Source organism: Eumetopias jubatus, unplaced genomic scaffold, assembly GCF_037043125.1.
Source record: "Eumetopias jubatus isolate StellerSeaLion01/CBP00866 unplaced genomic scaffold, mEumJub1_p1.0 scaffold_7, whole genome shotgun sequence".
In the NCBI taxonomy this organism is placed as follows: domain Eukaryota; kingdom Metazoa; phylum Chordata; class Mammalia; order Carnivora; family Otariidae; genus Eumetopias; species Eumetopias jubatus.
Window position 1 is genome coordinate 71,753,826 of NW_028274813.1, and position 240,094 is coordinate 71,993,919.

The 240,094-nt window shown below is 46.7% G+C and overlaps 12 protein-coding genes and 1 non-coding gene across 30 annotated transcripts; 9 read left to right on the forward strand and 4 right to left on the reverse strand.

Annotated features, from left to right (window-relative positions):
• The first annotated feature begins 3,782 nt into the window (after positions 1-3,782).
• Positions 3,783-10,330, forward strand: SLC22A17 (solute carrier family 22 member 17). 4 transcript variants are annotated; one of them, XM_028114732.2, is made up of 10 exons: positions 3,783-4,024; positions 4,225-4,734; positions 4,826-4,929; positions 7,261-7,415; positions 8,013-8,178; positions 8,380-8,525; positions 8,685-8,790; positions 8,952-9,223; positions 9,465-9,576; positions 9,694-10,330. In XM_028114732.2, the coding sequence occupies exons 2-10, from the start codon at positions 4,327-4,329 to the stop codon at positions 9,980-9,982; spliced, it is 1,758 nt and encodes a 585-aa protein (XP_027970533.2). In that variant the 5' UTR covers positions 3,783-4,024; positions 4,225-4,326; the 3' UTR covers positions 9,983-10,330. The 4 variants fall into 4 exon arrangements, with proteins under 4 accessions (XP_027970533.2, XP_087881195.1, XP_087881194.1 ...); XM_088025069.1 differs by having other exon boundaries at positions 8,952-9,169; XM_088025068.1 differs by having other exon boundaries at positions 4,228-4,734.
• An 8,143-nt stretch (positions 10,331-18,473) lies between these two features.
• On the reverse strand, positions 18,474-34,669 carry LOC114217885 (bcl-2-like protein 2). 4 transcript variants are annotated; one of them, XM_088024672.1, is made up of 8 exons: positions 33,297-33,736; positions 32,597-32,713; positions 22,245-22,359; positions 21,463-21,530; positions 21,110-21,216; positions 20,566-20,653; positions 20,324-20,475; positions 18,474-19,392 (listed from the first exon to the last, which is right to left on the reverse strand). In XM_088024672.1, exons 1-8 carry the CDS (start codon positions 33,726-33,728, stop codon positions 19,353-19,355), a joined length of 1,119 nt encoding a protein of 372 aa, XP_087880798.1. In that variant the 5' UTR covers positions 33,729-33,736; the 3' UTR covers positions 18,474-19,352. The 4 variants fall into 4 exon arrangements, with proteins under 4 accessions (XP_087880798.1, XP_027970607.1, XP_087880799.1 ...); XM_028114806.2 differs by lacking the exons at positions 32,597-32,713; positions 33,297-33,736 and adding an exon at positions 22,710-23,060; XM_088024673.1 differs by lacking the exon at positions 32,597-32,713 and having other exon boundaries at positions 18,474-20,475.
• A 4,137-nt stretch (positions 34,670-38,806) lies between these two features.
• PPP1R3E (protein phosphatase 1 regulatory subunit 3E) lies at positions 38,807-42,561 on the forward strand. The gene is made up of 2 exons (XM_028114935.2): positions 38,807-39,507; positions 39,761-42,561. Exons 1-2 carry the CDS (start codon positions 39,091-39,093, stop codon positions 40,181-40,183), a joined length of 840 nt encoding a protein of 279 aa, XP_027970736.1. The 5' UTR covers positions 38,807-39,090; the 3' UTR covers positions 40,184-42,561.
• Positions 42,562-49,559: 6,998 nt separating this feature from the next.
• Positions 49,560-57,663, forward strand: HOMEZ (homeobox and leucine zipper encoding). Of its 2 annotated transcripts, none has more exons than XM_028114886.2 (2): positions 49,560-49,750; positions 54,907-57,663. In XM_028114886.2, the coding sequence occupies exons 1-2, from the start codon at positions 49,711-49,713 to the stop codon at positions 56,508-56,510; spliced, it is 1,644 nt and encodes a 547-aa protein (XP_027970687.1). In that variant the 5' UTR covers positions 49,560-49,710; the 3' UTR covers positions 56,511-57,663. The 2 variants fall into 2 exon arrangements, with proteins under 2 accessions (XP_027970687.1, XP_027970686.1); XM_028114885.2 differs by lacking the exon at positions 49,560-49,750 and adding an exon at positions 49,796-50,761.
• A 1,211-nt stretch (positions 57,664-58,874) lies between these two features.
• RNF212B (ring finger protein 212B) lies at positions 58,875-87,759 on the reverse strand. The gene is made up of 15 exons (XM_028114887.2): positions 87,689-87,759; positions 85,954-86,054; positions 83,428-83,480; positions 82,962-83,036; positions 70,260-70,375; positions 69,359-69,419; positions 68,390-68,418; positions 67,374-67,420; positions 67,109-67,151; positions 66,889-66,949; positions 65,752-65,800; positions 61,437-61,476; positions 61,053-61,153; positions 60,531-60,592; positions 58,875-58,992 (listed from the first exon to the last, which is right to left on the reverse strand). The coding sequence occupies exons 2-15, from the start codon at positions 86,051-86,053 to the stop codon at positions 58,927-58,929; spliced, it is 903 nt and encodes a 300-aa protein (XP_027970688.1). The 5' UTR covers position 86,054; positions 87,689-87,759; the 3' UTR covers positions 58,875-58,926.
• Positions 87,760-112,174: 24,415 nt separating this feature from the next.
• Positions 112,175-161,358, forward strand: SLC7A8 (solute carrier family 7 member 8). Of its 3 annotated transcripts, none has more exons than XM_028114798.2 (12): positions 112,175-112,624; positions 112,873-113,064; positions 127,759-127,963; positions 129,069-129,220; positions 146,990-147,115; positions 148,821-148,974; positions 149,570-149,693; positions 151,149-151,252; positions 154,786-154,882; positions 156,802-156,951; positions 158,519-158,696; positions 159,203-161,358. In XM_028114798.2, exons 2-12 carry the CDS (start codon positions 112,905-112,907, stop codon positions 159,364-159,366), a joined length of 1,614 nt encoding a protein of 537 aa, XP_027970599.1. In that variant the 5' UTR covers positions 112,175-112,624; positions 112,873-112,904; the 3' UTR covers positions 159,367-161,358. The 3 variants fall into 3 exon arrangements, with proteins under 3 accessions (XP_027970599.1, XP_027970598.1, XP_027970600.1); XM_028114797.2 differs by having other exon boundaries at positions 112,175-112,467; XM_028114799.2 differs by having other exon boundaries at positions 112,175-113,064.
• LOC114218012 (U1 spliceosomal RNA) lies at positions 147,821-147,983 on the forward strand. The gene has a single exon (XR_003611094.2). It is a non-coding gene; the product is annotated as a U1 spliceosomal RNA (small nuclear RNA).
• A 4,701-nt stretch (positions 161,359-166,059) lies between the features above and the next one.
• On the forward strand, positions 166,060-168,225 carry CEBPE (CCAAT enhancer binding protein epsilon). The gene is made up of 2 exons (XM_028114942.2): positions 166,060-167,103; positions 167,681-168,225. Exons 1-2 carry the CDS (start codon positions 166,594-166,596, stop codon positions 168,014-168,016), a joined length of 846 nt encoding a protein of 281 aa, XP_027970743.1. The 5' UTR covers positions 166,060-166,593; the 3' UTR covers positions 168,017-168,225.
• An 8,680-nt stretch (positions 168,226-176,905) lies between these two features.
• Positions 176,906-181,875, forward strand: CIROP (ciliated left-right organizer metallopeptidase). The gene is given in 15 exon segments (XM_088025070.1): positions 176,906-177,007; positions 177,009-177,315; positions 177,435-177,528; positions 177,620-177,671; positions 177,944-178,087; positions 178,587-178,712; positions 178,924-179,044; positions 179,155-179,300; positions 179,376-179,547; positions 179,730-179,799; positions 179,876-179,972; positions 180,077-180,349; positions 180,571-180,800; positions 180,977-181,156; positions 181,668-181,875. Coding segments are annotated over 15 exon segments (2,322 nt in total).
• Positions 181,876-182,033: 158 nt separating this feature from the next.
• On the reverse strand, positions 182,034-186,023 carry CUNH14orf119 (chromosome unknown C14orf119 homolog). Of its 2 annotated transcripts, none has more exons than XM_028114927.2 (2): positions 185,598-186,023; positions 182,034-183,366 (listed from the first exon to the last, which is right to left on the reverse strand). In XM_028114927.2, exon 2 carries the CDS (start codon positions 183,363-183,365, stop codon positions 182,937-182,939), a length of 429 nt encoding a protein of 142 aa, XP_027970728.1. In that variant the 5' UTR covers position 183,366; positions 185,598-186,023; the 3' UTR covers positions 182,034-182,936. The 2 variants fall into 2 exon arrangements, with proteins under 2 accessions (XP_027970728.1, XP_027970729.2); XM_028114928.2 differs by lacking the exon at positions 185,598-186,023 and adding an exon at positions 185,133-185,577.
• Positions 185,456-219,463, forward strand: ACIN1 (apoptotic chromatin condensation inducer 1). 8 transcript variants are annotated; one of them, XM_028114921.2, is made up of 19 exons: positions 185,456-185,782; positions 187,187-187,252; positions 189,447-189,558; positions 189,956-190,075; positions 198,440-198,525; positions 200,209-201,477; positions 201,968-202,183; positions 202,660-202,775; positions 210,153-210,294; positions 213,760-213,802; positions 214,646-214,779; positions 214,877-215,029; positions 215,546-215,687; positions 216,016-216,161; positions 216,583-216,690; positions 216,830-216,937; positions 217,177-217,501; positions 217,615-217,715; positions 218,520-219,463. In XM_028114921.2, exons 1-19 carry the CDS (start codon positions 185,471-185,473, stop codon positions 218,844-218,846), a joined length of 4,026 nt encoding a protein of 1,341 aa, XP_027970722.1. In that variant the 5' UTR covers positions 185,456-185,470; the 3' UTR covers positions 218,847-219,463. The 8 variants fall into 8 exon arrangements, with proteins under 8 accessions (XP_027970722.1, XP_087880802.1, XP_087880800.1 ...); XM_088024676.1 differs by having other exon boundaries at positions 214,913-215,029; XM_088024674.1 differs by having other exon boundaries at positions 214,649-214,779.
• Positions 219,464-222,214: 2,751 nt separating this feature from the next.
• CDH24 (cadherin 24) lies at positions 222,215-229,691 on the forward strand. The gene is made up of 11 exons (XM_028114834.2): positions 222,215-222,415; positions 222,607-222,901; positions 223,056-223,175; positions 223,248-223,415; positions 223,589-223,776; positions 224,188-224,441; positions 225,411-225,547; positions 227,854-227,975; positions 228,057-228,168; positions 228,388-228,636; positions 229,189-229,691. The coding sequence occupies exons 1-11, from the start codon at positions 222,215-222,217 to the stop codon at positions 229,689-229,691; spliced, it is 2,349 nt and encodes a 782-aa protein (XP_027970635.1).
• Positions 229,692-234,354: 4,663 nt separating this feature from the next.
• On the reverse strand, positions 234,355-235,215 carry PSMB11 (proteasome subunit beta 11). Its single transcript, XM_028114774.1, has one exon. It carries the CDS (start codon positions 235,213-235,215, stop codon positions 234,355-234,357), a length of 861 nt encoding a protein of 286 aa, XP_027970575.1.
• Positions 235,216-240,094: the final 4,879 nt, after the last annotated feature.

The following is a 240,094-nucleotide window of genomic DNA, read 5'->3' on the forward strand; positions in this document are numbered from 1 at the left end:
CTCTCAGCCTGGGGTGGAGGTTCTTGGTCACTGCACTGGCCCCCACCTCTGGAAATGGCCCCACAGAGAAGCAGGTGCCTGAATCTTGGGCCCACCCGGAGCCCCTTTCTTGTCCTGGTTCTTGGCTCTAGAACGTCAGCACCTCACTGTTGGCCGAGAGTGAGGGCAGGACATTGACCGCCCAAAATGTGGAGGTCTGGGAGAGGCCCGAGGGCTCCTCCCCATGGGAGGCAGGACAGAGCTGGGCCTCAGTAAGCCCTGCTGTCTGCTTCTCTGCCTCTGCTTCTTGGGTGCTTGGGGGAGGAGCTGGGCCTGGTGGCCCTTGGCCAAACCGACGGGACACACACTGTGGGCAGGATGTCCTTAGGTTTGGGGGGAGATTTTGCTGTTATTTTCAGTAACTATTCATTCGGCGGGGTTCAGCTCCCATGATGTGCCAAGCACAGTTCTGAAGGTACACCGGGATGGGATGGACATAACTGCGTCAGTTAAAATAAGTAAATAAAAAAAAAAAAAAAAATACCTGCCACAGATTCAACAGTTGCTGGTAATGGAAATAAACAGGGTGATATGAGGGACTAACTGGATGAGGGAAAGGCCATTGAAGGAGACTGGACAGGATGGTGGGGAGGTGATATCTGAGCTGAGGCCCCAGGGGTGAGAGCACCAAGAAGAGTCTGAGAACTAGCATTCCCAGAAAGCAGACAGATTACTGACTGGGGTGGGGGCCTTTCCTTCAAGACTTCACTGTCACACAATGTCATTAGAGAGGTGCATATGCGGAGGGAGGTTGGCCTCACGTGAGCCTTGAGAGGTGCCATGCTGAAGAGATCACCCCAGTGAAGGCCTATCCTCAGCTTGGCGCCACAGGAGAGCTCTGGCCAACTGGACAGTGCTGCTGGCTGGCCTGGCTGCCCTCTCCCTTAGGTTAACGCAAGAAGGTCTGGCCTCTTCAGTCCCCCTTCCCAGGACTCCTGCTGACCGTCCTCCTAGACACACCTTTTAGAGGAGCCAAGACGCCAAGTGAATGCAATGTGCTGTTAGTCCATAGTCTTCAAGCGCTGGTGAAATTGACAAGCCATGACTTAGATGGGAGATCACTCTAGCCACTTACCCAGGGAAGAAGTCCAAGCCACAGATCCATTGCTTCCGTTGTACTTTCCCCAGATGACACCTTGGCACCGTGACTGGGTTAGAGGCACCCCAAACTTCAGTCACAGTCTGAGTCTCTTGGCCCCCTCTATGCCTTTGCCTTCTCCATTTTGGGTTCCTTCTTTCTCATTTCACTCTCCAAGAGAACTCATTTCCAGGATCTGGGGTCATCCAAATTCACCGATGTGTGTTGAAGACTTATAACAGGGCTATCCTCCATCATGTCCCAGAAAGGATGTCAAGAGATCAACCCGGAAATAGAGTCAGAGGTTTCAGTGCAAGTCCCAGATCTGCCATGCACCTATGTGTCTGCAGGTAAATCCTTGTCAGTCCCTCTGAGTCCTGGCTTTACCTTTTTTTTTTAATTTATTTATTTTTAAGACTTTATTCGGTTGACAGAGAGAGCGGCAGGCAGAGGCAGGGCAGAGGGAGAAGCAGACTCCCTGCTCAGCAGGGAGCCAGATGCAGGACTCAATCCCAGGACTCTGGGATCATGACCTGAGCGGAAGGGAGATGCTTAACTGACTGAGCCACCCAGGTGCCCCCTGGCTTTACCTTTAATAGGAGGATGATCATAATGGTCTCACGGGGTCGTGAGGCCATAACAAAGATAATGCATGTGAATGGCCCAGTGCCACATAAAGTTAAGGGATTATATACAATTTCAGGACAGACACAAGGACAATTGGATCCCCAAGCAATGTTGGCTGTGACTGCACCAAAGTAAATCCTAAAGAGATACCGAAATGAGTCGGGGTAAAGGAGCAGTGGGAAGCTGCTTAATGTATTAGAAGAGTTCCCATATTTGGAAAATTTCTGAACAGAGGAGACAAATTGGAAGTGTGTGGTTCAGTAGAGAGAAGAGGCAATGGATTTCCTGGTTGAGACTAACAGCACACTCCTTTCTAGCCCTTAACCTTAGACTAGAGAATACAGCATGTATTAGGTATTGAATATCTTAGAGAAGTGTATTTCTAACTTGAGTATACATATACCTGGGGATCTGGTTAAAAGGGAGATAGTGATTCAAGGGCTTGGATTCTGCATTTCTAACAAGCTCCTGGATAACATGGGAGTAGTGTTCTCTAAATCACACTTTGAGTAGCACGTCTAGGGGTTAGGGAAGGCTTCTCTGAGGCAGATATGCTTGAGCTGATAGCTGAAGGATGAGAACTTGACTAGGGGAGGAGAAGCCCTCAGACATAAAGACCAACTTGTGCAAGGGCCCTGTGCCATTGGAAAACCTGAAAGAAGGCCCGTACGATGAGTGCAGTCTGGGGAGAGAAGCGAGGTGAAGCACCAGGGAGCCCATGGGATCAAGCATGCAGGAGCATGTATGAGGCTTCTGGAATATTAGTATTTACCTTGTTGGTGAGGAGGAGACACTGAAGGCTGTTAAGCAGGAAAGGGACACGAACAGATCTGCATTTTGAAAAAAATCACTCCACCTACACTAGAAATAAGGCTAGGGGAAGGGGGCAGAAACGATGTGGATGCAGAACACCAGTTAGGAGGCTCAAGCAGTTTGGGCAGCAGGTAGCTTGACTAACGGTGGTAGAGATATAGAGAAGCAGAGTAAGAACTACACAGGAAGTAAAATGGACAGCATTTTGTAAAGCATTTGACATGGGGGTAAGGAGGAGGCCTTGTAAGGGCTGTCACCTGAGCACCTGGCCAAAGTTGAGTGCTGACGGTACCATTCACTGGGGGAAAGCAGCACTAGAGAACAACCATGTTACAGAGGGAAGAGCATGAGTTTGGTCTTGGACGTATAGAGTTTGAGGTCCCTGTGAGTCACCCAAGGTTAAGAGGATGAATAAGTGGTGGCTTCAAAAGTCTGGGACTCAGAAGCAAGGTGGGAGCTGGAGATGTAGATCTGGAGATCAGGTTTGTATTGTTTATATCGGGGGTGAATGAGGCCATGGACATGGGTGAGATTTCAAGGTGGGAAAGAACAGTGAAATGAGAGGAGGACCCAGGATCACAGACACAATGATGGTGAAAAGGAGGAGGAGGAGCCTGCCATGGAGAAAAGAGGAGCAAGAGAAAGAAAACGAGTGTATGAGACTTAGCAACCAAAAAAGGAAGTGTTTAGAGGAAAGGGTGGTCAACAGTGCCAAATGATGTTGAGAAATGACAAGACAGGGTGGTCTTGTAGAGGACCGCAACGAGGGCTGTTTACAGGGTCCAACCCAGTCCTCCATGAACATACCCTGAACTGTAGTTGCCAGTATACACGGCTGTCTCCCACGTAAGCTACTCCAAGGTGGTCTTGTCCATCCTGTCATCCTCCAAAGCCTAGCACAAGGCCAGGCACATAACAGACGCTTAATAAATTTTACTGATGAATCAGTGGAAGGATGGAAAGATGGCTGGATAGCTGGATGAATGAATGATGAGGAAGAATTGGAAGCAAAGAAGGACTCTCTGGCAACTGCCTGGGTAGCTACTATCCTTCAGCTTTCTTTCCTTTTTACCGCAATGGCCCACAGACCCCGGGAACAGAGACAGAGCCCCTGGGCCCTGGCCCCCCTTCCTCCCTCTGACGAAGAGTCTGGACCGAAGGTTCTGCTGACGTGGGGAAGGGGGAGGAGAGTCTGGAGGAAGGGGAGGGGAAAGCAGCACATAGATCGCAGAGACGAAGGAGGCGCCCGCGGCTGCAGAGCTGCAGAGCGGGGTCTCTCCGGCCTCTGTGTCCGGGCATCGGGCCCCCCACTGGGCCAGAGGACAGCGCATCCTTTCGGTGCAGGCCGGCAGGGCCCCTGCGGTCGGCAAGCTGGCTCCCCGGGTGGCCACCGGGACCCCCGAGCCTAATGGCGGGGGCGGCAGCAAAATCGACAGCACTGTAGAGATCACCCCCAGCCCCAACGGAGTAAGTGCCCGCACCCTGGGGGCTACGCCATCATCCCCCTCCACCCCCACCCCCCCGCAGCCGCGCCAAGCGCCTGGCATCTTCCTCCCGCACACCCCCCGCCCCTGACCGCCTTCCTCGCGCCCGCCCTCTTCCCTTGGTCTGCGGCTTTCTCTGCTTCTCCGCTTCACCCTTCTCCCCCCCCCCCCGCCCTCCCCCAGCAGGTCGGGACCCTCGGAGATGCGGTGCCCACGGAGCAGCTGCAGGGTGAGCGGGAGCGCGAGCGCGAGCGGGAGGGGGAGGGCGACGCGGGCGGCGACGGAATGGGCAGCAGCCTGTCGCTGGCCGTGCCCCCCGGCCCCCTCAGCTTTGAAGCGCTGCTCGCCCAGGTGGGGGCGCTGGGCGGCGGCCAGCAGCTGCAGCTCGGCCTCTGCTGCCTGCCCGTGCTCTTCGTGGCGCTGGGCATGGCCTCGGACCCCATCTTCACCCTTGCGCCCCCACTGCATTGCCACTATGGGGGCTTTGCCCCCAACGCGTCTGGCTGGGAGCAGCCCCCCAATGCCAGCGGCGTCAGCGTCGCCAGCGCGGCCCTAGCAGCCAGCGCCGCCAGCCGCGTCGCCACCAGTACGGACCCGTCGTGCAGCGGCTTCGCCCCGCCGGATTTCAACCATTGTCTCAAGGACTGGGACTATAATGGGTTGCCGGTACTCACCACCAACGCCATCGGCCAGGTGAGGCGGCCTGCTGGGCCGCGGGTCTGGGGGTGGGCCCAGAGCCGGGAGCACCGGGCCTCACGCGGCTATATCCCTCTCACATTCCCAGTGGGATCTAGTGTGTGACCTGGGCTGGCAGGTGATCCTGGAGCAGATCCTCTTCATCCTGGGCTTTGCCTCTGGCTACCTGTTCCTGGGCTACCCGGCGGACAGGTGAGGGCTGCAGTGAGGACAGGGCAGGTAGAGAGGAGGGGATGCTAGGGTGGTTAACACAGACAGGTGGCCCTTGCGCGAGGTGGAAGAGGATTCACTGGACTCTACAGTCTTCTGGACTTCTGTTCAATGATATGCAGCCCCAGCCCTGTCTCAACTTCACTCCCCATCAAGAAATACTCCTTTCATACCTCTTCTGCACAAGGGAATAACATACCACCCATTCCCCCATCCCCATATCCATGGATCAAGGGCTCATCTCCAAAGACAGCCCCATCCCCACTGACCAAAAACCCTGCCTCCACAGATCAAAAGTCCTAGCTCCTCCTCTACTGTCCCTGTCACCACTAACCACCTCTCTATCTTCATAGATTAATAGACTCATCTCCAATAATAGCCCCATCTACATGACAGGTTTCATCTCAATGGCCCTATTCCTACAGATCATTATGTTAATTCCTAAATATCAACAGCCACATTCCCACTGACCTGTGTAGTTCAACTCTACAAACAAATGACTCCACCCTTATGGGTCACCCCATGGATCAATAACCACAATAGCACCCCCCCCCCGAGATTAATAGTCCCATCCTCATGGGTCTTCAGTGCTCTTAGATCCTCTCAGATCAAAAGCCCAATTCACATGAATCAATGGCCTCATCTCAAAGATCAACAGCTTATTCCCACCAACCAATAGCTCTTCCCAGGGATCAAAACTCCCAATTCCTCTGATTCTTGACACCATCCACTGACCAGGTGTTCCATCTCCACTGACCATCCTCATGGATTATTAGACTCATTTCCACCCATCTACAGTCCCATCCAAATGGATTCATAGCTCAACTCCCATGGATCAAAGGCAGTCCAACATTCAATAATCCCTAAAATCAATACCTATCTTCACTGCCCAATAGCCACACACCCATTAGGCAAATGTTCCTAAACCCACAGGTCAACAACCCTCATTCTCATGCATTAGTGGTCTCATTCCCACAGACCAGTAGCATCATTCTTATGGAATAATACCCTCATTCCTAAACACGAATAATTCAGTCTCTAAATTCAGTAGCTTTGGCCTCATTAACCAATAAGTTCACCTCCATGGGAAAATGAAGCTTCACTGTCAGGGATCAGTCCCCCTTCCCAATGATCAGTGACCCCTATCTTCATCCCCATAGTTCAGTGGTTTTGTTTTGTTTGTTTGTTTGTTTAAGATTTTTATTTATTTGGCAGAAAGAGACACAGCGAGAGAGAGAACACAAGCAGGGGGAGTGGGAGAGGGAGAAGCAGGCTTCCCACTGAGCAGGGAGCCTGATGCGGGGCTCGAACCCCAGGACCCTGGAATCATGACCTGAACTGAAGGCAAACACTTAACAACTGAGCCACCCAGGCACCCCAGATCAGTGGTCTTATCCCCAAAGATCAATAGTCCAGCCTCCAAGGATCAGTAGCCCTGTCCTCATTGACTCATAGTCAGTGACCATCATTACTGACCAATAGTCTCAGCTTCCCTAATCTGTGAACCCCTGCTTACGGATTATCATCACGAATCATACCCCCATAGATTCATTCCCCATTGACCAACAGCCCCCTCCACCCAAGGACTAATGTCCCCACCTCATGAATCAATGGCCTCATCCCAAAAGATATTTGTCCAGTCTTCAAAGATTAATGATCATCCCCATTGATCAATAGTTTACCCCATGGATTAGTAGTTATATTCCCATGGATCACTGGATCGTCTGGCAAGTGACCCCATCCCCACTGACCATCTTTATGGATTAATTGACCCATGAACCAACCCATGGAACAATGGCCTCATCCCCCAAAATCAATGATTCAGTTCTCTAAGATCAATAGCTACATCTTCACTATTATCCCCATGCATAAGTAGCCAATGACCTCGCCTCCATAGATCTATAGTTCCAACCCCATATATCAATGACTTCATCTCCTTTGACCAGTCTGAGCAAGGCAAGCTCTATCCCCATTGGCGAATAGCTCTCTCCCCAAGGATCAATGGTTCCATGTCCCTTAAGCAGTATCTAATCTCCTTTAATGGTCGGTTTCACTTCCACGCTCTCATCTCTGACCAACAGGCCCATCCACAAGTCAATCCCCTGCAGATCCATAGCTACGCCCCAGTGCCCAGAACCCAGACATCGCTTACCCATGGTCCCCATCCCTTCCCATCTTCTCTAGCCTCAGTCCAACTTTTTTATCCCAGGGCCTCATCCTCACACCTCCAGCTTTGAAGCGGGCACCCTGGCCCCACCCAGCAACTCCTCTTCCAGGGAGTCTGGGTGACCAGAGGCCCTCCTCCCTTTCCAGGTTCGGCCGTCGAGGGATCGTGCTGCTGACCTTGGGGCTGGTGGGCCCCTGTGGAGTGGGAGGGGCTGCTGCAGGCTCCTCCACAGGTGTCATGGCCCTCCGATTCCTCCTGGGCTTTCTACTTGCTGGAGTTGACCTTGGTGTCTACCTGATGCGTGAGTGGCAGCTTCCCAGACGTCCTTCCCTTGAGGCTCCTGCCTGCCTGTCTGCATCCCCAGGCTGTTCCAACTGCCCCTTAGGGTCCCCTCAGTCCCTTCTTAGCCCCAAATTTCAGCTGTCCGGGATCTCAGCTGTCTTTTTGCCCTAGCCTTTGAAGAATCCAGGGACTTTGCTTCTCTCCACACCCCTCCTCCTTAGGCCCCCTCCCCCCCGCCCCACAAATCTTTAAGGTCTTCCTTGCCCTTGACTTACTGCTGTCAGAGAATGGTGCCTTATTTAAAAATGAAATCCTGATAGCTGTATGCCCTTGGATAAGGGTTGATATGAAGGTCAAATAAGAGGTCTGATGTGAAAGGGCCTGTAAAATAGGAATGAACACTTACCAGGGACTCTGGCCCTTGAGCCCTCCCAGGTTTGAATAGGAGAGAAGAGAGAACTGAACAGTCTCTCCACTCTTTGCCACTCAGAGGTTAGTCTGTGGGAGGTGATGGCTGCGGCCTCCACTCGGGGTCTGACCTCGTTCTCTGTCCTCCCTCCCCCTCTCCTCTCTCCCATTCCTCCTTCCTCCCTGGCGTATCCTCCTGTATCTCTAGGCCTGGAGCTGTGCGACCCAACCCAGAGGCTTCGGGTGGCCCTGGCAGGGGAGTTGGTGGGGGTGGGGGGGCACTTCCTGTTCCTGGGCCTGGCCCTTGTCTCTAAGGACTGGCGATTTCTGCAGCGAATGATCACCGCTCCCTGCATCCTCTTCCTGTTTTATGGGTTAGTATCATCCTCCACCTGTTGTCTGGCCATCCCGACCTCTCTCTCTAGCCTGGCTCTAGCCCAGAGACCCTTCCTCTTCTCTACTACCCCTTGTCCAGACCTGCCCCAGCCCCGGCCCCTCAGAGGTGGGAGTTTCCCACCCTTGGATCAGGAGATGGGAGACCTCAGAGTGCACCCCCATCCCCACCCCATCCCTAGCTGGCCTGGTCTGTTTCTGGAGTCTGCAAGGTGGCTAATAGTGAAGCGACAGATTGAGGAGGCCCAATCCGTGCTGAGGATCCTGGCTGAGCGGAACCGGCCCCATGGGCAGATGCTGGGAGAAGAGGCCCAGGAGGCCCTGCAGGGTAAGAGACAGGGGTCCCTATAGGTGATACCTCACATGCACACGATAGTACCCTCTCCATGGTTATAGCTGTGTTACCTCCCAGGGTCCCCACCACCCACGTGGGAGGACCCTGGATTCTCAGCCGTTTCTTCTGACAGCCCCTCTCTCTTTCCCAAAGACCTGGAGAACACCTGCCCTCTCCCTGCAACATCCTCCTTTTCCTTCGCTTCCCTCCTCAACTACCGCAACATCTGGAAAAATCTGCTTATCCTGGGCTTCACCAAGTGAGCCTGGGTGTCCGAGCCAAGGGCCAGGCCAGTAGCTGGAATGGGGGCTGGCTGGGTGGGGAAGGCCTGAGGACCCCTGCAGAGGGCAGCCAGGGCAGGGGAAGGCCGTGCATGGGGACTCAGACACTGCTGTTTGCTTTACCCCCCCCTTCTCACAGCTTTATTGCCCACGCCATTCGCCACTGCTACCAGCCTGTGGGAGGAGGAGGGAGCCCATCGGACTTCTACCTGTGCTCCCTGCTAGCCAGCGGCACAGCAGCCCTGGCCTGTGTCTTCCTGGGGGTCACCGTGGACCGATTTGGCCGCCGGGGCATCCTGCTACTCTCGATGACCCTCACTGGCATTGCGTCCTTGGTCCTGCTGGGCCTGTGGGACTGTGAGCATCCTCCCTTCCCCACAGTGTGGGCTGAGCAAAGGAACCCCAGCAGAGGTGCCTCGACAGGCTCAGCCACTGCTTCTGGCACAGGCCCCCCCCCAGGACCAGACCAGACCCTGCCCAGAGCTTCCACAGTCCTCCCCATGGCCACACAACCCTGTCTGTTCTCCCCATCAGTGGATGCCCAGAGCCCACCCGGCTAGAGCCATGGGATCAGAGAGCCAAGGGGATGATGCCAGGGCCTAGGCCAAGCATGATCTCACCTCCATTCACATCCTCCCTCTTGGTACTCCAGATCTGAACGAGGCTGCCATCACTACCTTCTCTGTCCTTGGCCTCTTCTCCTCCCAAGCCGCTGGCATCCTCAGCACCCTCCTTGCTGCTGAAGTCATCCCTACCACTGTCCGGTGAGAGCAGTGCTTCTCCGGCTAAGGAAGGGCCTGAGGGAGGGAGGGAAGGCTGCTGGAGAAAGGTTGGGGTGAGGCCCACAGCTAGAGGCTGAGTGCCTCCTCCATCTCTACCAGGGGCCGAGGCCTGGGCCTGATCATGGCACTGGGGGCTCTTGGAGGGCTGAGTGGCCCAGCTCAGCGCCTCCACATGGGCCATGGAGCTTTCCTGCAGCATGTGGTACTGGCGGCCTGTGCCCTCCTCTGCATCCTCAGCATCATGCTTCTGCCGGAGACCAAGCGCAAGCTCCTGCCCGAGGTGCTCCGGGATGGGGAGCTGTGCCGCCGGCCCTCCCTGCTGCGGCAGCCACCCCCTAACCGCTGTGACCATGTCCCACTGCTCGCCACCCCCAACCCTGCCCTCTGAGTGGCCTCTGAGCACCCTGGCAGGAGGCTGGCTCATACTGAAAGGTGGCATAAGGCCCTGGCAAGCAGGTTGGGAGCACTGAGTGAGGAAGGCAGGGCTGCCCAGAAGGCTGAGAGGCACCTCACGCCAGCCATCAAGGAGGGCTCAGAGGGCTGTCCCCACCCCCATCTCCTCCCTGCTGCTTTGTGTTCACTTCCTTGGCAAGAGTCAGGGGACAGGGAGTGAGCTCCACAGTGTTAACCACTAGGTCTGGGCTCCATCCTGTGCCCAAAGACATCCTCCCAGACCTCATTCTTGCTCTATCATTCTGTTTCAATAAAGACATTTTGAATAAATGAGCATACCATAGCCTGGACTTCCCTCCCTTCTGTTGTCCTGTCTGTTGGGGGAAGGTTTCTTTGAGTGGAACCAAAATCAGTAACAATCTCCCTCCCCACCTCACTGTGCCTTGCCCCTCTGTTAACTTACACACAGCCACCACCTTTTATGGATGGCTTGCTATGCTGCTAAGACTGGGCTAGGCACTTCACAAACTCCACTCGACCATTTAGTCCTTCCAACACCCCAAGGTCGGTGTCTGGATCAACTAGTTTTTTTTTATTGTTGCAAGCAATAAAAACTGACCATAATGAACTTAAACAAAAAGGGAAATTTATTAGAGGGATGTGGTGGGGAGCTCACAGAACAGAAGGAGAAGCAGAACTAGTCATAAAAGGTCAGGAACCAGATAGGCCCCCTCTCCAGGGAGTAGGAACCAGGGCCTCACCTGGATGAATGACCTCCAGTGGGATTCCATCTTTGGATAATCCCACTAATGATTCATTTCCAGACAGCAAATGACTGGCTAGCTTGAATAACATGCCTGCATCCCTACCCATATTACTGACAACTGGGAAGATGGAAAGCCACAACTGAGTGCTGTTTGCAGAAGTAGGATTGGATGTTGTACAGGTAAAAACAATGGATGCCCACTATAGTATTCTTTTACAGGTAAGAAAACTGATACTCAGAGAGACGCAGTAGCTTGGTCAAGGTTACAAAGCTAATGAGTGACAGAGCTGGGACATAGTTAGATCCTGGAGCGAGAGCTCTTCATTGATGCACACTGTGGCCACCTTCCCAACTCCTTCCAATCTTTAGGCACTACTCGTGGAAGCGAGGAGTGAGTCTCGGAGCACCCCAGGAGTTGGCCATAGGGAACTATTACTTTTCCCTCAGTGCCAGGGCCTGGCTGGCTCTCAGACTAGCCCTGGCCTGACTTTACCACTTTGGGTGGATCTCTTTACCTCCAACTTCCTTCAAGGGTCGCTCTGAAACAAGATCATGTATTATAAATGCCTCTTACATTACCCCACTACGTGGTCAGCTCCTTGAGGGCAGGAATTTTATCAACTTCAAAACACCAAAGCCTGACACGATAGATGTTCAAAAAGTTATTAATGTGTTCATTCTTTCAGCAAATGTTTCCTGTGACTGGTACCATCCTGGATATTTAGGGCTTAGGCCATCCTTTAAGGACCTTACAAATCCATCTAATACTAGGAATATTAATGAGGAGGAAGAGAAGCCAGTGGTTTGGAGCACCAAACAACTGCATCCTGAAGCAGGTGAGACTTCACTCACTCAGGCAAGGGCTTAGGAGAAAAGTACAGTGCTTGCAACCCAAAGACTATAGGGAGAGCAAAGGCCTGAAGGTAGAAAAGGGTGAGGTGGTCCTGGAGAGGATTCTTAGGGAAACTATAGAGTCTTGAGGCCAGCCTCTTCCAGAGAAGGGAGGCCCGTTCTCCATAGGTTCCTGTAGCACCAGTGTCCTCTCTCCTTCTCCTCTGTCCATCCATGTCTGAGGGCCAAAGCTCTATGCGCTAAGCCATGCTGCAGGACTTTCAATACTAACCATGGTACTGGAGAACTCATAAGAACCTTTCTCATTTAATCTTCACAGCCCTCTGAAGTGGGTATTTTTATCCTATTTAACTACTGAGGACATGGAAATGAGAAGGATCTGCCATTAAATGGCCGAGCCAGGACTCAAACCTGGGCCTTCTGGCTGCACTTTCAACTCTACCAGTTCCTTCAGTTATGTACTCTGTATCACACATTCTGTAAAACAATGTCTGTGAGCAATGTAACTGATTCTAATGTTCACTGTTTAGCTTGGGATAGACAATGATAAAACGAGAGATCATACTCACTACTGTCTCCAGAGATTTGGTGAAAACCAACACAATGGTAGATAAAGAAAGCTCTTGTATTTTTGGAAGAGCCCCTGTAAAGCCAAGGAGTTATTTATATGCTGATGACACCGTCCAATACGTACTATGAGGAATGGTGTCAAAGGGGCATTCCAGTAAACCCATTCTTTGCACCCCACTGGAATAAGATTCAGGGGAAAAAAGTAAAACCTCTCAGAAAGTTAGAGCAGCTCCTGTAGGAGGGTAGGTGAGAACAAGATTCTCTGACTCAACAAAGAGGTAAAGGCAAAGAAAATGAAAGCATTCGAGAAGCATCAGTGAAGCACGGGAAGATACAGTCCCTTATCCCTAAGCAATCCATAGTCTAGGTCAAAAGGGTCAGCATGTATAGCTAAAACAACTGGCATCATGTTCTAAAATTCACCAACCACGTATGTCACTGGACACTCATCAATAACCCCAGGAGAAACAGTTTTCATTTTTTAGGTTTTTACAAATGGGGAGACTGAGGTTTGGAAAGGTAACTTAATCAAGGTTATGTGACTGTTAAGTAATCAAAGTAGCCAGATCCAGAACACTGAGAGTCTGCAGTCTTCTTACTGGATGACAGATAGAAAATAGTTCTAAGCACCATGAAAGTATTACTTATCCTGTAATCAGTTCAGAAGATACCCCAGGCACTGGAGATAGCTTTTCACACAAGTAAGGAAATGACTACTTTCATGAACATGAAACAGATTTTAGAAATGTTTCAGTTGGATTCACAACTATGAACCATAATGGATTATTGAGGGGGAAATTAAAAGAATATACAGGATACATTTCTAACCTTAAGTTACATGAAATGACATGAAGGCCACTCTGATTCCTCTCATCCGGTCAACCTTGCCTGGCCACCCCGGAACCGATTTCTGCTGATGATCCACTACTGTCTGGTGCTGCCCCAGCGCTGGCGGAAGGGGCATGGTCCTTCCCTGTGAGAGTTCCAAACACTGTGAGACTAATACTTACAATCCTATATGGAAAATGCAGAGAAATGTAAAAAGTGATGCAGCAGCTCTGCAGAAGGAAGGATCTATTCTTTTGGAGACAGTCAAGGAAAGCTTGTCAGATATTTGGACTGCAACAGTGCAAAGCCCAGAGGTATGACAGAATATGAATGGTGTGCAGAGAGAACAGGAAGTGTTAAACAACCACAGAATAGAGGGAGACTGAAAAAACCCACAGCTAATCCTGTTTATCATGACCAACTGAGAGCTTTTCCCCAAAGATCAGGAACAAGACAAAGATGTCTGCTCTCACCATTTCTGTTCAACATTGTACTGGAAGTTCTAGCCAGGGAAATGGGGCAAGAAAATGAAAAAAAAAAAGACACCTGGAATATAAGGACTATGCAAAACTATATTTGCAGATGGCAGGATCTTGTATATAGAGAATTCTAAGGACTAGACATTAAAAAACTGTTAGAACTAAACAAACAAGTTCAATAAAGTTACTGAACTTAAACTCGTAGGATACAAGATCAATGTACAAAATCAACTGTACTTCTACACAATAGCAATGAACAACCTGAAAGCAAAATTAAGAAAACTCCATTTAATATAGCAAAAAAACAACACTTAGGAATAAACATACTAAAAGAAGCATTAAGACATGCACTGAAAACTACGAAACATTGTTGAAAGAAATTAAAGAAGACTTAAATAGACATAACACTTTCACAGTTTGGAAGACTTAATATTGTTACAATGGCAATCCTCCCCAAATTGTTCTACAGATTCAATGTAATTCCTATTAAAATCCTGGCTTTCTTTTTTTCCAGAAACTGACAAGCGGATTCTGAAATTCATATAAAATGTACAAGACCCAGAAGAGCTAAACAATCTTGAAAAAGAGCAAACTTGGAGGCTTCATACTTCCCACTTCCAAAACTTATCACAAAGGTACAGTGATGAACACAGTGTAGTACTGGCATAGGACAGCTATACAGATCGATGGAGTAGAACTGAGACTCCAGAAATAAACCTATACATTCATGGTTAATTAATTTTCAACAGGTCCCAACACCATTTAGTGAGGAAATAACGGCTTTTTAAACAAATGGTGCTGAGACAAATGTGTATCTACATGCAGAAGAATGAAGTAGCCCTCTCCCTCACACCACACACAAAAGGTCATTCAAAATGTATCAAAGACCTAAATATAAGAGCTAAATTATAAAACTTTTAGGAGAAAACAGGGGCACATGGGTGGCTCAGTTGGCTAAGCAGCTGCCTTTGGCTCAGCTTATGATCTCAGGGTCCAGAGATTGAGCCCCACGTCAGGCTCCCTGATCAGTGGGGAGTCTGCTTCTCCCTCTCCCTCTGCTGTTCCCCCTGCTTGTGCTCTCTTCACGCTCTCACTCAAATAAATGAAATCTTAAAAAAAAAAAAAAATTTAGAAAACATAGGCACAAATCTTCATGACTTTTGTGCTTCAAAGGATACTATCAAGAAAAGTGAAAAAGCAACCTACAAAATGGGAGAAAATATTTGCAAATTATAAGCATCTAATATTCAGCATATAGAAAGAACTCTTACAACTCACCAATAAAAAGACAAATAAGCCAATTTTAAAAAGTGGGCAAAGAATCCAAACAGACGTTTCTTCAAAGAAGATATACAGATGGCTAGTAAGCACGAGAAAAGATGCACAACATCATTAGTCATTAGGGAAATGCAAATAAAAAACAGGAGATACTTCATACCCACTAGGATGGCTGTAATCAAAAAGATGGACAGTAATGAGTTTGATGAGGAAGTGGAACCCTCATTCATTGCTGGTAGAAACATCAAATGATGCAGCTGCTTTCAAAAACAGCCCAGCAGTTCCTCAAAAGCTTAAACAGTTTATTACCTGATAACCTAGCAATTACACTCCTAGGTATATACCTAAGAAAAATGAAAAGGTATGTTCACAGAAAATTGTGTAGCTTGTAGCAGCACTGTCCCTAATAATAAAAAGAAAAGAAAAAAGAAAAAAAAAGGAAAAATGCAAATGTCCATCAACTCATGGGTAATCAAAATGTGGTCGATCGAAACGATACTACCCAGCTATGAAAAGAAATGAAGTACTGATACATGCTACAACATGGAATCTTCAAAACATGATGCTAAGTGAAGGAAGCCAGACACAAAAGGCCACATATTGTATGACCCCATATATATGAAATATCCAGAAGGGGCATAGTCAGAGAAACAAAAATTAACAGTTGCTAGGGGGAGGGAAAGTTAGGAGTGCTTGCTAATGGATACAGGGTTCTATGGGGGTTATGAAGATGCTCTAAAATTAGGTAATGGTGATTATATATATATATATAACCATCACCATATAAATGTTACACTAAATACCACTGAATTGTACACTTAAAAAGTAAATTTTTATGGTATGTGAACTATATCTAACACAATCTATACAGCTTTCAGTGGGATGCAAGTCAGAGTTATGGCAAACTGACACTCTCCTTTCAGCAAATAAAATTAAAGTTCTCCTACTAAATGATTCTTAACAAATGCTAGCACCCAGAATAGTGCCCAGCACTTGGTAAATAGTAAATGTCTGTTGAATCAGATTACCACAGCACAAATAAAGGGAAAGAAGCATGAGAAATTAGCATTAGCAGAGTTGAAAGAGGTTTTAAAATTAGATCATGATTTAAGAAAGGCTATTCATTTCAACCATATAGAACGACCATTTTTTTGAAAAAAAAAAGTTTGAAAAAAAACAGCAACCATTTTTCTCTATTGCTGATGTCAGGTTGGGCAAATCCTATCTGAAAAAGTTCTGGGTTGTCTTCTTTCATTTTGTATCAGTCATAGTCCCTCTAAAGTTCTCTGACTCACTCTCACTCCAGAGAAATCTTGTAGACAGGCTCCCCCAAATCTCTTAAACACTCCCGTCCCCCATAATTCCAGTGAGACTAAGTTCATTCCAATCTCTTGGTTAAGAGGTGGCTCATCAGGAGTGACTGACCAAAAAATAAGCAATCCTTCCCAAGGAAAGCAACTTTCCTTCCATGCCAGTCCCCCTAAAATCACTAAGATACAGGAAAAATTAGAAGACCAGGTAAGGAGGGAAATCTGATTCTTGTGAGGATAGGAACCAGCAGGTCCAGGATAAAGGGAACTCCCAAGAATTAACACCTTCTGAGCACCTACAAAGTTGGCACAATCCATGCCCTCGAGGAGCTTGCAGTCTAGTGAGGAAACAAAGATGTAGTTATTTTAATTATAAAACCATGAAGTGCTCAACAGAGATAGGAACAATTTGCCCTGAGAGCAGAAGTGATTCATTCATGACTAGGGAATGAAGGTTTCTGGCTTTGGTGCTTGGCTTTTACCTTACGATTCTGAGAGTAGATGGAATGAGTACACCACAATCAATACAGGAAAATAAAATTCAACTGGAACGCACAGGGCATCAGATGTAGAGCAAGATGTGGCAGGGAAACTTAAACAGGATCAAATTGGGAAAGGGCTTAGTTCCACACCTAAGTACATTTGTTAATTATTGGTGGTAGAACAGGGGCCTTTCTGGCAACATGAACAGTTTGGAGCCACACATCTACCAGGAGCCCACTTACAGACGGAGTTGCTAAAGCAGTTAAAACAGAATGGAGAGAATGCGCAGGATGTTGAGAATTGACTGGACATACAAAATTAAAAACGAAGTGTCAAAAAAATGACATTCACCCTGTCCAAGATCCAGCAATTTATAGGGGTTTTTTAGATAGCTATTTAGTGCCCTCTGGTGGATAGAAGAAACCTTCCCAGCTTCAAGGCATTCACACTTCCCAGCATTAAGATGTTCCACCTTGTTCTAGCCAAGTTGATAATTGAAACTATCCAGACTCCTACTAATCAGCCTCTGCAGAAACCTCCACATTCAGATTACAAGGCACTATCCTAGTTGAATCTAGTTAGAGAACAGACCCCTGAATGCTTAACAAATGACGCAACAGGAGGCAGTAGAATACATGAGCAAATGCTAAAGTGGTCAACACTGACCTGAGAATTCAGAATACAAAGCCATTTGAGAAGTGGGGTAAGGCTTCATGGATATATAGGTCCCTCATTTCTTTAACCTAAGATTACTGAAGAGAGCACCTAGCTCAGAGGGAACCATAAATATCCTGTGAACAGAAATGAGTGGTACAGTAAAATATATAAAGGTTCCAATATTTAGAAATCCTCAAAGTGGGCGCCTGGGTGGCTCAGATGGTTAGGCCTCTGCCTTCGGCTCAGGTCATGATCCCAGGGTCCTAGGATTGAGTCCTGCATCAGGCTTCCTGCTCAGAGGGAAGCCTGCTTCTCCCTCTGCCTCTCTCTCATTAATAAATAAATGAACTCTTTAAAAAAAAAAAAAAAGCCACTCTCTAAAAAAAAAAAAAATCCTGTAAGTAAGGAAGAAGACCGGAGCAGGGCCAGGGGGCCTATGTAGCACCCAAGAATTTTAAGACCAATCTCACATTAAGAATATAAAATGGAGGGGCGCCTGGGTGGCTCAGTTGGTTAAGCGTTTGCCTTCGGCTCAGGTCCATGATCCCCGGGTCCTGGGATTGAGCTCCACGTCAGGCTCCCCGCTCGACGGGGAGTAAGGTTCTCCCTCTCCCTCTGCCTGCTGCTCTGCCCACTTGTGCTATCTCTCTGTCAAATAAATAAAAATCTTAAAAAAAAAAAGAATATACAATGGAGTAATCGGGTATTAATGTGATCAAGTACTAAACTCAAGATACTAAATCAGTGAAAACTAGTTGTTGAGTCCTAATTAACAGTATGATTCAAAATGAGTTAGCTGAGCATATTAAGTGGTCATCACGTGGCTACAGAAGATAGCATAAGCTTAGCAAACTGCTGCCTTTTCCCCTCATTTTTTGAGCTTACCTTGAGATAAAGACAAGAAAGGCTACCCAGACCCCAAGCTAAGACTCTAGTGCTGCTGGTGCGAGTAATTCATTTGCACGTGAACCTTAATCAGTAGTGCACATTGACATGCTACTAGATCACTCTCATCTGGCCATTCTTTCACATCCCAGACTCATTCAGTGTACCTCTCAAATGCCAATCAGGCCGCATACTACCCAGAAAACTCATCAGTCTCAACTAAATACACAATGCTCCTCTTGTAATTTTAACTCCTACTCCTTAATTGGTAAGTGAGAACTTCCCCTCCACAACACCAGCACTTCCACAAAGAATTAACAGCCATCTGGGATCTAAGAGAAAATAGGAAAATAGATAAATAATCCTTACACCCAAAAGGCCAAACAAATTTTTATTTTCAAAAACAACTTTATTCATGACACATATTAAAAAAAAAACTCCCACCCCCTGGAAATGAGCTAAAAAAATAAACAAAATCCACCTCCCACCTCCCTGTTCCCACTTCCTCCCATTCCCTCCAAATAAAAGGGAAAAAAAGGCAAAGGAAAACAAAACAAAACAAAAAACTGAAAAACAAAAAACGCCCCCAAACCCCCCAAAACAAGGTAGTGCATTTCCCCAGGGGGTAGGGGAATTTACACTGGAGCCGCTGGGAGCGGAACGGAGATCTTCCGGCTACAGAAACCTGCAAAGAAAGACACTCAAAACAGAAAAAGAAACACAAAAGGAAACAAAAGAGATCACCAGGCAATCTGGAGGGGCAGGGAGCCGGAAAAGAGGGGTGGGGTGGGTGGCAGATCTGGCAGGACAGGAGCAGGTGGAGGGGACTGTGAAAGTTAGGGAGAAGATGGAGGGAAGGTAACAAGCAGAACAGTTTGGTGTCCTTCCAGAGCCCTGGGTAAAAAAACCCCTCCTACCACCCATGCCCACCTACCCTTGAGCAGCCCCCAAGGGGGTGAAGTGGGACAGGGAAACAAGGGGAGCAGCTTGAGCAGTTGAGACGTGTCCATGGCGAATCCCCAGAGTGAATGAGCAGCCCCCTGCCCCACTCCCTGGGCCTTCCCCTACTCCCCAAAGCAGGTCCCTCCTCAGCAGTTAGTTATGGGATTCTCCCCCCTTCCACAGTATATCTTTTTTTTTAAAAATATTTTTTTTTCCATCAAGGTCATCTTCTGTTTTTCTTTTTTTTTTTTTAATTCTTTTTTTTTTTTTCCTTCTTTCCTTTTTTCCTCTCTCTCCTCCTAATACACACTTTTTTTAGTAAGGGGAATACCATGATGTCGCTCTAGCCCGGCCCCTGGAAGAAAGAAGGAGAGTTAGGTGTTAACATGATCACTTAGGAGTTCAGCACAAGCCCCTCCCCGTGGGCCCTTGCCCCAGTTACAGTGCAGGGAATGGGGGAAAGAAATTTCCAAGTATCCTAAAACTGACCCCACAATCCCAGAAATTGTGACACACCTGGCAAATAGGAGGGGGCAATTTAACAGAATACCTTGCCAGAGGCAAAAAAGTGCATCTGAGATATAGGGGCAAGAAAATGGACTCATTATTTATCCAGTTTCAGTTCTTCACAGCTCTTAAACCCCAGGCCTTCACCATCAGATCCTCCCTAATTCCTGGGAGCAGATAAGTAAATCTTATGAAAAGCCAAGGTCTACATGCCTATTCTGTCTATTTAAAGGCAGAGAGATGATAGTAAAGCAACATGGGCACCACACAAGGCCCAGAGAGAAAGTTAACCTTGCAAAACACCGGCTCAGTTAAAGAGTAAATATCTCAGTATCCTCCCACGTGGCTGTTGAGGAGGATCAACTAGCCTCTGGTATTCTTCCAAGGGAGGTTCAATCTTCAACCCCTCCTTAACTCTGGGAAAAGTAGCAAATGTCCAAGCAGTGCCTTCACTACTCTGAGGCCGTTCTTCCTGGCCTGCTGTGTAAACACCTTCACTGCCACCAACTCTCAAGGAAAAAAAAGGCTGGGGGAAGAAGCATCTCTCAGAACAGAGTGGAGAGATCCAGCCCTTATCACCAATTCCTGCTCCAGAAAACGATGATGAGACTGGCCTCCTGGCCTGGCCTGCAACTACCTTCCTCACCCTGCACAGGCAGGAGACCAAGTCCCTGGAGACCAAGGGGAGGGTAAGTGAGGGAGGTTCCTCAGATCAGGAAAGAAGGAAACATACAGGGCTCATGGGAGGCGGGGGAGAGGAGCAGCCCATCTATCCTGACCTGTAGACGCGACCCCGGGGCCTGCTGTTAAAACCACTGTAGAATCGAGAGCGGGAACTGTTGTAGTTGGTGGTCCGGGCACGGTATCGGGCTCGTGGGAAACCCCGGTCTGTTGTGCTGATGCCTGGTCTGTTGGTTCGTTTTGGGATCACCTGAGAGTGAGAGATGTACAAAAGAAAGCCTTAGAAATAGGCCTGGCGTGTTTACACAGAACCAGAACAGCAACGGGCAATAGAGCTTACCTTGATTTGTCTTCCTCTAAATAGGGACTCATCTAAGGCCAAGGAAGTCCTCACTGACTCTTTGTCTGAGAACTCTATATATGCAAACCTGAAAAAAATAATTGTCATTTCATCTATCTGAAGTTACAAATAGCAGCTTACATGTCAAATCCAACTTGCAGGTATGCTTTGCTTAAGTAACAGTGTAGACACATTTTTAATTATTTGTCAAAAATGTTTTGAATGGAAGACTTCAATCTAAATTTCCAGCTACTCTTGGAAGAGTATAAAATAGTTTACACGCGGCCTGGATTTCCATATAGCAGAACCAGCTGGGGCTAAACAAAAGCTGTCACTCCCTCTTCTAGTTCATGATCCCACCCACACTAGCCTTCATCTTTACCTGTCTGGTCTCTGAGGCATTTACGTGCAACCCGATATATAACATTAATGCCTGAACTTGTAAGATGAACACCGCTTATTTTAACTTCCTGATCGATATAAAACATAATTTATCTATTTCTAAAATATGATTACCATGACCTGATTTTACTTCCCTACTTACCCTTTAGGATGGCCACTGAATTTGTCACAGAGTATGGTAACACGGTTTACTGAACCACAGCCATGAAAGTGTGCTTCCAGCTCTTCTGCTGTTGCACCATAGTCCACCTGTGGGGGTAGAGGCAGTCATGTTTCACAAGTACCCTGCCTAGCCTCTGGGCTGGGCCACCCATATACGACAAGGCACATCAAATCTGGTTCTCTAAGAAACTAATCTTTTCTCTTCCAACTCCAGAGCCTCTGCTGATCACCACTACCTTTTACCTCCCCCAAACCCTCCCAATACTCCCCAAATCCACCACCTATCCTTGAGATGTTCCTTTCCCCAACCCCAATCAGGACCCTAATACATACATTGCCAACATAGATGGAACGGGCATCGGCCTCCATCTTCTCTTCAATGGACATGATCACTGGGCCAGCTTGGAAGAAAAAAGAATCATGGGAAAAAGCTGGTTTTCTACTTGACCAATTTTTGCACCACTACCACTACCACTAGAGTGGAGGAATGATTTTAGTCTGTTTTGTTCCCTGCTGTACCCGTTACCAAGAATACTGTTTACCACACAATAAGAACTCGCTGAACATTTTAACAAATCAAGCAACAGATTAACACATTCTTAAAAATCAGAGAAAATGGTATAGGAATTCCCTCCTGCCCCCAAATCAAGTCCCTGTTGAAAAGCTTTGACTGAAATCATTTGAAAAGTGAACAAAATCAAGGGAACCCAAACTCAACATTTCTAGATTAAAGGGAAAGCCCCCCCCATCCCCCTGCAGTCGAGCAGTTTCTCTTAGGACTCCTAACTAAAGGGTCTCCAACTAAAGGAAGAACTATGAGACTTGAAGGTCAAATGCCAGTTAGCGACCTCCACAAAGAGTAGAGGTGGACTACGGAACAAAGAAGAACACATCTGTAAAAAGGACAAAGAAAGGCACAGGATTACCATCACCAAAACATAGGTTTTTGCCTCACTAAGGTCAGAGAAACACACAATGGACTATGACCGCAGCACCTGCCCAGTAATTGCTCAGACAAGCAGTTCCAAGGTCCCAAGCATCTAATCCCATACAACCCGTGCTCGCACAACCCTTCCGAGGACCCCGGGCTCCGCGTGCAACCGCCAGTTACTCACCATTGCCTGGAGGTGGACTCATATTCATCTGTTTCTCTACCTCGTTCTGTAGCTCTTTTAGCTTCTCAGCTTCTTCCTCCATCTCCCTGACTCGAGCTTTGATTGCTTCCAGCTCCTACAAGGAGTGGGGAGGGTATGGAGAAGAGCTTAAGAAGAACCAACGCAAGGGCTGTGCCCTGCTCTCGGTCGGAGCGCGGCCCTAACCATGCTCGGCCATTTCCCTCGCCCCACGCGCGGGTCACGATGAAAAGAAAAGCAAGCTACCTTCTCTAGAGCAACACTAGGCACCCATAACGCCCGAATCAACCCGGCTGGGCCCCTTCTGGCGGTCGAGGATCCGTCCCCAGCCCTGCCCCAGCCACGTTATTCCCCGCCCACCCCCACCCCCCGCCTGCCTCCCGCTCGCCCGAGCTCTGGGCCTCCCGTGACACGGCCGGGCCTGCTCGCTCGCCCTCCTTCCCTCACCGGGTCCTCAATGGCGCCGTCCCCCGGGTCACCCTCGACCAGTCCCGGCTCCTCCTCCTCCTCTTGGCTGCCGGGGGCTCCCGAGCCAGGCCCAGGGCCCGGAGCTCCCGGGGGGGCGCGGGGCCGGGGCGGCTCCTCTTCGGGCTCGGGCTCCGGCTCGGGCTCCAGCAGCAGCTCCTCAGGCTCCAGTTCCTCAGACTCCAGGCCGTTCCCGTAGTCCCCTGCGCCCCCCGGGGCCCCCTCCCCGGCCTCCCCACCGGCCCCGGGCACAAGATGGCGCCGCCGCCCCGGCCCGGAGCCCCGACCGCCCGCAGCCCCCGCTGCTGCTGCCGCCGCCGCCGCCGCCGCCATCGCCGCTCAGACTGGGGCCCGCCAGCCGGCGATTGGAGAACTGCGCCGGGCACGCCGAGGATTCATTAGTCTAGCAGCCTGCCCGTCACCATGAGCTAGGACTCCATTGGGGAATATTACTTGGCAATCAAATAAGACCCCACCCCTAAGGCGGGAATATTGCGCCAAATTCTCAAATCCCGGTAGGGGAATTAGTCTGTCAATCAAGATACGTTCCACCTCCTCTCAAGTCCTTAGGTAACAATACCGCCAGGCTGTGACGACATTCCTGCTCCCCCCAGCCCGCCTGCAGGCGGGTCCGCGAAGCATATGATGCCCGGTGATTGGCCGCTGGCTGGGCGAGGGGAGAGGGCCAATCTTCCGATCGCCTCGCCGCAGTGGCCGTCTCAGATGCCGATTGGCTCGTGAGATTCGAAGGGCTAACACCCGTTTTGAGACAGGTGAACCTTGCCCCGCAACGGACCGCCAGGCTTCCAGCAATGGAAACCCGAGGTCACATGACTAGTCCTTAGAGGGGCCGCCATCTTGACACTACTGGTTGCCAACTAGAGAGCTGTTGGAAAGCAGAGGCCGAACACCTTGAGGCGGTTTCTGGAACTGGGTTGCTGACCAGGAAAGGACCGGTAGATGGAATGTTGCTGGAAATGGAGGTTCTGAATGGAGCTCTCCAGTAAGGAGCTTACTTTTCCCATCGAGGTTATTGGTACCAACATCCATCGGGTCTCCCAAACCAGAAAGCGGGGAGAAATCCTCATTCCAGAGCTAGTATTCCTGTCTGATCTGTCTTCCTTGCACAGGCATACTTTCCAAGTCCTCTGCTTATGCCCCAGTTTCAGCCTGTTTCTAAGACTGCTACAGCCCCCTAATAGGTCTCTCAGATTACAGTGTCACCCTTCTATCGCTACCAGACTGAGCTGGCTCCCCTTTGCTGGCCAGGTACAAGTAAAACTCTACCGTGGCCTTAGAGGCCTCAGGACCAGCCTACTTCACAGTGTTATTTCTACACTCCTCATTCCAGGGGGTGTACCTGCACCCGGCTCTGTGCCTCTGTACACAAAGTGACTCTTCAACCAGACCACTGCAAGCCCCAGCACCACCTCTGGTGCAAAACCTTCTGCTAGCCTCCTCTCCTTTCCCATGACAAGCAGGCCTACCTCCACTGCGCTTAATCATTTTGTCCTACATTGTGAGAGTATGGAGATAAGAGGCTGGATCCTATTTATATTTGCAGCTCCACTGCTTTGTACATAGTAGGTGTCAGTAAATGTTTACACTGATTGGGGATCTGGGTGCTACCCTCATTCTTCAACGCTTTCCCAGCCCCCAAACCTTCCTTCAGACGCAGAGGAATTCCTCCAGGCAGGTTCCCACCACACGTTTCCACTCTGAGATAACCTGTGAGACCTGGCCCTGGAAAGCAGGGTTGCCATTTTGTAGTAGTGATACTATACATTTATTGAAAGCAAGGAACGACGGTGCTAAGTTTGCAAGAGGGTTATTTGTAGCCAGACCAAGTTTCGGCTTTACAGCCAGATTCAAATGAGCCCAACCAAATTAGTTAATCAGACAACCCCAGTAGGATGTGTATGGCTGGAGTGGGGAGATTTGACAAGAGGAGATCCCTTGGATCCTTTTGACAAACCAAAAGTCAAAAGCTTCTCAGTATACCCCTCTTTCCCTCACCCTCACTTTTTCTCACAAATCCTTACCTCAGGAACAGGGGGATTCAAAGCAGTCAGAGTCGCTTAAAATTTCACTGAAAATTACTTCAGCAGCCATCTCAGCTCCAGCGGTCTGGGAGAACTAACTTGCGCTGGGAAGACAAGCTCTAAAAGACTGTGGGGTCACTGGAAGAACAAGGTCTTCTACTAATCCTAATCTAATCAATATTTTTGTGTTTTATTGGTGCCTGGTTTAAACATATCAAGGGAAATGGGATTTTTTTTATAATCCCTCCAAATCCAATTTTTGTTGAGTACTTGATTTTGTAACAGGCACAATCCTAGACTCCTTATTATCTCATTGAATTCTCACAACTCTATGAAGCAAATATTTCCAAAACTATAACCTCTTTGAGGGGGTGAAGAAAGAGTGAAGTAACTTGCCCAAGTCATGGAACTAATTAAAAGTGAGCGGAGGAGGAAAAAAAAAAACCAGGGAACTCAGAGCTAGCTTTCAAAGCTTAGATCAAAATTACTATAAGGTCTGCTTTGATACACAAAGATTGCATTATATATGATGTTAAAATTGGAAAAAGACTAAATTCCAATAATAGACAAATGATTAGGCAGACTGTAATTATACCCAAAGATTATTATACACCTATTAAGAAGGCTACACATAGCATGTAATAACATGCAAAAATAATTCTTGTTAGGCCAAAGAGGTAGAATGTAAAATTGTATTTAAAGTATGATTAAAGTGTGATTATGATATCTTATTTTTAAAAAAATAACTTGGACTTGGGGAAAAAAGGGAGAAAGAACCACTTCAATCTTTTCTTTGGTAATATGTACTAAAAGCTTTCAAACTGTTGAGATTCTTAACTCAGTGATTGTATTTCTTATACTCTGCTCTAAAGAAATAATCTAAAAACTGGATAAACATCTGAGAATAAAGACGTTCATCAAAGTGAAAAAATGTAAGCAATTTGAATGTCCAAGTGGGCACATTCAGAAAAATTATTATACACACATAGATATAACTTTTTATAGTCATTTTGCCTTCAAAACATTTTTAATGACAAGGGAAATTTGTGCAATAAAACAGTAAGCAGAATTGTAGTATAGAAAATTGTACATACAGTATGATCCTAAATGAAGCACAGATAGAAGATGGGAAAGAAATATGCCAAAATGTTAACAGTGGTACTTTCTGAGTAGTAGGATTATACTTGATTTATACTTCTCCATGCTCTATGATTTTTCCACAATATATTATTTTTATTTAAAATTAACCCTCCAACTTCCAAACTTACTCTAGTAAGCATGATTACTTTTAAAGACATTTAAAAAGATTTGAATGGTGACTTGTAAAGTAAGATACTTCCCTATTAGACTGTAAACTGCAAAAGGCAGGAACATCGTCTTAATTATATTTGTATACCCATTGCCCATCACTGTGTGCTCAATAAATGCTAACTGAATGATCTTCCATAATAATTTTAATATCTTGCTCATTGTTGATGCATAGAAAACATCAAAGAGATAAGTTTCTAAGAATGAATTTGTAAGAAATTAGTATGTAATGATGTGAAATTTACCCATCATGAGTATAATTTTCCTTCAGTAATAACCTCTCAGTAGAGGCCATGGAGTTTCGGGAAAACTGAAAATCAGTGATGCTGTACCCTAGAAGGAAAAATGTGTTAATAAAAGTGAATGGTTAGTGGACTTAAGAAAAGGAGAATTAAATCAGTACAAAATGGATGAGGGCATCTCCAGTTCTGTCCAAAAGGGAAAAGCTGTCTCACTAAACTACATAAATACTTGGCTCCTTGGTAGTTTCATCCTTATTTTTAACTCTTGCTTTTTTTGCCTGATATAATAATTCTCTATAATCTAGAAATATATTGTTTAATATGGTACCCACTAGCACACATGCCTTGAGCACTTGGAACATGAGTAGTCTGACTTGAGATGTACTGAAAGTGTCAAATATACACAAAATTTCAAAGACTTAGTATGAAAAAGCAACTGTAAAATAAATTAATAGCTGTAATATTAATTATAGGTTGAAATTATAATAATTTTTATATACTGGCCTAAGTAAAACACTACTAAAATTAGTTTTATACCTGTTTCGTTTTGCTTTTTTAATGAGGCTACTAGAAAATGTAAAACTACATATATGGCTTGCATTATATTTCTGTTGGACAGTGCTGATATAGAAGCTTGAAGCCTTGATCATTTACTTACCTCTACTGGGGAGTGGACTCCAATAATTTTCTTTGTTGTTTTTTGGGGGGGCTGAGCCCAACACGGGGCTTGAACTCACAACCCTGAAATGGAGACCTGAGCTGAGATCAAGAGCTGGATGCCCAATCAACTGAGCCACCCAGGTGCACCAACTCCCAATTATTTTCTAATGCAAAGTCTAGCCTTGCCTACCTTAACTCCCTAGGTCTGTCCTTGCAGGGAAGTGAGGTGTCCTTATTAAATGAGAAAGAACCTCCATTGGGCTGCTTATTTTCTATTCTGCTTGGTTAACTTCTTAAAAACTTTGTACCTGGAAAACTTGTTTTAGTATACTGTACAAGAAATATGTGTTCTTTATGAAAAGATCAGAAAATACTGACGGTAGGAAGAACAAAATAAAATCACCAGTAAAATCCAACACCCAGAGATAACACTAATGATATTTTGGCATATACCCTTCCTGAAATTTTCAATACATGAATACATATAGAGGCACACACACACATATATTTATATATTTATTTTAGCAAACTGGGATCATACTGTATATATTATTTTCTATTTTCTTTTTTACTAAGTCAGAAACATCTTTCTGTATCAATAAAAATATTTTTCCAATTTCATTTTCCATGACTTTACTCAAAAAAGTCACCTTAGAAATGAGGGCTTCCCTGACTATTCTATTTAACATTGAAATCTATACTAACACCTTCCCAATTCCATACTAATGAATTATTTTTCTTCACAGCATGAAGAAAAATACCTCGTAACGTGAAATGTCATGTTAATGAATATTGCGAGATGAACTTATGTATTTAGTTTTTGTTTGTTTCCCTTATTAGAATGTAACTAACATGAGGGCAGAAATTTGTGCCTGTGCACTTCTCTATCTCAGTGCCTAGAACTGTGCTTAGCACACAGAAGAGGCTTGAATATTTGCTGCATGAATGAATGATTGAATCGGTAAAGAACTATATAGATTTTCATTATATTACGTTTTCTCATTGATTTTTAAAATATTCTTAATTTATGTCACACTATCCACATTTAAGGCAGCTTTTAAAGTTTTCAAAGGATCTGCTCCTAAGAAAAAACACAGAATGTCTATAATCCATCTATTTGCTAGAAACTGTAACTAAATGTTGCCCAACTTTTATCAAAAGTACCATTTGGAGAAATGACATTCATGAAGAAATGTCTGAAGGATAATCCATCTATCTATTTAGATAGTCTGAAATTTAGCCCTATATTAGAGCATCATAGGGTATCTTTGGGCTAAATTGTGATGAGCCTGATAAAACAAGCTTAGGACCTACTGAATCCCCATTTGGTGTTTCTATGAGAAATACTGGTGCAAAACTCAACATCATATTTACTGTCAGGTGTTACAGAGGGTGATATCCTCTATATCATCTCAGAAGAGCCACAGAAGTTTTCACCCATCAGGCGCCTGGGTGGCTCAGTTGGTTAAGCGACTGCCTTCGGCTCAGGTCATGATCCTGGAGTCCAGGGATCGAGTCCCACATCGGGCTCCCTGCTAAGCAGGGAGTCTGCTTCTCCCTCTGACCCTCCCCCCTCTCATGTGCTCTCGCTCTCTCAAATAAATAAATAAAATCTTAAAAAAAAAAAAAAAGAAGGTTTCGCCCATCTTAAGGAATTGACAGGCTTTTCTAAATCCTAACAGGAATGTGAATCTTCTTGTGTTTTCCAATTTGCCTTAGCTGCCAAGAAAGCTCAAGGCCAAATTCATAGCTTAACTTTAGTATTCAGAAATAATACCTATAGAATGCTTTTCTGTACATTAATTTTCCCTGTGCTGCCATCCTGTTGTAATATTTCAATTTACCCTTTACTTCTACTTTAAAAATCCATATTTTCCTATTGTTTTGTCTTTTGTGTATTATGATAAGATGTTGCAAATGCTTTTTGGAAGGAACTAGTCAAATACAAATCAATCAATCAATTCAGTCACACTGCAGTGAAGATAAATGCTCTCATAGCCTGACAATATTAACTATTAAGAGCATCTAATTCTCTTTCCCCTAATGTCATGTTCACCAAGCCACTCTCAGATTTTAATATGGCTTGCCCTGTTGATTTTCTATAGAGAGAGAATGGAAACTCTCCTCTGAGCAGTATATTTCTAACTACAATTTGACACATAAATCCAAATGCAATTTAATTGCACTGGATTATATAAAGACTAGAAATTCCTGCTTAGAATTTGAAATTACAATCACTATTTCTGTCAGATATTATTTTGACGTGGTCCTAGACTAGAAGTACAGAGGGATGGGCTGAATAATTCCTGTAGATTCCATCCACTTTAGCTGTTTGCATTAAAATGGCTGAAACCCAGGATCTCAGGGCCAGGAAAGAAAGCAGGGACTCCATTTTTGCCAGAAGTAGGCAGCAGGTACTGGGGAGAAATGCTCATTATCATTAGAGGCTGAACCACAACTGGGGACTTGATTACCATCACACAAAGATTTGGGGTAAGTTTTCTTTGTTTTGGTTTGTTTTTCATTTGTAGCCATCCCAAAGTACTGTAGACACACACCCTCTTAAGATTTGGGTTGGCACAGATGGAGCTCTTGGCTTTGGGCATTTGGCAGGAGTTGGAAGACAGGGGAGCAACTCTGATTTTCTTTTCTTTTTCGTCTCAACACTTTCCAAAATCCCTGTTACCCTAATTCTTGCCCTTACCAAGGTCATGAAGAGATGATTAGATCAAGAAATGTCCTGACACCAGGCTACAGAGCGTAGAAGTCACAAACCCTGCTCAGTACTTCTCATTAAACTTCTGGGCTTTATTTATTTTTTTTTAATACGACCATTACATATTACACAAAAATAAAAGTCAAATGAACTTGGTATTTATAAATTATTAAATAAAAATACAGGAATATATATTTATATTTATAGAGCTTTTTCTTTTCTTCTAAACTAACCAAATCTGTTCTCCCGCCATTTTATGATTTAAAAAAGTAAAATAGTATATACCCTAGAATAAGTGGGGAGTGGGATTAATAATTGCAGGACCTAGTTGCCCTACTTCTGCTCCTTCCTTGGCCTAAGCAAGTCCCTATTTGTCCCTTTGGGCTCTGGAAAGCAAGAAACGCCCTCTCCACCTATTTAATCTCTGAAAAATGGCAATTAGATTTTTTTTCCCTTATTTTTAAAAAAAATGAAATAGATTTAAAAATTGGGAGCCATACTCAGCCTTCCTGGCCAAGAGCTAATCCCAAGGAACTATATGGCTCTAGAAGAGAGTCTCTAGTTTTCCCTGACAGAAGAGTCTCTGGGGTTTCCATTGCCCCTCAAGCTAAAAAGGACGGGACAACAGATCAAAACTGCCTGCTACGGTCCCAAGCAAGCTATGCTTCTGGGAATCCAAGCCCTTTCCCCTTTCAGAAAACAACCTCTCCTTCCACCCAGGTGTGAAGGCCTCAAAGCAGAGCATTTTGGTTACCTGACCATGGTCCCTGCTGCTCCGGTTTGCTAAAGGCCCCCAGGAGAGCTAACAGGGATAGGCGTCCTGTGGTAGAAGGGAGGGTGAAGAGTCTGCCCCAAACCTGGGGGAGCGCGGGCTCCAATTTGGAGCTGATGGTCTAGTCAGTGGTTTTTCCAACATTGTTTTTCTCTTTTCAGCAGCAAACCCCTTAATGCAAATAAAATCTTACCCTGAACCCCGATATGTAAGACAGCTACAAGGGGAGCTATTCTGTTTAAGGACATGTAGCCCAGCCTGCTTAGCACCCCCTCTTCACCTCCCCAAGGACTCCTGAGGCAAGCCCTAGGAAACTTCAGGGCTCTGGCAAGCAGTCTGAAAACCACTGGTCCAGTTTGTCCTGAGCGAGTCAGAGACCCCCACCCCCAACTTCTTGCCACAGACCAGCTCTGAGTTTCTGGTATCAGCATACTCAAAACAGACCAAGGGGCACATGCAGTCTACCACCTCCCCTGTAAATACCATTAAAAAGTGCAGCCCTCTCTCAAAAGCCAAAGTCTGGGCTAAACACCTGAGGCCAATTTTGGTCCCACATTCTTGTGAGTACAACTATGTTGCCACATTCTGGGACCAAATGAAAATCTCCAAGAAGAGTCAACCATGGTCTAGCTAAGCTGATCAGTGCTCAGGATCAAGGGCAGGGTTCTAGAGCACTGTGTCTGAAGTCAGCATTGGAGAGCAGCAACTTGAGGACCTTGGGAAGTGCAGCAGTGAGGTCTGGCTCAGGACATGCATCTGGAGTGAAATCATTTCTCTCTCAAAAGAAAAAGCTATAATCTGAATCTGTTCTAGAGGACTGCGAGCTCTAAAGTTAATGTCCTCAGACTCTGAGGTACAGACAAGTAACACCCATGCAAACAGCGTGGCTTCAAAGAAAATATAAATGCTTCTAGGTCATGGTAGGTACTCTAGAACCCATACACCTGGCCCTCGACAAAGCAGCACCAAAGCCCACTACATGGAATAGGCCAGTCACGGAGTACAGGTCACCCTCACACCCATGGGGTTCAGAGCTGGAATGTTCCTCTCAAGGCATCAGCAGTCTCACTGAGACACAGTGCAGGACCCAGACTGTACTCTAGATCAACATTTACCTCCACATACTCCAAAGGAAAATCAGAGTCCCAATTTAGAGTTTAAGTTTGGGTACAGAAGGTCCCAGAGACAGGGAACACTTTAGGCACCAGTGTGCCCCAGTGGGAGAGGAGTGTGGCACGTAGGTCCAGCCCCTCCCCCCCACCCACCCGCTGCAGGCTCCGCAGCCCTGTTTTTGTTCAGAGCCCAGGAGGCAGCAGCAAGTATGATGCACAAGGAATGGGGTTGGTGAAGCAACAAGGCCAGCCACAGAACTTCTCTTCTCTCCAAAGCCCTGCTAATGATAATGACTTTCTGCCGGAAAGTGCCCAAAGCCCTCTTCTGGATACAGTGTTTCTCCCACAGCCTTGAGGCATGGGGACAAGGAGAGGGGGGAGGAGAGGGTTGGGAGGAGGGACAGAGAACTGGCCCTTGTTCTTGCCAGTCCAACAGGGGAAGTTTTCTCCTTGAATACGGCCACCAGCAGGTTAGACAAGCAGCCCAGCATGCACACGAGCATGCGTGCACATGCACACACGTGTCCAAGCAGCCCACCATCACAGCCACCTCTCCCTATCACCCGAGAACCTCAAGCTTCCATTTCAAGGGGTTGTACCTTCTATGTTTTCCCCAAATCTCACTCATCCAAGGGAGACACAATCCCTTATGCAAGTCAACCTCCCTCAGGGCTACAAATTAGGCTCTAGGTATAGTTTTGTGTGCCTACACCTATAGACATGATCTCTCCCACCTCCTCCCAACCCTGGAATGACTTCATCTCCTGGCCCCCAAATACTTTCCAATACATTCCCTAATGTCTCCAGCTCATCCTTCCAACTGCCTGCCTGGCACACACAGCTCCTTCACACAGTACCCTGCCCCTTCCCATCCCCGTTCCATGCTCATCCATTCACCCCACTTCTTCCAAGGGCATTTCTCTTGTTCTGTTCCTGCTCTCCTGTCCCCCAGCCACACCTAGCCCCACCTGTCCCTGGACTTTCTCACTTGCTAGCAAAAAAGGCCCCTACAGTTACCAGGGCCCCCAGTGCCACGGCCCCTGTCAGCACTGTCCTCACTGAGGCCCAGTTCCCCTCCCGCAGACGCCGCGCCTCCTCCAGGGCCCCGTCCCCGTATAGAGCTGTGAACTCCGCCTGTGGGAGAGAAGGGAAGTAGGAGAGAAAGAAGGAGAAAGGGATATCAGGAGAGGAAAGAGTGGAGGAAAGAGGAGAGGAAGAGTTCCAGTTCCATCCACTGCAAGCACTACCCCATACCCAGCTCCTCTCCAGCCAAAGCTCTACTGGCGGCAAGCCCCCATCATCCCCCATGAGCGCCTGGCTCATTTGCCCTCTCTGCCTCAAGTGAATCCCAGCCTCTCCCTGGCCAAAATTTTTGCTCAGAACTGGCATCCTTTGCCAAGGCTTTCCTGACCACCGCCCATTGCTGAAACCCCCCACCCATGTCACCTACTCTGGTGTAAAAAGTTCCCGACAGCTGGATGCCATTTCCCTGCAGGCACTGTGTATTCTGTCCTCTGCTTTGGACCATGAGCCCATCCAGTGATGACTGCATGGCAGCCCTGGAGTGCAGAGTCCAGTGTGACACCCAGAGTGAGGGCATCTGATTCCACCCAAATAGGGAGACTCAGCCCCCAGCCTCCAGCCAGAGCCCCTGTCTTCCCTCTGGAGACCAGCTTTGCAGAGGGGTGTGCAGAGCAGCAACTGAGAAGCTCCTTACCCAGCCCCCACTGCTGTGGATCCAGTCGGCCAGCCGTGTCTCCAGGTAGGCCACCATCCACTCTTGCACTTGTCCCACAAGTGGCTCCATTTCTTTGTTGACACTCTCAGCACACAGTGCAGCTCCAAAGACAAAGAAGGCCACAAGGCGGCCCCAGTTGGGGCCCCCTTGGAAGAGTTCATCAGAGACCTGGGTGAAGCGTTGCTGGGCTGAGCCTGGGGTCACATGCAGCTGGGCTGCCAAATCAGAGAAGGTGCGCCGGAAGCGGGTCTCAAACTCATCTCCAGCTGCCCGCATGGCTTGGTGCAGTGGGTCAGCTGCTGGGCCCTCCCCAGGGCCAGCTCCACAAACATAACCCTTCTGCCTCAGCTTATAGCCTACAAAGTCTGCCACTAGAGCCCGTGTGTCTGGGGCTGAGGCTGGGGTCGCCATCCGGGCGGCTGTAAGAGTCAAGGATGAAAGACTGGCATGAATATATGGTCAGAGAGCCAGAAGGGGTACTTCAGGCTTGGCCAACCCAGTGAGACAGGGAGAGAGGTGGGAGGAAATGCTCAGAGACCACTGGGCAGGGAGGGGCAAGAACACGGGAATTAAGTCAAGGTGAGAGGCCCAGGCATGAGGGGCTGGCCATTAAATTCGTAATATGCCACACTAAATGCATAACAAGTAAATTTTATTTTTAAAATACTTCAGATTCTTTCCATAATAGGAGAATACTAGCTCTATAACACCCCCCTACAACCCCCCTTTCCACAGTACACACCTTTTTGGCTAAAGGAAGGGGCTTAGTACCTCCCCAGAGGGAAGATGTAAAGATGCTGGCAGAGGCACAAGATGGGGGGAGGAGACAGGGGCTGAAGGGAAAGGTGGGAGAAGCAAAGGGCTGCCCAGAACAGAGAAGGAAGGGGACACTCACCCAGCCTGGATGGCAGCTCTTAGGACCCAGCGCTGGTGGCAAGGAGCCCCCAGCTGGGGCCTTTCATCCTCCTGGCCAGCGTGGAGCCCTGGGAAGGGGAGGGGGAGAGCAGAGCTAGGCGGGGAAGGCCAGGGATCAGGGTCTGGACTAAAAAGGCTGGGGTTGCAGCTCCCCGGACCGGCCCCTGCCCCCAACGTTCTACCAGCTGTGTGGCCGAATCCATGTTTAATGACTGTCCTCCCGGGAAACCCAGGGCCAAGGGCTTCCTGCCGATACCATCTCTGCTCCGGGCTCCCCCCCCAGTGCAGTCCAAGAGCCCAACTCCTCCTTCACCCCCACCCTCAGCAAGTCTCCAACCCCGCCTGCCTGCCAGGTTAGGGATCTCACGGGTCAGGCCGCTGCCAGGATCCAGGCCGTTTCCTGGTGCAGGAGCTGGGAGGGAGGGAGAGAGGGAGGAAGGGAAGGAAGGAAGGAGGGAGGAGAAAGGGGGGGGCGGGAGGGAGGGCCCGGCGCCGGGTGATGATGGGGCCCAGAGATGCGTCCAGAGAGAGGGGCGGGGCTGGGAAGCAAGCTTGGGAAGGGCCACAACTCCGGAAGAGAGAGAGGGCCGCTGGAGGCCAAGAAGAGCGGGCCAGGGAGAACACAGAGGGCCAGGCTGGGCTCCTGAGCCTGAAGGCTGCCCAGAGAAGCCGGTTAGGCCTCAGGAAACCTCGGAGCAAATTCACCATTTCCAGAAGGTCTCTGATGTTCCATGCACTTGTTGAATTTTTCCAGCCCTGGAGTGGATGCCTGGATTAGAGGAGCAGTTCCCATTGCAGTGGGAACTGCCTGCCAGGTGCCTCGCCCTGTGGGACTGGCAGACATGACATGGACACTGAACATTTTACTCCCTCTTTTTCTCCAGGACCTTTAACCCAATAGTCTCTTTGTGGGCTGGGGCTTTAGCCAGGCATCAAGACTTGGATCGCAAGTAATTTCTGCAGGTAACTTTTCTTTACCTTCTTTCATTTTTTTGGTAATCACATTGGTTTCCTTTTTAATTCTTTTCACTCAACACATGAACTTATTCTCCTTCTGACAAGTTCAAATAATATAGAGGTCTAAGGGGAAAAAATACAAGTCCTCAATCTCCCTCCTCCCACTCCTTGCCCAATTCCACCTCCCTTTCTGGAGGTTGCCAATGTCAAGGTTCATGTTTACCCTTTCAGATTTTGTGTGTGTGTGTGTGTGTGTGTGTGTGTGTGTGTGTGTGTGTGTACAGACACATACATATATGTATGCCTATTATTTATGCACGGCAGTATATTTACACAGGGCGGTTCACAGGATGTGAAGCAGTGTGACCACAGGTGATCCTCAGGAGGGCTCTCTCACGCATTCTGACTGGGCCCCACTGGCTCTTGCCCTGACACTTCCTTCGGCTCTATTCGGAGGGACCTCTAGCCAAAGGATAGAAAGAGGCAACCCAATTTTCCTTTCCTTTTTTTTTTTAAGATTTTATTTATTTCTTTGACAGAGAGACACAGCAAGAGAGGGAACACAAGCAGTGGGAGTGGGAGAGGGAGAAGCAGGCTTCCCGCGGAGCAGGGAGCCCGATGCGGGGCTAGATCCCAGGACCCTGGGATCATGACCCCAGCTGAAGGCAGACGCTCAACGACTGAGCCACCCAGGCGCCCCCCAATTTTCCTTTCCTGCTGGTTCCCTTTGCTTCCACATCCAGTCCAAGCCTTGATATTCCTAACTGCGCCTACAGTCTCTGGAGAAGAAAGGTCGTTTCTGTAACAATAATAGTAACAACTAATACATTTTGATGACTTATTAGGCACTAGGTGCTTTCTTTACATGCATGATATTTATCCTCACACCAATCCCTATGCTGCTTTATTCTCATTCTATAGAGGAAGAGAGGGAGGCTTGGAGAGGTTACTTACCCAAAGCCATGTACTTAGAAACTGGTACTTAATTTTGTCTGACTGTAAAGTGTGTCTTAACTTTAAGTGCATTGCTATAAGTTCATCTCTCTGCTTCAGGTAATCTATGTTGTTATCACACCACTAACAAGTCCAAACTCAGTTATCCCCTCCATTCTGAATGCACAGCAGATTCCACCCATTTATGACTGTATCCTTTCAACCATCCTCCTTACTTCTTTGCTCTTGGGATGATCATTACAGCTGCCACCAGCAAGGCTGCCTTCTTCTTTAGAGAATAACCTAGTCCACTCCTTCATTTGCAATCCTGATTTCTTCTAAGACACTTACTTGAAATAACACTTTTAGGTCTCAGAATCCAAATATATTTCTGTCTGCCCTCCCATTTATTTATAAACCCTGTGAGAGCAGGAACAGAATTTCATTCACTCTTACATCCTTCAGGCCTAATAGACCCTCAGTAAATGTTGATTGAACAAATCATTCAACTCCCGTGGCCAGTTATTGAGCAGGCCCACTCCGATGTTTGAAGGTAACTATAGTGGCTATTTAAGAAACAAAGACTGAACTATGGAGAGAAAAAAGAAAAAGAAAAGAAACAAACGTTGATTTGGAATAAAGGTTCAATGTCAGTCTGAGCAGCCAGAACAGAGCTGCTAGACCAACACAAATTATACCTGGTCCAAAGCTGTGTACCTCAAGGATCTTCTCAGACCAACACCATGGAGTTCAAACTATAGACAAAGCACACTTGTTTTTATCAGAAAACCTCAGGCCATATAGGCCCACTTTGAACCTTATCTATTCCTTCAATTATACATATATAAATATTTATTTCAATTGAAATATATATATATTAAAGATTTTATTTATGTGAGAGAGAGAGAGCACGAGCCGGAGGGACAGAGGGAGAAGCAGAGTCCTTGCTGAGCAGGGAGTCTGATGTGGGGCTGGATCCCAGGACCCTGGGATCATGACTTGAGCCAAAGGCAGATGCTTAACCGACTGAGCCACCCAGACACCCCTCAATGATATATTTTACAAGAGCAAGGAAGACAGTTTTAAAATGCTTGACTGTAACACAAATTAGTAACATTATTTTACACCCTAAAATAGGAAAAGAATATGTCCATGGATTGTATATACATGTATAAAATCAGAAAACTCAGTATCACTTTAAAAATGATTCCTGGCTAAATAGCATTGCTAAAGTTAATTTGGAGTTAAAATGCAAACAAGAATGACTTGTATAATAAGATAGTATGTGTCTCACCGTTTATTTCCAACTTAGTCCAACTTGTGATTTTACAGTTAAACTATTGTGCTGTTTTAAATTTGGAGATTCCAGGGGCACCTGGGTGGCTCAGTCGTTAAGCATCTGCCTTCGGCTCAGGTCATGATCCCAGAGTCCTGGAATCGAGCCCCGCATCGGGCTCCCTGCTCGGCCGGAAGCCTGCTTCTCCCTCTCCCACTCCCCCTGCTTGTGTTCCCCCTCTCGCTGTGTCTCTCTCTGTCAAATAAATAAATAAAATCTATAAAAAAATTAAAAAATTTAGAGATTCCATTTCTACTCTAAGATTCCTCATTACAATACTCTGAAGATGTTAACTATTACAACTAAACGTTTTAATCTTACATAACCAAGTGGATAAGAGTGGGCTCTAGTGCTGGACTGCTTATGTTCTAACCCCAGCTCCTCATTCATTGCCTATATGACCCTGGGCAAGAGTCCTAGCCTCTCTCTCCCTCAAATTTCTCATCTGTAAAATAGGCATACTAGTACTTCCTACTCTTTTGATGGCTATTTATAGGAGTTAATATTTGTAATATTCTTACAAGTGTACCTAGTACATTGTAAGTGTTATACAAAATCAGTAAGGGATTTAGGGGGAAAAAAAACTACACAAAATACTTCACTTTTTTTCCCCATAATGTAGAACAAAATGAAGGAGAAAAAAGCCAGCTCTGTGCCCCTGTTGGAAGCTCTCAGTGGAACTAGAACTCCACAGTCCCAGCTCCAAGAGAGTTGTATGTTCATTCATTCAATAATCTGAGAGCCTACTATGTGCTGAAACTGTGAAGCAGACACAGCCTCTGCCCTCAAAGGACTTGCAGTGGGGTTAGAGATCAGAACCCTAATCTACTTTTTCACAGATGAAAAGACTGAGATCCAGAGAAGTTATGCCATGCTTAAGGTCACACTTCAAAATACTACCAGAGGTGAGACCAGAGCTTTCTTCCCACAACTCAGTTCAGAACTCTTTCCCAATGGACCACCCGCCGTTTTGAGGGCCACATCTCAGCTTCTATTTGACACACTACCTAGTTTTCATGTCCTTTCCTTCTGTGCACCCTCTGCAACCCCCCTCCAAAACCTGGAGCCTAGGGTTTGGAAAAGAAAATGGTGAGCCCTGAAGAGAAAGTCACACGCTGGGCATTTTGAACCATCCTCTGCAAGAAAAGGAAATGTTACTTTATCCTCCCTTAAGCATTAACTCTTCCTATGCCCGAGACGTTGAAGCCGTTAAAAAAAAAAAAAAAACAGCCTGAGTGGTCTCACTCAGGACCGGAAGGTGGATCCCCGCCCCCTGGTACGCTGCTAAGACAGATGGGGAGCCACCTGTCAGAGGACTGTGGGCGGGGGCCGGGCCGAGAGGGCCCGGGGACCGGAGGGTGAGCGCCGCTGAGCGCACGCTCAGAGCAGACAGCTTGCTGGAGGCAGGAGATGATGGTCTAAAACCCTGAGAGCTGACGATCAGAACGGAGGGGGGGGGGAGGTAGTCACGGAGGGGAGACAGCTATAGGAGGTGGAGGAGATGGAGGTGACAGCAAGGAGAGTACGCAACGACTAGGGGCGACTTCTGCGCCGACGCCGGGCGGTCGGGCGAGAGGAAAGCAGGGCAACGCTGCGGCGCTGCCGGCGGGCCCTGCCCGGGCAGGGGGTGCCATGTCTCGAGAGCGGCCCCCCCGCACCGACATTCCCCGCAACCTTAGCTTCATAGCCGCACTAACAGAGCGTGCCTACTACCGCAGCCAGCGGCCCAGCCTCGAGGAGGAGCCGGAGGTGGAGCCAGGCGAGGGCGGGACGCGCCTTGGGTCCCGATCCCGCGCTCACGCTCCGAGTCGGGGTCGCCGGGCCCTTTCTGCGCCCGCCGGAGGCGGCGGGGTCCGAGCGCCCCGCAGCCGCAGCCCCGACACCCGCAAAAGAGTGCGTTTCGCCGACGCGCTTGGGCTGGAGCTGGCCGCGGTGCGCCGCTTCCGCCCCGGAGAGCTGCCCCGGGTGCCCCGCCACGTGCAAGTCCAGCTGCAGAGGGACGCCCTCCGCCACTTCGCGCCGTGCCAGCCTCGTGCCCGCGGCCTCCAGGTAGGGAGGCGGCAGCGGCATGCCCCTTTCCCGGGACCTCCCTGACCCGGCCGCCGTGGGCGTGTGGGAGAGAATTTATCAAGCAACACCTATCTCCATCCCCAACCCTAGACTTATTCTTGCTCATTCATTTTGGGTCCACTCTCTCAGCTGGGCTCCACTCCGACTGCCCTCCGCCGGGGTCGGCCTCGGCTTGGTCCAGTGCCTCTCCCTGACCCCGCCCCCGTCTCTCCTCTCCTCCCCCTTCTCCCAGGAGGCGCGCGCCGCCCTGGAGCCGGCCAGCGAGCCTGGCTTCGCCGCCCGCTTGCAGGCGCAGCGCATCTGCCTGGAACGCGCCGAGGCGGGCCCGCTGGGCGTGGCCGGGAGCGCGCGCGTGCTGGACCTGGCCTACGAGAAGCGCGTGAGCGTGCGCTGGAGCGCCGACGGCTGGCGGAGCCAACGCGAGGCACCGGCCTCGTACGCCGGCCCGGCCCCGCCCCCGCCGCGCGCAGACCGCTTCGCCTTCCGCCTTCCGGCGCCACCCATGGGGGGCGCCCTGCTTTTCGCCTTGCGCTACCGCGTGACTGGCCACGAGTTCTGGGACAACAACGGCGGCCGTGATTATGCTCTACGTGGGCCCGAGCACCCCGGGAGTGGCGGAGCCCCGGAGCCCCAGGGCTGGATCCACTTTATCTGAGACGCCTGGGCCGACGGCGGGAAAGCCAAAGGCACCCAGGGGCTGCGGGAGCCCGAAGATTTGGCGGGGAGGAATGAGAGAAACCGAGATCGGCTGGGAGCTGTCCAAGAGAGTCAAGTGGGGGAGGGCGAGGAGGATGGGAAAAATCAAAGGGGTGTGGGGGAGTGGGCGGAATGAACGAAGGTCGGGGAGATCGGGGTGGAAAAACATTCGTTGGATGTGAGTGATAGGAACCCAAGGCATAGAAGAAAGGAAACCAGAAAGGGCACTGGAAGGATTAGAAAAAAGCAAAAGACGGGTTTGATGGTGATGTCCTATACCGTGAGCTAGTATTGGGAGAAAGTTAGTGGGCTTGTCAGACCTAGGCAGTTGAAGGTTAGAGTACCTCTTTGAGACAGAGGAGGTATTTTGTTTGAAGTAGGAGCCCACCCTACTGTGGTTATTTGTATTGCCAGCTCATTCCCTCTTCTTACCCGCCGTTGCCTCCTCAGGTCCTCCAGTCCTGCCCGTCCTAGCTTTATACTCAGCCATAATTGCCTTGCTTAAGTCCCAGGAACTGCTCCCCAGTCCCTGGCATTATGACAGGATTCTCTTGTCATTCCCAAGGATCCCTGGCTTCGTTTTCCCCTGACTGGCTGGGGAGTGATGGCAGACTGCAATCAGAGCTCCTTCCTCCTCCTCCAGGCAGCCCGGGGGAATAAAATGAAGGCAAAAGCAACTCCAGGCCTGTCCTTGTAGCCAAATAATGTCGTGCCTGAGGAGTTGGTACACTCAGGGGCTTCCAGAAAAATGCCAGCCTCACCTTTCTGGAGTGCCTTTTAATGACCTCTAAGCACTTTAAGCACTGTGTTTGTCAGGAACAGTGAATCACAAAAATCACTATCATGATTCTGCCTCAAGGAAAGAGTCACTGACTAGCTGTATTACATTGGGCAAAGTTACTTCACCTCTCTGGGCCCCAGTCTCCTCCTTGGGAAATTAGATTTTGACTAGGTGATCTGTCACAGTCTCTTCTTGCTTTAACATTTTATGATCTATGAGTGGCAGAGTGTAGATTAGAAGCCACATTCTCCAACATACAGTTGGGAGTGCTACAGTTCAGAACACACAGCACTCCCAGCATTTGGTTGGAGCTGAGGATGGGTCCTCCAGTTTTTGATACAGATATCCCAGAGCCCAGGAAGCATCCTATAACCAGCTTGCAGCCTGATGGTATTCCAGGGCCTTTTTCAAACTGCAGCTCATCCTCTGCCCAGTGCTTTTTGCCCTTGCCTGCACAGACTTCCAGTCTAGGTACTTTGAGACAATTTTGGGCAGGTGCATCTCTGTTGGGGAAAATGATGTTTGGGAGCCCCAGAGATGAAACAACGTTGAGGCTCTTTTGAGGATAAAGGATTATGGATGTAAGATATGGAAAACATTTCAATTCAATTAAAGCCACTTAGTAATTAAATGGTACCAGAAGATGGCAGTCTGTTCCATACCCTGAGCAAGTGAAATGGGAAAGCTGGACTCCTACCCATTCACAATCATGCCTTAGGTCTCCCTAGTTAACCTCTGCTGGTAGTTTTTCCTTTCCTCTTACACTATTCCTAAGCTCTTTGCTTTTTTCTTTCCTTGTCCCTCTCTCTCATCACTTTCATTTTTCTTTTAGCATATAGGGTATTTACCTTCGTTTTCTCTTTTCCATTTGCCTCCATCTTCATCCTTATTGATTTCTGCTATTCCTTCTCCCTCCAGAAGGGGTGGAGAACCTACTGCCTTTTCTCCAAGACCATGGTTGATCCACCTTCCTCCCTCAGGCTCCTTCTTGACAGTCTTCTAGAAGGGAGAAGAGGGAAAAGAAGCAGTTCCTGATGCAGATGAACAGCTGCTCCCAGGTAACCAGCTCCCCACACCCTTTTCTACCTGTAACTAGTTTCTCAAAAATGTCTGAATCCTCTTCCTTGTTACTAAGTCAGAGAGTGCATGCACATGTGCCCCATACATGCATTCAGAACAGAGTATGGAGTGTGTTACCAGGCCCCTCCTGTCTAAAGCCTTAGTCCTTTGAAGGAAGATGGCCGAAAGAGAGGAACCCCGAGTCGCTCCTCAAAGAAATGCCGGTTTAAACATCATCCTTACGTGATGAAGAAAACAAAGGATTTCATGCATCTTGTGGATCACCTTCAGGTCGTATTTCCAGCAGAGTGAAGAAAGAACCTCCTCAAAGCCACCAAGCAAAGCACTTTTTAGTCATCAATGAAGAGCCCAAGGGAGGATGATGGAGGGAGCCTGGGTGGAGGCTCAGTGTATACTAATCTCTTGCCTAATGTGTATGCGCTATTGTCATGTTGTATTAACAATCATAATAGCTCACATTTACTTATCCACTCAAATCTGGTGTCTTGCATGCATTATAATTCTCAGAACAACCCTATCAGTTGAGAAATACTATCCCTGTTTTAGAGATGAGGAAACAGCTCAGAAAAGCATAGTAATTTGTTCAAGATCACACCACTGGTAAATGGCATTGCTAGGATTGTGAACTCAGGCTCTCCAGAGCTTCTGTATATAACCATGTTACTATATTTTTTCCTTTAAAAACAAAACTGAAAATTTTGCCATATATAATCTCTTATTAAGAAAAGACCACAGTTTCTAACTGTTCTGCCTTCCCATCCTCCCAGATTATTGAACTGGCTTAGGGAAGGCAAAGTGCTGAGGGTCCCACAATCCCATGCAGGAGCTTGCTGCTCTCTCCTGTACCAGTGTCCCAGGTCTGCAGAAGCAGCAAGGGACCACACTGCCTCCTGCTAGAGAACTTGGGAACCCATTTGAACTCCAGCTTTTCCATACATTGGGATTCTTTCCTGGCCTTAACCAACATTCTACACCTGTTGGTGTGACACCTCTTTCTACTCCCCTGACTGGTCTTGAACTGACCAGTCCTTAAAGTTTCCACTAAAAGGTATCCCTGACTAGGACAACTGCTGAATGGTCTGTGCTTGGGCCCTCTCTGCGAGCCCTGGTATTACTGAGTGGATAAATGTAAACTGGTTGGAGACGGAACCAAGGATAATCCATTTTTCCCTGAGCTTTCTCTGTAAGAAGTACTATGGCTCACCCACTCCCCACCCCCCATCCTCAGCTTTATAGAACCAACACCTGAATCTTCTAGTTCTTCCCATGTAGAGCTGCCCCAGGGCCTGGGGGTAAGCTGATAGTCTAATCTGATATGGGGAACACTAGGAGTTTGGTGGAATCTTTAGAGATGTGTTAGGTGTTAGGCATTGGGATGGGTCCTTTCCCCTGAAGGCTGATGACTATATGAACAGGAGCAATTTAGTGTATAACAGGTCAGCTGTGGACTAGGCAGTGCTAGAAGAGAAAACATTGCCTTGATCAGGGGCTTGGGTCCTTGAAGCCACACAGCTGGAACACTTTTGCCCAGTCTTCCTACACTTAACCTGCCTGACAACCTTCCTCTCGTACCTTTGTTTCTCTTTATGCACGTAGCTCATTTCTCTTCACAATAAGCCCTAACTCCTAAACTTTCCAGTCAAACTCCCACATTCCCTTGCTTCTAACACCTGCGTTTCTCTGGAGCTCCTCTGGATCCTTGCAATCTGCAAGGTCATAGAATCAGAGACCTGGAAAAGCTTGTCTTTAGAGATCACTGGGTCCATTCTCCAGTACAAATGAGGACACAGGTCCAGAGACGAGAAGACTTCAGCAGGGTCAGAGAATTTGTTAGTACAGCTCGAGATGGGGCTTAACCCCAGCCCTCCTGACCATATTCCACTCCCAGGCTACAAAACGGGCGTCTACAGTCAGACCCGCAGTTTTTCATGGCAAGCAATAATATCACAAATGTTTCATTTTCTGTTGCTAGCTTCTATTCCCTTCCCCATCCAGGCATAAAAAGAAACAAAAGGCACTTGTAGTTTTCTGTTTTCCCAGCCTTGGCACTTCTTTGGGTGATATTGCTAAGGAACAGTGAAGTTGCTAAAAAGACTGAATAATCCACCTATTGACAGTTAACCTGGAGAGGAATTGAAAGTTTGCTTTGTGAATCCCCCCAAACCACTGTTCTCATCAGGCCCTCCCAGAGTGTCCTCACTCTCTTCACAGTGCAGCCCTGTTCACTGGGCCCCAGACCCACTAGTCCTCACTTCAGCTTCCTCATGCAGCTGCCCTCCCTTCTGGGTAAAAGACCTCATATTTGAAATAAAGTTGAAATATGAAAGTATATAATAAAATACTGAGAAATACTGTTTGTTTGGGGTGGAGGGTGGCAAGAGACCCAGAAGTGAGATTCTTCTCTCCCACCCCCCATATCTTGGTTATCTCATAAAAGTTCTGTCTGCTGGTGTCCTATTGCTATGCAAAAGTTGGGTGGGCAAAAGATGGAGGAGTTGGGCAGCCCTGGTATAAGATACCCCAATAGAATCCCACCACTATATTGGGTAGTGGTAGGAAAGTTATCAGGGCCCAGCTTTAGTCCCCTGGCACCCAGCACCAATTCCTGGTGCAGTTAAAGGGTACAGCTTGGGTAAAAGCGCCGAGTATCCCCCCCGGTTGAGGGGGGGCTCTTCTTCCTTAAGGGGGCCATCTAAGTTACATTCTGCTCCTTAAACACTGAAGGAAAGAGCAAAGCCCTTTTCTCTATCAAGGGCAACCCTAAAGCAAAGCTTAGGAAATACGATGAAGAGGAAAAGCAAAGACTTCTGTCTACTCCAGAATGGAGCAAAAGGTATTAAAGTGAGGCATCCTTGAGAAAGATCAAGTTCTAACATAATTTTGACTCCCACATGACCTGAACAATGAGAGAATCCAGTTACCCACAAAATAATGAGAACGTTTCTGATAGGGAAGCCCTAGCCTGAGAATAATCAGATGCCTCCTCATTACATCATAATGACCAAGTTGTGATGTCACGGCAGAGCACCCACACTTACTTTGTCAAACTAGATATGTTAAAGGGTAGAGTCAGCATGAGGAGCAGACACCCAAAGAGAGGTAAGCGGGGGCTTCCCAGGGTTTTCTCTGTGGCTTTATTGCCTAAGGTTCCTCTATGGCCCTAATGTCTTTCCAGGCTTTTCACACCTTAGTCTAGTGCTAGGTCTGTCTGAAATCCTTCTTCCACAAACTCCACTGCAGCTTTTGCTATCCGAAATCTTTAAAAGTTGCAGTTCTGACTGGTCAATCCTCAGCTTTTGTATTTCTTAGGAGACAGGGCACAGAATGGTGGCGCATGGTTCCTGTAAGTGAGGCAGAAACTCACCATATCCATTTGCGTTGTCCCAAGGGTAGATCCAAGTTTTGGGGCACCTGAAACAACTTTTGGAGCCTTTTAAAAGAAAAATAAAGGGCGCCTGGGTGGCTCAGTTGGTTAAGCGACTGCCTTCGGCTCAGGTCATGATCCTGGAGTCCCGGGATCGAGTCCCGCATCGGGCTCCCTGCTCAGCGGGGAGTCTGCTTCTCCCTCTGACCCTCCCCCCTCTCATGCACTCTCTCTCTCATTCTCGCTCTCTCAAATAAATAAATAAATCTTAAAAAAAGAAAAAATAAATACATTAGGCACAAAAGTGAAAATAGTTTAGAATGAGAAAAGATAAATTTTTAAGTGACAAATACTATATCATAAAATCAAGAAAAATAACATTTTAAAAATTATCTACTTGACAAGCATTTTTTTTTTTTTACAATTTTGTTTTTGGGTACATGCTCCTTGATTTCTTATATTGATGATTATGTTTCCTATAAGGAGTACAGAAAAGTAATTCAGCCTTCTACATGATCACTTTTTTTATTTTTTTAAATAATTTATTTGTATGAGAGAGAGAGAGCACGAGAGGGGGGAGGGTCAGAGGGAGAAGCAGACTCCCCGCTGAGCAGGGAGCCCGATGCAGGACTTGATCTCGGGACTCCAGGATCATGACCTGAGCCGAAGGCAGTCGCTTAACCAACTGAGCCACCCAGGCGCCCTGATCACTTTTTTTTAAATTCTTAGTGATTTAGAAAATTTTCACCCTCACACTTTATAAGTGATAATGTTACATAATTTTTTTAGAATTTTTGTCAAACTTGGAAAAAAACTATCAAATTTCTTTGATATATGTGTACAATTTCAGAGCATTTCAAATTTGTAATGACTAATATACTCTGGATTGTTGACACTAGGATTAATGTATATGTATTAGTTGGCTTAGAGCTGCCAAACAAAATGCAATCCATTGGGTGGCTTAAACCAAAATTCTCTCACAGTTGTGGAGTGTAGAAGTCTGAGAACAACGTATCTGTAGGGTTGACTTAATTCTGAGGTTCCTTTCCTTGGCTTATATAGTCATCTTCTCCCTATGTCTTCCCGTGGTCTTTCCTATGTTCATGTCTGGGTCCAAATTTCCTATTATAAAGATACCAGTCATATTGGATTAGGACTCATCCTGAAAACCTCATTTTAACTTAATTACCTCTTTATAGAACTTATTTCCAAATACAGTTACATTCTAAGGCATCAGGAGTTAGGACTTTATCATATGGATGCGGGGTGGGGGGTAGATGACACAGTTCAGCCCCTAACACTATACTGGCTATTAAACTATTTACAGAAGTAACTGCAAACCACAGTCATATACCTACTCAACCCAAACTAAATTGTATCCCCAACTCCATTTCCTTAGCCAATCCCAAAATACCTATGGCCTTCCCACTGCCACCTGACAAAAGGAGAAGTGTGATGGAGGGGAAGTTAGAAAGGAAAGAGACATCAATCTCAGCCAACGGCAGTTTATTTTTTTTTAAGATTTTATTTATTTATTTGAGAGAGACAGATAGTGACAGAGTTAGTGAGAGAGACCACAAGCTGGGAGGAGAGGGAGAAGCAGGCTCCCGCCAAGCAGAGAGCCTGACATGGGGCTTGATCCCAGCGCCCCGGGATCATGACCTGAGCCGAAGGCAGACGCTTAACAACTGAGCCACCCAGGCACCCCTGCAATTCAAAATTTTTTTTTTCAAATTTTATAAAACCCCACGACCATGTTAACACATCCTGGGGCTCCTCCAGTGCTCCTCTGTGCAAAGGATGACCCTGAAGTTTCAGTTTCCTTAGGTATACGGTAAATGTGCCTCTGGTTAATCCTGCTAATATCTAAGCCACGCAAAGGAAGAGAGAATTTTCACTAAAGATGGAGAATTAACATCTCTACATTGAGGATGACATGATAAGTCCGCATTCTTCAGCACTAGTCCCTGGAAGAACTGGGAAGATTTGTTGTGTTGCTAAAGGGGGGGCCCTCCCTTCTTTGATATTGTCAGCCTGCATCTATTCCTCTCTTGCAATCCCCATCCCAGTCCAGTCCATCTTCTAAAGCTTTAAGGTGAAACCCACACAAGAAGGAGGCTTCACGGGGCACCTGGGTGGCTCAGTCGGTTAAGGGTCTGCCTTGGGCTCAGGTCAGGTCCTGGGATGGAGCCCCATGTCAGGCTCCCTGCTGAGTAGGGAGCCTGCTTCTCCCTCTGCCCCTCCCCCCGCTTGTGCGTGCTCTCTCGAATGAATAAAATCCTAAAAAAAAAAAAAAAAAAAAGGGAGGTTTCAGCACACACTCCAGAAAAGGGGCAGATGAGTTTCCTCTTGCCTTGGATTTCCCCTCTCCTAAACCTATCTTCAATTCTGTTCCCTACTCCTGAGTCTCGGGAGTGAGTGTCTTAAGGAGACAAGAAAGGTGGCAGAGTTGTCCACCTTTCATATTTCCAAAAGCTGGTGATAAGTGTTGCCCAGAGTGCCTAACTGAACCCTCTATAGAGGGGCAGGCACTAGGTTCCCACAGATATTGTCTGCCTGGCTTTCCAGCCAGATAAGCATGAGTTCTTCCCAGTCAACCCAGTCTTGTAATTTGTTTGGATTATGGGAGAACAACTTCTCCACTGAAAACTGAGGACTGCTGCTGCCTAAAATGTTTCACTTTTCCTTTTATCATATACAAACTATTGGGGCATGGTAATAGGCATTCATGATTTAGGACAAAGTCTGTATATACTATCAGCCCTGGCTTAAACCCTGAGGGATCAGAAGTTTCAACTCTAAAGCTGAGTTTATATCTATCTTAACCTTTGTTTACACCTATGATGTATTTGCTGGATGGTAGTTTGAAGATCGTAGGGCTGGCTCTTAAGGAAGTTGAAATTTTTACTGAATGTAATGGGGCTGGGAAGTGGGCAGGTAAATACAGGCATAATAACATAAAATAGGGCTCAGTGCTGAAGTGGAAATACATTTCTGATGTCTGACAACCATGAAAGTGCTCTAGACCTTAAATTGGAGCAATAAAGAATCCGTAGTGGGGGTTGGTTTTGGGGGGAGTGAAGGGTGATGTCTTTGGAATACAGAGCAAAGTCTGAAATTGTTTTATAAATTATTGTAGCTATGTAAACTATTAAGTTACCTAAATAGGCAAAGAGACTTTTTCAAAGACCAGCATATGAGAACAAAAGAATCACTTCAGAAAGTGCTGTTTCCAAGTTTTAGTCTGAAGACCGAGAATCCTAAATATACAAACTTTTGGCCCAAATTCCAAATATACGAACTTTTGGCCCACAACTTCAGAGTTTGTGTCTACTTTGGTGAAAAGTCCATTTTATTGCCATCCCTTTCTTGACAGCAAAAACCAAGGTCCCCAAATAAGAGGCAGGTCCTCCTCACTGGGACAAAGAGGGGGGTCTAGGGGTCTGGTGAGTCCCAAACAGGTGCCCCTTCCGGCACTTAGTCTTTGGGAACACCTGTCCGGTTGTTCCGAAGGCGCCGGGCTGCTGGGATCCTCGTCTTTCAGGCGGCAAGACATTTGATCCATCTGGAGAACAAGTTCCCGGTTGCTCTAGACGCTCCGTTTACAGTGACGCTGCTGACGGCCCTCGGCTGAGCAGGCGCGGCTCGGCTCGGTTCTACTCGCGTGTAAGCCTGGCTGAAGGAATGCTGAAAAAAGTCTTCCTTCAGGAGGAACAAATGGGGAGTAGTTGCAAGGCGGTCTTGGACAATTCAACAAACTGCTGTGAATTCCTTGGGAGAATTCCGGGAGGACCAGGGCTCAGCGTACTCCGAAGGTCCGACACGGAAAGGTCGAAGCCGGGGCGGGGGGGGGGGGGGGAGGGAGGTACCATTCACAGCACCCTAGCCCGGGGGACATCTTCCCTGCCCCAAGCAACCAATAGCCACCCCGGCTGAGGCCCATGCAGCCAATAACCGACTTCGGCCGAGACTCACGCAGCCAATGGCCGGCCCAGTGCGTTCCGCTGGTCCCCGCCTGCCTACTTCCACCAATCGGGACTCGGGCCACCTTGGCACCGCCTCTGGATCCCGCCCCACCCATCCGCCCCGCCTCCAACTCGCTCGAGCAGGGTTGGGCTAGACGGGCGCGCTCTCGGGGACGGGGGGGGTAGTCCCGGTCCCGGCCCTCCGCGCGGGTGGGCTTGGAGCAGGCCGCACCGGGCGGGAACCCCATTCCCACCCCGGAGGCCCCCTGCCCTTTCTCCCCTTTTCCCCCCGGCCCATGGTGCGAGGCTGGGAGCCGCCGCCCGGGCCGGACTGCGGTGAGTGATCCCCAGCCCCTTCGACTTCCCCTCCCAGCCCCTATACGATCTCCGACCTCCGGATCCCCATCCCCACGCGGGGGGGGGGGGGGTGGTGTTGGAGAATTCTAGGCTCGAAGTCGCACGGTTCTCTCTCCTTTCTCCTCTGGACTTTTCGGTTCCCTGTTGTAACTGGGGGAGGGTGAGTGGGTGTGTAGGGAGGAGGGGAAGGCTGGGTTGGGACGCCCTCCGCGAGGGGAGGATAGAGATTCGCCTGCTCCCTGGGGCTCATCGCCCCAAGTGCAGCAACTTTTTGTTCTCTGACCCAGTTTGGAGCCTTGTAGACTGCCTGCGAAATGGAGGATAGGAGAAACGTTTCCTTCCCAGGCCTCTCCTCCTCCCCCCACGACTACCTCCTGACGACCTCAACACACGTACAGAAATCTGACCTTACTTCTGGGGAGCAGTGGTCTTTGGGAATGAAAGGTTTGGGAGAAACTGCCCCTTCTGACCCCCTACCAGCCATACTCAGAAAACAAACCAGAAAAGTGAAAACCCAAATCCTCAGAGGTTCCTGGTTTTGCGTCCTAATCTGAGACTTCTAAACTGAAAGAAGACTCAAGCTGAGACCTGTTTGGTAATGTGGGCCCAGATCAGGAGATCTTTTATCATGTGAACCTCCTTCTCACCATACATTTGAAGCCCTTTTATATGACTAGGACAGGTAGAAGGCAGTGATTGAAAAAAAAAAAAAAAAAAAAGCCAGTTAAACTTGGGAATTTTTTAAATGCTGCATACATATCTTAAGCATTGTCATTAAAAGTATGTTCGTTGCACCAATCTTTTGGGGTAGTGTCCAGGCGTTTTCTTTGTGTAAGTCTGCTGATTAGAGTTCCCAGTTGTCTTTCTAGTATAAACTACACAAGCGAATTTCAAATCTGGCTGCACCCTGAGAACTTTTAAAAGTACTGATGCCTGGGCCCCAGTCCAGACTAAGAATGAGGAGGAGAGTTCCTGGTTTAAGTTTCCCAGGTAATTCTAATGTGCCACTGCCTCTCATCTATGATTTCCAGGTTTGGTGTTTTTTTTGTTTTTTGTTTTTTTAATGCAGTGAGAATTTAAGCACTTTTGGAGCAATCTGAATGCAGAATACTTTTGAGATAATTTTAAGTCCCCTGCCCCTCCAATCTTTTACAGTTGCCCTACTACTCCCAACTCAGTTGTACACTCCTTAACATTTGACTTTGTTTTCACAGAAACAATTTTTAGTGCACTAATTTTTCATAGGTTTCTGTGATATTTAATTACATTATTATATAAATTAAAAAAAAAAACAGACATAAACAGGTTGGGAATCACACACAACTGGTCCAGGCACACAGGGCAGCTGAAGGAAGCAAATGATTTTGGCACACTAGAGAGTAGACTACCAGCCTCTAGTACGCAGCACACTGTGGGTGTTGGTCATATAACCCAGTGGATCAGTTAAACCAGGCTCCTGGCCCAATTGAACACCTCTCCCTTCCACTCTCTCCAACTAATATCACCAATACCCAGTCCCTTCTAGACTTAAATTCTCTTGAGTGTTCCATCCACTCTTTCCATTCAATCACATCAAGCTGTATGTTCCTCTTGAAGCAATTACCATCACTCCTTTTTTATAAAAGTTGGCAGAACATAAGGCAGAGGTTCTTAACTTGGGCTTCTGGGCAGCCAGTGAACCTTCTGAGATTATATATATAATGTGTAAGTTTGGATGTTTATGGGGGGGTAGTCATAACTTTCTGAGGGTCCATACCTTTATCTGATTCTCAAAGTTCATGACCCAAAAAGTTGAGAAGCACATAAGTTGAATACCACTCAGAATTCTTTAAGGCCCTTAAAACTGTATCACCAAAACACATTTCAGGCAGTACTTCAATCCTTCTCTGAATAAAGATAATAGGGTAATTTTGCAGGATCATTAGTTTCTCATTGAACTGTCTCCTGCTTTAACCGTAAGTCTAGGCCCAAGCCTAAAGTTGTGAACACCTCTTTTTCCTAGGATTGTATGTACACCTAGACTGGAAGTTTAAGGTAGTCCATTCTTTTCTGCCACCTGTCCACGGGTATGGAAAGCCTAAAGGGAAAGAAGGGTTGTTAATCCTCTCTCTATATGTTTTTCTCATTATGTTTTTTATTAGCTACTTGGAAGTAGCAGTAGGGCATATCCAGCATATTTAATAAGGATACAAATTTAGTAATTATTCAGAATTGGTAATCCCACCATCACTACCACCTCTGCTCATAGGAGTCCTTACTTCTACAGTTTTGATGCCCTTCTTTTTCTACCCTCTCCAAATGGAGGCATAAGAACACAAGACACCATAGTGTCTTCATTGTGGTTTTGATTACTGTGGGGTCTACCCTCCTTGTTAAAGTTCTCATGAGCCACTCTCTGGTTGTAGTTTCTTCCTAAGTCAAAGCCAGATTCTTCCAGGGAGGTACCAGGTAGCTATACAGCTGTGCCATATCAGGAAATCTTCCACAATTTGTTTTGTGTAATTGGAAAACTGGATGTATACAGTACACCAAATATGGCATTTGCATTACTGCATGTTATACTGAAACATCAAACTGGTACCATGAGAATCCGGAGGACAGCAAACCACATGAAAGAAGGCAGAATGCTTCCCTGTAAGGCTTAGAGCTATGCTTGCCTTATTTCCTGTCTGGCAGTCTTCATCCTTACAGTGCACTGCTTTATTCCTTAGGGTACAGTTTTCTCTTATCTAAAGGATAATTGTGTCCTTAAAAAACAGGACACAAATAAGGTTAAGTAGATGTCAAGTGTGGCAATCATAAAGTCTTCTCCAGCTTAGGTTTGGTGGTGTTCCTGGTGGGCCACAATGTCTATAAACGGTGGTTTAGCACCTATCTGTGCAAGCTTACTCACAGGCCACTCAGTTGTGTCTGGGATAAACCTGGAGCTATTAATACATTGGCGATTCATCTGGCAATCAAAAGGGATTATATCCAAATTACGGATTCAGTTCTCCTAAAGCTGTGATTTTCATACTTCCTTTAAAGCAGCATAATCCATTCTGGAATTATATCGAACTCCCAAAATGTAAAGAGCATAAAATCATGGATACCCTGGTTTCCCCTACTGCTCATTACAATTAGGAATCTCTGCAAAAAGAGATTGAAAACAATGATTTTAAAGAATGCAGTCTTTGCTTCATTTCCCTCCTTGTCTAGGAGGAGAATGGATGGCATTCCCTTATATCAAAATTACCCTGTGAGGCTGAAGTAATGAGAAAAACTATTTATTGAGGCTTTACTTTGTTCTAGACATCATGTCAACTGCATTTTTTTCATTAATCCATAAACTTGTGAGGAAGGTGCTGTTCTGACCGCCTTTCTTTCTGAGGGGAAACTAAGGCTTCGTGAGGTTAAATAATTTGCCCAAGGACAGGCAGCATTCTAGGACGGGGTGGGGCTGCAATTAATCTCAAATCTGCCTCACCCCAGACCTCCATCCCACCAGCTGCTTTAGGTCTTGCCTAAGCAGGACACCTAGCACATAGTAGGTGCCTGGTAAAAATATATAACTTTACAGACACTTAGTACTGTGCATTTTTTACACATGAAGAAACGAAAGCTCCTTTTAAGTTCAGTAACTTGCCCAAGATCACATAGCTGGTAAGTGGCAGAACTGGGATTCAAACTGCAGGCTGGCCTTACTCAGGGATCATATTTCTACCCACTGTGCCATGTTGCCTCCATTTACCCTCTTCAGGTTCTCTTCAAGTTGAAGGATCTGCATGGCCTTTGATTCATTAGATCTGCTTGTTAAAAGGAAATGGTGACTCATTAAAATGCTTCCAAATTTTTCTAATCGTCATATAAAATCCCTTGATACCATACTACTATAACTTCCTGGACTTGAGATTCTTCTCAGTTCATCATGTAGCATTTACATAGGAATCCTGTCCCATCCTTAACATATCCAAGGTAAATATTTATAAGCTCAGATGGGATTCCTCTAATAGTAAAGGGTGACAGATGTGTTAAAGAGTTTCTAATGCCCAGACAGGGAGCTGAGTTAAATTTGGTCAACGAACTTTCTGGGAAATACCCTGAGTAGGTATTTCGGGAATGATGCAGAATCAGGGGCTCTCCCTGCAGCCCCCACACCCACAGCCCGGGAGCAGTGGTGCTGCTGGGGAGCTTGCAGGACCTGGCTGCAATTCATAGTGAATCTGCCCACCTGGCCCTGAGAAGAAAGCTGGGCTGCAGAGATAAGACTGGCAGGCCTTCCACCCTGTGTGGAGGGGCTATTACAGTCTGAGGGAGCTCTCCAGGCTCCCCGGAGAGAGATTGAGCTGTTGGAAGAGACAAAGGCTGGGGGGAGGGGCTAACCTTTGTTCCAAGGATGACTTGGTGGAAAGAGTTCCCTCTCTACCCCCACAGGACCTCCAAACCCAGGAGGAGTAAGCCCCACTTATCCCAGATACCCGACCTGTCTCTTATCCTACAGAGAGAAAATAAAGCTTAGCAAGTTTGGGTTTAGGCTTAAAGGCACTATCATTCCCCTCCCTGAAGGACTCCACCACCAAGAAGGGAAGAGGAAAGGGACCTGGGGGCTGGGCGGAGGAACAGTGCTGTCCTGCCTTCTAGATACTCTCTTGTACCTGTCCCCCCCCACCCCCCCCCGCCCCATCTCCACATTCTAGAGGTAATCATAAATTGTCAGGAGTTAAAGCATTTGCATCAGTTCTGAGATTACTGCACTTTATATTTTTGTGGTTGATTTTTCATTTTGTGACACCTGTTCCATGAACTTAGAGGATGAAGTGAGTTTGAATTAGAAAAATAAAGGCAATATAAGGATGAATTTTCCTCCTAACCTTAAAGACAGATTTTTGTCCTGGTGACAGTATTCAGGAGTCATGTGACTTGGGGTAATTTAACTTCTATGGACTTTGGTTTTTCCATACATATGACAGGAATTATAACAGGCTCATAAAGTTAGGAAAATTAAATGAGAAATCGTTAAAGCACTTTAAAAGCAATCCAACACGGTACACATAGACAGTTGATTGTATTGGAGTCCAGCATTTTGTTTGGCAGAAATTGAACAATGGGCTGAAAGAGGAGCCCCAGTGATTGAGCTATTTCTCTTCTTATTACAGCTATCTCTGAAGGGCACAAATCAGAAAGCACCATGCCTCCTAATAAAGAGGCCAGCAGTCTTAATAGCTCCCCGGCGGGGCTCATCTGCCTCCCTCCAATCTCCGAGGAGCTACAGCTTGTGTGGACCCAGGCAGCCCAGACCAGTGAGCTGGATGGCAATGAACACTTGCTACAAACCTTCAGCTACTTTCCCTATCCCAGTCTAGCAGACATTGCCCTTCTCTGCTTACGCTATGGGCTGCAGATGGAGAAAGTCAAGACTTGGTTCATGGCCCAGCGCCTCCGCTGTGGCATTAGCTGGTCATCTGAAGAGATAGAAGAGACCCGAGCCCGAGTGGTCTACCATCGGGACCAGCTCCATTTCAAATCCCTTCTCTCTTTTACTCATCATGCAGGGCGGCCCCCAGAGGAGGTGCCTCCTTCTCCAATGCCACCTCCAGAACAAGTGGGTCTTGGAATAGTGCCCCTGACTCTTAGTGAGCCCACCCAGATGAAAGGATTGAAGGTGGAGCCTGAGGAGTCCTCAGAGCTGCTGAGTCACCAGAAAGCAAAGGAACCCCTGATGGCACCTGGCAGTGGGACATTCCCCCACCAATCCGATTATTGGCAGAATCTTCAAAGCAGTGGCTTCTCTAAGGAGCAGGCAGGCAGGGGTCCCAACCAGTCACATGGCCTAGGTTCTGCTTCATGGAATCACTCCACAGCTGTCCACCAGCCACATGCTCGGGATAAGCCCCCACCAATGTCACTACTTGCTAGTAGCTGTAAGCAGGAGTCAGCATCTAATATGACTCCTCCTTCTTCCTCTACCTCTTCTTCCACTTTCCCGGTACTGGCTAACGGAGCTACTGCCACCTCTAAACCCCTCCAGTCACTGGGCTGTATCTCACAGCCACTGTCACCCAATGAACAGGCACTGCCCCCACATCTGGAGCCAGCCTGGCCCCAAGGGCTAAGACATAACTCAGTATCAGGTAGGGTTGGCCCTGCAGAGTACCTTTCCCCAGATATGCAACGCCAGCGAAAGACCAAGCGCAAAACCAAAGAGCAGCTGGCTATCCTCAAATCTTTTTTTTTACAGTGCCAATGGGCACGGCGTGAGGATTACCATAAATTAGAACAGATCACTGGTTTACCTCGACCTGAGATCATTCAGTGGTTTGGTGACACACGCTATGCCTTGAAGCATGGGCAACTAAAATGGTTTCGGGACAATGCAGTACCTGGTGCCCCTAGTTTCCAGGACCCAGCAATTCCCACACCCCCGCCTTCAACCCGCTCCTTGAGTGAATGGGCTGAGACACCACCTCTGCCGAACCCCCCTCCCCCACCGGATTTACGACCCTTGGAGAGGTACTGGGCAGCCCATCAACAGCTACGGGAAAGTGATATCCCTCAACTGAGTCAGGCATCAAGGCTTAGCACCCAGCAGGTACTGGATTGGTTTGACTCTCGATTCCCTGAGCCAGCTGAGGTGGTGGTTTGTCTAGATGAAGAGGAGGAAGAGGAGGAGGAAGAACTGCCAGAAGACGACGAGGATGAAGAGGAGGAGGAGGAGGAGGAAGATGAGGATGACGATGATGATGTGATCATACAGGACTGAGTCGGGGGACTAGGGGAGGGAAGGTCTGTTACTAAAAGATGAACCAACTTAGTAACTGTTTAAACAAAGAAACCACATTTTTTTAAATTACCTTGTGGCAAAGAACTGAAAAGCTTTGTGTTCTTGAGGTTGGGGAATCCGGGATGTAGTGAGGGTGGACCAGGGAGGATGACCATAGGACCCAGAGAGAGGTAGGGACTGGATGAGCAGAAATCAGGCCTCTCGTCTCAGTGAAGAGAGTGTTAAGGATCTGGTCCAAACCATGGGTTGGGGAAAAGCTTTTGCTCTCTTCATGTCTGCTGTTCTTTTACCTTAGTGTACTGTGGAGAGCCCAGACCTTGGCCCCACATCTCTAGGAGGACTGAAAAGGAGGGGTAAAGAATTTTGATTCAATTGATGATTCCAGTGCATCCCCCAGTCCCACCATTTTCCCTGGAATGTAAGGCTGCCTCACACCCCTTTTCTTTCTGAGCACGAGTCCATGCATAATACAGCTAAGAGTCTTTGTATGTCCCAGTCTCATCACACATCTTTCCCTAACGCACACCAACTTAGACTATATGTTCTACCTTCCTCGTTACTGAGTTGCACAGGTAGCAGAATGTTTTCATTTCTGATACTGGGACCATTTTGCCTTGTACTTTTTTTTTTTTTTATCTTTTTCCAACATCCCCATTCTGTTCACTATTTGTCTCAGGGTAAATCTTCCCCATGGAGCTTGTGAAAAGTTTAATAATTGGGTGGAGAATAATTTAGACTGGATATTTATTGGATGTGGGAATTAGGGGAAATGTCCTTAAAGTAGAATTAGGTTGGAGAGGGATGGTTTCTACTCTTCAGAAGATGGGTGCAGGTAGGTTCCAGGTTTGGTTTTACAAACCTGAAACTCCCTCCTGCCTAGCTTGACAGAGACTAATTTTTCATCTTTTTGGTGTTGGTTCAATTTGTGTCTGTAATTGAGACTTTTTCCTCTCTTTATAGGATCTGTCTTGGGGACAGAGGGACCCTGGTCTTTAACTGAATTGATTATTGATGTTTTAGAATGGTTTTCATCAGATGGAGTCAGATATAAAGATATCAATGGGTTAACCATCTAGAAATAAGAATGGAAGCCCCAGATTGCTAGAATAATAATAAAAGGCCACAAATAAAATTGTTTCTCTCTCCTCCACTTTGCCATTTCTATGGTTTAGAGATTAATGGAGCCAAATCCATTAACATTCTGATTTAGTATACTTTTTTTTTTTTTTTTTTTTTTTAAGCAGAAGGATATATTGAGGTAGATTAGGAAAACAAAAACTTGGGGCACCTGGGTGGCTCAGGCGGTTAAGCACCCGACTCATGGTTTTGGCTCAGGTTATAATCTCATGGGTTGTGGGATCGGGCTCCACGCTCAGTGGGGCCTCTGAGGATTCTCTCCCTCTGTCCCTTCCCCACTCACATGCGTGCGCACTCTCTAAAATAAATAAATAAATACATCTTTAAAAAAAAATTTAAAAGAACAAAAACTTTAAAAGGCAGTACATCAGTATCTGTCTATCACTGGGCAGATTTTTTCCTGTACTTGCTATAGCACAGGCTCTTGCCCAGAAGAGGTGTCTAGATAAATGCCTTTAAAAATAAATTCAAAGTTCCAGAAAGAGTAGGGAATCCTAGTTCAGCTTCAGGGTCATTCCCAGGACCTAATTTATTTCTGGCAGATGTTTGCTATCTTTACACTTTTTCAGTATTTTTGCTTATGGCCTGTCTGCCCGTGGCTGACCCACTTAACTTCTCATTTCTATTTAGTACCCAAAGAATACAGGTTTCGTGTCCGTGGTGGTGGTCTTTGCCCATTCCACCATTCGAGAGCTTAGAATATAAAACCAATGCAATAACAATAAAAGGACATCTTTATTTTATCTATATACTTCAGTAAGCTGAAAGTCTGGGTCTCCAACAGGAAGGAAAGTCAACATAGTTAACTAGGAATAGAGCAAACAATAGGCAAACAGAAGTATAATAAATGAGGACATGGAACAGAGTTGTTGCTTATTAACACTGGCAATGGAAGAATATACCCAATGCTAAAAGAATGAAATATAGAAATAAACCATCCTTAATGAGTATATTACCTCTCACCCCCAGTGATGCCAAGAATTGTTTTTACAACCTTTAAGTTGCAGGAAATGAGAGAACTACATGAGTGTGGGAGAGATCTAAACATCCTCCTGAAGTACTAGCCTTATATAACGCCTGACCATTTTCCTAGGAGGTAATACAGAGTGTATATGGTAAAGGTCAAGAGAGGTAAGGGTACACAGTGAAACCAGGAAACAAGGCAGGGAAACATTTTCCAAGGCCGTCACACTTAATGGGTATTGTATGCTACAGGTCTTCCTTAAGCAATATGTATAGATCAGACCTTGAAGACGATCTATCTGGAAATAGTCCATGCTTCTCTTGACCTGGCTAATCCCATCTGTCTCTGTTCGTAGAGAGTCTGCAGCAGAGGGCAGGAAGGCAGATATGGGCATTTATAACAAAAAGGGTAATTAAGGCCCTCAAACCATTACATGAAGTCTATCAAGATGGCACATCACCACTGCTGCTGCCCCAGTTTTCTCCATTGTGTGATAACTAACTTTTCCAAACTAAGATTTGACACACCTAGTGTGACAAAGGCTTTGTTGCTAATTATGAAACTCTCTAGAACATTTTAGTGGCTTATGGTAATAAGGCCAGAATATTTAAACAAAACTTTTGGAAGACCTGGGGAGGAGACTGGAGACCTGGAGACTATGCCGATAGAGGATTACCAGCAAGGCAGGATTCTTATGCCTCTGGGGAGGTGGTACTTCGTTTAATACCTTTTTTAAAACTTTATGATTGAAATTTTCAAAAAATACGAAAGTAGAGTAGTATAATGAGCTGATGAGTATCCATCACTCAACTTCAACAAATAACTCCTAGCCAATTTTTTTTCATTTCTACTCTCTCTGTCCTATGTCCACTAGATTATACTAAAGCAAAACCCAGACCATCATTTAACTTCCTATCTTTAAACATTTTAGTATGTTATCTCCAAAAAACAGACTTTATTTTTAAAAACATAATCATAATAGACATTATGCCTACAAAAGAAAACAATTAACAATTCCTTAATATTAAATATCCAAGAGGTATTCAGTTTTCAACTTTCTCATAAGTTTTTGTTTTTTTACAGTTTGTTTCAGTCAGGATCAAATTAGGGGCCATATATTTGTAGATGGTTTATATGTCTCAATTCTTTTTTCACCTGTAGGTTAATCCCTCCATTTGTGAGGATCTCAGGGATGTTATTTCCCCAGTGTTCCCTCTTAGGGCTTAGATCCTAATTTTTTGCCAATGAAAATAAAGGGCATTTGGAATATGAGAGCAAAATATTTACCTACCTTAGGATGTCCTCGGGGTCACCAGGAGCTTGGCATTGAAAAAGGGCCTAAATATCCTCAAAACCTGGGCCATAAAAGTTAACTTAAAAGGCAAGACTGGACTTTTCATGTAGAGCTCCTTACAAACCTCTCTTCTTGTTCCCATGCCCTTTTCCTCTTGTTGCCTACATTATATCAGTCCCATAAATTTATAAAGCATTATTCTAACCATCTCTAGAGACGTGCACATGGTTTTTCCCTATTCAAGCAGTACCTCTAGCCAAAAGATATATTCATTTGAAATACTTTTTTGTGGAACTTTTGGGAATGTTAGTTGTGTCTACACACTTAGTTCACACTGGCCAAGACCTCTCAGTTTAAAGCCATTCACTACCATGTGACCTAAGTTTTAAACCCCAAACTAGGAAGCTAATCTGATAGTAGGATAGAATCTTTGAAATTGAGACCATCCTGGAAGATTGTGAACATATGATTACATTTGAAACTTCTGTCATTTTCCACTGGTTATATTCTACCACCTTAACAGGTGACCAAAAAGGCATTTCGTGTGCAGGCCTAACCATGTGAGTTTTTCACATGCAGGCAAATTAGATTAGCCAGGGCTCACCTGCTGGACTGGTAGCTGGAAACCAGGAAAACTCTCTAGTGGGGTTCTGCTTTCCCTCTGACCTGGAGGATAGAATTGGAATGGTGAAAGTTAACTCCCTTGGGCAGTTCTTTGGCAGTGTTACTTATGGGTCAGAGTAAATAGGTAGGTTTTTTTTTTTTTTAAGATTTATTTATTTGACAGAGACACAGCGAGAGAGGGAACGCAAGCAGGGGGAGTGGGAGAGGGAGAAGCAGGCTTCCTGCCGAGCAGGGAGCCCGATGCGGGGCTCGATCCCAGGACCCTGGGATCATGACCTGAGCCAAAGGCAGACGCTTAATGACTGAGCCACCCAGGCGCCCCAATAGGTAGGTCTTAATCTGTAGAACACTACTCAGAAGATGAAACACTTGGCTAGGCAATTTAAAAGGTAGGTTATAAAGTCCGCCCTTTTCCTAACTTCTTTTCACCTTGAAAGTCTTCATTTTAGTATATATGCCAATGGTTGAAGCTCCATTCCTTTGGGAATGTTATTTAACATACCTGAATTATTGGGGGTGAGGACTCTTGTGTGGCCTGAATCCCCACCATTTAGGGATGGTCTGAAAGAAAAAATCCCCTGTCCAGAAGAGGCAGGTGAAGGCCTACGGAGGAGAAATAGAAGCATCAGCAGAGAAAAGGAAGGTAAGGGTAAAAACCATATGGAAAGGGAGAGCCTATATATTTAGACAAGACAGGAAATAAATACCCTGCTTGTGACTGAAAGTAATTTGGACATATATAAGACACAGTACTATTAAATGCTCTCTTGTTTACAAGGGAGATTTATAAACTTCAGTGGTATAAGCCAGTAGAAAAGTAACCCCAGGGTGCTGGCAGAGTGTCAGTGTGAACAGATCCCCAGTGAAAGAAAGCATAATTACTTACCTGTAAGATAGGCTGTGAGTAGAAGCCGGTGAAGGGGTTTCTGGAAAACATAAAAATGAGCCTGTGAGATAACCCATGAACTGGAGAAGAGATTCATTCAGGTATACTTGGGACCAGGGCAAAGAAACTGGGGACCAAAGATTTTTCAGTATATATGTTAGGCTTAAGGGCTAATAGCAAGTGAAAAAGCTCAGAAATCACCCAGCAGTGTCTCCTAAAGTTGCTTTCCTCTCTCTCTCTCTCCTTTTTTTTTTTTTTAAAGATTTTATTTATTTTGAGAGAGAGAGAGAGAGAGCACAAACGGGGGGAGGGGCAGGTGGAGAGGGAGAAGCAGACTCCCTGCTGAGCAGGGAGCCCCATGTGGGGGCTCAATCCCAGGACCCCAGGATCATGACCTGAGCTGAAAGGCAGGCGCTTAGTGGACTGAGCCACCCAGGCCCCCATCTCTTTCATTAATTTGTGGACCAGGATTTACTACTGCTTTGATGTGCTCTAATATATCTGTGCTTTCGTTTCCCCTCTAAGATGGGGATTACCAGAAAGAATGGCTAAAGACAAAGGGTCATTAAATTGGTTAGGAGTGACAGCAAAAATGATGGCATAAGGACCTCCAAAAGTTCTTTCCATAAAAGGAATGAGAGAACTGGCAAAAATTGTCAGAATCAACTTTTTCAGAACTCTGTAAATTAACAAAGGGCTTGCAGCAGTCTGGGGAATGTTTATTCCAGAAAAATAGCCAAATGAGGTTAAAAACAATGAACTTTGTGGCATTTTAACTTGCCCTATTCCCATTTCTCCTCCAGCTCCGTGGTAGCCTTGAAAACCAATATTCTGGCAGTCATCGTGGGGATGGAATGGGGTTGGAACTCTTTCAAAGCCTCATTCACAGAAAATAATCATTTGACCCGTCCAGTGGCAACTGGAAGACTCCACTTGCAAGGCTGCCTTTATTTGACCTGACCTGGAGCGCAAACTCATCAGGAATTGATGCTTAGAGTTTACCAGCTGTGAAAAGCCTTCTCCCCAGGAGTGTTTGCTGTAAACAATTAGAAGCGCATGTTTGGGCTGCCTGAGAATGTGCATATCAATTGGGGCAAATAATAGGCTAATGGGAAAGCTTAGATGGAAGAGATGGGGAATGAGTTTTTGGTGGGGACTCTGAAAACAACACATTCTTGGGATCTAGACCATATGCATATGCAGGACTGTATGCATGCTTAGAGAAGACCTGAAAAGTCCCCAGTCTCTTACTGTGAGGTCATACAAGCAGGTTGAAGGCTAAGGCTCAGTTGTCAATTGCCTGGCTAAGTGCTGAAAGTGAACCCCAACACACACACACACAATCCCTCAGCAAAGACTGAGAGACTTACTAGTTCAAAGTGTTTAAGGGATTCTCTGTCCAATCATTAGCTGACCACCAAACTAACTGAATAGAGACTTTGGAGGCTCCACATGACAATACAGAGTTTATAGAATTATTTTTTAAAAGTCACTAAATAACAATAAACAGAAAGAACAAAAAAACCCTGGGGAGGGGGAAGAATCTGATTCCTAGAATTGCCATGTTATATTAATTTTAAATGTCCAGTTTTCAAAAAAAAAAATGAGGTATGCAAAGAAACAAGAAAGTATGACCCATATAAAGAAATAAAGCAATCAACAGAAGCTGTCCTTGAGGAAGCCCAGACATTGAACTAAGCCCAGCCTAGACTTTGTCTAGACAAAGACTTTAAATCAGGTATTTTATTTAAAATATTTCATTTATTGGGCACCTGGGTGGCTCAGTTGGTTAAGCGACTGCCTTCGACTCAGGTCATGATCCCGGAGTCCCAGGATCGAGTCCCGCATTGGGCTCCCTGCTCGGCGAGGAGCCTGCTTCTCCCTCTGACCCTCTCCCCTCTCATGTACTCTCTCTCTTTCTCGCTCTCTCAAATAAATAAATCTTTAAAAAAATAAATAAATGAATAAAATATTTCATTTATTTATTTGAGAGAGAGAGAGATAGCGAGAGAGAGCTTGAATAGGGAAGAGAGGGAGAAGCAGGCTCCCTGTGAACAGGGAGTCCCATGAGATGTTCAATCCCAGGACCCTGAGATCATGACCTGAGCTCAAGGCAGATGCTTAACCGACTAAGCCACCCACGTGCCCTAAATCAGGTATTTTAAATATGCTCAAATATCTTTGGAAACCATGTCTAAAGCACTAAAGGAAAATATGAGTATGGTATCTCAACAAATAGAGGATACTAATAAAGAAAAAATATATTTAAAAGAACCAAATATAAATTTTGCAGTTGAAAAGTATAACAAAAATTAAAACTTCACTAGAACGACTCATCAGCACAACCAGAAGAAAAAAAATCAGCAATTTAAAGCCCACTGAGATTACCAAATGTGAGGAAGAGAAAGAAAAAATGGAGAAAAATGAAAAGAGCCTCAGAGACCTTGGTGGAATACCATCAAGTGTATCAACATATGCATTATGGGATTTCTAGAAGAAGAAAAGAGGAACAAGGCAGAAAGACTATTTGAAGAAATAATGGCTGACAACTTCCCAAATTAGGTAAAAAAAAAAAAAAAAATGAATCTACACATCCAAGAAGCTCAACTTCTAAAGAAGTCTGTTAGATTTAGTTGGTATATAATGTTTTTCAAATCTTCATTCCGTTGCTTATCTTCTATCTAGTTCTATTTGTTATTGAAAGTGGGGTATTAAGTCCAGTAGTTTCCCTCTAATTCTCTTCAATTCTGTTAGTTTTGCTTCATGTCTTTTAGGACTTTGTTGTTAGGTGTGTATATATATATATGTATGTATGTGTATATATATATATATATATTTAAGGATTTTATTTATTAGAGAGAGAGAGAAGAGAATGAATTGGGGAAGGGGCAGAGAGAGAAGGGGGCTCCCTGATCTGTGGGGAGAGTACAAGCAGGGGCAGTGGCAGAGGCAGAGGGAGAAGCAGACACCCCGCTGAGCAGGGAACCCAATACGGGACTCCATCCCAGGACCCGGGGATCATGACCTGAGCCAAAGGCAAATGCTTAACTAACTGAGCCACCCAGGCGCCCCAGGCCATACATTTTGAAGTATCTAAGTTATACAAAGTAAAATACTTTGTAAATACTTAGTAAATACTTAGTAAAATACTACCACAATGGAATGAAATTAAAAACAGGAGGAAATCTGGGAAAATTAAACATATGTTGATATTAAAAACACAGTGCCAAATAACCAATGGTTCAAAAAAAAAATCACAAAAGAAATTAGAAAATACTTTGAGATGAATGAAAACAAAGCCAGAAAATACTAAACCTTATAGGATACAACGAAAGCAGTGCTTAGAGTGAAATTTATAACTGAAAATGTCTACATTAAAAATGCAGGTCTCCAATCAATAATCCAGACTTTTGTCTTAAGAAACTAAAAGAGAACTAAACCCAAAACAAGCAGAAGGAAAGAAAGAAAGCTTAGAGCAGAAAGAAATGAAATAGAGAATAGAAAAACAGAGAAAATCAACAAAACCAAAAGTAGTTTCTTTGAAATGTTCAACTAGATTGGCTAGTCTTCAGCCAGGCTGTCCAAGAAAAAAAGTAGAAAGCTTCAAATAACTAAAATCAGGAATGAAAGAGAGACTATTACTACTAACCTGACAAATTCTCTAGAACTTCTACATTTTTCAAAGGGTGAATATGAAAGCATCGGAGGGAAACTATTTGGTGATTTTCAAAAATGGTTATCCAGAAAGAAATGTGCAAATTTCACAATTGCCTCTTGTGAAAGAAAGGGAAATCCTCTCTGATTAAGTATTTTCTATGGACTGGCTAATGCCCTTGAAAACAGGAATAACAAAAATAGTTCTAAGAGGAAAGGGACAAGAAATTAAGTGGATATTCTTCACTGGAATATTTTTAAGTTTAATACACAGTGAAGAAGCCTGATAACCCTGCAGGCTAACATAATCAGTGTCTAGTTAACCTTCCTTTTAGACCTAACTTCTACTGCCATCTTGTGGCAATTAAAAAAATCCAAATCTATTTTACTCAAGTTATCCTCCATCTCTTGACCAGAGGTTTTCAATGACTTTCTATTGCTTAAAAAAGTTCCTCCTTATCAGTTTGAGAACAGGAATATCATTACTTGAAAAGTAGTAATATATCTCTGGATACATGGAATCAATGTCTGGAGAAAAACAAATGGCATTATATTATGCACAGAAAATGCATAATGGCATTATATTTGCAGAGAAAACCAGAAATCTGCTGGTATCTGCACAAAACATGTTGGTTTCTGACCCTTTTTTTTCCCTTCTCACCAATATAAGAGTCCCTGGGAGTGCTTCTTCCCTGCAGGCCTCTGGCTCCCTAATGGACAAATAATAAACATCAATTAATAAATATATCCCAATTCTCTGGCTTCCATATTCTGTTATTTCTCTATATCTACACATTGAAGCATATGTTGTTCTGCCAGAATAGGCATGCTAGTCCAAGAAGGATACACACTCTATTACTTCCAAAATGAATTATTACTGTTAATTCAGTCATTGAAAAGTTTGCACTACTTTCATCCCATTCATTCTGTTAGCTTCTTTTTTAATTTAATTTAATTTATTTTTAAAGATTTTATTTATTTGACAGAGACAAAGCAAGAGAGAGAACACAAGTAGGGGAGTGGCAGAGGGAGAAGCAGGCTCCCCACTGAGCAGGGGGCCCGGATGCAGGGCCGGGATCATGACCTGAGCCGAAGGCAGATGCTTAATGACTGAGCCACCCAGGCGCCCCAGATTCTCTTTTTTTATTAAGACATATTTATTTATTTTAGAGAGTGAGAGTGAGTGAGTTTGGGGAGGGGTAGAGGGAGGGAATCTTTCAAGCAGACTCCCTGCTGAGTGTGGAGCCCCACCCATCCCATGACCCATGAGAGCATGAGGTCAAGAGATCATGACCTGAGCCAAAACCGGCCCAACTGACTGAGCCACTCTGACACCCCTCTCTGTGTTAGCTTCTAACATTTTTTCTTTTTAGCACTGCCAAAAGAAAAGAGTCCAGGCATGGCACTGGATAATTTATACCAAAACCAATATAAGCTTAATATTCTTGCCTGACATCTTTGCTTTCATTTAGCATTAGAAATCAAGATAGCAGGAGGGGAAGAATGAAGTGGGGGAAATCAGAGGGGGAGACGAACCATGAGAGACGATGGACTCTGAAAAACAAACTGAGGGTTCTTGAGGGGAGGGCGGTGGGAGGATGGGTTAGCCTGGTGATGGGTATTAACACCCAGTTCTGCATGGAGCACTGGGTGTTATATGCAAATAATGAACCACGGAACACTACATCAAAAACTAATGATGTAATGTATGGTGATTAACATAACATAATAAAAAAAAAGAAAAGAAATCTCAATCTGGGAAGAGAAGGTAAATATTACTTACTTGTCTATTACTTACTTGTCCCAAACTACTAAAGCCAGATATTCTGTAAGGGATAGATTCCACTGAGGGGGACCGACTGTACAAGGTGAGACAAAAAGAAAACAAACAAACCTGTGTGAAACTTGACATAGACCTAAAGTCTCCTCAGTCCCTACCTCTGACGTGTCTAGGTATTTCTTTTATCTTCCAACTTTTGCCAGCAGTTTTCATGTGGCTGTGTAGGCTTCCTACTCACCTGACCACCTGGCTGCTATGCTGAGAACTGGGTCGTGGAGTGACTGGAAGAGAATCAAGTGAGGAATGAAGAGCTGCCATCCATGTCGTGCCCTGCCCTGCCTAGCCAACCTGTCACAAATGGGCATCTGGTTGTATGTTCTTCTCATATCATACACAAAATTAGGAAAATCTCATTATAGTCTCTGAGAGGAAACTACCCTCTATATGGGAAAAGGAGATTTATTCATCTCACATAGGTATTTGGGCAAACAAATGTTCTCTACCTGACTGTGAGGGAGAAGTAATGCCCACTGGTCGAGGTGTGGCCAACCTGCAAGGGAAAAAAAGATGAAGCTCTAAGCAGAAGTTAAGTGTCCTGTGAGAGGATCAATCAGATCATTGTCTATAGAAATAACAGCTTACTATCTGAGCGCAAATTGCTTACTATCATGTATTACAGGTATCATCTCAAAATATGGAGGCAAAGTTTCCATATGAGACTCCTTGGCTCTCTAACTCTCCAAGTGAAACCTTCTCTACTGCCCGTAATAGGAGAAATTTTGAAGTCCTCCTTTCTTCCTTCCCTCAGTGCCTTACCAAGTACTCTCAATTTTACATGTATCTATCCATCTGTTCATCCACTCATAAATCCATCATTCCTTCACTCCTGCCAACCTCTCATCCATCTCTCTAACAAGTATTTATTGTTTATACATCCTCGATCCTGAGATTACAAAGATAACTAGAATAGAGTTCCTATCTTTGAAAGGTTCACAGGCTAGTGGGAGAGACAAAAATAAATAAAAGCAATGTTTAAATGTTATGATGGGTAGAGCAGAAGTACCGAAGCATGAAAGAATACTAGACTGTAACTTCTGTGAGTGCAGGAGCCATGTCTCTTAACCCACCAATACAGGGCTGAGGTAAAAAAAAAACATTTAATAGTTGGTAGCTTACAGACTAACTGGTGATGTACACCCAGCACCTGGCATGGTACCTGATAAAAAAGAGGCACTTAATATTTGTTGAATAAATAACAGAACATCAAACTCTGCTTAATGAAGTCTTGACAGAGGAAATGATATGTGAGTTGAATTTTGAAGGATGAGTAGGATTTCATAAGAGTGAGCATTACATTCAAGATTTCACTTCAGCCCTTTTCAGTGAGTAACTGGAGAAGTGAAAGATAAATTCACCAACCATCTCCTTCACCTTAGAGCCCACACAGGTGTTGCAGTCAAGAGTCAAAAAAGAAGAGCAATTTTCAAACAGGGCTAGTATGGGGCCTGATAAAACTGACCTGCTTCCTTGGTACCGATTTGGAGATTCCTGTAGGTGAAAAAAATGGGAGTGAAGGAAGCTGCAGCTAGGATTAGGGTTCTAATCAATGAATGTTAACTTGCTAGATAACTAAGCTGCAATGTCCTCTAGCTGTGGTTGCTAAGATTCCCAGTAGGAGAAAAAATAGCAGCAATGTTTCCCTAGGAAATTATTAGCTTTTTTTTTTTTTAAAGATTTTATTTATTTATTTGAGAGAGAGAGAATGAGAGATAGAGAGCACGAGAGGGAAGAGGGTCAGAGGGAGAAGCAGACTCCCCGCTGAGCAGGGAGCCCGATGCGGGACTCGATCCCGGGACTCCAGGATCATGACCCGAGCCGAAGGCAGTCGCTTAACCAACTGAGCCACCCAGGCGCCCGGAAATTATTAGCTTTGACGGAATGAAATTTTAGTTCCTTTTCATAAAAACACATTGGGAATCCCAAAGCCTGATTTATGTGGGAAAATATGGAGAGTCTATGGGGGAGAGAAAGGAAAATGACAGGATAAAATGTGCTAGAATAGTTATAGCAATAGGATCAATAGGAAAATCATATAAATACAAAGAACATTCTTAGGAAGAAAGAAACGTCTAGGAAATAGAGTTGGATTGGAGGAAGAGGAAGGGTCCTAAGGTGCTTTGGGATTCTTGAAGAGAAATTTTAAGTTACAACAGATGTCTCTTCAATAAGAGAGTTTCCTAAATGGTATGTCGTGACTTATTGATGTTCGAGAATGGGTTACCAGTGTGCTACATACTGATCCTTTCGGTCCTCCTAGCTCTTCTGTGGCCTTGACCATTTATTACAGTGCACTTGTATAAATATTATCAGTTATTTATGCCACGATGTGGAAAAGGTTAGGAAACATTTTCTATACAGTATCTAGTCAGCTAGATAGATGGGAAAAGTAGGAGAGAAAATAATAGTAAGGAAAACCTGTTTCATTCACCTTTAGAATGGCAAGACATTTCTTCAGTTCTCCATTTTCCTTCTTTAAGACTGACAGCTCTCTAGGCAAAAGATGGAAATAATCATCTCCAGGAGGTCATGATACAAACCCCAGTTTTTATTGTTGTTGACATCTAGTTAATGCTTACAGAGAGATGCTTGCCCCTATACAAGGTATCTCTGTCAGAGATCTAGGGATTCAGTAGACAGAGGCAGAGTTTGATGGCCGGGAGAATCAGGTGGACAAAATAAGCAGTCACTGGGTACGATTTCAGATGAGTTTACATAGAGTTCCATTTCCTCTCCACACACACCCCTGGCCTGCTGCTGTCTGAAAACGTCCATTAAGGATTCCATCTTTTGGCTTAAGATTTCCAAAATATGCTCTCCTAGAGGTAACATTTTATTTATTTATTTTTTAAAGATCTTATTTATTTATTTGACAGAGCGAGAGAGCACAATCAGGGAGAGCAGCAGAGGGAGAGTGAGAAGCAGGCTTTCAACTGAGCAGGGAGCCCGATGTGGGACTCGATCCCAGAACCCTGGGATCATGACCTGAGCTGAAGGCAGATGCTTAACCATCTGAGCCACTGAGGCACCCCTAGAGGTAACATTTTAAATGCTATCTCTCGTCTTTATCACTGAAAAGCTATGCCTGATTTCTCCAAAGAAGCAGTTTTTGACAGGGAAGTACAAAAGGAAAGCTATAAAGTGAGGAGGGCCCCTACAGGGAAGAAAGAAACAAAATGGGGGTTGAGGGGACCAAAAATTCTGTACCTGATTTACCCAAGACAAACATAAATACATGCAGCAATGTTCGGGCTTTGCAACTGTAAGGAAATAAGGGCTACAGCTCCTCTGAAAGAAAAAAAAGCTCTCTGGTGATTTAATTTGTCACTTACATTTCCTGGTTGGTCACCGTCTGCTGTGCCTCCTGCATGGCTGCTTCTAACTTTGTAATTCTATGCTTATAAAAGGCGATGAGGAGATCTGTTTGTTTCTTCTGGAAACTCCACACCTATCAGGGAAAAATAGATCTTTGACATACACCCCCATAACTCCTTTCCCCTTAGTTCTGGCAACAAAGGGAAATCCATCAATTCATCTTTTAATACTGAGCATTTTCTTCCAGAGCATCTGGCCTAATCCATGATTCCCCAAAACTAGAGGATTTGGCAGTAAGGAAAGCGAAAGTTTCTCATTTCCAGGACAAGGACTTTTTAATATCTTAATGAGAATATTCTGGCATGGTAGAACGGTCCTTTAAAAACATAATCTTTCATCTTGAGCAAGAAGAGTGATACCAAAAAACTTTTTCAAGCTTAGAACTGGTTCTGACCTAACTTGTCTACTATTAGTCCGGACTCAACTTCCACATTACAGCTATTACAGAACACTGGTAACCAATTTACTTTCCCCAAGGTATTCACACAGGGGCACTTGCAGGCTGTTTATGTGGCTACAGTAAAGGGCAAAGAAGCACGGAAGGAGATTACCTATTCCTGAATTTTAGTTCTGGGCATGGGCAAATAAATTTTTCTTTTTTTTGCTTTGTTTTACCATTTGATATAATGATGTGCCTTTCAGGGGATCACTGAATCAGAGCAAAAGTTAATATTTAGAAAGTGTTTTAGCTTTGTCAGGCTCTACTTTTGAATACACAGCAGTATTTATGTCTCATCTGCTTCCCTCCCTACTCAGACTAGAAACCTTTTGTCTAAGGTCCTTCCCTAGATCTTGGTACTTTTGTCATAAATTTTTTGTTCACCCTTAATTTCCAAGTTGCTTTTGCCACCTCACTATGGAATTGTTCTTAAAAGTTTATATAGGCTCTAGGCTCTTTCCTTTCCAATCAAAAGCAAACTCAACTAATTCTAGTTACATAAGATTTCATTATAGTCTTCTTTAGTTTTTTTAAAAAGTGGTTGTTTTCATAAAAATAAAATATTATCATTTAAAAAAATCTGAACAGTGCAGCTGCAGAAAAAGCCACTCAGAATCCCAGGAGTTACTTAAAGTGGCAAGGGGTTGTGGAGCAGTAGGAGACAGTATCCCAAACATCTTAACCCATTCTTGGGAGCAGTTTGCAGTGAAATACGCCTGATCCTAACTCAATTTACTTCAAAGGTATTGGTAAACTCATTATCTACCTTTGACTCTCACAACCTATTGGTTTGTGTTATCTTTTTTTTGTCTTATCTATCTTTTATGAAACTGACTCCTTCATTTCATAGTATCTAAAGGTCTTAGTATTTTAAATTATATCTCAAGGTAATCATACAGTTGAGTAAAGGAAGTTTCTCTTTATAGAAGTATTCCACCTAAAAAATTAGCTAGGAATGACAGAATTAAATATTAGCATTTTGTAGCTCCTATTGAATTAATGGATCCATGTAAAGTTCATCATTGGCTACCATCACACAAAACAAGAGATGGAAGACTATTACGTACCTCTTGGAGGAGCACAACACTGCTATAAAATAGGCTTGCCTCCCACCCACTCTCCCACCCTCCCACCCACCCCCGGATTAAGGAAATACAAAGCACAGACCAGCATTATTAAATGACTCCACGAGGGTACAATGAACAAAATCCACACTGGGAACAACTCTGTAGGACAAAAGACCATTTTCTTCAATAACAATAAAAAAAGAGGGACACCTGGGTGGCTCAGTGGATGAAGTGTCTGACTCTTGATTTCAGCTCAGGTCATGATCTCAAGGTCTTCAGATGGAGCCCTATGTCTGGCTCTGTGCTCAGCTGGGAGCCTGCTTGAGATTCTCCCTCTCCCTCTGCCCCTCCCCTGGTGCACACACACTCTTTTTCTCTCTCTAAAATACATAAATAAATCTTGGGGCGCCTGAGTGGCTCAGGTTAAATGTCTGCCTTCAGCTCAGGTCATGATCCCAGGGTCCTGGGGTGGAGCCCCGTGTTGGGCTCTCTGCTCAGTAGGGAGCCTGCTACGCCCTCTCCCTTTGGCTCTGCCTACTTGTGCTTGTGCTCTCTCTCTCTCTCTCTCTCTGTCAAATGAATAAATAAAATCTTTTTTTTAAAAAAAGAGTTAACTATTTGGTCTTCAGAGTGCGGAAGTCAGGCATTCCAGGCACAGAGGTATGAAACTATACGGTGCATAAAAGAACTGCAAAGAACTAAATCTACCTTATAGATTAGGTAATAAATAGCCTACAAAAGAACTTACGTTGGTATATAAGATGTGAGGTAGTCATTGTGGATGTGATTGGAGAGGTCAGGAGAAACCAGACCATTAAGAGAACTAGGTGTCACTCTGAAAAATCTGAAATAATAGGTGATGAAAAGCCACCAAAGGGTCTTGAAAAGGCAGTCACATGTTCAGATTTATAATTGAAGTAGATTATTGTGGGGCTCAAAGAGAACAGATTTGAGCAGAAAAGACCCCTAAAAATGCTTCCTTATCAAAAGCAGTTAGAGGACTGTTAATAAGATATCAGAGGTACCCACTCTGAATAGGAAAACCATAGCAGCCCACCAGGTAGGAAGTTAAGTTGTTTTTTGTGGTTTTTTTTTTTAAGATTTTTTATTTATTTATTTGACCGAGAGAGACACAGTGAGAGAGGGAACACAAGCAGGGGGAGTGGGAGAGGGAGAAGCAGGCTTCCTGCTAAGCAGGAGCCCAATGCGGGGCTCAATCCCAGGACCCTGGGATCATGACCTGAGCCAAAGGCAGACGCTTACTGACTGAGCCACCCAGGCACCCCGGGAAGTTAAGTTTTGAGTTGCATAATTTGTGATCAAAGCAATATTACTTCTCACACTACAACCTCCTGCTCAGTAGTACTTTTAAAAAAACCTCAAGTATACTGATTCAGAAGTCCTAAATATTGACAGATTACCTCCTACTTCTCAGGTAAAATAATTTTAGACTAAATAAACCTTTCTTGTTCAAAGGCATCATTGATTATCTCAGTTGTTCAATTTTTAAATTCAAGTAAGGGATGAAGAACTGGTCTGGTCTATTGATGAGATCAGGCCTTGACCTGATTTTCTCAAATGGCATATGTGGTAATTACTTACGTATATGGTAGCAAAACATATGACCTCAAAGTCAGCAAGCTACTGACCATGGCCAGATGCCTGTTTTTGTAAATAAAGTTTGCTGGAACACCATGACCATTTGTGTACATACTGTCTATTGCTGCTTCTGTACTACAACAGCAGAGTTGAGTAGTTGCAACAGAGACTGTATGGCCTGCAAAGTCTGAAATATTTACTGGACTTTTAAGAAAAAGTTTATCAGGGCGCCTGGGTGGCTCAGTTGGTTGAGCGTTCAACTCTTGGTTTTGGCTCAGGTCAAGACCTCATGGGTCATGATCTCATGGGTTGTGAGATGGAGTCCCATGGGCTCTGCGCTCAGCAGGGAGTCTGCTTGAGGATTCTCTCTCTCTGCCCCTCCCCCCACTGAAGTGCATGCTCTCTCTCTGTAAAATAAATAAATAAATCTTTAGGGAAAAAAAAGAAGGGGCACCTGGGTGGCTCAGTCGTTAAATGTCTGCCTTCAGCTCAGGTCATAATCCCAGGGTCCTGGGATCGGGCCCCATGGGGGACTCCCTGCTCGGCGGGGAGCCTGCTTCTCCCTCTCCCACTCCCCCTGCTTGTTCCTTCTCTCTCTGTCTCTCTTTCTCTCTGGCAAATAAATAAATAAATAAATAAACAAAATCTTTTAAAAAATCAATTAAAAAATTTAAAAAAGAAAAAGTTTATCAACCCCACACTAAATTTATGAAAGTCTTTATATATCCATTTCTGTCTTTTTCTCTGAATTTTTTTGTGTGTGAATTTATATCTTTCCCTCTTTTTCTTTCAATCTCTCCTATTTCCTACTCTATTCAATGTCCTATTTTGTCTGTTCTTCCTATTTATATTTATTTAATGGACATTGGGGTCAGTTGTTCTTAATTTTAAGATGGATGGGCCCAAAGAATGGGAGAAAATGTATGCAAATCGGAGCACCTGGGTGGCTCAGTTGGTTAAGCAGCTGTCTCTGGCTCAGGTCATGATCTCTGGGTCCTGGGACTGAGCCCCACATTGGGCTCCCTGCTCAGTGGGGGAGTCTGCTTCTCTCTCTGCCCCTCCCCCCACTCGTGCGTTCTTTCTTGCACGCTCTCCCTCTGTCAAATAAATAAATAAAATCTTAAAAAAAAATAAAATGTATGCAAATCATATATCTGGCAAGAGACTTGTACCTAGATAGAATACATAAAGAACTCTTACAACTAATAGCATAAAGACAATCCAATTTAAAAATGGGCAAAGGATCTGAATAGACATTACTTTAAGGAAGATATATAAATGGCCAGTACCACATGAAAAGATGCTCAACATCATTTGTCATCAGAGAAATCCAAATCAAAACCACAATGAGATACCACAGATAAAAACAAGAGTTGGTGAGTATATGGAGGAATCAAAACCCTCATACACTGCAGGTAAAAATGTAAAATATTGCAGGCATTTGAGAAAACAGTCTGGCACAAAACCAGACAGGGAGACAAACCATAAGAGACTCTTACCCTCAGGAAACAAACTGAGGGTTGCTGGAGTGGAGGGTGTGGGAGGGATGGGGTGGTTTGGTGATGGACGTTGGGGAGGGTATGTGTTATGGTGAGCACGGTATATTGTGTAAGACTGATGAATCACAGACCTATATCCCTGAAACAAACAATACATTATATGTTAATTAAAAAAAAAACGGTCTGGCATTTCTTCAATAATTTAAACATAGAGTTACCACTTGACCCACTAGTTAACTCCTACATATATATCCAAGAGAAATGAAAATATATGCCCACACAAAAACTTGTACACAAATGTTAATAGCAGAATTATGCATAATAGCCAAAAAGTGGAAACAACCCAAATATCTCTCAACTGATGAATGAATATGTGAAATGTATACCCATCTATACAATGCAATATTATTTGGTCATAAAAAGGAGTGAAGTATTAATGAAGTCTTAATACATGCTACAACATGGATGAATCTTAGAAACATCATGCTTAGTGAAGGCAGTCACAACAGATCATACATTGCAAAATTCAATATTTATGAAATGTCCAGAATAGGCAAACCTATAGGGATAGAAAGTAAATTAGTGACTGCCTAGGGCTGGGGAGGGCATAGAGGATTTGGAAAGTGCCTGCTAATGGATACAGGGTTTCTTCTGGGGGTAATAAAAATGTTCTAAAATTAGGTAGTAGTGACTGCATAATTATGTGAATATACTAAAAACACTGAAATACATACTTCAAAGGGGTGAATTTGGTATGTAAAGTATATGTCTATAAAGTTGTTATTTAAAAGCTAGGCAGGGGGTGCCTGGGTGGCTCAGTCGATTAAGCCTTCAGCTCAGGTCATGATCCCAGGGTCCTGCGATGGAGCCCCACATCAGGCTCTCTGTTCAGCAGGAGTCTGCTTCTCCCTCTCACTTTCTCTCTGTGTTCTCCCTCTCTCTCTCAAATAAATTAAAAAAAAAGAAAGAAAGAAAAAAGCTAGGCAGGTATTTTATACTTCCCTTTGAAAACAACTTAAAAATACAAAATTCTTTCTACTTATATGATCTTTATTTTCCTGTAGGTTTGTGACCTTCCATAATCTACTATGAGTTTTTTTCCACATTATTCTTTAAACTAATATAGTACTTTACAGCTTTCAGAATGCTTTCATAGACTTATTTCATTGGATCTTTATAAGAACCTAGATGAGTATTATTATTTCACATTACATGTGAGGGCGTATGAATGAATCAAAGAAAGTTTAAGCTAGCAGGCAGATTTAGTTTCAATATTTCTACTTCAATAATTTTCTCAGTATTACCACTTTACCATATTTCATATACTACATTAAGGGAAAACTCAGTAGGAAAGATTACTCAATTAATTCTTTCAAAAAGTATTTACTGGGGCACCTGGGTGGCTCAGTCCGTTAAGCATCTGCCTTCGGCTCAGGTCATGATCCCAGGGTCCTGGGATTGAGCCCCGCATCAGGCTCCCTGCTCCGTGGGAAGCCTGCTTCTCCCTCTCCCTCTGCCTGCTGCTCTGCCTACTTGTGCACTTCTCTATCTCTCTGTCAAATAAATAAATAATTCTTTTAAAAAAAAAGTATTTACTGAATCCTACTATGTTCTGGTACTATGTCAGGAGCTTATAGAAAAGATGGATAAGATTAATTAATACTGCCCCTATTCTCATGGAATGATGCAGATGAGCAAACAGAAAATTATAATATAATACAGCAATATGGTATTGTATTGTAAGTACTGTGTGTACTTATCCCTGTATATGTTTGGGGACAAGAATATTCTAGACAGATGAACAGCATGTACAAAGGCCCAGAAACAACAGAGAAAATAATTTATATAAACAATTAAAATAAATTCACTGTGTCTATATTATAGTTGGGGGTTGGGGGACAGGGTAAGAGATGAGACTAAGAAGATAAGCAGGGACCAAAACAGGTCTGGCTGTCTGGGACATGTTAAAGGTTGGACTTCATTCCCAGAGCAACAGTTGTACTGAATGGTTTTAAAGTAGGGAAATGAACTGATCATAGCTATATATTTTTTAAAGATTTCATTTATTTATTTGAGAGACAGAGAGCAAGAGAACATGAGGAGGGACAAAGGGAATGGGAGACTCAAGCAGACATGGAGCCCATCTCACCACCCTGAGATCACCACCCAAGCAGAAACCAAGAGTTTATCAATTAAATGACTATGCCACCCAGGCACGCCCTGATCATACCTATATTTAGAATGATTTCCTGGCTTGGGCACCTGGGTGGCTCAGTCGTTAAGTGATTGCCTTTGGCTCAGGTCATGATCCCGGAGTCCCAGGATTGAGACCAGCATCAGGCTCCCCACTCAGTCAGGAGTCGGCTTCTCCCTCTGACCCTCCCCCCTCTTATGCTCATTCTCTCTCACACACACAAATAAATAAATAAAATCTTTAAAAAAAAAGAATGATTTTCTGGCTTCAATATGGAGAATTGATACGAAAAGAAAAGACTAGAGGTCAAAAGATCTGTTAGGAAGCTACTACAATAATCCAGGATAGAAACAACGATGAATTGGGGCGCCTGGGTGGCTCAGTTGGTTAAGCGACTGCCTTCGGCTCAGGTCATGATCCTGGAGTCCCGGGATCGAGTCCCACATCAGGCTCCCAGCTCAGCAAGCAGCCTGCTTCTCCCTCTGACCTTCTCCCCTCTCATGCTGTTTCTCTCTCTCTCTCTCAAATAAATAAATAAAATCTTTAAAAAAATAAAAAAAAGAAACAATGATGAATTGAACTAGAAGGCTGGAGATAAAGTAGAAAGATTCAGGGTTTTTTTAAAGATTTTATTTATTTATTTTGGTGGGGGAGGAAGTGCACGTGCACACAAGAGTGGGGGGAGGGGCAGAGAGACAGGGTGAGAGGGAGAATGTTAAGCAGACTCTGCGTTGAGCATGGAGCTCGACATGGGACTAGATCTCACAACCCTGAGATCATGACCTGAGCTAAAATCAAGAGTTGGATGCATAATCAACTGAGCCACCAAGGTACTCTGAAAGATTCAAGTATTTTAGACAGACAGAAATAATATGATTTAATAATGGATTGGAAATGCAAAGAGAAGGGCGCCTGGGTGGCTCAGTCATTGAGCGTCTGCCCTCAGCTCAGGTCATGGTCCCAGGTCCTGGGATTGAGCCCCGCGTGTTGGGCTCCCTGCTCAGTGGGAAGCCTGCTTCTCCCTCTCCCACTCGCCCTGCTTGTGTTTCCTCTCTTGCTGTGTCTCTCTCTGTCAAATAAATTAAAAAATCTATTTAAAAAAAAAAAGGAAATGCAAAGAGAGGAAGGAATCAAGAATGACTTATAGATTTTTGGTTTGGTCATTCTGTGGATGGTAGTTATTTACCATGAGAAAGAATAGCCTGTTCTGTGTGTACATGAAGGGTGGGCCAGGTGGAGGGGTCTTAAGAATACTGAGTTAAGTTTGGGACATATGGAATTAGTGAAGATATCAAGTCAGCAAATGGATATATGCCTCAGGTTGGTGGGGGCAGGGAGCACTCATTCATTCAGCAAAGATTTACTGAGTGATTCCTAGGTAGCTAAACTGTGATCTTTGCATGGGATACAATGATGAACAAAACAAAGCCAGTCTCTGCCTCTTTGGAGCTTACAGTCTATGGAACATATAATAAGCACCTCAAAAATTGCAAATTATCCAAGTGTTATTAAGGAAACAAAAAGGTTTCTAGGACAGGGGCACCTGGGTGGCTCTTGATTTCGGCTCAGGTCATGATCTCAGGTCCTGGGATGGAGCCCTGATTCAGGCTCACTGCTCTGCTTCTTTCCCTCTCCCTTTTCCTCTGCCCCTCCCTCCGCTCTCACAGACTCTCTCCCTCTCTCCCTAAAATAAATAAATAAATACATTTTTTTTAAAGATTTTATTTCTTTATTTGACAGAGAGAGACACAGCGAGAGAGGGAACACAAGCAGGGGGAGCAGGAGAGGGAGAAGCAGGCTTCCCGCAGAGCAGGGAGACCGACTTGGGGCTCAATCCCAGGACCCTAGGATCACAACCTGAGCCGAAGGCAGATGCTTAATGACTGAACCACCCAGGCGCCCCTAAATAAATAAATCTTAAAAAAAAAAAAAGGTCTCTAGGACAGAGCATAAAGGGGAGGTACCCATTTTAAATACAGCAGTCAGAGAAGGCTCCATTTAAGCTGAGATCTTTACTGGACATAATAGAATTGGAAGTGATCCCTATGCTGATGATAACTGAAGCACGGGAGTAGATGAGATTATCCATGGAGAGTGTAAGTGTCTAGTATAGAACTTGAGACATATAACTATTCAAGAGATGGACAGAGGAAGATAACTACAAAAGAGAGAAAAGTTGGTTACAATAGCCAAAGAAAGAATATTTTAAGGGGGAGAGAGTGGGCCTAGATTGCTGCTGAGAAATCAAGTATGGTAACAACAACAAAAAAGTATCCATTGGGTTTGATAACAAGGAAGCTGTTAATATCCCTAGCAAGAACAATTTCAGTGAGATAGTCTAAATGAAGCCAGACTGCAGAGGGTTGAGAAGAGGTTTGGGAGGTGAAGAAGTGAACAGAATGTAGACACATACCTACCAATGCACTCCAATGTGTTTCTCTTTCTGAAGATTCTCCACAATATGCTTTTGTGAGTGTCATCAATAATCCTCAGGTTGCCAGATTCAGTCCTCCCTCCTTTGCCCTCATCTTCATGTCTCAACATTTGACCCAGCTGGTCATTTCTTCCTTCTCGAAACATTTCCCTTTCTTAGTTTCTGTGATACCATACTCTCCTTGCTTCCACTCACTCACTGCTACTCTTTGCTAACTTCTCTTCCTCCTCTACCTGATCACTAAATGTTGAAGGGGCTCCTTCCCTGGGTGATCTCATTCAGTCCCAAGGCTTTAAGAACATTCTATATCCTAATGAGTTCCATATTTATATCTCTATCCTTGACCTGTGCCCTCAGCTTCAGAATAGTAACTTTATCCACCTTTGTGATTTCTCCTCCTGGAACCCTAACAAGCATCTGTAACCTAATACATCCAAAATGGTATTTTCCCTCAAAAGGTCTTTTCAGCCTTGGTAAAGAGTATAATTATCCCATAAATTTGTCTTGTTTTGCTCAAGACAAAAACCCAGATGTCTTCCTCAAATCCTTTCTTTTTCTCATCTTCCACATCCAAATCAACAACAGTTCTACCAGTTCTTCCTAGAAAACATCTCAGATTTGATTACCCCTCTCCATTTCTATTCCTACCACTTTAGCTCAAGAAGTCTTACTTAGATTTCTCCCATAGCCTCTTAACGTGGTCTCCCTGCTTCTACTCTTAACTTCTCTATGGTCCATTCTCCACTCAGCAGCCAGATTCCCTTTTAAAATTATATATCAGATAATGCCATTTCTGTGCTTAAAACCCTTCAGGGGTGTCCACTGTGACTTAGAAGAAAATCTAAATTCCTTACCATGGCCTACAAGTCCCTATTATACAGGTTCAAGCCTCTCTCTCTGACCTCACCTTGAACCATTTCCACCTCCCTCCCAGCCTTAATGTGCATTCATTCATTTAACAAACATTTCTTATTCACTTAATTTGTGCCAGGTACCTCATTGGCCATTGGGCAATACAAAGTTGATACCTGCCTTTCAAAAGTTTCAGTTAAGTGAGAGAAACAGACATAAGAACAAATAAATTAAAACAATTTTGCAGAGGTAAGAAAGAGCAAGGGTTATAGGATTACAAAGGACAGTGCAAAAATCTGCCTACAGGAATCACGGAAGGTTTTACTGAAGAAGGAACAATTACTGGATGCATTTGAAAGATGACTAGTTATGGATAAGGGTGCAGTCTATGACCTAGGATTAGAAGAAAGCTCACAGGCCTATAGGAGGCTCTCTAATCCCCAAAGATACTTAGATAGTTTTATCTAGAGGTGAGTAAAGATTTCAAAACAGGAAGTTTTAACTATTGGCCATGGAGTAGTACAGCAGAAAAATGTCCTTGGCAGGTCATTACAGAGATCTGGGATGATTAAAACACAAGTGGATATTTAGATCAATATGCCATTCAATCATTTAACAATTTTTGAGTGTCTATTACATATTAAGAACTATCCAAAGAGCTGGGTGTATAACAACAAACAAAACCTACCAAATCTCTGAATTTATGGAGCCTACATTCCAGTGCAGGATTCAGACAATAAATAAGTATATATTAGAGATAAGAGTTATAATGAAAAATAAAGCAGGGTAAGAATTAGACAGTGCTGGGGCTACCATTTGATATATGAGAGTCAGTAAAGGTCTGACTGAGAAAGAAAAATCTGAGCTGAGGCCTGAATGAGGAAATCTAGATATTATTTGGATCAGTTTTTCAACTTCACAGACTAGGAAAACACATTTTCAGACATTGCTGACTTCACCAAACTGGCCCTTCACTAAGGTGATGATTAACTGACACTTTCCATTTATTTTATCTTGATTATTTGACCATGTGTAATTGGTCTCTTGATTAGGCAGGTTAGAATTCAGACTACATATAATTTCTCTACTGATCATTAGCTAATCCTGAGTTTAGTTATTAACCAAAAGTCTGCTCTTTCTCTTGCTCACGTGACCTTGTTTACATTTCTCCTTGAGTCTCAGCTAGATTTTATCTCCCCATAATGTTAAATAGTATCTCAAATATGATGGCTCACCCAAGCAACTAAAAGCATAATGCAGCGAAAGCTTTAATTCCCCTTCCTCTATTTCCGGAGTTAGGATTGAAGGGTGAGACACCAACAAAAAATTAAATCTACTATCTTCAGCCAGAACATGACAAAGGATCATCTTCACATTAAGGAAAGGACTACTCTTCTAAGAATGAGAAGTAAGAGTACAGAAAAAAAAACAGTGATAAAATTTCTCAAGAAACATACCAAGATAGAAATCCCATTAAACTATAAAATAATCTCAGTGGAGAACTGGAGAGTGGAAGGAGAAAACCAAAGTTTTTACAATTTGGGAACACTCAAATGGTTATTCTGTCTTCTCTCCACTTCCTACCACATTCCTATTGCTCTTGACCAAGTCAATGGTATGCAAACATATGATGCATCAGGAAAGAAAAATATTTTCTAAAATTCAGGCAACCAATTCTAAACACGAAAAGAATTAAATATATATGCATTACTAAAAAAGATTACTGAAAAATGAGACTGGGGAACAAGAAATCCCATCTTGAACATAGGTCTTTAAGCAAAAGTTTGAGAGCTAGCCCACTAAATCCACTGACTACAGGGTCAGGCCTATATATCCAAAGCAATTTTTAGAAGATTCATTAGACTGCACAGAAAGATGATAAAGCTTTTAGAACCTTCTTTATTCTTTTTTGGGGGTGGGGGGAGGAGCTGAGGGAGAGGGAGAGAGAGAATGTTAAACAGGCTCCATGCCCAGTGTGGAGCCAGATGGAGGTTTGATCTTACAATCCTGAGATCATGAGCTGAGCCATTATCGAGAGTCAGACACTCAACCAACTGAGCCACCCAGGTATCCCTAGAGCCTTCTTTATTCTTAAAAATTATTTAATAGAACCAAGAAGTATAAGGCAAGATATCAGCTACATAGTGGTTTTTACAGTCTATCACAGGTTTGGGGTCAGTAAAAAAGTTAACTGTTGAGATTTGTATCATTAGGTAAGAAAGCAAATGAACAGTCAATTCTCTCCATTGTGTACAAATACAAAAATACTGTGTACAAATAAATCAAAGAGAATCTTTGATTTAAAAAAAATAAGATGCAGGGGCGCCTGGGTGGCTCAGTCGTTAAGCGTCTGCCTTCGGCTCAGGTCATGATCCCAGGGTCCTGGGATCGAGCCCCGCATCGGGCTCCCTGCTCGGCGAGAAACCTACTTCTCCCTCTCCCACTCCCCCTGCTTGTATTCCCTCTCTCGCTGTGTCTCTCTCTGTCAAATAAATAAATAAAATCTTAAAAAAAAAAAAGATGCAATTAGAATTTGCCTGGTGAATCTGATTTTCTTCATTTTTGTTTCTCATACCTGAGAGATGTGACTAAAATACTGCAAAGCTGTCTCCACAGGGCTTTTGAAGTATATCTTCTCCTGAGGTTTCAGCTATGAAGAGATTAAGACAAACACTGAGCATATCCACAATGGAATGAAATAAGATACTGACAAATATGGCAAAGGCTGTATCACTCTTTCTAAAGCATCTGGTATTATTCCACTATGCTAAGTATGAGGAAGCTCACCACTGTCCTAGGAGATGTCGATTTTATGTTCTAATCCTCCTTACCTCATGCTTCTATAGCAGCCTCCCACAAACAATTCTACCTGTTGTTTAACTGTTCCCCCTTTTTTTACAATTGCTATCTGTGAGTTTTGTTTCTTTTCTTTCTTTTTTTTAAATTTCAGTGCTTAGTCACTCATTAACTGTACTCCCTGTATACTTCCTACAGACCAGGAATGGTATAAGATAGTTTGTGGCAGGGGGAGAAAAACTTACATTATCAGAAAGAGCCAGATGCTTGCAAGCAGTTCCACAAACAGCACATTTTTCTAGGGGGAAAGGGAAAAAAAGTTTGGTTCTTACGGGCAAGAGGTAAGATCTTCCTAAAGTACATGGTAACTGTCAAGTAGGCTAGCAAGAAACAGGTTCTTACTGAATTTAGGATATTTTTGTACTATAAAGGACATCATCTTGAGCTCTGTTCTCAAAATCAGTATTTCCAAACTTGTATGTTGATGACAAGTACGGCTTTCACACTGTAGCTCTACCCATCTCCTCTTTTTTTAAAAAAAGATTTATTATCTATTTTGAGAGAGAGAGAGTGCACACATTGGGGGAGGGGCAGAGGGAGAGAGAGAGGGAGACAGACTCTCCAGCAGACTGCCCACTGACCTGGGAGCCCGAAATGGGGCTTGATTCCAAGACCCTGAGACCATAACCCAAGCTGACACTTAACTGACTGAGCCACCCAGGCGTCCCTGCCCATCTCCTCTTTATGAATTCCCAGTTTTCTTCTGCAGATGAGGGGGCAGCAAAAGTACTAGAGTAAACTTATGAGAGTACTAGGAAGAACACAAGAGTACCAGTGGTTTCAACTGTAGGTTGCTCTTTTTTTTCCCCATCTACCCGACAGTAGGCACACTGTAGATACTATAAGAAACTCCCCAATTATTCCTGCCCTGTTCTCACTTTGTTAATATTCCCGGAACTTGCTTTGAGGCTCTCCTGCTCTCATTCTCTAATTAACCCAATCTGAAAGATGTAAAAATTAAAATTCCTAATCCTTCTCTAAATTTTGGTAGCGGTGCTGGTTATTGGTTAAGATAAATGCCACATCAAGAGAAAACATCACATGACACAGGCTGCACCGAGACAAACCTCTCCAAGGTGAGCTGCTGTTACCATAGTAAACAGTTTTGTTACTTTAGCAGATAAGTTAAAAGGGTCACGAGATCCATATAAAGAAAAAAAAAAGCTTCTCCAGAGGCTAGTAACCTCCCTCTTCTTTCCTTGAGGACTAAAGGTTTTTCCCAGTCTTCCCTCCATATTATTGCCAGATTGAGCTAGCAAGTACAAAATGCAAAACAAAGAAACTTCCCCAACTCTCTATCACCTGCAGGATAAAGTTCAGGCTCTTCAGTCTTGTATATAGAACTTTCCATCATCTGTCCATTGCCTACCTCTCTAGCCTCATCTCTTAACCATTTCTTACTTTATTCTCTATGCTCTACCAATCCTAATGATGTGTAGCCCCCTGCACTATGGGTTTATAAGGGTTTATAATGTGGTATGCCTTTATATATACTGTTCTCTTAAACTAGAATGATCTTCCCTGCCTTATCCACTTGGCAACTCCAGTTTATTATTCAAAACTCTACTGAAGCAACAGCTCTTCTAAGAAATCTTTCCCTGATCAAAGCACCCTATCCTAAGTCCCTCTTCTGGGCTATTTCTATACCTTGTATGCATTTTAGCATGAAAAAAAACCTTAAATTCAAGTCTCATTTCTAAGACTTAATAGCTGCAAGAAGTTGGTCAAATCACTTATCCTATCTGAACCATTCCTCATTTGTAAATGGGTCTACTAATAACTACCTCCTGGGACTGTGGTAAGGATACATAAAATTCATACATGTGGAAAATACTTTTTATTTTTTTTTAAAGATTTATTTCCTTATTTTAGAGAGAGAGACAACACAAGCGGGGACAGGGGCAGAGGGAGAAGGAGAGGGAGACAAGCAGATTTCCCGCTGAGCAGGGAGCCAATTTGGGGTTCAATCCCAGGACCCTGAGATCATGACCTGAGCCGAAATCAAGAGTTAAACGCTCAACCGACTGAGCTATCCAGGCGCCCCTGGAAAATACTTTTTATTTTATTTTATTTTTTTAATATTTTATTTATTTGAGAGAGAGGGAGAGAACACGAGTGGGGTGAGGGGCAGAGGGAGAAGCAGACTCCCCACAAAGCAGGGAGCCCGACATGGGGCTTGATCCTGGGACTCCAGGATTATGACCTGAGCTGAAGGCAGATGCCTAACCGACTGAGCCACCCAGGCTCCCTGGAAAATACTTTTTAAATTGCAAATGTATCACTACCACCACCACCACCACCACCATTATCATCATCATCATCATCATTTCTAATCAAATTGATTTCACAGGCTAGACCCCTTCCCATCAGAAATGACTCTTGTTATCAACCAACCTTTCCCCAATTCCTATTCATTACACTTATTTTTTTCTCTATTCTCTAATTAGTCTGATAACCTGTGGTTTTCCCTGTCACAGGTCTCAAAACACTGACAAGTACTTTTGGTGTTCAAGTATTAGATATTCCATTTGCTAAATTATTCTTTATTAATGGGTGCCTCAAATGTCCATAATCAATGGCTTCCTACTGTATCCATACTAACTTTGGCCCAATATGTGATTTTTATCCCAAGTCACACAGAGAAATGGCTAATCATTATTTCTAGATTGAAAACATTTTTGCCTGAATCTGAAAACAGTTAAGGCACTCACCCAGAGTCACACACTTTTTACAGAAAATATGGCCACAGCTGGTGACAAAGAAATGGTCCCCATCTTTTCGGAAACACTGGTTGCAGTGAAACCAATCCATTCTGGAACAAAGAGAAAGAGGAAAAATAACTTGGAGCATAATATAATTATGGCTGTTCCAAAATCTATGTAACAATGTTTGCTTAGCTTCTGTTATCTTTTGGGGATATAGGCACTATTATTGTGGGTATTCCAGTTGGTTGTATGGAAGTACATACACCTCTGAAGTGAAAAAAAGCAGACCACAAACTATGTTATACCATTTTTAAAAAAGAAAAAATACATATATATTTAGAAAAGTAATGGGACAATGAGATTTTTTTTTTTGAATGGTAAGATGATGGGTATTTGTGTGTGTGTGTGTGTGTGTGTGTGTGTGACCTTTACATTTTTTTTGTTTTCCAAGTTTTCTGGATTAATTCATGTACTAATTTGTAATCAGAAAAAAAAATCTTAAAAAAAAACAAACACATCCATTTCTTTCCTAATAGTTCCCTGTGATACAGTGAGGTGGAACAAGGAGGAAATAGTGGACCAAATAATAGATCTCATATTAGCCACTCAGGACATATTTTATCTAAGGGAAACATGGTTTGTGAATGATAATGTTGCCTCAGCTTGTACACTTTCCCTTCTACTCTACAGACACTCAGAATCATAGATCTGGAAAGGGCTTCAAAAATCATTTAACATTTTGTCCAATGCCATCATTTTTCAAAAGATATACTGGATGTTCACAGAAATTCAATGACTTGTCCAAAGTTCCATCTTTAGTTAACGTCAGCTCTAGGATTAGAACTCAAGTCTTCTTACTCCCTGTGTCAGGCTCTTGCTACCACATCAAGTAAGCCTTTGTGTTAGAGAGGGCAACCATACATCCTGTATTTTCTGCCAATACTAATCCCATCCATATAATTGGTGAGATACATAATTATGTAAATGTGACTTTGTAAGATGTTTAAATGAAGAAATTGACATATTACAAAACATTAAAAAGATTTTTAAATGAAAAAATTGACATTAAAAAAACCCACATTTTAACACATTAAAAAAACATAAGTGAGCTGAAACATATTGAGCTGTAATTAGTTTATACATATAATGAATTCACATGTTTTGTTCCATGAATATGTTATTTAAGAATATAGTATCTATTAGTTTGATTTCCTTTAAAATTACATTAGGAAAATAACCCAAACAGAAGGTAACATTTTCTTCTCCACCTAGGTCTTTTCTTTAAAAACGTTTTTTAAGCAGCTTATGGAGAGGTTCGCTAAAAAAATGATGGCTAGTTTGCACCACACTTTAACATTTTTGTCACAAAAAACAAGATTCACAATAAAAACTTGCTGAATAATCAGTTCAATGCAAAGGCATTATACAGGGCCATGAGCTTTAGATTTCGATTTATTGCTCACAATACACTAACTTCTACCAGGAGGTGAGTCTGAAGAACTACTGAAAAGGCCCCACTAAATATACCCTGCTTTGCATAAGGGCAGCGACAACAGTGTTAATCAAATGAGTTGTCCACAGGAAACCCCTTATAAGAAGGGCAGTTAAGGGCTTGTGAGGGCAAGACTTGCGGGACTTCTAGAGGTGATGGCGATTTAGCGGTCTCATGACCACTAGTTCTTTTCTAGCTGCATTCCCTACCCGCTTGGGCGCCACGATCTCAGAGGCCCTCGGATCTCACCGAAATCATCCAGTTCTCCTCACAAAGAGCTGGAAATGGCGGGAAAATACACAGCAAGCCTAGCACCAGCCAGAAGCAAGAGGCTGGGAGTGGCCGCGACGGCTCGTGAGAGGCGTGGGCGGGGCTCGAGGCGGGGGGGGGGGGGCTGAGTGGGCGGGGCCCGGGGCGTGCGTGAGGCGTGGGCGGAGCCCACGGCCGCGTACTAAGCTGGAAAGTTGGGTTCGCGGTAGCAGGCGAGAGGCAAGGGTGCCTCTTCTTGATAGTTGGGGAAAATTTACCTCGTTTAAGAATGGGAACAAATGAGGCATATGGCCTAATTCCATACAAGTTACTGTGGAAACAAGGTAAGAGTAAACCTAATAATATTCCTATAGATAATAACACACTAGAAAAATGTGGTCACAGAGCAGATGAAAATTTCAACCACTTTTTAGTGAAGTAAAATAATGGATATTTTGAAAGAATAGCATAAATCAGAAAAAAAGCTAAAAAGTGATATGGATAGAGAATATATTAAATAAGAACCAACAAATCTCAGGAAAAAATTTATAACTTTTTTCAGAAATAAAAGAATGAGAAAACACAATTAATGGCTGAAAGAATAGTTTTTCTTTTAAAAAAAGGTAAAATATTTTAAGAGAAAGTGATAGATACAGAAAACAAGCAAAAGAAATTTTACACACACACACTCAAACACATTTATTCGTCCGAGGAAAACCAGAGAGCAGTGTAGTAGAACAAATATTTAAAACAAAATTTGGAACAAATTTTCCTGAAATAAAATAAGACTTAAGTCTGCATATCTAAAGGGCACACCGTATATAGGAGAAAACTGACCCAGAACAGTCAAAACCAAAATATGTTTTTAAAAGATTTATTTATTTTGAGAGAGTGAGAATGAGAGAGAGAGAGAGAGTACATGAGAGGGGGGAGGAGGGTTAGAGGGAGAAGCAGGCTCCTCGCTGAGCAGGGAGCCCGATTCGGGACTCGATCCCGGGACTCCAGGATCATGACCTGAGCCGAAGGCAGTTGCTTAACCGACTGAGCCACCCAGGCGCCCCCAAAACATTTTTTTTTTAAGATTTTAATTTTTTGAGAGAGAGAGAGATCACGAGCTGCGGGGAGGGGTAGAGGGAGAAGCGAGCTCCCCGCTGAGCAGGGAGTGGGGCGTGGGACTCCATCCCAGGACTCTGGGATTATGACCTGAACCGAAGGCAGATGCTTAACCAGCAGAGCCACCCAGACGTGCAAGACCAAAACATTTTCTAATAAAATGATTGGTCTTAAAGATAAAGAAAGACCCCTTTGAACATACAGACAAAAAGTACTAGTCACTTATAAGGGGAAGAAAAGTATATTGACATCAGACTTCTTTCTCTACAACAGCACTTCATTCTAGAAGCAATGAGGCAGCATTTTCAAGATTTTCACAAAGAAAATATGATCCAAGAACTTTGTTTCTCCTTACATTGTGTTCGAGTATAAAGACTGCTGACAAAAAATGTGAATATGAGCTTTCCACTAAGCAGTGGTTCTCAAACTTTTTGGCCTCAGACCTCCTTTACATTTTAAAAATTATTGAAGACCCTCTTCCCAAAAAACCTTTGTCTATGTGGATTGTATCTATCAGTATTAATGGTATTGGCGATTCAAACCAAGACATTTAAAAAATATTTATTAATCATTTGAAAACAATAATAAGCCCATTAGGTAGTAATATAACCCATGAAAAAGTTATATTTTCCAAAATAAAAACTAGTGAGAAGAGTGGCATTGTTTTACAGTTTTATGATCTTTTACTATCTAACTTTATAGAAAGCAGCTGGGCTTGTGCATCTGCTTCTACATCCATTCTGTTGCAGTATGTTGTTTTGGTTGAAATGTGTGAAGAAGATCTGGGCTCACACAAAAATTTAATTAGAAAAGGCAATAGTATTTTAATAGCCTATTCAGGTAATTGTGAAAATTTTCTTTGACACTCCACCAAAATTCAAGTGGGAGTTTGTTAAAAGCTAGTTGTGTTGTGGGATCTAACACCATATTAATGAATGTGTAACATCTTATGTTAAACCAAACCAGTCATTTAGAAAATATCGGTTCACTGAGTTATATACATTGACATATTTCATTATACAATAATAAATATTGACACATTTTATTATATAATTTTTAAAAATTATTTTTGTTAATATTACTACTTATGTCATTAGAAAAATCTTTGAATATTGGGAAGTTGTCAGGCTCACAGTCGCAGATACAAGTTTTCCAAAATTCTAATTTTTGTCTGAAAGCTTAAATTTTATCATTGGCAACAAATACTGTCACTGTTTTTCTTGAAGTGACAGCTCATTTTATTTTTGAGAAAATGTCTACCAAATACCCATCACTATATAACTATAGTTTGTTAGTTGTTCTTTCAAGTAAAAATGGTGTTCCATAAAATAAGTGATTAGTTCAGCTCACAACTCAAACCATCACATAAATGGCTTTTCTAAATATAATCTTAATTCTACTCAAATATTCTGGGTTATAGAAAAAGGAGACTTTTAAAATTATGATCAGTCTCCCTGCTCAGTGGGGAGTCTGCTTCTCTCTCTCAAATAAATAAATAAAATCTTCTTAAAAAATAAATACATTTTTTATGAAATGAACTTAACATTGATAGCAAAAAATGAAAAAGATTGCATACACACATAAAACAACAGAACTGTCTTACTTGAGAATATGGATACAAAGATCTTTAAATAAGATATTAGCAAATAGAATCCAACAACACATTTTAAAAAGTATACATTATGGGGTGCCTGGGTGGCTCAGTCAGTTGGGCGTCTGCCTTCGGCTCAGGTCATGATCCTGATGTCCTGGGATCGAGCCCCACGTCCGGCTCCCTGCTTGGCGGGGAGCCTGCTTCTCCCTCTCCCTCCACCTGCCACTCTGCCTACTTGTGCTCTCTCTCTATCTCTCTGTCAAATAAATAAATAAAATCTATTTTTTAAAAAAGTATACATTATGACCAAGTGATGTTCATTACAGGAATGAAATAATGGTTCCATATTAGGAAATCCATGAACATAATTTATGATAATATTTCTAATAAGAAATATCACGATCATCTCCATGGTTGCCATAATGCCATAACATTTGTCATAATTCACATCCATTTCTGATTTAAAATCTCATTGAAGTAGAAATCAGTGGATGTTTCCTTAACATGATTAAAAAATGTGTGTGTGTGTGTGTGCGTGTGTGTGCATACATACGTGCACAAAAACCAGAGTCTCTTATGGTTTGTCTCCCTCTCTGGTTTCATCTTGTTTCATTTTTTCCTCTCTTCCCCTATGATCCTCTGTTTTGTTTCTTAAATTCCACATATCAGTGAGATTATATGATAATTGTTTTTCTCTGATTGACTTATTTCGCTTAGCCAAATACCCTGTAGTTACATCCATGTCATTGCAAATGGCAAAATTTCATTTTTTGATGGCTGTATAGTATTCCAGTGTATATATGTGTATAGATGTGTATGTATATATGTATACATATATACCTACACAGTATATATGTGTGTGTATATATACATATATACATATATATATGTGTGTGTGTGTATATATATATATATATATACCACGTCTTCTTTATCCATTCATCTGTCGATGGACTTCTGGGTTCTTTCCATAGTTTAGCTATTGTGGACATTGCTGCTCTAAACATTGGGGTGCAGGTGCCCCTTCAGATCACTACATTTGTAAATACCCAGTAGTACAATTGCTGGGTCATAGGGTAGCTCTATTTTCAACTTTTTGAAGAGCCTCCATTACTGTTTTCCAGAGTGGCTGCACCAGCTTGCATTCCCACCAACAGTGTAGGAGGGTTCCCTTTCTCCACATCCTTGCCAACAAATAGAAAAATTAACTCTGCTTAAATGACTGAGCCACCCAGGTGCCCCTCAATAGTTCTTTCATTTTTGTTGCTGACTAGTATTTCACTTTACTTCATTTCACATTTCACTTTATACTGAGTAGTATGTATATACTACAATTTGTTTGTCCATTTATCTGTTGATGGACATTTGAGTTGTTTCCAGTTGGGAGCTATTACAAATAAAGCTGCTATAAATGTTCATGCACAAATCTTTGCACCTATGCTCTCTTTTCTCTTGGGTAATTTCCTAGAAGCTGAATGGCTAGATCATGTAGTAGGTGTGGTAAGTATATGTTTAACTTTTGAAGAAACTGCCAAACTTCTCCAAAGAGGTTGTACCCTTTTACATTCCCACCAGCAATGTATGAGAATTTCGGGTACTCCATGTTATTGCTAGCACTTAGTATGTTCAGTCTCTTTAATTTTAATGATTCTAATAGGTGTGTAATACTACCTTATTGTGGTTTAATTTGTGCTTTCCTCATGACTCATAATGGGGAACATCTTTTCATGTGCTTATTTGCCATTTGTATATATATTTTTGGTGAAGTGTCCAAATCTTTTGCCCATTTTTAAATGTTTTTTTTATTATTGATTTTGAGACTTCTTCATACATTCTGAAGAAACTCCTTCATCAGATATATGCCCAGTTTGTGGCTTGTCTTTTCAGTCTCTCTTAATAGTAGTTTTTGAAAAGTAGTTTTTATTTTTGATAAAGTCCAGTTTATTAATTTGTTCTTTTATGGAGCATTTTTTGGTGTCATATCTAAGATAGCTTTGCTTAACCCAAGGTCACAAAAAGTTTCCTATGTTTTCTTCTAGAAATTCTGGAAATCTAAACTGTATAGTTTTGAATTTATGTTTAGGAATATGACTCATTTCAAGTTAATTTTTCTATATGGTATGAGGTATGGATTAAAGTTCTTTCATGTGTGTGTGTGTGTTGTTTTGTTTTTGTTTTCTGCATGTGGACATCCAATTGTTCCAGAACCACCCGTTGAAAAGATTATCTTTCTCAACTAAATTGCCTTTGTCAAAAAATTAGCTGTCTATACAAGAAAAATTCCATTTATGATAGGATCAAAAATAATAAAATACTTGGGAATAAATTTAACCAAAGAGGTGCAAGACTTGTACATGGAAAACTACTTAACATTGTTGATAATTCTACCCAAAGCAATACACAAATTCAATACAATCCCTATCAAAATACCAATGGTATTTTTTGCAGAAATTGAAAAGCCCATCCTAAAATTCATATGGAATTTCAAAGGATCCAGAATAACCAAAACAATCTTGAAAAAGAAGAAAGTTGGAGAACTCACATTTCCCAATTTCAAAACTTACTACAAAGGTAACTGGTGCTGGCATAAGGGTAAATATATGGACCATGGAATAGAATTCAGAATCCAGAAATAAACCCTCACATTAATGGTCAATTGATTTTCAACAAGGATGCTAAGACCATTCAGTGGGGGGAAAGAATAATCTTTTCAGTAAATAGTGCTGGGGAAACTGGATATCCACATGAAAAACAATAAAGTTGGACCCTTACCTTATGCTATATACAAAAATTAACTAAAAATGGATCAAAGATCTAAATGTAATAGCAAAAACTATGAAACTCTTAGAAGAAAATATAAGGGAAAATCTTCATGGCCTTGGATTTGGTGATGCTTTCTAAATATGACAAAAACACAAGCAACAAAAGAAAAAATGGATAAATACTACTTTATTAAAATTAACTTCTTTGTATCAAAGAACACTATCAAGAGAGCAAAAAGGCAATCCACAGAATGGGAGAAAATATTTGCAAATGATATATTTGATAAAGGTTTAATATCCAGAATATATAAAGAACTTCTACATACATCTCAACAACTAAAAGACAAACAACTCTGTTAAAAACAGAGGAGGGCCCCTGGGTGGCTTAGCTGGTTAAGCATCCAACTCTTGATTTCAGCTCAGGTCACGACCTCGGGGTCATGAGATCGAGCCCCGCATTGGGCTCCGAGCTCAGTGTGGAATCTGCTTGGGATTCTCTCTCTCTCGCTCTGCCCCTCCCCACACTCCCTCCCCCACTTGCTCACTCTCTCCCTAAATAAATAAAGTCTTTTAAAAAAAACCAGCAAATGATTTAAATTGATATTTCTACAAAGAAAAGATACAGACAGCCAATAGACACATGAAAAATGCTCAATATCATTCCTCATTGTAGAAATGAAAATCAAAACCACAGTGAGATACCATTTCACTTCTATTAGGATGACTATAATTTTTTAAAAGGAAAACAAGAGTTGGAGAGGATGTGGAGAAATTGAAACCCAGGTATGTTACTGGTAAGAATATACAATGATGCCTTTGCTGGAAAACAGTCTGGTGATTCCTCAAGAAGTTAAACATAGAACTGCCTTACCATATGACCCAGCACTTCCATTCCTAGGTATAGGCCCCGAAGTATCAAAAACAGGGACTCAAGGGGCGCCTGGGTGGCTCAGTCGTTAAGCGTCTGCCTTTGGCTCAGGTCATGATCCCAGGGTCCTGGGATTGAGCCCCGCATCAGGCTCCCTGCTCCGCGGGAAGCCTGCTTCTCCTTCTCCCACTCCCCCCTGCTTGTGTTCCCTCTCTCGCTGTGTCCCTCTCTGTCAAATAAATAGATAAAATCTTAAAATAAAACAAAACAGGGACTCAAACAGGCACTTGCACATCAATGTTCACAATATTAATGAAGCATTACTCACAACAGCCAAAAGGTGGAAACAACACAAGTGTCCATCAACAGATGAATGGATAAACAATGTGCTATACCCATACAATGGAATATTATTCAGCCACAAAAAGGAATGAAGTTCTGATACATGCCACAACATGAAGAAAACTTGGAAACATGCTAAGTGAAATGAACCAGGCGTAAAAGGATAAATATTGGGACGCTTGGGTTACTCAGTCAGTTAAGCATCTGCCTTCAGCTCAGGTCATGATCCCAGGGTCCTGGGATTGAGCCCCAGGTTGGGCTCCCTGCTCAGCATGGAGCCTAACTCTCCCTCTCCCTCTGCCCCTCCCCCATTCCTTCTCTCTCTCTCTCTCTCTCTCTCTCTCTTGCACTCTCACTCTCTCTCGAATAAATTTATCCGAGAGAGAGTGAGAGAGAGATTTATTCGAGAGAGAGAGTAAGACAGTGTGTGCGCACGAGTGGGGTGAGGGGCAGGAGAGAGGGAGAAGCAGACTCCATGCTGAGCAGGGGGCCAGACCTGGAGCTCAAACTGAGCTAAAGGCAGACGCTTAACAGACTGAGTCACCCAGGTGCCCCAAAATAAAATTTTTTTTTAAAAGGACAAATATTGTATGATTCAACTTATATGAAATATCTAGAATAGTCAAATTCATAAAGAAAGTAGATTAGAAGTTAGCATGAACTGGGAGGAGAGAATTGGAGAGTTATTTCTTAATGAGTACAGAATTTGTTTGAGGTGGTGAAAAATTCTGGAACTAGAGGTGATGATTGCACAACATTGTGATGACACAGTTTTAAAAAGAATACCACACAGGGGCTCCTGCATGGCTCAGTCAAGAATGCCACTCTTGATTTTGGCTCAGGTCATGATCTGAGGGTCGTGAGATAGACCCCGCATCAGGCTCCGTGCTCAGTCCAGAGTCTGCTTGTCCCTCTCCCTCTGCTTTTACACCTGCTTGTGTTCGTGTGCTCTCTCTAAAATAAATAAAATCTTAAAAAAAAAAAGAATATCACATAGACGCAAGTGCCCTTAAGCACCACCTCCTATAAGGAAGAATATCTACATAACATTATTTGGAATTCTTCTGTAAAGAAGAGTTGTTTCTACTCCACCATTCAGTTATGTTTTCAATCATTTATCTATATCAATATATTTATTTTACACTTTGGATTTTAACCTAATACCACACTATTTTATTGCTCTAATTATTCGATTTGGCTATTGGGGAACTCTTTCAGGTTGACTCCTCCAACCCTTTAAAACTTCTTTCCTTTCTGGTAACACAAGATGCTCCAGACTTATTTTGTATTTTCCTTGCCCCAGTTCTAAAATCAGACATTTCTCCAGGGATCCTTGGTTGCTTTTATTGGAGAATGGTATTTTGAAACCAAAATCTGAGCACAAGGTGTGACCATTCATGTCATTGCTTCTAGGCCCTCTCAGTGGACAGCCTAGGTAATATATGTATGTATACAAATTCATGTATACACACATTTCTGTCAGTTTCTTTTTATCTACATATGTGTTAAGTTAAACATGAGTTCATACTGATGTCTCCAATTCTAACCATTACCACAGGATTCATTCTAGGCTTTCCTTCTTGCTTTCTTCCTGTCTTCTTTCTGACAGTGAGAACCCTGGCTCCCAACATCCATTATACATTTATTTATTAAATCAACCCCAGTATACATATAAACCGGTTTCAGAATTGTTAACCCATACACCCCATGAGAAGTAAATTTACCAGCTAGAGTGCAGTGTTTATATACAGTATGTGAACCTTCTTCGACACTTGATATTTGATTATGGACTGGATATTAGTTGATACTAAAGGATTATTTTTAATTTTTTAGATATGATAATGGCCTTGTGATTATGTAAGAAAATATCCATATTTTTAAGAGATGCTTTCTGAGATATGTAGAGATGGAATGATGTCTGGAAGTTTCTTTTCTTTTTTTTTTTAAGGATTTTATTTATTTGTCAGAGAGAGAGAGCACAAGCAGGGGGAGTGTCGGGCAGAGCAGGCTCCCTGCTGAGCAGGGAGCCCGATGTGGGACTCGATCCCAGGACCCTGGGATCATGACCTGAGCTGAAGGCAGATGCTTAACCGATTGAGCCACCCAGGCATCCCTGGAAGTTTCTTTAAAATATTTCAGCAAAGGGGCACCTGGGTGGCTCAGTTGGTTAAGCGTCTGACTCTATCTCGGCTCAGGTCTTGATCTTAGGGATGCGAGTTCAAGCCCCACCTTGGGCCCCACACTGGGCCTAGAGCCAAATAAATAAATAAATAAAATTCAGCAAAGAAGACAAAAGAAACAGGGGGAAAGAATAAATAAAGCAATATGACAAAATCTTGATAATTGTAGAATTAGGGTAATGATTCTGGCACGTGGGAGTCATTGTATTCCTCTCTGCTTTTGAGTATGTTTGAAATTCTTCATTTTGCAAAATGTTTTATTATTGTAAATTATATTTATTTTTGGTAGGCAAATTATTTACTTAGTGAAAATTCAAAAGTTATCAAAGGATATACAATGAAAAATTAGTCTTCCTTTACCCTGTTCCTAGCCACTAAATCCTCATTTCCAAAGGCATTAATAGTGTTGCTTCTTGCATATCTTCCCATAGATCATTTATATATTTAGAAATATATGTATATATTCCATTTTCACACACACCCAAATAGTAGCATTCTTTATATTCTGTTCTATACCTTTTTTTCAAAAGCATTTTTATAATTTCAGAATTACAGAGGAGTACATAGAATTTCTGTTTACTTTAGTCCAGATTCTCCAAATGTTAGCATTGACCACATTTGCTTTGTTATTCTCTCTCCATTATTATTTTTTTCCGTTCCATTTGAGGATAATTTGCAGGCATAATGCCTCATTACTCCTAAATATTGTAGTGTATATTTCCCATAAACAAGGACATTTTCTCCCATAAACACAGTACCATTATCAAAATCAAGAAACTAACAGTGATATGGTACTATTATCTAATCTAGAAACCTTATTCAAATTTCACCAGTTGTCCCACAAATGTCCTTTATAGAAAAAGAAAAAAAATTGTTTTTTTTCTGTCCAGAATCACATATTGCATTAAAAAAATTAGTTGTGCATTAAAAAAAATTAAAACAGAAGTTTATAAATTGGGAAGTGAAAGCCTACTGCCCCTGATCTTATTCCCTGAAGACAAACATGGTTGACAGCCTTTATATAAATCCTTCTAGAATTTCCTTCCTTTTTAAATTTTTTTTTAAAGATTCTATTTATTTATTTGAGAGAGAGAGAGAGAGAGAGAGAGAAACAGCATGAGAGGGGAGAAGGTCAGAGGGAGAAGCAGACTCGCTGCTGAGCAGGGAGCCCGATGCGGGACCCGATCCCGGGATTCCGGGATCATGACCTGAGCTGAAGGCAGTCGCTTAACCAACTGAGCCACCCAGGTGCCCTCCTTTTTTTTATTTTTAAGATTTTATTTATTTGAGAGAGAGCAAATGAGAGAGAGAGAAAGCACATGAGATGGGGGGAGGGTCAGAGGGAGAAGCAGACTCCCTGCCGAGCAGGGAGCCCGATGCGGGACTCGATCCAGAGACTCCAGGATCATGCCCTGAGCCGAAGGCAGTCGCTTAACCAACTGAGCCACCCAGGCGCCCTAGAATTTCTTTCAATGCATATACCAACACACATATACGTTATACACCTTTAAACAAAAATATGATATACATAATATCTATAATTTGTTTCTAGTTAATATTTCATTTTTATACCTCATTCTTTTTAAAGTTTGCATGTTTTGATTAATTGTACCTTATTTAATAAATCCCATATTGATGGACACAGAGTGTTTTCAAATTGTAACTATTACAAAAACAAGCTGTATTTTTTATTAGAGAGAGCAGCAGTAAGCGGCAGCGGGGCGGGGAGGGGGGAGAGGGACAAGTAGATTCCGCACTCAGCATGGAGCCTGACATGGGGCTTGATCTCATGACCCTGAGATCATGACTTGAGCTGAAATCAAGAGTGGGACGCTTAACAACTGAGCCACCCAGGCACCCCTAAGCACTATTGCTTTCTTGTAGTCCCTCTTTTTCCCTGCTTTGATTAATAGCCTCCTAACTGCTCCCTGCCTCTAGATTTGCCCAACTCCATTCCATCCTACCACTGCTGCCAGATCCATTCACTCTACTTTTTTTTTTTTAAAGATTTTATTTATTTGACAGAGAGAGACACAGCAAGGGAGGGAGCACAAGCAGGGGGAATGGGAGAGGGAGAAGCAGGCTTCCCATTGAGCAGGGAGCCCAATGTGGGGCTGGATCCCAGGACCCTGGGATCATGACCTGAGCCGAAGGCAGATGCTGAACGACTGAGCCACTCAGGCACCCCTATTCACTCTTCTGCTTAAAACGGCCCAACACTTTCAAGACCATTTACTGAGCATGGCACTCAAGCTCTTCATGATCTACCTTTCTCTTTGTATCTCTCAATGTTTGGTCAGCATGCACTTCAGTCTCATTGAATTTAAATCACACTCTCTCACCTGTGTGCCTTTGTGCAAACTGTTTCCTTTGCTTGGCATATCATCCTCATTAACTTTTATTCATCCTTCCAGACTTAGCTCAGAAATCACTTTTCTCCAGGGGCACCTGAATGGCTCAGTCAGTTAAGTGTCTGCTTTCAGCTCAGGTCATGATCCCAGGGCCTGGAATCGAGTCCCGTGTCTGGCTCTCTGCTCAGCGGGGAGCCTGCTTCTCCCTCTCCCTCTGCCTGCCAATCCCCCTCTTGTGCTCACTCTGTCAAATAAATAAATAAAATATTAAAAAAAAAAAGAAATCACTTTCTCCAGATGCCTATTCTGGCCTGCCCACATAGTGGAGCTCCCAGAGCATCCTTTGCATATCTCTATCATGGCCCTTGTCTCACTGTTTTATAATTGTTCACTTCTTTCTCTCTCGCCAACCAGACTGGGAATATACATATATATGTATTCACTTTGGGATTACCGTTCTAGCCACTGGAGATATAACAAGGAAAAAGATAAATTTTTGGCTCTCATGGAGTTTGTGTTCCCCGGGGTTCTAGGTTGGCAGTTGTATCTAAGCTCCTACTGTATCCCAGGCGCAGAGCTACATGGGGATGGGGGGAGGTACAAAGACATAAGAGATATTATTTATCCCCTTTAAAGAGACTGTGACCTAACAATGGAATCCACATATATATACAACTACAACCACACACACCACAAAGCAGAATATGTGATCATTTCAGAAACATTAATTTACCCAGTCAACAAATAATTGAGTACCAACTGTATATGGTAACAGATATGGCTCTTACCTTCAAGGCACTTACAATATAGTAGGAGAAAAAGACACTTTAAAAAAATCTCACAGGGCGCCTGGGTGGCTCAGTTGTTGAGCGGCTGCCTTCGGCTCAGGTCATGGTCCCAGGGTCCTGGGATCGAGTCCTGCACCGGGCTCCCTGCTCGGCAGGAAGCCTGCTTCTCCCTCTCCCACTCCCCCTGCTTGTGTTCCTGCTCTCGCTGTGTCTGTCTCTGTCAAATAAATAAAATCTTTAAAAAAAGAATCTCACAAGTAAATATATAGCCATTAAGTACATTACTGTAATAAAAGACAAAACACCAGGAACTATCAGAGCATGTAATTTGGGAAGGCTTCCCCGAGGAAGTACGGAGTGCTGTGGCAACACGGAGAAAAGAGAGGTCAGGTTAAGTCGGACAGATTTCCAGATGAACAGATATTTGAATGAGCCTAAAACAATGTGAGTTTCATCCTGCAGAGGTGGAGGGGAGGGGAATTCCAGGCAGAAGGAAAGCATCAGTAAAGACATCAATGTGGGAAAGTACAGGGTGGTCCAGTGTGATTGAAGGGGAGGAGTGAATGGGACATAAAAAGGGAGGGTGAGGAAAAGAGAGGTTATGAGGAAAAGCTGGAAAGATGGATTGAATCTTCTCTACAAAGGTTCAAATTTTATTTTATAAACTAGTGGTTCCCTCAAGCAATAAGCAGATCCACTGAATTAGAATCTCAGAGAGAATTTGGTGGGTGAAATGAAGATAGGCCATTGCATGAAGTTGCCACCAGAGGGTACCATAGGAGAAGGTCTACCTGAGAAATTGAGCACTTCCCCTGTGCCAAATACATATTCCCTGGGGGTAATTATGATGCTCCCTCAGCCCGCCGTAGGGACCCCTGCTTTATACAATGGAGAACCGTCAGAGGCTTTTGAGCAGGAGAGAAACATGATCAACCCCGTATTTTATAATTTTGGGGACAGAATGAAGGGATGGAAAGTCACAGGCAGGGAGATTAATTGGTAGCCTATTGCAGTGGGACAGGAAAGAGTTAAGGATTTCTGGAATAGGGCAACAGCTATGGGATAAGAAGACAGTCGTGAGACAATTTTCAGAGGTGGAACCAACAGGACTTTGTGACCAGTTGGATGTGGAGCTACAAAGGGAAAGGGAGGGAAAAAAGATGAAGGTCTCAGGCCTGGGTGATTAAGACCATGATGCTATGATAGCAAGATGCTATAGCCATGGCTGCAAATGGGAACACAGGAGAGAAGAACAGCTTTGTCTGGGGAGCTGAGAGCAGTTTGGTTTTGAAACCAATGACTGATATGACCTAATGGGGCTAAAACCAGGGCTCAGAGCTGGGTCCTCTATTCTCACTCTAAGCACCCTTTTGAATATATGATTTGTAATTTTTTGGAAGTTTTCTTCTGCTCCTTCCATCATCCATGTTTTTTATTGTCTATGGCTTTCATGCTAGAGCTTTCCTCAATCGTCCAGTGATCCTTTGTTGGGGAGTCCAAGTAACTAAGCTACGGACTTCAGGAGGAAAGAGAAACACCTAAGGTGCTTGTATTATGCAGAGTTCTGTGGGGAAACAGAACCAGTAGGGACAATGGATGAATGGATGGTTGGTTGGATGGAGATAGAGGGATACCTGGTTTTACTGCACTTTGCTTTATTGCACTTCACAGATACTGCATTTTTCACAAATTGAAGATTTGTGAGAACCTGGTGCCATTTTTTCCAACAGCATTTGCTCACTTGGTGTCTCCATGTCACATTTTGGTAATTCTCATAATACTGCAATTTTTTCATTATTATTATTTGTTATGGTGATCTGTGATCAGTGATCTTTAATATTACTATTGTAGTTGTTTGGGGGCATTACGAACAGCCCCCATATCAAATAGCAAACTTAAATGTGTGTGTTCTGACTGCTCTACTGGCCAGCCATTCCCTCTTCTTTCTACCTCTCCTTGGGCCTCCCTATTCCTTGAGACACAATAGTATTGAAATAAAGCCAGTTAGTAACCTTACAATGGCATCTAAGTGTTCAAGGGAAAGCAAGAGTTGCACATCTCTCACTTTATTATTTTTTTATTTTTAGAGAGAAAGAGAGAGCAAGCAGGAGGCAGGGGCCGAGGGAGAGGGAGAATCTTGAGCAGGCTCCATGCCTAGCATGGAGCCTGACACAGGGCTCAATCTTAGGACCCTGAGATCATGACCTGAGCTGAAATCAAGAGTCAGATGCTTATCTTACTGAGCCACCCAGATGCCCCAAACATATCTCTCACTTTAAATCAAAAGCTAGACATGATTAAGCCTAAGTGAGGAACACAAGTCAAAAGCCCAGATAGGCTGAAAGGTAGGCCTCTTGTGCCAAACACTTAGCCAAGTTATGAATTCAAAGAAGAGTTCTTTTTTATTATTATGCTTTTTATTTTTTTTAAGATCTCATTTATTTATTTGACAGAGAGACAGAAAGAACAAGAAGGGAGAGCGGCAGGCAGAGGGAGAGGGAGAAGCAGGCTCCCCGCAGAGCAGGGACCCCGATGCAGGGCTCCATCCCAGGACTCTGGGATCATGACCTGAGCCGAAGGCAGACCCCAAACCAACTGAGCCACCCAGGAGCCCCCAAAGAAGAGTTCTTGAAATGAAAAGCGCTACTCTGGTGAACATGGAAATGATAAGAAAGCAAAATAGCCTTATTGCTGTTAGTGTTAGTGGTCTGGATAGATCAAACCAGTCACAACATTCCCACAAACCAAAGCCTAATCCAGAGGAGGCCCTAACTCTCCTCAATTCTTTGAAGGCTGAGAGAGGTGAAGAAGCTGCAGAAGAAAAGTTTACAGCTAGAAGAAGTTGGTTGATGAGGTTTAAGGAAAAAAGCCATCTCGATAACGTAAAAGTGCAAGGCAAAGCAGCAAGTGCTGATATAGAAGCTGCAGCGTGTTACCCAGAAGATCTAGCTAAGATAAATAAAGGTAGCTAGAATAAAGAACAGATTTTTGATGTAGGTGAAACAGCCCTATATTGGAAGAAGATGCCATCTAGGACTTTCATAGCTAGAGAGCATAATATGGTACAGAGAAATCCTTTGTGAAAAGATGAGTCAATCAATATGGCAAACCTCACTGTTGCCTTATTTTAAGAAATTGCCACAGCCACCCCAGCATTCAGCAACCACGACCCTGATCAGTCAACATACATCAACATCAAGGCAAGACTCTCCACCAACAAAAAAGATTATGACTTGCTGAAAGCTCAGATGATGGTTAGCACTTTTTTTAGCAGTAAGTATTTTATAATTAAGGTATGTACATTGCTTTTTTTAGACATTATGCTATTGCACATAATAGACTGCAATATAGTGTTAACGTAACTTTTATATGCACTAAGAAACCAAAAAATTCATTTGCCTTGCTTTATTGCAATATTTGCTCTACTGGAACCAAACCTGCAGTATCTCTGAGCTTTGCCTGCATAGATATAGGTAAAGGTCGAAATAGAGACAGAGACAGAAGGAGAGATAGAGATAGAGATAAATTGGCTCATGCAATTATGGAGGCTGAGAAATCCCACAATCTGCTATCTGCAAACTGGAGACCCAAGCAAGCTGGTAGTGTAATTCATTTAGTCCAAAGGCCTGAGAATCATGGGAAGCAATGGTTAAAATCCAATCCAAAGGCTAGAGAAGATGAGAAGATGAGATGTTCCAACTCGAGCAGGCAGATTTAAAACAGGCAAACAAGGACAAATTCCTCTGTTCTCTGCCTTTGTCCTATTCAGGCCCCTAACAGATTGGATGATGCTCACTCACATTGGGGAGAGCGACTGACTTTACTGAGTTTACTGATTCAAATGCTAATCTCATCCAGAAACACCCTTACGAACACACCCAGAAATAATATTTAATCTGGACACCCTGCGGCCAGTCAAGTTGACACATAGAATTAATCATCACAGTGCATGAGGTCCTTGAAGGCAGGTCTTTGCTCACCATTATATTCCTAGCACAGTAAATAGTTGATCAGATTGGCTGAACAGATTAATAAAATTCCAGTAACATATAATACAATTTCTATTAGAATTTCTTTCTCTATTAGTCTAATAAATTGTGTAGTATTGGAAATTTCCTAAAAGACACCTTTTCTTTTGGGATTTTATATTCTGTATCAGTGATCTCCACACGGTAGCCTGGCAAAAGTTGCAAGTGACGGGATCCATAAATTTTCACCTACCTAGACTTTTGTATTTCCTTCCTAACTTTGCATTTCTAGTATAGGAGATCATAGTTAATTATCATGGTTTGGTGAGAAAGAGGAAAGAACAAATAAAGCTATATTTTTAAAAATTAGTCTTAAGGAGAATAATTAAAGGCATAGCTATCACCAGATTAGCCACTATAGGTTTTGGTATCCCCACAATTAGGATATTCTTGGACTCAGGGCCCAGAAGGGGGTACTGTTTGTAAAATCCTCCTTTGGAATTTAGAATTTAGATTTTCAACAATTGGCAGTAAATTATTAAAATTTACTTTGAAAATATACCTTTATTCTTCTGACTCAATATGCAATGATTATTGAATGAATACGTATTTATGAATTCATTAAAAAGCAAAATTCAAGTGAGTAAATTTGAAGACCTAGTTGGCTTTATTTAGCAATTCATGAATCAGGCAGCATCCCATTTAGGGAGTGAAAAGGGGCTCCATGGAGCTATACAAAGTGGAAGTCTTTTATAGACGGAGACAGAAAAAGGAATTTTCTAATGAAGAGTGGGTTATTTCAGCCAGTTCACCTTCCTCTGGGGGAAGGGCAGATAGATCTTCCTGATAGATCAGGAAGATTACCTCACTAGTGCTGATCAAGTAATACCAGATTGGTTAAAGGTCACATTTCTGCGAGAAGCTGAAAATGCAATTAGATTAGATAAAAAGCCTTGGTTTGCTGACATAGGGCTTAGCACAAGTGACTCCATTTTAAGCCTGTTGTCGCTCTTTTTTTTTTTTTTTTCTTTAACAAATTCTTCCTATGTGCCAAGCACTGCTTTAGGCATTAGGGATATACTGGTAAAGAAGCAAGCCAAGTTTTATTTGTTTGTTTGAATGAAAAAAATTTAAATATATATAAGCCGAGTTACTCCTATCTACCTACCATCCATCTTAAATAATATTAACTCATAGTTGGCCTTCTTTCATTAATGATCTACCTTTCCATCCCTCCCCCTATATTATTTTGAAGTAAGTCCAAGATGTCATATTATTTCATCCATATATATATATATTGGCATATATCTCTAAAAGAGAAGTATTCTTTTTTTTAAGATTTATTTAGTTCAGAGAGAGAGATAGTGAGAGAGAGCACAAGCAGTGGGGAGAAGGAGAAGCAGGCTCCCCACTGAGCAGGGAGCCCGGCAGAGAGCCTGATGAGGGGCTCGTTGTGGGGCTCAACATGGGGCTCAATCCCAGGACCCTGGGATCATGACCTGAGCCAAAGGCAGATGCTTAACCCACTGAGCCACCCAGGTGCCCCTAAAAGAGAAGTATTCTTTAACCATAACCATAACCCACCTAAAAACAAAACAAAACAAAAAATTCAATAATCTGGAGCTTACATTCTAACAGAAGAGACAAACAAAGAACAAACAAGCAAACAAACACATGATGTTAAGCAGTGATGGTAAAAATTAGGTGCATTGGGTGGTCAGAGCAACCCTCTGTGAGGAGGCAACGTTTACTGAGGGAACATGTATAACATGACAGAACAAAGAGTGTGACTGTCTAGAGGAAGTGTTCCTGAGAGGCCCTACCTAGTACAAAGGTCTGAGGCAGAGCTCAGTATTCAAAGAATAGTGAGAAGGCCTGTGAGTCTGGTAGTACTAAGCAGAAGGAAGAGCAGAAGAATATAAATTTGGAATGTCCAATGGGATCATGATAAAGATGACTTCAGATCTGATTCTTATGTATAATGGACAGCCACTGAAGGGTTTTGAGCAGGGAATGACATGACCTGATTTATGATTATAAAGGATCATTCTGGCTGCTGTGTTGAGAACAGTTTGGAGGAGGACATTTGTCACAAAATAAGTATGGAAATGGGGAGACCAATTAAAAAGCTACCACAATAGTCTAGGGGATTGCTGAGGGTGAGATGGTAAACTAGGGTGGTAGTGGAGATGTTAAGAAGTGATTCATTTCTAGATGAGAGTAAATCTACAGCTAACAGGATTGGCTGACAAAGACATTTTTAGGGCATGTGAAGACCAAAGTCAAGGTTGACTTCAGGGTATTTGGCCTGACCCACTATTTGCCATTTCCTAAAGTGGGGAATACTGGAAGAAGAGCGGGTTTGGAGGTGCATGAAGGTACTAGACATACTAAGTTTGAGGTTCCTATTAAATATCCAAGCAGAGACATCAATTAGAAAGCTAACTCTAGAGTTTATGAGAGAGATGAGGGCTGAATCTAAATATTTGGGAAATATCAGTGTATAGATGTTTCTGAAGGTCATAAGACTGGATGAGATCATCCAGTCAGGGAGGTTAGAGAAGAGGAGAGGTTGGGAAGAAAAAAGATCCAGCCGAGGAGCCTGAGAAGAGGCCAGTGAGGAAGTGGAAAGTCAGGAAAGTGGATGTCCAGGAGCCATGCAGCTGTGAGACCTGTAAGATGAAGACTGAGAAATGGCCACAAGATTGTACTATGTGGTGGCTATTGGTGACTTGGCAAGAATGGATTCAGTGGAGTGATGGGGATGAGAGCTTAAGTGTAGTGGGTTCAAGCATGAATGGAGGTGAAGAAGTGAAAACAAGGGATCAAAGAAGTTGGATGGCAGCTGAAAAGGAATGTAGAGCAAAGGGAAGTTGTTAAGGGTCTTTCTTTCTTCTTTCTTTTTTTATGAGAAGTATTACAGCATGTTTGTTTGCTGATAGGAATAATCCCCTAGAGAGTGAAAAACTAATGATGCAGGAGAGAGGGGAATACTTTTAGGAGCAAAGTCCCTGAGTAGGTGAGTTGGTCTGGGAAGCTGGTGCACAAGTCAGGAAGGTACATAGGAGCAGGCACAGCACATCTATTTCTATGGGAGAGAAGACAGAGTACGTGGGGGCAGCTTCAGGCAGACTGACAGAGTTAGTGGTTGGAGGATGTGGAAGTTCTCTTTTCCTTTCTGTTTTCTCGATGAAACAATAGGCAAGGACATCAACTGGAAGAGAGGATTTGGGAGATGGTATTTGCAGAGAAGAGAATGAAAGCGAGTGGAAGAGAGTCAGTTGACTGCAGGACAGTGGCAGGAATGCCAGGCATTGTTGGGGTCCTGGTTGAGAGCTGTGTTCCATATGAAATGATCGTCAAAGTCAAACCTTTGATTGTGTTTTTCTCCTCTGTCTATAGTCCAGCTTCTCTCCAAGCACTAAGGACTACATCTTACTACAATGAATGCACACATCAGTCCATCAGCTATTATTTAATTTATTTATTATGCATTAATGTACATTACCATTCATTCATTCAATCAATCAATCATATTTATTGAGTTCCAGGCACCATTTTTAGTACTGGGGTTACAGCAGTGAACAAAATAAATCTCTAATTTCAGGGAACTTATTTTCCATATCCTAAAAGATATGAGCCTTTATCTTTGGTAAACATAAATCCGCAGTGAAAACCAAGTAGAAACTGGCAGTTTTACTCAGAATTTGAGTCACCTAAATGCTTAGAAAGAATATCAAGGTCCTGAGACAGATTTGGCCCAGCAAAGGAATTAAGGACACGCAGCTACCTCAGGAAATGCACCTTTATTTCTTTCCCACTAGCGCTGGGCTAGCTCCCTGGAATCCAGCCAAGTGCAGCAGACAGAAGAGTAATCTGCTGGAATTTTTGTCTCTAGTGTCAGGGCAAGGATTCATCATTATCTCCAGAAGAGCATGAATTATTGACCATCATAACAAAACAGGATTTGCTCCATCCAAATTCTCAGGACTGTATAAACCCTAGAAGATACAACTTCCTTTGAACTTATGAATATGTCCAAAATGCAAACAGAGCATACACTAAAAAGGGCTTATTATTTAACTACATCTCCTCATTTCATCTTCTTTTCTTTCTGACCTGTCCTGGCTTTTTCTTTTTTATTTCTTTCCTCCTTGCTCACTAATTTTCATCTGCTTTCCATTTTGAATGAAATAAAGGGTCCCAGAACCATTACCTCAGGAAACCACTGTTTGACTGTTTTACCATAGGCAGTGGTCACTGTGACTTTAGGAAGAAAGCTGGCTTTAATTAAAACCGGGGTTTCCTCTGACTCTGGGCATGTAGGTGCAAGTAGAAGAACAGAATGGGAGCATGGCATGGACTGTGAGTTTCTTCCAGGAAGAGATTTGGGTCCTCTCTCTGAGATCTCAGACTTCACAGCTCTGTGAGAAAGAACAAGAATAAAGTGTCTATTGGGTCCCAAAGGGAAAAAAAAAAAAGAATGGAGTAAATGAGCTTTTGTGCTCTATTCCTCTGCATTAACAGATACTTCTTAGCTGTTGTTTCAAAAAGGAAATATATATGGGAGCATGACTGGTTTGTTCAATATATACAAGTAGCATGTTCCTGTGCCGTATCTTTCTTTGTGCAGTAGGTGTCAGCCTCATACAGCCTTTCTCTTGCTAAGTCCCTATTCCTACAAAAAACGACCCTCTTACCCACCCTTTCTCTAGTTAAAATAATCACTTTCTTCCCATCTTAAGCGTGCAAATCGGGCGCCTGGGTGGCTCAGTTGGTTGAGCGACTGCCTTCGGCTCAGGTCATGATCCTGGAGTCCCGGGATCGAGTCCCGCGTCGGGCTCTCTGCTCAGCAGGGAGTCTGCTTCTCCCTCTGACCCTCTTCCCTCTTGTGCTCTCTATCTCTCATTCTCTCTCTCTCTCTCAAATAAATAAATAAAATCTTTAATAACAAATGGTTAAAAAAAAAAAAGCGTGCAAATCAACAATAAACAGTCATGCAGATACTGGAAATAGAGTTGTACTGACGCAGTTGGAAAATGGCCAAACCAAGAACTATGTGAAGGGGGTCACAAATGTTGGAGGGGAGGGCAGATTAAGTCCTGTGGGTCTCACTGAACAGATGTTAAATGTTGGCATCAAGGTGGCTCTCTAAAAGGCACAGTTATGACACCAACTCAAGAAGATGTGGACATGGCCCTGACCAAAGGCTTTCTATTTCCCTCAGGTGAAAGAAGTTGAGATATCAACAAGTAACTATAGTGTCCTGGGAAAAGCTCTCCAAGTGTAAACTATTGGCATCCCACTTGCCCAGAAATAGATTGTCTTGTCTTTGAACTCAGGTAAGACGCTTCGCCGAGGCTCAGCTTCTTAATCTTCATAATAAGCAAAGTAACTGCCTTGTGTACCCAAAGTATTTAATAAAGGGGGGGAACCCTGAGCTATTGGGCATAAAAGTTTGTAGATTGTAAAGCAGCACTATTTAAATGTAGAAAGTAGGGTGCCTGGGTGGCTCAGATGGTTAAGCGTCTGCCTTCGGCTCAGCTCATGATCCCAGAGTCCTGAGATCGAGTCCCGCATCGGGCTCCCTATTCCTTGGGAGCCTGCTTCTCCCTCTGCCTCTCTCTCTGTGTGTGTGTCTCTCATGAATAAATAAAATCTTAAAAAAAAAAATAAATGTAGAAAGTAGCATAAAAGATATAAAGGCAAATGTAGAATAGAGTTATGGGTAAAAAATAATTCAGTGTTCAAAATTTCAGTAAGAAACTTCAGTTAATCATTTCTGTAGATTTTTTTCAGCATATTACATCAAGACTTTTGTACTCTCTTGTGTTCAGTGTTAGTCATATGGAATTTTGACACCCCTAGGGTTTATTTCACAAAAAGATTCCAACCTGAAGAGAACCATATAATATGAATAAATGGTCCTGTTGAAAGAGGGAAGAGGGCGCCTGGGTGGCTCAGATGGTTAAGCATCTGCCTTCGGCTCAGGTCATGATCCCAGAGTCCTGGGATCGAGTCCCGTATCGGTCTCCCTGCTCAGTGGGGAGCCTGCTTCTCCCTCTGCTTCTCTCTCTCTCTGTCTCTCATGAATAAATAAATAAAATCTTTAAAAAAAAAAAAGAAAGAGGGAAGAGTTCTTAGTACTAAGTACTAAGTATTTTAGTGGTGTGGTTAGTACCACCACATCCCACGAATGTGTTTGATTTCCGTAATCCTCCTTAACTTTTTTTTTTTTAAGATTTTATTTATTCATTTGACAGAGAGAGACACAGCGAGAGAGGGAACAGAAGCAGCGGGAGTGGGAGAGGGAGAAGCAGGCTTCCCGCCAAGCAGGGAGCCCAATGTAGGGCTCGATCCCAGGACCCTGGGATCATGACCTGAGCCAAAGGCAGACACTTAATGACTGAGCCACCCAGGCGCCCCTCCTTAACTTCTATAATCATAAATTCAGCTGGCTAAAGCCTGCTATTTTGTGGTCAGTTTGTACATTCATGTTTTATCTCATATTAAATCTATATCAGTTAAATTAGAAATATAAATATTACTGGGGCACCTGGGTGGCTCAGATGGTTAAGCGTCTGCCTTCGGCTCAGGTCATGATCCCAGAGTCCTGGGATCGAGCCCCACATCGGGCTCCTGGCTCAGCGAGGAGCCTGCGTCTCCCTCTGCCTCTCTCCCTGCTCATGCTTTCTCTCTCTCTCTATCTCTGTGTCTCAAATGAATAAGTAAAATCTTAAAAAAAAAAAAGAAATATAAATATTACTGAAAGAACTCATATTTGAGAAGGAGAAAGATTATTTGTTTTATACCTTAATGTTGAAATTTGGGCAGAAGCCTTCAAATCGTATTGTTTAAAAATGAATCCATCAAATTTTTCCTCAATGCTTTGTCCTTCAGGAAAGGCCAGAGGCAACTCAAAATTGCCCATGACTCATCCCCTCCCGTGGAGTTTTGTGCCATATGTTTCCTTGCTTGTCTGCTCTTTTTATTAAAAATCCTATTTATTTATTTATTTATTTTGCTGAGGCTTTCAATTTGCTGTATCTTGAAGAAGACGTTGAACTCCCAACCTTTGAAACTTCTTAATATTTGCTGAGTGATTAAGGGGCAAAGTGGAAATACTGTGGATTGGACTTTATCTTATGTGGAAAGTCTTTGCTACAACAGCTCAACCATCCCTATTTTAAGCAATTAAGTATTTATTTTCCTTAAAATCTGAAGTCTTTTGGAACATTTTCCAAAAAGTGAGGACAAATTTCTGTACTTACTGGTCAGCTTGAGGACCTTTATTTTTTAGACCCACTTTAAAATCAAGTACTTTTGCGGGGCAGCTGGGTGGCTCAGTCGTTTAAGCGTCTGCCTTCGGCTTGGGTCAAGGCCCCAGGGTCTTGGGATGGAGCCCCACATCGGGCTTCCTGCTCAGCCGGAAGCCTGCTTCTCCCTCCCCCTCTCCCCCTGTGTCTCTCTCTGTCAAATAAGTAAATAAAATCTTTAAATAAATAAATAAATAAAGTAAAATCAAGTGCTTTTGCATAATTTACTTAATACAGATTCAAAATAATTTTATTTTAGATCTATAGTGTGGTCTGCTATACTGCTTCTTGCTGTTTCTCAAAGTACTTTACAAATATAATAGATACCTTTACTGTCACCAAAAGGCAGCAGTTCCTGGGTGAAATTCTTCAGGGAAGCCAAGACACAATATCAATATGGTAATAAGTTGGCCATCTCTTAACATCAACAATCTGCTTTATGGTCAGAAAGGTGCTGAAAGCTCCCCACTTCTTGCCCGGGCTGTCTCTCAAATAATTTATCTATGCAAAAAATAATTTAGAAGCTGTGAAAAGTTCCATTCTACAGATTTTCTGTCATTCTATCCTGGGTCTAAGGTGAGAGTCATTTTTGTCCTGTACTTAGCTAGCACTAAATAAGAGCCGTGAACAGTAAGTCTACCACCTCTTTCTGGTGATCCTGTTTCACCTATGCCCGTCACAGCTCACATTTATACTAAATGAACCTCTTTTCCACTATTCTTAATTCTTTCCATTCCCCTCCCCCCAGCCGTGCATTTCCTACTTTCAGAAACTTGAAGACAAGGTCCTTACAAACTTCTCTCCTGTATCCTCAAATGATCCAGACATAAATATTTTAGCACAGTCACCAGTGTCTTTCTGATGGCCTTAAAGTGTCTGCACAACCGGTCCCGTATTTATAAAGCTCACAAACGCTGTACGACCTGTAACGCTATACCAGCTAATGAATTCTCCTAGAACAGTTGACATGGAAGGATTTTACTTCCACTTCTCACAAGGAGAAAGATGGAGAATGAGAGACGATTGCAAAGCAGAATATTTTAATCCGTCTTCTCGGTGATCTTTGGGGGCTGTGTGCTAATATTTAAATTGAAGAGGAGGGAGGAGACGGACTGAGGATGGAGAGACCGAGGAGGTGGGGGGCGGAGCTAGCTCAGCACATAAAACCCCAGGCTAAAAGGGAAGCACAATCGTGTGTGCCAGAGTCACCCTCCCCTAACCTAGAGAGATGGGGCAGTCTGTGCCGTGAGGACGGAGCTCGGAAGAAAGAAAACAAGGACGGAAACAAACAAGACATAAGAGGACATCTGGAAAAAGCAGAAGGCAGAAGACAGGGAGGGGAAAACAAACCCACAGCAGGTGGAAACAAGATCTAGAGCCAACTGGTCTGGTCCACAGTTGTTTTTCTGGAAGAGAAGAAAGTACCGGAGGATTGCCTGTTTTCCCTTCAGTTAATGAAAACTCTTACCTTCATCAAAAAGAAAAGGCTAAGGGAAGGTAAAGACAATCTTTGTTTTCTTAGGGGCAGAGCTGAGTGAAACCCAGACTATCTTTGAAGCGTCTAAAATAAGCCACTGCCTGGTACACATTGCAGAACCATCCTGGTCTCTGAAGATCTACATCCCCTTCAGGAAAATTCCAGCCGGAGTAGCTGGTACAGTTCTATTTTTATATTTAAATATCTATGTCTCTTCCCCGCCCTCCCCTTTTAACAATCCTTTCTTGTCTGTAAGCCCGAGTGACAAGAAAGTATCTATACGGAAGAGGAATATTTTCAGTTTTCTCTTTTTATCTGCCTGAGTCTTTTTTTTTAAGAGGGTAGGAGTGGTCCTTATTTCAGAAAAGGGCGTTTCAATTTGAAAGACAGTTTCTTAAAATATATTTACACCCACACGTATTTAGAAAGAGAGGTACCTTTCGGAGGTGGAAATCCTATGAGAAAGATGGAAAAAGGAGCCAGGCACCGAAACAACACTGAAAAGAACCACCCAGGTGGGAGCGAGTCGGAGGCCAGCCCTGAGTCTGGTTCCGGAGGGGGCGGAGTAGCCCTGAAGAAAGAGATTGGATTGGTCAGTGCTTGTGGTATCATTGTAGGTGAGTCCAATTACTTTTTCCACCCACCACTCCTTCCCTTCTCTGGTGGTCCTCTTGTGGAAACTTAGCCCCTTGAAAGTGCTATTTTTGCTTCCTACTCCCCAAGAAAAGAATTGTCATTCCCCTGTGCTGTAACCCATCCCCCAATGGTCAAGTTTGAGGGATCTAGGAAGCTGTGTATGTCATTCATCTCTTCCTTCAAACCAGGCTGAGGAGTTCTGTCCAGTGTTCATGGAATGGAGCAGATAGGGCTCATACACGTGGCTGATGGTCAGCATTGCCTGGAAGCTTGTTGAAAATATAGGTCTCCTGGCTCCACACTAGAGGGCTCTGATTGCGTTGGCTTACGGTGGGGCTAGGGAACCTGAATTTCTAACAAGGTTTCATGCAGCCATCTCTTCAGTGGGCTGTGGACAGGCTTTTGAGATCTACTTAGTAGATAGTCTGTTGGTTTATGTCCTGAGAAACTGTGGGCCTCGGGGATGTGTAATTGCAGCAGTAATGTGTAATTACACAGTAATTACTACTACAGCAGTAGTAATGCCTTGCCCTTCTGTAGCTTTTTCATCTTATGCAGCGCTCTCTCTTTGTAAAGTAGATGGCGACAGTGCTGTTATTCCCATTTCACAGATGAGGAAATAAATCATGGAAGAAAAAGAGAGATGAGATGGATTGTGCCTCTCCCTAAACATAGAGTTTGCAGTTTCTCCGGTTGCCTAGCGAGTCCGCCCATCTCTTAACATTCATGGAAGACCTTATGAGGTTTTCAAAGGGAAATAGGAGTAACTAGAATGACTAGAATGTGGAGTCAAGGAGAAACTGATGGGTAAAATGTGTCCCAGCTGCTGGAAGACTTCGAAGCTGGGGGGCCCAAGTGTACCTGAGAGTGCCAGTGCAGGCCACGCCAACCCCCTAACCCCAGTCTGCTGGGCAGAGGGTCCCAAATATGGTTCCATCTCTAGACAACACATCTTCCTCTTTCCTGAGAGGCCCTGGAGATGGATGGGCAATGGCTCATTACTGTCCTTACTTCAGAGGGTGAGCGTTTCTTCTGCTGTTTTTGGTAGAGGCTTTACCCTCTTCCCAGAGAAAGGGGCATGGGATGGTCAGGCCAGATATATTTGTGTCATCTCTCCAGAGTTCCTTTTGAAGGCTTCTTGTGTCCTGTTGCCCACGAGTCAATGTCTCTGGATGAGCCCATGTTATATGCAGCAGCACAGAGGCATTTTGGCACCCGAGCAATAGTAACACTGGAGAACACCCTTGAAATCAAATAAAATCAGTACAGTATTCAGATAATCCTCTTCACCTCTACACCCAGACTTCAGTGATCATGTTATCTCCACTCTGTTTTCAAAATGGAATCCTGTTTTATCTAATTCTCTGGCTCTAGGAAATTTTCCAGGCATCTACAGTTATAATGTTATTTTTAAAATTACAGTCATGATCTGAATCTCTTATTACCTTTTCTTTGCCTCTCCTTTATCTCAGTTGCTCTAAAAAATGAGATCAGCAGAGTATTCAATATGTACAGTACATGCCAATTTAAGATCTATAAATAGCCTAAAGCCTGTTACCTCTTTTATCAGTTTGACTGATAGGATTAAGCATTTTCCTCCCTTTGGGAAGGTTCTGATTCATACACAGATGTGCACACCCACATGCGCATAAGCACATCAAACCTCCTTCCTGCCTCAGCCTTGCTCACCCACCCCTGTTCATGTGCAGGTATTCAAGGGTAGAGGATATTTTCCTATATGCTGAGGCTGTTCTTGGCTCTTTCTTCAACAGTTTAATAAATGTTGAAAAAATACGATCTCAGATGAGTGAATGTTACTACTGATTTGTCCACAACCTTGTGGATTGCGCTTCAGTGTGAGAATAGTCCCAATATTCCCATTGACAATACAGTCACAAGAATAGTAACTCTGTGGTGAAGAGAGGTCCCAAATAGGTGATTTCAGAGAAATCAGGACGTTTTTGCAAAGTGTGAGAATCTTTGTGGAGTTAAGAGGAGGTGTGCTACCTCCACTTAAGCTAGGGTGAGACACAGATTTTCCCCTTTAGGATGATATGGGGCCAAATCCTTTCTGCTTCCCCACCTGCATGGCTGTTGAATTTCAGATGTGCTGAGCAGCTGCCCTGTCCTCTTCTAGAGGGGTTTCTGAGTGAATGATGGTGATTCAAGTCTTTTCAAGACCAAATGCAAAAATAGAAATGGCATTTTCCATGCAGAATTCAGTGATCTTCCAACACTGTGGAAGAGAGAAAATTAGAAGGCAAAAAGAGAAAGGAAATTTCCTAAGTGGGTCAGGTGATGCGATATGGGAAAATAGCATTTGCCCCAAATCCATCTATCTCATACCCAACTTACTTAGAGGAATAAGTTAAACTATGCTTTTTGCACAAGCTCATAAAATCTCATTGACAGTCATCACTGATGATCTAAATAAGGAATAACAGAATGGCAGGTGTTACAGGAATATAGAATGAACTAATAGAAACCCATGCCCTAGAGTTACTTATAATCTGATTGAGGAAATGAGATTCATATACATTAAACAAAGAACATTAAAAATTAATGATATGGTTGAGTTGTGTAGGAGCTGAATGAGGGCAAAGTTAAGGTGAATGGTGGGAAACACAAGGAGAGATAAGTTCTCACCCAGCACTAGATTAAGAAACATCTTGAAGGATATGGGAAAAGATAGAATGAGCAGGTGATTCTGGGAGATTTCATAGGTAAAAGAATAACAACTAAACGGTTATTTCCTTGAGAAAAAAAAATGTATCTTCTACATCTTTGAATCTTTGGTACTTAGCCTGACATGGAACAGTAACTCAAATGATTGTTGTACTTAATTGGCTCTTGGACAAAAATCCGAATATGGTAGTAATAAGAAGTGTTTATCTGAAGGACTGTTGGGAACCTGGCTTGAAAAATCTTTAAGAAAGGAATAATTTCATCAGCCTAGACAATTAGGTTGGGCCATTTTAATTTTTTTTTTAAGTAAGCTCTACACCCAGCGTGGGGCTCGAACTCACGAGTTCAATCAAGAGTTGCACGCTCCACTGACTGAGCTAGCCAGACACTCCAGGCCATTTTAATTTTTTAACATCACCTTTGCCCTAATCTAACCAGACTATTGCTCTTCATGTACTTGGCTAAGGAAATCTGTTGGCAACAGATGAACTTAGATTGTACCATGAATGTGCGGTCCCTGCAAAATCTAAAGAGAGTGTGATGGAGCAGCAAAATTTTTTTTAAAAATATTTTATTTATTTATTTGAGAGAGACCACAAGCAGGGAGGAGGGGCAGAGGGAGAGGGAGAAGCAGGGAGCCCGACGTGGAGCTCCATCCCAGGACCCTGGGATCATGACCTGAGCCGAAGACAGACGCTTAACGGACTGAGCCACCCAGGTGCCCCATGGAGCAGCAAAATTTATCAATTAATGGTACCTAAGCTACTGTTAAGAGCTATCATTATTTTTTTAAGATTTTATTTTTTAAGCCGTCTCTCCACCCAACGTGGAGCTCAAACCTACAACCTTGAGATCAAGAGTTGCATGCTCCACAGACTAAGCCAGCCAGGTGCCCCAAAAGTTGTCATTATTAAGCACTTATTATATGCCAGAAACTTGTGCAATTACCCAACATCAGTATCCTGTTTATCTCTCACAATACCCTTCTCACTTATTATCCCTTCCTCCAGATAAGGAAATAGAGGCTCAGAGGGATAAGCAGCTTGTTGAAGTTCACACTGCTAAAAAGTCTTGAAGGCAAGATTCAAACCTAGAGCTTGTCTGAATCCTGAATTGAGCTTTTAAGCATTCTTCTCTACTATGTCTATTTTTTATGTCCTAAAGGGATGCTTTCCTTTAGACTCTGGGCAGAGGTCCTTATTTGTTTTTACAGATGAAGCACTTAGTGGTGTGTTCCCAGCAAAGAAGTATACAGGGGAGCTGAGCAATCAGCTGGGAGTAGAAGGTAACATTCCCAGTACAATTGCAGTAAGACTTGGGGGGCAGCCTGAGATTGGCTCAGCTACTACAGGATCTGGTCAGCACAGACCATGCTCCTATTACTTCTCCCACATGCACACCTTTCCTCTATGGACCAGAGTTTTCCCCAGCCATGGTAGAGGTGCCCACAGAGTTTCTGGCTGTTTAGGTCACTTTATACCAGTTACATATTTAGGTACATACCCAGAATCTCGGTCTGGAGGCACCAGGCCAGCTGCAGAGCCTAAAGAAAAAATATTCATAATATGTCAGACCATTTTGTTTTTAGCATAATGTACATTTATGAATGGACTTGGTATACTTGCTGCAGAACATTACTGAATGCAGGTCTAGCTATTAGACCACTCTTTCCCACTAACAAGATGTTTTTGTTTTTTTTTTAAATTGTATTTACCGGGGTGCCTGGCTGGCTCAGTGGGTGGAGCATGTGACTCCTGATCTCAGGGTTGTGGGTTCAAGCCCCGATGGGTATAGAGATTCCTTAAAAATAAAATCTTAGGGGCACCTGGGTGGCTCAGTCGTTAAGTGTCTGCCTTCGGCTCAGGTCATGATCCCAGGGTCCTGGGATCGAGCCCCACATCGGGCTCCCTGCTCAGCGGGAAGCCTGCTTCACCCTCTCCCACTCCCCCTGCTTGTGTTCCCTCTCTCGCTGTGTCTCTCTCTGTCAAATAAATAAATAAAATCTTAAAAAATTAATAATAAAATAAAATAAAATCTTAAAAAATAAAAAATAGTATTTACTGAGCTCTTACTAAATGCCAGTTCCTGTGCTATGAACTTTTTATGTATATTACCTTATTTAATCCTGACCACAATCTCCTGAAAGTAGATATCATAATTATCTCTATTTTTATTATTTTTTTATATATATATTTTTTATCTCTATTTTTAAACATGAGGAATTGAGTCACAAATCTGGTAGGTAATTTGCCCATGGTCACACAACTGATTACTGAGTTGGCCTAATTCCAGAGCCAAAGCTCTTAGCCATTCCTAATTTCTAATTGGCAACCAAGAGAGAAAAGAATAAAGCCAGGGTACATTGTGTGGTGGGGGAGTGGGCCATGGAGGACCATAACCCTAACTTCAGAGTCAGGAAAGACCATAGATGTCTGATACTGAAAAGGTTGGGGTGGAAACTTTTTTTTTTTTAAGATTTTATTTATTTATTGGACAGAGAGAGAGTGAGCACAAAGCAGGGGGAGCGGCAGAGGGAGAGGGAGAAGCAGACTCCCTGCGGAGCAGGGAGCCCAGTGCTGCGGGGCTCCATCCCAGGACCCTGGGATCATGACCTGAGCAGAAGGCAGACACTTAACCAACTGAGCCACCCAGGCACCCCGACTTTTTTTTTTAAAGGGTATTTTTCAACAAAGAAGTGTGGCTATCTGTATGACCATACTACAATGGCACTGGGCTGACTTGGACATTTTTCAAGTCCAAAAGACTTTCAGACCCATGTGTTTTCCACCACTTCAGAAGATTTTACATTTTAGTCTCTAGTATGATGTTTATTAGCTTTCTAATCCCCAAAATGTCTGTTGGATGTTAACCAGAGGGATGGAGTGTGACAATTGCTTCATGAGTTTGTACTTCAAATTTTTTTAAAAACATGGAAGGATTAGGATTTGGTTCATTCAAGATAAAAACATGTTTAAAACTCATTGTTCTCAGAGAAAACTCTGAGACAGAAGCCAAGTAGGAGGCTTGTCAAAACAAACACACTTGGTGAATAGAGAAAGGCTATTCCCAGCAGTGTAATCTTAAAAATAAGCAGCTACCATTTACTGAGCACTACTATGCACTGATAATAGTACCTGATCATTGCTTTATAAATATTCTCTTCTAATTTCATGTAATTAATACAGTTATTGACAGGAGGGGTTTGAATGAATAAGTGGGCAATGACAGAGCCAGGATTCCCCTCAGGTCATTGAACTCTGAAGCCATGGGGCTTAACCAAAATGCTCCACAGCATGTAACTCCAGGCAGCTGGGGACAGGGATCCTGTTGCATGCTTCCTGCCTCCAGGAACCACGGAGCTCAAGGAGCAATCTGGTTGAGCCTGCTACTGGCAGGGCTATAATATGTTCTCCCAAAGAGCAGAGTTGTGCAGATTGAGTGACTAGCAGATTCTTGGGGTTGGGGGAAGACAGTAGGAACCCAGCAGGTAAAAAATTGTGTCCAAGAAATGGAACCAAATAGCTCGTTTTCTTTAGAAAAACAACAACAATAAAAATACCCTGTACCCAGATCAAATGACCTTCTCGGAGAGGCTGGCATCATATGTATAGCTTTTCTGAATTAAACCAGCTTATTAAAGTGGCGTGGAGGTATAGGGCACACAGACTGGGGTTTCTCAAGTTGCCTGGCTACCAAGGTTTTCTGCTTTCCTCTGAGGGTTAATCCAGCATCACAGCTATCTGTAAAGAAATACCTCAGGAATTTCTGCCGGTGCTCTTGTTTTGTTGTTGTTAATGTTTGGGGTGATACAGGGGTGTCAAAAAAGCAGGCATGAGCAACTAATCCAATAATATATTCCAAACCACCAAAAACAACAACCATTCAGGAGCCCGGGGACTAGGAACTGTTCCCTTCCAATTTTTAACTCCTGACTGAGCACACAGAGCAAGGAAGACTATGCCTTGCACCCCTCCCAGAACATGCCTACAGAGGAGGCCCCCCGAGTCCCTTCTCCCAGGAAATTTGGAAATGGCAAACTGCAGGCTGCTCCTTGGGACAGAGGTAGGAGCTGCTGATCACAGGATTTGAGACTAGTCCATATTTTAACATTCAACAAACACTTATTCAACACATTATATGCTAGGTCCTGTGCTGAGCACTGGTGAATTTTATTTCTAAGAAGCAAAAAGTATCCCTCAGGCCTATTTTAAGCTGTTTTATTTATAGAATGAATGAAGTTTGAGCTGAAAAGTTTATCGATTACATCTCATCCCTCACCCTTTGTCAGAGTCACGAGTATTCCCATTGGTTTTCTCTCTACTTTAAATAACCTCAGCGTGAGCAGTGACGTCACTTCTGGGGAGAGGGTTTCACGATATGCCAGATGTTCCAGGCAACCTCACACTGCTTCACGTTGTGACATGGATTACCCAGAGAGAGTACCCTTGCTGCAGAATTATCAATGTACTTTTCTCATCTGTATATAGATTTTAACGGTGGCTGTTTGTAGATCTATGAAATGCATAAATGCTTTAGCTGTTTCTTAAGAGTACCATTCTGCATATTTAGTAAGCAGCTGATATAGGCAGGTCAAGTTGCCTTAGGGATAAGGTGGCTTTTGTTAAGCAGGCTCTGATGCTGGAGTAGAGGGCATATAATGAATTTTTCCATGATTTGTATCAGCGTGTCATTGAAAGGGAGGAAGCATTGATAATGTAGCAGAAGAGAAGGGGCTCTGAAGATAGTCTTAGGTTTGCAAACTGCTTGCCTATTTATAAAGTTTGTAACCTGCAGCAAGTTAATTATCAGTTTACTTACGTGTAAGTGGAAGTTTCTTATGGAGTATTAAAATAAGGCTGGTATCCCCTGGTATATATTTAATAAATATTAGTTTCTTTCTCTCCTTGAGTTCCTCCTCCTCCATCACCCTCACTTCCCCCCCAACTCCAATTCCCTGACACACACTCACTAATACTGGTTCAGAAATTTAGATTGGACTGATCAGGCTGATGAGAAGAACTGGCCAGTTCAGTCCAAGCCTGACCTGTTTATCAACCAGCCAATGCTTTCCCCTCCCTAGTTGCTGATTTGAGTCTTCTTACTCATCAGCATCGGTCTTGTACTTCCCCTCTTCCAGGAAGCCTGTGAGCAGCCCATGCCAGTGACCTTTCCATTCTTGATATTTGTCATATAGCACAGTTGTTGTTGCCAGCTCTATGTCCACTTACGTGTCCTCATTTCACACAATTCCTTGAGGGCAGACATTGAGTCTTACTAATTTTCACATCCTTGGGTATTCAGCCTGGCACGTGGCAAGTGCTTAGACAGTATTTGTTGAATAATAGCAGTCAGTTAAAAACAAATCATCCATTGGAGATGTTTGACAATGTGAATATACTTAATACTACTGAATTGTATACTTAAAAATGGTTAAGATGGTAAGTTTAATGTTATATGTTTTTTACCACAATAAAATTTTTTTAGCCTAAAAATGAGTTATTCTCCGGGTGTCTGGGTGGCTCAGTTGCTTAAGCGTCCCACTCTTGATTTCAGCTCAGGTCATGATCTCAGGGTTGTGGGATCGAGCCCTGCATCACAGTCCTGCTTGAGATTCTCTCCCTCTTCTCTCTCTGGCCCTCTTTCTGCTTGTGCTCTCTCTCTCTCTCTCTAAAATAAACAAATCAGGGGCACCTGGGTGGCTCAGTCGTTAAGCGTCTGCCTTCGGCTCAGGTCATGATCCCGGGGTCCTGGGATCGAGCCCCGCATCAGGCTCCCTGCTCAACGGGGAGCCTGCTTCTCCCTCTCCCACTCCCCCTGCTTGTGTTCCCTCTCTCTGTGTGTTTCTCTCTGTCAAATAAATAAATAAAATCTTAAATAAAATAAAATAAAATAAACAAATCGTTTAAATATTTTATTTATTTGTCAGAGAGAGAGAGCGCACAAGCAGGGGGAGCTGCAAGCAGAGGGAGAAGCTGGCTCCCTACTGAGCAGGGAGCCCGATGCAGGACTCGATCCCTGGACCCTGGGATCATGACCTGAGCCAAAGGCAGATGGTTAACCAACTGAGCCACCCAGGTGTCCCTAAACAAATCTTTTAAAAACTGAGTTATTCTCAGGGCACCTGGATGGTTCAGCCAGTTAAGTGTCTGCCTTCAGCTCAGGTTATGATCCCAGGGTCCTGGGATCGAGTCCCACATCGGGCTCTTTGCCTGGTGGGGAGCCTGCATCTCCCTCTGCCTGCTGTTCCCCCTGCTTGTGCGTGCTCTCTCTCTCTCTCTCACAAATAAATAAATAAAATCTTTAAAAAAAAATCATCCAAATTCCAATCTAAAAGGAACTTTAGGGATTAACCAGATGATGACAGTGAGGCTTGAGGTTAGAACAGTGTTTCTCAATGTCAGTGCTGTTACCGTATGGGCCAGATACGTCGTTGTTGTGGGGGGCTCTCACGGGTGTCGAAGGGTGTTTAGCAGCAGCCCTGGCCTCCACTAGATGCCAGGAATACCCCCTCCCCCAGTCAATCAAGACTGTCTCCAGTCATTGCCAACTGTCCCCTGGGGCTGGGGGAAATAGTTCAAAATTGCCCCTGGATGAGAACCACTGAGATAGACAAAACCTGTCTCTGCTGGTGCCTGGTTCCCCAAAAAGACAGGGAGATGCTGGAAGCCAGATGTGAATCTTTAATGGGCATATGTGAGGACTCAGCACTTGTAGCCCCTCAGGCCAGAATGCCTGCCTTTCAGGGTCTGGTGGGTGGTGGTTGGCTCCATCTATTTCATTAAAAGTCCGTGTGTGAACCAGTGCTTCCCAATTAGCTTTTAAAGCAAGCATGTACAGAGTGGGTGCTCAGTAAATACTTTTTGAGATGCAATTACCTGCTGGCCGCCCACCTGCGGCATCTAAAAATTATACCTAGACAAGCAGACAAATGACTCAGAGAATGCTTCATGGTCCTGGCTCTGCAGTGCTATTTTGGAGCCAAGCCTCCAAAGCAAGCCCGTTGGATTCTTCTAGAGTTGGACTCTATTCTTACTGCAATAAATTCTAGCAATTCCTTATATTTGCTAGCATTTCACAGATTAGAAAATGCTCCCACATGTATGTGACCTCCCCTGATCCCCACAACAATTCTGTGAGGTCGTCAGGGCTGGAACAATTATTTCATTCAGCAGGTGAAGGAAAGGACTGTCAGAAAAATTCAGGTCACATGGCTTGTGGGTGGCAAAGCAAGGAATCAATGGCTCAACTCTGAGCCTAGTGCCCTCTTCACTTTTCAGTAAGGAATCCAAAACAATGGAGTCCTGCAGCACCTTCCACATCTCTATTCTGCTCAGGATGGCAACTCCAAAGGGCATGTGTCAGAGTCTCAACCTGCTGTCACTCTGATATAGCTATTTGTATGGTCCTGATGGGAAAGTGTATACAGGGTAAGATGCATGGTGAGCTTCCTGCCATGAGGATCAAAGCCCCCAACATACCAGACCCTGCTTCCATGCTTCCCCCAGTCCTGAAAATCCTGAGATCTTCTCAGACACTTTAAGGAAGAAGCATAAAGAAAGTTCACCTTAGGGGCACCTGGGTGGCTCAGCTGGTTAAGTCTCTGCCTTTGGCTCAGGTCATGATCCTGGGGTCCTGGGATCGAGTCCTGAGTCAGGCTCCCTGCTCAGTGGGGAGTCTGTTTATCCCTCTCCCTCTACCCCCCCACTCATGTGCTTGCTCTCTCTCTCTCTCTCTCTCTCTCAAATAAATAAATAAAATCTAAAAATAAAAATAAAAAGAAAAGAAAAGAAAGAAATTTCACCTTGGCTTTCTCTAAACATCATGGAAATGGACAGAACCTCCAAGCCCTAGGAGGAGCTCCGACTAGACTCTAAGACTAGCATGAGTTATGAAGGAAGGCCAAAACTTTTTGTATCTGAGGGTCTGTTGGGCATTAGAAGTCTGTAAATCCATGCCCTAGGAAATTCTGTGATGCCTACGACATTCTAGTGTGGGCAGGCCTGGGTGTGAGTAAGGCCTTAATAGGAGTCACATGGGTATTGGCCCACAAGTGGGGAAGTCAGTAGTTACTCATGGCGAACGTGGATTTTCTTAATTCCGACATTTTTCTAGTGAAGACTTGCCCACCGATACAACTTGGCCCCTTTTTTAATGGAGTGCTTTGCCTGGCTTTTCTTTGACAGAAGAAGCCAAGCTGGGCCTCATTGTCCAGGCATCCTAGGACCCCTTTTTTACCAAAGATCTATGTGATAAGATGATTATTTTACTAATTGGGGTTGATGACAGGGAGGATTGAAACCTTGGCTATACCAGATGGATGGGCATCTCATTCTTGAATGGTTTTATAGACAGAGTCTAAGAGTAAAACAATGGAGAAAAACATCCCCACAGGAATCAACTTTCTTCCAACCTCTCAAGAAAGGTTCATAGTCAAGATAGAAAAGACCTTTTCCACTTCTCCTTTTTCAAAGCCACTCCAGAAAAACCTCATTTGGACAGAGTCCAAGTGTAAAAGTCCTGTTGTGCAGTTTCTAGAGGAGAGGCCATGTGGAATAGTGGAGGAAACCCAGACCAGGAGTCTAAGGACTTGGTCTCTAGTCCAGGCCTTGCTGCCTATGCAATATGTGACTTTGGTCAAGTCTCCTCACCTCTCTAAAACTCAGTCTTAGCGAAGGTAAATAGGAATGTTAATACCCGCCCTGTGGGCCTAAGAAAGTATTTCCTAGAATCAAATAAAGTAACAAATGTGAACACTTTGTAAATCACCATTGAAGGTGGTACGGTGGAAGGAAGGAATCAGATCTGTGTTCCAGTTCCTTAATAAGCATCTTCTCATAATAAGCATCATCTTAGTAAAGCTGACGATTCCCTGGGAAAAGTTTGAGGCTACAACAGAAGATTTAGGTTCTAATCCAGTTACTACTAACTTACTTTGTGGTTTAGGCAAATAACTTCCTCTCTGTGTCTCAGTTTCTTCATCCATAAAATAGGGATAATAATACCTCCCTCATTTTTTCCCATTTGGAAAATTGAAATAATAGTTGCCCTATTTTCTTCCCCTATAAATTGGAGATGGTAGGGACACCTGGGTGGCTTAGTTGGTTAAGCATCTGACTTTGGCTCAAGTCACAATCTCAGGGTCCCGGGATTGAGCCCCACATTCCTCCCCCTGCAGAAGCTCCAGAGGCCGCTAAAGTGGAAGAAATGTTATCTGATTCTGGTTTTCTAGGTAGCGGCTTCCTAGAATCAGAAAGCCACATTCCTCTCCTTCCTGTTCTCTAGCACTCTGTTTTGGCTAGCATAATTCATTTTTTTTTTAGCTTTTATCTCTGTAATTTTAGTTTGGTCAAAATTAAGATTGTAGGGTGAGGGTTAGAATCCAGTTTTTATAAAATGAAGATTCTTGTCCCAATGTCAACCTATTACAAACCTCACATCACTCCAGCAGCTCTATGGAAGGACATATCGAGAATAAGGGGAGGCAGTAAGTGATCAGACCCTGCAAATGGCTGTTGGTGTTGCACATCCCATCTTCCAGCAGCTGCCTCCACCTGGAATGAGGAAAGGGACACACACTCTGGAAATGCCAGAACAAAACCTGGAGAACATAAATGCTTTGTGATCCCCACTGTGGTATTTGTTTTCCAAGAATCCTTAGTGGAACACTGACACTTCATTCCTGAGAAGACAGGATCTCTTCAATAATACTCACCCTTACTTCCTCCCTGTGACAGCCATTCCTGGCTCTGAGACCCACCTACCTGGTCCCCCACCACCTCCCTCTTCAGTACCTTGCAGATCAAAGTCAAACCTTGTTTTTCTAACCCCTTGAACTAGTTTTATAATCTAGGTGTGTTACTCTTTTCGTGGCTGCCTCTGAAATGCCCTACAAATTACTTTTTTGATAAATTCCTGCTAGACAAGGAGTTTACTATCACCTTTTGCACTGTTAGCAACCCTGTCTCCAGTTCTCAGCTTCTGGCACTTGGTATCTTCCAGGGACAGCAGCACATTTCGCTTGGCAAGTTAAGGGTCACCTGCCAGGGTAACTCTATCCTGAGACCTGGCACAATACCAGAAGGCCTCCTCGTCTCCACCAGCCCAGCCTTCACGCGAAGCAGACATGGAGACTGGTGGAGGAGAGAGGGGGGCTGAAAGATAGCCTCTTGTTCCTATCACAGGACTTTAAATAAATGTACGAGCAAAGGAAAAGCCTTTAAGAACTGGTGGGGCCCGGAATTGCATTTTTCTCTCTCTCTTTGCCTGATGTTTAGATCACAAAGTTGAACATGACGGATTGTTTCTTCTTTTAGCTTCATCTCTGTAGGCAGCCCAGTTCCGTTGGGATAGACTATCTGCATAGAAGGAAGGCAAGTTTGAGACAGATGTGCTTCCTTTCCAGCTGCATCCAGCTGCCGATTCTATGTCAGTCTCACGGTTGCTGCTCTTCCACCTGCCTAGACCCCTCCCCTTTCCCATTCATCATCGCATGCTGCAGTTTTTTAGTGTGAAAAGCTTATTCTGTATCCCAGAAGAATAAAATGTATTGTTTTTAAAGAATGTGACTATTCTCTTCTTGTCCCTTTGACCGAAATAACTGATGCATGGCCTGGGATTAAAAAATGAATTTTGATTTAGAAGTGAAAGTTTCAGGACTGGATTGAGGTTGAGTTATGTTTGAGATCTGAAAGTCATTTTTGAAAGTTGAGTGTAAAATCCTCTACTCTGCATCTTGTTCAGCCCAGATCTGGTTCCAGACTCCTTAAGAGAGGCGGTGGGAATTTGAGATGTCCTCAGAACACTGTCAAACCAAGCTGGCTTCATACTCCCATTCGCATTTCTACCTGGATCCACTTAGTCTCTGCTTCTTCCCTCAGACTTTTAGTAGAACAGCTGTGTGGGGCTTAAGGAGAGACCTTTCAAAGCACCTTTGCGGTGCACCCTGATCACCACCTTGAATCACAAGAAGTAGAGGAAAGCTTGGGAAGGAGCGTGTCAGGAGCTGCCCCCACCCTCTTACTCCTCCCCTGCCCAAAAGACACACCCCAGTAGCCAACCATTCAGTCCTTGCTGCCGGCCTCATCTCTCAGGAGAAAGCCAGCCTCTTGCACACAGAAGCAGAAATAGATTAGTGGAAAGCGCGCCGGATTAAGCATCAGGAGATCAACTTCTAGATCCAATTTTACCCATCAGTAGCCGTGGAATTTGGAAATGGCACTTAACCCCTCTATGTCTTAGCCTCTTTGCAAAATAGAGAGATAAATACCTGTTCCTCCTCCTCTTCCTGTACTTCATAAGGTTGTTGTGAGGGTCACATGAAACAATGGAGGGGGACAATGTTTCAAGAATATAGTGCTAAATCTTTGCACATATTGCACTTCTACAAACCACCTTGTGAGACTGTTTTTATAGGGTTATTTCATGTTCCTCACTAAGGGTGGGGCTGTCCTGTCTGGGGTGAAAGCCAGCCTCCAGGAGTACTATCGATGCTCATAGGTCTTGAAAATCCCCAGTCATGGGGTATGACCACAATCTGTCCAAAACGTATTGCCCTTAGGCTCACTTTTGAAGCTTTCTACCCTGCAGACTGTCTCTGAGAACAGCCTGCTTTTCCAGTCCTGCCATTTCCAGTTCGTCTTAAGACCTTTGTTACCTCGGGTAGACCATGGTATAGCCCAGTCAGAGGGTCTTGAGGTTCAGTACCCAGGCTACCACTTACCACCGTGTGGACTTGGGCAATGCACTTGGTATCACTAAGACTCAGTTTCCTCTTCTGTAAAATGGGAGAAATGATATCTGACTCTATAGGGGTGTCCTGAGGACTAAAGGAGACATGTAAATTATTACTAGACCTACCTGCCTGAAGGTGATTTATGCATTCCAAAGGCATTTTAGAATCAAACCAGAGATGAGACCACTTCTGAGAATGCCAGTCCTGTCAATTGTGCTGACTCCACTGTCTCCCCCGGCAACCTTGGTGCCTCATGCAGGGAACATCATTGGCTCTGGAATCTTCGTCTCGCCAAAAGGTGTGCTGGAGAACGCCGGCTCTGTGGGCCTCGCTCTCATTGTCTGGATTGTGACTGGTCTCATCACAGCTGTGGGAGCCCTGTGCTACGCTGAGCTTGGGGTCACCATCCCCAAATCTGGAGGTGATTACTCCTACGTCAAGGACATCTTTGGAGGACTGGCTGGGTAAGAGGATCTGTGGAGGCCTGGGTGGTCTAGAAGCCAAGGCCAGTGGTTTCCAGTGTGCCAAGGAGAGCTAGAGAATAGGATTCCTCTTTTGCCTCCCTGTCATGGTTGTTAGTGTAGCTCTGTGTCCCCTTGATTCTCCTGAGGGTGGCAGAAGAACCAGGTTATAGTTTTGACCTCTCTCTTGATCTCAGTGGGCAAGATTCTGTGGGTGACAGCAAACAGAACTGTATGACAACTCTGATCATAGACTCTCAGGGAAAGCATATCACAAAACAAAGCCCTCTTATCCTGACAAATTAGAGTGACCACCTAAGAAACAGGGTACCCTCTTCTCACATGACCAAGGATGATACCTTCCTGCAGGGCAGGGCCCTGATCTTGAGTTTCCTCAGCGTCTGTGGCCCTGATACTGAGGAGCTGAGCCCTCGTGGAGGGGCCAAGGGTGTGGAGGGCACTTCCCCTTCCCAACCCCACTCAGTGCCGCGCCTGGCAGTTGCTTAAGCGGCCACACCCTAAGCATGTCCTGGCTGTCAGAATTCCGGCGTTGCCAATTTTCTTTTCCACCACTGGATGCTGGAGGTCAGAGCATAGAGAAGAGATGGTAAAAGGAGAGGGGAGGGCACCTGGATGGTTTAGATGGTTAAGCGTCTGCCTTCGGCTCAGGTCATGATCCCAGGGTCCTGGGATCGAGTCCCGCATCGGGCTCCCTGCTCCTTGGGAGCCTGCTTCTCCCTCTGCCTCTCTCTCTCTCTGTCTCTCATGAATAAATAAATAAAATCTTAAAAAAAAAAAGGAGAGGGGAGAGAGAAGGAATGCCAAGATGTGTGTTCATACTAGTAGACACTTTGCCCCTCATCATCAAAGCACTTTATTGTCATTGCGGAGGGCCGGCTGTCTGGTTGAGCAGGGGCTGGGCTCCTCAGCATCCCAGAAAACAAAACCCAGGAAACTCACCCCATTAGCCCACCCACCTCTCCTAATGCTGCCCAGTGACATGCCCAGGCTTCCCTCCATGACTCGTGAATCCCTGCCATGCATGTTGGCGGGGGTGGGGGGTCTCTGCAGCTGTCTTGGGTCAAGTTCTGTCCTGTTCCCTCTTCAGGTTCCTGAGGCTGTGGATTGCGGTGCTGGTGATCTACCCCACCAACCAGGCTGTTATCGCCCTCACCTTCTCCAACTATGTGCTGCAGCCGCTCTTCCCCACCTGCTTCCCCCCAGAGTCTGGCCTTCGACTCCTGGCTGCCATCTGCTTATGTAAGTGCCATCTGGGCCTTGCTCTCAGGATGGCCTCTTTCGGCCTTCCTGGCGGTCCACATCTCCGATTATCCTGCCTCTCCCTCTTTCTTTCCTTCCCTCCTTTATTTTTTTCCCCCATTACTTCCCTACATGGGTGCTTTGGAGGAATTGATTCTAAATAATTAGCTGGTGTTAAAAAAAAAAGAAGAAGAAATGTAGGTAGCTCAGAGGCACAGTGATTTTCACCAGCAAGGCTCGTTACATCACACACAGCACTTTCATCTATACTATCTGATCTGAGCCTCGTGACAAATCCATGAGGTAAGCAGGGCCAGTATTATCACTTTCCTAGAGCAGATAAGGAAAGGAGCCAGGCAAGTGACATACCCAAGGTGGCAGGCCCTGAGTGGAGCCTAGGTCTCCTGATTCCTTCTCTTTCCAGCCCGTACATACACCATACACTGTGCTGGAGGCTCCCTGATGCTCGCAGGAAGATTTTTCTGGCTTCATCCACCTCTACCTCAGTCTGCCGGCTCACATCTTAAAACTCTTTGGGAGGAGAGTGTAAAGCTGTGAGTTGGGAGAAAATAATGCATTGTCTATGGTCCCCACCCCCTTGATACGTTTCCTGCCTACCTGGGGAGAAAAGCTATATAAACAGGCTCTGTGGTAAGGATTCAACTGCAGTAAAAATTCAGAGAAGGGGAAAGATGTCTGTGAGCTGGAATAGGTTAGAGATTTATTGTAGAGAAGTTCTGCAACTCGTATTTTTAGGAATTCTCAGGGATCACAATGGATTGGGGTATTTTATATCTTTTAACCAAAAACTAATTTTTTTTTTATTTATTTCTTTATTTTGGGGGGGAGGGGCAGAGGGAATGGCTGACAAGCGGACTCCCTGCTGAGTGGGGAGCCCCGACAAGGGGCTGGATCCCAGGACCCTGAGATCATGACCTGATCCGAAAACAAGAGTCAGACACTTAACCGACTGAGCCCTCCAGACGCCCCCCCCCCCACAAAACTAATTTCTAAAGTAAATATTTGGATTTTTTTCAGAAGCTCCACTTTTGGAGTTAACATGATCCCTGCCCTACCATACCTTTCAACACACATACACTTAGCTGAGAGCAGTGACCATCCAGGCCACACCCTTTCCTAGGTCTTGACACTTTCCTTCTGTCATGCTGGTGGGAAAGGGAGGGAGGGGTTCACTTGCCCAGCCCAAAGTCTCTCACAGGGCAGCCAGCTGGGATCCATGGAGTAGTCTCCTTGGCAAGTGTGCCCTCTTTGACAGTGATATTCAGCTCTGGGATAGACCCCTACCATCCAGACAGGTGGTACTATGGGGTCAAGATACTTGTTTGGGCTGTATTCCTTGTGCTTGGTCAGGCCTGCTTATGGCCCTGGAGGCAAAGGAATGTGGGCTCCAGAACCAGGTTGCCTGAGGCTGTATCTCTGCACAACTTTCTAATTGTGGCAAGCACTTGGCAAAGTTCCACACCCCACCCTACTGTGAGATGGGGGTTGTGATCCTGCCTGCACAGGAGGTCGTGGTTGCAAGGATTGCATGAGACAACACATGTTCTTAGCACAGGGTCGTATAGTCACGGAGGGTGGTCACTGAGGGTAGTCGCTCAGTCCTCCCTTGCTAGCTGGATCCAGAGCTGGGAGGGAGGGGTGTGGGGAGGGGCATGGGAATGCGGAAGAGTTGCTGTTTCTGCCATAAGCCAGGTTAATAGGGGTGGGAAGGACACCGTAAGTGCTGGCCACTGCTATTTCAGTGTCTTGTGCACGCAGACTCGGCTTCCTTTTTCCTGCTGATTACTGCTGAAGTGTCTCAGACAAGAGGCCACCCTTACTCTCCAATGAGAAATTGAGAACCCTAAGACTGGCCACCAAGGAGAGAAACCAGGCCATAGGGTAGAGTTCCCTGGACAGCTGACCCTACAACTTCCTTTGCCTTCCCCCAACCTGCCAAGGGTAGGTGACCCCTATGCAGGGCTACGCTCTACAGTAATATAGCCCCATAGATGTCCCCTCAGGACAGGAGATTAGGACTGTCTTCAAGAAAGGCAGGTTGTACACTGTCCCCTTCACAGCCCACCTCTCACCTTGACACTGCTAGCACCAAGCAAAGGAGGAATTTAGAAACTCTGATGACAACATGACAAAGTCCTCTTCTCTCCCAATTCCTGCCATCCAAAGTTCAACAGAGCTTATCTGGTTTGTCCTCCGCCTCCTAAGTAGAACTGCAAGGAGATTATCTCGAACTTAAACGTTGGTCAATCTTGTCCTCCAGAGACAGGAATTTTTCAGTGTCCTTGAGATAGGTATTCGAGTACTTTTTCACCTTCGCAAGGAAAAAAAAGTCTTCTTAAACCCAAACTTATTTCTCCTTATTCCTTTTGGGGGGAATGGAAAACAGCTCCTCACCTCAGCCCATGTGCCACCCCCTTCCTCCCAGATGTGAAGGCCATGTGGAGCCCAGGACCCCTCTCCCTGCAGGGGTGTATGTGCGGATATAGCCACACATTCACCTTTTCTCACCAAATACTCCCAACTGCTTTGAGTCTGTGCAAAGAAAGTTTCTGTTTTCTGGTTTGTTGAATACTTTTTTGGAACCTACTTTCACAGGCCCCTCAAATCATCACAGTGAAGAGGCGCCTGGGTGGCACGGTCTGATAAGCGTCTGCCTTCGGCTCAGGTCATGATCCCAGGGTCCTGGGATGGAGCCCCTCATTGGACTCCCTGCTCAATGGGGAGCCCGCTTTTCCTTCTCCCTCTGTCCCTCCTCACCAGCCCCCCCACTCATGCTCTATCTCTCTCACTCTCAGATAAACAAATAAAAATCTTAAAAAAAAAAAAAAAGATATCCTGTGAAATGGGAACCAAACAGGAAGGCTTGATGGGTGCTACTTTCCTTAAATGCTGTTATCTTTTTTCCCAGCCACCCTGTCCTCTTAGCAGGTGCCAGGCCAGCTGGCTGTGTGAAAATAAGCCTGGTGTTCTGGCCGCCTGGGTGGCTCAGTCGTTAAGTGTCTGCCTTCGGCTCAGGTCATGATCCCAGGGTCCTGGGATCGAGCCCCGCATCGGGCTCGATCCCAGGGTCCTGGGATCGAGCCCCGCATCGGGCTCCCTGCTCAGCGGGAAGCCTGCTTCACCCTCTCCCACTCCCCCTGCTTGTGTTCCCTCTCTCGCTGTGTCTCTCTCTGTCAAATAAATAAAATCTTTAAAAAAAAAAAAATAAGCCTGGTGTTCTGAGGCAGGAGAGCCAAGAGTGGCCCAGTCCAGCTATATTTTTGATAGAATCGGTGTTGAGCTTGGGCTCTTCTGAATGTATATAAATCAGAAGCTCTGCTTTCTGCTGTGTCATTTTGGCACGCCGAGGACAGGCTCGACCCACTGTGGGATGAGAGTTTTTGAGGAAGGGGCCGCCCTCTATGGCGAGGTCACTGGTGTGTCATGGAGGGAGCTGGAGGACAAGACCGGGAGCGCAGCGGGGAGAGCCTTGTGGCAAAGCCCCTGCCTGGCGTTGGCTGTGGGAGGGAGGAGATGAGGTCAAGTCTGGTTCTGTGGTGGGGCCAGAATACATCGAACACATTGGATGAAAAATGGTGGTGGGACAGCCAGATGGGGGTGGAGAGGTAGAGAGAACCTGCTGGAACTGGCTTGCCTGCAAGGAGCCTTGGGGGAGGGAGAAGGAACTGCAGATTTGGATCTGCTTATGCAACTGCAGCTGCCACTTTGAGTTATTCTATTATGTAGGTCAAAGCTGATTATTCACTGCTGAGTCAGCAGAATATCCCTAGCCACCAGGCAGTAAAAAAAAAAAAGAAAATATTTTACATTTTAATTAAATGAAAAGCTTTCTCCCTTCTCCAGACCAAGCATATTAGTGGGAGGAAGGACTTAGGAAAGGGGAATAGGAGGTATTGAAACTTGGTTTTGGTGCCTTCTTCTGTGGTGTGCTTGGAGTGTTTCTCTTTTCTTTCTTTCCCTTTTTACTACTTTGTAAATAAATGACTATGTTCTCTACGTAAGAGATTCAAGTAATATATAAAGCGAGCCGACTGTGGAAGCTTCCCCTTATCTTCGCCCCTCTCCCCTGCCCAGTAACCGTGCTAACAGTGGATAGGTCTCCTTCCAGTTCTAAATAAAGTGCATCCCTCCATGTGTGTGTCTGGGCAGATAGACATCATATGGATAGGTTATTTCTGCAGCTTACTGTTTTGTCATTTAGCTATATCTTTTGGCTGCTTCCTGAGTTTCTAGTTATAAACAAAGTGGTCCCAGTGACACTGAAGGAGCGTCAGGTGTTCTGGGGTCCCCCATTTGTGCTTCTTGCTCCCTTACTCTAGGTTTTCCTTCAGGATCTTTTTGTCTCCCTGCCCTTGGGACTGGGTCACCTTTCCCTCAGGCAGCTCCTGGCCTCCTTCCTCTCTTTGGGGTCTGGGGTCATGTCCAGGATCTGAAGTAGAACTTTTTTCTTCTCGTTCAAGTATCCTCTTTTCCCTGAATGCCTGTACTAAAGAAGCTCCTTCTTTCTCTCCCCGAGGGGAAAAGAATGCCTTACATGCATTTCACAAGTAAAAAAAATGCTTCTTATCTTGTTTTCTGTCTTTCTACTGAGATTCCTAAGAGGCTGTTTTTTTAGGGCTTCAGATTTCTCCTTCTTCTTTTTCTTCTTCTCCTTTGAGCAGTTTAGAAGGGAAAGGACTTTCTTGTATATATATAACTTTTAACCCTGAGTTGCTCTGCAATTCTTCTATGGAAGGTTCCCGGGTCCTTGATGCAGGATGCTCTGATCAATAAACTGTGTGTTGTTTTGAAAGTCTCTTACAAATTAATCCCTTGACATCAGAGGGTTCTAGTCTTTCCTAACTTCTAAGTCCCTTAATCTCGGTTCCTTTTCCTTTGAGGTTTCACATTCTGTAGCCCCAAATTTATCACCATGCACTAAAACTGTTGCCTCAGATGCCTGAGCAGCAGTGCCTTCTTGCCCTCCTTAGCCCCCAGAGTTCTTGGGGTGTCTCATAGTCCTTGTATATATGAATCCAGACAAACACAGATGACCTATATTTGATTCCCATACATCCAAGTCATCTTCCTTCTCTGTACATCTTCTACCTAGCCAGCATTTAAAATCTAAATACAGTTGACCCTTGAACAATGCAGTGGTTAGGGACGCTGACTCCCTGCACAACTGAAAATTCACGTATAACTTTTGACTCCCCCAGAATTTAACTACTCTTAGCCTACTATTGACTGGAAGCCTTACCGATAACATAAACAGCCAACTGATACATATTTTATATGTTGTATGTATTATATATACCGTATTCTTACAATGAAGTGAGCTAAAAATATTATTAGGAAAATCATAAGGAAGAGAAAATACATTTACAGTACTGTACTGTAGAAGATCCACATAGAAGTAGACCTGGTCAGTTCAAACCCATATGTTGTTCAAGGGTCAACTGCATATTGAAAAATCTCTTAATTTTTTACTGAATGGTCAATTTGACTAAAACCCCATCTTTCATTTTTATGATTCATAAAGACTATATTTTGTAAGTGGCTTCCCAGGGAAAAAAGAAAGAAACTGCAAATCTATCAGTTAATCACCAGATTGAGCTCCTACATTGAGTGGAGAGAAGGCATTATTTCTACAGAGTCTGGGAAGAGATTAAAGGCTAATGAAGAGATTGGTGTGCAAACAAATAATTATAATACAATGTGATGACAGAAGTGTTTGCAACACAGAGCGAGGTGCTTCAAAGTTGGGAGAGGAATGCTGGGGAAGGCTCCCAGATTGAGCTAAATCTTGCAAGGTAAATAGGTAGCTCCCGATAGGCATGAAATAGAACAGCCGGGTAGAGGCAAGGGCACAAGCAAGACCTGGCATCAAGAGAGAAATGACCTGTTGGAGAAAAGCAAGTACTTTTGTGTGAAAAGCCCAGGAGAGTGACAGGAGATGAGGCTGAACAGGTGAGCAGGAGCCAGATCTGGAAGGATCCCGTATATCATGCAGGAGAGAGCAGGCTTCATCCAAGACACGGGAACCACAGAAGGATTTTGAGCAGAGGAGTAACATGATTAGGTTCACATTTGAGTGAAAAAAAGACTGTGACACTTGAAGCAGTGAGATGAGTTAGCCGGCTAAGCACCTGTGCAGGTCAGAGAAGTCCTGGCCTGAAATAAAAACAAAGTTACAAGGTGACAAAAACGAGGAAGATTTCACAGTAGATTCAACTGGGCATGGTGATTGACTACTAAGAGAGAGCAATCTAGTTTATCTAGTACAAATCAAAATGAAATATCTCAACTGTCTAGCATTTACGATGAGCAGTCACAATGTGTTCTGCACTTCTGCCTTCCACTGCCCCCGCAAAGCCCTGGGGAGCCCTTAGCAAGTCTTTGGTTGGAAGTCTTCCTCAGGGTGGCCACCCCAGGTTACTGCTCCAAAGCCTGCTCTAGAGTAATACAACTTAGAAAGGGGTTGAGACTCTTGGGAAGCATTATATAAATGAGAATCTCAACACTTTGTTCATCCAACAAACATTTATTAAGTGCCTGTGATGTGCTAGATACTGTTTTGGGAACCGGAGATAGAACAATGAACCAAAAAACCCTCATTCTCATTTGCAGCAGCAGCAGGAAGTTAAGCCTTAATCCACATTTACTGAGTCTACTTGTGTGTCTTCTAGATGTCACACAGGATACAGAACCATTCAATCATTATCAAATATCTGAGTGTCTGCTCCAGGAACTGTGTTAGCCATGAGGATACTTAGTTCCTGTACTAAGGAACCCACCATCCACTGGATGATTCTGACAAGTACACAGGGAATTTCAGTTCTAAGTGGTAAATCCCCTAAGAGGACAACATCCAGGCGGAGCTAGATGTAACAGAAATGAGGGTAGGGACTGTGGTTAAGGAAAATCTTGGAGAAAATTACACATAAGTTGAGGGAAGACCAGTTGGAGATAGCCAGGCAGTATCCAGCATGGAGAGGAAAGTGGAAGGGGATGGAGCAGGGAGAATGTTATAGCCGGAAGGATTAACATGTGCCAAGGTCTGGGGACAAGAAAGAACATGGCTCTCTGGGGGAACTCCAGGTAGTTCAGTATAGCCACAGCATAGACTAAGAGGTAGGTGATATAGATAGAAGTGAAGATCCAGGGCGCCTGGGTGGCTCAGTCATTAAGTGTCTGCCTACGGCTCAGGTCATGATCCCGGGGTCCTGGGATCGAGGCCCACATCAGGCTCCCTGCTCAGCGGGAGACCTGCTTCTCCCTCTTCCACTCCCCCTGCTTGTGTTCCTGCTCTTGCTGTGTCTCTCTCTGTCAAATAAATAAATAAAATCTTTAAAAAAAAAAAAAAAAAGAAGTGAAGATCCAGCCATGAAAGGGCTTTATGGGCAACCCTGGAGAGATTGGACTTTACCCTAAGAGTAATGGGAAGGCATTAAAGGGTTTCAAACAGAGGATTGACATGATCATATTTACATTTTAGAAGACTCATGGCTGCAAATGTAAAGGATGAATTGGAGAGGGGAATAAGATCAGAGGCAAGGAGACCAGGTACAATGTGGTTACAGAAATCCAGAATTTCTGTAATGTGAATCAGGGATGAAGCTGTGGGAATACACAGAAATAGATGTATTTGGCATTTGCAAGGCAGAAATGGCAAGACCTTGTGATTAGGGTGATTAGGAAGTCAAGGATGGCACATTCTTATTGGAATTCAGGTGAAATAAATTGAGGACAACACTGGATCATATTTTAATGCCTTGTCATTGGTGTGGTTCTTACTCAGTTGAGTTGGCCCCCTGCCTTCGCAACCCTTCCCATTCACTCTTCAATACTCAAATTCTGATGCTGGGACTTGAGGAAGGCAGCCAATGTGTTTTTGGCTTCTATGCCCATAATGGCAGAGTGAACACCTGCTCTTCAGTGCCATTTCACCTCCTCTTTGCCCTATATGGCCTCTGGAGTATTCCTCATGCCCAGCCCTAGGAGTGAAGGTATCTTTGTTATCTTCATCTTACATTTCCATAAGAGCAACCCAGTCTTGAGCTCTAAGAAGAACAAACTATTGGTAAGTGCTTTATAGTTTATATATCATAATAAGCAATTATAAATATCACGGTGAATTCTAGAGTTTTATGGAGGTCTTCTTCCCTAGAGATCCACTGGTGATGTAGACCGCTGTCAATTGGTCTAAATTGAGTTCTGTTCTCAGGCCAGGCTCTTTGTCCCCACCAGCTACCTGAGAAGTCAGGGTCTTCTTAGTTTCAGTATTGCTTCGATTGCTGGTCCAGGTCACCTTCTCTTTCCTGGCTTCCCATACTGTCTCTACTGGTCTCCAACTTCTACTCTCAGATTGGAGTTTGCTATTCAAAAGGGTGCACATAGCCCCAGTCCTGGAAATGGGGGAATGAGGAGCTTGTTCCTGGGAATGTGTCCAACCCTACTTGGGAGAATAATGAATGGGATTGAGGCTTCCTAAAACAGAATTTTCCAGTAGTTCAGGATGGAAACGACTTGTTATCTTTCTTGAACCAGTAGAAGATTACATTCTCCTCTGGCCTTTTGTTGTTGACTGTCAAGGATCACTTTGTTTTTCCCAGAGAAGCCAGAGCCTCTGGTTTATGAAGTTCAGCCATTAATTGTGTCTGGTGAACTTGGAAGTGTTAATGTTGCTCTCCAAATTTATATCACATACCCAAGAACATAAAAGTCAAGACTGATGGGAGTGAGGTCTAGTGTTACAGGGAGCTTTGGGGGAAAGATGAGAGGGAAGATTTGTTTTGAGAGTTTAGCGAGTTTGGGCACTACCTGCCGTTGGAGTAGGGTTATAACTGAACCAGTCTTGGGAATTTTGCAGCCTGGGTCCATGTTTATAAGCTTAAGTGACACTAACAGAGCCCACAAGTCTTCCAGTCCAAGAACCAACCAGACCTCCCAGGACCCACACCCTCTCTCCTCCAAGGCTGAGGATGTTGGAAAGTCAGGCTAGCCCTCCTGAGCTCTGTGCAGACCCGGCAGAATCCACCCCATTCCCCTTGCTATGTGTCTGAGAGGCATCCACCCTGAGAATTGGGGCGTGAGATAACAGGAATTTTTCAGTCTGGGGCTGGAACAGTAATGAGTAGGATTAAAAGGGGGCTCCCCAAGATGGCATGGTGCACTAGGTCTGTCTCCCCTGTTTTCCAGCTGCCTTCCATTCCCCCCACCACCCCCAGCTCAGAGGCCATGTTTAGCTTATGCTGAAGAGAGAACTACTCAGCCCTTGGAAAATGCTGAGCTGGGAGTTTGGGTTTTCTTGGCTAAACTAAGTACCAGATGGTGATTCAGCAGAAACTCCAGGTCTAGCAACTGGCACGGAGGGGTCAGGGGAAGAAGGAAGGGGAAGAGACGGCCGGCCGGGAAGGGGGTGGGGCAGGGTGGGTGGGAGCTTAGCGGGAAGAATGCTTCCAGATGAAAGGGGCTGGAGAAGGACAAAATGTTACTGGTAGCATGGTAGCAAGATCTGTTTCACAGCCTCACTGTGGCCTTACAGAAGCTGGGATCAAAGCTTAGTTTACAGGGAAGGGCTCATTTGATTTATTCTGGTGTCATTGCTGTTGCTTTGTTTTGATGTCTTTGTCTTTTATCAGTCAAGTTATTTACATGTATCATAATACAACCTTTGTTTTAGGTAGTCAATAACTTGAGACTTTATAATACAGCTCCTCAATCCACGTGAAAAATGACTCGCCCTGGGCACAGCGAAGGATTCTAGGAAGCTGGCTGTGTCTTCACCCTCATACCCCAGTTTCCCTCCAGGTCTCTCTGAGGACTCAGAGAAGGAAAGATAGCTCAGGCTGGCCCATGTGGGCAAACCTGGAACCTTATCAAAGCCTTGGGTTGTGTGCATTAGAACTTAAACAGGGTTCTGTGTTTTCTTTGCCTATCAGTGCCTTTTGGCAGCCAGCACTGGTAACCTCCTAGATCTGGAAACGGCTGAGGTTAGGCAGGCCAAGCCAAAGCAGTCCTTCCACAATTAGAAACACGTGCCCTGATCCTTCCAAGAGCAGGAGGGGGAGAGGCAGCCAAGGAGCCCCAGCCAGCCTATCACGGAGCCCAGTGTCGCCACACCCCTTTCCTACAGGCTGGGTGCTCACTGGGCGCTCCAGCATGGGCACCATGGACACCACAGGGCTGGTCTGAGGGGCATCACTTTGCCCCTTTTGTTCCAGGTCTGGAGGGAGGGAGTCAGGGGGAGCTGGCAGAGCATGGCGGAATGCGGAAGGAGGAGAAGTGCGTGCCCCAGCAAAAGGTGAGACTGATATTAATGCTTCTGGCAGGCAAGCCCCAACCCAGGTGAAATTTATGGCTGTTTCAGAGGGCTGGGAGCTCCATCCCAGAAAAGTGCTTATTTTGAAGTTCTGGAGAGGAACAGCGTGTTCTGATTTGTACAAAGTGGTGTCACAGCTTCCCTTTTCAGCAGTATATCTGCTTAGTGCATTACATCTTTCTTTTTTCTGTCCTGGCCTTCTCTCTCTGTGCTTCTTCCCTTTGAGGTCTTTCCCCGCACTCATAAGGATGTGTATTATTCCTCCTCTTCCTTCCTCCCCACTGTCATGTCTCAGGCTCACTCTTTCCCTCCCTTCTTCACTATCTGTCTTTATGGACTTTGGCAAGTCTGGGCATCCCCCCCCCCCGCCCACCCCTTCTACTGCCTGTTTTATCCTGTCTGAAAAGACAGAGAGGCCTAGTTCTGGAAATGCTAAAGGAAAACAAACCTTTCCAAGCTGCCTCCTGCCCACTCCTGAGAAAGATATGAGCCAGTAAGACCAAAAAATCCTCAAGAAGTTCCCAGAGTTCAAGAGAACATGTGATGGTGACATCGACAAGGGGCCAGAGAAGGGAATACAAGGCAGAGAGTTGAGTCTGCCAGTGGGAAATAATTTTCTAAAGCTCTGAGAGGAATGGACACGACTCTTGGCCTCTCGGGGGTAGCCATTCTAGTCTTCCCGTTTTCGCCACATTGGCATCTTACTTCCTGCTGTCCTGAAAGCAAACTGGCTAGTATCTTCAGGTGACTGCCTCAGGGTGGCCCTTGAGCAGTGTCCTTGAGTACCATTGACAGGAGCAGGGTGAGAGAGAACGTGGGAATGGACAGAGGGAAAGTGGGACAATGTGTATATGATAAAAGAAAGGCTGACTGTAGTGGCAGAATAAAGCAACTGCGGGGCAGGAGTACATTAGCTGAGGTCTTATTCCATTCGCATATAAAATGAGGTTCTGAGTCTCTCAGGTCATTCCTGGCTCTGATTGCTCATGAGGCTGGAAATGTGCCCCCGGGTAGTAGGGCACTGGCCTCAAACATCTCCCTCCGGTGCCGAGAGCTGTCTACAGGGAGAGCCCCAACTGGTTCATTCTTCCGAGCACTGTTCCTACAACAATCAGTCCAGCCTCCTGTCTAAATGGCCCCATCCTGTCTTTCACCCCATCACACCAGAATGGTGTGGTCCATGGAGCAGAAGCTGGCTCGGCAAAATGAATGAGATTAGTTTAGGGATCCATGTGGGAAGGTGTTCATTGGCCCTCTGATGAAGGCACAGGATGCCCCTTTGCCAGCCCAGCTCAGCAAGAGGCCAGAGTCCTGTGTCTAGAAGCAAGGGAGCACCTGAAGACACAGCCCTGGCCTGTGCTGATTGAGGACACTTAAAACCAGTCCCACAATTCCCTCCCTAATTCATGCTTAAAAGTTTCTAAATGAAGACTTATTTATTTTATGCTAGCGAGTCATTGATGTTCTGTTTAAAAATGGACTAGAGAGATTAAATTGTTTCTTTTACCTATAGTCTATAAGGTGTTCATCTAAGGTAAAGTTTCCCAAAACATGTTGTTCCTGTTCTTCCCTTCTAAAATCTGTAGACCTTTAACCTCGCCTTACCTCCTGGGGGCTTGGGTTGGGTTGACTCCACCTGGGAAAGTGCCAGAGCGAGCTCTTTCAGGGTGCTTTTGGTGTAGTCCACTGCAAGATAGCACACAGTGTGGCCACTCTACCCTTTGACTTGAGGAAGGAACTCAGTCTCAGGACTTTTGAGTTCATCTCTTGGCTTTCCATCTTGACTTCTTTTATGGTCTGTGATTGTAGCCTCTGGTCAGTAAAATTAGGAGACCAACAAAACCATGGGGGCAGAGAAGAAAAGAATCACATCTGTGAGGGCACCTGGGTGGCTCAGACGGTTAAGCGTCTGCCTTCGGCTCAGGTCACGATCCCAGAGTCCTGGGATGGAGTCCCACATCGGGCTCCCTGCTCCTTGGGAGCCTGCTTCTCCCTCTGCCTCTCTCTCTCTCTCTGTCTCTCATGAAAAAATAAATAAAATCTTTAAAAAAAAAAAAAGAATCACATCTGTGAGCCTCCCAGTACTAGACTCACCTTGTAAGAAGTTTGGAACTTGGGCCTCCATTTGTATGTGTATCTGGGTTGCATGTGTGGGCCTGAAGTTGTATGGAATATGGAGGAGACTGGAAAAGAGCCTGGCATTCGGTGAAGGAGGAATATTGGGAGTGTCTTTTGTCCCCAATTTTTTTTTGGAAGGAAAGGCACAGCTGGAGTTACTGGAGGGTGAGCCTGTTTACTACTGTATAGAATTAGGAAGGGAAGAAACAGGAGGCAGTAACACTTTAGCTGTAGGATCCTCAAGTTGGGATGCTGTCATATGGTGTAGAAATTTGCCAACTAGGTGAGCACATGGGTGACCTCACTTTCACTGCCTACTTCTAGAGAGCCCCACCACTTCCCTCCACTGGTGTCCTGCAAGGCCTGTGGACAGGCACTCCTTTGGGGTCCTGGGGTGTGCCTCCTGGTTGCTCTTTAAAAATTTTGCTATTTCAGCCTGTGCCACCTGCTTTCTGGTCTTTCTGTATGGTGCCTGGCCCTGTATTAATTCCCTATTGCTACTATAACAAATTACCACAGATTTAGTGTCTTATAGTTCTGGAGGTCAGAAGTCCTAAACTCAAGGTGACAGCAGAGGCTGTGTTCTTTCCGGAGGTTCTGGGGAGAGTTATTTCCTTGCCTTTTCCAGCTTCTAGAGCCCCCCTACATTCTTTGGCTCATGGGCCCTTCTTCCATCTTCAAAGCCCGCAGTATGGCTTCTTCAAATTTTTCTTTCTCCCTCTCTGATCGTTGTTTCCGACATCATGTCTCTTTTTCTAACTCTGACCCTCTGTCCAGGTCAGTGACAGGATCTTCGTTGTCATCGATCTGAGGACTCTGCACCTCTCTGCCAGTCTTTCAGTTTTCCCACAGGCGGGGAGCACTGAGCCCACCTCTCCTATTCAGCAGCTGAGAGGCCCTGGGCCCTGGGCTCTGAGCAGGTCACAAGATTGCTGGTTTCTGAGTCCCCTACTCCTGCCTGCCTGTTTTTTGTATCCCTCCTGTCACCTTGACATTAAGGTGTCACCTTGTCACCTTTTCCAACTTGGCAGATTCAGTAACCAACCCCTGACGTCAGCATCTTTTTGAAGTATCGTCCTGATAGTCTTTTCACCTTTTTTTTTTTTTTTTGAAAACCCAGCAAACAGAAAGGATGCAAAAGAGAAAGAGGAGAAAAGGCCCAAGAAATACAGATAAGCCCGAGATTCCATGGGGGCCTCTAGAGAAGCAGCAACCACTCCACAGCCAGATTACAGTGGACAAGAACCAGAGTCTTTTTCCTTCTTATTTCTTTTATCCAGCTGGGCCAAAATTATAAAATTCTCCTTTTGGTTAGGGTCTCCCCCTCCTGGATACCCACTGGCTTGCGTGAAGAGCTCTGTTGTCACCACATTGTTGCCTGATCATCTTTTTTTATAGCTCACCCATCTCCCTTACCTTATGCTCTCACCATCTCCCTTATACCTTATGCTCTCAACTTCCCGAGGATAGGGACTTGTGTCTTGTAACTCCCCCACCTACCAGAGTGCCTAGCACAGTAGGCCCTTTGTAGATGATGGTTGGTTGGACGGACGGACGGATGAATGGACGGATGAACGAAAACCCTCACATTTCAAGCTGCAGTGGCCACTGGTCCCCATCTACATGTGGCTTCCCTGAGGTCATTGTTTCTCAAGCATGCAGAATGCAGGGTCTGGCTGAGAAGAGAGAGGGGCCATAGCCATTAACAACAGAAAGGGGCTCTGGGGTAGACTGGCAGAGACAGGATGCCTGAACAGGGCAGGGGCTTGGCAAGCACCTGACAGTGTTGCCTTCACTCACTGACCTTTCCTCTCTGTTTGGAGGCTCAGGTTTCAGCCTGCTGTGAGGGAAGCTGTCCTGTGGTAGCAGGAGACTGAAAATGCCCTCTTTCCCCTCGGTCACATGCTGTGATCACCCAACAGCAGGGATAAGGGTCAGATGTGAGGGCCTGCAGCCATTGTTCTAAGGAGATTAGTGTCACAGGCAAAATGTCTCTCCACCCCATTCTCGGGATTTCTCTTTTTATTTCTGAAAGAGCTCTGTAAAGGTAAAAGGTTAAATATTAGTCAAGGTCTGGGTTCTTGTGAAATTGTGAAGATAAGGTCAGGTGGGACAGAAGACACCCACAGCAAGTTTATTTGACAAATTATCCCTTCCTTCAAATATCTCCCATCCCCCAGGAATATTCTGGAGCTGACTGAAGGAATCTTTCTGACTGCCTTGACAAGGTCCCTCTCCTGAGGAGATAGATGATTTTGTGTTTTCTATTCCAGCCCACCAGGAGGTGGCCACATTCCCCCCACCTGCTGGGGGAAGACTGTCTGTGAGTTGTCCTGCTCATCCCTTATTTCCCTCCAAGTACTTTCCTGTCACCTTCCCACCGTGCCCTCTCCTCCCCTTGATAGAGGATAATTTTCTTCTCTGGGATCGCAGTCTGGTTCCTTGTTCAGTAATCCTTACCTATCCCTGAGCCTCATTGGTTTTGTGTCCTAATCTTCTTTTCATAAATCAATCTCCTTTATCCTTAAGTCATTGCTTGTGTCTGCCTGAAGTCCTGGGACCTGAGGGCCCACCCTTGTACCTAGCAATCCTCAGGGCCCTGAGGAGAAACAGATCACAGGCCCTGTTGCTTAGAGTGATTTGGGTTGGATTGTCACCAGGCATGTGATCCTGAAATCCTTTTTGAATTGAGTCAGATAAACCAAATGTGTGTTTATCAGAATGTCTCAGTCCATCTGGAACATTCAAGTATTTACAAGATGTTCTCCCTTTTCAGGGACTTAAAATCCTTCCTCTGACAACATGTTTTGGTTCTCCTTATATGACACCATCTTGGATAACAGCTTCTCCATGAGGAGTCAAGAGTTTGAAGTCAAGTTTCCTGTCGCTCTTTTGGCTCTGTGCAACCAACTGGGGATCGTGTCTCCTTTTGATGAGATTCCTGGGGAGCAGGGGAGATTGTGTGCATTGTAGAATGTGTAGACTGAGATGAGATTGCAGGGCTAATGAATTGGGGCATTTTCTGTATCCAAGTATTAAATATTTGTTGAATACCTGCTATTTGCAGGCATTAATGATGCCCTGGGATTAAAAGCATGAAAAGTCATAGTCCCTGCCTTCCTAGTCTACATGGAGACAGAGAAAAAGAAACAAATCATTATAATACAAAGAAGTAGTTGCCAAAATTAAATATAAACAAAGCGGTCTGAGAAAAGAGAAGGGACAAACTTTGTTCCTTGTCTATAAAATGTAGCTGGTGTATCTTACCTTGCAACCACATTGTCAGGAATACGTAAAATAATAAAATAATAAAGACTCACAGAACAGGTGACATTTGAGCTGGATCTTGAAAGATGAGAAGGAGTTTGCCAGGTAGAGACGGTGTGAGGAGAAAGGTTACCAATAGATAATAGTATCAGGTCTTTGCCCTGTCGAAATGGTCTCAGAATCAAGTAAGGTCAGAAAATACTTGAAAAGTAAAAACACAGTTTAAAGATCAGGTATTGATATAATCTGATCAACTGTTCAAATCAGAGGCCTGGCCAGAGCTTGAGAAGAAAGTCTGGTGCTTCTACATGTGTGACTTGTACCTTTGGAGGACCTCGGCGGGGGGGGGGGGGGGCAGGGTGCGTCCTGGTCACTGTTCCAGAGGAAGGGGAAGCAAGAGGATTTTAACTTCTTCCCTTTGTTCTCAAGGACTTCCTAAGCACCAGGAAGGTGAGAGTCCCATTCCTGCAGCACAGGCTCTCTGGGTTTCTCTGGGAGTGTGGCTGTAAAATAGAGTCCCTCCCTCCTAGGATGCAGCCTTTGAGCTCTCCTCCAGCCCTTGGAGGTTCCATATTATTGGGATCTCTGTGGGAGCCCCTATGCCACCAAAGAAGACAGAGGGATAGTGGCCAATAAGCACATGAAAACATGCTCAACATCATCTGTCATGAGGGAAAGGCAAATTGAAACCACAGTGAGATACCACTACACACCTATTAGAATAGCCAAGCTTTTGGAGCTGACAATACCACATGCTGAAAGGATTCATAGCAACAGGAACTCGCCTACATTGCTGGTGGAAATGCTAACGATATAGCCACTTTGTGGGTTTTTTTTGTTGTTGTTATTTTTAAGATTATTTATTTGAGAGAGAGAGAGAGTGAGAGAGCTGGAGGGAAGGGAGAGGGACAAGCAGGCTCCCCACTGAGCAGGGAGCCCAATGTGGGACTTGATCCCAGGACCCTGGGATCATGACCTGAGCTGAACACAGACACTTAACTGACTGAGCCACCCAGGCATCCCTAGAGGTTACTTTTAAAAATAACAAAATCTTAAAAAAAAAAATAAAGTTATACATTTACCTTATGACTCAGAATCTCACTCCTGGGTATCTACTCAAGAGAAAGGAAAATCCTTCTCAAAGACATCTACAGTCCACTTGAGTTCTATGTGAGTGTTTATAGCAGCTTTACTCATAATAGCCCCAAAATGGGAGCCACCCAGATGTCCATCAGCCAGTGAGTAGAAAACCAATACATAAAATGGAGTACTATGTGACAATAAAAGGACCAGACTTGATATACACAGCAACATGAATGGATCTCAAAAGCATCATGTAAAGTGAAAGAAACCAGACACAAAAGGCTACATACTGTATGATTCTGTTCATGTGACATTTTGGAAAAGGCAAAATATAGGGACAGAAACCAAATTAGTGGTTGCCAGAGGTAAGGGAAAGGGACTGACTTCAAAGGAGATCAACGTGCAAGAAAGAGAACTTTTAGTAGGAGTGTTGGAAATGTTCCATATAAAGACTGTGGAAGTGATTAAATAACTGAATACGTTTGTCAGATCTCATCAAACTGTACACTTAGAAAAATGAATTTTACTCTATGTAAATTATACCACAGGGGAAAAAAAAGATTCCCCCTAACCCTCTGTGGCCCCAAAATCAGGCTGAGGAAGATGACATTCAGGATCCACCAGTTGCTCAGGGCTCCCCCTGAACACACAATGGCCTGGAAACAAAGCCCACACGTGCACCCTGGTTATACGCTGCTTTTCCTCAAAGCCAGTGCCTTCACTTCCATGCCTACTTCTGGCTTCCAGCCCTGGGCAGGGCATGCTCTGACCAAGCTCTAATTTGTGGCAGGTAATCCCCATTTGTAACCCGTTAATCTAGCCAAAGTTTATGGAAACTGGGGCTGGGCTTGAGGGAAATTTGGCTCGCTTGTTACAGTCCCATTGTCAGGAGCAAGAAGCATTTCTGCTTCTGTTCAGAGGGCCTCCTACAGCCTCATTATAGCCCTGAGGGTACGTCTGGGGGTCTGTCATTTCAGTGCTCCTCACATGGGTCAACTGTGCCAGTGTGCGGTGGGCCACCCGGGTTCAAGACATTTTCACAGCTGGGAAGCTCCTGGCCCTGGCCCTGATCATCATCATGGGAATTGTCCAGATCTGCAAAGGTGAGTATCACCCAAACAACAGAGCCCCACCCACTTTCTGCCTCTTTCATGTACACACCCCCTCACACTGTCTTTGGACATGTGCACCCTGAGATTTCCCAATTCTGACCTTGAATGACTTTTCTTCTTCACTTGCTTGACAAAGGGGAAGAGAAACCATTTTCCTGGGATGGTTGGAAGTTGAGCATGCCCCACCTGGTTTGCAGAGTTCAGGTCTCCCATGCTGACCTCCTGGCTCTAGCACAGCTAGGTGAAGCCCCCAGATCTCTGGACTCCTGTTGCCCTCTTACCCCATCCCCAGGGAAGTTCCCTGCATCTTATATGGTATGTTGTCCATATCCTAAAATGGGGAACAGAGGGGATTTTTACACATTTCAAAATTACTCATAATCTCTATGAGAGAGCTCGACATTCCTGGGGCCCCTGCCAACATTCCCCACTGGATTTGGTCCCTTCCAAGTCTGAGTCTGTATTTGGTTTCCATGGGAACCATGGCACCACTAGGCTCTGCCCAGTGTCACTGCCTCCTGGAGAAAGTCAGATGACAGAGAGACCTCCTATCTGCCTATAGAAGCCCTGAAGGCCATGTGGGGTGCCTGGATATTTGCTCCAGGAAACATAATTAAGGTTCTGCTGTTAATTTTAACCAGTTGTGTTAAGTTCTTTAGCAGGTAATATTGTGTAGACTTAAAGAAATAACTGTGTATACCTCCTTGGTAGGGGAGATACCATGATCATGAAAGTGGTTTTCTAAGGACGAGGCTTATCCATTGCACTATGGATGTGTTGACCCCTACAATTTCCCCAAATATGAAAAATGGGACTCTATAATTTGTGGTAGTGGGGACTGTGTTCATGCTTTCCCCTAAAAAAAGGAAAGAAAGAAACCACTGTGCTATCTTTTCAGAAATAATAAGTCCCTACTATTCTGGCCCTAATGCTTTCTCCTGATCACTCTAATCTCCTTATTTCCTGTCCAAGTGCTGGATCACAGATGACTAAGTAAAATATAGGCAGTTACTCTGTTTCATTACAACGTCATCAGCAGCCTTTCTTGAGGGCCCACTTGTGTGCAGGACACTGTGCTAAAGGTTGGGAAGGCAGTGGAAAAGCTCTTTGCTGAAGGACCCTGTCCTCAGGGAATCTATACCATGAAGAGAGAGCCCAGAGACCTTAGAAAGAGACAGGAGGTTATTGACAAAGAAAGCAGAGCAAGCATGAACTACTCTGGCATTATAGGAGCTTATGTTTGAGTGTTTGTTGTTGTTCATGCTTTCTTTGTGAAAATGTATAAACTTAGATATACAGGAAGGTGGTCAAGAGACTGCCAATGGCCCTAATCCTGCATCTCCAAATCCCAGCTCCCCCCACCCCCACGCACCACCCCTGATTTACTCTACCCTGCCCTGACCAGTGGCCTCCCCTGGCCTTTCCTTCCAAGTAAATTTGCCTTTTAAGAGAACATTGAGAGCTGTGCTTTGAACCTGAGCCTGCATTTGGACTCCTGGTTCCTGGGCTCTGGGGAAGTCCTAATCTCTATCCGTGCTCTTTTTGGTCCCACTTGTCCAATGTGTGGGGTTCACTGGAAACAAGACAAGAGCTGGATCATCACTGCAGGAGGAGCTGAGACAGGACCAGGCAGGCTAGAGGCTGCCAGGCCTCTGGCTCCTTTCTCTGAGCAGCCTCCTGCCCCTTGCGTCCACAGGAGAGTATTTCTGGCTGGAACCAAAGAACGCATTTGAGAATTTCCAAGAACCCGACATCGGCCTTATCGCACTGGCTTTCCTTCAGGGCTCCTTTGCCTACGGAGGCTGGAACTTTCTTAATTACGTGACTGAGGAACTTGTTGATCCCTACAAGTGAGTTGAAATGACCCAGCTCTTCCCAAATCCCTTGAAAGGCCACAGCACCTGCTACTAAGAAGAGAGAGCCAGGTGTCCACTGGGCACTTCTCCATCTCCAGCCCCTGTTCTGACCATGACCTAGTCTATCCTGAAGAAACAGTTATTTCTCAGGAACTTAAACCATTTGCCATCCACCCTGCCAGGAGGAGAAAAATGATCCCGTGACTGTCCCAGAGCAGATCAAAAGCTGAAACAGTGCTGAGATAGCACCACTGCCTTAGAGGATGAAATGTTCCCGACAGGCCTCTAGGCATCTTACTTACCTGTCTTAGGACAGGAGGGTCTTTGTGTCTTGAAGCAGGGGAGAGGGGTGCATCATGGAGATTCCAGTCAGGAAGAGGTCAGCAGGTATGGAGCATATTCCCAGCCTACCCTGTTTCATTTCCTTTAAATTGCCCTGCCCATTTTGAGTCAGAATCCACCCCCCAGGGAGAGGGAGTGTCACAAAAGGCTGCCAGGTCAGTTTGGAGCAAAAAGACAAGGCACTTCCCAAACCCCGTGACAAGGCAGGTGCCAGGCCTTTCCCCTCTGACCTCCTCTCCTTCTACAGGAACCTTCCCAGAGCCATCTTCATCTCCATCCCACTGGTCACATTTGTGTATGTCTTTGCCAATGTCGCTTATGTCACTGCAATGTCCCCCCAGGAGCTGCTGGCTTCAAACGCAGTCGCTGTGGTAAGAAATCAAACTCACAGCCCCTCAAACCAGGAATGTTGACATAGACTTGCCAGATTGGCCCCACTCACTTTTCCCTGATCCATGAATTTGTGGAATTGGAAGTTATCCCAAGTTCTCAGGGCAGAAACCATATCTCCAAGTGCCCAGGAGCAAACTGACGGCCATGTTGTACCTAGAACGGTGACAACGGCAGAACCAACATGTTGCCCACAAAGCTACATTACTTACTGTATGACCCTTTACAGAAAAAGTTTGCCAGCTCCTGATCTGGGGCACTTTAAACTCTAAATGTGATGATTGTATAAAGGAGGCAGGCTCCTCCTCGGAAAGATATAATCTTGCACGAGACAACGCCATTCCTCTCTGCCTTTGTTTCTTCCTCTGGAAATCATGCAGCCTGACTCCTTCCCTCATCAGGGAAAAGTGTGTGCCAGTAAACAGGAGTAGGAATGGTCTGTGCTCTTTGGGGAAAGAGATCATGCAGATCCAAGGCACTGGGGTCTTTGATACCCGGAAAACCCTGGGAGCCATGCAGCCCTCTTACCTGGCTTCACCTGGGCCCTGACACCACCCTGCCAAACTGTCATCCCATGTCTCCTGTCAGAAGACTGTAAAGAAAGAGGTCCTCCAGTGTCCTGGGGCAGCCTTTTTCCATGACCACTGGCCTAACCCAGCAGGACATCCATTCTAAACGACCCCTCCCCCATAATGTACTAGAAATCGAGTGTATACTTGCCTCAGAGAATATAGAAAAGGCTAGTCCCTTGACATTCTACATTCCTTCAGTATAGGAAGACTAGTCTATAGCTTCACCACCTCTTTTTTCTCAGCCTGCATAGTGGCTTGTTCTTATCATTTTTCCCTTCTTATATTATTTCTATGAATTTAGAAATTCCACCCTATGAATTAGGAACCATTTCTATTTTACAGATAGGAAAACTGAGGCTCAAAAATTAAGGACCTTGCTCAACGTCTCACAGGTCCAAACTGTTGGGCTAAGATTTGAACCCCAACCTGCCTGACTCATTAGTGTATAATGTAAGTGAGGCCTGGATTCCCCCAGCTGCCTTCTGGTCCTGGCCCTCCACTCTCTGGGTTTGTGATCTTAGGCAAGCTACCTAATTGCTTTGTGCCTTAGTTTCCTCATCCATAAAACAAGGAGAACAAATGTTAGTACATCATTGTCATTGTTGTTGTTGTTATTATTATTACCACCATGCACTGTCTCCTTCAGTTAATAGCCCAAAACACTTACTAAATCCCCACTGTGTAGTGGGAAGGGAAGTGGCAGTGCAGTGCAGGAGGGCCTGGGGAGCACAACCCTCCCCACGAGGACTATAATAGGAGAGACTCAGCAAGGGTAGAGATGGGAGGGAGCATTCCCAGCAGTGATGTACAAGTGGAGGGTTGTAACCTTGCCTCTTCTGCTCATCCCCTTGTTTTCTCTCCCAGACATTCGGAGAGAAGCTCCTAGGAGTCATGGCCTGGATCATGCCCATTTCCGTTGCCCTGTCCACATTTGGAGGAGTTAATGGGTCTCTCTTCACCTCTTCCCGGTGAGTGTTGTCCCAGTCCTTCCTGGGCCAGGGGCCATTCTGCTGCGCACATTGCTCTGTGTATATATATGGGGGGCTTGTCTCCGTCAGCAGAGGTCTGTGTGGGCACCTGGGTGGTGACCTCGTAGGGGGTGATTGCTCACGAAAGGGCGTTTGTGTGTCAGCTTGGATGCAGAGGGGTGTATGCTGCTCACGTGGTTACCTGCGATATGTGTGGCTTCACATGTAGTGGTGAGAGAAGCCCTGTCCCACCTCATTTCAGTAGGAGCAGAGGGCTGAGGAGGTCCCAGGCTGCCTGACGCAGTCCTAGGTCTGGGCACCGTGATCGGCAGCAGGACAGTGTCTCATCGGCAGCCCCAGAGCTCCTTTGCTACTTGCCTGGAAACAGGCTATGCTGGCTTGAAAGGAACCCCACTCTACAAGGGACCAGGAGGGACACAGGCCTGGGGCCTCTGGGCTGGCCTCTCATGGAAGTTCTGGGACGAGCCTGCAGGTGGGATGGATCCTTCTCCCTGCTCAACAGACAGGTGGCTGTGGGAGGCACTTTCATGGTCACTCAGGAGACTCGGGCTGAGGGTATGAAGTGAGAGAAGTGGGGAAGAACTGAAGGAAAGCATTTGTCCAAATCCAGGCCCCCAACTTCCAAACTTTCAGAGAAGCCGGAAGCTCAAGTGGGTTCAGGAATCCCTACCTCTTGCCTCTACACCCCCAGGAGTCTGGCCCCTCCTCGGGGTCTCTTCTCGCTCCCTCCAGAATAGGCTGCTGAGGCCAACAGACACTGGACTGTTACCATCAGTGTTTTTCAAGGGGTCTTCCCATATTTCTTAGACGGTTCCCCTGCGCCCAGGGCATAGCCATACTTGAAAGATACAGCAAAAGGAGGGAGTCCCTGAGTTTAACTGCTTCCAAAGCCACCAATCACATCAGGGAGGAGTTCTCATGAAATGTCAAGGGAGTGCCATGTTTTCAGGACCCCGGGCAGGAAAGAGGGAGTGTGGGTGTCCTCTGTGCCCCAGGACCCTATGAGACTGAGACTCACCCACAGCAACCTCGTGTGCATGTTACACAGGAGCAGTGACCACCCGGAGTCCCCAGCCGAGGGCGAGCAGTGGAAGAGCAGTGACCCATGAGGCTCTCTGGGATCTATTGGAAGAGAGTGACTGGCTACAGTAGCTTTAGAGTGGGGTTTGTCCCTCGGGCAGGCCAAGCAGCGGCCTGTATGCATGTGGTATAGCTGTGTGTGCATGCAGGACACGGCGCCCTGGCGTGCGAGGCCGTGGATTCTGAGGCACAGCCCACCCGCCAGGCCTCCTCTGCTCATCTTCCCAGTTCCTTCGTTCCTTCCTCCTCCTTCCCTCGTTCTCTCCTTCTCTCTCTTACTCTTTTGTGTTTGGTGTATGGAGAGGTTGACCCTTCCTGAGAAATAGGAGTGTGTGTGGGCGTGTGTCATGCTTAATGTCATTGTCTCCTCCATTGTCAGCTAGCCGGGCAAGGATTGTCTCTTGTGAACTCTACACTTGCAAATGCTATTGGACCTGGAAGTTACACTTGGTCCTGGCTGCATGTGGAGGAGGGACGTGAATGCGGAGCCCTGGCTATGTGCATGATGAGGCCCGCAGAGCACGCAGGGCTCAGTTGGGTGCATGAGGCTGCACCGTAGAGGGGTCATGCTGTGTGGGTGCATGAAACTAGTGACAGTGGCCTAGGTAGTTGATGATGGCAAGTGACGGTGATGCACATGGGTACTTGGGGCCGACTCCCACACTTCTGCCAAACTGCTGCTGTTAGTTCCACTCTCCCTCACACACAAATTACAAAGTGACAGTTTTGTTTTGTTTTCAGAACACCCAGAGTGCTGATTCTGTGCCTTCCTGTCCCCATTATACCACCCCCTTCCTCCTACCCCTTAGGTGCTTCTTTCTCCTTATAAAATCCTAGAGAAAAGAAAAAGCTGTCTAATTCATACTAATATGTAAATGACTTCCAATGGCTTATAATATTCTTTTCTCTGGGAAAAGGGAAGGGGAAGAAGGAGTCCCTTTTATGTTAAAATTTCTCTTTTTTAAAAATAACTTGTAAACATCAATATCCTGGTCATGATATTATACTATAGTTTGGCAGTATGTTACCAGTAGAAATAGAGTGGATACCTAGGATCTCTCTGTATTATTTTTTCCAGCTGCATGTGAGTCTACAATTATCTCCAAAAAAAGGTTTAATTTTTAAAAAGGGTAAAAAAAATAATTTTCATTCCAATTAAAATTTCTCATCTATTTTAGAAATTAAATTTTTTAATGAAGTCTAAGGAGGAAAATTAAAATTACTCATAATCCCATCACCCAGAGATAATCAGTTGGTATGTTTTTACATGACCATAATTTCTAAATTAATTAGAATTACACTGTATGGAATCATACAGTTTTCTGTCTTGCTCTTACCATTTGACATTGTATTGTGAGCATGGTCTCATGTAACGAATTTTTTTCAAAACATTAAGACTATTAAATATCCCATCTTATAGATATACTATAATTTATGTTATCAATCTCTTACTTTGGGGCATTTAGAATATTTCCAATCTTTTTTATCATCAGAATATCTTTTATATATACCTCTCACTAACTCACTATTCATTTCCTTAGGATGGCTTCTTTGGGAATAGAAAAAGTAGCTTAAGGCTATAAATTTTTAGGTATGATACAATGTGATGCATACAATACAATAAAATAAACAGATTGTTCAGATTAATGAGTTTTGAGAGTTGTAGACAGTGATGGAAGCACCACCCAAAACAAGATATAGAACATTCCCACATACCCCCAATTTATCCCGTGTCCCTTTCTGGTCCACCACCTATTCTCCATCCCCACAGTGGCAACTACCTCCTGACTAGGATATCAATGTTTTTTTGTTTTGTTTTTTAAAGATTTTATTTATTCATTTGAGACACAGAGATAGAGAGAGAGCACGAGCAGGGGGAGAGGCAGAGGGAGAAGCAGGCTCCCCGCTGAGCCAGGAGCCAGACGTGGGGCTCGATCCCAGGACCCCTGGGATCGTGACCCGAGCCGAAGGCAGATGCTTAACCATCTGAGCCACCCAGGCGCCCCGGATATCAATGTTTTTAAGGCTTTCCATGGACAGACAGTTCAGTCCTCATGTATCAGAGAACCTGTGTCCCTTGAGGAAGGGAGAGGCCCATTTTTAAAGGGATTAAGGCTTTGTGAGACCCACAAAGTTAAGGCACAATCATCAGTAACTCCAAGCCACCCAGACCATACTTAGGGTCTCTATGCACCCAGAATCTATCCATTATCCACTGACTGCCTCTGGTCTGCCTGCACCTGCACTTGTGAACGTGGGTCCTGTGACAAGTGGGCTGGAGTGTGCATGGGAAGGTGGGTACCTGGTTGGGGTGGGGCGATACTCCTGTGTGAGCAGAAGGTGGGCATGGATGAGGAAGACTGGGCTGGGGAGGGAACTTCCTTGGGTGGTCTGTGGGCCATCCCAGGCTTACCTGCTTTTCTCTCTACCAGGCTGTTCTTTGCTGGAGCCAGGGAAGGCCACCTTCCCAGCATGTTGGCCATGATCCACGTGAAGCGCTGCACCCCAATCCCAGCCTTGCTCTTCACAGTAAGGGCCCCTCCTTCTGCCAGCCCTACACACACCCTCCCTCTTTGCAATTGCTCTGAGCTGGGAGTTCGCACTTCCCACACACAGCCCTGTCACCCTCCTGGTCTGCTCCTAGGTTTCACTGGATCTTAGATAATCTGGCAAATGGTATACATGGGCTTTGTAAATATCAAGAGAAATAACAAAGAAAGACTCTGAGTCCTGAAACACCTTCAGGCTCTCACCCTGCCTCATTTCTATTCTCCCATACTTTTGGGTCAGATTGAAGTGACTGTCTCATGACTCTACAGTCTCATACAGAAAGAAACCTCCTTTCTTGGCTCTCCCCTGCACCTGTTGCCCTAAGGGTTGCAGCTTTCAGACCCCACTCCCGGCCAATCTCACACACCCTCAGCACTCTCCATCAGTCTTCTTGCCCCAGGAGACTCTGCCTGTCTCTCAGGAAATACCGCTGAAACAAATTCAGTGTTACAGGTACACCAAATAAGACAAACCATAAAGAAAGGAAGACTGGCAACTGAAAATGGAGAAAAGGGAAATTGGGATAGGGAAGAAATGAGGGTAGAATGGCCCAGAGTAGAATCATTTAGAGGGGTAAAAAGAAAGAGCAAAGACTTGTCCCCACTGAGTCTTTTGAGTTATGTTTTTTTTCCTTTCTGGATCCTGAATAAAATATTGAAAATGACTTTGGTCCATCAGAGAAGGAGTTAGATCAGGATAATAGAGCTCTCAACAGTCAAGTGCCTTCACTGTACAACATGAGGGGGAGTTTCAGAATGTTCAGATATAGGATGAAGTCCATCATGATTGGTTAGCTGTGAAAGGTGCCTGGAGACCACCTAGTACTCCCAGTGAGACACAGACTTATTTCCAGTTTGAGCCATTGGTGCAGTACTGTGACTGCAAGGCAAGTACGGTCAGAATCTGGCTTATTCATCCATTAAAATCTTCTACATTATTTTCACCGTCAGATCTTAACCCGAGAACTGAACCTTCTTCTTTTTTTATTTAAGATTTTATTTATTTATTTGATAGAGAGAGAACGTAAGCAGGGGGAGTAGCAGAGGGAGAGGGAGAGGCAGGCTCCCTGCTGTGCAGAGAGCCTGATGTGGAGCCCGATGTGGGACTCGATCCCAGGAGCCTGGGATCAGGACCCAAGCCGAAGGCAGATGCTCACCCAACTGAGCCACCCAGGCGTTCTAAGAACTGAACCTTCTGTTGGCCTTAACAAATTAGCAGAGGGGCAGAACATGGTTCCGAGAGAGCCACTGAGCTGATTTTGAAGTTGTAAAGTGGATTCTATCAAGAAAACCTCATGGGGATGTTATGAGAGTTAAATGAGTTAATATTTGTAGAACACTAAGAACAGGACTTTCCACCTAGTAAATGCTTTATAACTGTTTATGATATTTAAAAGGGGGGGAGGTGGGGGGAAGAAGAAAAATAAATTAAGATGACTCAGCGAGGAGAAGAGGCTGAGGGCAAGAATAAAGCTTCAATGTGCAGTCAACAATCTTCCCTAAGGGATTAAAAAAAAAAGGAAACACCTAAATTAGCTTGAACTACAACCAGGGAAGAAATATAAATGAGACCAGGGCAGATATAGAGCTGGCACAGCCGGTGTGGCCAATCCAGTTGTTTACAGCCAGTATCTATTCTGATTGGTTAGTGCCCATGCCCTACCAGTGGTTAAATATTTTGATTAGCACTCCTGCAATAAGAAAGAACTTCCTGGCAATGAAGCTGTTAGCAATGGCCAGGATGACTAGGGGAGGCTGTAAAGTCTCCATTTTAAGACATTCATTGTAAAATGGCGCCATCCGCCTAGAGGCAGGGGAAGAGTCCCCTGACCTGTAAACAGCTCCTCTGGTCTCCAAATACCTTACTGATCACTGATGAGTTTGTCCCATTTCTCACAGTGCATCTCAACCCTGCTGATGCTGGTCACCAGCGACATGTACACACTCATCAACTACGTGGGCTTCATCAACTACCTCTTCTATGGAGTCACAATTGCTGGACAAATAGTTCTTCGCTGGAAGAAGCCTGATATCCCCCGCCCTATCAAGGTGCGAGAACCCCTGAGATCCCTTCCCCCTCCTCTTCTAATCTAGCAGCAGCTCAGATTTTTAAATCACCTTGTTCTCAGCTGCTGACCACATACATGATCTACCATCTCTATGATGGTAGCAGACCCTTTGGAAAGCAAGGGCCATGTATGAATGGGGCAGCTATTTCCATTTTCCACTGGAGACAGGACCAGAACAAATGGCAGCTGTAAGAGTAAGTTATATTAAATGATACTTTCATCAGATCATTCCTTTGTTTCCTATGACTCTTATGAACTCTGGTTCATTTTTCAAGGCTCCCTTACCTCTCCAACATTTCCCTGAACCCACTGGTATGGCCTGTCTCCTCCTCATCCCTCCAGGTAGCTGAGTTCACTTGAGCTATGTCTCCATCCCAAAATGAGTTTCCTTCTCCCATCTGCCTATCCAAATTATAACCATTCCCCACACAGGCCTCAAGTTCCTCCTCTTCCTTGAAGCTTCCCTGTCCACTACAATCCTCCATGAGCCTCCCTTTTTAAACCACTAGAGCTCTATATGTAGTAGGGTGCCTAGTGAACCTATTGATTGCTGCAAGAGATAACTGTGTGGTGGGAATGAACAGGATTGCTCAGAACAAAATATGCAAGAGAGCTATGGGTTCTCCTGCAAATTAGAATAGAGTGTAGCCCTGAGCTATATGAACAATCCTATTCTGGAAACAGAGGAGACTAAATCCTTCCAGAAGATTCTTCCAGCTGAGGAATTTCAGCTCTCCAAATCTGTTTTCCACGACCACTTTCCTACCACCCTTAGAAAGCTTGCTAGAGGGATGACAAGGTAGAATAACCCATTCCTCCCCCAACCCTTGCATACCCTCTGAGAAGAGATGACAAGGAAGAGAAAGGCAGCTGAATCTGGGAACTCCCACCTGTGGCCAACAAGATGGCCAACAAGCCCATGGAGCTGATGTTTATTTCTGAATAAAATCAAGGTCCCAGACTGCCTTATAGTATGGTAGGTTTCCTGACTTCTCGGATCTTGGCAGACTTACCTTCTCATATTGCCTGAGAAAAACACATTGAGACTGATCCTGGCAAGAAAGATGGACATTTGCCACGTGGTGCCCATATGAGGGCCCTACCTAGAACCGGGAAAGAGTCAAGGAGTCTGACAGAGCCAGGCCATTTCCTTCTTGCCCCTCATTCATTTCTCCACCTCTCCTCCACTCTAGGACCTCAGCAAATATATACCAATATACCAGCAAGCTTAGTCCCACGGGCTTCCCTGGCTGAGGCATGGATGACAAGGCCTTGTTTGCCTCTGCCCAGGAGAAAAGAGATGGGCAATGAGGATCATTCCTCAGAACTCAGAGTTCGCCCCTCCTCTTCCCATCCCACTACCCAAGTTCACCAACGTTTGTTGACATAGCACTTGATCTATGAGGGCTTGGGGTGTGGGAGCCACAGAGCTGAGTGAAGCCTAGCCTTTGCCCTCAAAGTTGCCTCTCTGTGGGTTGAGAATAGGGAGGATGCCCTGATCTGGGGGCCACAGGGGCCACACAGCTAACAGCACCTCTGCTCCACAGATCAACCTGCTGTTCCCCATCATCTACTTGCTGTTCTGGGCCTTCCTGCTGATCTTTAGCCTGTGGTCAGAGCCCGTGGTGTGTGGCATTGGCCTGGCCATCATGCTGACAGGAGTGCCCGTCTATTTCCTTGGTGTTTACTGGCAACACAAGCCCAAGTGTTTCAATAACTTCATTGGTGAGTTGTTAAAAATGCTGGGTGGCTAGAGGATCTACTCATCTGGGTTAGGTAGTCTCTGGGTCAGGAGGCCTAGGCTGGCCCACAGAGCTCTGGAGAAGAAGACAGGGCAAGAAAGGGTGGGTGCCTTCCTAGAGACCTCTGAGGAGAGGAGAACAGCTGAGGTCTGCACACAGACCCTCGACCTGGAAAAATAGGCAACCTGACAGCCATTCTGCAGGGGTTGCCTTGGGTAGAGGCCAAGGGAGAGCCTGGAACTGGTGGTCACCATGCTTGGGTCACCAGCAGGTGGGGGACTAGGGCTTTGATGGGAATGGGCAGCCAGCAGACAGGCTCCCCAGAGCCCCAGGAAGAGACAAGGTGACTATCTCCTGGAACGGGAGTCTCCTGAAGGCACTGGGGCTCTGCTGAGGTAACACATGGGGCAGGGGAGCGGAGCAGGGTCACAGCTGGTTTGGCCTTGGTGGGACGCTCATCACTGACCTGTTCTGTGTGACCTCCCATAGAGTCGCTAACCCTGGTGAGCCAGAAGATGTGTGTGGTTGTGTACCCCAAGATGGAAGCAGGCTTGGGGAAAGAGGAGATAAATGGGGACACAGAGGAGCAGCGGCGGCCCATCTACCAACCCACTGCCTCCAAGGACAAGGACTCGGAACAGCCCCAGCCCTGAGGACCACCATCCCCTCTCAGCTGGCTCCTTCTTCCTACACCCTCTTTTTGCCCTCCTTCCCTGCCTGGGTCCCCCCAACACACACACACACACGTACATGCACACGCACACGCACACACACACACACCTCTGCTTCTGTCAAGCAGGGGCAGGACCTGGGTGTGGGTGGTAAGAAACTATAAACAAAGACACTGACATTTGTACCCAAAGAACCAGCCTTTCACCACCAGGGCCGGTGTTCTCACCAGGGCTGCTCCAAGCAGTGGGAGGAGAGTGGAGCTGCCGGGGGTACTCTACAGGGCCCTCCCCCCTCACTTGCCTCCTCAGGAGCCCAGTTCAGTACTGCCTTCCCTCCCCATTCCTGAGCCCAAGGGAGGCCTCTGCTCAGAGAAGCGGAAGCAACAGTAAGTCAGTTGGGGAGAGACAGACTCAAGCAAATCTGTCATCTTTAAAGTCAGCTGGAGAGACCCGTATCACCCTCCCTTCACTAGGGACCCAAGAAATCAGAGAGATGCTTCCCTCTGCCCTCTCCTCTCCCCCCTCCCCATGGTACCTCCCCCTACCTCAGCTTGGGCTCCCTGTCCAGAGCAAGGTTCCTGGCAGAACACCATCTCCCTACTGAGCTAAGGACCAATGAGAAGGAGAACTGCCCCCTCCCCCTAACCCAAGCCAGGCCTGTGGAACAGATTGGGAAAGGCTCAAATTGCAGAAATCCAGCCCTGCCCCGGTATCCTGCATCCTGACCCCCACTCAGTGCCAAAGCTTTCCTGAAGCCAGAAGGTCGTCTTATTTTCAATGTAGTGGACATTTCTCTCCTTGTGGCAAAGCTGCTTAGCTCCTCCTCCTTCCCCACTCGAACAAGAAGGAGCAGTCACTCCATGATCCCTGCAGCTATGCCCCTAATGTACCCCCATGGAGCCAGCACGGCTGGCACCTCCATCATGCCCTTTTCCTCTTCTCTGGCTTGGCTCTGGGACCAACCGGTGTGAAGGCTCCCCAAGCCCTTCAGGCCCGAAACCCAAGCCAAATCAGCCTTAAGTCACCTCCCATCCAAGAACTGGACCTAAAAATACTCCCTGATTTCTAACCCTCAGGACAGACCTGGTATGAAAAGCCTTCCTGGAATGGAGGGTGCTTTCCCACCCACCCCCCAGAAGTGTCCATCCCGTAACCTCGGAGACTGTTTGGGGCAAGACTGTTTTCTGAAGGCCAGTTCCTTCCTCCTCCCCCAACTCAGACACCCCCCTTTCTGGTCCCACCGTCCCACCACCACCCTGTCTTTGGACAGCCTCCAGGACAGGATGAAAAAGCAGTGGCAGAAGGTACCCATTTTGGGGAGCCATTCTCTGTGGCATGTGGACTTCTGGCCATCCTGTGGGCAGAGGCTTCCTTTCCCTTCGCTCCAAGGGAAGGCCACCGTGTTTACGCTGGGCCTTGTAGCCTCCCTGCCACACTTTCTGTGCTAAAGACTAGGATCCTTTCATCCCAAAGCACGAGTGCCCCCTTTCCTACCTCCCTCTACCATCTGTTTAGACTAGAACCTGTTGGGTGTCCTCCTGGCTTGCTTGGCTCTCCCAGCTTCCCAGCTGGCCTGCCTGACCCCAACCCCACCCCTCACCCCTATTGGTGAGTTGTCAGGTTTGGTTTGAGTTCCGGTCCCTTCAGAGTAGACCCCAGGTGGGCTGGGGCTGGCCCCTGGAGGGTCAGGGGACCCTCCTCCTCTTCCCTCTTCTCATGCCTCCAACCTCCATCCCTCCTTCAATTGTTGGGGTTTATTTGTTTGTTCATTTGTTTCGTAAAGTGAATGCCTTACTTATTGGATAAATATTTTTGAAGCTGGCATTTCTATTTCTTTTGGATTTTTTAATGTAAGGCTGTTTGGGGTGGGGAGGGCATTAGTTATACCTGGATAATAATCTTCTGTCTTTGAGTTGGTTTAGGGTTAGAGTTTATTTTGTGGAGGGTTTTTTTTTCTTTTGATGTAATAAAATTTTAAATGGAAATGAAGGTGGTGGTGGTAATAACTCAATGATCTTCTGAGACAGAGTCCCCAGGCATTTCCTGTCTTCTTCAGGAGGTCTTCGGTTGCCAGGTTCCTTCCAGGATGGCATTCCCAAAGGCCCGTGCTCTGTCCCAGGGACCCAGTGCCAGCACACTCAAACAACTATCTCGCGTTGTCGGTGGGTGGGGGAGGGGAAGGGTTGGTTTTTAACTACCTCTCATTTTGAACCAAAAACTTTCTCATTTCTTTAGTGAAGTCGCCAAGTGTTCACTGAGTTCCTGCTCTGTGCCCTGCACTGAGAGCCTGCAGACTAGCTAGGAAGAACTTCATCACTGCCCAGGTGGGAAGGCAGATGACAGACAGGACTTAGCTGAGAGGAGGGAGGCAAAGGCAGAGTGGTTCTCCAAGGTCTGATCAGCCAAGGCTTCTGGCGCTGGGACAGCTGGTACCGAATGGGAAAGGAAACGATGGGCTGAGCCTGTGGAGAGATGCCAGGGGGACTTAGGAAAGCAGCCAGCCAGATCCAAGGGGTTTGACAGGAGGAACTCGGACGTGAGGCAGGGTCCCCTCAGCTGCATGGAGCTGAATGAGAAGAGGACCTTGTCTAGTCGGAGGACTAGGAAGGCCGTGGAGTGAGGACAAAGGAGGAAGCAGGTACTGTAGGGACATGTTCGCTGGTGATTTGGGTTAATTGCTGGAGGAAGTTGACGGGATTAGACCCAGTCCTTGCTTGGAGTGCCTCCTCTGTGGGCAGCCCTCCCAGCTGCCTGTCCTGGGGCGGCATTACTCCAGAGCCAGCACGGGATTACTCCAGAGCCAGCACGTCTGACAGACATGGGCGGGAGCGGGGGGGAGGGGGGTATTAAGACATCATCCCCCACCATCTGGGACACGTGAGGACACAGGCAGGCAAGATGCCTCCACTCCCGGTCCCGGCCTGGCCCCAACACCCCTCATCTGTTGCTGGCATTTTTCTTGACTGAGGCTGGAGGCGCGCCAGTCATGGGGGCACAGATACTTGGCTCTAAGTTCTAGGTCAGCAGCCACTAAAGAGCTGTGTGTCCTTGGGCAACTCACTTAACCTATTTAGCACTTTTTGAGAAATGAAAAAAAAGAGAGAGGGTTGCACCTAATCTCAAAGGATTCCTCAATCTCTCAGCCCAAGGTTGTCCCCAGAGAGTGAGGGCAAAACCGGGCAGAGGCCAGTTTTATGCAAGAGGCTGCTCTCCAGGTCTCAAATCTACCCTTCTGAACCCCTTCTTCCCCAACATACACACTTTTCCTTTCCATGGGCTACCAGCGTATTCTCCATGTTGCCCCATTCCAGCAAGTCCAGCCCTCCCCAAACCCCCTCGCTCTGTGGAGACACTTGTTCCTATCCATCACCAGCAGTCCCCCTCCACCCGTAAGTGACACGTGCGGATCTCTTTAACCTGGGCAATGGGCAAATGTGGGTCTCCTCCAGAACAACAAGCATTTATGTTTAACCCGGGCCTTTACCCTGTCTTAACCCTGTCAGTCACTTTAATGGTAGGAATTCAGATGCTCTGACCTTAGGGAATTTGGGGGGGTCACCGAAATCATAGCTGCATAAGCATTCATTTGTTAGTCACACAACACACCTTATAACCATTGTGTCCAAGGAGTTTGCTATGTGTTGTAAGAATAGCAAACTTATTCCTGAATTTGCCGAGTCAGCACAGATTTCAAATACTTTGTTCCATTGTTTCCATAAAAATACTCTCGTACTCAACAATCCACTTTTCCTTAATTTTAATTCAGGCAATAATATGGTCACCACAGCTGAAGAGGTCCAAAAAATGGATCTGACCCTACCCTCAAGAAGGAAATAGTCTCAGGGAAAGAAGGCAAGAATGCTCCTGGCACCTTCGCGCTGCTGACTGCCCACAGCCTGGAGCCGTGGCAGGCCGGAGCTGAATGTGCCAGAACCCCAGAGCCTGAGCAGTGCCTGCTACTTCTGTGCCCAAAAATGCCTGTCAAACAGGTATCAGAGGAGGCTGCAGAGAGCGTGTTTGCTTAGGACACCCAGATAAACCTCGGGAGGTGGTCGGAGGAAGGGCAGAAGACTGAACATTGACTGAGACCAGTTGCTCTCTATACATTCTCTTATTCAAAGTTTCATTAAACAATCTGACAAAGTAGACGTTACTACTGCCACTTTACAAGTAAGGTTAAATAACTTGCCCGAGGGCACCAAACTGGGACGTGACAGGGGCAGGCTTTAAGCCCAGGTCTCTCTGACACTTCACCGCTGCCATGCTTGGCTGACTCCCTGTTGGAAGGACTTGGTGAAGGAGGTGACCTTTGAACTGAGGCCTGTTACAAAGTCTCTAAGATAATAATATACCAGCATTGCATTGTTTCAGTTAATGCAAACAGGTAGCAGCTGAAGCAGCAAGGAGGAAAAAAGAGCCTGCTGATGGGGGCGGGGAGGGCTTCTTTCCACTCCTGAGCAACTCCACAGAACCCAAGAATTTCCCCAGCTCTTGTCTGGCACTGCCCTCCCCACTCCTGCTCCTGTCCAGTCCCCACCCCTCCCCTGCCCAGACATCCAGAATGCCGCCTGCCCCCTCCAAACCCCTTGGTTACTGGGAAACGTGATGTCAGTACTCCAGCAACGTCAGCCACCAGCTTGGGAGGTGAGGGATCCGACCGAGATTACTTATCTCCCCGTGGCCCCAGCCTTTCTCATTTCCTGCCGGCTCTATTTGCACACTTACCTGCTTCCTCCAGCGCCCCGTTCACTCGCTACTGACGCAGTCTCCCCGCCCCCCCCCCCCCCCCCCCCCGGCTGACTGAGGGCAAACAGGGCTCTCTGAGTCACACAGCTCCCCCTTTCTCTATCCCTTCTTGCCTGGGGGTTTCAAGAACTAACCCACTGCCCTTTCCCTCGAGATCACTGCTGCATCCTTGTCTGACCTTGGGCGGTTCGGCCTTTCAGCCTTGTTTCCCTCCTTTATAAGGCGGAGATCAAATGCCCTCGGTCTTGCTTCCCTTCCTACTTAACGCGCAGGGAAATGGTCAGCATGGCAATGTGAATGTTTCAATGACCAAAAAGAGCATAACCCCAGAAAATGCCAGGCCTTAACCATCATCACTACTTCAAAGTCGGAGAGGGACAGAATTTCTCCTCATTGAGACAGGGCCCTGGCCCCAGTCCTCTCGGCCTGCCCACTCTCCCAGTAACCCGCACTACAAGCCCCCACCCCGCCATGATTCTCCTTCCTCCTTCGGGAGGCCCAGCAGGGTCCTGCCCTTGCCAGGGTTGTGGAAGGCTGCCCCCTGCCGACCACCGGATGCCTGACCACGGCTGTCCCTCTTGTCCCGAATTCTGGACCAATACTGCCGCCTGGTGGTCAACAGAGGCCTACCAAACTGAAGTAATTCAGCTCTCCTACCTGTTCAACACAAGGTCTTTTGAAAGGGAGAGGAGATGGAAACCTCCCCGTCTGGTCCCTGAGATCTGTCTCCAGGATGCACACAGATCTCCCCATGCCAGGGCAGGGCTCTCAGAGAAAGTACCTCAAACTGTGCCCAGAAAGCTCCTGGGGTTGTTGGGGTGGTGGGAAGCGAGGGAGGAAGGAAGATGCTAACTGGACGGGTAACTAGCCTGACGTGGAGGCAGCCCTGTCTGCACCTGCATGCTTTATTTTAGCGTTCAATGCCACCCATAACCCCTCTGCATCTGTCCCCACTATGGCCCGGTCCTTGGTGTACCCTACTTATTAAACCTTCCAGCCCCCATGGGGTGTTCACAGCATCTACCAGTGATCAAAGAGCCAGTGACACATTTCTGTGTCCTCTCCTTTTCCGGACCTATAGTCCCTTTTATGGGTGAAATTCGAGGTAAAAACAGAGCCACAGCCCCGCCTCTAACAGGAGAGAGTGGGGAGTTCCCAGAGGAAAAAGAAAAGGGAAGGGAGAGGGGACCCAGCATGAGACCCGAAGGGAGAGGGGACCCAGCATGAGACACGGGCTTCTCCTGGAGACCCTGAAACAGTCCCAGGAAGAGGTGATGACAAAAGAGAAGGCTTCTCAAGCCTCACAAGAGGAAGTGGACCCGAGAGACACGCATCGAGGTCAGAAAACGGCCATGCAGAAGGAAAGACAGCAAACCGAGCTGCAGGGAGTGCCTGAGCCCTGCGGCCCTGAGGCACAGGAAACAGAGCAGAGCCCCAGGACCAGAGCAGGGGGCAGAGTGCCAACCTAAGGCTCTGGCAGTGCAGGGCAGCTGGAAGAGAGAGCCCTGGGGCCACCAGGGGAGTGCGGCTGTCGGCCCGGGGGCAGCGGCCTGCCTGGGCCTGGGGCACAGGGGCCCAAGTCCTGAGCAGGTGCCTCAGCCGAGCCTTGGCAGTTAGCGACAGTGCCAGGCTGCTAGGGCCACCCCGAGCTAGAAGCCCCCACAAGAATATTCGGGCTATTGCACAAAAACCTAGCAAATGAGCGTGCTCTGCACCACAGGACCCTGTGTAGGGCTTGGTCCCAGAACCTATCACTATAACCCCCTCAAACAACGCCCCCTGGCCCGCACCCAGAAGAATGCCCTGGGGGTGGGGCTACAGAAGGCACCGACTGCCCCTGGGGGTAGGTGGAGCCCAGCCTTGCGGGGGACAGAGAGGGAGGCGTGTCAAGGGAGGAGCTCAGATCAGGCTGGGGGTCAGCACTGGAAGAGGGTTTTCTCTGTTCATTCCGACTTGGCACCTCATTCTGCACAGAACTTTTTGGAAGTCGGAGGGAGGAGGACACTCAGAGTGAGGTGTTGCCCTCAGCGAGGACTCTGGAATCCCCTGGACTCAAGAGGGAGGGGGGCATTCCCAGAAGCATCAGCTCCCAGGCACCTCAGAACCCTGCCTTGGACCCTGACCAAAGAGTGCTCCCAACTGCTAAATAGGCCAGGGGCCCCGTTTCTCTAAGCCCTGCATCCCTCCCTCCGGGGTGAGCCCTGCCCCTCCCTGAGTCACCCCAGGGAGAGAGGGGGGAAAAAAGGGAAGAGAAAAGAGGCATTGACTACAGAGGAAGGAAAAGGAAACAGCAGAGGAGGGAGGAGAGAGGCCACGCAGGAGTGGGTGACAGAGGAGAGCAGAGAGGGCAGATCTAGGGCAGATCTAGGGCAGGGGGAGATAGGGAGAGGGCAGGCAGAGCATCCCAGAGGGTGCCCCAAGAGCAGGGCGGCAGGGGCGGGGAGCCGAGGGGGCGGGCCGGCCATGTCCCACGGGACCTACTACGAGTGTGAGCCCCGGGCTGGCCAGCAGCCACTCGAGTTCTCAGGGGGCCGAGCGGGGCCCGGGGAGCTGGGGGACATGTGTGAGCATGAGGCCTCCATCGACCTCTCCGCCTACATCGAGTCTGGGGAGGAGCAGCTCCTCTCCGACCTCTTCGCTGTGAAGCCAGCTCCTGAGGCCCGAGGCCTTAAGGGACCCGGGACCCCCGCCTTCCCCCACTACCTGCCGCCTGACCCTCGGCCCTTCGCCTACCCCCCACACACCTTCGGCCCTGACAGGAAGGCCTTGGGGCCTGGCATCTACAGCAGCCCAGGGAGCTACGACCCCAGGGCTGTGGCCGTGAAGGAGGAGCCCCGGGGGCCAGAGGGCGGCCGAGGGGCCAGCCGCGGCGGCTATAATCCTCTGCAGTATCAAGTAGCACACTGCGGGCAGACGGCCATGCACCTGCCCCCGGCCCTGGCGGCACCCAGCCAGCCCCTGCGCGTCCTCAAGGTAAGAGCAGGTCAAATCTCGTCCCTGCAGCCCAGGGGCTGGAGGGGGGCCCCGCGCCGGTGGGGGGCTCCGCGCTCCCGCTCACGCTAACGAGTCCGTGTTTGGTGTTGCTCTGGGAGACCGACCCACCCCCAAACCCTCTGTGCTCACCACCCCCCACGACCCCTCCTTGCTTCTCTGTCAATTCCCTCTCATCCTGAACCCCACTATGGGGCTGGGATCCACGGTGTCCCACAGCCCGTGTGGCCAGCTGACCGGCCCAGACCTCAGGTCCCAGCAGCTTCTCTGCGGCCCATCGGCCCCTTCCTCTTGTTTCTCTGCCGCCCGCTTCTAGAAGAGGAAACGCCCGCAGGTCGTAGGACTAGAGACTCGAGGGAGATTGAGGGCAAGTGTCCTCAGACGGGTGTGGGAACGTGCAAGGGACTTTGGGTCAGAGCAGGGCACCCTCTGCACGCGGCAGGGCAATGGCCGGCTCTGGATCCCGGATCTCTTTGATGCCCGAGCGTGCTTCGGCCGGGCCTCCACCCCGCTTCCTGGCCAGCCTTCACCTCTCGTCCCTCTGTGCCTCCCCCTCCAGGCCCCTGTGGCCGCCGCCGCACCCCCCTGCAGCCCCCTCCTCAAGGCGCCATCCCCAGCTGGCCCCTCACACAAAGGCAAGAAGGCGGTGAACAAGGACAGCCTGGAGTACCGGCTGCGGCGGGAGCGGAACAACATCGCCGTGCGCAAGAGCCGGGACAAGGCCAAGAGGCGCATCCTGGAGACGCAGCAGAAGGTGCTCGAGTACATGGCAGAGAACGAGCGCCTCCGCAGTCGTGTGGAGCAGCTGACCCAGGAGCTGGACACCCTTCGAAACCTCTTCCGCCAGATCCCCGAAGCCGCCAACCTCATCAAGGGCGTGGGGGCCTGCAGCTGAGCCCTGCTGGCAGACTGTGGCACCAGCCCCCCACCCCACCCCGGCCCAGCCTGACCCTGGGGATCCCTACCCTGCTGGGGCCCTAGAGCCGCTCACAGGCCAAGCCTGAGACAGAGACCACGGACAAATGGCAGCGGGCGGCGAGGGAGGAGGGCGGACCCCAGCATAATGAATCTGTGGCTGAATAAAATTGCACTATGACGCGGTAATGGGCCTGCACCCTGGGCCTGGGCGTGGGGGGGGGGGGAGGGCGCGGTGCATGTGTGACACGGGGGCTTCATGGGCTGGGAATGCACGTTGCTGGCTCTTGGTTCCATGCCCAGATGGATATCCAAGAATATAGATACACTGCCCACAGCTCTCCCCCAACACACCACACGGCCAGGCTGGGTGTCTGTCTGTCACTCTACTCCTCTCTCCCCCTGCCCCCACCCCAGCCCGTTCTATTCTTCTGGATGATGAAGGCACCCCACCCCCGCAGCCCCACTGGACCTGGAGCAGCCTCTGGATACTTCCCTAACAGAGTTCTGTGGCTTGTGGGGAGATCCCAGTGCCACCCAGTCCCTTATGCCCAGGCCTGCTGACCCCAGCACCTTGAAATATACGTCTGGGAGCTCCTGGCAGCTTCCAGATGGCTCTGCCATATTTAGGGTCCCCTAGCTCTGAATCCGGGACTCAACCCCTTCTCTCCAGTTCCACAACTTGAGCCCACCAGGCTGACATCCCCCCGTGGCTCCCACCCACTCCCTCATTGTCCCTCACTCCCTGGGACTCAGGTTCCCCATAGCACTAGAATCTGAGTGCTTGGAGGAGGACTCCGGTGGGAAAGGTCTCAAGACCTGTGTGAACAGGAGAAAGTTGATAATGAGGAAAACAACCCACCAATGCCAGGGAAACCCCTCGTGTGAAGCATTTTCCCTTTCATAGAACTCTAGCCCAAGAGCCTCCAGCTGAATTTCCCTCCAGTTTTTTTTTACTAGCTGTGTGACCCAAACCAGTTACCTCTCTGTGTGCCTCAGTTTCCCCATCTGCACCATGGGGGTAGCATTAGGGACAACACCTCATGGTGTTGTTCTGTTCATAGACAAACATGGCCTGGCACATGGTAAGATGAATAGTCATTATTATTCCATTTTGCTAGAACTGAAAGGACCTTAGGATCTCATCTAAACTTCTCACTTTGCAGGTGAGGAAACTGAGGCCTCGGGGGTGGGGAGGGAGTGCTTAGCCAGAGTCACACAATTGCTTAGAGGCAGAACCAAAAATAGCTCCAAAAAAATCACGGATCTCAAGAGGTGCTGGAGGAGACCTCAAGAGATCGTCTGGTGGGCTTTGGCCTCAGAAGAGCAAGATAGTGTGAGCCACATCTTACAGATAAAGCGGCTGAGGGCCAGAGGGGATAAGAGACATTCTCCTGAAGCTCTCTCCGTCCCTTTGCTGTGTCAGCACATGGCACCTGTCTCTAGGCCATGCTCACACCCTCCCCACAAAGGCACACAGCGTAGGGCGGGCCTGCCGGTCCCATTCGGTAAGGAACCAGAGACATGAGACGCAGTGGGGGCCAGAGTCTCTCCTAAACCGCCAGTGGTTTGTAGGCCCCTGCTGAGAAAGCCCGAGTTAGATATCAAGGAATAACTTTCTGAGAGGGGGAAGACAGGATCCTCCCAGTCTCCTCTCTCTCTCTCCCACCCTTCCCCCCATTTCCACATCCCCAGCAGCAGAGACTTCCTACATCTTGGGCATCCGTGTGCACCATGCCTGCCTCACCCAGAACTCGGTCCCTCTCCTGCCTTTGCCTCTGTGTCCCTCAGGCACCCTCTCTGACCTCTGTCCCTGGATCCTCCTGCCCCAGATCCGGTCCGGGCAGATAGATTTGAACATCACTAGATGGTTTATTCCCACCCGAGTTCGTAAGGGGGAGGCGCCAATATCCATGGATGCCCGGGAGAATCCCACACCTCCCTCCTAGCCCAGGGGGATGGGGTTGCATAAGGGGGGGTTTGTACAGAACAGGGTAAGTGACTCAACCTCCGGATTTCCTCCTCTCAGCTCAAGACCACTGCCCCTTGACTTATTTTCAAGTTTCTGGGTGATGTGACCTTTGGTTGCTTCAGCATCAACCCCGAGTTGCTTTCCCACCGCTCAGAACTAGGTCTCCTCCCAGCCCCCCATTACCCTGCGGCTCCTCGGGGCAGAGGCCTGGCACCACGGCTGGAAAAGAGTCAAAGCCCCACTGTGAGAAAAGAGCACACCTGATCCCTGCATGAGCACAAGTGGCGAGCATGCCCCCAAATCTCTGGCAGATCACATCCCAGGGAGGAGACAGGTAGCCAGAGGTGGCACTTTCTGAATGAGGCTTTTAACCTGACCTCAGCTGGCATGGGCCAAAGTAACTTATTCAATAAGTATTTGTTGAGCATCTTTCCCGTGCCGGGCCCTTGCCAGGTGTTGAGAACACCGTGGTGACCAAGACAGGCCCAGCTCTTAGCTGAATGGGTGGGAAGAAAAAGGCAACAAACAGGTGCACTGGGTGTCTCCCTTTGCCGTTCTAGATCCCCTCGACCCCCGGTCATCCGATTGTGCTCCAGGCACAGGGTAAAGTCGAGTGCTTATCCCCCAGCTCTCTCCCGTCCGGGACGGGCACCTTCCACTGCCCCCTCCCGCACGATGCCGCCCTTATGGTCTTGGGAGCAGTAATGGAGCCTGCTAGCTAGCCAGTTCCTGCATCATTCCTTGCAGCTTTCCCACAATCCTGTTCCTTCACGCCTCTGCAAAGCACCTACAGTAAATTCATTAATTACTCCATTCAGGGAAACCAAATAAACAAGCAGGAAGGGAGGTTATTTTAGCTAGGGTGGTCAAGGAAGTCTTCTCTGAGGAGGTGACATTGAAGTTAAAACCTAAAAAATTTCAAGGAGGAGACAGATGTGCCAAATTGGGGGGAAGGCCTAAGACGTCCAATGATCAAGAAAAAGAAAGGAAGCCAAGTGAGGCTGGCTGAATGGAAAGGAAGAAGAAAGGGATAAGCAAGAAAACACCTTCCTCCATCTAGAATGGAATTGCCAAGAACTTTCCATTCCCTCTGCGGGAGAGCTCAGTCCCTAAGAAACTGATATGGGAAAGAGAGCAAGCTTCCAGCACCCAAGCCCCTTCTCCTGCTCACCCCCACCCCCACAGCAGAGTTGCTGCAGGGAAAGAAGAGGCAGAAAGAAGGAGCCCCAAGGCTCTAGTCCTCAGGACACAGTGACTTTAAGAAACAAGCAAATCAAGGTCCAAACAGCACATACATGCATTTCCATTGCTTTAGACTCCACAGTGGGCTCAGGCCCACTTTTCCTTCAGGAACTGAGCGGGGGACAGGGATAGGAGTGCTGAGCTGAAAGTCAGGATCTCAGGCCTGGGGGAAGCGGCCAAGGAGAAGGAAGGCTGTTTGGTGATACCGGGAACAGAGAGGAAACTGCCCAAGGTGAGCCTGCCAAGGTCAGTCCTGCAGTGGCTGCTTGTGAAAGCCGCTCCCCTGCTCAGTGCACACCTCCCCACCCCACCCCCCTCGGATTGCCACATGCCTGGGCCCCCAGGGCCCCCATCCCAGTGTTGCAAGATCCCGGTTGGGGTTGTGGGGGTGGAAAGGGGCCTCTTCACCTCCACCCCTACCCTGCGCCAGCCAGGGAGGGGGCTATGGGATGCAGTATGGGAGATGCTGAAGCAGTGATAGCCAGGGCTGGCTGAGGGCCTGGGTGCCTCCTCTCCAACAGGCCAGTCACTTCCTGTCACCCTCGCTGGCCCCCAGCAAGCACACCTCTCCTTTCAGCCTGTGCTGCTCCCAAGTGGGAATGCTCCAGCTTGGACAGGACTCCTGGCTGGCCTCTGTCAGTGCAACTATAAGCAGGCCTGGCCCCAGAAAATCTTCATTGGAACAGGAGAAATTCCCTGAGGCTACCCCGCTAGAGACTGTCGTGGGTATTCTCGGCGGAAAATGGTTGCCACTGGCCGTCAGTTCTGACTTCCGGGATAGCGGAAGGGTCCTAGGACTTGGGAAAAGGCAGGCTTCCTAACCAGGAGAGCCCCACCTACAGAGCTGTGGCCTCCCCTTTGGTTTTAGAAACAGAGATCTGAGGTAGGTAGAGGCAAGCCACCCACAGACTGGATCCCCCAAGCCCCCCAAGCCAGACTTCGCTGTGAGGCCCCAAAGTGTCCAAACCTCTGTTGCCCCCCACACCTAGCACTGCTGCCCCCCATAGCCAGGCCATCCCACCCTGCTGCAATCGGGACGGTTTGCAAAACGCCTGCTGGCTCCCGCTTTGTCACCATCTGAGGTTAGGGCTGCGCTCAGGAGATAAGCCCAGGCCCCACCCGCCATCCAGAGTGAGCCGGCTGGCCTGCTGCAATCGGGACGGTTTGCAAAACCCCTGCTCACTCCAGCTCTGTCACCATCTGAGGTTAGGGCTGCGCCCCAAGATAAAGTCTAGCCCCGCCCACGGGCTGGGCTTCCAAACCTCTCAAGCAGCATGGCCAAGAGACAGAGCTCCTGGGAAGCCACTCAGGGTCTGGAAGCCTCACTCAGGCCCAGCACAGAGATGCCTCCGCCTGTCGTCCCCTCCCCGCTTTTCCCCTCCCCCCCAACCTCACCTCTGCGCACCCATCCTCATTACCACCCTCTCCCCACACTGGCCATCTGCTCTCCTCACCGTCTACCTTCCATCCCCACCCTCCCTCCCCACTCACATCCCTCCTGTCTCCTCCCCACGCCCATTCATGTATTCATTTGCTCAAAAAATTCTCATAACACCTACTCCAGGCTGGACACTTTGACTGTTATAGAAGCTACAGGATAAACGAGGAGAGCAATCCCTGCCGTCGTGGGGCTCACAGATTTATGAGGGGGAAAAACACACATAATACCACAAATAAATTGATCATTCCAAATGGGCAGTGCTATGTGGCAAAAGTAAAGGGTGACCGGGACGGATGTTAACAAGGGCACCTGACTTAAAGGTGAAGGTCAGGCAAGGCTTCTTTGAGGAAGTAACATTCAGACATCTGAAAGGTGAGGAGTCAGACTGGCAAAGAGCAGAGGTTCCCAGCAGACCGAGAAGTATCTGCTAAGGCCCCAGGCAGGTCCTTCCTGGTCACTGACAGGCTGGGGGAGAGGCCAAGTCCGAGAGGTGCTGACAAGCACAGGGAGGTTGGGGCAGGTCGGTTCTGTCCAATGACTCTGTCTTCACAGGGACCGAGGTACTCAGTGCCAGCGACTGAGCAGGACGCTCTGAGGGGCGGGCGCACAGGTGCAAGACCCCAGGCGCCAAGAGGGAAGAGGACTGAGATTTCGGTCTGGAGAGAGCCCCCGTTGAAGTCAGTGATGACAACGGAGTGACCACAGGCTGTCCTCTGGGGTGACTGCCCTTGGTGGTCCTTAGCTGCTGGGGGCCGGTGTAGAGAAGACCGACGTTGGGAGGCAGGATGCACGGCACAGACAGTGAAGGGGAGAGGGGGGCACTTGCGAAGGAGGGATTTGGTGATGAGCCTGGAACCCCAGGTGGAAGAGGAAAGACAGGAAGGGCCAGCGGTTCTGCCATGAGCCCCTAGAAGAGCTGCAGTGAGCCCACTTGAGCAAACAAACTGTAAGGAAAGGAGATCTTATCAGAGAGTGTGATGTTCGATTCAGTTATTTCATAGGTGCTGCAGTTTCTGGTGATGATAAGGCTCCTGGGAGTGGCTTGCTGAGGTGGAATGGAGAATGTTCGAGATGGGCGAGTGAAGGAACCGAGGGGGTCAGTGTGCTGGATGGAGCATGCGCACGGACGATGACACCACCAAGACATGCCGGCTCATCCCCACCCTCTTCCACACCCCGTCCTTGTCCTAGCTGGGCCCCACTTCCTCCCCTTCCTCCTCAGCCCCCTCCCTCCCAATGCCTCATTTCCTCCCCCTGCACCCTCCTCTCCCCCTCAGCCCCTCCTGTCCTCCTCACCTTCTGCTCGGCGGTCTGCCCCGCCCTCTGCCCCGCCTCATGCTCTCCCTACCCTTCTTCCCTCCTGTCTCCACCTGGTCCCCCCGCCCCCCTCTTTCTCATCCTGCTTCTCTGACCCATCGGTTGTACTTTTACTCGCCACGCTGTGCACTCGAGAACACGAGAGCGTGGTGGCTTAAGCCCCACATTCACCACCGACCCACGCTGCCTAATTTTGCTGTGCCTCGGTTGTAAAATTGGGCTAGTTATAATCTATCCTACCCTGGAAGGTTGCCAAAAAGAATACATGATTCTAAAGCGCTCACAAGACGTCTGGGCACAAAGGGGATGCTCAGATAACTGTTATTCTCACCCTCTCTCCTTACCTACCTCCTCTCTTTTCTCCCAGCCACCTTCCCACCTGCATTATCCCTCTGCGCCTACTTGGCACCTCTTCAAAGAGGCACCGGCGAATCAGACTCAGCCCCTGCCCACAGTCTAGCAGGGCAACAAGCACAAAAATAAATGTCAGGAGACTATAATAAGCGCTACTTGAAAGATGTGAAAGAATGTGCGAGGCAAACCACCTCTGCCCCGGGGGAGTAAAGGAAAAAAAATCTCAGCAGGCGGAGACCCTCTCAGCTGGCTCTGGAAAGACGAGGAAGAATTTGCCAGGCAGAAGCAGGACAGCGGTATTTCAGCAGAAGAAACACGAGGTGTTTCTTGAGCTGTTTCTGCTGGAAGGTACAAAGTTCTGCACGCATGTGTGAAGCTCGGAAGAACCCCTGCCCTGGCAGGGGCGCACCCTCCTAGACGCGGCCACAAGAGGGCAGCAAAGCACTAGGAGTGACTGCTGCGGGGCGGGGAAACCTGAGGAGAGCCACACAGACCTTGACCCCCTTGGGCCAATAGTGACGGAGAGGGTTTTCCGCCCAACCAGGAAAAGGAGGGCGTCTGACACCTGGATAATAAGGTTCGTCTTAGAAAAAGAACAAGAGTCCCCTAAAGATTTGTACACATGTCAAGAACAGAGCAGTTCTCCACTGAGTTGAAAGTGTCTGTAGAGTTATGTACCGCTGATGTGACTTGGTATTGACCATTGCGCCGGACACTGTTCTCAGCACCTTACAAATCTTTTTTTTTTTTTTAAAGATTGTATTTATTTGGGGCACCTGGGTGGCTCAGTCGTTCAGCGTCTGCCTTCGGCTCAGGTCATGATCCCAGGGTGCTGGGATCGAGCCCCACATCGGGTTCCCTGCTCGGCGGGAAGCCTGCTTCTCCCTCTCCCACTCCCCCTGCTTGTGTTCCCTCTCTCGCTGTGTCTCTCTCTGTATTTGACAGAGAGGGAACACAAGCAAGGGGAGTGGAAGAGGGAGAAGCAGGCTCCCCAGGGAGCGGGGAGCCCGATGTGGGGCTCGCGGGGCTCAATCCCAGGACACTGGGACCATGACCAGAGCTAAAGGCAGAGGCTCAACAACTGAGCCACCCAGGCGCCCCATAAATCTTTTTTTTTTTTTAAGTAGACTCCAAGCCCAGCATGGAGCCCCACGTGGGGCTTGAGCTCACGACCCTAACACCTAACCGACTGAACCTCCCAGGTGCCCTTTAAAAAGTCTTTGCTTTCTCCTCAAAGCAACCTTGCCAGGGAAGTACAATCATCCCCCTTTTGCAAATGGGAACCTTGAGGCATTGGGCCAAAGTCACCTGGGTGGAAATCGGCAGAGTTGGTTGGGCTCCAGCGTTTGGCTGCCTCCCTTGTAACTAGTCGTTCCAGCCACAGGTCTGGTATGTCCAAGGATAAAATCCAGCCTCCCCGGGAAGTCAGCAGCCCTTCTGTAAACTCTTGTCCTGTCTCTAACTAATTAGCTGTGTTGCTTTACGTCACTTCACCCCTGACCTCTTTCTTCAAAAGTTAAGCAATGGGGTTAGGTTCCGTTCCTTCATCCACAAACTGATGACTAGGCCCTGGGGACTGTCGCGAGCGCTGTGGCTACCAAGCCAGGCAGGAGGCAGGCTTACCTTGACAGAGTGCAGGACAGCCAGGGAGAGCAGCTAAGCCAGGGATGATTGCTGGAGAGGCCCCTCCTGTGAAGTGGGCTCCCTCCCCTCTGGCAAGTGTGGAATTTGGGCAGAAGGTGTTAAGTAAGAAAGGCTTCCCAGCATAATTAGAGGGCAGGTAGGAATTGGCCAGGCAGGCAGGGAAGGGAGGGGTATCCAGGCAGGGGAAACAGGATGTGAAAGCACAGCGTGAGCAGAGAAAACAGGGAGTTCCGAGAGTTGGGTGAGAACCTCTTTGAACATATTCTATTAATGTCCATTTTAAGAGGTGACTTTCCCTTCCAGCACGCCCATACGTGGCTCCGTGAAGCCTCACAGAACTAACGTGACAGCCTGTCCTAGGAGGTGTCAGTCAGCCAACGTGTATTTGCTGAGCACCTACTAAGTGCCCTACACAGATGGGGGAGGTGCCTGAAAGCCTTGCAATTTCCTTAGAGTCCGCCCAGTTCTGATAGTGGGGCCAGGGACATGCAGAAGCCTCGTTTGCCCATCTCCAGTGAGATAAGTAGGCATCTGTGAAGCACAGAGTGTCCCCACAAACAGCATTATGTTAACACCAATTTTTTAGTTCTGGGAAGGTTCCAAGGTTGTCTGCTCAGAAAGAAAGGAATGGGGATGAAAGATGAAAGAGGGTTAGGAGAGATTCCTGAATGAGGCAGGCTCCTCTCTGGAAAGATCAGTTGAGGCCTTACTAGTAACACCGCCTCCTCTAACCCCCCACCATGACACACACACACACACACACAGCTCCCCCCCTCTGGCACCCCCAGGAAGCAGCAGCTTTGGCCCCTGTGGTTCACATCCAACCTCCTGGTGGGAACTGTAGATTTAGTCAACAACACTCAAATCTTGGAAAAATAAGCAAGAGAGGTGGAGATGGTATGGAGAGAGATAGTAGAAAGAAGGAAGCCAGAAGTGAGTGAGGCAGGGAAGAGGGGAGCCCAAGACAGGACCCAGGGCAGGTTAGGGAGAAACACTTGCAGGATGTTTCTCCTACCGCTGCTCCTGCTAAGGACTGCCACGAGCAGATGCCTTCATGAGGAGACCCAGAAGTCTGTGACCCTTCTCCGGCCCCATCTCTCCCAACTTGCCCCCAACTTCCGCTCTTCCACCCTCACCCTGCCTGGCTCCCGTGACCCTCAACCCCTGAGAATCCGAACCTGCTATATCAGAGACCCTGTATCAGATGGAGCTTGGGATCCTGAGGGAGCCAGGATGAGAGGGGGACCCGGAGCCCTGGCCCTGGCCGCAGCCAGACAGGCTGCTCAGCAACTCCAGGGGATCCTCGCAGGTGAGTAGGGGAACAGAAGGAGGCAGGGAGGGCTGAGGAGCAGAGGGCTAGGGAGGAAGACAACCAGAGAAAAGGAACTCTAACATGTTGGGGTGAAATTGACCGCTCATCTTTTTAAGTCCCTCCAGTGCAAGGCCCCCTGCTTCTGAGTCGAGACCCCGCACAGTACTGCCATGCTGTCTGGGGGGACCCAGACACGCCAAACTACCACAGGTGAGTTCATGTCGTTGAGAATGTATATACTACCTCTTCAGAGGTACCCAGAAATGTTTCCAGCTCACCTACAGATATCCATTCTTGGCAGATGCAGCCTCTTGAACCCAGGGTACAAAGGAGAGAGTTGCCTGGGGGCAAAGGTGAGAACAATCGCTCAGATTTGGGAATCTGAGGATCTCTAGCCTGCCTAGACTTCTCCAAGCCCATTAGCACCAAAATTACTTAATGTGCTTTCTAACAAATGTAGATTCCTGAGACCCTTCTCCCCCTGGCAAGTTATTAAATCAGAGACCTGGGGGGGGGGTGGCAGGAGTCCCTATTCTGATAAAGACTGTCCACTCCTCACTCCCAGTACCCAGTTTCCTACTGTCTTCATCTGCTAAGCTAGATGCTGCATTTCACCCCTGGCCAGATCCCTGATGCCCATCTCCGTGGTTATGCATTGTGGCCAGAGCAGGGTCCCCCACAACTGGTCCAGCCAGATGGGCCCGGGGTCCAAGACACTGATTTTCTCCTATATGTGTGGGTGGCCCACACTTCCAAGTGCCATGGAGAGGTGAGACCCAAATCAAATCCCTTTCCCTGTCTGCCTTTCTTAAATATCATGGGAAGGGGGAGGGAGCACAAAGGCAGTTTTTACTAAATTGTGCTTATTCGAGGTGACTCGGTCATGTTGATGAAGTTTGGGTGCGAGCTAAGCCCTTTCTTTTTTTTTTTTAAGGTTAATTTTGTTTTTTGAGAGATATAGAGGGATAGAGAGGGGGAGCCTGTGCGCACTTGCCCACACAAGAAGGGGGAGGGGCAGAGGGAAAGGGAGAAGCTGACTCCCTGCTGAGCAGGGAGCCTGATGCGGGACTTGATCCCAGGACCCTGGCATCATGACCTGAGCCGAAAGCAGACGCTTAACCAGCTGAGCCACCCAGGTGTCGGGAGCTAAGCCCTTTCAAACCATCCCTTGGTACTGAGTTCCCTGGGTGTCTATTTTCAGGAAGATTTTCTCTGTGTTCCCTTACTTCCCTGCTTCCCTCCTCTACCTTGTCCTGGCCCATCCATAGCCCTCTGTCATGGCCTATGCTGCCTGCTGCCATCTGGACTCGGAAGACAGACCCCTTGCTGGGACCATCGTCTACTGTGCCCAGCATCTCACCAGCCCCAGCCTCAGCCACAGTGACATCGTCACGGTGACTACTACATAATGAGTAGGAAGGCGCAAACAGGTTGGGGAGAGGGGGCAGGTCACTCAGCTTCCCATGAAGTGGAAGAATCTACTAAGGATGGGGGACAAGATGTCTCAACTCTAGGAAGAGCTGATTGGGCAGAGTGGGCTATAGAGTGGCGGGTCAACCTGCTCCGTTCCCCCGTCCCCCTCACCCTGCGGTCATTTGTCCTTAGGTCACACTCCATGAATTGCTCCATGCTCTGGGTTTCTCTGGACAGCTCTTCAAGAAGTGGCGGGATTGCCCCTCAGGACCCAGTGGTAAATGGGAGGAATGAGGGCGAGCTTTCCCACGACGTCAACAAGAGGGGATCACCACCACCCCACCAACTCCTTCCTTCCAGTTCTTCTCCCCCCTTCCTAAGTGTTCCTTTCCTCATATTGCCTTCTTCCCCTTCTGTGCTCAGCTAGAGAGGACTGTTCAACAAGGCAACAAGTGACAAGGCGAGATGAGTGGGGACAGCTGCTTCTCACCACCCCAACTGTTAGCCACAGCCTGGCCAGACACTTGGGAGTGCCAGGGGCTTCACCCGGTGTTCCCTTGGAAGAAGAGGTGGGAACGGGAGCACCTGGCGGAGCTGGAAGGAAGAGGGGGCGGTCGGGTGGCAACCAGCTCCCTCCTCCCTAGGGCCCTTCGTCTTCGCACTGGGAGGCCCGACTGCTCCAGGGTTCTATAATGACTGCTACCTTCGATGGTGCGCGGCGCACTCGACTCGATCCCATCACTCTTGCTGCCTTCAAAGATTCGGGCTGGTACCGAGTCAATCACAGCGCTGCGGAGGGGCTGCTGTGGGGCCGGGGTAAGAACAGGGGAGGATGGCAGAGGGGCCCTCACGACCCGAGTCAGCGTGCGGGCAGTGAGAGGCTGGAAGGGATTTTCTGCTGCTGAGGTGGAACCGAAGCCGTGAGCACAGCAGGCGCTGAGGGATGCTTGGCGTTTTGTTTGTTCGGAGGGCTCTTTCTCTTCCTGTCTCTCCAGCAGGATCTGGCCTGGAATTTGGCCTGGTGACTACGTGTGGGGCTGGCTCCTCAGACTTCTTCTGCACTGGCAGGTATGTGTGCTGCGTGGTTGAGGGGCTGTACAGCCATCGGGGACCCTAGTGGTCAGGTGCCATCCCTTCCACACAGCGGACTGGGCTGCCACTACCTGCATCTAGACAAGGGAAGCTGTTCCTCGGACCCCACGCTGGAAGGCTGCCGCATGTACAAGCCCTTGGCCAATGGGGTGAGACAACTAGAGAGAACAGAATGAAACAGACAGGCCCCGAGCGGAGTCAACGTCTAAGACATCTCGGCAAACACTTTTCTGCCTCCTGCTCTGCCTTTCAGAGCGAATGCTGGAAGAAGGAAAATGGGTTCCCACCTGGGGCAGAGAACCCCTACGGGGAAATTTACCATTCCCAGAGTCGTTGCTTCCTTGCCAACCTCACTTCACAACTGCTCCGTGAGGACAAGACCGGGCATCCCTCTGAGATCCCACACCCGAAGGAAGCAGAGCTCACTGGCCGCTGCTACTTACATCAATGCACAGAGAGAGGAGCATACAAGGTGCAGGCACAGGGGTCACCCTGGGCCCCATGCCTTCCTGGAAAGGCCATTCAGGTGGGTATCATAAGTGAAGAGCCATATAGCGCATTGGCGAAAAGGAAGTTTAAAAGTGCTTGGAATAGTAGTACTATTCAACCTATTTAGATGTTCATTCATTTTTTACTAAGTACCCGTTGAGTCCATGACCCCGATCTAGATTGTACTTTTTCCTTAGAAGGAGGGCTTGAGCAAGCAATTGAGGTCCTAACTACACCCTGCTATGTATTTCCTTGCAGATACCTGGGTACTCGGGTCTTCTCTTCTGTCCCCGGGGTCGGCTGTGTCAAACTAACGAAGTTACCAATGCTGTTACTTCCCCACCTGTGAGTCTTCCACCCCAAGACCTGTCATTCCAGCTGTCTTTACAATTAGCTGGGCCCCCAGGCCACTCGGTGGGGAAGGAAGAGCTGGACGGGCTGACCGAAGCGGTACTCCAGGCTCTGGTGAGCAGAGGCAGCCCCAGCAGGTAAAAGGGCACTTCAGGCTGAGGATTTCTCCAGGGGGCCAGGGGAACAGCTTAAGTGGGTTACTTCACAACTCTCCTCTGAAGACTTTGTCCCACTCCTAAGCCTGTACCTGCTTCAGGAGATAAGACTCTTCCAGGGACTCTACCTCCCTTAAGAGATCCAAATGTCCCTATAGGTGCTATTTCCACAGCCCCTCCACTACCACTAGTCTGGTGTTCACTGTGTACATGGGCAAGTCCCCTGGCTGCCAAGGGCCTTCAGTTGGTATGCTGCACAGGGCCCTGACCCTGACTCTCCAGAAGAAGCCCCTAGAAGTACATTTTGGAGGAGCCAGCTTTACCACAGGACACACCAAGTAAGATAATATTCCAAGTGGTTTTCTTTCAAATTCCTGGAGTCCAGATGTTTGAAATTGCATTAAGTACTCACTCATATGTAGGTCCTAGACAGGGTTATTAATTTCAGAAAACAACTCATGTGATCACATCAGGTCTGTCACTACGGGACACCTTTCCCTCCATAAGGGGGTTCTCCATCTCTAGGACATACGGACCCCAGTCCTCTTCCTCCCTTATGTACCAACGGGGCACCATGTCCAGTTTCCCAAACACCATAGTCTAACTCTTCCCTTAAACCATTTCCTTCACTGCCAAGTTAGGTCTCCTTCCAACAACTTAGGTTGCTGGGAGACTCAGATCTTGGTCTTTTTCCTACTTTCAGGTTCTATATTCCTCTGATTTCCTGTGTAGCTTACTGATTGGATGAGGCAGGGTTTCGTGAGCTCTGTGTATTAGGATAAAGGTGAAGCCCTTCACCTCCTAAGCCTAGGCATTATACCAAGCCAAATGTTACCTCTGTGTTCCTAGGTTGCTGGTTACCTTGGACCGTAATCCCTTTGTGACCCATCTAGCACTGTCCACAGGACTCTGCCTAACACTGCTTATTCTGGTGGGTGTACTGGGAACCGTGGCCTATCAGAAACGAGCTACTCTTCGGGTGGCACCATCTGCCCCTCACCATTCACCAGAGCTCCAAGACACAAGGGGCCCAGCTGGAGGAATAAGGGAGGTGTGATGTTACCCACAGCATGACAGGGTAGACAGGGCAGATTATTTCTTGGAAGACAACTGGATGGCCAAGTGTACATTTCAGTTCTACTTTTCTCAGAATGCCTCTTCCTCTACGTATCACCTCCATACTAGCCTTGTAATGAAAAAAAGCAAGAGACATGGTTCTGAAGATTCATTCTTTATTTTGATACAAAAAATAAACCCTTCAACCTATAGAGAGTGTCACTTGTTTTAATATCACAAGCAACCTTACAGAATAGGAATCTGTTATCAGATTCCTGCTCCAAGAATATCACGTATGCTTTAGGAAAAGTCATTGCTATTTGGATTCAAACAAACATCAGTGTGAAAGGAGTAACTAATTATCTCCTTCTCCTGATTTTTCCATAATTTTACAAAATCATCGCTAACAAAGCCAATAGTTAGGATGTCACATAATTATGCCAGGATCTGGTAAGGGCAGTGAAACCAGCCATGTGAATCCAGTTAAACTATAGAAACATGACCTTTTATTGTCCTTCTCTCCTGTTTCTGGAGTAGGAAGGCTCTACTTTATAGCCCCATGGGCCAGCAATATACTTGAGTTATAATGTATAGGTTCCTTCTGGTTATACTTGCAGAAGAAGCCACAGAATTCTTGAGGGTCTGACATGTAGGAGCAAGCTAGGAGGCAGACTGCTGATCTGGATTTACTTAGATGGAAAACATTTATGCGAGCAATCCAGCTGACAGGCTGTTAACGTTGAAATAACCAAGCCTTGGGGCGCCTGGGTGGCTCAGTCGGCTAAGCATCCAACTCTTGATTTCGGCTCAGGCCATGATCTCAGGGTTGTGAGATCGAGCCCCACGTCGGGCTCGGTGATGGGCATGGAGCCTGCTTAAGATTCTCTCTCTCCCTCTCCCTCTGCCCCTCCCCACCCCCAAAGAAATAATCAAGCCTGTACTGGTCAACAAGTTCAGTCAGCTGATCAGGATACCATCCCTAGACCTTTAAGTGACACATTTGAAGTTCTCACAGTAAAGTTGCAACTCCATCAGCTGTGATTATCTTCTTTGTAATGCCCATCAGTCTTTACCAGCCGTAGCAGCCACTGCCTGGTAAAACTTTGCCACGAAGTCTGGCTCACTGACCTCCAGCTGCCTGACAAATTCATTGCGCTCTTGCTCAGCCCAACCTCGAAACCACTGATCCCAAAGACGTAGCTGGCACTCAAAGATACAAGGTGGTCGGTTTGCTCCAGAAACACTAAGCTGCTCCAGCCCTTCCAGCAGTGGCTGTAATTTTCCTGGCACTGCCTTAGCTACCAGGTCCTGTAGGAAACGTTCACGCTGCGGACTTGACCAACTGGCAAACCAGTGAAGAATACACTTCATCTCCTGGGAAGTGATGTAAGACATTGGGGGAGGGGAAGAGTTGGTAATACTGTCTGGTACTGAGGGTAAGGGAGAAGGGAAGGAGAGTGGCATCGAAGAGGAAGATGATTCCAGTGGCATCCTGAAACATAAAAGCACTGTTATATACTCTCTAGATAGAGTAACCAAAATACAACTTCCCAACAAGGAATCTTATCACAATCAGCATCTACAGATAAAATTACTTTTCAACAATTCAGTTTACAGGAAAACAATAGGGTACTTCATATAGGTTATTATCCAATCACCTTAGAGAAGGTAACTCAAGACTAACTTTGTTTCATACTTGCCAACCTTCCTGTTTTTCAAACTCATCACCCTCCCCAATCACTGCTTCTCTCCATCATTCTCATAAAAAAACCTAAAAATAACCAACGTATTTCTTGCTCATTCTCTGTGGCCTACTTTTATGTTCCAGGGTGAGTAAAGAAAAAATGATTAAATGTTGGTGCATCTCATCTTCCTTGAAATGAAAAAAGGTACACATTTTTTAATCTAGTACATGCAGCTGATCTGGGCTTAGATGCTAATCATTCCAGAGCTATCAACAGTGAGAAAAGAAAAAAAATTTTAAAAAATCATATATGATGAAAGAGCTGCCTTTGTAATGTGCATATAGCCTCTGAAATATGCCCAGAACTTCTTAACATCCATTACTTCCTTATATTTCCAGTAAAGCACCAGGAAAAATTGAAAAGCAGAGGGTGCCTCACCCAAAATAAGATAACACAGTAAGAAAAAATAGGAGACGCCACACGTTTATTCAAGACTGAACAAAGTCGGGGAGCCTGGTGGCTCAGTCATTAGGTGTCTGCCTTCGGCTCACGTCATGATCCCAGAGTCCTGGGATCGAGTCCCGTATGGGGCTCCCTGCTCGGTGGGGAGCCTGCTTCTCCCTCTTCCACTACCCCCTGCTTGTGTTCCCTCTCTCACTATCTCTGTCAAATAAAATAAAATCTTTAAAAAAAAAAAAGACTGAAAAAAGTCTAGTCGGTTTGGTGGCTTAGGAGTATAACGTGTTACACTGCTGTAAATGTATGACAATTGATGTCTTTGCACATTTATCGATGCCCTGCCATTGATTTGCATCAGTAATGCAAATAGGTCAGTTGAATAGATTTCAAGTTCCACAGTTTGAATTTCCCTTTTTTTTTAAAAGATTTTATTTATTTATTTGACAGAGAGAGAGGCAGCGAGAGCAGGAACACAAGCAGGGGGAGTGGGAGAGGGGGAAGCAGGCTTCCCGCCGGGCAGGGAGCCCGATGTGGGGCTCGATCCCAGGACGCTGGGATCATGACCGGAGCCGAAGGTAGACGCTTAACGACTCAGCCACCCAGGCGCCCCCACAGTTTGAATTTTTAACAATGAAAACCTTAAAACTACTTATCAATGACCTATTTTACTGTTTTTGCGTTCCTTCCGCTGCAAGTTGGGTTTGTAGTGACAAAGAAAGGAATCCCTAAGCAATCAACATCAGTTCAGTACCCCAACAGTCCAAGGAGATTGCCTTTTTCACAGCAATTCCTCCTAAGGAACTTTATTCTCTTACTCGGGTAAGGCAAAACTTTCTCCGAGTCTTGCCTCCACAGCAAACTCAAGTTCAACGATCATGAATTAGTTCACAGTCTGGGCCCCAAGGCACGGTGCTGCCACTTGCCCACTTTGGAGGCCACGAGCCTGGCATTCCAAGGACCCAAAGAGCAACGTAGTCTTAGATGGGAGTGGCGGGGATTCAGAGATTGGGAGGCGGCAGCTGTATCGGTAGCAGGGCGGGAAGTGTGCCCTGCTAGGGTTACCCGCAAACACCGAGTCTAACCCGGTCCAGAGAAGGACTTCTACCCCGCTTACCTCCCCTTTCCTCTCACAGGGCACCCGAAGACCGTCACAAAAGTGCTTAAATTCCACCAGGCGCCGCCGCTTCCATGTTTCCTGAAAACCCTAAGCAGGGCCAGCCCGGCAGCCCACGCACTTCCGGTCCCGGACCAGCCCCAAACACCCAAGCGCCTCAGCGCCTCAAGCCTTAGGTTCGGAGATAGCCGAGTAACTCCGATTTTGGTTATGCCAGAGTCGAGGGCTTCCGAGTACATTCGATTCAAAGCCTCGGTGAGACGAAAATAACCGAGCTCTGAAAGCAGAGCGAGGGAGGGGGAAGCGGCTGAGAGGAGGGAAAGAACTGATTGGTGCCGATGTGGAGACGGAAATACACGAGCAGTTCCGGAGGAACCCGGGGAGTTCTGAGTGGTAATCGAGGGGTTGACTATAGCAGTGGGCGGGGTCAGCTCGGTACGTTCGAAGGGCGTTGGCGGAAATTACCGAAGATGCCCGAAGCCGTCGGGACGGACCCGAGTACCTCACGCAAGATGGCGGAGCTGGAGGAGGTGACTCTGGACGGGAAGCCTCTTCAGGCGCTGCGGGTGACCGACCTGAAGGCCGCACTGGAGCAGCGAGGCCTAGCGAAGAGCGGGCAGAAGAGTGCTCTGGTCAAGCGGCTCAAAGGGGTGAGAAGTCGGCGTTGCCGGGGTGTCGGAGGGGAGCGGACCCGGTAGAGACGAGTCTCTGCCGCGGCGCAGGCGCAGTGTCCGGGCTCCGCGAGAGCTCGCTCAGGCCGCCAGCGCGAGCCTCCGGATCCGCGCGCACGGTAGTTGGTGAGGCTCGCGCTGGAATAGAGACAGCGCCGGTTCCCGCCTTAACGGCAGCGGCGCGAGCCCAAAATGGGAGGGTGCGCGCTACTCTCCCGGAGTGTCTTAAGCTCCTTCCTCCTTCCCCCACCCCCTCCTTGTTTGTGTCTGTGGTCTCGGCGCATGCGCTGCAGAAGGAGTTAAATCCCACTACTACCACCGGCGTTGCTGGCCTGAGGGGGGCGAATTGGGCTGGGTCGGAGTTAGGGGTATAGTTGGGCGGAGGGGTTAATGGGGTTGGTGTCGGTGTTGGTGTCCGGAAGAATAGGATTGGGATAGAGTAAAATGTCTACCTGATTAGATTAGGAGGTGAGATGAAGAGAAATCTTGATTTGAAGGGATTCGGTTATAGAGGGGTGTATAATTTATAGGGCATCCAGAAGCAATTTGGGCGGATAAGAGTTTGGTGAATATTGGTGAGAGAGGTGGGGCAGGTTGATATATGTTGGGGGTTTTGAATCGATTTGAGTAGCTTAGGGTGGGATCGTCATGAGGTGGGTGGATTTGTGTGTATAGATTTGGTGTAAATGGAGGAAAGATGAGGATGTCTTGGTTTTAATTGGGGTTAATTAGGATACATGGCCTGTAGTGCAGATTAGGGCTGGGTTGGCTCAAGGGTTAAATTGACAGACCGTTGCCTCTACAGAAGCTGACGGTTCTGTGTGTGGATTGGGTCAGCCATAGCTTAGAGTCTGTGGTCATTTTGCTCTATAGCCCCTTTTTTGAAATTTTTATAGTTGATAAATCTAGGTGCTACTCTGTTGGAAACAATACAAGTTCACTCAAGTAGATCTTGTCCTGGGTAACTGACCAGGTAATTCAGTCAGGCCAAAACCAGCAGCCCCCTGTTGGTTTCCTGTATTTGAAGCTGACTTGAAGTCATTTTACCTGCACGGCCAGATTTAGAAGGGGCATTAGTCAGAAGTGCAGAAGATAATAGGGACTGTAGTACTGGTTCTGTCACTGTCACTGATTTTATTACATAGCCAGGTCGATGATTTTCTCCATGTGCCTGCATTTTACATTTGTATTTTGGAGAGCAGTAACCATGGCTACTTTTAAGGGTCTTCTGAAGATGAATGAGAGTTAGTAAAAGGCTTTTAGGTCCCTGGAAAAGGAGTACAGGTTAAGTGTGTATGGTTAGTCATTGCATTCACTGAAGAGATTGGGGAGGGCTGGGGGTTTATTCCCTTAGATTCTGACTTTTGCCCTTCTCTGTACCAGGCTCTAATGCTAGAAAATTTACAGAAACACTCAACACCCCATGCTGCATTCCAGCCAAATTCCCAGGTAAGAAAAAAGGTTCATTAGATAGGGTGGGCTCTTTGAATGCACAGACATATGGAAGGACATAATGATGTATACTTGATGCTTAATTCCTCACCAGTATTTTTCTAAGTTCCCTGGGTTGGAAATTTCCTCATACCAGGACGGTTGAGCTCTAATAAAGAATTCAAGAACCGAATTAGAAGAGCTATTAGTTAATTTCTGATACTTGCAATGGTATGTGCAGAAAGATGTGGCTCCAATTGATTAAGCGTAGTACAAGAATATGAAGTCATTTACTTGCCATTCATTTGGGGAAAGTAGTTGATGTCTTTGAATGTAGATATGAAGTAGACAATCAGTAGGGCAGTGTAAGAAAATACTTGCTGATCAAGAATAACTCTTGTGTTGGGCGCCTGGGTGGCTCAGTTGGTTAAGCAACTGCCTTCGGCTCAGGTCATGATCCTGGAGTCCCAGGATCGAGTCCCGCATTGGGCTCCCTGCTCAGCAGGGAGTCTGCTTCTCCCTCTGACCCTCTTCCCTCTCATGCTCTCTCTCTCTCTCAAATAAATAAATAAAATCTTTAAAAAAAAAAAAACTCTTGTGTTGAAATAGATTTTTCCAAGAATCCAATCCTGTGGAAATTATCCACCCTCACTAGTGTTAATGCTAACTATGCCCTTACTCCTAAATATCATTAATTCCTCTGTTACTTAGGGCAAGAAATTTAACCTTTGGAGGCCCTGCATTCCTAAGTTCCAATGTATAATATGAGAAAAGCTTGGACTATATCCATAGTTTTATAACTGCTCTGCTTTGGTTTTGTAGAGCTGCTTTTGGGGGCTTCCTGGGAAATATAACCTTCTTCCCAAGTGAGCAGGGGTTCACACTCCCCTCTTAATTAGGTCTACTTTTATCTTGTATATTGAGTTTCAGTATAAGATATCTTTAGAAGAAATCATTCCACAGTTTAAAAAAATAAGATTTTTAGACTTTGTGATCTCATAAGGTTCTTTTCAGCTCTTAAAATCCCCTCATTATAGCATGTTATATACGTAAAGGAAAAATCCAGGTCTTCGTTAGTGCAATGTTGTGTGGCTCTGGTACTAGATGAAGTCCCAAGATACTGTGGAAAAACAAGAGAGCCTTCCTACTCCCTGGTTACCACCTCATTAAGCTATATCATAACCTAGACAGTTTACAGATGTTAAATATAAGCTTAAGAAACTGCGTAAGTTAATCAGTCTGTGTTTATATTCCTTTCATTCATTGCATTTTAGTCTTTTAAGCTTTGCTTTTATTAACCTAGGATTTTTGCAGCAAATGTATATGCTCTCTAATACATGCAACCCACACTTCATCAATGTCCGTTGAGTACCAAGAGACTCATCTGTATTTTAGGTGAAGATAAACATTTACCATGCTTAGGAAAGATGACTAAAAACATAAACGATATTTATTCAGATTTTTTTCATTTTTTTGGAGTTCTAGTAGGACTTGCTAAGCAAGAAGGTTCTGGGAGAAGGACTTGCAAAGAGAAAACTGAAGGACAGAAGAGTGCTGTGGGAGTCTGTGTTGCAAGAAAAATGGGAAAAGGGATTAAGCTCCTGGATTTTAAATAGTGTTACCAAGGATTTCTTCCCACCCAAAGAAAATGGAATTAAAACTCTGTCTAAATGCTGAACAGACATCCCTTTTCTTAATCTTTTGCTTTAAGTGTTTAAATCTAATACTTTAAGTACTGTTATTTGAATTTTGGAGATGTTTGACAAAATGATTCCTGGATAGGTAGAGATTGACCTTTTTATCAAAAAAAAAAAAAATGACCTAGTATGAACTAGTATAATTTCTTTTCAGTTCTTGTTATTACGTAAAGGAAAATTTAGATTGTATTTAGATAATATTTAAGATTAAAATTTTAGATTAAAAGGCATAATTTTACAGGAGTTTTGATTTTAAGCCATTTGGGCATTGCTGGTTGGGAACTGAATTAAAATTTAAGAAATTATGTGCAGTTCTTTTGGCCATCTTTTATGAATCATAGGGTTCTTTATTTTGGTCCTCAATAAGAGTAGCTTAGAAGAGGGCCTTCCAACATTTTGATTATCTTTCTTGGACTCAAATATAAGGAGGAGAACTTTGCTCCATTGAATTTTCTTCTCTGTGTTTTCCTGGTTTGTTTTCCTTGACTTTTCTTTTTTCCATGTCTTCTACACAGATTGGCGAGGAAATGAGCCAGAACAGTTTCATAAAGCAGTATCTGGAAAAGCAGCAGGAGCTACTTAGGCAGCGTCTGGAACGTGAAGCCCGAGAAGCTGCAGAACTTGAAGGTAAGCCCAGACTGTCACAAGGAGTTTTTCATTCTTACTCCTGTCACTGAGTAGATAGGCCTGTTTAACTAGGCAATTTCAGGAATGAGGCTGAAACGGCTACTTGCTTTGGTAGTTAAGCCAAGTGAGTTGTTTGTTTACCTTTTGTCAGGGAAGAAAACACTTAATTTACCTGTTAGAAGAGGATTCCTGCCAAGAGGAAGAATTAAAAGTAAATTAAGCTACCCTTTAAATGAGGTAGATCTTAATCCCAGGGAGTTTTTCTCTATGTACTGTGCTCTTTTTAGTATATACTCTGTGTCCCGTGACTTTGCCTGATCTCCTTCACTCCTCTACATATTCCCACATGCTTAGCCCTTCACTCCCTCCCTGCCCCGACCCAATCTGTACTTTGCAGAAGCTTCAGCTGAGTCGGAGGACGAGATGATCCATCCTGAGGGAGTGGCTTCCCTGCTGCCTCCTGACTTTCAGAGCAGCCTGGAGAGACCAGAGCTGGAGCTCAGCAGACATTCGCCCAGTACGTATCTCCCTCCCCACTGCGCTGTTTTGTCAATCTTGCGTAGTTGGTGGGGGGAGGTAGTTAGGCCTCCATTCATGCTAAGCCTCCATTAGAGTCCCAGGGAAATTCTGTGACATTGATACTTCACATCTGTTTGTCATGGGAATTATGTCCTTTTGGAAGTCTGCTTTCATCTCTATGTCGTGTTAACCCCTCAGAGTGTTTTTCTAAGGCAGTATGATGTTTCTTCTCTTCTGTATCTCTTTAACCTTCTCTATCTCTGGATTGAGCAGTAGTCACAACTCTCTGTCATTCCTTCACCAGTTGTATAGATTATCTATTGCACATCCAGTCATTGCCCACCCCCAAAGGGGTGTCTGCTGTGGTTTATTAATTCATTCAACAAATTTTTGTTAAGTGCCTGTTGTATGCCATGCACATGCTAGGCACCAGGAATATAGTAGAAAAAAGGCAAGTCTCTCCCTTAATGAAACGTATAGCCTAGTGAGGAGAGGGACATTAATGAAATTATTATATAATTAGTTACCATTGTGCTGTGTGCTCTGAGAGGCAGTGCAGAACATCATGTGAGCGTATTACAAGGAGCTCTAACTCAGTGTGTGGAGTTGGTTCAGGCAAGATTGGTTTTTTCACATAAATATTAAGCACCCAGTTTTGTATAGTATTTCAAGCAAAAGTCTATAAATGCAGCCTTTGTTTTCTAAACTATGTAAGATGGTATAGTTTTAGGAGAAAATGTATATAAGATACATGGATAGTAGGTAGATATGTTAAACCAATGTGTACGTTAAAAGTATTTTGAATCATTATTAATGTTAGTGGTCGTAGGGAAAGTGATCACTCCATATTTAATATTTTTAGAACGTGTGGAAGTTACTAGCTCTTCTGATTAATATAGAATTCCTTTTTTTTTTTTAATTTAATTTTATTTGAGAGAGAGACAACAAGCATGAGCGAGGGGAGGAGCAGAGGGAGAGGAAGAAGCAGACTCCCTACCGAGCAGGGAGCCCAGCATGGGACTTGATCCTGGGACTCCAGGATCATGACCTGAGCTGAAGGCAGACACTTAACTGACTGAGCCACCCAGGCACCCCTAGAATTCCTTTCTGAACATAGATTTTTAGAAGATACTTAATGGTAGAAGAAAAATAAGTTGTTTTAGACATCTCTTTTCTCCTCAAATACAAAAGTAGCGGAGCCTCAATTGATCCATTTTGCTCTTAGCACTCTTCCCTGATTGTAAAGCCAGGAGGAAGGAGAAGACTCTTCTAAATTAGTGTCTCTTTTCAAGTAAAAGTCAAGAGAATATTTATTGAATTTCTGCTGTATACATATCTTCATGCTAGAGTATATGGGGAGTTAGCACTTTGTAAAATCTTTTCAGGAGAGGGGCGCCTGGGTGGCTCAGTCGTTAAGCATCTGCCTTCAGCTCAGGTCATGATCCCAGCGTCCTGGGATCAGGCCCCTCATCGGGCTCCCTGCTCTGCGGGAAGCCTGCTTCTCCCTCTCCCACTCCCCCTGCTTGTGTTCCCTCTCTCGCTGTGTCTCTGTCAAATAAATAAATAAAATCTTTAAAAAAAATAAAAATCTTTTCAGGAGAGAGAAGATAATTGCACTTAAAGCCAACAACAGAAGATGATGTGTTTTAAAGTGACATAAATAGTGCAAACAGACTATAAAAATATAGAATAAAAGTTCTCTGAGGACTAGAGTGATTAGAGAGAGCTTCATGAAGAAGGTGTGGGATTTGAGCTGAGCCCTAGAAATGAGTAGGATTTGAATTGGTCCAGAGGAGACAAGAGAGTATTTTTAGGAAGGAACAAAAGCATAAAGATAGGGATGAATGTGATATTTTTAAAGGATAGGTAATAAACGAATCTAGCCAGAGTAAAGTATTCTTTCATATTCAAGAGTAGTCAGAGGAACAATGAAAAAGGTACATTGGGATAATATTGCAAAGGGCTTTGAGTATCAAGCCAATGAATATGAGATTTTTTTTTTTATTCTAAAGTAGGGGGGAAACCATTGAAAATTCTTGATAGGAACATGATTTGTTGAGGAACTCTCTTTAAAAAAAGAGTTGAAATGAAAATGAAAAATGGATCCTGAAATAGAAATAAGGTTTCGAAAGCAAATAAAGATTTAGAATAAAGGTAACCAGTCTCTTCAGTCCTTTTTGTCATCAGCTGGACTCTCCCTGTGGCGGTAATTGATGAAGTGGGGACAAAAACAGGTCAAAGAAGAGGAAAGATGGAGGCGAAAAATAGAAAAGATGAATGTAGTAAATTGTAGAGTAGCTAACAGTTGCCATTTGTGCTCTTCAGTGTACTCTCTGCCATAAACTTTCTTACCTCTGATCTTGGCTAGAATATGAATCTCATAGATGTGGTACAAAATTTGGTCAGGGTCCTAAATGGAGTGGTAGTGGGAGTTCTAGCGGTGTTTAGTTGGATCAGTGGTAATGCCTGGAGTTTACCCAGACAATTAGATTCTTTCAAAATGTGCGATGTTAGGGCGCCTGGCTGGCTCAGTTGGTTAAGCGACTGCCTTCGGCTCAGGTCATGATCCTGGAGTTCCGGGATCGAGTCCCGCATCGGACTCCCTGCTCGGCAGGGAGTCTGCTTCTCCCTCTGACCCTCTTCCCTCTCGTGCTCTCTATTTCTCTTTCTCTCTCAAATAAATGAATAAATAAATCTTTAAAAAAAAAATACAAAATGTGCAGCGTTAGTCTGCCATAGGCCAGTAAACTATTGGGAAGCCAACTTACTTGGATGTTTTGGGGGTTTTCTCTAATTAGGATTTTCATTAAAGGAAGGTTTTTAGTAACAGTTTGCTAATCAGTAGTGGCACCTGAGGATATTTTTTTTGGTATTAAACTGTATTTAAGAATATGGCTTCCTGGGCCCTACCCCAAGAATCTCAGGGAATGTGAGTCCTGGGACGACACATTTTTTTAAAGTCCCCTAGTAGTTAGTTAATCAACTCAATTTGTGAATGACTAACTGAAAGAATAACTTTTCAGTATTGTAATTAATCAGGATCTTTGGCTTATATTCCAGCAACTTCCTGTTTATGTGCTATAGACAAGACCCCAAATAGGAAGAATTGGTTTATAACATCCTTCATGGCTCTCCTTCTTGACTTCTCTCTCTACCACTTTCTTCAGATTTTTCTTATGCGTTGGGAGACAGTATCCATCCTCCATAGTCAGAAGTATAGACTTGCCTCTAGACTGTGATTGGTTGTACAGAAATTCTTATTGCTATGAATTATTTCAGAAAGAGTCCAGTCTAGGAAAATAGAAAAACATTTAAAAATGGCTATCAGTATACAGATTCTTTAACAAAGGTATAGCTCCAGGGGATTTTAACCAGCCTTTTTCTTATAGGGCATATAGTCCTCATTCCTTTTTCTCTTACTAAATCTGGAAGCTGAGAGTCTAGAGAAATGCTAGATAAGTTACTCAGCTAAAATGAGTCAGATTTAGGTTTGGTGTCATTGCCAGGTCTCCATTCTCTTAATTCCTGCTGCTTATTCGTATTCAGGGATTTGTTTTCTAGAATGAAGACACTACTTTCCTATATGGCCCTTATAAACATTCTTCACTTCTCTACTGTCTAGCAGCCTAAAGCCTTCTGACTTTGGAATCTTGGAAATCCTACACTTAGCCTCGCTTTTCTTTTTTTTTTTAATTTTTTTTTTTAATTTATTTATGAGAGAGAGCACGAGAGAGGGGAGGGTCAGAGGGAGAAGCAGACTCCCTGCTAAGCAGGGAGCCACATGTGGGACTCGATCCCAGAACTCCGGGATCGTGACCTGAGCCGAAGGCAGTTGCTTAACCAACTGAGCCACCCAGGCGCCCCTACCCTTGCTTTTCAACGCCTGAAATATATTTCTTCACTTGCAGTGGCTCCACCCTTTGGTGAAGGTGCTCAGTTTCTACACATCACATACTATTAACATTTGTTTTAAGACATTTAATGTGGCCATGTTCCCGTTATAGAAGTTGTCACCTTTCCCAGAAGCTTGTCTGCATCACATCAGTTCCTTACAGGGAGCTAGAAAGTGATTCCTCATTTCTTCTTGTTTTTTTCTTCTTTATATTTTGTGTTGCTTAGAAGTTCCTCTTTTATGTCTGAAGGTCCCCTCCAGTTGTCATTTTTTTTGCAAAACATTCATGACGAAAACTTTCTGAATAGCCCACATCTCTTTGATGACTTAAGTGCTTCCAGAGAAGTAATCATCTAGAATCCTATCACTGCAGTTTTACAGCATCAAAACAACATTATGATCCAATAGAAGAGCATTCAGCTTTCAGTAGGTGGAGAAAGAGGCTATTTGCTTGTACATACCTAATTTTAAAATCACAACTCCAGAACTCTTTGACTTGTTTAACACATTTATCTCTGACCTACTTCATAAAACATGTCTTTCCCACCGCTTAAAATCACATGTATTTATTCAGAGCGTATGGATGCTTATGGAGAGCTTGTTACTCACCACAAAGCATCTTTAGTATGGCTTTAGATATGTGCATATAACTCTTGTTTTTAAATTAAAAAGAAAACAGCATGTTTCTTAGAACTTGCAGTGATAGGTAGGGATGCCTGAGTGGCTAATTCGGTTAAGCATCTGCCTTCTTAAGCATCTGCCTTCCGCTGAGGTCATGATCCCAGGGTTCTGAGATGGTGCTCCACATTGGGCTCCCTGCTCAGCAGGGAGCCTGCTTCTCCTTCTCCCTCTGTGTGCTACTCCCCCTGCTTGTGAGCGCCTGTGCGCGTGGATGGACACGCGTTTTCTCTCTCTCTCTCTGTCAAATAAATAAACAAATGAATTTGGAATGATAAAAGCCAGTACTTGGGATGTCTAGCCTATAAATTTTAGCTGTTCATAGGATTTGAAGAGTATATTTTTTCTCCAGAGAATAGGATTTTTTTATCCCTTTAAAAATACTTACTTTCTTATTACAAAAAGTAGTATGTATTTATTAAAGAAAATTTGGGGGTTCCTGGGTGGCTCAGTTGGTTAAGCGACTGCCTTCGGCTCAGGTCATGATCCTGGAGTCCCAGGATCGAGTCCTGCATCGGGCTCCCTGCTCAGCAGGGAGTCTGCCTCTCCCTCTGACCGTCTTCTCTCTTATGCTCTCTCTCTACCATTCTCTCTCTCTCTCAATAAATAAATAAAAATCTTTAAAAAAAAATTTGGAAAAACTAGGAAAAAAACCCAAGTTTTTAAATCATTCATAGTCTCACAAACTAAAAAAAAACCTCAGTTGATACTTGGCTGTATAATTTTCCTCATCTTTTTTTGTCTGTGTAAAGGTTAAAATATCTGCAATATTCAGATCATTATTGTTCCTCCAACCTAGTTAACCTCTTTTTTTTTTTTTTTTTTGTAAGAGAGAGAGTACGCAAGGGGACAGGGAGGTGCAGAGGGAGAGGGAGAGAGAGAATCTTAAGCAGGGTCCACACCCATTGTAGGAGCCCAACGAGGGACTTGATCTCACACTCCTGAGATCATGATCTGAGCCGAAATCAAGAATCCAATGCTTAACCAACTGAGCCACCCAGGCACCCCTTCTTTTTTATTTATTTTTTAATTCTTAAGCATCTGGATAATTTTAAGACTTTTTTTTTAAATTTTTATAAAAACATCCAACACGGGGTTTGAACTCACAACCCTAAGATCAAGAGTCACATGTTCTACCAACTGAGGCAGCCAGGCACCCCCCAAGACATTTTTTTAGAGCAGTTTTAGGTTCATAGCAAAATTGAGAGGAAGGTACAGAGGTTTCCTGTATGCCTTCTATTCCCACACATGCATGGCTTCTCCCATTATCAGCATTCCCCCATCATTGTGGTACAGTTTTTAAAATTGAAGAACCTACATTAACAAGTCATAATCACCCAAGATCCATAGTTTACCTTAGAGTTCACTCTTCAGTTGTATGTTTTATGGGTTTGGACAGATGTGTAATATGTACCCATCATTCCAGTATCATACAGAATATTTTCCGTGTTGTAAAAATCCTCTCTGCTCTGCCTGTTTGCCCCTCCCCCCAGCTTCTACCTTTTTTTCTTTTTTGTTAAACTATAAAAATTGCTTATTTTAAACTTGTAGAGGAACTTTATCTAAAATTAATGGAAAACAAATTTTTTTTCAGTTTTACTCATTTTGTAAAAAATCTATTCCGGGTTATTTAATTATGAAATTATTACTGATACTACAATCACATTATTTATTAATTCCTTACAGATTATTCCTCAGTGTTTGTTAGAGAATCTGGCCTGTTACTATATATCCTAACCATAGATCCTGTACACACACCCATAATGCAAGTCTTTATTCAATAAGCCAGATATGAAATGGTATATATTCAGAGATCCTGTGAGTAAAGTGATCATGGAGTAAAGTTTTACAAAACATGTGCAGTCTTTTAGTTCATTTTATGTTTCTTCTTTTAGTTACAGAAGCAAAGACTAATTCATTTTAGATTGTTGGGATATAGAAGTAAGACTTTGGGTTAGAGCCTACACCATCTGTTTTATTTGTGCCAGTTTAGTGTAGGACATGGTTTTGTGGATCATTTGAGCCTTTTGTACCATATTAAAATTGAGCCCAATCTAACTAAGTATCTGGAATATACTCATCTTGAGGCTGTTTTCTAAACTGATTTCTCATCAATATTTGCATTGCTATTTTGTGTAATTTTTTTTTTAAGATTTTATTTATTTATTTGACACAGCGAGAGAGGGAACACAAGCAGGGGGAGTGAGAGAGGGAGAAGCGGGCCTCCTGCCAAGCAGGGAGCCCGATGAGGGGCTCTATCCCGGGATCCTGAGATCATGACCTGAGCCGAAGGCAGACGCTTAATGACTGAGCCACCCAGGCGCCCCTATTTTGTATAATATTTTAATACTGGTAGGAAACTTAGAAATCTTTCAGTCCGTCGCTGCCTTTTTCTTGGTCAAGACATTTAGACCCAAATTGGTGTGTTTTTGTTTTTGTTTTTGTTTTTTTTAGAGAGTGAGAGCAATTGCAGGAGAGTGGGGAGGGGCAGAGGGAGGAGAGAGAGGATCTCAAGCAGGCTCCACGCTCAGTGCAGAGCCCAATGCGGGGCTCAATCTCATGACGCTGAGATCATGACCTGAGCCAAAATCAAGAGTCGGACGCTTAACCAACTGAGCCGCCAAGGTGCCCCAAGACCAAATTGTTTAAGTGATTTATGCACAGTTGCCTTCCTTCATGGAATGTGAATAAAATTTTTTTTCCAGTTTTACATGGAGTTATTATTTGAAACGACCTAGTGTGGTTGTTTTCAAGCTTTCTTGAACTTACTTTTCCTTTCAAAAAGACATCTCACCTTGAGCTCTTTATATAAAAACATAATTGAGAGGGCCCATTTCTGAAGCCCTGTCCAGTGGCTTGAAGTAATTTCTAGAAACTTTAGGGCCTAAAAACAATTCATTTAAGTACTTATCTCATGAGATTGTCATTTCGCAGATTGGTTTGTTAATCATCATATTTTGTTCAAAACTACTAGTGGTAGCAATAGGCAATCCAGAAAAATGGTGACAACATTTTATAGAAATAAGAGGCACTTTGTACATCCCTGCAAGACAGTTTGAAGCCCCTGGTAGTTATGAAGCACCGGGTGGTAATTTTATAGTTATTTGAGTTATTCATAATATGTAAATTGGCTTTGAGATATTGAAAATATTCCAGACATGCATAGCAGGAATTATTAATAAGAGCCTTCGAACTTTATTTTTATTTATTTATTTATTTAATCCCCCCCCCAAAAGATTTTATTTATTTATTTGACAGAGACATAGCAAGAGAGGGAACACAAGTAGGGGGGGTGGGGGGAGAAGCAGACTCCCCGCTGAGACAGGAGCCCGATGCGGGGCTTGATCCCGGACCCTGGGATCGTGACCTGAGCCGAAGGCAGACGCTTAATGACTGAGCCACCCAGGTGCCCCTATTTATTTATTTTTAAGATTTATTTCTTTATTCTTGAGAGAGAGCAAGCGAGCGAGCACATGGGAGCAGGGGGAGGGGCAGAGGGAGAGAGAGAAAATCCTCAAGCAGACTCCCCACTGAGTGCGGATCCCAACGTAGGGTTCGGTCTCAGGACCCTGAGATCGTGACCTGAGCCAAAGCCAGGAGTCAGACGCTTAACCAGCTGAGCCACCCAGGCGCCCCCCCCCCCTTTAGAACTTTACATGATCTTCTGCGTAGAAGTTAAATTAATATAGATATGTATTGACCAGCTAATATATGCTATGATTGAATTTTAGAAAGCATCCTTGAATGAATGTTTATGCCATGAATCTGACTTGATTTTCTTTCATTTGATAGGAAAAAGCTCTATTTCTGAAGAGAAAGGTGAATCTGATGATGATAAACCAAGGAAAGGAGAAAGACGATCATCCAGGGTCAGACAGGTAACTCAAATATCTCTTAAAGCATCTATCACTTCTCTGGATACTGCTTTGGATGTCTCCTCCTTCTCTTCCTCCTAAGACTTTTTCAGAGTTGTGTTTCTTTAGATTTCTGTAGTCCTCTTCTTTTTCCACTTTTTCATTTTTATTTCATTTATGGGAGTTTGGGGGGGTGGTTTTTGTTTTTTTTTTTCAAAAGCACTCATTAGCATTTAATGAACCTCTCTCCATGTGGCTTCAAGCTACCAGGACACAGCACCCCCCAGCCCCCTTCATCTTCTCCTCAGCTCTTTTACTGAAAAATTTGGCCTTCACGATGATAGGCTGTTTGGGAGCTTTCCCTTTCCTGAAACTTTGTAGTAGCCTGAGTGCACCACGTCAGGAATAGGAGCAGCTCCAGGTTGTTTCTAGCAGCATTTACCCGTGTCTGCTCACTGACTAAGGTCCGTAGTTTGTCAAGGTTGACAGATGGGCAGAAACTCTGGTTCCTCTTTAAGTGCTCATGCCTCATACTAACGTTTCCAGAGTAACCTGGGTGATATTTGCTGAAGTTGATCCTGTGATGATGTGTGTCTCCAGCATTACCCGGGCCTCCTCTGGCTTCCAGTGCTTGCTGATGTGGTTGTGGCTCAGGTGGCCCGCAGTTTCCGGGTCTTCCTTCCTGGATGGCATGTGGGCAGCCCAGACGAAAGAGCTGGTTTTTTGTTTTCTAATTAGGTCTGCTCAGATTTCTAAGCAAATATATATAAATTAAAACTTAATTATGAAAGTTAACAGGCTGGTTTATATTCCTAAAGTGCATTATTAGAAAAGACACAACTATTCAATTAGAACTTTAAAGCCATATGATACAGTGTTAAGTGAGCCAGAACACAAAAGTGTGTCTGTGTTATGATTATGACTATGGAAAAGAAATGAGGAAAAAATAAATATACCAAAATGATAAAAATAGTTACATTAAATGATGATAGGTAAGTTCCCCCACCCCCTTGCCACTTTCTAGATGTTCAGTTTGTATTTATTTATTTTTTTTTTTAAGATTTTATTTATTTGAGAGAGAGAGAATGAGAGACAGAGAGCATGAGAGGGGGGAGGGTCAGAGGGAGAAGCAAACTCCCCGCTGAGCAGGGAGCCCGATGCGGGACTCGATCCCGGGACTCCAGGATCATGACCCGAGCTGAAGGCAGTCGCTTAACCAACTGAGCCACCCAGGCGCCCCAGTTTGTATTTATTTTTAAAGCTTGAAAGTAAAAAATGAACTAGTAGGGGCGCCTGGGTGGCTCAGTTGGTTAAGTGACTGCCTTCGGCTCAGGTCATGATCCCGGAGTCCCAGGATCGAGTCCCGCATCGGGCTCCCTGCTCAGCGGGGAGTTTGCTTCTCCCTCTGACCCTCCCCCCTCTCATGCGCTCTCTCTCTCAAATAAATAAATAAAAATCTTTAATAAAAAAAAATAAAAAAATAAAAAATGAACTAGTAGCGGTTTCATTATTGTATTCTATTTGCAGTCTCTTTTGATCCCCGTAAGAGCTTGATAGACCATGCTTGTTTACTGCCACACTTGTGTGTGTGGATGCAAGCTTGTATCATTGAGTTTCTCCTTCTTATGTGTATCTCCTGAGATACTTTTTTCTCTCTGTTGATAGTGAGCAAATATACTTGGATCCACTGTATATCTTTTCTTTCAGGCAAGAGCAGCTAAACTCTCTGAGTGTAGCCAGGTGGCTGAGGAGGAAGAGGATCAAGAAACACCTTCCAGAAATCTGAGGGTCAGAGCAGATCGAAATTTGAAAACAGAGGAGGAGGAAGAAGAGGAGGAAGAAGAGGAAGAAGAGGAGGAGGAGGAAGAGGAAGATGAAGGACAAAAATCTAGGGATGCACCAGTCATGAAACAACTTGAAGCAGAAGAGGGGGAAGAGATGCCCAGAGCAAAACCAGAGGAGGTGATAGATGAGAGACCCCAAACCATAAGATCCCAGGAACAGGAGGGGTTAGAGAGAGGAGGAAGAGTGACAAGGTCCCAGGAAGAAGCCAGAAGAAGTCTTATGGCCAGACATCAGCAGGAGAAAGAAATGAAAACAGTTTCTTCCCTTGAAGAAGAAGAAAAGGAAATAAAATCTTCAAAAGGCTTGGAGGAAAAATCAAAGTCCCCTTCCCCTCCTCGACTGACTGAAGATCTGGAGAAGGCCCCTCTTGTGCTACCACCAGAGCAGAATGCCAGTGAGGAGGAAACTCCCCCACCTTTACTTACCAAGGAAGCATCTTCTCCACCGCCTAATGCACAGCTCCAGGGTGAAGAAGAAATAGAGCCCATGGAAGGCCCAGCTCCCCCTGTCCTCACTCAGCTATCTCCTCCTAATACAGATGCTGAGGCCAGGGAGCTATTAGTATCTCAGCATACTGTCCAGTTGGTGGGAGGCCTGTCTCCTTTGTCAAGTCCTGCAGACACCAAAGCAGAATCTCTAGCAGACAAAGTGCCAGAGGAGAGTGTCCTGCCCCTAGTTCAGAAAAGCACACCAGCTGAATGCTCACCCCAGAAGGGTCTTGAAACTGAGTCAGAAAAATCTGCTCAACCACTCCCTCTTAAAATCGAGGAATTAGCACCGGCCAAAGGGATCACTGAGGAATCTCTGACACAGCTGTCGTTGGAACAGAAGGAAGGTAGAAGGGCTTCTCATACCCTTCTCCCAAGCCACAGATTAAAACAGTCAGCTGACTCCTCCTCAAGCCGGTCGTCCTCTTCATCCTCCAGTTCTAGATCAAGATCTCGCTCTCCTGACAGCTCAGGCTCTCAGTCTCACTCATCTCCAAGATCCAAGCAGAGAGATGTATCTCGGGCACGTACTCACACCAACCCTCGTGGTAGATCCGAGATGGGCTCCCGATCCACATCAGAGTCCAGGTCACGTTCCCGTTCCCGTTCCCGTTCTCGTTCAGCTTCAAGCAACAGCAGAAAAGTAAGTGTGGGAGAATCTTGGGTGTGTTGATGTTTTGTTTGTATTCCAGTGTTTTTCAACCCCAGGAGAACTATTATAATTTCTGGCAGGAATGGGAAAAGCTTCCTTTACTCCCCAGGTCAGTGATTACTTTCCTATCATTTCTGAGTCTAATTTTTAATTCATTGATCCCTAAGTAGAGTCCTTTTTCATTTTTTTGAGTCCCTTTAATTCCAAAGTTGAATCATTTACCCATCTTCAGTAGACTATAAACTTGAAGATACGGACATGCCTTTTTACATGGGTATCTTAGTATCCTAGCACCTACTTGGGACTTAATAAATAATTTGAATACTCTAGGAAGTCAAGGAGATCACGAACTCAAAGAGGAATAAACATAGGGAGAGAAGGGTCCAAAGTATTAACTGAGTCCACGGAAGCTGGAAAACTCAGTGATGTACTGAATATATACCATATAAAATGATTTGCCTTATGTGCTTCATTTCTTCAGTCTCTGAGCCCTGGAGTCTCCAGGGACAGCAGCACCAGCTACACTGAAACCAAAGATCCCTCTTCTGGTCAGGAGGTTGCAACTCCACCAGTGCCACAACTGCAGGTCCTTGAGCCAAAGGAAAGGACTTCCACCTCATCCTCTATCCGAGTGAGGCATTTGAGCCAACCTGAGCCAGCTGAAAAGCATGTGACCCAGAGGTTACAACCTGAGCGGGTAGGCTATCATGCCCCCTCCCTAGAAGGAGATGGAGGATTAGGCATGATTTTCCCTTTTGTCTTAGCTAGCCTGGATAAGGTTCAGTAGAAATATAGATGGTTGGGGATACCTGTAAGATTCCACTGAACTCCGTTCTAGCTCCCTGGTTCATGAAAGCTCTATAAGGAGGCTAGGCATCAGGTTTCTCATTTCCAGGGCTCCCAGGGTCACTTGCACAGAATGTCTCCTTTTTTTCTGCCCCAAAGGAAGCCTTTTCTCAGTTCTCTCAAAAAAGAATTCTAATGAAATGATTGTTGGCATAGAAATTCTTTAAGCAGCATTCCATTCCACTTTGTAAATGAAAATAACAAAGATCTATAGGGCTAAGTGTGGAGCTGCCACTGTCTTTTATTACCAGCTCCAGGTTTAAAGAAGAGGAACCAAGCAGATTTAAGTACGTTGCTATGGGTGTTTTGCTATGTTTGTCCTGACAGGGGAGCCCAAAGAAGTGTGAAGCTGAAGAGGCAGAGCCACCAGCTGCCACACAGCCCCAAACCTCAGAGACCCAGACCGCTCACCTACCAGAATCAGAAAGGATTCATCACACTGTGTAAGTAATCTATCTCAGCTGGGGTATAACAAGGGACTGGGAGTTTGGAATAGTTCTTTGCTCCCTGGGTTTCTTTGACTAAGCAGTCCTAGTTTCCTTTTAAAACAAAGGCAGAGCTTTATCTGGACAAAGGCTAGGCCTCAGTTGTTATGTTGAGAGCTGCCACCGGAATTCTTAAGGTATTCTGAAAAGTGGTGGTTAGAGCATAAGGAAACCCATTTCTGAGATCATCTGACCAAAATAGTTCCTTTGAGGAGCAGGTAGCAGAGGCTTTGGTTTCCAAACTCAAGGCAGTGTAAGGGAGTTGACTCAGGGCATCTTAACTCAAGTTTACCAGCTACATCTGAGCCTGGGAACAGAGTTTAATAAAGGATATCAAGAGTCTACCAAGAAAGTCACAGGAGGGTGTTGTTTTTGAGTTTCTGTTGTTTTCCTTAGTTATTAGCTGTCTTTTTATTAAGCACCGTCTATCTTAGTTCTTATGGGATACAGTACAGCAAAATGTGAGGCATATGCAATCAGAAGTTTGTTTTTGGGCCCCTAAGACCCTTGGATTGATTTTTACCATTTACTTAATTAATGTCAGCTTTTATTTCTTATATTTAGTTCTAGAAAAATACAGGTAAGAGCAGGTATATCATTCGTTCATTATTCTGCGCTAGGTACTATATGTTAAAAAGCTGTTGAACCCAAATTCCTGGCTTTAGAGTCCCATGGGAAATGAAAAGCAAAATATTTTGGAAATAAGATTGTTTAGCTTTTAGACATCAAGAATCCTGTATTGCTTTAGTGAACATCCAGGGTAGACGGTTGGCCTAAAGTTGTTCTATGTTGGTTTTTATGTCATTTTTAACACTAGTACTACCAGTATGATTTTTCTCCTTTGTGCAAAAGTCTAATAATTCACACACTTTTGAGAGCTTCAGACTATCTTACCTCTGATTTTGGAGGGTGGTGGGCAGGTGACATGATTTATTATCTCATTTCCTTACGGGTTTAATACTAGTTTTGTATTCCTTACTATCTATATAGCTTTTGTCTTGGGGGTATACCCTTGTTACTGTCTTTTCTAACGGTCTTGCCTCTGCTGCCATCTTGTGGCCGTTACTTTTTTGGTTTGAAAGTCAAAAGTTCACTCTACTTCCTTTGAAAAGTTTTGTTTTTCCCTTTTGGGGTGGGTACGTTATCCTTTGGAGAGGGTTTTTCTTCTAGGACCATAAAGTGAAAACCCAGCGGATTCTGGAAGGTGTTCAGGATTCCCCAGCTACACCATCGGTGAGGAAATGGGGTGACACCTTCCTGCCCTCCCCTACCCCATCCCATGGGGGTACAGCATGTCCTTTGTATAAGGGCAGCTTTGAAATAGGTGTTGACAGTCTGCTAGTAATTGGGCCTGAGGAACTGCCTCCTATACCCCTTGTGAAGCAAGTAATTTTCTGAAAAGGTTTTGCTTTGTCCTAAAACTTCAGTTGGTCTGTGAGATCCTGGCAGCAAAATGGCACTTGATGCTATTTTGAAACATCTTTATTTCTGGACTTCAGCATGCAAGTCCAGGGCATATGAAGCTTGGAGTCCTGTACAGAGTTTTTCTCCCCATGTAAAGGTGCCCTTGATCCTCCATTTTATGACTGAGGTAATCTAGTCACATTGATTCCAACAAGGTGACAGGCAAGTGGCAAATACTGAGACTGTCCATTGTTGCGTAGGCACGCTTCAGTGAAGCAGCCTATAGGTGAGAAATGCAATCTGAGCTCAGGAGTAGCTCACACACATCCCCTTTACCCACTTTCCCTCTGCCTATCTTCCAGATGGTCTCTTCAGCAGCCTAATAAAAAGACATGCCCAAGGGTTTAAATTCATAGGCTATTCTGGCATTGGATTTGGTAAATGAATCTTTGAGAGGTTTACCTACATTTCTGGAAGCCCTACTGCATCTGATTCACAACAGTCCTAGTCTTTCATCACTCTAGAGTCCTAGTTTTCAGCCTAGTGACCTCTGGAGCCCCTGGCCAATTTTAAAAGTGGGATCAGCAGTGCTAAATGGAAAAGACTATTTGTGGCTTAACCTCGGTTTTCCTGTCTCAACAAAAGACAGAGTTAGGGCCTGTTGATTCGGTAAAGTGTTTAAAAAAAAAAAAAAGACTTCAAGGACCTGTCAGCACCTGGAAGAGATTGCCTAACTTTTTCTGTGCTTTGTTAAATCCATTCTGATTCTGATTGTGCCCTGAGGAATTCTTAATTTATGAGGTAAGGTATCTTGTCATTGCTTGGAGCAGGAATTTGTGAGCCCTCAGTCCTATTTCATTTGAGCCATGTTCCAAAATCCAATCTTCTGCCTGCTGTGGATATAACAAAAGTGTCTTCATAAGCAGAAAATAATGCTACTGTTTTTACATTAAAAAAAAAAAATAGGGGGGGGAGAAAAGAACTTTTGTGTGAGCAACTGTATTATCCAGCAGTAGTTAATTCAAACCTGAATTTTTCTAAATACAACTTTCCTGAGTACACAACCCTTACAGGCAGTAGCAGCTTTGGGCTTTTGGCTTATTATGTTAATTTGTCCTTTTGTCTGAGTACCAGGAAGAAAATAGTCCTTTAAGCCAATATGACAATGTAATGGTTACTCTCCAGGGAATCTACAGTACCAATATGCCAAATAATGCATAATTTTTAAAAGTAGAATTTATTATCATCAATAGCATTTGCTTACTGAGAAATTGGAATCTAAGAACATACCCCCAAAATCATATCATCCTTGGTTATCTTGAAACCAAGATTGAAACCGGTATTCTGTATTTAAGTCTCACTGCTTGAGAATAGTCACATCCCACTATTTCATATCAGGTCCTCAGCTCCTCATGAATTTTCTACAGTAACTAAAATTCAAACACGCCTGTAGAAATTTCCTTTTCTGTTAGTTTCTCTGACTCTTAATTAGATATGAATTATAATGTGATGTTGTTAGTCTCCAAGTAGTTCTGTCCTTCCCTTTCCTTCTGGGCTGCAAATGCTTTGTGTGCTGTTCAGTTATGGATAGAGCTCTCCCACCCCCAAGCCCCCATGCAATTTCACAGATTTTTCAAAGATATCAGAAATATTTGTGCAAGAACTTAAATGTGGGAAGGGAGATGCCTAGATGCCTTTTGTTTAAAAAGGACTACAAAGAAAAGCTGCATGGGCCTCTGACAAGTAGCTAACAAGGTTTTGGGACCGATCCTGCAAATAGATTTGAGTCCCTTGTGGGGGCAGTTTCAAGGATTCCTCATTTTCTTATGAAAATAAAGTCTTAGGAATCTTGGATCCCACAGAATTGTTTGTGGGGAAATAGATGGCACAAACTCACTGTGTCTTAAGGCCAAGGATAACGTCGTAAAATTCTTATTCTTGAAAAAATGAGAAAGAATTTCCAGTGAAAGAAAAATTCTTCCTCCAAGGAAGCTACTTCTGGAGAGGCGTATTGGCAGCTGAAACTATCTTAGGACAATTGATGGATAGGGAACATTTATTTGAGGATGTTGGAAGGTAACATTCTTTGTGAGGTAACATTCTCTGTGGGAGTTCCATCTAAAATAATGTTTAAGAAGAAAAGTTTGGGGTGCTTTCTGGCTCAGTTGGTAGAGCATGCGACTCTTGATCTCGGGGTCATGAGTTCAAACCCCACATTGGCGTAGAGCTTACTTGAAGAAGAAGAAGAAGAGGAAGAAGAAGAAGAAAACTTTTAGTTCAGCAAGCAATTATTAAAGTGTCCACTTGGTATATACACAATGACAGCCTAATTCAGAAATATTTACTGAGCATTTCTTTGTGTTAGGCCCTGGGCTAGGGATTAAGGGATGTAGTCCCTGACCTTGAGGAATCCTGCAAGGTGGAGGTGAGGGGCAAGTCAACCAGTGGTTATTATACAGAATGATGAGGTCCCTGCTGAAAACCTGTCAGACCAACTACTGAATGCCTTCGCATCAGAGAAAGCGCAGTCTATTCTGAGAAAACTCAGAAAAAGCTCCATTAGGTGGTATCAAATGAGATAATGGCCTATTAAATATACATGATTTTATGCGTATCCTTACCTTGACTTGGAGTGTTGTCCAAGCCAGACTCATAAGGGCAAAGCCTTATCACACTGTCCATGAGTTAGGTATTGTTGTGATCCCCACTTTACAGATAAAGTAAGAGATACACAGGATCAGAGACTCGCCCAGTGTCACAGAACTTGTATGGGAGCACGGTCGGGCCATGATTGGGCCCTGGCCAGCTTGACTGTAGAGCTCTCAGTTTTACTGAACAGATAGGGACCACTAAGTGAAAGGGAACTTTCAAAACATGACCACTTTAACATGTAGTCGGCATGTACCAGATTTTAAGTAATGGGGAGGAAAATTTATTCTGGCTGAAAGCTCTGGTATTACAAATGAGATGATACCAAGCTTTTGATTAAATACCTTACTGTTAAACCTTTGCTGCCACTAGGATGCAAAAGGATCACCTTTGCAGTCAACAAAGGAGTCTTTTTGAGCGTCTACTGAGTGCTTTTTTTGAACGATTAGAGTCAGCTTCTTATTTCACATTTAGTCTGGTGAACATGCCCATGATTAATTTCCATTTAGTTCCCAAACACTTCCGGCCCAGCAGAACCCCACCACCCCGTGTAACAGCTCTCTCACTTCGGCTTCTTATCTAACTTTGGAGCCCCCACCTTGGAGCCCTTGTTCCAAGAAGTGGCCTTCGTGCTTCAGCTACCCAAGGTCCCCTTGCCCTGTTTATCCTTTTCCTTTCTGGCTCCAGTGGACCCCGGGGCAGGGTGACCTTATTAAAGACTCTGTGAAACAAAGTTGTCTGTCATCTCTTCAGAGACACCTTTCTCCTTCTCTACTGATAATTCCAAAAGGAACTCTGCTATCCTCTCCTCCCGCCATCCCTGGAGAAAGGACAGGTTGGAGTAATAACACGTGGTCATTGCTTGGGGTGAGCAGCCAGCTAGCTACTGTAGTGATTGGGTAGTGCCTGTTCTCATCCCACCTCCCCGCAGGAACAGCTGACTGGCTTCTAGGATAGAGGGAGGTGGGCACATAAAAAATTGCTCATGACCCTCCATTCTGTGTCTCTTTCAACTTTGGCTTTGTTGTCTTCCTTCTTGAATCATTTTTTCACTCCCGAGCTCTGCTGTTTCCCTTCCCTCTATTCTCTGGAATCTTCCAAGAAAGCAGCTGTAACTTTGTATGTCCTCTCCACCCAGCCCCCTCCCCCTGGGAAGACAAGGAGAGCGCACCCTTTCCCTCTGGGGTTAGGCCTTGGTAGCTGTTGTAACCTGAGAAAAGAAGGAAAAGGGCCAGGCCTATTGAGCCAGCAGTGAGCTCCCTGTGGCCTGCCAGAGGATAAGAACCTTGCTCACTCAGCGCCCTCCCTCTTCTCTTTCCCCTCCCCTGCTGCAGCAGGGCCCTCCCCCATCCGCACACACGGGCTGCTGGGTAAGTGGCAAGATGGCTCCCCTGCATGTCTCCGGCTGATCGCCGCCGCTCCGCCAATACAATAGAGCCAGCCACTACCAGCAGCCTGGCCCTCTTCCTCCTCCTTCTCCAGAGAGACCAATCCAGCCGAACTCGGGGTTTGCCGTGAGGACTTAACGCTTATCTCTTAAAGCCAGATCTATTTTAGCCTCCCCTCACCACCACCACCACCACCTCCCCTTCCATTTACCATTTTTTGGATCCCCAGTTGCTGCATCTCGATTTTCTCTCTCTGGATCGGGTGGCTGGGGAGGAGGTGGTGGGCTCTTGGGACAAGGAAGGTGTTGTGGGTTTTTTTTTTAATTTTTTAGGATTTTTTTTGTTTGGTTTTTGTTATTTCTTCCATTCCAGAAAGGGATAAACAGCACTTCCAGGGGGAGAAAAAAAATCATGTTATCAGAAAGCAAAGAAGGGTGAGAGCTTCACATTTCCATGTATCCCTTTTCCCCACCGCTCTAGCCTACCTCCTCTTCCTTCTGTTCCCCATGGCTTTCATTCCGTCTTTTCGTTTTGGTTTGTTTTCAGTCATTCTGCTTTCTCCCTTTGTCCTTCCTGCCTGATTTCTAATTGGCCCAACTTGCCCTCTCCGTGTGGGAAATAGGTATTTTTTTGGATAAGTCTTTTCTTTAGATTTAGGCAGTTGAATCGCGTGTTTCTGTGGGGGCCGGTTAGCTGGGGGCACAGTTCCGATTTTCCCCTCCCCCTTCCCGTGCATCCCTCCCTGCCTGCTCTGGGGAGCCTGTTCTGACCTCTGAGTGTCAGTCAGCCTGTGGGGAATGCTGAATTTTCTGGTGGTGGTTATCAGCGTGGGGAGGCTTGGTTTCCCCTCTCCTGGGTCTTAGGCCCCTGATCATCTTAATCTGATTTTTTTCCCCCAGTGTTTGGGTGGTAGTGGGAGTGAGATTAAGAGATAGAAGTTAGGGATGAAGACAAAAAGGAGATGGGAAGATAGTTTATCTGAAGTGCATCTCTGGGATTCGTTGCCTGAAATGGGAGCTAACTTATGTGATTCAGAGTGGGGGTGGGGGGGATTCAGGATTTGTAGTGGGGAGGGGATATAGGGTGTGGGGGAGGGTGTGTCCCGACTGGGAGGCCTGCTCTCTTTATCTCTTGGAAGTTGGAATGAGGGAGTGGGAGAAACTGGGTGAAAGCCGAATGTGAGAACAATTCCTACACCTCTGAGCAGGTAAAAGTGGCCTGATTCTTCTCTGAGCTTTCAGACTCCAGCATTTGTCATTTTTCCTTTTGGATGAGAGGGTCCTTATTGAAGTTTGAACCCTCCCCAGCCCTACTTTCCCTGCAACCACTCCCCCTCCCAATTTCTCCATTCCTGTTGTTTCCACATCCTGTGGGTCGCTAGGCCTTATTAAGCAGTTGATTATAAACACAAGGTTGGGATCACTTGCCACAGCCATTCTTTCTTGTCTTCTTAAGCAATCAGGCTTCCCTTAATTTCTCATGCAATTTTGTTAAAGATGCCTATGGCCAGGGGATAGGGAGGCCACATGGTTGTGGGCAAATCACACTTTTGAGGGACTGTGTCCAGAGGAGTATGTTTCTCCTTTCCATGTAAGAGTACTCTGGCGAATTACCTAAAAACAGTTGGGAGTCTTGACCCCACACATCACAGCTTTATCCCATCTGGGCAGTGGGTGGCTGTGGTTGCTACGATCTGTGCTCTTTCCCCAAGGAAAACAGTTTCCCAGTTTTCCTGTGGGGGCAGGGTCTCTAGTCTCATCTGAAAAGCAGCCCTCCCAACCCCACCCTAAGTGATGAGGCATGGGGGTTTCCTGACCCAAAACCTAACGTCTTGCTCTCTCTTCCCCTTGATTCTTTCCTGCCCTTCCCTCCCTACCTCTCCCCATACTGTCAGTGAGGAGAAGGAGGAAGTGACCATGGACACAAGTGAAAACAGACCTGAAAATGAGGTTCCAGAACCCCCCGTGCCTATTGCAGACCAAGTCAGCAATGATGACCGCCCAGAGGGCAGTGCTGAAGATGAGGAGAAGAAAGAGGTAAATTTCCAAGCCACCTGTTGGGGTGGGTGGGCAGGAGTGGGCCTAGGGGAAAGAGTAGACCACTTTGGTGATCCCTCTTACACAGTGGGATAGCTTAAAGAAGGGGGTAGGCCAACTTTGGATCACGATAGGGCCAAGGGAGAATTCGCTGGTTTAGCAAGGGAGACCCTTTGTTATGGGGACAGGGCTCATTCATTCCTCTTTCTTTGTTGGGGAAGTGCAGTCCAGACTCTTGGAAGTTTGTAACTAAAGGAAAAGTCAGTTAATGGACCTTTATCCAAGACCCAGGCCCAGCTTTCCTTGTGGTAACTGTTAGCTTTCCCTCCTTTTTAAAAGCTTGTGGGAGGGAGCTCAACGCCATCTAGTGGGCTTTGGTGGTTCTCAGCCGAGGAGGCGTGCTGAGGAATTTTTGTTCCTCCTCTGCCCTCTAGTGGTCATATTGCAGAGATGTAGCTACTTAAGAAGCCAGCACTTGGGGTGATCCCAAAGGCCCCTTCTCCATATATTTCTGACTCCTCTGCTTCCTTTTTTGGCATATATGTTATCTCGTATCCTGCACCCAATTCAGGGGGCTCCCCCCATCAGAGCCAGCGAAGTCTTCTTGGCTCTTAAAGTAATAGAGAAAGAATTAGCTGGGTTTGGGACTGGGGTAACAGGATGGGAGGGACTGTCGTGTGTGTAGCCTTTCTTTGGTGTGTGTTGCGGGGGTGGGGGCCGGTGAAAGTGATTTGATGTGCAGAATATTATTTATTACAAGGTCCTTCTTCCCCGTAAAACTTTGTCCAAGTACCTCATGTACGGTAATCCGCCCGTAAAATAAAACCCTGCCCAACTGGCCAATCGCTGATGCCGCCTCTTCCTCTGGACCCACCCGCTGCTACTGAGCTGCCCAATCAGAGCCGAGTCTGCTATCCAGGTGTCTTGGCCAGAGGGGGGCATGTATATGGGATCCTGTGATGGGCCCCCTTTTGCCTCCCTGCCTTGCTTACATCAGGGGGCCAAGAAGAGCACTGTTCTGGAGAGACTTGTATTGAGAAAGCAAAAAGCATTTGGAAAGGGGTGGACTTGCATCATCTCCCTATTTGGGACACCCCAAGAAGAGCTTGTGTCAGTGCTGGGGCGCCTGCCCACATGCCCTTACCCTTTTGAGGACTGTGGGTTGCCTTGTTTGCTACAGACTGTTGGGATCCCCATCTAGGGCACCAAGACCTCCTAAAGAGTCAATGTTTGTGATCACAGTGCCGTGCTGTAAAATACCGAGTGGAGGCTCTCGGCTTAAGCTGTAACGACTAGGAGCCCTGCAGAGAAGTCTAGGGTTTGAGCCCAGGGATTTAATGCTGATGACAGCCAGCCATGTATCACCACTTGCTCATCAGATGGACTTTTCCTTTGGTCCCTGTTGTCCATGGTGAAGGGCAGCATGTTGGTTGCTCCAACTTCTCCTCCATCCCTGGAGGCAGGGGCTCATCCATCCACCTGACTGGAACCACTGTCTCAGCTGGAGTCCCTGAGGAGATGCCACACACAACTCTCAGAAGAAAAGTATTCTGACCTTGCTGCTGAATGTGTGCCAGGTCCTGGGGCTATCCACCTACTACCCCCAGGCTGCCTTCATCAGAGGCTCCATGATCCCACTCGGTGAGAGGACCCCTTCCCCATTTACAGGCAGAGGAGAAAGGGACTCAAGTCATCACCTGGATTCCAAGTATTGGGTGGTGGTATTGCTGGATCTTGCCACTGGTGGACATAGGGTCCTGCCTGCCTCTCACGATAAAAGGCCAGGACCATTCCTGCTACTCAGAGGCCATCTCATCAGGGACTGCAAGATGATGCCCCTACAGGGCTGGGACTGATGTCTCTGCCCCTTTTCCCCCCGTACCCCTCGCTGAGCCTGGCCACCGCCAGTGAACTGTCTTGACATCATGGAAACTGGGCAGCGTCCCCCCACACGTTTTCCTCCCGCCCCCCCTGCGCCCCTGGGAGGACTCTGGCAGTGCCGTGCTGACCACCACGCCGTGCGCCCACCTTTTTTGCCAACCCAACCCCCCACCAATTGCACAGCGCCTAGCAGGGAGGGCTCATTCTGATTGGACCGGCGGTTGACTAGATACAGTACACAGTGAGGTGCGATTGGCTGAACTGAAGATCCCAGGTGTGAGATGGTACCTGGAACATTTGTCATATTCCTAGTTATTTTCTTCTTTATTTTCTTCTTCTTTTTATTTAATCTTTTATTTTGATTATTTTCTCTTTATTTTTCTGATTTCTTTATTGGATTTATTTATTTATTTGGTTCATGTTTTTCCTGTTTTAATTAAGACCTTTTTTTTTCTTTCTTTTCTTTCTTTCTTTTTTTTTTTTTCCTCACTAACTTACCCATCGAGAGCGGCCTGGCTAGGGGTCAGGCTGGCCCTTAACAGAGACCAAGGAGACTTGGTTAGACGACACAAACGGGGCTGGGGGGTGGACGGGGAAAGGGGATTTCATCAAGAGCGTCCTGCCCTACCCTTTAGAAGGGTGGTAGGTCTTAGTTTTTCCAGAAATAAGCACTTAAATCTAAAAACACTCTAATCCCCTTTTCTCTCTCTCTTTTTGCTCTGTCCATAGTCTTTCTCCCACTCAGTGTTCGGGGCAGAAACTTGCTCGATGGCAGGTTTGGGAGTTTCTGGTCCTTGGCAGAGCCCCCTGAGGCTTAAGCCCTGTTGGAGAGGAAACAGTAAGGCTCTGCTAGAGCTCTGTATAGTGGGATGGAAAGCTGGAGGCTCCCTGGGGACAATCTGCCCCTCAAAAAAAAAAAAAAAGCCCTTCCTTTACCAAAGACACCTTGAAAGTCTTTCTGCTGGCCCTTGGCTCAGGAAGCCTCATCTCTGGTGGGTCTAGTGCTGCACTGTAGGGGTGTGGACAGCCTTAACAGGCTGCTGTCCGAGTGACTCAAAGCCACAGTCAATGGATGTCAGGCTAAGACATTGAGAAAAGGAGGAGGCTTACCTTGTTGCAGTGATCATCCCAAAGTTGGTTTTCCTTGTTTCCTCGTGTTTTCTGAGAGTTTGCAAGGAGACCAAGGAGGACTAGATGACCCAGTTCTGGGCATATTTTGTTGGGTTTGGCGTCCTCTCAACCTGTAGAGACAGTGGAAGAGGGCAAGACCCATGCCTTTAAAGGGCTGGGAGGCTCCTGAATTCCTCTTCCAGCTTATTTCTGGTTAAGCTAATACACAGGTGTGGTATGGACTAGATGACTTTTCCCTGCTGTGATGTTTGATTTTATTTTTTTCTCTAACTTGCATTGATTCTGCTTCGTTTTTGCCGTTTGCCGCTTCTGTTTTGGTCTCTGTCTGTCTCTGTGTCTCTCTCTCTCTGTGTCTTTGGAGCCTATGCTAAGACTGCCCCATCTAACCTCCTTCCCCCCTCTCTGTGGGGTGTGTCTCTTTCTCTTTTCCCCCCCCTTTTCTTCTCTATACAGAGCTCGCTGCCCAAATCATTCAAGAGGAAGATCTCCGTTGTCTGTAAGTCTAGCCCCAAATCCCTGATAAAGGTCAGGAGTACCATAAAAATCAGTTCATAAAGAAATAGGTTCCCATTCCCTCTCAGTGGCATTCTTAGGTCACCCCTTCCCACCCCATTCCCTCCATCCAGCAAATCTACATCTTCTTGGCATATGTAGGGTTCTATTTTGAAATTCAGAACTTCAGATAATTACTGTCATTTTTCCCAGGTCACATTTTTTCTTAACTAATGACACTGAGGTGTCTCTCTCACCATTTCCTATCTAGCCCTACATGCATTTCCTCTTTCAGATATCTGAACCCTCAGAACCAGCAGTGGGTTTGAGGGACTTTTCTTTAATGTTTAGTAGTAGTTTATTCATTTTTAACATTTTCCCAGTGAGGAACTCTAAATCGACAAAAGTGTAATAGATCTTTATAACTTAATATGAAGTCATAGTGTGAAAATGAACCTAAAGCATGATCAGATCATGTCACAATCTTAAACTAACTTTACTTAGATATAAGTATCACATAGTCTTGTTTTTCTGCATTCCTATGTCCTTCTCAGTCTGTCTTCCCCAGTACTTTCGTTAGTTCTACCACTAAAAGTTTAAACTGCTCACCACCCTAGTTACCCATTCAATGTTGCCTTCAGAGATCAGTAGTTTTTATTGGTCAGAAAGTGGTTCCAGTCCTTTTATTATTCACTCTGAGGCATGGTTTCCCCAGCTCCCAAATACAATTTCCTTAAGTTAACCTTTTACTGAAATTCCAGTCGAAGGCTATCTGTAGGTGTTAGTGGTGTGAGCCAGCAGAGGACCTAAGACCATCTAACTATTTGGTCCTATTTCTTGGGGACAGCAGCTACCAAGGGGTTGCCAGCTGGAAACAGTGACACAGAGGGGGGCCAGCCTGGTCGGAAGCGGCGTTGGGGAGCCAGCACAGCCACCACACAGAAGAAACCCTCCATCAGTATCACCACCGAGTCACTCAAGGTGAGGTGGGAGGAGCCGGGGAGGGGAGGATGAGACACGTTGAGGTGGGAGTAGAAACGGGCCCAGTGTAACGGGGTGGGGGGTATCTGTGTCCCAGAGCCTCATCCCCGACATCAAACCCCTGGCGGGGCAGGAGGCTATTGTGGATCTTCATGCTGACGACTCCCGAATCTCTGAGGATGAGACAGAGCGTAATGGTGATGATGGAACCCATGACAAGGGGCTGAAGATATGCCGGACTGTCACCCAGGTAAGGCTTTTGCACCCCAGCATCAGGGGAGCGGGCAGTGGACTCCCAAGCAGGCAACCAAAGTAGAGTCCTGGAAGGGAAATCTGCCATCTGTGCAGAGGGTTGCGCTAATTGCCCTTTTAGGGGTCAGCAGACTACCACATCCAACCTGTTGTCCATAATAAAGAAAATTTTATTAAACACAGCTACACCAGCTCATTTACTCTTATCTCTGGCTGCTTAAGTGCTATAACGTCAGCGTTGAATAGTTGCAACGGAGACTGTGTGACTCACAAGGCCTAAAAATATTTCTCATCTTGCCCTATACAGAAAAAATTTGCCCACTCCTGCTTTCGTTTTCCTCATGGCAGAACTGAGGCATTAATAATCCCGGGATCCAGTGGAGGAGAATGAAATCTTTCTCCTAGTGGAAGGATCATGCTAGGTTTACTGTACCACCCTCTCTAAGGAAACGAGGCGGAGAAGAACGTGCCAGTTTGGAGTTTAAGAATTCCTCTGTTATCTGATACCTTACAGGTAGTAGCTGCAGAGGGCCAGGAGAATGGGCAAAGGGAGGAAGAGGAAGAGGAGAAGGAGCCTGAAGCAGAACCCCCTATACCTCCCCAGGTTTCAGTAGAGGTGGCCTTGCCCCCACCTGTGGAGCATGAAGTAAAGAAAGGTGGGTGAAGCGTGCAGCTCCCTGAATTCCCAGAGCACTTTATTTGGACCTCTTTTAAAAGCATTTAATGTTTTCTGCCTTTTATTATAGTGTTTTTGCATTGCTGTTTTATCTTCCTCTTTTAGTTATTGAGCTACTTGAGAGTGAGGTTAGAAACTTTGAATCTCCATAGTGAGGAGCTTTAGCCTAGACAGTACCTTGCACACTGTAGATGCTCAGCACAGTTAGGTGGAACAGTGCTTGGTAGGGAATGAGAGAAAGGCATAGCAGAGGTGAGAGAGCCAGCATTGCTCCCTGCTGAAAACTGTTCATGTGCTCTTTTTGATAGTGACTTTAGGAGATACCTTAACTCGACGTTCCATTAGCCAGCAAAAGTCTGGAGTTTCCATTACAATTGATGACCCAGTCCGAACTGCTCAGGTGCCCTCCCCTCCCCGGGGCAAGATCAGTAACATCGTCCACATCTCCAATTTGGTGAGTCGGAGTCATTTCCCACAGCCCAGCCTTGTTTAGTGGTTAAAGAGTTTGAGTTTTGGATTCCTGTTACTGAGCTTCAACTCCTAGATCTGCCGGTTACTCACTTACTGAGCGACTGACCTCATCTCTCACAACCAGTCTCCTCATCTGAAAAATGGGGACAAAGTATCAGCCTCTGCAGGGTTGTCTGGAGGATTTGTGGAAGGCCTGGCACGTAGTATCATAGTGTCATAGTGTCTCTGTTAGTGTTAACCGTTCTTCGCTCCTCTCTCATTCCCATGGGAGAGTTCCTGACCCCTCTGTGCCCATACTCTGAAGCTATACTCCTGTGGCCGATACTTGGGGAATCTGAAGACTGGTTGCAGGAGTATTGTTCTTGCCTTCTTCAAGACTCGGAAACTCCCATTTTCCTTGGCAGGTGCGTCCCTTCACTTTAGGCCAACTAAAGGAATTGTTGGGCCGGACGGGAACTCTGGTGGAAGAGGCCTTCTGGATTGACAAGATCAAATCTCACTGCTTTGTCACGGTGAGGGGAGGAAGCTGATTCTCTAGGCTGTGGCACACATTTCCTTTTGTAACCAACGTGGGCAGGTTCAAGGGCCTTGTGGCAAGTGGGAGGGATTGAGGCCTGTTGTGACCCTCTGCCTTCTGCCTTCCTCCACCAGTACTCAACAGTAGAAGAAGCAGTTGCCACCCGCACAGCGCTACATGGGGTCAAATGGCCCCAGTCCAATCCCAAATTCCTTTGTGCTGACTATGCTGAGCAAGATGAGGTAAGAAACCTAGGGAAAGGAAGGAGGGGGAGGGGCAGGGGAGGCCATTATCTGCTAGAATCCAGCTGAGATCCTGGCCAAACCTGCAGCCACCGAGATTCCTTCTCCCTCTTCCTACCCCTTGGTTCTTTTCGTTGAACCATGGGGCTTCAGAACCTGTATGCCCTGGTACCTGGGCTCCTTCAGTGGGAGTGTTACCCTCTCCGTCCTGACTGTCCTTGTCCCTCCTCTACCCACAGCTGGATTATCACCGGGGCCTCTTGGTGGACCGTCCCTCTGAAACTAAGACAGAGGAGCAGGGGGTACCACGGCCCCTGCACCCCCCGCCCCCACCCCCAGCACAGCCACCACAGCACCCCCGGGCAGAGCAGCGGGAGCAGGAGCGGGCGGTGCGGGAACAGTGGGCAGAGCGGGAACGGGAAATGGAGCGGCGGGAGCGAACTCGATCAGAGCGTGAATGGGATCGGGACAAAGTTCGAGAAGGTCCCCGTTCCCGATCACGGTCCCGTGACCGCCGCCGCAAGGAACGTGCGAAGTCTAAAGAAAAGAAGAGTGAGAAGAAAGGTACTTAGCTGTGGGGACACACGCACCTGTTAGTAGGTGGGAAAGGAACCCAAATGGGATGGGACACACAGGGTCATAGGGCATAAGGTCTGACTCACTTTCTTCCACCTCAGAGAAAGCTCAGGAGGAACCGCCTGCCAAGCTGCTGGACGACCTTTTCCGTAAGACCAAGGCAGCTCCCTGCATCTATTGGCTCCCGCTGACTGACAGCCAGGTGAGTGCTCACTTCATGCTCCACTCTTGAGTAGCAGCCAGGCTTGACAGCAGTGCAAGGGGGAGAGTCACTTGACTACTGGTGTGAGAAGGCTCAGGTATTGGCTTAGGATAAGGGAAGAAACTAAGTATCACGGAAAGGCAGTTTTAAGAACCAGGTGACAGTACGCCATAGAGAAGCCAAACCCAAGAGTGCCAAGGTCAACACAAAGACAGGAACTGGGTTTGTGTGTCTAGGAAGCTGTCTGTGCCAACCATCCTTCTCGGAAATTGATTTCAGTTAGCTGAGAAACCATTTCTCTGCTTTTTTATTTCTAGGATATTTTGCCTTTTTTTTTTTTCTAATTTTTATTTATTTGGTGAGTAATCTACACCAAATGTGGGGCTTGAACTCACAACCCCAAGGTCAAGAATTGCATGCTCTTCCAACTGAGCCAGTCAGGCACCCCTAGGATTTTTTGCTTTTTAAATTTAAGTTTCTTCGTAATGGGCCTTTTTGGGAATTTGAGGCTGATGTACTCGGCTAAAGGGAAAAGTGGTTTGTTCACGTCTTAAGTAGCTGGGGAAATACCAGAGGCAAGGCATGGATGGTGCCACTGCCTGTTGAGGGTATAAAAGGCGAACACCTGGAGGGATTGGGACCCGGAGACAAAGACAGGTGTAATTGCTGACAACCCCCTTCCTGCTTAACAGCAAAGCTGGTGATGATCCTGAGCTAGGGCAGGGCCCAGGGAAATACAGACAAGGCGGGACTGGCGTGCGCGGGGCTGAGATGCCTTTTCTCTGCCTTTGCTGCCTGCTGCAGATTGTTCAGAAGGAGGCTGAGCGGGCTGAACGGGCCAAGGAGCGGGAGAAGCGGCGAAAGGAGCAAGAAGAGGAAGAGCAAAAGGAGCGGGAGAAGGAAGCAGAACGGGAACGGAACCGACAGCTGGAGCGGGAGAAGCGTCGAGAGCACAGCCGAGAGAGGGACAGGGAGAGAGAGAGGGAAAGGGAGCGTGACAGGGGTGATCGGGAGAGGGAGAGGGAGAGGGACCGGGAGCGAGGCAGGGAGAGGGACCGCAGAGACACCAAGCGCCACAGCAGGAGCCGGAGTCGGAGCACGCCTGTGCGGGACCGGGGTGGGCGCCGCTAGCCGGGAACGCATGAGCGAGAGCTGCAGGCATCAGCCACCCTGCCCTGGGGGGTTCGAGGCCACAGAGGGATAGGTACAATCTCCACCGCCCTAGAACCAGGGGTCTTTCACACCATTTACCCAGTGCTCAAGTATGGCTGCCACCTGTCCCCACATACCAAATGGAGCCGTGGCCGTCTTTCCCCCCCAGAGCCCCACCCCCATAACCTATCTCTTGGGAGTTAGCCCTCTCCTCACTCTCCTTTCCCACTGTTGAGTCTTGAGAGGGAAGAGCTAGGTTAGGGAGGGAGGTGGTTGGCCCAGAGGTGGGGAACAGCCAAGAGCCCCAGACCTCTCATTTTTCCTCCATCCTGCTCACCACCTCCTTTGGGTACTCACAACCCCCTCTTGGGAACAGCCGGGGCCAGGACTGGGTCACCTATGAGCTGAATCAGCATCTCCTCCTGAGTCCCAGGGCCCCTGCAGTTCCCAGTCTCTTCTGTCCTGCAGCCCTTGCCTTCTGCCCACCGGTTCCACTTTATATCCACCTTTTCCTTTTGTTCAATTTTTATTTTTATTTTTTTTATTATTAAATGATGTGGTCTATGGAAAATAATAAAAATCTGACTTAGTTTTAACTAGTGTGTGACTGGCTTTCCTTGGGCAGGGCCTGGGGGAGAGCCAAGCAGTTGAAGACGGCTGTAGCACGGAGGCACCATTGCCTGCACTCCATACACTTGTTTAGGCAGGCTGCTGCTTCCTGGAGCAGGGACTTCCCGCCCTCCATCTCTGTCTTGGCTCTACCCACGTCACCACGGAGCATCGTCCTCACTGGAGGCCAGAGGGGAAGACCCCGGGGAAGAGGAGGGTCCCTGTCCCGGTTCCCAGTCCCGCGTTAGAGGCGTTGGGTCACCTGCTCGCCACCTTCAAGGCGCCTCCCGCAGCGGCCGCCAGGGGGCGACAGCCGCTCACTCAGTGGGCGCCTGTAAATGAGCTTCCCAAAAAGGCTCCACTCCCCACCGCCGTCCTCTCCCGCTGCTGTTGTGCCTCGGTCCCTGACCTGCTCCCTGGGCCCAGCCCGCGGACTCCCTGGGTCCTTCTGCCGGCCTTAAGCGCTCCCCAGTCGGCCGGCTGTGGTGCCTCGCACCGGCTCCCCAGATGCCGCCTCCCTGCGGCCGGGGTTCACAGCAGCCCCAGAGGCCGCTCTGGGAGCGGGAGCCGGAGCCGGGCCTCTCCGCAGCCGGCTCCTAATTCCCCGCCTCGCCGCGCGCTCGGCCTTCGCCCAGCGGCGTGGGGGCGTGCGGGGCCGCTCGGCGCTCCCGCCTGCACCGTCCCCGCCAACCCTTCGGAGACGGCCTGGCGCCGGGGCCTGGACGTCCTCCCGCCCGAGTGCCCCGCCGGGCGCTGCGGGCCCTGCCCGGGAGGGGCGCCGCATCTGTATGCGCCCGGCGGCCCGGCAGCGCCGCCCCCGCCCCCGCCGCGCGGGCCCGGGCTGGCCGGGGAGGGTCGGAGGCTGGGCTCTCTCCCGCGCGCCGCGGAGCCGCCTCGCTCCTCCGCAGGCGGAGCCTCCTTCCCCCGCCCCCTCTGTCTCGCTCCCTTGTTCTCGCCGGGGCCGCTCAGACCTGCAGCGGAGCCGCGGCGCCCGCTCCGATCGGCTCGGGGCTGCGCCCCCGGGACCCGGCGACGGGGGCGGGCGGGGACGCTCCCCGCCGGCCTGGGCCCCTCGGCACTGCCAGGTAAGGGCGCCTGCCCCGGAGCCCGGGGTCGGGAACCCGCGGAGGGGCAGCAGGGGGCCCGCAGCCTGCGGGTGTCTTCAGAGCGGTGCGCTCCGAGGCTAGGAGCCCACTGCCGGCTCCCTTCTCCCGCGCTCTACCTCTTCCCCTCTTCCCTCGCACCTCTCTTCCTCCTTTCCCCATTTTCCTATCCCTCGGTTTCTCTTCACCCTGCCTTCTCTCTGCCTGTTTGCCTCCTCGGCCCCTTCCCTCTCCCTCTTGCCCTTTCTCCACCTCCTCTTCGTCTTTGCCTTTTCCTTTCCCGACCTTTCCTTTCCTGTCTTTCCCTTTGCCTTTTCCCGCTCTCCTTTCCTTCCCCCGTCTCTTCCCTCTCACCTCCTCTTCCCTTCCCGCTATCCGGTTTCCCACTCCTCCAGCCCTTTCCTTCTCCTCCTCTTCCCGCCTCCCGCTCCGGTCCCCGGCTTCCCTCCGGCTTCCCTCTTCCCTCGCGAGGGAAAGGACTGGCAGGTGTGTGTCTGCGCTGGGGGAGGAGGGGTGGCAGCCACAGCTACCTGAGGGGGTACCCCCCCCGCAGGAGGAAAGGGAGGAGACAGCAATGGGAAGGGTCCTCTCTCCAGCTCCCTTCCCGAAGCCCCTCCAGGCTGCCCCCTCTCTCAGACTGAAGTTCCCCGAGGCCTGCTCTGACCCCCGCAGCTGAGGGCTGCCCCCCGCCTGCCCACCACTCCCAGCAAGCCCCTCTGCCCCCCTCCTACCATTCCCAAGCCTGTTACCTATGACTCCTCCGCCTGTCAGACACCTAGGCTGCCTCCTTTGATCTCTCCTTGTGTCTCTTGCTGCCATTCTGTTCTCAGTCTGTGCCGGACAGTGCCTGAGTCTGGGTCTCACCGTCACTAACACTGAGTCTGTAGTCTCTGCTTTCCTCTCCCAGCCTCCTGGCCCTGCCCCCAGCTCTACATCCTCTTCTTTTGGCTCCGGCCCCCCACCCCCACTCTGCCTCCTGAGCCCAGTCCCCCTTCAAGGACTTCAGCTGGCAATGTGGGCTGGGGGCAGGTTCCGGAGAGGTGGGGTTCTCTGTGTAGGAGAGACTTTCACAGGCTCTCAACCCTGTCTTAGGCTGCACGCCTTGTCATGGCTCAGCCTGACCCCAGACACCCTGACACCACACCTCCGTGAGTCCCAGCCCCTGGATTCTAAGCCCTTTCCCTGGTAGTCCCCAACTCCTCCAGCCCCCTGGCTGCATACCCAACCTGGGAGAAGAGGGGCCAGATCTGGGGTTCCGAACCTTCCCCGAATCCCCCCTCCTGTTTTCTTCCCCAGCTTCTCTACTCAGAGTTGACTGGCCAGAGATTTATCAGCTTGTAGGGCTGGAGGTGAATACAGGCAGAGCCCGGGTGGAGGGAAGGATCAGACTGTCTGCTCTGTCTCAGTCTGGGTTCTTCTGGGCAGTGGGGTGTCTGGTTCCTTGGAGGTCTGATCTTCAGTATCTAACTTTAGTTGGGGGCCGGGGAGAGTTAAGGGTTTCCTTGACCCTGAACAGCTACCTGTCCTACAGGTGTGGATCCATGGGGTAGCCCCAACGCATCTGCCCTTCTGCCCCAGCCAGCTCATGCCTCAGTACCCGGGGACAGTGAACAGAGCCCTGGCTGGAGCCCAAACATGTGGGGCCTGGTGAGGCTCCTGCTGGCCTGGCTGGGTGGCTGGGGCTGCATGGGGCGCCTGGCAGCCCCCGCCCGGGCCTGGGCAGGGTCCCGGGGGGGCCCAGGACCAGTGCTGCTGCGGAACCGAAGGAGCTGGGTGTGGAACCAGTTCTTTGTCATTGAGGAATATGCAGGTCCAGAGCCCGTCCTTATTGGTAAGGTAAGGATCAGCCCTTCCCAGGTCTGCCTTGACTCTCGAGGCCCTTAGGCCCTGCCCTGCAACTTCATCACTTCTTCACTGACCTTGGTCCCTCAAGACTCCCAACACTCCACCCACTCATGGACTTAGACTCTTTAACCTTTCTGTCCCTATGCTTGGAACTTGCTGTCATTTCTCCCTGACCCCTACAGCTGCACTCGGATGTGGACAGGGGCGAGGGCCGCACCAAGTACCTGCTGACCGGGGAGGGGGCAGGCACTGTATTTGTGATTGATGAGGCCACAGGCAATATCCATGTCACCAAGAGCCTGGACCGGGAGGAGAAGGCACAGTACGTGCTGCTTGCCCAAGCCGTGGACCGAGCCTCAAACCGGCCTCTGGAGCCCCCGTCAGAGTTTATCATCAAGGTGCAAGACATTAATGACAACCCACCTATCTTTCCCCTCGGGCCCTACCACGCCACAGTGCCCGAGATGTCCAATGTCGGTGAGTACCCCAACTCTGACCATCCCAGATCCCGTCTCCTGGAGCACCCTCACCTCTCCTTCCCGCATTGCTCTTGTGTCTGGGTCCCCCTCATGTGCTGTTCTTTCCCACCTGGCCCTGCCCCTGCTGAGTGGGGTGCCGGGATCCCCCACAGGGACGTCAGTGATCCAGGTGACTGCTCACGATGCCGATGACCCCAGCTACGGAAATAGCGCCAAGCTGGTGTACACCGTGTTGGACGGACTGCCTTTCTTCTCTGTGGACCCCCAGACGGGTGAGGATAGCGCTCGGAGCCCGGTGGGGCAGCCATGCGAACAGGCACCCCCTGACCCGTGTCTCTCCCTAGGAGTGGTGCGTACTGCCATCCCCAACATGGACCGGGAGACGCAGGAGGAGTTCTTGGTGGTGATTCAGGCCAAGGACATGGGTGGCCACATGGGGGGGCTGTCGGGCAGCACTACGGTGACGGTCACCCTCAGCGATGTCAACGACAACCCCCCCAAGTTCCCTCAGAGTAAGGGGCCAGTGCTGCCACCCGAGCCATCCTTTGCCTGCCCCCACCCCCTACAGCCTCTGGAGAGGCCTTCCCTCTCCAGCCCTCCCCCACCCAGACCCCAGGAGAAGGGAGTGCTGCGAGAGGGAGGAGGGCTAGGGACCTAAGATGTCTCCCCTCTGTCCCCCCTCAAGGCCTATACCAGTTCTCTGTGGTGGAGACGGCTGGGCCGGGCACCCTGGTGGGCCGGCTGCGAGCCCAGGACCCAGATCTGGGGGACAACGCCCTCATGGCGTACAGCATCCTGGACGGAGAGGGGTCCGAAGCCTTCAGCATCAGCACAGACTCCCAGGGTCGAGACGGGCTCCTCACTGTCCGCAAGGTTAGCCTCCTGTCTGCTAACACTTGCACATTCACTCGTACCTGCCTCTTGGCCCACAAGGCTCACTTCTAACTGGTCTAGAACAGACTCGGGACCACTGGGTTGGAGCTTAGAGATCATGGTCATCTTGTCCTCTTTCAGATGAGGGACTGGGGCCCAGCAAGGGGGAGAGATTGGCTCAGAACTTTTCGTGTAGCCAGTCTATGATGGAGCTGGGGGCAGACCTAGGGTCACAGACTAAGTAATCTGCCTCACCCTGACCCTGCACCCAGCCACTGCCCCTCAGTGCCCACCTCTCGTCTCAGGTGGGCCGAGCACTGGATGCGTGGGGAGGGGACCTCTCACATTCCAGGAGCTTGGGCCTGCCCTGGTTCCCACGTGCCTCAGTCACTCCACCTCTTCTCCCCATAGCCCCTAGACTTCGAGACCCGACGCTCCTATTCCTTCCGCGTGGAGGCCACCAACACCCTCATCGACCCAGCCTACCTGCGGCGAGGGCCCTTCAAGGACGTGGCCTCCGTGCGCGTGGCTGTGCAGGATGCCCCAGAGCCACCTGCCTTCACCCAGGCTGCCTATCACCTGGCAGTGCCTGAGAACAAAGCTCCCGGGACGCTGGTGGGCCAGGTCTCAGCGGCAGACCTGGATTCCCCAGCCAGCCCAATCAGGTGAGCTGGGGTGTGGGCAGGGGAAGGGAAGGGCCTCAGGGAAGGAGCCCAGTGGCAGGCTCGTCCCACTGAGGATGGACCCCCTTCACCGAAAATCCCACTCACCTCCTAGCGGAGGTCTCCCTCTCTGCAGGGCTGAGGGCCAGGGAAGGCCTGGAGGACCGGGCTAGCACCCCGCCCCCTGCCAGCTCCACCTAACCCTCTGGGAAGATAGCAGTGGCGCCTCCCAGTGGTGGTGCAGGCAGATGCAGGCTCATGTGATGAGTGTGTTGCTGGATGGCGGGCTACCACTGTCGGTCACTCCCTCAGCGCTGCACATTTTTACCCACTCGGTAACATTCAGTTCTCACAACAGCCCTGTGAAGTAGGCACGATCAGCCCCAGTTGTTTTAGAGGCCAGGCCCCGACAGGTTAAGTTCCTTGTCCAAGGTCACATAGTCAGGAAGCAGCAGAGCTGGGACATGAATGCAGATTTGTCTGCCTTGAGAAGAGCCACTCTTTCCACCTTTCAGCAGCCCCGTCACAGGAATGAGGGAGGTGCTGGTGTCATTCCCATTTTGTAGCTAAGTAAACAGAGGTTAAACGATTCACCCAAGATCACACCGCTGGTCTGAGGCAGAGCAAGGCTGGGGTCCCTGGGTCCCTAGAATAGAGTCCAGAACTCAGAAAGACAGGCTGTTTACCCCCACTTCCACCTGTTTCTGTCTCTCCCCCACCATGAAACCCAGTCCCCCTGAGTCTTAGGACAGCTGTTTAATGTTGGTAACTTCCCCAAGCGACTTGTCTCTTAAGGGGACCCTAATGTGAATATGGCTCTGGGTACCCGGGGCAGGCTCAGCCCAGCGAGCCCGGGCCCTCTGCCCAGAAGAACCAAGGGGCCCAGCGAGGCGAACAGAAGGGAGGGAGAAGTAGCAGCAAGCTCTGGCCCTGCCCCTAGATCAGCCCCCAGCTCCGCTCCATCTTCCCCAGATACTCCATCCTCCCCCACTCGGATCCAGAGCGCTGCTTCTCCATCGAGCCCGAAGATGGCACCATCCGCACAGTGGTGCCCCTGGACCGCGAGGCTCGCATCTGGCACAACCTCACAGTGTTGGCCACAGAGCTTGGTGAGGAGCCCTAGGCCCCCAGGAGAGGGAGAAGGCAAGCAGCCACCTGGCAGAGGAGCTGTCCCTGAGTGGGGGGGGGGCACTGCCACCATGCCTCACCAGTGTACAGCACTGGCTTCCCAACCTGGGTCACCACCACCAGGCAGGCCTCCTGGTCTCTGAGGCTGGGCTGGCCTGGGCACAATGGATCTGCCTGCGCATTCCCCTGACTTTAAATTCATTCCCATACCTGACTTTCCCCAACTGGGAAACAAACCTAATCTCAAATGGTTCCTAAGCCCTAGAAAGCCCCAATCTGTACCCGGGCAGACTCTGCCCTGCCCACTGTCCACTTCAGGCTGAAGCCAGGGACCAGGGCAGGGCTGGGCCCCTCCTCTGGAGGCTGACTGGGGGGCTCCAGCAGCCCCTCCCAGGGACACCCTGAGGAGAGCCCTCAAGGTAGGGGAGAGGGGCCAGCCCTGCCCCTGTTAGCCCCCAGTCACCAGCAGCATGCTTTGGCTGCCTGTGGGCGGCCGTGGCCCATGGAGGCGGGGAGACCTCCGTCCCCTCTGTGAACCTCCCCTATCACTCCTGCTTACGCCCCAGGGCCTCCTACATTTGCTGTCTGTGTCCTGTCTATGGGAACTGTCGCTGTGTGCACAGATGTTTGTACATGGCAGCGAAGAGCCCTATGTATGTGTACATGTGAGTGTGTACCTACGTGTGTGTATAATTCCATGTGTGTGACAATACACACACGTAGTGTGTGCGTGCGTGTGGCTGAGCAGGTAGAATGCGCGAACGTATAATTAGGTGTGTGTAAGGGTAGGTGCGGGTACAGCTGTCGGGTATGCCGTTCGTGTATGTGAGCATTTGTGGGCAGAGAACTTACTACACGCTGTGTACCAGGTACTGTTCTAAGTACCAAATGTGGGTCAGTTAATGTAATCACCCCCACAACTTTATGAGGGCGGTATGATTATTTCCCCATTCGACAATAAGGAAACTCAGACAAAGAGAAGTGAAGTAACTCCCCAAGCTCACGTCCAACGCCGACGTGACGGGGCAGAGCCATGAGACCCCGTAAGGCTGCGGAGTCGCAGCACTTATCCCCTCCACCACGTTGCCTCTCACGTGTGGCAGTTTATGTGTATGGGCTCATGTTTCTGTCCCTGTAGCTGTGTGTTACATGATGTTGCATGTGTGCCTGTCCGCGTGAATGTCCCTGTGTGTATATAGTGTTTGGAGTCGCCTGTGTGTACGTAGCCAGCCATCTGTGTCGTGTGTGTGTGTGTGTGTGTGTCTTTCCCTTCCTGCCTTCTCACCCTCCCACCAAATCCTGCTCTCCAGCAAACCCCAAGATCAACTAGCAGGCCCTGGGCCCTTACTGCAGAGAAGGAATGGAGCCCTGAACCCTTGGCCAGGGAGCCCACTCAGCCTCTCTTGCCCAGGCTGGGACCTCGGCCCCTTCCCCGGGGCCAGCCAGCTCCCTCCCCACCTGGGAGAGGACTAAAGAATCTGGGAGGCTCAGCCAGCAGAGGTGAGCTCCAGGGTGGGCAGGGATACCTGTTTTCCATTCTTTCTTGGATGGCATTGGCAATGAGGAGCAAGTCAGGGTAATGACTGGGAGCCACCTGATGAAGGGTTGCATGAAGAAGGGGGCCTGTGTCTGGCTGTGGCACCCAGGCTGGCCCGGCTCCCCAAGGCCAACTCTAAGTGCTACTCACTGCTATTCCATAGCCTTCCAACTGCTGATGGGGCGTGTGTGTGTGTGTGTGTGTGTGTGTGTCTGTCTGTCTGTCTGTCTGTCTGTCTGTCTCTGTCTCGCTGGTGCTGTCTATGAAAATGCATCCTCTCGACCCTGGGTGGGGGGGTGACACTGAATACACTGTGTATATCCAACACCCATTTCATGTATGTTGTATTTGTTTTAAATGCTGAGTGTACATTGAATATATGGTATGAATGTGTTTGTTTCATGACTACTGTCTGTGTGCAACCTGTATGCACCTTCTATCTACCTTTCATTTATGGTGTATGTGCCGTGCATGTGGGTTATCCTGTATGTATATCATGGGTGCTCCGCCCCTGTGGAATGTGTGTTCTACACTGCACACAACTTGGCTACCACATGAATGTTGTTGTATGCTCTCGGTGTCCCATTCGTTTCACATCACCGTTTGCTACTTGCACGTTGCATGCATATACCTCGTGTTGCATGTGTATTCTGTGCGCTACATGGGGCATCCGTGCCCACGCACCCTGTGTGTTGTGTGTAAACTGTTGTGTGTGCGTGGGGGGTGTATGTGTTCATGTTCTGGCTTCAGACAGCTCCGCACAGGCCTCCCGTGTGCAAGTGGCTGTCCAGATCCTGGACGAGAATGACAACGCTCCCCAGCTGGCTGAGCCCTACGACACCTTCGTGTGTGATTCTGCAGCCCCCGGCCAGGTGAGCCAAGGAGGCAGAGGGCTCAGGACCTTAAGGCCGCCAGCTGCCCACTCCATACAAGGCCTCTCTTCTTCCTCCCAGCTAATTCAGGTCATCCGGGCCCTGGACAGAGACGAGGTGGGCAACAGTAGCCGTGTCTCCCTTCAAGGTCCTCTGGGCCCCGATGCCAACTTCACTGTCCGAGACAACCGAGGTGGGTGGCCCCCCCTGCTCTCCTCCTCCCGTCCCACCTCCTAGTCCAGCCTCACCCCTGCCCACACATCTGGACCCTCCACCCAACAGAAGGTAGATGAGGATGTGCACACATTTGCTCTTTGCCAACCTTCCCCGTTGGAAGCTGTCTCCCTGGGCTGCACCCACCCTACAGGGACGGTGTCTCAGGAGGGAGCCCGACACCTTCCCTCTCCCACAGATGGCTCCGCCAGCCTGCTGCTGCCCTCTCGCCCTGCTCCGCCCCGCCAGGCCCCCTATCTGGTTCCCATAGCACTGTGGGACTGGGGGCAGCCAGCCCTGAGCAGCACTGCCACTGTGACAGTCAGCATCTGTCGCTGCCGGCCCGATGGCTCCGTGGCTTCCTGCCGGCCCGAGGCTCAGCTCTCACCCGCTGGGCTCAGCACTGGGGCCCTGCTTGCCATCGTCACCTGTGTGGGCACCCTGCTTGGTGAGTCGGCCCACCTTGGCATGTAGATGTGGGGTCCGAGCCTGCAGGGACTGGAGAGAGGGGCCAGGGCCCTGGACCTAGGGAACTCCACCCCGGGGCTTAAAGGACTCGGCCGTGCGGGGATTTTCCCACTCCCTTGTGTGTCCAAGAGAAGAGCTCCGGCCTCCGGCCCTGGCATTACCGGTCCGCAGTGACAGCAGCAGGCCGTAAAAAACTGTTTATTGAAGCCTGACTCTGGACGGTGCGTGGTGCCCCGCGCATCACTTGTGCTATTTCGTGTCATCCTTTCAACAGCCCTAAGAGGGAAATTCGTTTTCCCGGTTTTCCACACCAGCCCTCTAAGGGTCAGAGGTTCAAAGAAGCGAAGCAACTTCCCACAGTCACACGGCGAGTGCGGGGTGAAGTCAGGCCTCAGACGAGGCCTGCCAGGGGTCAAACCCGGGTCTTGCCTTGCCTCGGCCACACTGGCTCCTCTGTCTCCCAAGCCGCGCCGCGTGCGGCTCCGGCTCCGGGGCGCCGCGGGCTCAGCGGCCTTGTGCGCCCCTCCCCCAGCGCTGGCGGTGCTCTTCGCGGCCCTGCGGCGGCAGAAGCACGAAGCGCTGATGGTGCTGGAGGAGGAGGACGTCCGCGAGAACATCATCACCTACGACGACGAGGGCGGCGGCGAAGAGGACACGGAGGCCTTCGACATCAGCGCCCTGCAGAACCCCGACGGGGCGGCCCCGCCCAACCCCGGGCCGCCGCCGGCGCGCCGCGACGTCCTGCCCCGGGCCCGGGCGCCCCGCCAGCCCCGGCCCCCCGGCCCCGCCGACGTGGCCCAGCTCCTGGCGCTGCGGCTCCGCGAGGCGGACGACGACCCCAGCGTGCCGCCCTACGACTCGGTGCAGGTGTACGGCTATGAGGGCCGCGGCTCCTCCTGCGGCTCCCTTAGCTCGCTGGGCTCCGGCAGCGAGGCGGGGGGCGCCCCGGGCCCCGCCGAGCCGCCGGACGACTGGGGGCCGCTCTTCCGCACCCTGGCCGAGCTGTACGGGGCCAAGGAGCCCCCGGCCCCCTGAGAGCAGTCCCCGGCCCTGCCCGCCGCGGGGGGGGGGGCAGCCCGCACAGGCCCTCTGAGTGAGCCCCCACCCCCCCTGGGGTCCAGGCGGGCGGCAGCAGCCCCAGGGGAGAGCCCCCAGGCCTCCCCTTGTCCCTGTGTCCCTCTTCCCAGCTTCCCCAGGGCAACGTCCTTCTTACCTCCCTCCTCCCGAGTCGTCTGTATGTCTCCCTCCAAGGATCTCTGTCTCTTTCTGTAACATTCTCCTGTCTGGGTCTGTATTGTGTGGTTCGACTCTGAATCTCTCTGTTCCTTCACTGTGGCTCCACTCCCTCCATGACTCTTGTTTTTGTCTGCCCTGTTCTAAATCTCTCACACACCCTCTCTCCGTCTCCCTTGCGCACACGCCCTGTGTCTGTCTCCTGTCCACATCTGCCTGCATTCTCTCCGGGTCCCTGTGACTGGCTTTTCAGTTTTTTCTGTTGTCCATCCCAAAAGCAAGAGAAACTTCCAGCCACTGCTGCCCACCCTCCTGCGGGGGATGTTCGGCCCCAGGTCAGTGCCGCTACTTACGGGGGGGGGGGGTGGGGGGGGGGTGGGGGGGGGAGAGCACTGGGACTGCCTGAAGCCCTCCTCCTCCACTCACCGACTAGAACCCCCCTGGTCTCCTGTCTTTACAGACCTGCCCGCATGGTTCCATCCATCACTCATGGCCTCGTCCTCGCTCCACTGGCCTCCAGCAGAGAGAGGGTGCCAGCCCACCTCCCAGGGCCAGAGCTCCAGCCCCCCACATGGCCGCCTCCCTGGAGCTCTGCCTAGCTGCTCGCCTGCCCTGGGCATCCCAGCTCTGGGCATTGTCTTGTGTGTTTCCCAGGCCCCAGGGGGAGGGGAGGGGAAGGAAAGGAAAGGAAAGGGGGAGGCAGCTGGGGAAGGGGAAAAAGGGAGGAAGGGGAGGGGCCTCCATCTCTAATTTCATAATAAACAAACACTTTATTTTCTAAAGCTGGAGCCCTGTTTCCCGTTCTGCATGCAGGTTTCTATACAGAGCTTCCCTGTGCCAAAGGGCAGGAGCAGAGGCCTGACCCAACCCTGCTGGCTCCTTTCTTCTTTGGGGGCGGAGGTGGGGGGCAGTCCACTCAAGTCCCTCTAGCCCGAGGAAGGTTTGGGTTGTTTCCATTCAGGGAGTAAGTACCCCCACTGCCAACTCTCCTGTTCCTTGTTGGTCTCAAAATGTCTAAGGGAATTAAGGGGGATTGGCCAGAGGGGAGGATGGCAAGGAGAAGTGGGGGTGAGAGCTCCTGAGAAGAGAGGGGAAGAGATAAAAGAGTAAGAAGAGAAGAAGAGGAGTTTCAGACTAGGAAAAAACTGTGGCTGCGGGGCAGCAGAGGGAGCAAGCCGGTCCCCCCGGGGCCTGCGGTGCCAGGTGGGGAGGGTGGGCCAGGGTGAGACGGCATAGTCACGTTGATTCTGGGCCCAGTGCTGCCGCCTTTAATTCTCCCCAGGCCTGGTCTTACTATCCATGGAACACAAAGGAGGAGGGAGAGGGACCAGGGAGGCAAGCCCTCCAGGGGCCCAGGGGCCGAATCAAAGTCAACTGGGGTGGGAGCTGAACAGAGAGCCGTCATTTCTCAGTGTGCACTCCCTGAGCAGAGAAGGGAGGTCCTAACTCCAGGCAGGGCTCCTGGTGAGAGGAGATGATGGGTCAGGACAGAGCCTCCTGACGCTCCCCTCCAAGTGTGAGGTGTTGGCCATCCAGGGGAGCTACTCCAATGGGAAGATGCCTTCTCTCACACCTTCCATGCCTGCTTGGTTAGGGCAACCAGGTGGCGGGAGAACAGGACCCTTGCCCCGGGGCTGGACTTGTCCTTTACTCTGTGAAGGATGGAACCGAAGCCCTGACTGGTGGAAGGCCTGTGCAAGAGCAGGCTGGCTGTCCCCCAAAGGAGACGATTAGGAGCCAACACCGCAAGCGTGGTGTCAGGACAGGGTTTTCCAGTTCAGGGCAGGATGGGCAAGCTCTCTGCCCCTCTGGTCTCACCCCAATATCTGCATCAAGCCTTCGGGCCTAAGTGGAGACATGGGAGGGACTGACCCATGGGCCACCCCCAGGTGGTGAGGTGTGCTCAGAAGTGGGATGCGGCCTTTACCTGCTCTCCCAGCCCTTCCAGCCCTCCCTTTCCGCTTCCTGAGGTCCGCCCCGACTCTAGTAAACTTGGAGGGAAACACAGGGCATAGGGAAACAGGCCTGTCAGCAAGACCCCTAGGCTTATCTCTGGTCTCAAATACCTCATCATCTTGAAGGACAGAACCTATCAAAGGGAGTGAAGAGGGGCAGGACCGTGAAAGGAAAGGAAAAGGGAGAGAAGGGGCAAGGTGACAGGAGAAGGAGGTCTCCCTTCCTATTCTGCCCTGTATGTGGGTTCAGTCCTCCTTCCCCCATTTATGGGGAGGGGAAGGGGGCAGAGCATCGCAGGGGAGTGAGCTGCGGGCACTTTTGGAGCCTGGGACTGGGCTCAGGTAGCAACCCCAGGCTTGCACGCACCCACACGTGCATACCCACCTTTTCTCATTCCTGGGGCTTTAGGATCTGGGGTGTGAAGATGCAGAAGTGGGGAACAAATGAGCTCTGCCCCCACTTCCTCTCTGCTTTGGACCATTTTTGCAAAATAAGTGACAAGGCCTGGCTTTCTCTCTGAAGAGGGGCTGCTCTCCTTATCCAGGTGTTAACCCTTTCTCTTCCAGCCTCTTTCCTGTCTCTGTACACAGGAACTGCACGTGCATCATCTAGCACACTCACATACACACATCTCTACTGGGTCACTCACTTAACACCAGGACACAGATCCACAAATTTCTCTGCGCTTGGGGATGCACCCTCTTATGCCTGAGTCCATCACATACTTGAACCCTGGGCAAAAGCTTTCCTCCTGTGCTCCTCCAGGACTAGGCTGGCCCCCGGGGGGGGGTCCCTGAGCTCTGCTTATCATTCCCAGAGCCCCGCACCTTCTCCCCATAGGCTGAAGAGTGGACAGGGGGTGAAGGGTTGCTGTTGAGGCCACCAACTGGATTCCAGGACGCTGACTGGAATGCTAGCCCTCCTGTAAGAGGCAGCGTTCTGCTGCTCCCCCCACCCCTTTCCTCCCTCTGCCTCCACTGCTTTCCTTCCTGAGATTCCCTGCCTTTCCTCCCTCCTCCCTGATTATGCCCTGAAGGCCAGAGCCTGGGGGTCTCCTCTGTCCCGGCCGCTCCAGCCTGGAGGAATTCTTAGCAGGAAGTGCAATGTTGAGGCTTGGGGCTCAGAGCTGGGCTGCAGGCTGAGAGGAGGGGTGTCCAGGATGGAGGAAAGGGGGCTGCGAATCTTGGGACTGGAAGCTCTGCAGGAGTGGGATTAGAGGAGGAAGGTTCAGGAACCTTCCTTCCGGTCAGTCCCGGAAGGTCAGTCCCCTCGGTTGACTGTGCTTTCCACCCACCCCCCTTCAACTTTGCCTGGGGAGGGGCAGGGCAGGGAAGGTGGCCCTCCTGGAACTTGGCTTACGGGGGAGCTGGAGGAGGGGCAGGAGGGGCGGGAGAGATGTGCTAGCCCGACAGTTCCCACTGGCACAGCCACCTCCCTCCTTTCTTCATTCCCCAGGGGGAGTGACAGGAAGGAAAGGCTGGAAAGAAGGCAAAGGGAATTAAGGAGGAAGGGGAAAGAGGGAAAGAAGTCTGGCCACAGCAGTGACTGAGTTCCCAGCGGGCTGCGGCCCTGGCTCCAGGTCCTGGAGGGGGGGAGTGGGGGTGACCGCCCTCCAGGCCCTCGGGCTCCTCTGCCCACCGGGCAGGGGTTTGGCCCAGCTACTTCCTCCCCCACCTCCCTCCCAGATGCCTGCAGGGCCTTCAGCAGAGAAGGAAGGCAAGGAAGAGGGCCTGGGAGGACAGAGTTGGGCTGAAGGAGCAGAGCTCTGGAGCCGAAGACCCGGGTCCCAGCCTCATCTCTGCCACTTACTCTGCGACCCCGGGCGAGTCACATAACCCTTTGAACCTGTTTCCTCTTCCGTAAAGTGAGGATAATCATTACCTCAGAGTTACCACGAGAAGGGCATTCAGAAGGAGTAGTGATTGTAGTCCTTAGAGTCCCTCGGGGGCAGGGGAGGGGGGCCGAGGGGAGAGCAGCTGGGAGAAGCCCCTCACCACCACAGGGTCCACGCTGCCCTGCCCGCCCCCCCTCAGCCTGGGCACTCTGGGCCACTCGGCCCTCCTTACTCCACTCCCTGCTAGCCCCCTCACCAAGGTGACACAGTGACAAAGACTGAAGCTGAGATGAGCACAGGAATGGGAGGCAAAGGGAGCGGGGGATCGGGTGGGAAAAAGCGGCGAAGGGGGTGGTGAGAAAGAGGGTCTAGCACCTAGCCCCGTGTCTGGCATGCAGTAGGCACGCCCTGGAGGATTCGCTGAGAGGAGAACTTGGGGGTGGGAAGTTGGCTGGACCAATCCATCAGGCAACCAGAGGAACATGTTGGACAGAGCCATCAATAGCACTGGGAGGCAGAAAGGGATGAAGACGTGGAACAAACAGAGCTGGGGACCCCTGGGGGCTGGAGCCAGATGCCCTGAGGCTGCTCCCACCACCTCCCCAACCCCATGCCCATCCTCCCACCCCAATCCCTTGGCCTAAGCAACCCCCCCCCCCCAAGTCCTGCCGCTTCTCACAGCATCTCAGTCTCCGCGGGCATTCTGGAGTCTCTGTGCAGGGTGACTGGCTCAGGCTGGTCCCAGCGGGCCTCCTCCTCCTCCTCCTTCCCTGGCTCCGGAAGCTTCTGCAGTTCCGAGTACAGCACATAGGCATCGTTGCGGGACACATACTCCCATCCGTTCTCCCGCACGTGGAAAAGGTCTACAGAACCCCCGGAGTAGGCATCGCGGTGGGTGGCGTGGGCCACGGCGCAGCGAGCCAGGGCGTAGGCTTCCTGGGGGCTCATGTCGTAGCGGTAGCCACGGTCCAGCACGCCGTAGGCATAGGGAGATCCAGAGCCCACTGAGAAGATGTTCCCTTGCAGGCGGGTGCCGTCACTGTAGACATAGAAGAGGGCAGGGCCCGAGCGGTCCCAGCCACACAGCGCGGTGGCCACGCACAGATCCAGCCCCCGGTAGCAGGACATCATGGCCGACAGGAGTTTGGCGGCACCGGCCACGCTGGGCAGCTGACCGTCCCTCAGTGCCCGCAGCCGCAGCTCCCGCCGCAGCACACGGTACCAGGCGGCACAGTCCGCCGACGTGCCGGAGGTGGTGCCCACGAGGTGCTGGTGCACGGGGATGATCTTGCATGAGGCCGGACACTGCACATAGTTGCCACAGGAGGACCGTGTGTCGGCGGCAGCGATCACTCCGTGCCGGAATCGGAAGGCCAACGTGGTGGTGCCATGCGCCAGCCTGGGGCCGTGGATCCGCAGGAAGGTTTGAGGGTCCCAGCCTGGGGGCATGGCCCAGCCACCCGCCCGAGGCAGGTGAGGCGATGATGGTCCCTGGGTGCCGGAGGCCTGCCACTTGCACACATCCTGCAGAGCCATCCCTGGGGCTGAGTGATGGCTGGAAGGAACAAGGTCAGGGTTTTGTGGGCTGGAGCCAGGTGGGGGAAGAGAGAGACGCTAAAGAGAAGCTGGGCTACAGCCAGAACCCCCACGCCCCATGGAGGGGCACGGAAGGGCATGCAATCTATGGCTTCACTTCTGCCTACCCCCAAATCAGGCTTTGGGACTGGCTCTGAGGAGGAGCCTCCTCCTCCTCCTCAGAGGATTGCTGAGGGGAGACAGGAGGAGGCCAGTGAAGTCGCCACTGCTGGGAAGACGCTGCTCGTGACACACCTGAGCGTCACCCAAGGAGTCTCCCGTCTATCAACCTCCAAGCACCTGGAGTGGGGCGGGGGCTGGGGTAACTTCAAAGGAAAGGAGGCATGAGTGGAAGGAGCACAGCTGGGTCCCTCTTGTTTCTCTTGTGGGGGGCATGGGGCATGCAAAGACAAATGAGGCTCTGTCCCGGCCCTGCAAGAGCTCCCAGCCTAGGAGGAGGTAAAGACAAGTCAGGGCTCTAATGCCATCAGAATGGAATGCTGTGAGGGGCACCTGGCTGGCTCAGTTGGTAAAGCATGTGACTCTTGATCTCAGGGTTATGAGTTCGAGTCCCATGTTGAGCACAGAGCTTACTTTTTTTTTTTAAGATTTTATTTACTTATATGACAGAGAGAGACACAGCAAGAGAGGGAACACAAGCAGGGGGAGTGGGAGAGGGAGAAGCAGGCTACCGCCGAGCAGGGAGCCCGATGCGGGGCTCGATCCCAAGACCCCAGGATCATGACCTGAGCCAAAGGCAGATGCTTAATGACTGAGCCGCCCAGGCGCCCCTAGAGCTTACTTTAAAAAAAAAAATAAAGGGGCACCTGGGTAGCTCAGTCGGCTGCAAGTCCAACTCTTGATTCTCCTCTGCTTTGGAGGTGCATATGAACTTCCATCTGCATGAAGACAGCATTCCTGACAGTTCTCTGGCAGTATAGCTTCTCTGTGGGAAAGTTCTGAGGATGTAGCTGAAAGTATCTAATGGCCTTCCCTCTTCCGGTCCCCCTTCTGCCCAGTAGTTCACAAGAGCAAGAGAGTTGTTTGTAGTTCCAAGACAAGAGAAACAACTGACCTTGTCCCCATAAGGCTGAGTCTAAGTCTTAGACCAGCCAGGGATGGGCAAGAGATGGGATTAGTAGACCCTGACAGCTGGCCCTTCAGAAAGACGAAGTAGATTGAGGCAGAGTGACAAGCTGCAACTACTTCTGGCACCATCTGGAGTATATTTTACCAAACACTGCAGCTCAAAGGGGTGCTGTGGAAATGGGTTTAGTAAAAGAAACAGACCCACACACAAGGGAAAGAGCCTGGACCCCCCAGACACCATGATGGCGGGGCTATAGAGTCAGTACTAAGGGCAAGTGCAAATATGTCATGAGAAGACTGGAGAAACCAGGAGGTCACACTCAAGTCCAACCAGTTTTTCTCCTTTCTTTTGCACAGGACCACACGGGACTCTTACTGGAGAGGTAAGTATGTCTCCTGTTTTTAAAGATTAAAGCCTTAGCTGCTGTATATATGGATGGATTGTCACCTCCTTAGGTCAAGCCATTCTCAAGTCAGATCTGGACAGTTGAATGGCCTTCTAACTGGCCACCCTCCTGTCTCCCCTCTACTCTTATCCTCCACACTGACATGTTTTCCTAAGGTATCACTCAAGTCCTGTGTCTTCTCTACTAAGAAACCTTGAAGGGCTGCAAGATCAAACCCAAACCACCTTCTCTTCCCCAGGCTGGCATTCTTAAATGGGACCCACTATAGACCCATCCTGATCCATCTACCACAACCTCTTTTCACACCATTCCTAACACATCTCATACCTCCCCTTCATCTATTTTTTCACCTATTTTTTAAAGATTTTATTTTTTTTAAAGATTTTATTTATTTATTTGAGAGAGAGAATGAGATAGAGAGCATGAGAGGGGGGAGGGTCAGAGGGAGAAGCAGACTCCCCGCCCAGCAGGGAGCCCGATGTGGGGCTCGATCCCCGGACTCCAGGATCATGACCTGAGCCGAAGGCAGTCGCTTGACCAGCTGAGCCACCCAGGTGCCCTAAAGATTTAATTTTTTAAAACATTATTTATTTATTTATTTATTTGAGAGAGAGAGAGTGAGCACGAGTGGGCGGGTAGGGCAGTGGGAGAGAGAGAAGCAGACTCCCCGCTGAGCAGGGAGCCCGACTCGGGGCTCCATCCCAGGACCCAGGATCATGACCCAAGCTGAAGGCAACAGACTGAGCCACCCAGGTGCCTAATATTTTATTATTTATTTATTTATTTTTAAGATTTTATTTATTTATTTATTTATTTATTTATTTATTTATTTATTTGACAGAGAGAGACACAGCGAGAGAGGGAACACGAGCAGGGGGAGTCAGAGAGGGAGAAGCAGGCTTCCTGCAGAGCAGGGAGCCCGATGTGGGGCTCAATCCCAGGACTCCAGGATCATGACCTGAGCCGAAGGCAGACGCTTAACGACTGAGCCACCCAGGCGCCCCTAAGATTTTATTTTTAAATAATCTCTACACCCAATGTGGGGTTCGAACTTACAGTCCCAAGATCAAGAACCACACTCTACCAGCCAGGCGCCCCTCTCCTTCATCTATTTTAATCCTATCCTTCAAAGCCTGGCTTGAGTACCATCTATGCTGAAAATCCTCCCCAGGTGTGGTCTGAGAGAGGAGAGGCTGTTGGTTTGAGGAACAATGGGACCCCAGTGGTATTTAGGGAAATGAATCCACACTTCCTTAGCAAGGCCTTCCTGGTCTCCCCACCTCACCCCAAGCTATGTTGATCTCCTCTTTCACCTCTCAACTACAACAATTATCATGTTTTTCTTCCCCAAGCCCACTTTATTGAGATAAAATTGACACATGACATTGTGTAAGTTTAAGGTGTACAGTGTGATGATTTGATACATGCATATATTGCAAAATGTTTACCACAATAAGGTTAGTTAACACTTCTTTCACTTTACATAATTAACCATTTTTGTGGTGGTGGTGTTGAGAACATTTAAAATCTACTCTCTTAGCAACTTTCAAGTATGCAATACAGTTCAGCATCATTAACTATAATCACAGTGCTGTACATTAGATTCCCAGAATTTATTCTTCTTATAACTGGAAGTATGTATGTACCATTTGACCACCATCTCCCCATTTCCCCTACTCCACAATTCCTGGATAACTACCAATCCACTCTCAGTTTCTATGGAGTTTGGCTTTGTTAGATTCCACCTATAAGTGATATCATACAGTATTTGTCTTTCTCTGTTTGACATATATCTCTATATGTAGATACAGATAGCTAGAGATAGTGACAGGTGATATACATATCTATCTATCTAGAGAACTAATATAAGGTAAGTTGAGAACAGATTATGGTAGGCCTTGAATGCCATGCTGAGGAGCTGAATTTTACAGAACATTTTTAAGCGGGTAAAAGATAAGATTAAGAGGGTGTTTTAGGAAAATCAATCTGGTACTGTGCAAAATGAATTAGAGAGTACAGTTTGGGCCCAGAAAATCAGGAGACTATTTCAGTAATTCAGGGGTAAGGAAATGATAAGAAGCCAAAGGTGGTATCAGTTGCAATCAAAAAGAATGTGAGAAGCATTGTAGAGGAAGAATCAACAGGACTTGGCAACTTACTGAATGTGATGGAAAGGAAGGCAAGTTGTTGAAGATGGCCAGAGCTTCAAGCCTCTGCAACTGGAAGAATATGTTGCCATTCTCTCATGTATTCACTTGGCAAGCATTTACTAAGCATACAGTGGGCACAGAGATGAGTAGTAGAGAAATACCTGTCTTTAGAAGCTCACAATCAAGTACACTTACAGCCAGGTAAAATGTGAAAGTGTCTTAAGAGAGGTACAAATGCTATTAGTTTCAGTGTGAACGAACCACAGAGAAGAGTCAGAAGGAGGACAAGTTGCAATGCAGGGGGTACTGCGAAATAATACCTGCTCTATAAACAGACACACTCTGCATTTTCCACACCAAGTGTGAGACGCAGATAAAGATCTTCTGCTTCATTACATTCTGATAGTTGGGCTTGGAAAGGGTTGCCAAATTTCAGCATTAAAAATACAACATATGCAGAGTCTTCTGGGGAAGAGGAGGGGCTGAGTTGGGCCTCAGAGGGAAGTGGAATTTAGATATTGACGGATATTGCAGCTGGAATCCAACAAGGAAGGCCAGACACTGACTTCATAGAACCATAAAGGAGGCAACATTTCATACGTTTGCCCACTTCCTTGTTTGTTATGGGTCCCAAAAGGGTTGAAAAATGAAGGTGGGTGGAGAGAGGGAGAGACAATGATATACACCACATTCCTGTATTAATAAAGAGCTTGTCTTAGCAAGCTTAAGTTAGAGAACCTCTTGGTACATCTTTATGGAGTGTCAACCCTCCTCCAGGCTCTAAGATGGTAAATGACTATTGACTCAGTTATTCGGAGCTGAATTGAGAATCTAGTTTGTGGATTAACTGAGTCCCATACGTTTCCTTCTTTATTTTTCTGCCTTTTGGGCAATACATTACTTATTAGAATTTCCACCACAGGGTGGGAGTAAAGAGAATATTAAATCTTAAAAATTGGTTACGTTACAGAATTTGGGTAGTGTGGCGATTAATGCTATCAAACAAGAGGTATAGCACTTTTATATTTACCACAAACTACTGGGGTTTAACTAACTTCACAGGAAAATGGCCTCAGAGTACATCATTACTTTACCCAGTATTACAGGGTGCCCTTAAACAAAATGGCAATTTCACTCGCGTTAATAGGATGCTAACGCCGCACAGATGTAAAGTATTGCTTGGACACCCGACAG

Excerpts from the sequence above, each read along its gene's own strand:
- SLC22A17 (XM_028114732.2), top strand. The coding sequence starts at position 4,327 with ATGGGCAGCAGCCTGTCGCTGGCCGTGCCCCCCGGCCCCCTCAGCTTT. Across the intron at positions 4,735-4,825 it reads CCACCAACGCCATCGGCCAG|TGGGATCTAGTGTGTGACCT; the intron begins GTGAGGCGGCCT and ends TCACATTCCCAG. Across the intron at positions 9,224-9,464 it reads GCAAAGGAACCCCAGCAGAG|ATCTGAACGAGGCTGCCATC; the intron begins GTGCCTCGACAG and ends TTGGTACTCCAG.
- LOC114217885 (XM_088024672.1), bottom strand. The coding sequence starts at position 33,728 with ATGGCGACCCCAGCCTCAGCCCCAGACACACGGGCTCTAGTGGCAGAC. Across the intron at positions 20,654-21,109 it reads TTCAGTGGCCATCCTAAAGG|GTTTGCATATATAGAGTTCT; the intron begins GTAAGTAGGGAA and ends TATTTTTTTCAG. Across the intron at positions 19,393-20,323 it reads CCCCGGGGTCGCGTCTACAG|GGGCCGGGCTAGAGCGACAT; the intron begins GTCAGGATAGAT and ends TCTTTCTTCCAG.
- PPP1R3E (XM_028114935.2), top strand. The coding sequence starts at position 39,091 with ATGTCTCGAGAGCGGCCCCCCCGCACCGACATTCCCCGCAACCTTAGC. Across the intron at positions 39,508-39,760 it reads CTCGTGCCCGCGGCCTCCAG|GAGGCGCGCGCCGCCCTGGA; the intron begins GTAGGGAGGCGG and ends CCCTTCTCCCAG.
- HOMEZ (XM_028114885.2), top strand. The coding sequence starts at position 50,701 with ATGCCTGGGCCCCAGTCCAGACTAAGAATGAGGAGGAGAGTTCCTGGT. Across the intron at positions 50,762-54,906 it reads TCCTGGTTTAAGTTTCCCAG|CTATCTCTGAAGGGCACAAA; the intron begins GTAATTCTAATG and ends TTCTTATTACAG.
- RNF212B (XM_028114887.2), bottom strand. The coding sequence starts at position 86,053 with ATGGATTGGTTTCACTGCAACCAGTGTTTCCGAAAAGATGGGGACCAT. Across the intron at positions 83,481-85,953 it reads TAAAAAGTGTGTGACTCTGG|AAAAATGTGCTGTTTGTGGA; the intron begins GTGAGTGCCTTA and ends CTTTCCCCCTAG. Across the intron at positions 70,376-82,961 it reads ATTTTAGTCACATCTCTCAG|GTGTGGAGTTTCCAGAAGAA; the intron begins GTATGAGAAACA and ends TTTCCCTGATAG.
- SLC7A8 (XM_028114797.2), top strand. The coding sequence starts at position 112,425 with ATGAAAACTCTTACCTTCATCAAAAAGAAAAGGCTAAGGGAAG. Across the intron at positions 129,221-146,989 it reads CCTGGCTGCCATCTGCTTAT|TGCTCCTCACATGGGTCAAC; the intron begins GTAAGTGCCATC and ends CTGTCATTTCAG. Across the intron at positions 151,253-154,785 it reads TCTCTCTTCACCTCTTCCCG|GCTGTTCTTTGCTGGAGCCA; the intron begins GTGAGTGTTGTC and ends TCTCTCTACCAG.
- CEBPE (XM_028114942.2), top strand. The coding sequence starts at position 166,594 with ATGTCCCACGGGACCTACTACGAGTGTGAGCCCCGGGCTGGCCAGCAG. Across the intron at positions 167,104-167,680 it reads AGCCCCTGCGCGTCCTCAAG|GCCCCTGTGGCCGCCGCCGC; the intron begins GTAAGAGCAGGT and ends CTCCCCCTCCAG.
- CUNH14orf119 (XM_028114928.2), bottom strand. The coding sequence starts at position 185,371 with ATGTACTCGGAAGCCCTCGACTCTGGCATAACCAAAATCGGAGTTACT. Across the intron at positions 183,367-185,132 it reads CCTGTGAGAGGAAAGGGGAG|GATGCCACTGGAATCATCTT; the intron begins GTAAGCGGGGTA and ends TTTATGTTTCAG.
- ACIN1 (XM_028114921.2), top strand. The coding sequence starts at position 185,471 with ATGTGGAGACGGAAATACACGAGCAGTTCCGGAGGAACCCGGGGAGTT. Across the intron at positions 202,776-210,152 it reads GAAAGGATTCATCACACTGT|TGAGGAGAAGGAGGAAGTGA; the intron begins GTAAGTAATCTA and ends CCATACTGTCAG. Across the intron at positions 216,691-216,829 it reads AATCTCACTGCTTTGTCACG|TACTCAACAGTAGAAGAAGC; the intron begins GTGAGGGGAGGA and ends TTCCTCCACCAG.
- CDH24 (XM_028114834.2), top strand. The coding sequence starts at position 222,215 with ATGTGGGGCCTGGTGAGGCTCCTGCTGGCCTGGCTGGGTGGCTGGGGC. Across the intron at positions 222,416-222,606 it reads AGCCCGTCCTTATTGGTAAG|CTGCACTCGGATGTGGACAG; the intron begins GTAAGGATCAGC and ends TGACCCCTACAG. Across the intron at positions 228,637-229,188 it reads CTGTGTGGGCACCCTGCTTG|CGCTGGCGGTGCTCTTCGCG; the intron begins GTGAGTCGGCCC and ends CCCCTCCCCCAG.
- PSMB11 (XM_028114774.1), bottom strand. The coding sequence starts at position 235,215 with ATGGCTCTGCAGGATGTGTGCAAGTGGCAGGCCTCCGGCACCCAGGGA.